Below are 215,511 nucleotides of genomic sequence, written 5' to 3' on the forward strand. Positions count from 1 at the left end.
CTGGGGGCTGGGAACAGTGCCCCCCTGGTCTCCTCAACAGCCTAGTATGACGGGGAGAGGAGAGGCCTTAATGACCTGCCTATATGGGGTACTGTAGGCATGAGATTTGTTCAATTGCCATGGCCAACCTGTGGCTGACACTTTTACTCCTCTCCTGTCAGGGGTACATGACTAAAATTGTTTCTCTGCAGCATACAGGACCTGTATCAGATCACACAGGTGGGTTGTTTTAAGCTAGCAACTTGCTTGTTCTGAAGGCAATGAGACCTATGTGGGTACTTTTACAAAGAACAAGTTCTCTTTGGCAGGAATAATTAGCAGATTATAAATGCAATCATACAAACAGCTCAAATTAAGGAACCGCACTTTTTTTTTTTTTTTTTTTACTTGGGCTTTCTAGAACCCATTAAAAATCCCTCTAGTGCAACCTCATGCCTCCTTCCAATCTTACTTTAGCAATCAAAAAAAAATGGGTAGACTTTTAGGAAGGCATAAATTCCTTCCCAGTTTTCACACCTACATTGCTCCCTGAAATTTAAAGTCTGAACACGCCCATCATATAACTGCAGGTTTCTATTTTTACTCTTCCTCTTCTTCCAAAGCACTTCTCAATCTCACTAACCTACTTGGCTTGATTACTTGTGGGAGAAAATCCATGCCCAAGATTCATTACAGGTTCTGTAAAGGAGCATCACAACTTGTTCGTGGCATATTTTTATTAGTCGAGGTCAGTAAGTATTTCCTAGCTAGAGGTACAGAGGTACAGGTTGGACTCTATATAGAAGATATACCAAAAATTAGCAATATAGTCACCAAGGGGTTTACAACTGTTACATCGAAAAATTAGTTTCTCTTCTTCTGAGGCTCCAGATGAGCAGAACAGGAATCAAACTCTGATTCCATCCAGTACAAGCCCAGGTCCATGCTTCTTGACAGACAAGCAAGCTCTACCAATCTTTTTGCTGTCACATACTTTCTTTTCTACACTTTTCTTGCTGTACTAACTATTGATTTTCCACAAGCAAATACCTTCTGCTGCTACCTACCAGTGCAGGCAGAAAAGCAGCAGAGTCATAGACTGGCTTTTCCTGTGTTTGTAGTGGAGGTAATGAAGGGGAACACTGACTTTCCTGCATAGACCATGCAACAAGTCTCCCTACAAGGCCAAAACCAGAGAAGCCATCAACTCAACACCATTCTAATTTTTTAATGGCTCCATTATCTGCCTTTAAACATATATTTTAAAAAAACCAAACCCTAAACTAGTTGGTTACAACAGACCTAGACTGCATGAGTATTCAGTAAAGCACACATATACTGGATTTTTTAACAAATAGCAAGCAAGGCCTGACCAAACTGACTGCTGTTCAATCTCCTTTCCCACATTCATTTTCTCAAATGTGGCAGCTAATATGTTTCGGCCAGCGTAGCACAGCCTCAGTGTCTGTGAGGAGTCCTTCCTGGCACAACAAATTCCAATCACAACTAGGCTGTCACTTCCAAGAAATCATACTTCCAAGATGACACCAAACACAGAAGTGATAGGGAATGGCCAAGGGAACAATGACAGGTAAATTACATCTTTCCCTACCAGCTGAGATGGACAGGGGTCTTCACAACTTACCTGCCCTATCTTAAGATGAACAAGGTGTGCAAGAATATAAACTAATCCCTATTAAACAATATTCCCACTATTAACTAGGTCAGTTTTGGTTTTATGCTAAGAATTTGCAACTGTAAAAGGTATCACATCTGAAAACACAAATCAAATTCAGGCTGGGAATTTGGGATCTCTTACGGAGGAGATTCATGGAGTTTGCTTCCTATGGCTTTGAGCCATACTTTCCAGTATTCATACTTTCCCAGTTTCTCAAAACTGAAAACTAATACAATATTAACCATAGTATACATTAAGATAGTCCACTATGTCCATTCCAGAAAAATAAAAATGAGGGTTTGAGTTAGTCATTCTTTTTTTTCTTTACTGCTCTGCTGAAGCAACAGTTATACTGCATTCATTCACTGATATAAGAAAATATACCTGTTCATTAGCACTCCCCCCTTTTCACAGATATACATTGTGCTATCAGACTACACAATTGGACAAACCGGTTATTTGGTACATTACATTTCTCAATGAAACCATTTTCTAGTATATTGATTTCATTTCTGACAAGGTGCCCACATCTCTATGTGTCAAAGCTGTTCCTTGGGTTTTTAAAAAGCTATGACAGACTAATGAGGTAGGAGAAAAGAACAGTTTTGTAAGGACAACAGCAACTTGTTGCATAAATGTATTACAGGAAGAAAGGAGCCAGGAATTTACAAGTGCATAGTAAGGCACATAAAATTGACTACTACTACGAGTCTTAGTCATGTTTTTAGCTATTCACCAGAACTGTCATGAAATACAGTCTCATATAAAGAAAATTCCTAACCCCAACCTTGAAGTTAACTGAAAGAAAAAAAATGATACAAACCAGGAGTAAACACAATATTTTCAGAAAAGCACATACCACTCATTTGTATAATGGCATCATAATATTTACTGTTATCCTTCCTTCCTTTTGTAATGCTGCACAAATACAACCATTTTTGTTAAATACTCCAGTTCTTTTCCCCAGTGCCACTGCAGATGAGGGTGGTGAGATGAGGTTTGTACTGAGCTCTTTATAGGTATTCCTAAGATGTCTCCATTGTACATTTGAACATGGCGCTAGTGGTTCAAAATCCATGTATTACTTTGCAACTAAATGTTAGTACCAAACAGCAGCTGCTATTATGCCCATTTTCATCAAATTTCATGCCCATTTTGATTTATTACAAAATGAAGTGCTATGTTTGCTGTTTGGAAAATCATAAGTAAGTCACACAGCTGTGAACTCATCTGTATCATAAAAGGGTAAAATAACAAATCAAACAGCGAGCAGTTCAGTCATCACAGACAACAGTTGTAAGCATAAGTGGGAGTCTTTCACAGATAAACTTAGGAGAGAAAGTTTGGCTGCACAGGAGCTCATTACAAACAAGAACTCTTCACTTTCTTTCATAGAGAGCTGAGCCTACACAACATCCATGTGATCCAGGAAGATTTAAATGCAGCAAAGACCAGCATGAGGAAAGAAGCAATACTGGTGATAGAGCTGATTGTCTAATGCTACCAAACAGCAGTGCTTAGCAGTCAACACAGTAGTCTTTTCACTTGTTCATATTTGATAGAAAAAACACACTGCAGCTAGGGCAAGGTACAGAAATCATGTTTTAGCTAACCTGCCACTTTTATAAACAAAACCTTAGTGCAGCTAACATTTGTGACATTTCCTGCAAATACATCAGAGATCTCAGGCACTTAGATTAAGGTGCTTGACTTTATGTTCTCATGCAACCATATTACACTGACATGATTTATTTACATGTGTTAAGACAAGTACCTACAGCATTGGAACCTGGAGCCCAGTCCACAACTGCTTTACTTTCACGGCAAGAGTGTAAAACGTGACTGACACAGTGTTGATTCATTTCCAACTTCCATCTCTGAACTTCCTCCAGAGACCACCAAACCCAATTCTGTAATATAGAAAAAAAATGAGCACATTACTATGGAAATTAACATATTACCAAAACCTCATGAGTATGACTCTCAGGTACCCTCAGATAATTGTTACCATATTAGATGAAAATAGCAATGATAGGGAAATGGAAGTAATGAAGTGAAGGAAAGAGAAATTTTAAAAAATTATCAATATTTTCTACCTCCTTCAACTCTTGTTGATTTTCCCCTTTTTTCTTACAATACTCTGTTCCTTTGGATTATAATTATCAGGTCTGTAGGAGATGGTTATTTACTTGTGTTTAGTAAGTGTTTCCATGTTCAGCCTTATAAAGTATGGGGCTGGTAACTGTTTCACTTATGGTTGTAAATTGATAAAATAGAAGCCAACAACCACACTGTTAACTGTAACTTTAATAGAGTTTTGCTTAATTCACTTCAGTATTCACTTCAAAGTAAATATTCATTTTCTGGTACCAGAAAACACTTGTAGTAAAGAGTGCCTACTTATTGCTACTCTATTTTGTACCAGTTGTATAGTGCTCTCAAGAGCTCTTGAATTTTTATACCTGGTTTGATTTACAACATTCTTTGACAGAGAAGAGAGCACTTGCTTGAGGTAACAGTTGAACCGTCATTCAAATCCATTCATAGAATTTACTCAGGAATGTGGTACAAAAATAAGCACGTCCCCTCTTATTCAGTAACAAATACCCAGCCTCCACTTGACAGCTTGGGCAAAGGATACCATTCTCTTGGATGTCATCTCTGCAGTGGTGTATCATCATGTTGAAATGTAGTGAGTGACTTGTGTAGATCATGCACTAAATCCATTGGCAGGTGGACAGATTGTTGCTAATAGCCAACGTGCTTTTTCTGGATGTGAGGAAAGTGGCATTTTGCTAATGTGGATAACAGCTCGCATGGCTTGTGATGCTGCTACACCTGAAGAATGTCCCTGAATTTTAAATAACGAAGCAGACTGCTCTGCATTACAGGAGCCTCATTAGCTACACACAATGACATTGTGAGGGGGATTGTTGAGGACTGTGTCAAGGACTGTCTAGAAATGAACTATAATTTCACTGTCTCAAGTACTCTTGTAATTCCCCTCACAGTAATACCTAAGCACCACAAAGCCTTTATTTTTTTTTTATTTAACTTCAGAACTTCCTTAGAATAAATGGTAAAGACAGGGAAGTGCAGTAAAACATGACTGCTCTTAATTTGCTCATGTGCTCAGAAGTACCTTTGGACATCTGAGATGTACTTCACTCAAGGTCGCATTGGAGACTTCTGGTAAAACGAGAAATTGAAGCTGGGTATCATGAATCCAGCTTTGCCTTCGAGCAGTCACTCATCTCTCTGAAAAGAAAAACTACCTTAACAAAGGATTCAAATAATAGTCCAGGTGCCAAAAGAAAAAAGAGAAAAGTGGCAACAATGGATTTATACAGAAACATTGGGATCACATAGGCTTTCTACCTCAAATTCTTCCACCAAATTGTGTTCATAAAGAATCTACATGGGACAGCTTACACAAACAGAATATACTATACAGCTGCTGAAATCTGTATTAGAAACTTCCTTTGTCATATCGGACTTTACCATGACAAGCAAAGTAAATATATTTAGCTCTAAACACAAAAAATATCAAAAAAACCTACCTTTAAACCCATCAAATAATTTAATGTCTCAGATATAAATATAGCCCACACAGCAGAAATGTGTGACAGGCTATTTGCAAAAGCACCATACCTTCAGACTTAGGCCATTAAGGATCTGGTCCAGGTGTCATGCAAGATGGCAAGAAATTCCTATTAACTTGAATGACACAGTAGGAATCCTTAAAATTGCAAAGGCTCAATCTTAGACTGCAGTCAAACATTTAAATGTATAATTCAGGGGTGAGGACAGAGGGTACAACTAAGCACAGGATCTAGACCTAAATACTGCTCATTGGAACTATCCTGCAACATACTTTAACCTTATTACTCACGTAACTACAAACTACTTAACTACAATGACTATTTTGCTCTGTGGTCAAATATGGGTCAGACAATGCAAAATAATCTAACATTCACATTTTAATATAGGTATCTAGGATATGTGAAAGAGGTCATCGTTTAGACTATCTTTCTTTTTCCATTGATTAAAGAGGAGTCTGGGGGACTCAAACTGAGTAGATGACTATATTTTGGAGAGCCAAAGTGAGGCTGTTGATAATTCTGGTGGGGATGTTCATATTTTCAGTTTTTCACAAATAGGCAGCACTCTCAAACTAACAAGGCAAAGAGCTTCAAGACATTTTCACAAAAAACCCCAGGGTTGGTTTGTGAAGGAATGGAACAACATCTAAATAGATGAATTATATTCATCTCCATTATACAGAGATATATATTCCACCTATGAAAGGTTAAGACAAAAATCTGCTATTTCATACTGCCACTGCTATTTCTCTCCTTGTATTTAATATTTATTCTATAGGCATGCTATGAACACCACAACTCATAAATTATTTGAATGTAAATAGATTTATAGTAAGACAAGAAGATTACTATATCTGCATCGAATTTTGTATATATTTATATTCTGGTTGGCACAGACATTAGCAAACACTAGTCTAAATTATTTCAGGCAATCTCTCTCTGAGTCACGAACATTTAAAACCAATTAGTATGTATTAGAACTTTAAACTAATGCAAAGCTTTCCTATCTGCATAGCCTTTAGAAAAATGTTTTGTTCTGTGCTCTTTTATATGAAATTCACTTCAATTTGCTTCTGAGTGCAGTGCTTCCAGCTCTCACTCATTTTAAATGCCAAAGATTTTATTTGAATGAACGATAAGTGAGGAATGGAAATTAACTTAAACCTGCCTATCAACTACATTATGTTAGAGTTCTTGGTCTCTTCTGGTCTTACTGTTATGGCTATAAAATGGTTTTTGAAAAGAACATGAATGTGCTTCAGTTGTTCATGAAACACCCCTTTCAGACACAGAGATCTGTGCCCTATGCAGCTAGCTATAAGTACAGCATGGAAACAGCTACCTATCAAGAGATTTTTATTCTTGTGTTGGCCCCGCTGCTGTGACCCTGGGGAAGCCGACTAGCCTCAGTATCCCCAAACCACATAATATAAATACAAATACCTTGAAAAGTACTTTAATTTCCAGAAACAAAAAATTACTACATCAGAATGAACGTTAGTATTTGTCACTCCTTCACATGAATCAACCTGGCAGAAAGATCCTTACTCTTTACTGGCGCCATTTTGATGGTGGGCTGCAGAGGATATAATAATGGGATAACACTACTCAAGATTCAGGCTACAAAGGGCTTGATGCTGTAAAGCAGAACATTGCTCTTCATAAAACATTGGAGTAAACGATCTAAAGAGAACAACAATTACAGTGGTTATAATTTGTTTTCATTGATTTAAACAACTTCCCATCGAAGGAAATTTCATGTAACAGCTCCCACAAAGCACTCTATCCCTCTTCCAGACATATAAGCCATAAGCACTGAGCACAACTTATAAGCAGCAGTAGCAGGGTTAAAGGATTCCTGCCTTGTTGCTTGCAGGCAAGTTTTAATTCATCCTAGTGAGCATCTGAGTAATAGCAGCAACACATTTTAATAATTTATGCATTTGCATGTGGCTCCATGCAACCCTGTTTTAGCTCAGTTCCTTACTCCTAAAAATATGCAGTTGTCTCTTGTTTAGTATTTGACTTATTCCCAAAATGATTATGTTTATTTTTGTCCTGAAAAATTAGAGTGGCTTTTTTTGATGAATTCTTTTAAACTTTGCTTTTCAGAAACATAATCTGACAAGAAAGTTTTGTACATCTGTATCATGCTCATCTTTTAGTTCTCCAGACTCAGTGTTTGACAGCTGGATCATTCTTATCCAGAGAAACACTCTGAAAATGCAGACACTGTCTGGCGCCAGGTGCACTATGGTTACTGAATCCCATAATCACTGGAGTGGCACGCAGGACGTTCAATTACTCTAATGTGATCTTTTGCTGTTCTTGGATTCCAGCTGGAAAAGTCTAGCAGGCTTGTTTGAGCAATGCTCACACACTGCTTTCTTACTTAAACATCTTTCTTTTTCCTTGTCCTTAAAATAAGCTGGAAAAATCTATCACATCCAATTATTAACAATTAAGAATATAGCCAGGAACTGTAGGGTTATGGACTGTATTAAAAAAAAAGTTTCTAGTTTGAATATCTTTAAAATTAATTACAGTACAGAATAATAGACTACGTCACTGGCAGGTGATCATGGTGTTTTGTTCTTTTTATCTCTCCAGCACCTTAGCTACTCATTTACAGCAAACACCAAAACGTGTTTGTCTAGCAAGAGCCAACCAGTTCTTAATTGGAGCCACTGTGCTTTTGGGTTCATCAGATACTTAGAATTCAGCTTTCTAAAGAGCTAGTGCGAGTAACATATGCCCCACTGAATGCTTGTTCATTCTGTTCATCACCAAACTGCTAACTCATATCTGTTGAAAATTCAGTGTACCTCAATAGATAGCCTTTATGAATATATTCCAAAAAGAATATGCTTCCATGAAATAAACATTGGAATTCATGTAGGTAGAAAGCTCAAATGTCAGAAAAGTTTGATGTGCCTCTGCCATCTCTACTTATGGATGCACCACACCCATCATCAGTTTTTCAGGCAAAAAAAAGCTGCTCATCTTTACTGATGTAAAATTCAGCAGAGTAGCTTGCCAAGTGGTGACCTCGTGTGCATCTTCAGAGATCAGCTATCTGCAAAAGTATAAATTGTTCCAAAGTTAACTTCAGTACAAGAGCACCCTGGGTTCTCAGCCTGATCTCATACTGCTTAGTTCTGGAGTCATTCCCACAAAATCAGTGGCACATGCAAGGCCAGAATTAAGAGCTCCATTCTTACAAGGAGAAAGTGTAATGAATTTTCCAGATTTTAAATAGAAACTGTAACTGATGTTAATACATAGGAAGAAATCACTGACTTGCTGCAAAAATGCTTTCACAGAGCAAAGGCTGCTGTTTCATTAGAGAGACCTTTCTTTACATGGCAGCTCTTGCCCCACAGACTGAAGCATTCCTATTGACTTATATTGATACAGCTACAGCTAAGGGAAGAGCTGACAGAAAACTCTCACCCTGGAGTGGGTGTGGTAAAGTCAGAGGGTAATTTGGACCATGGAATTTTTGCAAACATCTTATTTCCTTCTGTCATAAATAAACTATTTGCTTCCCTTTACTTAAAGAAAACAAAAACAGATGAAATAAAAATAAATTGCAACTTCTGTTATTTTTGGCATGTGTATGAACTTAGAAATACTCAATTGGTAATCCAGCAGACAGCAGACATCTGTTAAACTCATGCAGTTGACATAAGGTAAGTAGTGACAACGTATGCTTCTTACACAACCCCATGAAACTATGCTCCAGACCTCTTTGGGGACCCTTTCAGTCTTCACACTCTTCAGGCCTGGGGTTACCACCAAGCACGACACAAAGAACCAGTTGTGTAGGCTTGGAGATGCCAACTGCCATACAAAGACCTAATTTCACATGAAGACTGAACAGCCATCAGAAGGTGCAGTGATGAGGCTGGAATGTATTGTTGATTTGTTTGTTTCAGCTTTTTAATAGGAGCAGGCTTTTCATTTGAGAAAGAAAGACTGTGAAGTGTATGCAAAGGTCTGGAAAAATCAGCTTTTGCCCTGAGAATGATTAATCCTATGCAGCTGTTCTCCTGGACTATTTTCAAATGTGTTCAATAAACCTTAAAGATTTGTTACAGAGTGGTGACAGAATTATTTTGGTTGACTAACTTCACATTTTCATGAACTGTGAAAGCCTAAAATTTGAGAGAAGATAGCTTGTACTGATTTGGATGATTAATAGGCAAGAAAGTTTTAAATTGAGAGCACCACCAGCATTATAAGACACTAAACACCACCACTCTGTTACTCACTCATCTCTGTTAGTTATTCCTGCCTCAAGAAGCTTACGTTCCAAGGACTGCTGCATACTGCTCATTGTCCTCAGAACCTGTGCATTTCCCATCTCATAGGTGCAAAATTGGGCTTTTTTTACAGCTGTTCATGACACGAGAGAAGGTAAAGAAAAAAGGTTGAATTAACACATTTTCTTGATATCACAATCCTTTTCAGCCAAATTTAAACTCATCTTCCTGATTTTCAATCATGTTCCTCCCCAAACAATTTCTAGATGTTTTCAATTTATCATACTTGCTTCAGCTATTTCCTTCTGCTAAGCTAGGTCCTAATTCAAGAGACCATTTAATTGTCTTTGAATTCAAACACGTTCTTAAGCTTTGTGAAAATCAATTTGTCATGGAAGCAACATTAACAGTCCTAATTCAGAAATGGACATAAACCCTTGTTTAAACTCTTTCCTCACTAGTGATGTCTTCCTGAATCAGTACTTCCATGTTATGGTGTGACATTTTCAAGAGCACTCAAGTAATTTAGCAGACTAAGTATTGTTCACTTGCAGGTTGGCATTTTTGAAAAATTATGCTGTTGCTGAATAAGGCTGGATTTGGAGATGGTTTTGAAAAGCTTTTGCTGAATTGCAGCCTTATTCAGTTCATTTATTTCAGCAAAGAAATATGTAGTCCAAGGTTTTTATTTAATTCCAGCTCTCACATTTGTATTGGTAACCACCATAAGCCATCTGCTTCCACCTGCTTTGTCCCCTCCTTCCAAAACATAAACCTTCAGTTCATCCCTGAAGAATATTGTCTAGTGGGGGATAAAAAAAAAAGCATTTCTTTTAAACATTCTTTTAACTTGATGTCTTGGGACTGGGTTTCATCCTAACTGCTGAACATCACAGTCTCTCACTGATAATACCCTTCCTGTTGTGGAACAGCCAGCATTGCATGGCAGCAGCCCAAAGCAGTTCTAACTAGCGCACACCACTGCGAAGTGCTGCCTCCTCTGTTCTGTACTCTGCATCTCTGCCAGTATAATTCAATGTGCCATCCCTTCTTCTTCCTTTTATCCCCCTTTCTACTGATGACCCTGTAAATAAGGCTAATAACATCAAATTTTGCTATAAGAAACGGTATTCTCTTCCAGGTCAGAGTCAGTGGTCATTGTTGTTTTTCATGTCCACCACTTTTACTATGCTTTCCCAAACATTTCTCTCCCTCCTAAAAGGAGAAATTTACCTTAATTTTGTGCTGCTTTCCTTGCCACAGATGCTTCTAGCTGTCAGGACACAGGCAGAAAGCTACCTTCTGATTTCACCCCAAATATCTGTTGATTGAGCCTTTCACATCCCTACCCCACAAAATCCATCAGTGAAATGCAGCTGGTAAAGGACATGTAGTGAGAAGGAAGCATTCAAACTGCCTCTTTAGCTTTGACATTCCTGGACTTTTATCATAAAGAAATGAAACTTTCTCATTTCCAAGCATCTATAAACTTTCCTAATTGAAAAATACCAGCAAAATTTAGGGCCTGGCACAATTCACTGGTGACTATGCATGCTGTATGTCCTTACTCTTGTGCCTGTCTGATGAGTCTCCTGCACTTACAAGTGCTTATTTTCACAAGCATCATTAATTGCAGGAACATTTTATAACAACATATGTTTGATATCCAAGTTATCTGCCTAATAATTTATATGCTGGAAGATGCCACTATTATGCAATCAGAGACTAGAAAATGATTTCATGAGATCTTAGGTAACCAAAGAACAGGGATTCAAATGACAAAATGCAGCTGTCTCCATAAGCTTAGAGCTTGAAAAATAATCATAGAAAAGTACTAGAGAACACACAGGTATGTTCAGCTCAAAAACTGATCACAGATAGGTCCCACTAATCTCTTCACTCATTCCCAGAAAAGGACGAACAGTGCCTCCTTTATGATTTTTCCTTTAAAACTGAATTGCTACGTCTGTTTTGCAGCATCCTGTGAAGGAGTCCACTACATACCAAACGCACATGGAAGATGAAATGGTTCTGGGAAACAAAGAGGAGCAAAATTTTCCAGATGGTTACTTGATCAAAACCATTAACCATTTTGCAATGTGTTTAATTAAAAAATTAAAACGATTAAGAAAGCATTACAACTGAAATAATTAGATTATCTGTAAAACAATACTTTGCATTTAAATGTATTAAATTCTCCAAATGTAATTATACCACGATTCAAAATTACATGACTATATTTTTGGACATGAAAAATGTTTCATTTCCCCTCCCAAACACCTTTCTTTTTCATTTCACTGGAATTACTTCAGGCTAGGATGAGTTGCCCTCTGGATGTTCCCATTTCTTTACTGGGCTTTGGAGAGATGAATCACCTAAGTTAGACAAGATCTCAAGACGCATATATAACATCAATAGGAAAAGAATTTAAAAAACGAAGCAAAACTTTTTTCTCTTACATAATTGTCATTTCTCTAAATGGAACTGCAATCTTGTTTCTCTGTGGCAGAACAGCAAGTTCTTGGCACGGGATTCAATTGCATTGCTTGAAAACTTTGTGGTTAAACAAGATTTCATCAGGCAATGTAGCGAGGATTACTCTGAATGCTGAGACTTAGTTCTAGTGTGATCCTACTGTGAAATAAGAACTCCCAAAACAAAGAGCTGAACATTTGGGATGGCAATTTTTCAGCTATCAGAAGCTAGAATCTCCTCATGACACAACATTACTGACCGCTGAGTGGCAGTGTAAGGAAAACAAAGCCAAAAATAAACATAGTGAAAATCCACATGGTCTTTCACTGAATCCATATCACCACAGAAACTACCTGAACATTCAAACAAAATATCCCCATTAGGAGAGAGACATTTTATCAGAGAACACTCGCTGATGTACCATACTGCATCCTGGCCATGTTAGCTGTTTACAGTATTTCATAGATGAAGCATTTAGTAAGGATTCTGCATCTGTATCTCAAATATATACCGTGTTTAAGAAAGGATTAGAAAATCCTTAGGCTTCTTTAAGAAAATTCAGAGAAAGGTTGTGGTTTTCTGTTAGATTATATAAGACTTTGCCCTAAAAGCAGAAGGACTATAAATCAATTTGCAGTAAAACAGATATTGTTAAAAAAAAAAAAACTAAAAAAAAACCCAAACCACTGCATTTAATATGAAATGACTATTCAAGTGACTATTCAGAAAATAATGAAAATAAAACCTTCCTCAGGAAGGGTCTGGAATTGAGGAAAACCTACAAAATGTATTGTGACCTACACAGCTCTAATAGGAATAATTGCCTAAAACAGTAACCTTGAGTTGCTTTCCAATAACACTGTGAAAAAAACCTAAAAAACCAAACAAGCTTTCTGAAAGATAACTCTATAAATACCTGAAACACAGAGCAAACTTCAAGTTAAAAAAAAAAAAAGTCACAAGAAAATTTCAACCAAGCTAATAGTTAAGTACTTGCACTAAGATTGATTTATGAGAGCACAAAAAAGACATAATGGACTACCATTCATAATCCAGTAACAGCTGTCCACCTACCTTTTAAGATCAACACAAGTCAGAAAGAAAACAAAAACACGCTGGGATGAAATACTAGTGGATATCACATGGAATCTCCTGATTCCTCAGCTAGTGCACTTCCCTCTGCTCAGTAAATACTCCACTGTTTTGAGGAATATGGGATAAGCAGCACAAGAAGAAGCTTTAAAAATTGCACATGAAAACTGAGAAAATGTTTATTATTTGCAAACAGCTAATTTGGAAAAAAAAGTAAAATGGGAAAGTGAGGAAGAGATGTTGCATTTGCATTGCACTGCATGCAGAAAGGTGGTAATAGATGGCTGGGTGCAATAGTCCATAGGCTAGAAAGATGAAAGCAACACAGAAGTCTCTTTCAAGATACAGTATATCTGCACTAAAGATGAATGCTTCCCCCCTGTATGCTGCTTCTTAAGATGTGGTTTCATCTTCAACTTAAACCCATCTGAACCCACACTCAGTCTGTATGCTCCTGCCCTTTATTTATGTTACCACCAGCAATCATTGGCACGTGGCAAGTCAGACCAACTTGCTGATACAGCTGAAAATTAATTTGTTTTCTTCCTCTTCTGCTGCCTGCATGGCCAGACAACTGCTAGCACCAACACAAAGGAAGGCAGTGCACAATCATTTCTGTGCATGAGAGGAAAAGATTCGATTGCCCTTTTCAGCAGCAGCTACAGGCTCTTAGGGTGATTTATGACAGTAAACCTGGGAAAGTAAGATCATAGAATAACCACATTTCTCTAATCTTTCCTATTACTCCGAATTATGAGAAACCTGAAACACCCAGCTAGAATAGCTGCAATGAAGTACACCGCAAGCCACCTAGCATCAGGAGGCAGTCTTCCAAGACAGTCTTCCAAGACAGTGCATTCACAAACTTTCTGTGCAAAAAGTGCTGAATATATGCTGTATTTCACTCTTTGGAGTTACTTAAGCAACAGACATAACAGGACATGAATCATGATGTAATAATTTATGAACAGGGTGTTGTAAAACATGAAGCCAAATGCAGAATATTGATGCAATTAGGCAAAAGTTAATAACACACCATTATCATAGCATAGCCTCTTAAGTGAAATTGGAAAGGGACACCATAGAAAAAAAAGAAAAAGAAGAAAAACCCAAATATTTGTCAGTCTGCCTGAGTGGGCTGTGCTGGGTTATTAGAATTGCTGACAGCTGATGCTTTGCGCCAACACTGAGTATCTCCCCTCTGTAGTAACTGATGAGCTCGTGGCCTCTTGCCATATCATACGATCTCTTCAGGTCTTACACACTAAAATGGATCAATTTGAATAATGTTTCAATTATTTAACAGCAACTCATTATTTCACTCAGGAAAAAAAGTCTGAAGACGACACCACCGGCCACAATCCGATTCCTGACTTTATATATGTACCTACAGACATGCCAGAAAAATACAGCAATAACATGAAGTATACCAAAACAATTGTCCCATTTCCCACTCCCCTACAATGCAGTTAAGGCCAGAAGAAGCTGAGCAGAGAAGTTAAATACAGCTGTGGAAAAGGACAGATGAAAGCTGTGCCTGGCCCGAGCTGAGGGGTAGAGAATGACTTTTGAATTTCCCCTTCAATTTCGACTTACATCCAACAAGGGTGACCAGACTGAAGGGACGAATTACACCCAAAACTTAAAAGCGGTTTATGCTGCTTGAGCCATTGCTCAGCCAAATCCTTCCTGTGGTTCAGGATAGACCATCAAACTCACCATGCCATTACCAGGGAGGCCAAACATCACCAAGCACATTACAGGGGCATCTGCATCCCCTCAACTCAGCCTTTTGGGTTTGAGGGGTGGCCTCTCACCTCACTGGCACCACCACCATCACCCCTGAGGAGATGGCCAGCCTATTCCACCTCAGGAGTATCTGCTATGTTACTCTTCACTGGGAAAACATGTATTTCTTTTCTTCACCTTAAAAGATACTTTTCCCTTCCTGGCACGTGCACTACATTTGCACTGCCCCTCTGGTGCCATCTGGCACTTCAGGGGGGCTTCCCCCAAATGGGGGTTTGTGTTTTGCAAGATTCAGGCCCAACTTCTTTTCCACCACCATCTGGGCTGCCTCCCCCCCGTCCCCACACACAGACACAACTGCATCAAATCCTGCCCTTCCCTCCTCCCTGCCTTTCACCTCCACCAGCTTTCCCTCCTCTGGAGAAAAAAACACCACCTCTCAAGCAAGGACAAAACACATTTGAGCCCTGGCCTGGAGCCCTGTGGCCCATCGCTCCCTCAGGTTGGCGGCCCACAAACACGTTTACCTGTTTACCAGCAGGGCCGAGGGATGACGGTCCCCCGTCGTTACTGACCCAGCAGGCTGTGTGGGGAAGCACCGAGTGCCCCTGCCACAGCGGCCAGGCAGGCGCGGAGCCAGGCGGGCTGTGCCAGCAGGTGGGGAGCTGCTGAGGTGGAGGAGAATCCATTTAACTCCCTTTCCTAAATTTGAGTATCTACACACTGAATCTGTACGGCCTACTTTCCCCTTGCTGCAGCGTTAAAATTAATTGTGATTTGGTCATTACCGCAGAGCCTCCCTCTCACTAGTACCTCCGAAGATGAGGCGTTATTTGTTAGGAAGTTTCCAGCACAGCTTTCCTCAGGCAGGGCCCGGGCAGGGTTCAGGAGGCAGCCACGCCCAAGAGCTCCAGCAGGCAGGGGCCAACGCTGCTGCGGGTTTGGCTCCTCCAGGCCACATCGCCCCACACCGCTGCCCCGGCGGTTTGGTGCCTCTGGCACCTTCACAGGCCCCGATTTCAAGCTATGACTTCTCCTCCTTGTTTCAGACATTTTCAACTGAAAGACCCACAAAGACATGGCTGCTGTACTGTTTGACCTTGGCCAGTCTGTGTCGCTCCGCCTTAGGGCTAGGGAATAGTCCTTGACTCTGTATTTTGTAGTCTAGAAATATACACAAGGGGAAAAGGGGGTGAGGAACAGCTCACATTGGTGATCGTGAGTTGCCAGTGTCACAGACCTGTGAATAAGGCAAGTACAATCTAAAAACAGACCTAGAAAGGGGGTTGTATCGAGCCCTCATGGGACTTCACCCAGAGCCCTATCAACAGCTGTGGTTGTCCATGCCCAAGAAAGGGCCATGAGGGGAACAGACTCCCTTGCTCAAGGGAGGACGTCTGAACAACATGGCCTGTCAGCAAAACAGCGGACGGGTGAGGGGATGCTGTTGCTGTCTGTAACCACACCATGGGAAAATGACACAGAAGAACAGTCACTCTTTGGCCTAGAAACAATGGGAGCGTAGACTGAATATGAATGCATTTTGTAGACTTTAAAACAAGCACAGTTTTTAGGTTTTATGGAACAGCATTTTGCTATATGACATGGAGGCAGAAATAAAAAATTCACCAGAGATGGAGCTCTGTAAATTTATGGGGTGGTGCCAAGATAGCTGAAGGCTTTACCTAGTGACCTGCCACACTTCAATGATTTTTTGGTATCATCAAGTGAAAGAAACAAAATATAAAATGCAGAACTAAGCAGAAACTTTAAGACAGAAAAGACAGACATACTTTTTAAGCTTATCCCCAAAGAGTTGAAGAATGGTCTCTTTAAGCAGAAGTAAGGATAACGACAGCTTTTGTTTGGTTTTGCATTTCCTGATCTATTTTAGATAGTGGTTATATCTGACTGGAAATAAACTAAATCACAACATGAAAGTGCTAATACAGAAGGGCAGGGAGCAACCAGGATCTTTCAGAGGCAAGCTTTGCTTGTAGCTGCTGTGGAGAGGTGTATGATCAGAAGCCCACCTCAGTCTCCTCCTGCCTCCCACTGTGGCAGGCAGGAATGAGTCCTCACCAGCAAGCTTGCAGCCAGCTGGTATGCAGTGATTCACAGAGCATTGCTCCCGGAGCCCTCCCTCATCGCCTGTGCTGAGCCAAACCTCATCTGGCCAAGCATATTTTCAATTTGTGCTGCTAATAAAGCATCGGGTAACCCTGCCAAGGTGCTAAAACATATAACCTTCCTTCCTGAACAGATACGTGTGAGGCTGCCAAGTTGTAAGAACTAGGCATCTCCCAAGAACCTGTGTGCACAGAAGTCAATAATAGCATCCTAGCAGTAAACTCTTATAGTATCTTGATACAGTGTCATTACTATAAATCCATTAGCATGGTAGGATCAGCCTCTGTAGGAACAAGAAACTGATGCTTAATGGAAGCTCCCCCAGCAGTGCTTTGTAACCTCAAGTACCTCATTATCATGTTCACCAGCCATCCTTTTATCTTTCAAAGTACTTTTGGGGCACCAAAGGTTGGTACACCTTTAGAAAAACTATTTTCACCTATTAATTCCTTGGACATAGTGACTGCATATAAACACGTCTAAATGCAGGAGTGGCTAAGGTACAGGCTTGAGCTAGGTACAAAAAGTCTGTGGCAAAACTAGAAAGTGAACTTGCCTCACTTTATTTTTTAGCAAGCAATTATGTTTTCTATATGACATGCATTGCAGGAACTGCCTTTCAGTTCAGCACTCTGTCTTTTGAGGCAACCACTTGTAAAACATTAACTCTTTACAATCATGCTTCCAACGTGCAACACCCTCTACAGATTTGATAATATAAGACATAAGAAAGATGGGACAAAATGAGAGTACTAATATTAGCTTTCTGGTGTAGTGCTTGTAAATATATTCATGAAATATAGTCAAATGTTTTAGTCAGAAAACACGCTCATGAATAGAAAGAAATCAATGCCATTGACAATTGCAGAGTGCACAGTAACAGCAAGATCATGATTGAAATAAAAAGAAAATTTGTAAAAAACAAACTGCTAGGAAACTAAAATTTTAAATTTGCTATTTAGCCTTGAAGAACCTGCTCAATATTTTTCAGAGATTGTCATAATGACTGCATTAAATCATTGGGTCATCAGGAGACTTTATTATACTTCTATTTAGTAACAAAGCTCCTCTTCTCTTTTTTCCCCCATTACCTTCTCTCTTTTGGTTCCCTTCCTCAACTACGTACTTTTGTTTGCCAGTCTTCTCCACCTCTCCCTCACATACTTCTTTTGAACTTCATTTTAAGCTGCAAAAGAGAAAGTACTATTTCTACTTTGGTGAATATTTTGACCAAGTACCTGATGCATTATTTTAGAAAATAACAGCACCCTCAGCAAAGTGCACATTGAGTGGATAAGCACTGGCTGCTGACAATTCCCAAAGAGGTTATCCACAGGTGATCATTACTGAAAAGTATTTCCAGTTGAGTTCAGTGCTGTTTGAAGTTTCCTTGGTGATTTGGTTGCAACTATCAAATCATGGTTTATCAAATTTACAGACTACAAAAGGACTGATGGGATGATAGATGATGAGGGAGAACAGGGCAGTTGTGCAGAAAAATTTGGATCACTTGAAGAATTAGACCCATTCAAACACAATGCTGATGAGAAAGCCAAAGTTAGGTATCAAAGAACAAGACATCAGGTTTTAATTATGAGGGGAGAGACTATTTCAGGAAGTAGCAGCTAAAAAACGTGAGGGTCACAATAGACATGCAGCTAAAATAAGAGTTTTCAAAGCAATGCCATGGTGAATGAAACAAAGAAGGAAAGAAAGTGAAGGAAAGAAAGGATAATCTGTTCCTCACACCAATAATGAAGTGGGGGGCAAGGCCAGAGACAGTTTTTTTACCTGGCTGTAGACCATTGACTGATAAAACAAGTTTTAAGAGAAGGTAGAATCTGGCACATAGAAAGAGACATGTCCTTTATCAAAAGCTAGAGATATTTCCTTACAATTTAAGATTTAACTGTATGGTTAGATCATCAAAAGATGATCAAGTTGTGGCTCATTTATAATGCATATGTATCAGCCTGGTAAGACAACACTGAATGCTACATTGTTCTTTAATTTCATACAAGAACCACCACCAGTGACTAGCAGCTCAAGGTAGATAATTTGGGGGGGGAGGAACTTAATTCTCAGCATTAGTTGTTGTTGTTATGCACAACTGGAACAAGCTATAATAAGAAATGGTGAATGAGAAACACATTTATTGTCTTCTAGCTAAGCATCATAGTCCAATAGAAGGGTTTTGACTTCCTAAAGTGAGATGTTACAACCTTCTTTATAAAACTATTGATTAAATGAGCTAACAGGTTCCTCTAGACTTAAAATTATCTGTGAAAACATCTGATTTCTTTTCCTCTTCTATTCCCATGTGGGTTCTATGGAAAAAACCTGTTCTTGAGAAAATCTTCCTTCATCATTTTCCCTCCCTTCACCAGCAAGGGTAAGCAGCACAGCTTGCCAAAGAAACACAAATTTTCTTTGCATTGCTTAATGTGTATTGCAGATAACAATGTTCTGGGACCTCCTTGCTCTGCTTGTGCTGCAGAGACAGAGCAAACATCTGGCATAGGGACCTTGGGAGAGCTACAGGTGGCCAAGAGCAGCTTTGCTTGCCTAGAATTTCTTGAGTTAGGAACCACTGACAGCTGAAAATCTGCTTTGAGTTTGACAGAGGAACTCAGAGATGTGTGCTGGAGCTGTGTTTCCCTTGCATTGCTTAGCAATTCCTATTAAGAGTGAAATTGGACTTTTGATCCAACTTAGCCAGCCAAGACATGTAGGTTTTGTGATTTGAAGAACCCATCTCTGTAATTTATAAATTCTGGTTATTCCTTACCATTCCACACCTCTTGTGCTAATAGAGGGAGTAGCACTTCCAGATAAGCCTGGGGGCAACAGTTTTGTACTGCTTTCTTGCAGAAAAGGATTAGAGCAAAGGAGTTTCTCCAGAACAAAAGAAAACAAATCATTGTGAAATAACTTATAAATTCCAGGAACTGACAGCATAAGAGAGGAACACCGAGGGCATACTTCTGTGCCAGGAGACTGAAAAGTAGTCAGGAGACTGAAAAGGAGTCAGTTTCTGACTAAAAGCTAAGATATTGGATAAAGAAAAGTGAAAAAAAAATCTGCAATTTGAAATATGCAAATGTCAGGGCATCCTAAACACTCCAGCCTAAACTAGTTAAAAACCCGCCTATTCATAGTTGATGGAAAGTAAGGCCTGGAAATACACCTAAACTTTCATTTGTTTTGTCTGTCTCTGTACTACTTTTGTGCTACCCAAAGCGATGAGTAACTTTTTACAAACCCTTGCTAAACTCATGGAAAGGCTGCTTTCAGTATTGCATGTTCTAATGAACAACCATAAATCTAGGAGTACCTCCCAGATGAACTTCTGGAACAGGTTCTGGAGACTTCATGTAATTAGAAATTACCTCTAGTCACAAGGACCTGTAGGCAGAGGGCTCCCATTTCCATTACAGACCAACAGAGAGCTTTCAGCCAAGAAACATAGTCACAGGTTGATGGTGTGGGCCTACACAGGCCAAGGGAAGCCAAGACTTCAGACTGTGCTTTAGCAGGAACAAGACTGACTGCTGTGTAGAAAAGTGCCTTTAACTGGTGGTTTATAAATCTGTGGGCAAACCAGGGAGCTGTGTGACAAGCAAACTGGAAGTGTTTGGATAGTATGGCTGGCAGAATAGAAAATAAACTATTGCACTCAAATTGTAAGTTCACTATTAGCCTTCCGACTGGTAAAAACAGAAGAGGAGCAATTTCGCTTTGTCTGCTTTTTCCTCCTCTCTACTGTATTTAAGAGAGCGCTTTGGAATTTTTTTTTCTTCTTTTTACTCCATTATAGAAATTCATAGCAAGCTCCTAACACATTTTTCCATGACAGCAGAGCATGTGTAGGCCTAGGAAAACATTCAAAAGGGAGCTCTGTGCAAACAGCAGAGAATTTAAATTCTCAGAACTCATTTATCTTTGTTTTCTTTAAACAGGAAAATCATGAAAGGGAAAGTTCTTGATTAAATATATGACATCTGCTCTTTTTAGTTATCTTCTGTGTAGAAGTGATGATGTGAATGTAGGTATGATTACTGCAGGATATAAACAGGAGTGAATTTACAGACAAAGATAATATCTTTAATGAGACTAATGCTATACTCTAAAAACCAGACCAGCTTTCAGGATATGCAGGCTGAAGCTTTGATCCTCAAAGCAAAATGCAACTTGAAACTAGTGATACAAGTTTAACTTATGCAAGTTAATCAATTACATCATCAACGAAGTTTGTACCTGCAACTATGGAGGGGGAAGAATATTAAAAAGAAGCTCAGTACATCATTAGTTCCTCTTACAGAGGGGAAAGGCGGGTTCATCAGAAAACAGAGGAATTGCTGGTGGTTCAGGAATGTGAAAAATTATAATAGGGCACAAAACCAATATATTTATCGACTCTAAAATTTCTGCATAGCAGAATCAAGTTTAAACAGTTCTTAATCCGAATTTAACTTTGAAAACTGGCATTTGTATTTCAGTGGAGAAGAAGAATTTCTGTGCCTGAAAGTGTCTCTTATTTTGCATTTCAATCAATTGGTCTCATAAAAGATGTCATTTCTCCCTCTGGATTCCTTAATTATAGCAAGACCACAAAAACACATAGGTTCGGTAAGGAAACTCACAAAAAGAAAAAAGAGTATTTTTATATTTCTACAAGTAAATTCCAAAACCAGAAAGCAAACAAAACTTTAAAGCCTTAATTAAAAACCAAAGAAATAAAAAGAGGGCATGATCTGATGTGTCCTTCCTTTTTCCAAGTCAAAAAGTTCCCTGATCCAAAAGGCTCATATTTCAAAATGAGTAGGAGCATCTCTTCATGCTCAATGAGATGCACATGTTTAGAAGATAAATGTTTAGGAGATCTTTCTGGAGAGAGAAAGTTTTGGGAAAAAATAAAATCACTCCTTTCACCTTTCAGTGCAGAAGACACAACATCCTAGGAGAGCTTTCTATCACTGCTGTCCATTTATCACCTGTTATTTGACAACTAACAATGTTTGTTCCCACTTCTGTGGGGGATGGGAATACCAAGTAATGCAAGAAAACAGGCTCTCCAGATCTCTATTTTTCAGCTTAGATTCAGCAGGAAGCTGGAGGTCAAGGATATCAGAGAGAAGGAAGTTTCTGCATTACAAAAAAAATTTTTTTTTACAAAAATTTTTCAAAAATTTATTTCTTTTATGTCAGAGTGATCATTGATAGTAAGGTTCTGTATAACATTCCTTAGTGGGGGTGAGTTAAAGATGTGAGAGAAACTAAAGTGTGGAGTTTTAAACCTCCACAATAAGCAGCTCTATTACTGAAATTCATATTTATTCCAATCTTCTGAAATACTCTTGTGACAGCTCAAAGAACTTTGATCTAAAACAAATTCTTACTTGAAATACCACTGATCCTTCTGAGAAGACAAATTAAACTAAGCTCACTGAAAGTTAAAGCACCCACATTGGTTTTCCCAAAGCGAGGTAGCAGTAGAAGAGCCAAGAGAAGTTGCTTATAACAGGCAAACAAGATGCACAAGACAAAAGGCATGTTAGTTGCAAACTGTAAACTAGCAGTGGTCTCTTGTGTCTTTGTGTATATGTGCAGAATGAGGCCATTTGGGGGCACTGGACTTAATAACTGGACAGTTATTAAATTAAAAACAAACAAGGTCAGTTCAACAGAAAGCCACTTAACATGACATGTACCTCAACATGCTTTTGAGTAGGCTCTTGGGGTCATGAACAGTTAAATTCAACAGTAAAGATGCTCTCCCCAATGTGGATGGTGAGGAAAGGAATGAAATGACAAGGTAGAAAAATCAAAATAAAAAGAAACACTTTCCTTCAGAGATGGCATGGCATACACTGCCACTGGAAAATATTAAACATTTTACAAGAAATCGTATTTTCACGAAGCTTAGCTTGGGAAACACAGTCTGATTCCCACATACCAGTGAGGTAAAAAATGCAGTAAGATTAAAAACAATTAATAAATGAATTTGATGTTTTTATTTGTATCAGGAAAACAAAGAAAAATTGGAAAAATTACAAAGCCATATTTCACAGCTTACAGTAGTCTTCATTACAGACTAGGGGGCAGCTGGTGGATTAAATTGCATCTATCTACAGATGCAATTTAAAGAGATCCAACTCTTCTACCTAAAGGGTAGTGTACTGGCTGTTATCAGAGTTCCTGCATTAGACCCATAGAAACTAAACTGGGTTATGGGCAACATTTGTTTCTTGCAGACAAAGACACACTATGGTGCAAAGTTTCTGGAAGAGCCAAGTATGATGTTGTCCATAGTTCAGTACTGTTACTCATGAGTTAGCCAAGACTAGCAATGAGCCTGCTCCTGCTGTCATGGGAAGAGAAGTCCTTGTTCTGCTATGCCAGCCACAAATAAACCAATAAGTTCATAGCTATTTGGTACCAGTGACTATGCAACTGGAGATGTTGTCCACAATGGATATCTGCATTACAGCAGCACCGCAGAAGTTAATTAGAGCATTAGATATGAAACAACAGTCCTACAAAGGAATTGGAACCCACGCAGACACTAGCTATAAAAGATGGAAGAAAAATGACTGCTGTTTTGGATGTACACAAGGAAATGATGAAAAAAACCCCAAAACAAAATGGCAAATCATCAAGGTGATAGAGTTTCTGGCAGAACCTGGATTTCAACTTAGATCTTTTGGAGGCCAATTTAATACTCAAAATATCCTTTCCTTTTTTAGACAGCTTCTTCCAATGTGTCCTGGTTTCGGCTGGGATAGAGTTAATTTTCTTCCTAGTAGCTGGTATAGTGCTGTGCTTTGGATTTTAGTATGAGAATAATATTGATAACACGCTGATGTTTTGGCTGTTGCTAAGCGGTATTTACATTGGTCAAGGACTTTTTTTTTTCCCTCAGCTCCCCATGCTCTGCCAGGTGCCCAAGAAATGGGAGGGGGCACAGCCAGGATAGTTGATCCAAACTGACCAAAGGGCTATTCCATACCATATGATGTCAAGCCCAGTATATAAACTTGGGGAGTTGGCCAGGGGGTAGCAATCACTGCTCAGGGACTGGCTGGGCATCGGTCAGCGGGTGGTGAACAGTTGTAAATTTTTTTTTTTTTTTCCTTTTTTCCCTCCCTTGGGTTTTGTTCCTCTCTCTCTCTTGTTGTTTTCCTTCTCATTATAATTCATTATTATTATTATTTTGTTCCAATTATTAAACTCTTCTTATCTCAACCCATGAGTTTTCTTACTTTTGCTCTTCTGATTCTCTTCCCCATCCCACCGGGGGGGAAGTGAGCGAGCAGCTGCGTGGTGCTTAGCTGCCGTCTGGGGCTAAACCACGACACAATGGAGGTTTATTTATGCAATTAGATGATAGGACTTGGGAAACATTTTAATAGCAGCAGCACCTGATGCCAGGCTACGTTTACCTAGGTAGCTTAATTTGTGGGGGAGTTTGGTTTTGGTTTGTTCCATCTCTAGACAAGCCCTGATAGAATACTTAGCTCAGGAGAATCTATATCCTATTAATTCCCAAGAATGATATGCAGTTAAAATTTATCTATAAAAAGCTAAAACTCCAGTCTGCAAAATAATGCCACAGGCACCTTTACTGTGCTTGAGAAGTCACTTCCAAATGCATATATTGAAATTCTGGCCCCATGCCTTAGAGCTGTTCACATTTTGCTACAAGAGAAGCCATGCACTTGCCAAACTGATTTTCTTAGTGAAGACAAAAAAAAGACTGAAGCATTTTGCCATTAAAAACATGCATTAGTTTCCCAGGTATGTGTGCAGCAGTTACTTGTGTCTCTGTTAATAAAGTCTTAAGCGTAATATGAACATTTTATTCATTAAAAGACTGCATTTTCAAGTGGAGCTTGTCATTTGAATAACCTTATTTAATACCTTTTTCTTTTTAAAAAATAAATATGGAGGAAACTGATCCAGGCACCACCAAACAGATGCTGACTTCAACTAAATGCCTCTACAATGATGGCTTATGACTGGTATTTGAAAGTGTCAGTAGAATTCGTTGTACATGAGGACTGTCAGAAACATCAGCTCATTTTTGTGTTTTGTTTGCTTTTCCTTAGAAGTCTGAAGACACCTGCCTTTTGTGCTGAAAATAAGAAAGAAACAATATATTAAAATCCAAGAACATAACTGTCTCAACTGTAAGTACCCTCTAATATGTTAAAGTTATTAAAAACATGATCTCTACTTTTACATCTACTGTCACCTGGAGAGATTAGAGGCTATATAACTTGGGAATTTTCACAGCTACACAAATGAAACTAGAAGTATCTGATCCTGACACCTTTTTTAAACAGGAATTGCAAAGACACCTCCAAATTGAAATGTAGGCCCTTTTAAGCTCAGCCATTTATTAATCACTTCAGATATGCTGACACTGCTGTCTCACTGCTGCTTAGCACAGTGAACTACCCCATACTGAGCTCTGTTCTGCCAATTACTGGATTTCCATTTGGCTAGTATTTAAGCTAGTTTGGGTACCCCCATATGTTACTACAGTCATAGCAATAATGACAGAGCAGCTGTGCTCTTTGTCTAGAAGTTAATTCATGAAGTTCCAACGGGACAATATGTGGAATAGGGTGCTACTTCATACAACAGCAGAGCCCAGAGTCCTTCGGAGGCTTTTGAAGCACATGCAGTCAGTGGTAGAGCTTTGGGATGTTAAGGCTGGGCAACAAGAGTTTAGTGGGGAAGAAGATGCTATTGCTTAAACATCAACACTAAACACCTGGTGGCAGTGGAAGCACGAACAACTTTTCTTTTTTTCTTCTCCCTTGGATTTACCTGTATGCTATAGTGGGGCTAAAAAAAGAAAAGAAGGTAAACCCAAGAAAAGAAGGAATCACAGTATCACAGAATCGTATAGGTTGGAAAAGACCTTTAAGATCATCGAGTCCAACCATAAACCTAACACTGCCAAGACCATGACTATACCATGTCCATAAGCATCTCATCCAAACGTCTTTTAAATACTTCCAGGGATGGTGACTCAACCACTTTCCTGGGCAGCCTGTGCCAATGCTTGATAACCCTTTCAGTGAAGTAAAATTTCCTACTATCCAGTCTAAACCTCCCCTGGCGCAACTTGAGGCCATTTCCTCTCGTCCTATCACTTGTTACCTGGGAGAAGAGACCGACCCCCACCTCTCTACAACCTCCTTTCAGGGAGTTGTAGCAAGAAATAAGGTCTCCCCTCAGCCTCCGCTTCTCCAGGCTAAACAATCCCAGTTCCCTCAGCCACTCCTCATAAGAATTCTGCTCTAGACCCTTCACCACCTTCATTGCCCTTCTCTAGACATGCTCCAGCACCTCAATGCCTCTCTTGTAGTGAGGGGCCCAAAACTGAACACAGTATTCGAGGTGTGGCCTCACCAGGGCCGAGTACAGGGGCACGATCACTTCCCTAGTCCTGCTGGACACACTATTCCTGATACAAGCCAGGATGCTGTTGGCTTTCTTGGCCACCTGGGCACACTGCTGGCTCATATTCAGCTGGCTGTCAACCAACACTCCCAGGTCCTTCTCTGCTGGGCAGCTTTCCAGCCAGTCTTCCCCAAGCCTGTAGCATTGCATGGGGTTGTTGTGGCCCAAGTGCAGGACCTTGCACTTAGCCGTGTTGAACCTCATACAATTGACCTTGGCCCATCGATCCACCCTGTCCAGGTCTCTCTGCAGAGCCTTCCTACCCTCAAGCAGATCAACACTCCCGCACAACTTGGTGACGTCTGCAAACTTACTGAGGGTGCACTCAATCCCTTCGTCCAGATCACTGATAAAGATATTAAACAGGAGTGGCCCCAACACAGAGCCCTGGTGACCAGAGCACTTGTGACCGGCCACCAGCTGGAGTCAACTCCATTCACCACCACTCTTTGGGCCCGGCCATCCAGCCAGTTCTTTACCCAGCAAAGAGTACACCCGTCCAAGCCATGAGCAGCCAGTTTCTGCAGGAGAATGCTGTGGGAAACCGTGTTGAAGGCTTTACTGAAGTCTAGATAGATAGACAACATCCACAGCCTTTCCCTCATCCACTAGGCGGGTCACCTGGTCATAGAAGGAGATCAGGTTGGTCAAGCAGGACCTGCCTTTCCTGAACCTATGCTGGCTGGGCTTGATCCCTTGGTTATCCTCTACATGCTGTGTGATGGCACTCAGGATGATCTGCTCCATCAGCTTTCCTGGTACTGAGGCCAGGCTGACAGGCCTTTAGTTCCCTGGATCCTCCTTCTGGCCCTTCTTGAAGATGGGTGTCACATTCGCTAATCTCCAGTCAACAGGGACCTCTCCAGGACTGCTGGTAAATGATGGAAAGGGGCTTGGTGAGCACTTCTGCCAGTTCCTTCAGTACTCTCAGGTGGATCTCCTCAGGCCCCATAGACTTGTGAGTGTCTCAAGTGGCGTAGCAGGTCACTAACCATTTCCCCCTGGATTATGGGGGCTCCATGCTGGTCCCCGTCCCTATCTTCCAACTCGGGAGGCTGGGTACCCTGCTATTAATGGCCCTGCTATTAAAGACTGAGGCAAAGAAGGCATTAAGTACCTCAGCCTTTTCCTCATCCTTTGTCACTGTGTTCCCTCCCCCATCTAATAGAGGCTGGAGATTCCCCTTAGCTCTCCTTTTGCTGCTAATGTATTTGAAGAAGTCTTTTTTGTTGTCTTTTACAGCAGTAGCCAGATTGAGCTCTAGCTCAGCTTTGGCCCTTCTAATTTTCTCCGTGCACAACGTTGCTACACCTTAATGCTATTCTCTAGTGCTCTGGTCCTTTGTTCTCTGCCCCCACCATAGTACATTCAAATTTGATTCAATATACCTTTAGTAGGGTGTTCTGCTTTGTAGCAGATGCTTCAAAACATTTTTATTTTAGACACTGCCTGCAGAACACACTGCAGTTCTTCTCTGAAGGAACAGTTGCAATCTCAAGAAAAAAAAAAGGCGGGGCAGGTATTCAGGCTGATGTGTGTTGTATATTTCTCATGGCTCTATGTCTATAGAGAACATTTCCCAAGGAGGAAGGAGGTTTTTTGGTGTCTTTTTGAATCAAGCAAACAGAGGATTTCCACTTCATGATCACCAGACATTCTTTTGTGAGATAAACAGGAATGAATAAAGATCCTACATTCCTTTAAGTATACAGAATAAAAACCACTGTGAGATTTTAAAGGTTTATAAACTAAAAAGCTTTTGAAAATCATCATCAAGGAGCCAAAAAGTCTAGCTTCTCCTTTGAATATCGCTCTCAGCCTCAACTAGACGCATTTTTTCGTTCAACTTTCTCACATTTACCTAACTACACTTGCCAGCATGTTTTGCCAAATTAGAAAAACTGCTGCAGAAACCATCTGCTTGACTTTGCTTACATATAGTAAAGTATCGCTCAATACAGTGTATTGGAAATGTTTGGAGATCTTTACATGGGAACCAAAATCAGCAGTGCTGACTCAGGCAGATCTCCCGCTGATGTCAATGGGAATTGTACCTGAATGACTACTGCTGGATCTGATACAAAGCTTGCTGCATAGCGATTGCTGCTGACTGACGTGAGAACATATGGTTATAGTTTAACAATACCAACTGTAATGGAGATGAGAAGGAAATTATATAGCATTTCTGGCTTGCTGCTCTTTTATAACTATCAGAAACACTCGAATGATTTGTACATATCTGCTTCTGTAACAGTTTTTCCCAGCTTCAAGTGAACACTGAGAAACTTGCAAAGTTAGATCCTACCTCAACAGGAACAGTTTGAGTCAATCTGTTGAGATAAAAACTTGAACACCAGAAAGACTACATATAAAGTCTTATTATAAGACTTCACAGTTTCTCTACAGATTGTATTACATTACCTCTGGATGCGAATGCAGACATTTCAATATACTTCCTTTAGCCCAATCTGAAGCAGAAATAAAGCCTTCATAGCACTGACCTTGTCAGCCTAGTAGTAGGGACACGTATGCGATGGCTGCTATACCAAAGGACAAGGGCTTCTCAAATTTGACCCCAAATTTAGATGTTATAAAATTACAGCTTTAGTAAGTCTAAAAGTTAAGAGCGGTCCAAAACATCGCTGAAGTTATAGCACTTGTGAATCGTGATCACAAGAGCAGCCTCTAGGTGGATAAATCAAGCCCCCTCCCTCACAAGAGCTGCAGAAGGATGAATAACAGCAATACTGAAAAAATAATGAAGAGAAGCTATGATGCATGTATCCTCAAGTCTTAACCACAGTTTTAACAGAAGGGATTCTGTACCTTCAGTACTTCCTAGGAAGGGGCCATATTAGAGATCCAAATCCCAAAGAGTAGGTGAAATACTTCCTATTGCAACCCACTAATTAGCACACACCCATCACAAAGGTTGCAATTTGGTTGCAGCTTCCAGGCATGTGCCCTTTTCCTTTAAATGCTACAAGAAAAACTCGTGTTTTGCTCTAAAGAGCTTCTATTAGCCTTAGTTTACCAGCCATGGGAACACTTCCAGATCATGTCTAGCAAAGCTATACTCCTTTTCCTCAGACATAGGGACACAAAAGCTGAAAACCATCACATCTACTGTCTCTGTTTCTTCATGTGATGAGAGCCAAAAGTGGCTGGAAACTAAAAATACAGATGCAAGAGAGATCTCACTGCAAATCTCGAAGTAGTACAGCCTTATAGTAAGCAATCATCCTCTCTGTTAGATACACCTGAGAGTGGACTTCTGGGTAGGTCTCTTGCTGCATTTAGGCTTCCAGGATAGAGAGACTGAGAAGTTTCAACTGCATTGGTTGAAGAACGATCAGAACTTAGTGTTTGACCTCTGTTTTGGGCAAAAGCCAATGCATCACCACCTTACAAATTATTGCTCGATTCACTCCTGAAGCAGACAGTAAACAATGTTTGTGTTCTGGTAAAGTGAGCCTTGAGAATTGATGTGAGGAACATAGCACCCAGGCTGGAGTTCAGCAACAGAGAGGACGCTTTTTTTGGTACATTTTGTGGGGGGGTACTCTGACTACTTGCTTAGCCTCAGTGCTTGACTCATTCTCAGAAATGCAGATGGCATTCTGGTTTCCCTATAAGCCCTCTTGGAAGATAACCTATTTGCAAAGGAATGGTTAGCAGGAAAACTGAAGTATCATTAATATTTTCCATGGTATATCCTCCTTACAAGACTCCTGTGGACCAAGAAAACTATCTCAAAAGGACTTTTACCCCTGAAAATAGGGCCCTAATCCCACATGAAGGGGTCTATCTACCATTCACAGCATCACAGCATGAAATTAGGGAACAGTAAAAGAATAAAACTATAATTCCTTTAAAACTAGCACTCCTGGAAGACAGGTAAGTGTCAGAAAAAATGTCTGAAAGTCAAAATAAGGACGTTTGGCTTCGAGGAATCATCACAGAAGGGGCACCAACTGAAATTCCAATCCAACTGTAAAATAACTAGGTTAATTAACATACAGAGGCACCATTAATTTGTCTCATGATATCAGTTCCCACTTTACTGTCACATTAAAAAGCTGTCAGCCTGGGTCAAGTTAAAGAACAGAGAAGACAACACTTAACAATTGTGTTACTGCAGTTATTCAAAGGAACATGAAGTCTAGTTACACACAGTAAACCACTAATTTTAGGAAATGCTTACCTAAAATGGACTCCAGTGGTGGAAAAATAAGGTCTACCAGGATTACTACACCAATCCTGAACAGCTGCTTACCTTGCTTAGGAAAGATCACTTGACACAGCTGTATTTTTCCTTTTGGGCAAGTTGTTATACCTTTATATCTCCTCCTTCCTACGTATCTATTGAGACAAAAGGTTTAAATTAAACAAAGCAAGTGGGAAAAGAAAGAAATACAGATCACAGCTGTAATTTCTTCCCCTTTGCAAGACTAAGGTAAGGAATACAGTATGTATCTCTCGCCTTAAGTGAAAGCAAGTCCGAAAGTAAGTTGGTGCTGAAGCAAGCATCAACCTACACAGTTAAGCTAAGCCCAGAGAAGCAAACACTTGTTATTTAATTTTTGGCATCCCTGTGTTACCTTGCCCTTGTTGCTTCCACTCTTGCTCATGTTGTTGCATCTTATTTATCTCACGTTTCTCTTTTCCAACTGAAACTGTAATTCTGTTCCTTGGGGTGACTGACAGAAGGGCAACCATCTGCAGTTCAGTGTTTTTGCCTGTGTCTTCAGTGCACAGTGGTGAGATTTCAACCTACCTCAAAGGCATGGAGTGTCCAAGTGCAACTTAGCACAAAACTGAGATTTTGTGTAGAGGAATCTGGCCAGAATTGTGTTAAAAGCAAGAGTACAGCTACATTCAGAGTGAGTGGGATAAATCAGGAACAGGACATTACATTGCCTGCGATGTCACTTGCATGTGAACCCAAAGCAGCAATTCCAAAGGAATGCTGAACAGAAACATTTGCAAAGCTGCAGGAGGAACTGAACTTCAACTCTGTACGCAGTGGTATGTTATTTAACACTTCATCAAAGGAGACATGAGTTTTATTTTGGACAGTAGACTTTATTAGAAATTTTCTCCTCATTCATCAGTAAATTCACATTAAAATATGCTGAAGGCAGCTCAGTCTAAACATTTGACATCCTGCCATAACAACAACTTCCAGTTTAAAAACTAGATAACTGATCAGGCAGATAACTTGAAACATGTAAGAAATGCAAATAGAAAGCAGCATTTTAAAAAATGGGATGAGCCTGAAAAATTAATACATTTCAGGTGGAGTTGGGGAAAAACCAAAATCAGTCACCCCAAGATGGGAAACAGTTAAATGAGAACTCCACAGACTCTAAACAGATAAACATTATAACCACACATACATTAAAAAGAGAACGAAGTACTGAGAGTTCATACCACATAAAAATTATAAATTTGTTCAAATAAAAAAAGTGACAAGCTTTCTAAAATACGAATATCCTAAATTCTTGGGATAGTGAACACTTTGTTATAAACTGCAGAACTTTGGAGGGACTAGATTTGGTCTTGAAAACAATGGACTGCATCTTACTGTTACCACGTCCAAAACCTGATCTTTCTGACACATATACCAGTTTTTTTTTCTTCTAGTGTTTTTAAATCACATACTCTTCTTCTAGACAGTAATCTGCTTTATTTTAAACATTAGAACTTTTAGATATTATAGGCCTGATTATGTTGAGTGCTGAACACTCAAAGTTCTCAACAACTCTGGATAACAAAGGCAAGGTTTAAATATTTTTCAAAAGTTACTGTCAAGATTTTTCCTTTGCTAATTTATTTTTATCTACTAGGGTGAGGTGTAGGAGAGAGAAAGAAGAGAAAAAAAAAAATCACATTATTGAAGAATGTACTGTCCTGCATGACAGTGGATCTTGCAGGTCAGATTTTCTATTGGCATTTACCAGAGGCAACAACGATAAACCAATATATGACAGATGAGAATAATGGCCTTCAGGACTGTAAACACAACAGGCAACAGATAATACACAAATCTCAATCAAATCAATGTTTTCACATTCTTTAGTAGTCCCCCACAGTGATCTGCTTTCACTGGTTCAGAAAAAAAATATATATTAAAAATTAAATAACACTTAAGTGTCCATCACGAAAATTTATATTTTGCTGTAAACAATTTTCTGCCATTTGCATTGATGTAGTCCAATGTGAGGCCAGAGGGTTCTAGACATCTTATTGGTACTGTAAATAATTTTTCAGCGACAGAGGCAAAGGTAGAATTTCTATGTCATGCAGGCGGTCTCTGCCAAGAGCAAAACGAATTGATCTTCGACACAAGTCCATTAAAGGCAGGGGTTCCGCTGAAAAAATAGAAGAAAAATAGTAGAGAGTTAATTTTTCAGCATGTCCATTTACAGACAATGTTTTATTTATTAACATAGATTCTATACTGTATTAAACAGTCATAAAGATAGTAATGGTATTGTGAAAAACCTGACAACCATAAGGCAATTAAGATAATCAATAGAAGCAAAGACCAAATTCTATGCATATGCATTTTCACCCATAAGTGACTGCAAAGTTTCAGACTGAGCTTCCTTATCTGTAAGGCTTAAAATAATAATAATCCAAAACCACTCTTCAGGCTTACCAAGTTGCAGCGTAAGAAGTTACTACATTTCTAGATTTCTATCAAGACAAAGAGCTTCTACTCTGTTTATAATACAACATTCGTCATGTCGTGTTAACGTGAACTACACTGGTAGCTTCTGACCTTTACATATCAGTGCCTTCTGCGTCTTAGGAACTGGAAACAGTATTTAAGGGTAACCAAACTTCTCAGCGAACACCGCTTTTCCGGCAACACTCTCTTAGCCTTTCTTTCTAGGAAGTTCATTGGAAGCAAAAAAGTAAACAAAACACCCTCAAAAATCTAGAGGAAATTTAACCTTTTCCTCCATGAATAAATTAAGGGTGGAGGATTCAGCTGACTAGAAGGCACAGTGTGTGTTCTCATACGTATATACAAAAACACCCCCAAAATATACAAACACCTGTAGATACTCTTAGTTTAATTTAATAGAAGTGAATTAAGTATCTGTCAGAAATGCCTGGCTGATAGCACTTAAGATTGGGGACCCAAACACAGTGATCTGCAGCACCTCAAATCATCTCACCCCCATACCCCATCCTGGCCTGCAAGACTCGCACAGAATTGCAGGAACATCATAGCATTTCCATCCAACAGCAGCATGAACGACCTCTGTGATTGCGGGGTTTGCAAGGGAAATCTTTTTGCAGTAGGAACTGTAATAAAGCTGCAAAGTCTTTAACCAGTTACAGCTATCTTCAAGTACAACTTTAATCACATGGATTTGGTTGCACATGTTGGTTTAAGAGGCTAAGAGCTTAAAAGACTATAGGAAACTCTTCCTCTTTATGTGATAAAACACTAGTAGCCTTAAAAACCTTACTAGTACTTTCAAATGGAGGAAAAAAAAAAGGTCATGTGCCTATATTATAATGATAACCTTTTATAAACCTGACAGATTACTTACAAGTGCTCAACACTGTACAGCACTCAGTGGTTTTATCAGGAGTTCTTTTACGTGCCACATGTACATTTACACAAACTACATTAATCTACCAATCCTTTAACTGATACTATTTTAAAACCTACTTGAAAAAATTCATTACAAAGCACAAAATATCTGATGTAAGGATTGGTTTTATAGGCTATAATTGTCTGCTCTGGTGACACACCACTGACTTAATGGATTTTCCATCAGTTACCCCAGCATCACATTTGATTTGTATAGTCCACAGTTCACTATGGCGTTTCCTGAAAGTATCTAGGGAAAAAAGCTTAGAAAGCATTCTGTTGTATGCTGAAAGACTAAAAATCTTATTTAACTTTATAACCACTTCAGTGACTCGGATATGGAGTCTACTTCTCCTTAAAAATCCACTTCACCTTTAATTTTGGCTATTAAAAGACTAAAAAATAAGAGCCCTCACATTCCAGTAATAAAGTAACATTTTCTATACATCAGTGATCTTAGTTTTTATTTTTACATACCAGAATTATGAACTTTAGATCTTAAGGGATGAAGCTGTAAAAATGCATTAACCAGGATTAATAAGTAGGAGCAAAAATAGCTCATGAGTTCCAAGACACAGAATACAACACATCTTACAAGTATTACACCATAAACAACAATTTTCTAAGTATCTTCCCAGAATCTCTGCGGTCCCATTAAGATGTAAAATAAAGACTAAGAGTGTTTAAAGCCATTAACTGACCATGTGGTCTCTTTTTTTTCCTAGACAAAGGAATATGTAAAATGTAGCCATCTGTGCAGCCAGGCACAGAGTTAATCCTAAACTTCAAAGCACAATTTAAGGAAAGGTTAAAATATTTTTCAAGCTTGAAATGCTAAATGAATGTCTCCTGTCTCACTTCTACAGGGAATTTTCAAATGCTAAAGAAAATGTCCCCAAGTGTTTGCAACAGCTGCTAAAGTACACATACTGAATGTGTTTTTGCAACTTGAAAATTTAACTATACTCTTTTTATTCTCCTTTGTACCCAACCGCATTTCAAACCTACAACAAAATTAGAACATGTTTGTCCTACAATACTAAATAAAAGTTACATTTTCTGAGGTGCTGGCTGTAAGAACTTGATGAAAAATTGTAATAATAGCATTTTAAGTAAAGACTTTTGGCAGCTATGAATAGTCCTAAAAGATCAAAAATTAAATTCAGGAAAACAAATCACTTTAGGTTTCAAAATAGTTTATGGGATAAATGTAAAACTGTTTAAAATTAAAGACCAACAATTTTCAGACAGCATAACTCAACATAACTATTATTAAACATTTGGTATGCACCTTAATGCAAGCACTCTCCCATCCATCACACCTCACATTTTTACTACATATCTTACAAAGGAGGATTCATTTGGAAAAAAGTTTGGGTTTTAAGAAGCACAAGTTAGGTTCTGAAAACTGGGCGAGTTTCAGGGGGAGGTATTTGTATTAATATGGGGAAGAGGCAGAAGAAAGCTTGTATAAGGATTGGGCAGACCTTTGATCCTGTGCTGTACGGCAGCTGGGAGTGCTTCTCAACTCTGGCATCTGGGTGCATCCCTCAACAGGGTGCATCCCTGCCCTGAAGCTGAGAAGACAGACTCAGCCGTGCACCCTTCTCCAGCACACCTGGTCCTGGGCTAGACGGGTGCCACCATGTGCCCCAGCAGGTCCCCGCCTTGGGAACTGGCAGAGCAAAGGCGTGCCAGAGTGCCACTGCCCAAGCAGGCTAGACATCAGCGAGTGGTAATTTCAGAGATCCTTTAACGTTCATCAGGTGCCAATATCTAGCATACAGCTTGGCTGCCAATACCTGGCGTTCGCTGGGTGCCAAGCCCAGGCTCTGCCATGCCCCCATCACAACTCCGATGATTCAGCAGCTGCAAGGCATTTCCTACGCTGGAGCTCAGGGAGAGGGAACTGGGATGATGTTAGCACAGCATGCCGGCGAGGAAATGGACCACTGCAAAGAGGTTGCTCATCAGCTGCTGTAACAGCTGAACTGTCTCTTTCACACACATGCAAACACCAAAAGTGCTTCAGGTTTTCAGGGAAATTCAGTCAGAAATAAAAGTATCACAAGTAACTTGGTCCTTTCAGAAAGAAAAGCAAAAGAAAAGTTTGACCATCCTGAGTATATATTGTTATGCTCCCCACCTAAAACACACACACAGATTTGATGAATCCAAAACGCTCAACAGCACCTTCAAACATTCAAAACAGTACTTCCAAAATGCTATTTTCATTTGAGATCATACAAATAATGCTGAGAACAGAATATTCTAATAATGCAACAGATGGGAAGATGAATATTCTGAAACCACAAGGTTAGCTGTAAGTTTGTCTACTGAAAAAGTCTTTCTTTCACAACATTAAATATTTACCTTTGAAAAACTTTTAAATTCAGGGATAGTAACTGATTACCAGAACATCTTACTACTTAGTATACCTAATATGCATAGTAAGTGTTGTATTTTTAGAATAACCCACAATGGAATGGAACTGGAGCATTCAAGCCCCCCAGAAGAACATGAACGAGCCATTTTGCCAAAGTTATGTGAACTCCAGTAATGTTCTTGCCATTAGAAAAAGGAGGAATGAATTGCTGAGCTGGAATGCAAAATTGTAAAGAAAACATGATTCACAAGAATGGCTCTTTGTATTAAATTCCCAACCAGGCTAAGAAATTCAAAGCGAGACACACTCTAGGGCAAGGGAGCAAGCTTTGCACAGGAAACCCAGCGCTTCCTCTCAGGCTCCAGCAGAACTCGGAGAGAAAAGTGCAGCTACAGCTTGTTGGGTAAACACACGCACTGAGCCTCGGGCCAACCCCCGTCACCCTCCTGAATGTACTTTAAGGAATCGTCTTCTCATTTAAAGTTTACTATGAAACCTCTTCACCCAAAGGTAGCTCCTCATAACTGTCACATCACAGAAAACTATTTTTCAAGAGAAAAAACAACAGTGAAAAGATAATACTGCTTAACTTATGTCAGAGTTGAATTCCCATGTCTCCCAATTTTGTACCAGTAGTTTACAAGAGGGCCCATTAAAAAAAAAAAAAAAAAAAAACAGCTAAGAAACAGACCTTTGCTTCCACTCCTTCTCAGAAGTGTATCTGCAACAGGCCCACCATGGGTCGCGCTACAGGGTACTCTGTCGCAAACCTTCCTTTCCCTACACTACAGTTACATGCACACTGACACCTGAACACCTGGGAGCTGGAGGCAAGGCACAACAGCCGCTCTTCTCACACAGAGCTCCATTTCACCAAGTGGTGTACAAAATACCTTAAATAGCTCTTTAACATAATAGCTAATAGCTTAAAAATAGCTATTAAATTAATTAAATAAATAAAAATAGCTGTTTAGTAGCTATTTAGCTATTAATAACACAAAATAGCTGTATTTATACATCTAGATATATTTGTTCTAATGGTATCACTGACAGTTTAAGGACAAAGGCAAAGAAACATTTGTTAGCTAGAAACAACTATGTGCTTGTGAGCATTTCTCCAATAAATATGCATCTGCAATAGCAATTTGCACATCATTACCAGCTGAAAAGTTCATTTAGTTTTGGCAACCTGTAGTTATTTAACAATCTGGCAGTCCAACAAGACTGCCTCATCTTTGTAAACAGGCTTTTATAGTTGAGATACTAAAGTCATTTAGCATCCAGTAACACTAAATGTTATTAACTGCAATGTTACATAAGGCTCATACAAAAGAGCAGCTTTTAGCACACAACAGTTATTTGCCAAATGACAATATTCATTTTTTAAAAGAAATTTGTAAAGCTCTAACAGCACATAATGTTCATAGCTTTCATTAATCTACAAAGAACATATTTTTATCTCATTTTATAAAATCAGAGTTGTCTGGGGGGGAAAAAACCCCCACACAATCAAATCAAAATTAAAGCCGGTTGAAAAACAAAGGAGGTTTTTGTGAGAATCATTGTCACCAAAAATTAAGAAATTTTTTTTTTTAGTTATTTTATAGGTCTACCTGAGATACCAAATTATCTTTTATTTTGATATTTTTGGCATTAAAGTTATGAAAAAGCACTTATATTCAATGACTCATGTTACTGTCTCCAACTGCTGTAAAGCAGCTTTAAAGTCAGATTTTAAAAAAAGAAAAAATAAAAGAAAAAATACAGTGTTATGAGACAGATGCAATCGCATATCATTAAATAAGCAGATGCCATCTCCCCAGTCCTAACTGTGCTGTGCTAACACCAGTGCCACGAGGGAAGAGCCGGCTCATTAATGAGGCAACGGCGGCATAACCTTTCTTGTCCCAGGATGCCATCACCTGGCAGAGGAGCGAGGCGAAGCAGTGCCGCCTCAAGAACGGGAAAGAAAGTAACCTCTTGCAAAAGGAATACATGCCTGGTGCACAGAGAGGAGTCTTGGAAAGTAGAAAAATGCATGACGCTTCTGTTCGTATCCTAATTGGGCATAAGGTTTTCTACATGTTACGTACTTGGTGGCTATTGCCCAGTTCCCCTTTCTGCCCTCTCCTCTTTGCCACCGGTAAGTCAGCATCACTCAGGTTCCTACCCTGCACTTCTTTTCACCACTCAATTTTAATCTCATACTTTGCCAAGAACAACGATCATCATCATCTTTAGAGGGATGATGTCCCCAAAAGATTAAGCCTTTGTCATGGAAAGGGGATCTGATACGGACACGAGATGACATTCTTTGACTGTCCCTGTTGTGGTGGGCCTCCCATAAAACAGACGGGAAGGGAAAGCTCTCTCCACGCCTTGTCACCACTCTGCTACCTGACGCCTACCTGTTCTGATGGACAATCCTCTGTCCCCCATCAGGGCACCTCAGTGCCTCCCATACTCCAGACTGCAGCACTTTTTTTTTTTTTTTCCCCCATCCTTTTTCTTGAATTTTCCCCCTTCCTCCAGGTACTAAAACACCTGCTAAGGGGTAATGTGGCCTAAGTGTTTCCATTAGGGTGACTTAGGGTATACAGAAATTTGTAAGGACCATTTAATTATCACATACAATAAACATCCAAATATATGTAAGCCAGGACTTTTCCTTCCAACTTTTCTGCCAAAGCTTAATTATTGTTTTAATTTTAAGCAGTACAGGCCAAATTCTTTCCCCCACATAATATGGTACATAAATACACCCCCTGTGACATATTTATGGCTTCCCTGATGCAACTGATGGAAAATTCGAGTCATATTCCTTAAATGGCACAATCTAGAGAAAGGAAATTGCAAATAATATATTAAAGAACACAGGCTACGACCAGTCATAAAAAACGCTAATAAATCTCCTAACAGCAATGAAAATTCAGTCAAAGGATAACAGGATAAAAGAAATCACTTATCTATTTTTCCCACAGATGTCTTTAAGCTCTGCAGCCTAACCCAGCAAACCATTGAAACAAAGCACCTTAGAACATCACATTTTAATTACAGCACAGGTGATCCAGAGGAATCACCACTCTCAAGAATTCTGCAATTCAAAAGGGAACACCACGGGTTTTCAAAAGAGCATTGCCATTTTTCTCTAACTCCCACGTTTATCTATCTGAGAGCACCGGGCTCTGGCAGACTACTACCAAATTTATGCTGGCTTTGCAAAAGTCACATGCTACAAATCTCCAAGCTCCCCCGTAGCAGCTGATGCTGTTACGAGAGGCAGAGCGCACGCACACCCTCCTTCAGCCCCTCCGACACCGGCCTCCCACCCAATGCAGCTTGTTCATACGCAGCTGGAAGCTATCGCGCTCGCTTCTTCAAAAGCGTAACGGGTGGCAGATGGTGAGATTTTTTGTTAGCAGTCAAGGCTGATCAACAGCCGCTGTCTCCAGCAGTTGTCTACTAGGACAAACAAAGCTTTATGTAGTACCACATCAGCACCTTGCTTTTAGCAGACGGGGTAGGGAAGTAAAAACACAAAAATACCACAAACACCCCCCTGTATCTGAGCCAACCCACAGAATTTTGGTACTTGAAATTAAATATGTTAAAGGGACAAAGGAAGGCAAGAAAGCTTGAATAGAGGGAAGGACTCCCTCCCTCCTGCATGTGCTGGGGGGGGTGGGGTGGGGGGTGTCGTTATACCTTTGGCTTTTAAGTGTTAAATGCAGTTAAGTACAGTTTAAAACTTCCATCAGGCATCATTTAGCAGAATTAAGCTGAAAAAGCAGCAATGAACAAGCAGATATTCTGCAGCATCATTTGTTTTCAGTTAATGCTCTCCAGCTGTGCTTTCTTGAGAGGAAAAGAGTTGGAAAGCAGAACAGAATGAAAACAAACCAAAACCAACCCCAAAAGCCAGTGGCCTCCTGTTAGGGGTTCGATAAAGAATCTGTCATTTGAGCACAAGTACGTATCTCCTTGCAATTTCTTTTTTGCATTTCAGTGTTTGCAATCTCCTATGAAGACGACACAAGATTGAAACAACTGGTCCTGACTCATAAGCACCAGAGCACATGCCTAAATCCAATGAATTCAACGCAGGCTTAAAATTTATTCTTAAAGATTTCAATTTAGTAGACTTAAACATATGCCTAAACACTTTTTTTGACTCATACTGGTTATAGGAGTGTTTCTCCTAGAAAAGTAATTAGTCTGCATACATTTGTAGGAAGGCTGTATATATAGAGTCATATACATATATATCTGCAGAAACCCTCTTCTGATAGGCTCAATGTGCTCTACAGTTCTTACCCTCTAGGTGGGTTTATGATCCACCTAAGAAGGGCTCTAGATCAAGCACATGTAATATGTAGAACAGGAGCAATACAAAGTCTGTCCCAGGCCAAATCTACAAGCAAACTTCACTGTGGAACCTTCCTGAAAACCTTAATCTTCTGAATTAAAACAGTTAATTTAAATGGACATATGCTTTATAATAATTCAATTTCCAGTAACAAAAATAAAAATTAAATCACAGGTATTATTTATATTTGAAAACATTTTAACACACTATTTCTTCAATTTACAGATTACTAGATTGTACTACATTTACTAGATTACTACATTATTCAGAAGCTGCAAAACAAAGCCAGATAATAATAAATTTTACCAGCAAATGAGTGGCTTTTTTAAAAAGGAGCAAAGCCCTGTAATAAGCTGGTTTTGTTACAGCTTGATAGATTTGCATGCTGCCAGAGAGCGCGAGCGAGACCGGTGGCCACTTCCCTTCTGAAAGAGGAAGCGTACATATGATTTCATTCCCTGTGTGCATCGGAAAAATGCAAATAGGAAGGATGAGCTTGAAAGATATGCTTTCTGGTCTTGATTTGTTTGTTCTCCTCCTCCCCTCAAATACTTCCACAAAACAGCTCTTCTCTTTGTTCTTGAACACAATATGAAGGTGTTCAATTTAGACAGTTATTTCAATGATGATCTAAATGTTCTGTAGTAGAAAAGACACTTAACATAAATACACATTCTTTTAAAACAACAACAAAAATTGAAGTGCTTGATGTTAGAGATGAGCCTAAGCTACAAACCGTTGGCTCCTTAGCTCCTCCCAGCTCAAACTTCCCCAAATTTAACATGTTGGGAATAAGGATTTGGCTTAGATTAATCTCCAATGTGTGCTTTATAGCTTTTACTCTTAGAAACACATTTATCACCATTAAATTCAGCTTGTGTGCCAGGCCGTAAAGAGGGAAGTTAAAATATATCAAGGTGAGAGAAGATTAAAGCTTGGATGAGAATTTCACTGAGTAGATGCATTGGAGTTCAAAGACAATGTTGTTCAGGGGTTATGGACAGATTTACAGGCAAAGTAATAATGGAGAAAGTTGAAGGAAAGTTCAGGTTTCAAGGATGAACCACTGCAGACAACTGTTGCAACAGCAATTCCCACACTGCAAACAATACGCAATATGATGACTGAAATATGATGAAAGAATTTCTTGTGTTTTATCTCTTCATGAAACATGCTTCAGAAATGGGCAAATAAAACACCCATGCACAAGTACACACTTATAACAACCTTTATGGCTATGAACAATTCTTTATTGGGGGGGGGGGGGGAACAGAAAGAGATTTTAGGTGAATCTTTTCCTATCCCTCAATTCATTGGCACATTTCCGCCTTAATAGTATTACAGCAGATGATGAGATTTCTTGGTGGGAAACCTAATCGTACTGATTAAAATATTCTAAATTCAAAATTGTAAGTTTTCACAGCTGTTTTTAAGCACATTTTTTATTTTGGGTTAAGCTAATCAAATACACTTGGGCGGGGAGAGAGGGAGGGAGAGACTGTGAAAGAGATGCATGCAAAAAGACAAAATGTTGGAACTATGTGCTGAACCAGGTGGGCACCTGGTTGCCTGACTGCCCCATCTGTCCTTCTCCCACTAGCCTATTTGATCTACCTGTTGCATTCTGTATGACATATTCATTGTGTGGGACAATGAAGTGGTGTACTGTTATCTTTTCTTGTACTGTGCCCAGCACGCTGGAGCCTCACAAGAAATTCTGAATACTACCATTCTAAAATAACACATTCTCATTCAAGATTTCCATTGCTTTCAATTCATATATTCTCAGCTGGAACCTATCACAGTAGTTCTCTATATGGCTGTTTAGTATTATACTAAATAATAAAGTTACTTACTCTAGTTAGCAATTAAATTGATTCAAAGCATCTTCTGCATCACATTGCACCTTTCTTCGAAGTTTCACCACATTGACAGGGCAGCAGAACTGATGACTCCTCTTAAATTAATTAATTAATTAATTAAATTAATAAAAATTGTGCTGAGCTGTTTAAGACAATAAATATTTGACTACATTCCTCATATCATTGTTACACAACATTTCCTCAACTGCTTCAATTTAAATTACCGGGAGGCTCCAACATACGCAGATTTCCTCAAACCAAGTGAAAAAATGGCAGCAGCATGTCATTTAAATTTTAATGCAATTGTATACAAGCTAATGATCTCTAGGGGAGATCCGCAAACAACAGACCTGACTCATCCCTTTGTTACTCTAGTTTTGATATTAACAGAATTACATTGGAATCAATCTGGAGCAATGAAGTTGCAATTAGGCTCAATATAATGAATTTGATCCCGTTAGTTTAGTACCATTTAGGTTTTTGATTTCTTGAAAGTTGGTTTTTTTTCTTAAGCACCATAATCTTTATCAGCAGAAAATGGGTACTGGAGATGATCTGAATTCTTTTCATACTGAATTTAGGATTTGTCATCGTTCCTGGTATGCAAACACAGCTGATACTCTCTAAAGACATTTCTAAAGCATTCGTTTTGAACACAAATGCGCTCTCATATCACAGGTTGAACACACAGGGCTGCCTTTACTCACCACTGCTCAGCTCTTCTCATCACAAGCTCCTGTTAACCGTCTTTCAACCTTGACAAAGCTCTGTCTGAAATTTCACACTGCTGTGCCACCACCTACAACCAGCACTCCTGGCATGTTGTCTTCCAAATGGTCATTTTGTAAGAAAGAGAGTGTGGAAAGATGATTTCCATATTATGCATTCCTACAGCCACTGTATGTGATGTGTTATCACACCCCGAGCCTCTGACGCACCAGCATAAAACCAACTGATAGGAAGGGAGAGGTGAGGGGGTAGGTGAGGTAGGGAGAGTGGTTTGCCACTAACGTGATTTTTGTGTTCCTGGGTGCATGGCGGGGATCTAACATGACGACAAACATTAAAACTCACCAAAAAAATATCTGGAATTTCACATGAGATTACTAGAATCTGATAGCTAACTTAGTTTTGCTCACACTGAATTTCTTCACCTCCAGGGCAGTATCACTGGGCAAAACTTTCCAGTACTTGGTCCTACTGGATACATGGACAGCAAGAGCCCTCTCCAAGCTGTCTTCTCGGGCCTGAACGGCTGAAAGGGAAGGTGGCAGCTGTGGTGGAACCTGCTGCCATTCTCCATCCATCCATCCATCGTCCTAGTCCTCACAACACTGCTTGATATGTTTGGAGAACTAGGCCTGCAGCAGCACACCAGTTATGGCTTCTTCCCTGTCCTCCTCCAGCTCACCAGATCCAGCTAACCCATTTTCTTTGGACCTCTCAAACTACACACAACAACTCTTCCTTGATGGCACTCACTTGCTGTTCCAATGAATTCAGACACAAAGGGGAGGACAGCAAGAAGCGACCAGGGGGGCTTTTACTCCAGCCCGCTCCTCCTCACACACCTCCCAGCTTCAGGCTTGGCCCTTCTGTCCTCGTGCTTTGTGTTACCCACTCGTGGCTTTATGACCACCATCTGCACAGGACATCACTGATGTCAAACAAGATGAGGAGAAAACCAAGTGCAGCTGAACCACCAACCAGTGTGGCTGTGCTCTGGAAGTAACTATAAAACACCACGAAGGGTCTGGGTTTATTGCTTCTTACTGATTCATTATCAAATACACTTTGTCCATAAACAGCCTGTTCCAGCTCCCTCTACCCCCAGCTGCCAGCTGGCTAATACAGTTGCACAGGTGTAAATGAAAGCATCATTTGGCCTGCAAAAAGCTATTATGAACAAAGAGTTATCTAGATTTTCAGATCCCAAAGTCAATCTGTAAGGCTGGCAATTAAAAAATTGCATCTGGGAACAACAAAGCAAACCTGAGCAATTCGCTCACCTCTTTAATGTACCTGCATGCCTTATTTCTGTAGGAAAGGGAATCTCATCAACCCACTAATACAGCTGATTTCAAATAAAAAACTAGAATGAAAGAAACTGAATATGTACTAAAATCCTTATAACAATTTCTACGTTTGTGTTTCTAGATTCCTGAAGAGAGTCAGGTAGCAGCTTGAGGCACTCAGCTCACTACTCAATGTGTGTGTGTATATACACACATGTGTATATATATGTAACACACAAATACACATGCACAAGAACACAAATAGGTACGAATATGAGGGAAACATTTGAACCACCCTCTCCTCCTTCCTACACATATACTTTACTTATTTATATTAGCGGTAGTAATACACCATGGAGTTTAGTGACACAAAATAGTTATTATTATTTGATTTTAGATTTAAACAAAGGGAAAGAGACACAAGAGATGAAGCTATAAGCTGGAATTAATATTATCCTACTTATATTAAGAACAATGCTGTGATTAATAGCCCAGAAAAAAATTAATTCTAGAATTCTACAGTTTGCCCAGACGTACAATAATTTCTTAGTACAAAATATAAACTAATTTTAACATGGTTTAACTACAAGAGGATACATTTTCTTATCTGGGCACTGGTAAATATGCAGGTTAAGGTTTTCAAGAATAACTGAGTTTATGCAAGCCCATACTTAGATACCACAATAAATGACTTGATTCATTACAGTGTCAAGCAGGCAGCAGAGTTTAGTGATGACAATAAGGCCATTTCCAGCCCCAAAAAAGGGATGGCATTTTTTGTCAACTTTTTCTTTGATATGTTATTTACAGTGTGGGATATGGCAGTTTCAAAATTACATATTAAGTTCTTTAATGGGAAGAATTGTGGGGGTTTGTTGTTTGTGGGTTTGGGTTTTTTTTAATTAGTGGAATATCACTTTGACGTTAAATTCCCATTATGTTTTAATAGATTCTGAACAGAATCCTTTACTATCAGCCTCATATTTTGAACACTCATTTTTACCTTTTTCTTAATATGACTACAAAAAGAAAAAGAAAAAAGGTGAAAGACAAATGTCAATCCCTTTTTATGCTTGTGTGGCATGTATAAACATATATATTATTTATATATATATATAACTCCACTATGACTTTTCTTTTCAACCAAATCTTCTGACCTATTAAACCATTTAAGTCTGTCTTATTTTCTCCTCTTATCAGCTGCCTCCTTCCCTTTCTTTTGTGCTCCTATTCTCAAAGCAAAGTGTCACTCCGTGAACTGAGGTTTAAGAATGAAAAGCCCTTATACCTGTGGGTCTGTGAACATCAGGCACAGTATATTTTGCCTTTTTTAAATCTAAAATCTAGGTGACATTGGTGCAACAGATGAAATGCTAAATTATCAAAATAAATTCTTTAACTCAGTACTTAATCCAAAGTACAAACCCTCCAAATATTAAAAGCACATTCAGAATTACACACAGCACAAAAGAATGCTTCCCACCAAATTCCTTCTGCTCCCTGTCGACTCAGCCTTTTTTGCTCCACCAGCATTGTCAGCAAAGCCAAAGGGAATTTTGCCAGGGTAAATACTGCTAAATGGGGTCCCCCATCCATAGATATTTTGCTTTTCCCCTGTTGCCAAGTCACTTCTGATGTCAATCTGCCTGTAAGATGAAATGGATTTTTTTTTCCCCAAGTACTCACAGTTTTGAGATAAACACTGACCCCTCAGGCATAAGAATATGTCCATGCCATTTTAATGTCTTGGATATTTCTTAACTAATTAAGTTAATCACATAAACAATGACTGAGTAAAAAGGTACACCCAGCTTTCCAAAATCGTCCTTCGTAGGGGTGGGAACAGCCACCCAGACCAGACTTCCTAGGGAGCATTCAATTTAACCCAACCTCTGAACCCATCACATCAGTTAGTGGTTTACTTCAGTTATGCTTTTACTCCCCTGTCCAGGAGGAGAGATCAAGACCTTGTGCTTGTTTTAAATCTTATTCAGCCATACATAGAATCAAAACCACAACCCGAAAGAAGCCTGTAGTCAAGCACTAGGGGCAAGAAAACTTAAGAGTTTAGGGTAACCTGACCCACTCATGTATTCCATTTCCCAAAGTGCTGATACCTCCTTTGCATCTCCTTGTCCTTTCAGAAATCAGAACTTCTTCAAAAAGCAGGGTTAATAAATCAAGGAAGATGCTTTCCTTCAGAGCTGTCAGACAGAAGCAGTCAAACAATACCAAAACAGTCAAACAATACCAAAGCAGAGACATGAAGACCCGGGGTATCACAGCAATGAGAAACAGACTGACTTTATCCTTCCAAGCATCTCCCAGCTCAAGAGACACGAGGAGAGAGGGGCAGTGACCATCCAGAGTACTTCCCCAGGAACTCAGAAGTGCAGCTCTTGAGTGTGCTGCTCACTCAGTACACCCACGCTGCTAGTGATGGAGCGGAGACCTGGAGCCCTCCATCACCTGCACCTCCTGGTTTCCTTTGCAGACATTCCCAGGACTGCAGGCAGGCAGGGCATGCTCCCTCCTGCAGATCCCCCGCCTGGGAAGACTGGGAGACCAGGAGACTAAGGAAAACGTTACTAACTGCCAAAGACAAAAGCAACTCAGGAGTGGTAAGCACTACACCAACATCTGTGGAAAAATGTCAATGAACAAAGGAAAAAGAAAAATAAAGGCTTTTTTCCTTTCTCTGTGTTACGGTCTAGTGTATTGTTTTCAATACAAACCTTATCTTTACATCACCTCTGCTATTAATGACATATTTTTATGTTGATGTCATGCATTTAATATTCTGAATGAAATCTTTTTATAATATATACTTTAATTGTATTTACTGATGCAAAATCAGAATTCTGGGGTTTGTATATTCAGGTTCCTGGTACCGACTGAAACATGCATTTCACTGTCTCTAAGGTAACTCTCCAGCACGCTAAAGAGCAATGTTTTAATATAATTTGCTTTATTGATATACCTTCCAAAGACAAAAGCAGGACTATATATTATTCATCACTGCTTTTCCCTTGTTAGGTAACATCAATTAAAACTGACCTTCCAGGACATTCTTCCCTTTAAAACATAAAAGCCAGATGACAATTATTCAACACTTCTGGACCTCTCTCCCATACAGCTTTGAATAAGAACTTCTATGCTTGAGCAAAAGCAAACTTCATAGAGAGCAACTTGTATCATCGCTTGAAGATCTCACAGAAGAGCAGAAGTCACCCTGCGGCGAAAGCAGATCGCAGCTCTTGTGTGCGGATTTCCAGTATGAACTAGGACTCGGCACACTGCGTTTGTAACCTTTCGGCACAATGTGATGACATTCCTAATAAAAATGTTTCATCTACTTGTTTCTTAGATGCATCACATTTTTTAGAAGCCAGTTGTGTATAATACTTCTCACTTCATCAAATTCATGCTTGGGCTGATCAATATGGATTTAGCAATTACCATTGACAGAAAAGGTCACAATTTTGCCTGTTCCCAAACCGTCTGTTCCTATTCTGTGCTCAGTAGTCATAGCAGGGCTGAATCCCTGAAGGGCTGAATCCTTGCTTTCAAATATGTAAAGCTCAATTAATTTTATGCGCATTTTTCCTCAAGGGCTTTGGCCAATTTTGATGAAAAATTCAGCTTGGTGCATTCAAACATGGACGTCTCGCAAAAAAATACTTCCTTTGAGGCTATTTAGAATATCTGAATGAAAACTCTCTCACTTTCAGGAAGTACTTTACGGAGACATTCTGGTTACAGAATTTTGTTAATGGAAAACCATTTTCGAGAAGTCCTGAAATGAGAACATGTTCCCAAATAACAACCCATGGACTAAAACACCCCCACAATCTAGAAAGTTCAAAAGGTTGAGTTGCCTCTTAATCACAAAACGAGAACATAGAACAAAGTTGTCTTCACATACAACTGCCACCCTCTGGCGACTACCATACCTCTTTTAAAGGCCTGCTCTGAAATTCTGTCTCCGCAAATTCCATTTCTAAAAGCTATGCACCTAACTTTTAAAAATATTTTTTTGCTTCATAATAGCAAGGTATTTCCAACTGTTCACACTAAGACACTAATATGCATGGACTTTCTCCTCTTTCCAGGTTTTGCTGTGCTCTTGGCAGCAGTGACATAGTTCTTCCCCAAGCTACCAGAGTTAAATCACGCCACTTCGCACCACAGTTCTGACCCAACCTGGGGCTTGAGGTTCCTCTTAGGACAAATGCACCAGAGGGGGAAAAGAGGGACAGTAGGGGATTTATCAGTAGTAACAAAACATTTAGGAAAAGGGACTTAGAGCAAACATGCATTTCTATCTTCTGTAAGTTCCCAACGCCTAGTGACCCTTGAGTGCTGATGGCTCTCAACAGACTTCAGCATTTCAGTGCTGTTCTTTGAAATAGCTACTGCCTGTCTCACTCCTGAAAACCCATTTCAGAGTCAAAGTTCTGATTTTCTGCATTTGTTTTCCATTGCCTATCCTGGCCAAAGCTGAGCTTCAGAGAAAAGGAAGGCAAATATCACCACATAGAAAGTCCTTAGAGGAAAAATGCCAAATTTATTTTTTGTTGAAAGGTAGCCATACTGACACCTGCCATGTTTTTGGCTTTCCTATTTTTCCAAACACACCTCCTGAGCAACATGGTACATTAGACATACAATAATTACAACAAGGGCCACAAATACACTGCTACTATACAGCTAAACCCATTGCCATACAGATGGAACACATCCATAATAAATTTCCAATCCATTCCTAAAACTTTTGTATTTACTTCCAAACTAATTGTATTTGTATGCACAAAGTCATCTAGAGTCCACAAAGCAGGGAAGTTGAAGGAACGACACAGAATACAAAAAGTAAGCAAACCAGCAGCTCTCTGATGCCTCTGACTCTTTTCAGGATCCCTGAAAGCTGCCTCTCGCTCTGTGCAACTTGCACTCTGCAGGCATAATGCAGTGTATGATCTTAATCCTGCAGAGCCTCAGTAAAGCTCTACTTACCACAGAATTAAAACAGGTGTTTGGGAAGCTCTGCTCAAAACAAGGTAAAACTAAGAGCTGTTATCAGAAATTCAAATAATAATGATTCCCCTAAGTGCCATAAACACTTCATGAAGCTGGAAATTCAGTATTTTTTGAAAATGTAACAACTACGATACCCCCTCTGCATCTACTAGTTGCAAGAATTTAAAATATCACTTCAAAAACTTGAAGTTCATCTGATAAGAGCAAAATAGCACTGTTCATGCAATGTCAGAACACTAAATCTTACGCAAGTCTTTAACCTTGACTTTCAGAAACAAGCACATAACGTTCTAGTTGCACCTATGTGACTCCATTCTCTCCAGCAGAAAAAGGGTATTTATTACCACTCAACTATGAGCTTTCTGCAGCGCAGGGAGCCCCAGTCGGGCAGCGATGCCAGCTGCCTTTGTCAGACAGCTGTGGCTCCGTTCCCAAAAGCACCAGCCAACCTCAGCAGGTTAAGAGCGCATGCTACGTTTTTCACTGGGATGTGGTCTGTGATGTAAATGAGGTTGCTCTCTAAGCTTGCCTTCAGAAAGCACTCTCAGGAACCCTGATCAGCCATTTCCTCCTTGAAACCTCTCATTCCCAGAAGGAAAGAGAAAAAACTAAGCTTCCCTAGCAGTAAGCATCTGCCAAGAAATTTTAAGTGTTCCCATTCAAACCCTCCCCCCTTTTCTTAAGCTTTCCATTTCTTGCTGTATTATAAATCACTCTGGGGAAATACCATGGACTCTGAACGTTGAAGTTATGTTCCTAAGTGGTAAACCATCAAGTTTTACTAGCCTCTTTAAAATAAAATAGTGTGGTCTATCTGCAGAAGCAAATTATATATTGCTTTTTCTACATTAATTCTATGTTACATGGATTAAGAGCCATAGTAACAGGAAGTTAAACTAGCCCTTATTAGGGAAAACTGCTATATCTGAAACAGAACAAATATCACAAGGGTTGAACAAAGTGTCGGGGAATGCATCAAAATGCTATGCAAAGATTAGTTCACTTGGCTCCAAAATGGCTTGTCAAATAACAGCAAGATATTTTTTCAAATTTGAATATAAGAGCATCTGACCTGTGACAGGCAACAGGCAGTACCTTTCAAAATGCTGGAGCTCTGGTACAACACAGCAGGTACACTTTCTCCCCTGCAAGAGCTTCTCCTACACATGCATCCTCCAATTTTGGCCTGTGAGTATTCATTCCTTTATTAACAATCTCCTAATGAAAACTTTTGTTCCAGGAAGGTCACTGTAGGTTAAGAATAATGCATTAAAATGCTTTCCAAGTATTTATAGAAAGATGTTGTAGAAAGGAAGGAATAGCTTAAGTACAACTGAGACTGCATCATTAACAGGAGCTTCCGCAGAAGTGGAGCATTTTGACAGGACAAGGAGCAGAGTTCCCACACCAGCAAAGATGCAAACAGAAGTACCGGCCAGCAGTAAATGCTTTCACCTGGCATCAACTGATGGACTGGTTTTCTTTACCACTAAAGGATGATTTACACCTCCGAGGAGCATTTCAGTTTCCTGTTAAGTGGTGACAGAAATTAGGAAAATAACATGAAAGGCATGGGACAGAGTGCACTGTGTTCACTCAGGCCCAGTGATCATTTTATTTGCACTTCAGCAAATTTTCAGATATCTAACTTCGGATATTAAATGTATAATGAAATAGCACTGATTAGATATTGCTCACATATGCAGGGAGAACAAAATACAGTGTCATCAACTTAAAACTATATATCTAACTAATAAAAACCTACATCAGAGAAAGAAATTATCACCTTGCATCACTTTAAGATTGTGGGCATCTGGCGTAAATGCACGTCAAGGTTGGTTAGCCAGGGCCTACAAAACACTACAGAAATCATTATTTCAACACCGTAAAAAGAACCACAGTGTTTTTGGGGAATCTGGAGGCTTTGTGAATACCAAACCACTGCACACATGAAAACATGGCAGTTACAGAGGACTTATTCCTAGCTCTGACACATTTCCTATACAATGTTGGCCAAACCACTTAGGATAGTGTAACCAAGTTAGCTCTGCTGCACGTACGTACGGAGAGGAGCTGTGTTCATCACGCTGCACAGCGACATCGAGCCATTTCTGAACTGACATATTTGAGTTGCACTTAGACATGACATGTCCCTAGGGGGCCTTCTGCTTTGGAATTTAGAAGAGTGCTACATCGCTTTGCTGTGTCTTAAAAGCGTTTTGTAAGAGAACACTTAATTGTAGGCTTCCGTCTATGCCCTCTGTTTCAACTGCTGAAGCAGCAGCTCAAGAGATCCAGCTCAAGAGGCTGAGCTAGGTGCAATGTTTGTCTTGCCACGGCTCATGTTTGGAATGTGCTGGACATGAGATGTGGTAAAACTGGCAGACAATCCTGCCAAATATTGCATGTGTATAAGACAGGCCTGAATAGCTGAGAAATCCCCGTGTGAATGAAAGGCCACAAGTACACGTTACCACAATGAACTCAGACATGAAACAGGTCCAGAGTCTTGTCCAGAAGCAAACACCCTCACAGAACCACGCAAGGAGTTTGGTAGATCTTTCGCCCAACACACGCACCAGAGAAGCCTCTCCAGTCCAAAGGGAAATGGGTATTTGCCTTTAGCATTGGCAACCTGGTTGGTATAGGCAAGCCAACAGCCATGTGCGAGGACGTAAGCCTGCTCTGCCTCCCAGGGGCTCTGTGTGGCTCCTTTTGCTGATAAATTACAACAGTGAAGACATGGTCAGATAACAACATGAGAGGTGTACTAGTCTTTACACCCCTGATTTTGTTTTTAACACAATTTTTACTTCAAAAAGCCACATTTTAATGAATGAAATATTGTACTTTCAATTTTAGAGGGTTTTTTTTGCAGAAAATTCACACTGTGGTACAGCAACGTAGTATAACAGATTCTGGCAGGAGACAAGCACAGCTCAGAGTGGACCTCTGTCCTGTTAGCAACATTTGACAATGCAATGCCATTATCTGCCTTCTTCACTGGAAAAAAAAAATTTCCTTTCCAAAGCACATAGTTAAACACCAATATCCAAAGACTTTTAGGTTCTCCTATTGCTATTACTGAGAAAGGAAAGTAAAAAGCAAGTCATTAAAAGGAGGTGACCTTTCTGCCAGACTGGCTTCCATTACAGCAGTTTTCACACAGTGAGAAAAATCTCTAAAGATATTAACAGAATGAGCACTTGCAGTGCCTCCTACATGAAATGAAGTTTGCTCACTTAAAAACAATACCAACGACAGAAGTTCTGAAAAGAAACCAACTGTGCCACTCAGGAGGCACTTAATGCGTTAAGTCACATGTTTGTTTCTATATTTTTACAATAACAATGAGTGATTGCGACCCAAATACTTCCATATTTTTCAAGAATATAGGGGAGAGATGCTACAATATCTAAGCTGGATAGAGGAACTGTAATATCCGATTGCCACTTGAAGAGCTGCAGAGTTTACTATGTTTATCCTGTGGGGCCATTCACAGGGGTTACACACACACACATTACCGGCACAGAAGTGACATGCCCACGGTGACCACACTGTGGAACCACCTCGTTCTGCACAGAGGGAGGGAGCGAGGGCTTTGGGAGCACCCCAGAGTGTGAAACCCGGGAACACCCCGCTCCCCACCTCCTCCAGTGATGCACAATACCCTCCCTGCCCATCCTGCTGCAAAGCGGCAATGGAAAGCCAGGAACAGCAACTACAAACCACCACAGCTTGACTCACTGCAAGTTTCTCTAATCTAAACTAGAGCTTCACCTTCACCTACACTCAATCACTGCTCATGAATACTCTCTTCATATTTTACCTTTTAACAAGCCAGTGGCAGCCACAGTCTAAATTATTTACCAACAGCACTCCATTGCTCTGTTAGCATCCCTGCCTTTGATTTGACAATCATCATATTAAAAAAAAAAAAAAAAAAAAAAAAGAAGAAGGAGAGACGAGGTTACTCACTTGCCAGCACCAAGAGCTAGCCTGAGTACTGCTGGCGAAGTTTTTAGGGCTAACTTAGTAGCAAAAATGCCTGTCAAATTAATTATTCATATGATGAATACCCTTCTTCTTAGTTTGGTTTATCATGACAAGCTGGAAAGAATCACAGTGGCTCTTCATGCAAGCAGGAACAACATCGGAGCGCTCCAGTTCAGATGTGCTCAGCCTAATTCCATTATTAAACCATTCAGTCTTGAGAAGCAAAGCTAGACGTCACTCATTCCACTTAGTCAGACTTAAGTGCCTGAAAAAAATCTCTTTCTTCAGCAGCTTTCCAGCATATTTGAATAAAACTGACTGTGAAATATACTGAGAGCATAACAGATGGCTTGTTCGGAAAACAGGCAGCAAAACATGTCAAGAGGATGGACACAGAAAGTGTCTTTCAGTAGTGAATTACGGAGCATGAGTCAAAGGCAAAGCTCAGCCATACCCCTCGCTCCTTCCAGTTTGTAACAAGAAAAACAGCCTTCAATTTCTCAGATTTGCTATAACATGAAATCCCTAATCCAGTTTCCTAGTTGTCATGGTTTAGCCCCAGCCAGCAACGAAGCACCACACAGCCACTCGCTCACCCCCCCCGGTTGGGATGGGGGAGAGAATCAGAAGAGTAAAAGTGAGAAAACTCGTGGGTTGACATAAATGTAGTTTAATAAGTAAAGCAAAAGCCGCGCACGCAAGCAAAGCAAAACAAGGAATTCATTCACTCCTTCCCACCGGCAGGCAGGTGTTCAGCCATCTCCAGGAAAGCAGGGCTCCATCACGCGTAATGGTTACTTGGGAAGACAAACGCCATCACTCCGAACGTCCTCCCCTTCCTTCTTCTTCCCCAGCTTTATATGCTGAGCATGATGTCCTATGGTATGGAATAGCCCTTTGGCCAGTTTGGATCAACTATCCTGGCTGTGTCCCCTCCCAGCTTCTTGTGCACCTGGCAGAGCATGGGAAGCTGAAAAGCCCTTGACTAGTGCAGCAACAACTAAAACATCTCTGTATTATCAACACTGTTCTCAATACAAATCCAAAACATAGCCCCATACCAGCCACTATAAAGAAAATTAACTCTATCTCAGCTGAAACCAGGACACTAGTACAGAACCACTAAATTGTCGTATATGGCAAATGATGCATTACTTTAGTACACTTCTAATGTTTCTACCATTTGTATGCAATAATTCAACATTTAAGCCTGATTTAAGATTGACTTGAATCCATCTTGGAAGGAGAGATTAAAAGAACTTACACCACAGAACTTGTTAAAATGAAAGCAGTAATGGGGAGATGGTTGTAACTCTCAGCACAAAGAGCAACTGCTTAGGAAATCATACACCTCTGGAAATAAAAGTGGTCTAAGATGAATATTAGAAATGAGCTGTGGAATAACCTCCTGAGACAGAGTATGGAAGTTTCATCATTTGATTCTTGTATAGTAGGAAGGATTGGGGGAAAAGATGTTAAAACCATTCAGCCCAGAACAACTAAGTCTTCTGACAGATGAACAGAAGACATTTTAAAAAAAGAAAGAGAGAAAAAGAAAAAAAAGGACTGGGTCATTGAGTTTAATATCTTGCTACTGTAAATAATGTAATATAGACTATTTCATTAACTGATCGAGCCTTATCTTAGAGCAGCCCAAGAGTAGAAAAGGGTCAGACATAACATCTATAATGAGATTGGGTTAACTGGAAAATGCGTAAGCAAAAAATTTTGGTTTTCCATCCTCTTTCATCACTCAAACAGGCACTGGAAAATGAAACACCAAATATACAGCTATAATGTAAACAGAAATATCATCTGACCTACAGAAAAGTTACTCTGCATTTCTGCAGTGAACTTTTGGTTGGCTTTTGTTCAAAATCCATTTAAATTAAACTGTTTTTTAAAAGATCGCTGATGAACAGCAGAACCTAACAAAACACATCATCTTTTTATTTAATTAATTTATAAAAATTTTTTTTTCTTTACTCTTGCTGTAAAATGTACCTGCTATTACCATGGACCAATGCAAAACGTGCCTTTAAAGCAGGCTTCATGTTGCGTTTGTGTTGGTTCGCAAAACCTAAGCACACTGTGACCGGAGTACAGGTAAGAGCGCTGCGGCGAGGGCACAGCAGGGTGGGAGACGCAGGGCTGCCCAGAGAGGCAGCTCCTCTTCCCGGCCAGATCCAAATCCCGCTCCTGGAAGTCTGCTCCATGCCTCCCTTCCCCTGGCTCTTAAGCTTACAGATGAGTGACTACCTCCCAAATTAAAGCGTGCCACTACCCTGTTCCAGCGAGAAAGGTCATTCAAAGAAAGCAGGTCTTGAGGTATAAACTGTTTTTCTTGGGAACCTTGAAATTGCCTGGTCAGTTAAACAAAGCTATGGCCTTCAGTTTAAATTTTGTACATATTACCTGTCTTCAGATCAGCTCCCAAACTACCATTTCTGGTAGTTTGTGTGCGGCACTGGATGATGGCACGCCACGTAGCGCAGCCCCTCCGAGCGTGAGCCCGGCCGGCAGCCCCTGCCCGCTCTCAGGGGTACCGACCGATGCCCCAACCCCATCACGAGGCACCATCAGCGGTGCATGAGCGGCTGCAAAGTGCAGCCAGCACAGCGAGAAAATGGCACTGCACTGCCCAAGAGTAGGAAGGCCCTATTAGGAGACTTTGTGTTCTCCTGGAAGTCTTTTACGCAGCAAAAAAGAAAGAGGGGAAAAGCCCCTGTCCTCTACAAGTGCACAGCAGCACACGTGTGCATGGTCGGAGTCAACGGCAGTGGCTGAAGTAACTGGTAATTACAATGTTTCAGAAATGGCTGGTTTCAAGTTGATAATATGCTTATAACTATTAGCTTCTTCCATTACCAGATGGGCTGTATAATGTGAAAAATAAATTACAAAACACTTCCCAGGGTTGCTTAAATGACTGATTTGTAGCTGCAGGCATCTAGCAAATTGTGAATGATTATTGATGTAAAAGAGCAACTTTAGCGGGGACCACAGTAATTAGTCTTTACAAAATTCAGTGGAACATCGTCAGGGAAAAGAACAAGAAATGCAAGTAATTTATGCACCACAATTAAACAATCGTTAGAACTTGCAAAAATTTAAACCAGACAGACAAATACGGCATATAACATACAGCACCTGTGGATTTATAATCTTATCTAACAATACCACTTTTCTTCTGTAAGAAAATATCAATTAAGTATAGCAAATAACACACAATTTTGTCAGTCTAAATTACCGCTTCTACCACCACCAAATGTCTTTCTCCAATGTTCCTCCTGTGCTATAAAATAATGTAAGTGGCCTCCCTTTCTCTTTTTATCTATGGCAATGCTTAATAAAGTGAGCCAGATATCCAAGGAATAAACCAGCTATGAACTATTAAATTAGCTGGTGCCATAATTTCTTACCATTTACATGCTTTTAGCATGATAGTGATGGATATTACAAAGTGACTACATTATATACCACATTTAGAAATTTATTTTGATAACTATAATTGAAATATATATATGCATATATGTATAGGTATACATAGAAAAACATACAAATGCCAAGAGAGAAACAGACAATAAATATTTTTGAAGCCCAACATGAAATGAGTCTGGAAGAAGCATGACTGTTTCCAACCTGAAAAACAAAGAACTAAGGAATCCAACAGAGTAGTCCCATTTCAGCCGGTTATCGTATCTGCTTTCTGCAGGGCTTTCTGCCTGCACAGACCCCTGGCACCACACAGGGAAGGGCAGTTTAGGCAGCACAGCACCCCTCAATGCCAATTTATCCCACCCAGTGCTCTTAATAAAAACCTGTGTGCACTCCTGATGTTATACGGTCCTTCTGCATGGAACAATGTCTACAAATACTTCTCAACTTGAGAGCAAACAGTGGAAATGAGTGATTTGATCTTGGAGGTAATGGAAATGTGTCAGTGGAAGGGAAGGCAGCAGCAATGCAGGTAGAACAATTTCTTAGCAAGAAAACTGTTCAGACTGACTGGACGCAACAGAGAGGCTCTGACTACATGGCACAAACTCCTTAGTTTTACTGCCTAAGCATTTGTTGTAGCAAGGTGATCAAGCCAAAGCTGGGCTATTGCACACCACCAGAGAATCCAGCTCTCCACCTCCGGCCTGCCAGTAACAGTAATAATAATAAATTGATGCAATATAGAATCATAGAATCGTTTAGGATGGAAAAGACTTTCAACATCAACAACTCCAACCGTTAACCTAGCACTGCCAACTCCACCAGTACACCATGTCCCTAAGCACCACGTCTACATGTCTTTTGAATACCTCCAGGGATGGTGACTCAACCACTTCCCTGGGCAGCCTGTGCCAATGCTTGATAACCCTTTCAGTGAAGACATTTTTCCTAATATCCAATCTAAACCTCCCCTGGCACAACTTGAGGCCATTTCCTCTCGTCCTATCACTTGTTACCTGGGAGAAGAGACCGACCCCCACCTCTCTACAGCCTCCTTTCAGGGAGTTGTAGAGAGCAATAAGGTCTCCCCTCAGCCTCTGCTTCTCCAGGCCCAGTTCCCTCAGCCGCTCCTCATCAGACTTGTGCTCTAGACCCTTCACCAGCTTTGTTGCCCTTCTTTGGACACGCTCCAGCATCTCAATGTCTCTCTGGTAGTGGGGGGCCCAAAACTGAACACAGTATTCGAGATGCGGCCTCACCAGTGCCGAGTACAGGGGCACGATCACTTCCCTAGTCCTGCTGGCCACCCTATTCCTGATACAAGCCAGGATGCTGTTGGCCTTCTTGGCCACCTGAGCACACTGCTGGCTCATATTCAGGCAGCTGTCAACCAACACCCCCAGGTCCTTTTCCACCAGGTAGCTTTCCAGCCACTCTTCCCCAAGCCTGTATATAAGACAGTACATAATACAGTATATAATGAATAAAAACTAAGATCCAGCATCGAGCTGTTACCGTGTTACACCAATAAATCTCACCCATTCTCAACTATTTTAGGACTGTATATAAATGTCACTAGATACTACAAAAGAATTTTAATGTTCTGATTCTCCAGTCTAGCTACAGCTTTTCATGAATCAAAAATCATTTTGTTAGGGTTCAGTTATTCTTTACAGGGGTCAGCAAATCAAGTTAAACAGCTGAAAAATTGTTGAATATAGCGCCTTGAGAAAAAGCACAATGTGTCACGACCTGGTTCTACTTCCTGCTATCCACATAGGCTTACTCAGCTATCATCACACACTTCATAGCCTGCCAACCAAAGTATTTCCTTTTAAAATAAACATTTGAATTACAGATTATAAAAAGCAGTCTGTTTTAGCAGGTGCACTGTCAATCCCTTCCCTTCTCAAGTTTTGCCTTACCTACTCAACGTTGAGAGAATATGTTGCTAAAATTAACAGAGCACGCCAAAAATCTCTCCGCAGCTGTGCTAGGTAAAGCAGAGAAGAACAGATTTAAGCTTTAATTAAGACATTCAAAAGGATATTCCATCCGGATAAACAAAGACAGAAAGGCAAGTCTCTATTCCCTAGCTGTCCTAGGAAGGGTGCATCAGTGTTTCAGAGTCTTCTGACCTTCAGAAATGGTATCAAACATACACAATGCAAATACAAAAAGGACTGCAAATGGCAGCCCTGCCCGTACCTCTGCACCGTGCTAACTGGCAGGGTCAGGCCTGAGTGGGAACACACATAGAACCAGCTGCAGATCTTTCCTGATGTGTTGCCTGCCCCAAAGTGTGCAGCTTCCAGGCTCTGCCCAGCCTACTGTGGCGAGTGCTCCCCTCCCTCATACAGCAATGCCCAGAGGGTTTCACTGAGATCTAATAAAGCTCTACAGACAAAATTATCTGAATATTGGTATACGAACTATGGCCATGGCACAAGACAGACGTTTAGTAAGTCTAGAGAGACACATCTCTCCTTAAGAATTTGAGCACTGGAGCTGCTTTATCCATATAACATAACTGTCTCCTAAATTCACCAGCGTTTGCAGACTTGTGGTTAATTCGTTCCCTTCAAACAGTATGGCAGCTAAGTAACAATAGAGGGAGGAAAAAAACCCTAAAGGCCAAGAGAATTAACTGTATCTTACTAAAGCTAGCAAGGTCATGCATTATTCATGCATGGAGGACAGGAGTACACTCATCAGCTTAGAGGGCTACTGGGAACTCTGAATGTCAAGTTCTCATAATTTGTGGCCATTAAAAAGGCTAGCTGCATTATTTCATCTCAGAGCAAATGATAGTTAACTGCTGCATTTCTTACAGAGCCACACATAGGCAGAGGGATTGCTTCCATTTCTCGCAGACACTGCTGGAGCTCCTTTTGCAGAGCTAACACAAGAACTTGACTGCTCTCCCCCAGGCGCAGCAAGGGAACACGGAGGAATATTTAAGCCAACTGATATTCCTAAATGCCAGAAAGAATTCTTGGGTTACTGTAAGAGCATGTGGCTATTATACAGCGTGCTTTCATGGGCCCTAATGAGACCATCAGCATTTAATGCTGGCCAATAGACAATCTTTTAAATTAATAAAAAGACAGAAAATAGCTACTGTGTACTAAAAGTAGCCTTTTCACTTGAACTATTTACATTCACTATGAAGTGCCAGTCCAAACTAATATTGCATGTTTGCAACCTTCTTTCTAAAAATACACCTTTATAGTACAGTAGCTATTATTTCTCTACAGTATAATCATGGAAACTGCATGACTGCATTACTTCTAGCCCATATGTGTTAAATAAGTGAGCTCATTTTGTAGAAAATTTCACACCCATGTCTGAAATCTGTCTGTTATAATGCAGTGTTTACTTTTCACCTGGGCTGTAAACTTTTAAAACCACCACGCCAAATCTTTCAGACAAAACTCACATTCACTGAAATCCTAATTGAAGACTGCAGAATTTTGAGCAATGCTGTTCATGGCAAAGACAGTGTTGGTGAAGGAGGGCCAAAGAACTTCAAAGAATTATTTCGTATTTGTCAACAAGCTCTCCTTAAGGGAGTGCCTTCCCCTAAACTAGGCTTTGCAAGCTGACTACTCTTTAATTTCTACTTCTCCCTTATTCTTTTAGATATCCTGACATGAGCTGTTACATGATGTGCACTAGTTAAAACACAGAACATGAACGACTCCACTGTTAACCAACCACATCTCACAAGCCAAGTCTCCAGATCTGATGAACTATTGATCCTTTTTCTCCTCCTTCTACTCTACGAATCTAATGAACTATTGATTCTTTCCTCCTTCCCCCATTTTCTGCTTTGGCTATGCATGCCCCTCCTCCACTGTCTAAATCTCCTTTTCTGTACAGCCTTAGGCAGGGCACAAGCTCATCCTTCTCCATTTCAGCCATGCCTTTCTGTATCTGAATAGCTGCTGGTCTGTCCTGCGGTGGGTATCTGACAGCAAAACTCTCAAGTCAGAAATACAGGACTGGATGTTAAGCTGTGCTCAGCAATGGAAGAGCATTGCAAAGGAGCTGGTTCTCAGCCCTCACTGTCCGTTGTCCTACTGCACACCGGAGCTGCTGCAGTATGTACCTGTCACCTCCTGCCCTCCACGAGGCCTGCTCCTGCAGCCATGAAAACCACTGTATCACCCTGTGGGCAATGCTGCCAGCGAAGCGAGGTGGCAGAGCTACCTCTGCTCCCTCCATCCTCCTCACCCCTTCTGCACAGTTCAACGCAAGAGGATCCTCCCTGCTTTCTGAGGGGGTTGGCACAACCCAGGTGCCCCACAGAAAGCCCAGCTGCAGTGGAAAATTTCGTGCCAGTTCTTGCTTGTTTTGTAAGTCAATGGTAGTATTTACTGTGCTCTGCAAACAAACTCCAAATGATTTCTCTGATTCCCTAAAAAGCAAAAACTACCAGCCCAGTCCCTTCCCATGAGGAAAATATTTAATGCTCACTGAGACTGTCCAAACCTCTTTGCTTGTTCGTCTTCCTATCCACAACAGCTCCTTTCTCCTTCCACTACAAAGGCTGCCAAGGTGCTATGAGTTCCCCAGAGCTTAAAATACTAACTGGTTCCACACTAGAAGCTTTTCTCTCAAAAATAACTACTGTCATAAAAACAGAAGTATAAACACCAGTCATTCCTAAGTTTTGTTTCTTAGTTATTGTGAAATATTTTTAAAGCCTTTTTTCTTTTTTTTAAGCTCTGCTTTTATCACATGATAACTACTACATGCTAGCATGGTCCCACAAAAGTGGTAATGGAGCCAAATTGTAAAATGGAGTCAAATTAGCTATGGGTACATTGCTGTCATCTTCACCTCCAGATAAAACTTAGCAACCACATATTGTATAGCTTATCAGGCAGTACATCCTCATCATTTCTGTAAGAACTATAGAAATACAACCACCACCTCATATCTTCCTGCTTATATCTCAAGTTGTTCTCTTGGATGCCTGTTCTAGTCTCAACTGATACAATGTTTAAAGGAGAGGATATGCGGTATAGTATATTCTAAACTCAATGGTAATATCCACGATCAGCTTACTTGGAGAGTTTATCTTCCACTACTATTTAGAAAAAAAGAAGTTATAGGAAAAAAATTCTTCAATTTATCTCAGGAAAAGGCACTTGCACTACCAAAGTACTGGGTTGTGAGAGAAAGCAGTAAAATATGCAGCATGTGAAAGATTAAAAAGTCTTATAAAAAAAACAGAACAAGGGGACAAATTATAGTCCCAAGATAACTCGCACAGAGCTTAACAGTATGAGGACTTCATCCAGGCACTTTTCAGATAGAACCCAGAAGTTCCCTCCCCACTAGGAACATTAACTTCAAAACTAAATGGACAAATCCTTGGACAGGTACACTAGAATAGGTATGGTCACCCTCAGAAAAGGATGTGCAAGTCCATAAATATTTTGGGAAAAATCTTCCCAAACCTTTACCCTGAAGCAAGCACCCCAGAAACACCACAGAAAAACCTCATTCTCAAAGCCTTGTTTCGTCAGAACGAGCTAGAACAACATAATGTTAAATAAAGAAATTTGGCTCCCATATGTAAAACAATTCAACTGTGGTCTGGCAGTGGAGGTCCTTTCTTTCTGGCTTGCCTTTCCCCAATCAACTCGGCGGTTTTCTGGGTTGGAACAAATTCCCCCTAGCACGTCCACAGAGAAGCTATTCCTTGCATTACCTCTGAGACATAGACCTTGGCCATGCATCAGCTTCCTGCTCCTCCCAGCAGCTGCCCGAGTCCTGTGGAGCTCGAGCTCACCTCCGGGCTTGAGTCTCCCACCACCTTCCACCCCCTTGGCTGAGCAGACGGGGCTGCTTTCTAGGAAGGAACCGTCAGTCCTTTCCTCCCCACGGTCCCATGTGATGGCGGGGCACAACCCCAGGATCAAACAAAACAGTCCTCACGCTGGCTGCCCAGTCACTCCCTATTTTTAAAAAACCCACAACATCTGTTAACGCTCAGTAAATAGGGAATAAATGCATTAAGCAGTTTTATCATCCATTGTACCTTTTTAGCTTTTGGTAGAATTTGCTCAGCCTTCACCATAAAATCAGTATTAGTCTGTTCTGACTTTGTTAAAAACATTTAAATGTAGAAATCTTATTGCCTGCTTAAAAGCTGAATTCAAGTAGAATAAGTTTCGACATACATGAAAAGAGAAATCTGTAACTAAGCACTGGACTAGGAGGAGATCAGGTGGGCACAGACTGTGCCCACTCCCGTATCACGTAAGGGGACACTGAGGGAGGATGGGGGACAGCAGTGTGACCAGCAGAAAGGCCCTCCGGCAATCCAGCGACAGGAGTCCCCACTCTCAGTCATAAGACACTCCCACTATAAGATCTGGAAAAAAACAACAAACAAACCAACCACCCAATCCGCACCCCAAACAGGTACTATCACAGCTTTGGGCCATCTCTGTAATAAGGAACAGGCCGAGAGCAAACACAAACACAGACTTTTAATGGTTTGCTTTTGTGCCCTGCTTTTTGATACCTACAGATACTAAATCCTTTTGCTTAACTGGAAAAAAAGAACTTGGCTGCATAGCATAGTTATGGGATACATTACTATCAATAATATATAAATATTAACAACAACAAGCAATAAACTTGACATTTAGAGTTTGTGTTTCCAAACTACCTCTCCTCCCCCAATTCTGAGAAAGTTTTAAGAGCTCATATTATTATGAATCATCTACTCAACATATTATTTCCCACCTGGAATAGCATTTGACTTCTTTATTGTTCTTGTAAGTTTATATGTAAGTGCTTCAGACCTATTACTACTAAATAATTTAATCAGAATGTGTCTCCAAACCTGGCTGCAGTAGGAGACCAAATGAGATAACTGAATGCAAAAAACAATAGTTGAATCATAAGCTACCAGAGATGAGAGGCAGGAAGAGTTCCACTTCATCAGCCCTATTGCTATAGTTTGCCCAAATCCCAACTCCCACTCATTAAGGAGACCACAAACAGCTCCAGAGAGTTATTTCCTCTACACGGTTTTATTTCCATTGTGAAAAAGTTGCTCACGTTTTCCTTACCAGGCAACGTATCACTGCATCAGCAGCATCAACCAAAGGGTGACGGGAAACATGCTAACAGTGATGAGCTACTATCCAAAACCAACTTTCACACAGCCTCCTCCGCTCCCAAAATACTCGATGCAACAAAAGCCTCATTGTTGTGGCTCCAACCCAAAGCACGCAGATGCTCACCAGATGCTGCCAGACGGGGAAGTGAGGTAGAAAATGGAGCTTCAGCTGTTATGAACATGACAGGGCTTGATCTGCTGCTATTGAAGTCAGCGGAAGAACGCCACTGCATTTCATGACAGTAGATGCTTACTGACAAAGTATTATCCTCTACAGGCAAACATCCAGAATGCCCTAAAGAAAGCTCTCTGAAAAGCAGCCTCATCTTTCTATCACTTCTCAGGCTCAGGAGATGCATCCACCAGCTTACCTTGCTCTGTCCAACAAGAGATGCCCTCTCTGTCAAGGCCAGGTGTTCTTGTACTGGGCAGTATGAGACACACAGATCACTCCTGAAAGACTGTGTACTGGGTACTCCATTTTCTGAACTGTGAATCTTATTTTATTTTCTGCTGATATAATTTGAGCATTGCTTACAATTATCCACCTATGCACATTCCAAAGTGTATTGTTTCAATCACTGGGGCTAATGCTACTGTGATAAATGTTTTAGCTTGAAAAATTAACAAATAAGTTATATCCCAAGTTATAGAAACACTACGGTTCACCAGAACTTCTGAAAGGGGGAATAATGGAAAACCTCCACATGAGGATTTCCATCTAACTTAGACTGAAGAAACAGTGTATTTCTTTCTAACAGTACTTAAGATACCTTCTGCTTATGCTTTAGAGTAATAACTGGCCTTGGACGGAAGAAAAGCCCCACAGAAAACACTCTTCACCTCAAGACACATCAGTGGTAGAGACTATTCCAGAGTCTACAGCACTTAGCTCTGCTAGAACACAACCCATCCTTTGGGATAGACCTGTGCAGACAACAGCTTTCAGCTGACGTTTTACAAAAAGAGGAGCCTCCTGAGTCAACGTCACTGACATGTTCCAGCGTGGAAGGAAACACCGCCACGAACTCTGTAGAAAAGCTGCAAGTTGCTCTGGTTTTTTTGAATGCTGATCCCTGTTCTTGCAGTGGAACAGTCACAACTTGCATTAAATGCTGAGGATCAATAAACGATCCTCCTCTGAGCCATACAACATCTGCATGTCAGAAGCTCGTCATATGAAACATAACCAAAAGAAATCTGACATTTGAAAATACAAGTGAAATGTATTTAGTTACGGAGCTGCTATGTATTCCTTAGCTATCTAAATAGCGTTTACACAATTTTATTTATGGTGCCTGATGCTTGCTAACCAAATCAATGAACAGATTGTCGATCACCCCATTTTTAAAGCAGTATAGGGAATTTAGACACGCATCAATTTTAAACTGTGCCGTGAAAGCCCAATTTACAGTGCTGTGCAACCTAGCACAATTTCTTCTGACAGTTTGCAAATAAAACCCAAAAATGGTAAATGCGGCATAAGAAAATTAGTACAACTGGTAGCATGTATTGCATACCTAAAAATACTGTAATTACATTTCCTGCCATAAAAATATTTAATGCTTTGACAAATACAGAAAGTTGACCCACCGTCCATTGCATTGTCAAGATTTATCAACTTATCTGGGTTGGCCAAGCGCCTCGCCTGGGCCCGGGGCTAAGCGTGCTGCAGGCACTGCACAGCAGCCCAGTACAAGCCTCTGCCAATGGACTTACCACACTTGCCTGACCCTGACAAACGATACCTTAACAACAACAACAAAAGCCAGAACAAAAGGAATTTTTAAAATTACCTTTTGAATTTTAAACAGAAAGAAGTTGAAGTGTGAATAAATGTCTGGTCATTTCAAGAGCTAGTTGTGTGCTATAGGCTGTAACCATCTAACAGGCAACTCCTGTTCCTTGTCTTTTCCTCCTCCCAGCTTCCAAGAAACACTGCGATAAATGTAGATTTAAAAAGATGATTTCTAACACATTAAAGGAGTATCCTGACTGATCAAAAAAAACAAACTTCCCCACCCCTCAAAAAATTTTAATAGATCTTGGTTACACACACACCAAGACAGACAAAAAAAAAGAAGTAGAAATAGTGGGAAGAGAAGGAGGAGGGGAAAGGGATTTTAAATCTCTTCTTTCACATGACTATGACATGCTTTGGGATCTTCAGGTAACAGAGAAAGCCACAGCTCTCTTATTAGTAAGAACTGCTTCCTTGTGAGCCACACCAGGGCTGGGAAGACTTTTCTGAGAATAAAGTGTCTTGTCTGGGGGCACTGCAGGATCTCTCTGCTCATCCTGTGCCTCAACTAAAGTTTTATGATAGCGATATTGAGAGGGTGTACATATGCATACACACACATATATACTCTCTGTGTGTATTTGCATGTATACATATGTATATGCAATTTTCTTCAAAAGGCACGTAAAAAAAGGCAGTGGTCAATTATGAAGTGGTATCCTCTGATTTTCTGCTTCTAAGTACACATGTCTGTTTACATAAGCCACACATTTTTAGACCTCTGCATAGGGATAGGAACAGCTGAGTGTGAGTCTGCAGTGTGCTCAGGTGGCCAAGAAGGCCAATAGCATCCTGGCTTGTATCAGGAATAGTGTGGCCAGCAGGACTAGGGAAGTGATCGTGCCCCTGTACTTGGCACTGGTGAGGCCGCATCTTGAATACTGTGTTCAGTCTTGGGTCCCTCACTACAAGAGAGGGATTGAGGTGCTGGAGCGTGTCCAGAGAAGGGCAACGAAGCTGGTGAAGGGTCTAGAGCACAAGTCTTATGAGGAGCAGCTGAGGGAACTGGGATTGTTTAGCCTGGAGAAGCGGAGGCTGAGGGGAGACCTTATCGCTCTCTACAACTCCCTGAAAGGAGGTTGTAGAGAGGTGGTGGTCGGTCTCTTCTCCCAGGTAACAAGTGATAGGACGAGAGGAAATGGCCTCAAGTTGCGCCAGGGGAGGTTTAGATTGGATATTAGGAAAAATGTCTTCACTGAAAGGGTTATCAAGCATTGGAAGAGGCTGCCCAGGGAAATGGTTGGGTCACCATCCCTGGAGGTATCTAAAAGATGTGTAGACGTGGTGCTTAGGGACATGGTTTAGTGGTGGAGTTGGCAGTGCTAGGTTAACAGTTGGACTTGTTGATATTAAAGGTCTTTTCCAACCTAAACAATTCTATGATTCTGAGAGAGACAGACCATGTTGCTGTGGTTATAAAAACAGCATCCTGTAAGTACAGGTTCCCACAAGTGGCCAAGTATCATCTCCTGGGAAACCCAGGCAAACTGTGGCAGCAGAGACGTAATGACCTGCTGCCTCTTTCCCCCATTGCATTTTGCTCAGGAGCAGTGACCACAAGAAGCTGACCAGAGTTGATCCTGGCTGGTGGATTCCACCTAGGACTTATCAGTCCAATTATTTCAAATAGAATAAGTGAAAGATAGCAGCCACGTGAGTTTATACAAATTACATTAACAAGAAGTTGCATAACCCTTGTAAGGATAATTGCATCTTCAGAACATCATCCTCAGGCACTTTAAGGGGAGGAAAAAAAAGATACAGGAAAAAACATGACTTGTTTCAGAAGCATGCACCCCATGATTACACAGAAATAACTCTGTGCTTTTATTACATTTTATAAAAGCTTAAAATGTTGTGGATTTGTTTTTTTTCCCTCATTTTATGCAATTATTCTGCAAGCAAAACAGCCATTGGGCTGGCATAAAGAGAAAGATGGGAAAAGAATGACCCCAAAAGACTACAGTGTCAGTCTTTCCTCAGTATTTCTAGTCTAAAAATAGGTTTTAAAGGGCTTATCAGTGCCACCAGGCTTCCAAGCCCCTGTTAAATTGGGACCTCCTGATGTCCTGTCTTCCTGCCAGTGCCAGTTCAGCCCACAAGAGCAGCAGTACAACCTGCAACGTGAAGCCTGTCACAACTCTGCGATTTCCTATGCTGTGACATTTTAAAAATAAGATTCAATAAACTGATATATACACATTTATTCACTTTAAAACACTGTGGGGCTTTTTGTCCTCTAGAGAGGCTGGAAGGGAAAGACAGAAGGAGGCAGTGTCTAGGGCAGTGTGAGAGAGCTGCTGCACCCTGCAGCGTCAAAGAAAAGCAAGCATGGACCCATGGCATCTAACACTTGCAGATGACTAATGTTTCCTCTTGAAGTGGGCAAAGAAACTTATGCTGAGCTGCAACAAGGAGCCTTCTGTAACTTTCCATTTGTCAGTCCTCTCAGTCCAAGTACTGCCTGTGTTTATCATAAAGCAGATCAGTGAGTCCACACACAGGGTCTTAAACACGTTGTGCTAACAGCAGGGCCTGAGAGCTGACACTACTAGTCCTAACCAGCAGCTGCTCCAGGATTATCGCTTCCATGAAAAGCAACAGGTGCTCTTTCATAAAAAACAGATTTATTCTCTGAGACTGTCTTCCTGAGGACCATTATCCACAGAGACACATGTGGCCTGGATTGGATTCCTTCTCCTCATACTCTCATTCCCAGGATTTTAAGAAAAAAAGCTGATAGTCTGCAACCATATGCCAGTGGGCTTTCACCATCTTGGATCATGACTAGCCAAGGATGGACCCAGTCTCCAAGAACACCACTCTCCTTGGAAACCAGCACGTCTTCTCTGCACAGACTGCACCTGCTTCTTCATCTGCTGCATTTCACTTCCTTTCTTTCTTTCTTTCCTCAAGCTTGCTGCAAAAGTATCCTGAATCATTATCAGACTATGTGGATACAGTGTTAAGGGCTGCATTTTAATAGAAAAAAGCGGAACACAAATTTTGCAAAACCTCTATCACTCTATATGATGTATCTATACAAAAGCATTTTGTAGGGCATAGCTCTACTGTTGAAGCAAACGTTATTTTGCAATACTAAAAATCCAAATCCAATACTAAATATATACCACCTACATTACATGCACACAATTGCACACTGACATCAAATTAAACACTAGACATTTTAATGCAAGCTGTCTAATCATAAATTTCAAAACCTACAACAATTAAATGCAAAGTTATCAATAAAAATCTTATGGTGATAAATTAGTTTTTAATAAAGGAGAAATAAAGCGGAATGAAACATGTTTCAAAAAAAACATCCTGTAAATCCTAATCTGATAATTTCTCTTTTTTAAGTTGCAGGGTGATACAATTTCAAGTTTCGGAACTTGTTTCCTCTGTTATCAGAAGGATGAAAGTTACCCACAGTTATGGCAACACACCTGGAGAGCTAGAATATACCCACTACCCAAAAGACATGCAGCTACAATACATCAGCTGAAACTAAAAGGTTGAGGGGTTGGAAACATTAAGAAAAAGGGCATCGTGCCCTCAAGCAAGAGGAGATGCCAGGCCCAGAGCCGGTGAAATAACTAATGGAAGTAGCCTTCAAACAAGTCCACAGCACTTAGTGCAAATCCTGCTGATACCAACGAGAGCAGGATTACCTCCCACATTACACCACTAGGAATTAAAACCACACAAATTTTGCTGTGCTTTTGACTGCAACTCATACCCAGGTTTTTAAAACAATAAGTAGACCACAATACAGTAAAACAGTCATCTCAGCCCAGAAAAAGAACTAAGCATAAAAAAAAATTGAATGTTTCAAATTGCATACAATTGTTTACAATAACTTTTTGCATATTCTCCATTATCTTCAATAAACTTAACAGCATTCGGGTCAAAGCTTTTTCCAAAATAAAATGAGACACTGATACTAGAATACCAATTCTATCAACAGCCATAAGAAGCACATGCCACCACTTGTTATGCTGACAGCTCAAGCTGATGTATGCATTACTGGAAAACACACAGAAATACTAAACTCTTGATCTCCACCCAGTTATGACCTTTCTTAGCAGTAACACTCGCCACACACCCCACTGAAATTTCCTAATTACAAGTATATGAAATATACTTCTATTTTATTTGTTTGATTTTATATGAAAAGAGAGACCATTGCTCTCTAAAAATTATTCTGCACTGGCTTCACAGACTCTACCCCATAAACATTGCATTAATTCACTCAGGCCAGTCACCAAAGACACAGATATCTCTGCAGCAGAGAGTGAGAACACTATCAGCTTGTTCTGAATCAGCAGAGAAGCTGGCAGCCTTTCAAGTCATCTGAAAAAAATTAGGTAGCTGCACAAAGGATAAAACTTCAAAGTGCTCGTCCAGAATTCCCTCTGGAAAAGAGCATGCATTTTTCACATGCTAATTCCAACAATTAACCAGTAGGTGCTGCTTATTTATAAACTTCTAAATAAATTTTTAAAAGCAAATAACAAAATTCATGTTAAATACTAAGCCCTTAGAGAAAGATACCATGTTTATGCTATAGTGCACAGAAAAAGTTATGTTCACTTCTTTTCAGCTACATTAAAGTTCAAAGGATCCCCAAGAGGATGATTCAGCAGTTAATGCAGGTCTTTCAATATTAAACTGGTGAATCTCTTTCCTCAGACCACCCTCCTCTTATTTTTAAATTTTGAATGCATGAAAAATACTCAGTCACGAGTCAGAAGAGGAACCTTTTTAATTATTTGTACTTTTATGTATGAAAGAGGACTGATGCTCTGGCCAGTTCGAGTCCTGTTCTTTATTAACAGCATTGTGTTGGCTGCAGTCACCTGTACTTTGCCCCCAGCAACAGCATGTATGGCAGGGCCGCTTCAGACCTGCTCCTGCTTCAAGGAGGAATGCACACACTAAATTACCTAAAATTACATTTTATAATATTAGGTTCCAAAAACTTGGAGGAAAACAAGGAGAAAAAAAAAAAACATAGTAGCACTGATTAACTCATATATGCTCCCATAGAGACACTAATTATTTCCAGGACATTAAGCATCTTCAAACCGCAGTCTAGGACCTCAGTTTCCTGCTTGTCTGGAACCGCACACAGTACCTGGGGCCCAGGACTGTCCGTACTTGTACACTGAATTCAGGGGCTCATGAAGGCACGGCAGCCTTGGGAGCCACAAGCCAGGCAGGATTTTCAGGCTACCCATTTCCAGACCCGCATGTCTGGATCCTACTGCACGTACATTTGATGTGAACATTTTAAACATTTGTTTAGCAGAATTACAGACTTCATGTTAATTTGAGAAGTTTTTGACAGAAACAACAACTCTTTGAAGATGGACTACATATAGCTGGGTTGAAAGGAAAAAAGAGGATTTGGTGGTTTTGTTATTTTAATATCTTACACTTCATTCCTCCCTCCTGTAGCAGCACTAGGAAGACTATCAGAGACCCATATAAATGCAACATCTTTGTTTTTCAACCAATTTCCATTTCAAAGCAGCAAATCTAGACATCACTTTTTGAATGATTTCTTAAATCTCATTTCCATATGCCAAGCAGAGAAGTAACCTGCTTCTGTTCTGTACTGTGAAAGCTTCCAACCTACAGATCCATTTGATAAAGGCATGAAAACAAAGTATACATATGCTCCCTGGGGCTTTTTGCTAAAGAGTTGATTTGCATGAGGCATTGCGAATTAGCCTTTTTCAAATGAATGCAAAATCCCTAATTTACTCTGTGCACATATTTAACAGATTATGAAATTCATAATATTGGATAAAAGAAAATATATCCGTTGTAACTGCTGTTTTGGACAGCGTTATTATGGACTGATCCTAACCACACTAGTTGCTTCAGAAAGAAAAAGGGGCTTTAATAAACACTCATACTGCTAAAATACTATTCCTGACAGAAGGCTACAGCTGGCCATAGGTACATTGAGAGAGTGCAATCTCCTCCTCGCTCAGTCTACCCTGGATATTTGTTGTCTGTACGGCTGTTGTGCAGCCAGACAGAAAATAATGTCAAACCTTCATGCTATTCCTCGCTTTTGGCCATGTTTCTAATCTGCCTTTGGAAGCAGCTATATTGCTTTAACGCCTTGGTAGATTTAAGCACTCTAAATAAACAAATGCAAGGTATGCAGGGGAAACCGGTTCACTTCACACACTTCCACTTATTTCAAAGTTCAAATGGAGACATGTAATTCATAAGCCTTTAACCACAGAAATACAAAAGCCATGCTCATAAAATTAAATACACATCCTATTTCAGCCACATCCTTCTCAAATATTTCTGAAAGCCAAATTCAAGATTTCAACCCAAGTCGTCTACAATTAAGAAACGTACTATGAGAAACCCGTTCCCCACGCCACAAGTTTAGCCCCAGGCACAGAAACTTCCGTACCCTCATGTTTAGATTTTCATTATTATTAGAAGAAAGCCGTATTCAGATACTAGCCCAGAGCAACAGTCTACAAGTTAATTGTTTCCATGTAGTTTGTGAAGTCAACAAACACCATAGGAACACACACACACAGTCTACACAAGAAGGAATATTATCCTTTGCTATTTCGGCACCATTAATCCCCCCCCCCCCCAACTTTTTTCCAGCAAGACGGGCTCAGAGTTACCCTGTGTGACGTCAATGGTTATTTTGTGCTGATTACTGGAATCAAATCTCCAGACAGGATATATTTACAGCTGTCTACACTGTCTTACAATAAACTGACAGATGACTCATCCTTTTTCCCCCTTCAGCTGAAATCAGTAAAAGTAAGATGGAGGCAGAGTGACAGCCAGCAGGAAGCAAGGATCCCTTCCCGCCTGCCCCTGCTCCCCTCTCCTGCCACAGGAGACTCCTGCACAAGGAGAGGTGAGCTGCAAAGATGTTGCTCTGTGTTTAAAAATACATTAGAACGCAAGTCTTTACCTGTGTATGCAATGACAAAAAATAATCCTAGAAAATTTATCATTTTTAAGATTTCAGTATATGTAAACCCACCAATAAACAGGCATTTATTTCGAAGTTCCAGTACCTGTGTGCTTGCAAAGGCTAATATCCCAACACCATGGGTGCATGTCCCCTTGTCATGCACATTAAACAGAATACAAGAAATTATAAATCAATGATCATAAACATAAATATATCCCAGGAAGATGAAGTGTCAGTAGAAACAAAAACAGGACTTTTTCCATCAAGTACCTAGATGGTGCAGATTTGCTAGCAGAATGAAAATATGACCAGATGATGGGCTGATAGCACAGACTGAGTGACAGAGACTGTCAACTCAGCAAGTCTGCAGGCAAAAAGCATGTCTGCTCTTTGTGTCAATGGGGAAGGATGTGAGTTTTCATTATCACAGACAAATTTAAAAGAGGGTAAGTGTATTCATAGCATGCCTGCCTCTCATTTCTGTCAGCATCAGCAAAATAATATTCGATGAAAGACTGAAAAGAGTTTGTGGGTTTTGTTTTGTGGGGGTTTTTTGTTTGGGTTTTTGGTTTTTTTTTTTGAACTGGATAAGTCAGTTTATAATCACAGCTGATTATCTTAACGTATGGTGTACCAACAGAAGAGCGAGTCTTTCGTAAGCTCTGTCAGTACCAATGAATCAGCTGGCTCAGTAAGACGTGCATGTAACCCTACTTCTACCACTGGTAGGTTGGTCTCTTTCTACAGATTTGGGCCAGGCTCTAGGAAGTCTTCAAGTACAGTTAAGCGTGTGCCTACATGCCATTGACTTCAAATGAATTCAGGCACACATTTGAAGAATTTGCTAAGTAGGGATGATGCCCTGAACTGGAATTGGTGCTCAGTACACAGCCACAGCATTAGCACATTCAGCTTTTCTTGTTATCCAAACATGCCTTTGCTGAACTAAACACGAGGACACTGAAGTTTGACTTCTGTACTATACTGGTGCCCGTAAGCATTGGGTGAATAGTGTCTGAGTAAACATACAAATAGTTCCTGTATTAACTTCTTGAGCAATATGAGGAAGCCCTGGAGCGGTTTGTAGCATAACATGGAACTAGAATCTTTAATACTGAATAAAATACAATATTGTGTGCTATGTGAAAGGCATCCAACACATTCGTATTGATTGCGTGGTTCTTCAGTTATAAAGTTTGATTGCTTACGGTTTACGCCCTTGTCTGAAGTCAAGAGGGAGCTGCTAAGCTACTCCATCAAGACACAAGATTTAGCCTACTAAAAAAAACTTCTCTCAAAATGAAGGATATATGTGGGGGGATTTTCAGCACCAAAATGGCTTTCCTAATTTCTTAGTACCCCATTTGCCAGTTCAAGGAATTACTCAGAAACCACTAGAAAACAACATGGAAGAGAAATCTCACTTATCTTTATCACCTTGCCATATAAAACAAAGAAAGAAGCAAGAACCTAGAAATGCTACCTGAAGCGTACCTTCCATCAACAAAATGAGAGCTTAAACACATATTTAGCCATCTCACATTCTTTCATACACTCCGCAATGACCTGCTGGGTAGAATGACACACTCGAACTTTTCCCCAACTAATTATCCACTTGGCCCTGTGTTTTGCTGGAAAAATCTACACTCATATTTCATCAGTTGTAGGAATCCTAGTATGTGACGGGTGCAGATTTGATAAATGAACATTGCCTCAGTCAGCCTAGAAGCCCAAAATAAAAGATACCATAAATGCATTACTTTCCTTCATAGTGTAAGGAACCAAAGTGGCAAGGAAAAAAAGGGTTAATCTTGAGTCTAAGGAAAAAAAAAAAGAAAAATATTTTTATCAAAATTAATAAATTGAAGGGAACAAGTGTCCAAAGGGCTTCTCTTTAGCAGTTTTAGGTAAAGACCACATCTATAAGTCCTTATCCTTTATGTACAAATCACTATCCAATTTCTGTCAGGAATATCAACATCCAAATTAATCTGTATTAGAACTATGGATTAACAGTAATGGCAATAACACTTTTGAAGTACTTGCTACATAGGAATGCTGCATGTCGAACAGAAAGCTTCTAGTACCATAGGGATGAGCAAAAGCTTAATCTGAAATCTTTTTCTTTTTTTAAAAAAATGCAATTATATGTTAAAAACTCCAGTTCTTGCACATCATGTCCCCAAATGCATGTTTGCTACAAATGTTTGAATATATATTTACAGTGTGCAAAAGAAAAAAAAATCAAATTATAGAAATAAACACATCAATACTGTTTTTTCAATACTTAATACCCAGGGTAAACAAAACAAAGCAGGTGTACGTTAACTTATGCATACAAAACCCAGACTTCTGAAATTTTGAATACTGAATTAAATGCTTCCTGTCAGCCTTCAGGGGAAGTTTTGTCAACCAACATTGCAGCTTATGAAGTCCATTCCTTGCTTATCTACAAGTGGCAAACATTCCCAACACTTTCTACAGCACCATGGAATCACTATCTCCTTTTGAATATGCTCCTGACTTGGATCATTTCTGCTAAGTCACGGCATTTCCTTGCCATCTGTAAAGGTGCAGGCAAGCTAAAGTTAGTCCTCCTTTCTGAAGGCAGCTGATCCTCACTCCACTGATCCTCTCAAAGGACACTGCAAACTTGGCAGCAGCAACCAAAAGTGCTGATCTTCTCTGACTGAAGGAGAACAAGCATGGAAATAGCACACTGAAGAATTAATAATTCTTCTCACAGGCTACCCCATGGGGGGGAAAGGGGGGGGGGGGGGGGGGCAAAAAAAACAACCAACAACCTAGTTTCCAGACACAATAAAATACTGATATTACAACCTATTTAGCATAGCAATACAACCAGTATAGTCCTAAGCGCTAACCTGTCTTTGCAGTACAACTTGCTTTGCTCCAGGGGATATTGATTTTATTGCATGGCTATAATTTAGGGAGTCATCCAAAGTAATTATAAAATTTTAGTAATTAGCCTCCTTGCTTCTAGATCCTTGCTTCAAGGTCACAACTAGAATCTATATCAAACTGGAATTACTAAAAGAAATCTCTTACTGCCAAGAGTTAAATTATCTTTCTGCTTCCCTCCCCAAACAAACAAACAAGAAAAATCAATCCTTTATGTGGCCCACATTGCATTATTGATGTAGGGATGACATAAAATATCCGTAACTCCATTAGCTGCTGTCTAAAAGAAATTTTAGTAAGTACACGATATTTAATGACAAAAAGACAAGAATCCCGTGGTGCCACTCCCCGGGGCGAGCCCGCTCACAACAGCCAACCCCTATTCCTGACAAGGAGTCTATTAAAGCAGCTGTTGGTCAGCCAGCCATGCATTATTCAAGGGCCTCATAGGCTTTGCAGACCAAAAAACTGTCACATCTTTTGTGCCTTATCCAGCCAACCATGTAAATCACCCAGTATTAAAGGTTACTTTGCAACATATGTTCCCAAAAACCTTTAACTTCCAGATCTTATATGGAGGGAAACACTAGTGCCTGCCTTGCTGTGCCCAAGAGCCAAAGGAACACCAGCCTGCGCTGATTTTCCATTTCTAAAATGGAGAATTCAATGGCCACATATGTTACTTGTCACAGTTATAAACCTGCTCCGAGTAGCAACACGCGAGTAACCTTGGCTGCCACAGCTACAAACTACACATGTGACTACCAGTGGCATTTTCAGAGGTACTCAGTTTTACTCACACTGAAAAATCAGGAGTGGAGCTGCCCTGGCTGTGGCAGAACAAAACCAAATCAGCATTTGCTTTTGCTGAGACTGAATGAATCTCAGCAGCCCCTGTTCAGCCAGAAGAATCAAAATCACCCAACTTTAACCCTGCATAGCAACAGCCACAATCTCACCCTGCAACCCCCCCCATCAGATCTAATAAACGGAATACAGTTTTATCAAGGTAGCTGAACTTAAAAATAAAAAAAACCAACACGCAACTAGGGGAATTTACTGCATATCCCCTGATAAAGTGTTCCAAAAGATAATAAATTACCCTTTACTAATAAAACATGCAACTTACTTCCAGTTCATATTTTCCTTCTAACCAGCAGATCCTTCCGGGCCCTGCGTATGTTAACTGAAAGAGCTTTTTCTCATCATGTTTCTCCTTGAATACAAACTCCAGTTTGCAGTTTCTGGCTGAAGTGCATTCAGGGAGAAGTGAACCATGCAGGGAAGGGAGCAAGGCAGCTGGCAGCTGCAGTACAGGGGGCAACCTCGTCTCTGACGGACAAAGACAGAAGATGGTTCTTCCAAGCTTAAGAACATTGCTTTTTTATTTATTTATATCTATATAGATATGTAGATGTATGGAGAGAGAGAAAAATCTGAAATAGGAGTTGAAGTGGAGTTTTCTGAATAACAAAAGTTTCTGAACATTTCTAAACAAAAACAAACATGGCCCAAGCTGATTTTAAGAAAAATATGCATTTCAATAATTTCAGAAAGTTTTAATGAGGATTTATGGTTTGCCAGTCAGTTTACACAAACTTTTAAAATCTAACGTTGAAGGCACACATTTAAACTGTAATGGAAAAATGTGTGGATTCACCCACACATTTTTCAACATTTCCCCTCATGGAAAACGATAATCACTCACCTACAGGAACTGTTTGTCAAGGGAGGTGCAGTAAAATTTCTCTTAAAAAAGTCACAGAATAGAAATTTTATTTCTCCCCAGATGCACTCCATGTATTTGTTCTATACGATAATGGGATCCATAGTGCCTGCAGGCAGACCCTGAGCAACGATACGAATCCCAAGGAACCCCACTAGCTGAAGAGAGAGATGCAAATCATAAAGCCGGCAAGGTACTGGTGTTTAGTTTGGCCTCATCCCAACACAAGCTTTTTAGCTAAAGAAGTGCCAAGCTTTTTTCCTTGCCGTATGAACTTTCTAGGAGCACATGGCCACGTTAACGCTACAGTAATCGTAGCTACCTACAGCAACACAGGCAGAACCATTTTCTCCACAAAAAGTTTCTTTGTAATAAAGCAACGTCAAGCAGGAAGTTAAATAATAGAGTCTGTGTTTCTAATACAGTAATAGTCTAGTCAAAAGATTTTTGTAATAAAATTTAATAGCAAATAAAAATTTGCACTAAGAGCTTATGCAACAAACAAATACTTCAAAAATAAAAGTACATGAATGCACACCAACAAAAATAAGCATCCGATAAAACTGATTTTTATACAAAAGCCTCTTGTATCCATTTTCCGTGTTTCTTACAGGACTTATTTTTTAAATATGCTGATGTCCATCTGAATAGGAGTCGATCCCAATGTGAAGCTCAAATAATTTTCTTAATGAAATCACATTTAATAAGCCTATCCCCAAAATCATCCTATACCCAAAAGTGACCATACTATCAAGTTACCCTCCTCTCTTTTCAGTCCAGGATTCATTACAGTTTCAATAAAATATTATACATTACACTGCCCAGATACTTCAGAACAAGAGCTTTATACATAAGGCAAAGAACTATGCTGTGTGATTGTACATGCTCTTCTTCCCCCTTGAAGCTTAACTCAGTACGCTCAACACAGCACCAATAACTAAACTTAGCTCCTATGCCCCGTAAGCAATCTAGTCAAGTATTAAATGTCATTGGACAATACTGACCCACTAAGTCTCTTCTTATCTTGCAACTGCAGTCAAAGTTTGCTTACTTTCAGTATTTTCATTTTCCCAAAGGCAGGCAAATTCTACGTTGTGAAGGATAAAAAACACAAACTATGGCTAGAACACCAAAACTGACCCCAAAGTACCCAGAGCACAGATGGGGCGAGGGGGGGAAGAGGGAAAAAAGAGGAAGATCACCCTTTTCTTCAAATGCACCCCTCTTGGGTTTATCAGCCAAGACTACTAAAGATGATTACTAAGACAACTGACAACAAACCCAAAACATCAATATTAAAAGGAAAGCAACATTTTCCACAGCCAAGTCCTTTGTGTGATGTGCACAACATGTTATCAATTCCCTTCCTTGGTATTTTTGGCACTTTAATGGGACTTTAATACCAGGAAAGAACATGAAATGTTTCAGAGCCCTAACATCATCACAGCACTGTTAAGTTATACTTTCTGAAGAGGTCAATTTCTCTCAATAAAACAGCAGCAGGGAGCGTACAGGGAGGATTGCGCAGACCATACTGACAAGTTACGCTCCATGTTTAAAGTAACACTTAGAAGAAAATAGTGTTTAAGAGACACAAAAATAATAAAATGGAAAAGGTACGGAGTTCAGGTAACTCCTTTAACACACACTGAGCTCCAAAATAGATCTTAATGCTGAAATTATGAGTTTAACTGAAGAGTGGAAAAGCCAGAAGGGTGAACCAGATACCAAGTAGAATTTGTCTTGATATACTGGCCTGTATAACGCTCTGCAAACCTCAGCAAATAGAGAAACTAGTCAGAGAGAACAGACAGCTGCTCAAATTCTCACAGGCTGGCCCAGTGCACTGACACCACACTGATTTACAGCAACCGAGGGGGTGGCCCAGTGCATCTGTATCTCAGAAACAGAAAACCTCTGAAGTGAAAGTGAACAGAGCACTGAATTAAAAGAAAAAAAAAACAAACCACCAAGCTTCTGGTATGGTTTTAAACCATTATGCAGAAGCTACTACAAGTTTTCCTGCTCAATTAATTAAAAGCCACAGTTTGGGTTTTGGTTTTTGTTTAAGAACTTATCACTAGGTGCCAACAACAAAACGGCCCTGGTTCGTTCACTCTCTCACACAAAATTAAACATTAAAAATGCACACCACTTTCACATGTCACTTAAAGGCATTTAATTTTCCTCTGAAATAAATTTCTTTTTTTTAATAGGTCAACTGCAGACCTCCCCAACACTCTCCAGTGCCACTGTCCGACAATAAACAGGCCCAGGAGGTTTGCTGAAAACATAAGCTTCTTGGACATCTGGTGCTATTGAAGGATAAAACATGGAAGAAACAAGGCAGAGGGTGGTGGTGGGGTCATTCTGGGCTGGGAGAAGACTTGGTAACCTAATCTAAGACCCTGCCAAAGTTGGACAGTTTGGGATCTTAAGCTCCAATTCAGGGAATAATGAGAAAGTGACCTTCTTTAATGGACTGGATCAATGCATGTCAAATAGATTAAGCTTGCTGGCAGATAAGTCAATCTGCAAATGAACTACTCCAAGGTTGTTCAATGATTCAAGGTAACCGTACCTAATTTTTCTTACAACTCAGTATCTTTATTAATAAACTTCTCAGGGTTAAAAAAGAGATAAGTTAAAAACAAATGCTTTTTTTCTTCTTAAAAATCCATCCTTTTTAGATAGCAAAGCATTGCTAATAGACAGCTTGACTGGGACACTATTTCAGTGACGTATTTATTAGTGGTGTTTTGTAGGCAGGTGAAGATTTGCAACAGAGAGAGTGCCATACCAACTTTACCGACTACCAAAAAGGTATCCTGATGCTTTACTCCCTGCCTTCAGATTCAGTAGCAATTATTTTCCACAACCAGCCCACTGAGACCAAACTTGCACCAACACTTGTAGTAACAGCATGCAACAACAGGAGGCAAGAGGCAGCTTTTGTCACATGCTGCATAATGCTTTAAGGATCTATTATAAAGCATCAATCTCCAAATGTAAGCAGAAACAAGTCTGAGCAGGCTAGTGTCAGTTGCCAAACGTTTAGGATCCAAATACACGATCTTTAAAAGGAATCGATCTGCATATATATAGTGGAAGCAAACCAGAAAGGGCAAATTTGCCATGAACTCAGACAAAACTCAGTTAAAGTGAACCGTTTCAGGGTGCATATCAGCAATTTTAGCAATATCAGTTTTTACCCATTTTCTGAATACAGCTCCTATTTCAGATACTGTACCAGTTACTTGATCAGTGCTAACCTGCTAACGTAAGTCTCAAAGTTGTGTCTAATCAAGCAGATATAAGATTAGTCAGGAGGCAGCATTTGCTTCCCTTGCTATCCTGAAGAACAGTGATGGGTTTGAGTAACAGCTGGATTTTTAGATCACACCTAATAAGGTACTTCATTCTAAATAGAACATTTTCCTTCTTCACAGGTTGGGCTACATCTACTTTCTATAGAGAGAGAGAGGGCAAAATAATTGCTGCTTTTCCTCAGCAGGGAAGGTTTTACATTTACAATGTGTTTGTGATGACCAGTTCTGAATGAACAATCAGCGAGCGGCTATAAGGATACCTGCAAACATGTACAGCTTCCTTTTAGGTTTAAAGGTTACCTAAATATGAACAGATGCCCATATTCAGCTCAAAAAGGTGGAATTCGCTCCACCATCGAGCAACAGCAGGAATTCTGCCGTGGTCTAATCTTTATTGAGGGCAGTTTTTAGGCTTACCTATAATAATCTGTTTTAAGCTGTTTCCATTTTAAGTTGTTGAAACTATTTTATAAACTGTGTCTGACAAAAACTTGTTTTTAGTCTCCTGGAACTATTTTAAGCATTTAGTTGGTAATGGAAAACACATGTGAGAAACAGAATATCAAATAATTCTAACAGTAGTATTTCCATACTTTATTTTAATCTTATTTATAGAGGCGAAGTGGAAATGAAATTCACCTTATATGACCAGACAAACCAGTCCTGTAATCCCTGCTGTGTAAACCCCTGTGTATCCCAATTCATATAACAGCTTCAGTGCTCTTCAAAATTACTTTACATTTTACTAAAAATCAAGTTACACTCTCTCTCCTATCATAGATCATTATACGTAGAGCCACAAATTCACTTCTGTTACCTTTCGGCATTTTAGTTTTAATAAGCATAAATCTTGTATTTATTTTAATATACAAGGAAGCACCATATGAAATTTCCACTTTTTTTTTTTATGAACAGATAATTTTATTATAGTTTACCTAACGCTATTTTGGTTTCCATTTTCTAACATTTCCTGTGCTGAAGGATGTAACTGAACTGCCACGTTCAACCAATATCCGTAGATCCTTTGTAAATATATTTAATCCCTTTTCAAACCCATTTATACTTTTGATTTCCACATATTCACACTGCAATGATTCATAGGACTGATTTTTTCAATGTATGATAATTTTATTTTATTTTTTTTTTAAATAAGGCACCTGATATTTCACTGGAACACCTCAGTCATCACATTTTGACACAAGACCTTCCATAGTCACTTTTTCTGTGCCATTTATGGCACAGGCAAAATGCATAGGCATTTTTTTAATATTCTCTGCAGTTATTTCTTTTTCAGGCTGAAGAGTTAAGCCAAAACAAACCAAAGGAGGTGGTTTGTCACATAACACATATGTAAGCTGTCACAACATGCTCTGGAAGCGAAAAGTTTACACAGCTCCACAAAAGGAGACTAGACAGTTTAGGAAACTATTAAGAGTTACTAAACACATATCTGGCTAAGTCACTGAAATCCAGGTGATTAGAGGCTAAGGGATCACCCAGATGAAATAAGCTTCATCGGAATCAGGGAAAGAATAGGGATCACCCTATAAGCTTACCCAGTTCCCATGCTCTCCCTTAGCCAGCTATCAATTGTCATTATGGAATACTAGAACCTAGGTGGACCATCAGTCAGATCCAGGTTTGTTTATTCTTTCTTTGTGCAGAAGCCATACTTTCCTTCTTATCCAGCCTATTAAGTTTTAGTATTTATTTAGTTTAGTATTTATTTACTTATTTTTACAGCTGGGGAGAAGGGGTAGAGGAGGACAGGTATGGACAACAAGAGCACGCAATACCAAGATACAAGCTGGCCACAATAACATAACCAGGTTTCCTGTTCTGTTCCAATTCACATCATCATATTGACCCTTTGGATCACTCATCATACATATTTTTATAATATTATGCATAATGCCTCCAGGATCTCTTTCTAGGCAGCAACAGTTCATTGTGCACAGGAACTCTTCACACACTACGTACAGGCAGATTTGCTCCCCTCACCCCTGTCCTCCACTATGCATTACTGGGCACGTAACATCGCTGCGTTTCAGCTACCACTTTATTATCCAGTTGTTAAATACTGAGGGACTCTTCTACAACTCTTCTTGGAGTCCAATTTAGATTTATCCACCTTGAAAAACTTTGTGTAAATTTTTACTTCACCTTATTTTCCAGTTCATCATTTAACATAATGAGCAGAGTAGATCCCAGCAGAGATTATACTAATAATCTCCTTCCAACTTAAAATCTGACCATTTGCTTCTATCTTTTGTTGCCTGTCTTTTAAAAAAGTTCCCTAAAGAACTGTCCAACTTTAACAATGTACAAGTTTATCAGAAGGGATGCTTTTTTCAGGTTCTCTGAAGTATCTGGAATTTCAAAACCTAGTAGATTGCCCTTACTCCCACATGTGTTACCACCTTCAGAGAACTCTGAAAAGCATTACACTAACTCCCTTCCATGAAAAGATAACAATGATCATAATATATATTCACTTGCCTAATAATTCTACTCTTTATTACAGTTTCTAATAGCAGAAGCCCAAATTCTTCTTAAATTTTTAATTTCATCTTTATCTGAACACTAGCTCTCCAGTCTGGATCCATGAGAAGCAAAAATGATATGAGTTTCCCCTCTGTAATGGAATCTGTTGTACATAATGTTGGCTAGATAATTGAAAATATACTTGTTTTCTCAACTGGAACATCTAGATAAATTGAAAAGCACTGCAGAAGGTCTGAGGCCTCAACAGGAGCAACACAAAAATTTCTATAGTCTCAGCACAAAAATGCCAGTTGAAGTGCTGCAGAGTCACCACTCCAGTGGTAGAAGTTCTAGTTTCATACACTTATTATTAAAGGGGCTGAACTCAAATTGCAAATAGCTGAAAAGACACCTAAATCCCTCTATATGAAGAGTCTAAATAAGCATTCAAGACCACCACTGCTGCTGGTTATTTTGTTCAAAACTATCATCCGAGTACAAATCTTAGCAGCAAATAGGCAATAAGAGTGAATCCCTGGTCTCCCAATAGCCAAAAGGAGGTCAATTTAACACTGCTTTCAGGACCAACAGCACACTGCTGCTAATAAAGTCTCGCACGGCAGAGCCTGTTAGAGCCGTGTGTTACACACTCACTGCTTTTCTGTAGCTGTGCTAAATTCAGAGGTTCGGCTGGCTGCACCTGAACAGTAAGAAGGAGCAGAGGCCAAAAGCGACACAGCCGGTGGCATGCCGGGAGGTTCAGCAATCAGGGCGACAGCCAGCACCAGGCAATACAGACCACCAGAGACGGCGGTTTAGTGCAAGTTTGAGAAACAAGTCACAAGAGGTGCACGCGTACCCTCATAGCCTGCTGAACAGCAAATCCCTGGACACACACAACTGTAAGGGACATCCAGGAAATGCCTATAGGGACACTACACTTAATGACTACGCCTTCTAATGTACTTCAGGGCACACATCTTTGTCAGCCTAATTAAAACCAGAAATCATTTACTGTTCGCTGTTTTTCCGGTGAGGCAGGAAACAACTGGAGACTGATGGCAGGAGAAGTGCCCCAGAGGGCACTGAATTCCCTACTACAATTACCTAGCAAAAAGGGTAGTAACATCTTTGGAGACTGCTGTCTGCACCACACAATTATGTGTTTAATGAAACAGTTGGTTTCACTTTTTCAAAAATAGCTGAATGTGTTTTATGAGAATTTCAAGATAGGCCTAAAATGGATAAGAATGAAATATATGTATTAATTAATCTTGGATGGCCCATATGGGGCATGGATACTTTGGCTCTTGTCTGCAGAAGCTTATTTATAAAATTATAATGCTGCCAAATGTGGAAGTCATTACCTAAAAAACAGATAAAGATCCGGAAGAGTTACAGGTCTAATCCTGCTTAATCCAGAACATCTCATTCTTTGAAAGTGTCATGTAATACCGAACATCAGCCCTTATGTGAAAAAGGCTCCATTTGCTTACCAATTTATTGCACTCCAGGTAAAACAGAAAAGCAAGCTGCCCAACCAAGTCAAAGAGCCCTTAAGAAACCCTGTGACTGAGACCAACTTTGACATAGAAACAGAAGCAAAACAGGCCCTTCCCAGCATCGGCCGTAAGAAGGTCCAGAAGGGCCTTTAGTCAGTGCCTCCCCCACCTACCAGCTGAAAATCCATCTCTTTGGCAGCTTCTTATTCTGCAAGGTTAAGGTTAAAGGAGTGCTCTACAACTGGATCAGTTTTATTGTGATTTTTCAACATTAAACAAAACTAATGACTTGACAGTCAAAGAAAATTGTTCTTAAAAAAAATTAAAAATTTTAGAGTTTGTTCAGGGATGAATTCAAATTTAGAAGTGTTCAAGACACATCCAGACAGCTTTGCACAACTGCATTTTTGTGACTTACTCACTTGGCTTACCCCAATTTCTTCAAAGGTAATTTCTCACTTTTTACCTCAAAAGACTATTTTTAAATACTGTTTCTGCAAAACAACTGGCAGAACCAGCTGAACAGAGCCCATTTTTCAAATCTGTAGGAACAGAGACAGTATCATTTTCAGATTAAAGAAAGAAAAAAAGAATGAGGAAAAGATGGTTTACAGCTGTCCACTCAGAAAAGGACAACAGAGCACTCTTCCCTGCCTCCTGAAAAAACAGCATTTTATAACACTTGCTGCAGAGAAACTAGAGAAACAGCATTGCCCATGCCTGCTCACTAGCAGGAGGCGCTCCTCCATCACCAGCTAAATCAACAGAGAAGACTTTTTGCATTAGGAGATACCGTTTACTGTCAGCCTGTGGATTTCAGACAGCACACAGCATTACTGAGCTCCACAGAGGATCAGAACATCATTGTCAGATTAGCATCGGGAAACGGATTTACCATCTGCCTTTTTGGCTCAAAATTTTAATCCTAAAAGCTTGAAAAACAAGGGGTTTTTTACACTTAATGTGTGTTCTCATATTGGTTATATAAATGTGGTTTTCTTCTTTTCTTCATACTGAGCAACTTCCCAAGTAGAGAGAACATTTGATTACCACTTTTACCTGCTCTAAGAGCAGGTCAGTTCCCGTCAAACACCTACTTTCATGTATTGCCTCAAATACTAACCGTGTAGAGTTAGCCAAAAGCTCTAGTTTAAAAGTCTAACCTCTTTTTAAAAAATTAACACTGCAAAGGCAGTTGTGCACTGAGGAGAGAACGTACCTAGAAGTTGTTAAAATTAATGGGGTCTGGATCTACAGCTTATCCTGCTTATAAGGGTGACTAAACATACAACAGGGGAAAAATAGCAAATGACGACATTTGTTATTGCAAGTAATTGTCAATGATGGAAAAACAAATAATTGTACAAAATGTTGATTCAACTCTCTCCTGCCTAATGATTATTAGCACTCTGTTTCTATTTTCATATAGCAGTCTTCCTCCACCTGCAAAGGACTTCATCTTCATGATGCTACCAAAAATCCTTAAAATCGGAATGCTATCTGTGGGTCAGTGAATATAAAATGCACATATGTAAATACCACTTAATGGCAGAGCTCGTACTGAGTTCTTAATATTTACATTTGCAAGTAAGTTGTTCTCTTCGCAGTATATGAAGGAAAAATGACATCGTTACCAGATACAGTATTTTGTTATTTTCTACCTAGGAAAGCAAATCTTTTCCCTATTTAATGTAACATGCTTACTGTAACAGTTTATTAAGATGTCTTATAAATTAAACAGGTACACTTAAAGTGAATTTCTGTTAAACCAAAATGACAATAATTCAGAATAATGGGGAATAAGTGATTTAGTATACTATGGTAAAAGTGACGTTTAGATTTTATACTCAACTCATGTTTCATACACAAAGTGTTTCTTGATACTTGCATTTTACGGAAGTTTCTAGCAACACAGAAATCTAGGGAACAGAAAGCAGATGGTGGTTCCAGCCGACTAGTCTGATGAGAAGCTACTTGGAGCTCCGGGATCTGTTGACTGGCACGTTCAAGTGGGTTGCTGAGAAACCCATCCGCCACAACAGCGTAATGGTTTTTCTTACTCTGTAAGTAGGCCTATACACGAAATGATGGGCCACTTCTACAATACTGTATTCCCCAACAGAAAATCTCTAATGACAACAGCAAAACATTGCAGGGGAGGCCCCTCTAAACGGATAGACACGCCCCCAGCCCCAAAAGGCATGCTTTTTTAGACAGTTTTGGAAATAGTCAATCTCTAATCAGGCTAAAAGCCTGAGTACCATCACACAGCATGTAGAGGATAACCAAGGGATCAAGCCCAGCCAGCATGGGTTTAGGAAAGGCAGGTCCTGCTTGACCAACCTGATCTCCTCCTATAACAAGGTGACCCACCTAGTGGATGAGGGGAAGGCTGTGGATGTTGTCTATCTAGACTTCAGTAAGGCCTTTGACACGGTTTCCCACAGCATTCTCCTGGAGAAACTGGCTGCTCATGGCTTGGACGGGTGTACTTTTTGCTGGGTAAAGAACTGGCTGGATGGCCGGGCCCAAAGAGTGGTGGTGAATGGAGTTGACTCCAGTTGGCGGCCCGTCACAAGTGCTCTGGTCACCAGGGCTCTGTGTTGGGACCACTCCTGTTTAATATCTTTATCAATGATCTGGACAAAGGGATCGAGTGCACCCTCAGTAAGTTTGCAGACGTCACCAAGTTGTGCAGGAGTGTTGATCTGCTTGAGGGTAGGAAGGCTCTGCAGAGGGACCTGGACAGGCTGGATCAATGGGCCGAGGTCAATTGTATGAGGTTTAACAAGGCTAAGTGCAAGGTCCTGCACTTGGGCCACAACAACCCCATGCAATGCTACAGGCTTGGGGAAGAGTGGCTGGAAAGCTGCCTGGCAGAAAAGGACCTGGGGGTGCTGATTGACAGCCAGCTGAATATGAGCCAGCAGTGTTCCCAGGTGGCCAAGAAGGCCAATGGCATCCTGGCTTGTATCAGAAATAGTGTGGCCAGCAGGACTAGGGAAGTGATCATGCCCCTGTACTTGGCACTGGTGAGGCCACACCTCAAATACTGTGTTCAGTCTTGGGCCCTCCACTACAAGAGAGACATTGAGGTGCTGGAGCGTGTCCAGAGAAGGGCAATGAAGCTGGTGAAGGGTCTAGAGCACAAGTCTGATGAGGAGCGGCTGAGGAAACTGGGGTTGTTTAGCCTGGAGAAGTGGAGGCTGAGGGGAGACCTTATTGCTCTCTACAGCTCCCTGAAAGGAGGTTGTAGAGAGGTGGGGGTCAGTCTCTTCTCCCAGGTAACAAGTGATAGGACGAGAGAAAAGGGCCCCAAGTTGCGCCGCCAGGGGAGGTTTAGACTGGATATTAGGAAATTTTACTTCACTGAAAGGGTTATCAAGCATTGGCACAGGCTGTCTAGGGAAGTGGTTGAGTCGCCATCCCTGGAGGTATTTAAAAGACGTTTGGATGAGGTGCTTAGGGACAGGGTGTAGTGGTGGTCTTGGTAGTGTTAGGTTTATGGTTGGACTGGATGATCTTAAAGGTCTTTTCCAATCTATACGATTCTGTGATTCTAGCCAACTTCTACTGCAACTTCTTTCTCAGCCTCTCTCTCACACCCGCTAACTACTCATGTGCAGCAGCTCATATACACCACCAACCAGGTAGGTTCTCACATCTAGTATCTCCACACCACACTAGACCCTGGATGTCTAGAGAACCAGAGCAGCAGTATGTGGGTAACAAGCAGAAGTACAGAACTGCTGCTGCTCCACAGCCAGAGAAGCTGCTGAAGGCATAACCCTCATTGGTACAAAGTCCAAACCGTCGTTCTGTTTTGTTCCATCTCCATTCTGTTTTAAAGATAAACTTATTTTCATTAATATTTTAAGACCATAGCTTATATATGCATTATGTATTAAAGGTGTTTGAAAAAAATGGGCCAGAGGAAGCCTGGAAGTTCCTCTACATAAGTGATTTACGAAAAAAAATTGCATTCTCAGGAAGCTGCTGTTTGCATACAGATGCTAGCATTGTTCATGCTGCCAATCTATCAGAGTTTCATTTCAGAAATGTTGCCCAGGATGATGATAAAAGGCTATAAACGCCAGTATTTCAAGTACATCAAGTTACATGCTCGATCTTGAAAACATTTGCATCATAGACGATTTAGCTTCTGCTTTATTCTTGGTCAATGAAATTATAAAATGCCTTCAACTTCTTACTGGTGATCAGTTATACCTGGAAGTTAACAAAATAGTTTTAAAGGATACAAGATCTGTTATGTAGAAATAACAGATTTAAAATTTAAGTAAGTCTTCAGAAAATTCAGAAAAAAAGAATTTTAGAAACATAAAAGTCCATCAGAAATTAATAATATTCCAGTCAGAAAAACCAGCAGGGTTAATTTAGCCTCTCAGATCCAGAAATATTAACAGTTCTCTCATTTCTACTCAAATTGAAAAGTTCAGTTGTAAAGTCACAAATGACAAAGGACCCTGTGAGATACCAAGAGCATCACAGTGATTCCTGTAAAGTTCATACTGAAAACACAGCAAACATTTGTCAAGGTCTTTGACTTACACAGGCTTGTAGTTTGACTTACAAAAAAAAGCAGCTACCAGCGGTCAGGAACGCCCAGTATGGCTGTGCTTAACACCAGGAGGAGCCAGGTGAATTTTCACTCCCTACCATACAGCTGGGGATTGGAATCTGAGCCCCCCTGCTCCTGCCAGAAAAACTACTGATGAAAGTAAAGAAAGTAAAGTAGGGATGTTTGGTCATTCAGTAGCTTGGATAGTCCTGACCTTTCTTTTCCGTGTGCTACTTGGCTTACTGCATCAAGGCTTATTTCCTTCTGTCAAAATCTCAGCGTCTTGCCTTTTTTAACCCTCTTACCACACTTCTCTGCCTTCTCTCTTCCTTTTAAGCAGTAGTGCCTTCTTCACATTTGCTCTTCCTAGATCTTGCTGGCACTTCTCACTTTACCTCTTACTTTTCCTCCTCCCTTGACACACATTTCATGCTGTTGCCTGTGGGTCATTTCTCTCTCATTGTATTGTTCATTCTTTGTACACTATAGCCCTTTTTCCAATGGCCTGTCTCCACAACTTTAACGTTTACATCTCAATCTAAATGAAAAGTAAAGCATGTGTTAGCATTATTTCCCTTCCCAAGACAATAAAATAGGACTGAAGCTGGTTTCTTAACATAAAACCAATGCAATTATGTTCCCTGAAGTCTTCATGCACCAGGTGAAGCTATCCTCCTTTCCCAAATGTGTCATGAACAAATTAGTTAGAAGTACAAAAGGACTGGCTGTAACCAAATACTAACGTACACTTAATGGACTGCAGATTTTGCAGGATGTTTAAAGTTTCCCCTCTGATCTCTCTGAACTTTGGCCTTCATTTGTTTATACAGAGAGAGGCCAATAGGTCATACCACTAAAATCAGCAAATTGTTTACACATATGGCAAGCATGGAGCAGTAATGTAGTCATGGCTACAACCATACACAGCACATTAAAGCAATTGCTTTAGTTACAAAGATACAGTGAGATGCTGAGGAGACCTTCCCGTGCAGTGAAACTCAGTATGAACTAAGAAATTAATTGGCATTTCTTCAGAAGCCCATGCACACATTCTAGTCCAGTCTAAGCCAAGCCACTCACTGTAACAGTGCTTGTTTCATAAAAAGTGGCAGCCTTTGACATCAACAGCGTCAAATTTTACAAATTTTTAAGTGCAAGTGCTAATTCAGCACTGTGACAGTTAATACTGCAAAGAATATAAAAGTTTACAAAGCAAGGCTGGAAGAGAAGCTGCCACTGAAAGTACGCGACCTCCAAGCATGCTGCTGGGCAGCGTTTGTTTGAACACCTGATTCCGATATGGTGCCCGTGGCTGCATGATGCATTTCACCAGGGGCAACTTACTGGGGAGAAGTTCTTTGTTCAGTGAAAATACATTATTTTCATAATACTTATTCTAGCTTTAAAACTAAAATTTGCTATTTAAAAAAAAAAATCATTAAGTGCTTAAAAAACCTAATTCCTAAGCCTTTAAAAATTCTTTTAACCTTTATAGAGAAAGATCTTTTAAAAAGCCTCTCCAAACAGCGTATTTTACATAATACAAATTACTTGGAAACAAGGCATTTTCAGAAGCATAAATTGTTTCAATTTTGAAAGTGTGAACGGGGTACTAATACAACCCCACACTCTGTTTTGTTTTGATGGACAGAGGAATGTATTTTTCAGAGCAGTTACAGGCTCTCTGCTTAAGAAAATGCCAAAAAATAAAAGGTGAACACTACAAGAATTGAGGAAAAGCACCAGGATCTAAAAGAAACTAATCACTTTGTCTTAGTTAAATATACTGTAGCTGTCAAGCTTGCTGAAACCACAGAGAAGAGGAAGCAATATTATATTATAAATAATATTATTAATAAATATTATTGAACATTTATAGTTACTTTTTATTGAAAGCAGAAGCAAGTCTTCTTTAAATTTCATGTCCAAACAATACATGCAGACATGAATTCCCATTTGCAATGGAGATGCAGCATGCTGTAGAAATAAAAATGTCTGTTGTGAGAAAATGCAACTGTGAATGTCAAACAAAAATTATCTTTTTTTTATGTTACCTACTTCCTTGCTCAAAATACATTTTGATTTCATACAAATCACTTTTCTGGAATAAGATAATTTGCTTGGCCAGCCAGTGATAAGAAATTGGCAGAGACAGAGCTAATAAGTAATCTATTCTAAAAAACAAACAAACAAACAAACAAAAAAAACAAAAAAAACCCACCACAAAACCAAACCAACAACAACAAAAAAAAACCAAACCAAAAACAGCACACACAAAAAACCAGCACACACACAAAAAAAACCCCACACCACCAAAAAACAGCCCAAAGATATGCCAGGTCTGGAAGTTCATTACTTTCAGGAAGAAATGTTCATATAAGGCAGGGAGATACTCTTATATCGTTATTCATCATACGAGTTTGACACATCTATGAAATCTGTGTTTTGTTAGGCATGTCCACGGAAAATACAGGTATAGCTTCGATTTACTGATCTGAGGTAACACTGGACACCTGCCTCACTCAATTACTGCCTGCTAAGTCCACTCTGAACAAGCAGTACCAAAAATATTTTATCCAATGCTCCTAGTGCATAATCTTCCCATTGCTCTTAGGACCAACGCTGAAGATGTGCAACTTCAAACCAGTCATGCAGAATCCTGGCCAATGCGCATAAGGCTATACAAAATGCTCGGTTTGTTTCAAATTACGAACGAAATCCTCTTAGTATTGTCATCATTTTATCTTCTGTATTTCACCACCAACTAACATTTAAAAATAATGTTTAAACAACTGAAAGAATCCTCGTAGTTCTTGTACATGAAGTTCAGTTGTGTCAATAACTTCTAACATAACATCTCAGCTGCCTCAACCCTGAGTTTCAGCGCTGAAGACTGAAATGCCCCATCTCACACTGGTAGTGTTGGAGGTTTTTCCAGCAAAAATCAGGTTTGATAACAGGCCTGAAGACAGATCTGATCATCAGTCCCACCCCAAAAGTTTAAAGTGAAAGACTAAAGTTATTTAAATTCTCTGTATATGCACGAATCAAACAAGACGACGGGGAGCTTTGATCCAGTCCTGTCCTTGCTAGCAGGACTTTTCATTTATTATCTTCAAAGGGCAACACAAAACTGAACCTGAGAACACAGGGACTGTCATGCTCCATCAGGTTTCCCTGCCGGCTATCCCAGGGAAACTACAAAATACACCAGCTCACAGACACAGAGGACTGGGGAGAAGAGATTCAAGGAAAAAATGGTGGCAGAAAAGGAACACAAAAGGATGACTTGCAGCAGAACTTACCACCTTTTACCAGAGTGAAACACTATCTGGGAGAAAGTGGGACACAGCACAGTTGAAGGCTGCCGAACTCAGAATTACAGCCGCAAAAAGCAAATCCCATTCTACCACTTGCCAGCTTCTGAGTGTTTGACTTCACAGCCTCAGCATTATTTTAACAGTGTTACTGCTGGGGCAGCTTTCCTCTTGTTGACGCAGGGAGGTAGACAGCGCCGTCACTACTTTCAGTGGAACTATCTGCAGAACACAGCAACATTTCTGGATGTGCTTGTTTTCAGGCACATTGCCTGTAGATTTACCATGAAAACATGGGTTTTACTATAATCTGAAGACTGGTCGATACATATAAATTGCCACTCACCACAATATACTCCAGGAAGATCAGGGTCTTCTCATGTTTACCTTTTTAAAGTGGAATTTGCTCTGAGCCCAAATTAGAAATTAGGTTGCTATCTGCCTCTCCTAATATAGAAGCTACACTGTCTTTAAGGGAACAAAAAGAGGCCATCTGCAGAAAGAGCTTGTGATTAGAGAGGGAAGAAACTTCTATGGCTAGAGAGACAAATAAAGTAGTATCTTAAGGAGAAATATAACTTATGAGGAAACTTGTATGAAATCATAGTCAAAATGGACAAAGAACACGTTTTTGGCAATAAAGTAAATATATCACTGGATAATGTATTGCAGAAGCATCATTATTTGCACTGAAGCTTGGATTTACGCTGTACAATGCCCAACAGCAATACAGATAGAGCAAATCAAAAAATAAATACCCTTTACAAATTTCCACTTCTAATACAAACCTGTGAGAATTAGTTCACATTGCAGAGCAATTCCGGCATCGTAGCTCGAGCAAATTCATAAAAGGATTAAGCAAGGCTACCAAATTTCTTATCGCTATTTTAGAGTAATAAATACAATATTCAAAGCGTAACTTTAGATTACAACACTCACTTCAATTTTGAGAACGGAGGTGTAGTCAAGGTTCTTATTTCTTAAAAACAAGACACATGGGAAATCAGTGGAAACATGATCAGAGCACACTAACATGTTTTTTCCTTGAAACAGTCAGATTTGGTCCATGGCACCTTTATGAACCAGAGCAGGAAGAAAAAGCACAGGTATGTCAGGATGCAAATAGACCATAATACAGCTGTGGACTACTGACGCTCGTTCTTAGCCTTAGGAGCTACTGAACTTAAAATAAAGTATGCCAGCACCTTCTTATGTTTTAGGTCAATGATAACTGGATTCCCTGCTAAATAAACAAACTAGACTAGATTGTAAGGGAAAAAATCCTGTTATCTGTAAAGTTAATGAGTGCCTTACATTGCCTGAGGAGTCTCTATCACTGGAGGTCTTAATAGGTCAAAGTTGTATAAAACAAGACAAGGCTAATCTTACAAGCATACGAGCTTGAGAAGCTCTTTCTAGCTACATACTTTCATAAGCAACTATTTGCTACCAACCTGAGGTAATCAGATGATTCTCTGCATTATTACAATTAATTTATACAAACAAAAAATATAAATACTCAATATTCACCCAAAAAGACCATTACAAAGACCATTCACCATTACAGCTAAAGTCACACTCTTAAATCTGAAACTTCCTTCCTCTGGAAGAGAGACACTGCACCTGATGTCTACTGTTATCAGTTACAAAAACTGATTAATTTATTATTAAGAAGAGTGTGGTAACATAAAAGAAGGGAAACTCAGGAAAAGAAACTGGGGAAGAGAGGAAAGAAGAGGGAGGATTGAAAAAACCAAGAGTATCTTGGAGAGAGATGTAATGCAGAGACCACCAGGAAGGGGCAGGAGGTGGCTGGGGCAAAAAGCCAATAAACCGAGTGGCATATTCTAGTGACAATACAGTGGTTTCAATCTGCTGAAAAAAGGCTAAGAATTAATTAGAAAGTGTCAACAAATTAGGATTAAAGGACAAGAAATGCACTTAAAGCAGGCAAGGGGTACACGTGGAGGAAGACAAAAGAACCCTAGCAATGACCTGATTCCTGAAGTAGGAACTGAAAGTGCGGTTTCCTGTTAAATTATCTCAAAAGCTAAAGATTGCTTCTTCACAGCATTAGCTGCTTAATTACTACCGCTTCATCCTCTGATTGCATGTCTGTAGGGAAAATTCTTCCTAAGGTATAGCAATACTGGATTTTCAGACTACATTATTTCCATTGCAACCTCCAGAGTAATGTATAATATAAATATCATATAAAACAAACAGGTTTAGATAAACAAAAACAAAAATCCATTTAAAAATTTTAATTGAAAACCATTTTGGGGAAAACCCAGAGAGTCTGATGAGAGATCATATATTTCTCCTGGCAGTTAACAATTCTGCCATTTTGACTTAGATGTCTTTATGGTAAAAAGTCCTCCAAGGGGAAGAGTCTGTATTTATAATTTGCATTTGTGGTATGTTAGAGACAGACCAATGCGAATTAAAATAAACTGAGAACAGTAGGAAAGAAGCGCTTAGCTCCAAACTTGTTATTTTAGCTTAGAAACATCATCCTTATTTCACGATGTTAGATACATGCAACCTAAGGTCTGAAAGTGACTCAAGGGTTGTGGTCTTCTGCAAGGCTAAGAGCAAAAGTTTCACACAGACCCCACATCCCAAAACTTCTGTAGCTGTAACAGCAAACAGAGGGGGTGCGCCCTGAGCCCCCTCCTCCCTCCTTCCCTACACCTGCGATGCGGAACAACCCCACGGCTTCTTCCCAGTGGGCTGCAGGGGCACAGGCAGCCTCAGCACCAGCAGCCAAACCTCGGAGAGGCAGGAGCCAAAGGGATCACCCTTCTCCCAGGCAACGCAGGGGCAGAGAGGGAGCGCAGGATCCAGAAACACGAACTACTGTTTCTGGGCCCGTGCGCAGGAGCGGATACGGCTCCCTGAACTGAGCCAGTGTTCTCCAAACATCCTCAGTTTTGTTTGCACCAGCTCACTGCAGGCATAGCGAACAGGCTGCTGGCACGTAAAAACAGGACCCCACAATTTCTGTTTGGATGCTTTAATTTGGATTGCTTTAATCCACCTATTCATTCATTGTAGGTAAGCGCGAAGCACATACTTTGCATAATACTTCCGTTTCATTTGGGGATGTAAATAGTTACAGAGGGTAAAAATAGACTATATGCTGCAGGGCAGTGGTCAGTAACAGCTGACAGAGAGCCTAGGGACCCTTGTCGATAAGTACCAACTACTACAAGAAGGTTAAAATAGGAACTGGTATACGCAAATGTTTTCCATAAATTACATTTGTAAGTAAAGTCATCTTCTCTTGTGGGACAAATGCTTCCAGCTCCTTGAACTTGACGATTAGATTTATTCTCAAAATTGTGTAAGGGCTATGCAAGGTTTAGCACAAGAACTGCAATGGGCTATCAATATCAAGCTCAAGAATCATTCTTTCACACCTAAATGGCAAAAAGAACCATAAATACCATGCAAAAGGAAACAAACAGTCTGCTATAGAATATTTCAAAGTAGTTGCGCTATTATATAAGGGAAATTGAAAGTTACTATTTTGAAATCAACATTCCTAATTTTAGGAGGAGGAGATTCAGGCATAAAAAAAATCAGCCAACATCCCAAATGTCTCATAAATTTAATTCTTGGATCTAAGAAAACATCAGTTCAAGACAAGATGGCTAAATTCTGAATGAAAGAGAATAAGGAAGCTAATGGGATACTATTGTTTATCTTAAAAAGTCTTACAGTCTATTTTCAACCAAAACAGGAGTTACTCTTTTTGGAACTTAAAAAGGCAAAAGAAATTCTAAGAGTAAAACATGGCTGTGCTGGACATCAGACATTACCGAAAAGTTGGTTGGGCAGCATTACCCTAAAATCTTGCCAAACTTACTCACCTGTAAGAAACAGCTTCAGGAGTTATAACCAGAAACATACAAATTGGCAGTAATGGGGTATGATTTTTTAATCTTCAGTTATTGTAGTCTACTCAACATGTCATAATACAGAATTCAGAGTTCTTTCCTTTCACATGCAATTTCAAGACTCTTAGAGCTCATTTAAACACTGACTTGTCCTTCCTTCATGCAAATGCACAACAGTCAAGAGTTTAGGCAAGAGTTTTGCGAGTTGTAGCCTTCTTCAAAGTTGTCACGATCACATGGAGACAGTGTCTCTAATTAGGACGCATCCCACAACATATGCTTCACTCCAAGAGAGCAGCTGTAGCAGACAGCACTGCACTTTCAACAAGAGTGCATGTTACAGGATGAAGAAATTTGAAAGTGCTACCAGCAGGCATTTTTAGAAATGGCCAGAAGGCCAGTGCTGATGCACACCTGTGCAGATGTTTCTTCATGACACTAGCGAGAGCATGCTGTGCTGATGTACGCACGTGGGACAGCTCCCAAGACCAGCAGAGCCCCACAAACCCTCCTGTCAGCACTTAGCATTTCATTCCAGATATCACACATGGATGGCTGGAAAAATCTTTCTGCAGCCTCCTTCTGCCTTGTCCCCACCTAGGAAGATACTAAATTCTAAATTTTGTACCTATGAGTTGCATTATCAAATTCTATGTCTGTGGATCACCTATTATTATGTACAGAATACAGACCATCTGCTTGCTCTTCCACACCGATTCAGAACAGGGCAGAGCCGGACCTGTAATGCACGCTTATAAAAAGTGTTTTCACTTCTGGAAGTCAAAATACTGACTATTCTGTCAGGTATTTTTAAGGATCAAAATAAATCACTGTGTTAAACTCACCTACTCAATGACCAAGTTTTCCACCACAGCACTGTTATATTGTCCTCCCAACACTTTGTTTAAACACACAAGTACTAATGTATCAGTCATGATCCGCAATGTACATATATACAAAAGTGTTTCACTGTTTCTCTGTTCCCCTCTATAAATAGTCTTCAGGACTCCTCATCAGACAACAGATATAAATAGACTAGCTTTTTTTATAAACATGCACGTACCCTGATGAAAAAAGCATCTGAAAAATAACATACACTGCATTTATGTTATTTGGGTTAATTACTGCAATAGGCAATGAGTCAGAAGCCTGATGTAAAATTCTGTAAAACTCAGGCACTGGGCAAACATCAGTGTGGTAAATACTGATAGCATTTGATCAAGGAAGTTTGTCCTGGGAACTCAATGTGCTTATGATGAGCACTCTCCATCCTGTCCCCCTGCCTTCCCTCCCAAACCCTGACAAATATTTCCAACTCTGAGTCTCTCAAATATGAGTGAAAAACTGCCTTGTGAAAGTCACAGCACATCATCATGTGATGCTCAAAGTAGCTTCTGAAAGCAGAATACTCTGGGTATCAGATGCAGCTGGAAGAACTACGACTGATTTTAACTGCAGCATTATTCTAGGAGCAATATCCAGAGTCCAGAGGGCACACAGGTTCTTGATCTTTGACCTGCAGCCTTATCCTTCTATGATTCTGCCATCTATGCAGTAATTAACATACTTCAAAGTCTGCATCGTCTCTATACCACTACAACATGTGTTTAAGTTCATTGCAGCTGCACAAGCCTATCATTTGATCCTTTCACTCTTCCATTCCTGCAAGCCTTTCACTCTTTGCCAGGCAACTGAAATACATAGGCCTTTAAAGCATTCAGAGGTCTTCTATTTAAACAGCAAGTATTGAAAACACTAGAAATCCCTGCAGTCGAGGTCTCCATTTGCTCTGTAAGACACCACATAAACAACCATTGCAAGCTGTGGTATGCATTCTGAGCAGCAACAATCAATCACTCAATAGCAAGTTACAAGTCACTGTTTGACAGCACAGTTTCAAGAACACCTAAGTTACTATTGCCAGATCTACTAAAAGCTGCAATCAGCAGTATGAGCTACTTCCAGGGAAGGGGCAGGGGGGAAGAGAATTTGTAAGGTTAAAAAGCAAGCAAACAACAACAAAAAAACCCCCAACACACATATGTATGTTCAAACGTATTTAAATTTGTGAACACATGAGCATCTCACTGTTCTTCAAGATTTACTCCGATTTTCACAAGAACATACAATTATAAAAACCTGTAATATTAAAGTGCTGTGAGAGCGAACACAAAGAGTGCCACGACCAAACCTGCACTGCTACACAAGGGCTGGCTGGATAGAAACACTTTTAGCAAAGAAGAGAAGGTGTTTGCTTTAGAGCACCAGCTAAACAAGCTACTTTGGTTTCTTGAATGCTGTTTTTGTTGCAGGACAGTAATGGATCAGTGAACGTGATAACAAATTATGCGATTCCAGGATGTCAAACTGCTCCACAGCAAAGTGGCTTTACACTTCCTCTTCGTATGATCAGATCAACACTCAGGCCCACGTAAAAGTTTAGTTTACAAGTTTACTTTTAGCTATGGGTTCACGCTTAAAAAAAACCAATTACTACTTTGACTTTCTCAGGGATAGTTTAGGAAGCTATCCTGCCTCTTCCAGCAAAATTATCCCACGAGAAACCGGATGGGAATTTTTCTCTCTGCCATCTCACAGACCACAGCTATCTCTCTCTACTTAGCCCCTTTTATTTTATAATTTCTACCAAACTCATTCACATCCTCCTTCTGTGTTTTCATCTTTCTAGAGCTCCCTTGAGCAGCCCTGTGAAGGCTACAAAAGGAATGCAGAACAATTCCTTGTGTGGACATGGTGGACCAAGCCAAGCTGTACTTTGCTTAGTTTGGCAGATATTCCCTGTATTATAAAAACTGCTTTTGCACACAATTATTCAGTTTGCAAAAGTATCTCCCCCCACACACCCTCAAAAAAAAAAAAGAAAAAGAGGAAAAAAAAGCTGTTAGCACACCACTCTGCAATGTCTGAGTAATTGCAAAATACTTACGATCCTCCAATATTCCCCTGTATGAAAGCACTCAGGAAGCTGCCATTTAGCATCTGGCTGTAACAACCTGCAGGGCTTCTGTGGATAAAGATTCTTTTCCCCAGTGCTTATTACAGATGTTTATGAAAAGGTAATCTTAAACAGGGTCAAATTATTTAATTATGTTTCTACTTTGTATGTCAGATGTAAGGCTAATGAGCAGAGAATTAATTTTTGACAGAAAAAAATTAGACCACCCCATCCTAATTGAAAAGAATAGCAAACTCCTTCAGAAACTGCTAACTGAAAGGCAGGTGTTGTACACCTGCTATTATTCTCTTTTTACAAGACCAAGTTCCACTCATAAAGCCCCCAAACCATGAAAATTTTGTTCAGTCATCTACTTTTGTTAAATTTTGTTATTTATATTCATGGTTCCTCCTATGGCTCAGATAATAGTCTTAAACAAGAACAAAGTACCACTTACTACCTTATTCAGCCTTCCATTCCCCAATTCAGAGCAGCCGATAAGCTGACTGTGAATAAATGGGTGAGACCGAACATACGCTGTGCTGTGTATGGACCTGGCAGAGTACACGTCTTCCTGAGCAGTGAGAAGAACTGGACAAGACCCAGTTCCGCAACTCATCTTCTGGTGGGCTACTACTTCAAGGTCACAGCAGCAACATGCTGCTCCTTACTATGTAACCATTATAATTTGATACTACCCCTTTAGATCAAAAATAGCTAATGCTTATCCAAAAACCCATTTTTCTGGAGAACAACATACCCGGAGCGAGCACTTTCTGAAATGAACTAAGGAACAGAGGTCTCTTTCAGAAGAACTGCTGAAAGTAGTATTTGACCTGAGCTCCCAGATTCTTGGGGATCCACAGCTGCTTCTGAGGGTCCTGGAAAGGCAAACATGCAAAGAAAGCCTACTGGCCTGAATTCAAGTATGTTTATGCACATCATGTAAGAGTTCCCACTACTACAGGAAATTTTTACAGGATTCACAAATCCTATTTGAAAACCACAGATTTAAAACATAACCTCCAGTAAACAAGAGTTTTACTGTTAAATATACCCAGGAAGTTTCTCAAGATCTTTTTTCTCAGTCTGTTCACTTCCTTTGGACACAGATTTCTTGCCACTCTGCTTGCCAAAAGGGAAAATATTTTGATACAATCCATACAATCATTACAAGACACAACTGATAGATATTAGTTGTGGGCAGTAACTATGGGATGCCATCTGCTCACAGTGGACAGACCCCTAGCCCGCAGCACACACTGTTCACAACAAAAGGATAAAGAAAAAAAATGCTACATGAGAAAAGTTGAAATACAGTGTAATGAAGAAATATGGTAACACTTACGGTCAAGTCCATTGATGTATCTCATTGTAATTTCACAGTGCCCCCAAACTGCACTGACTATGGGGTAAAGTTTTTTCCCTTTTAGTCCCCTGAAGGCCACTCCAAGATACTGTCCATCTACCATGAAGCTAAGCGTCCCTTCATCCATGTCCAAAACCACCAGTAAGGAGTCTGGGAGTACAAAAGACTCATCCGGTTCCAAAAAGACAGGATACGTGACCCCAGGCTGGTTTTTACAATTGTGGTAGAGTTTGTTGCGTCCCAGATCCCAGCCCCACGATTCACTATTGCTACCAACCAATGACGTGTATCCCACCGAGTGCAGCGGGGCTTCGGCCGTGGAGACGCCCACCACAGCATGAGTTCCCCGTTGCCTCGTGGGCCAGTGGATTTGCCAGACATGCAGGCCTCTTGTGTAGCCGACTTTGCCCCGGATGCAATCTGTGCTTTGGGCAACTGGGTGTCTATGAAAAGTCAGTTTATCATCTTCCTTTACAAATATATTTAAGGAGCGATCTTCATTGTTCCAAGCATGTTTGTACTGGACCTCCAGCCTGGCAGGGGGCATATCCAACAGCATGTCCAGTCGCGCCGGCTTGCAAAAATCCGGGCCTCTCAGCTCTCGTTTAACAGGTCTATAAGGGGGCTCCCTCACATCCACAGACTTTATGCTCCCTGAGATTTTCTGGCCCATTGCTTGGCTGCAGATTTACAAAGGAGAAAGAAAAGTTGACTTTGGCCCAACGTTACCTCATGAAAGCACTTTTACACTGAGCCAGTGACCTGACAAGCTGACTGGATTTACTTCTCCTGTTTGGAGCTTTTTAGCAGCAATGTTTTCAGAGAAAAAATGCTCCTGAAAGAAAGCAGAAAGTTTCCAGTTAGTTTAAGAAAGCCAACAGAAAACCCACAGCATCTTTTTAAAGAACTTCTCATCCCTAGCACTTATTTTAAACAGCAAAGCTGACAATTCACTGCTTTTTCGTCAGTATCCTACAGCGCTGACCAGCCTGCCAGCAGGATACTCTGAGCCCACCAGCATACAGAGTGCAGACAGTCATTTCCTCCAATTCATAATAGGATGCAGACAATCCCCACCTTCTGCCCTTCCACCCATTTTGTCTGGCCAAGTTCACAGCAGTCCTGAAGAAGGCGTACGCTATTCCCCAGCAACAGCGATAAAGTTTATGTTCAGTGGTAGCTTCACTTTCACTTGGGCTTTTGTTTCAGAGTCTTAGAAATACGCACTATGTCAGAATCTCCTTTTATTTCTAGCTGTTCTCTTCCCTGGGCCCTGGTGACACAGGGCTTCGCCTTCTGTGTCGTTATTAAAACAAATGCAGCTAACAGCAAATGGCTGCAAATTTTAAATGTTTACTTTTAACATACCCTCTCCTTAAATAAAAGAAAAAACAAAAATTCATCAAGCTTTAGTTTTTTTATAAAGAAGCTAAAAAAAAACAAACCAAAAAACAAACAACCCAAAAAAAGAGACAGGTAACGAGGGAAGAGGAGGCATGGAAGCACAAATGAAGAATGGCAGTTTCAGTCCTTTGGCAGACTTTTCTATGTGGGCAGCTACTACAGCCAGGTGTTTCTTCATGCTACTGCACAGCAGGCTAATCTATGTTTTCTATATTGCAGTATTAGGCTGATGTGAAGGAGTGGAACACAGTAAAACACATTAAGGGGAATACATGATTTTGAAACGTATTCTTTCTGTGCTTCCATAGACAAACATGGTAACGTAGCTGGAAGTGGTCAAAAGCAGCCAGGAAAGATTCTTTGCAGCCTGGATAAGTTCGATTCATTCACCTTTTAGAGTTTAGGTAGAGTGCAAAGTGAAGCCAAGAACCTCTAAAAGTACTAAAGGAATAAAAAGGAAGACAAAGTCCTATAAACTCAAGCAGATGATTGACATGGAATCAAATAAAGTATCTGCACCAGCAGACATACTTCTGTCTTCCAGCAAAATAAGTGCCAAGTCCAGGAATGCTCAAATATAGCTGAGGAGACCCAGTCTGTTGATTTACTGACAGAGTAATGAAGTGTTTCAAGAAGAAGCAAAAATCACCAGACTCTCAAAAGGCTGTAGAGCCTAGGTGACAGCTCGTGTTCATAAAGCACCAGGGGCATAGATGTCTTGCAAAAAACGTCTTGCAAGACTTTACTTTCTAAGTCACAAGTCCATGCTCTTCTTTTTAAAGAACTTCTACCCCAGATATACTGTCCCATTGCAAAGATCATTTCTGGAAGAAGACATCCACTCATAATGAAAGGAAATAAAAAGAGAAGTCTAGGAAAACAACACCTGTAAAATTTACCACCCAACCATGTTTTAGAAGTGAATGAAGTCCTTATATTATTTACAATGGCCAATACCATGTAAAGTGTTTTCTGCATGTATTAAATCAGAAATGAAACAACACCTGTGTTATGTGAAAGCTTTCTTTCCAAAAAAAAAAGAAGTAAAAAGTTGATTTTCAAATCTATGTGGCAGTTAAGTTACTGTATAAAAATATTATTTTCTGGTGGCTGGTCCCACATGGGTATATGTGCACACCTGAGCATAAAACCACCACCTCTTTGCACCAAATTTTAATCTTTAAAATCAAAATTAAACATAAGCCCCCAAGCCCCTCATATCACACTTACAGGAGCATTCAGAATGATTCACAAGAGCTTCTTCTCACCGAAGCAGTACCACAACTTGAAAGTTACCCCACGTGAAATCAGCTTGAATGATCCCCCTTACTTCTTTTCAAACCACGTAAAAAGAATCTGAAAGTTTTAACAGTAATTACGTTTAACGTGATGCTTGCCATTTCCACTATTGCAGAAGTGCTCATAGGTTGTTTCAAAGGTACAATGGCAAATTTTGCCCACCAAAGCAAGTTCAATACTTGATTCCACGCTAATAATCCCGGGGGAAATGAAATACTGACACTACTGTACACACAGAGAAGCAACATGGAGTAAGTGTCATCAGGTAAGTAAGCTTTCCTAGGAAGACACATGCTCAGGGACTGGGTAATTCCTTTTTTAAAAGGTGCTTGAGTATTTGAGCTTGAAAGAAGGATATGAAAGGGAAAATGTCAGATGTTCAAAGGGAACCCCAGCGATTTCTGTATGAGATTTAGCTCTACATGCCTTTGAAAATTTCCTCTTTAAAGCACAAGACAATTGCCACGTTCTTGTGAGGGTGCTGAGGGGAGACAGACGGGGAAGTCCGTAGCGCATCCTCCTCTATCACTTCCCGATCACATGAGAAACTAAACTTGGCACAGGTTTACCTGGCAAATCACCAAGAGATTATAAACACCGAAGTGACTCACTTGGCAAGTCACAGACAAACATTCTTCCTAATGTGCCCCAAACTGTAACATGAATAGGCTGCTAATAGATAGATCGGTAATTCAGAGGAGTAAAATGCATCATTGCAAGTACCTTGATACACACACAACTGTGCCTTTACTCTGGGATGTGCTTAGTAAGTACTTCAGTTTGAAACTGCCTTACAATATTAGGCCTTTCTTCATATATGGACATTACCACATAATTTAATTATATAATGTAACGTTTTGCCACATAGCTTTGTATGGACACAGGACTGAACTGAATAATGTAAAAATCTTACAGTTACTAATGCATTCAAGATGCAGCAGTTCCTAAGCAGTGGTACAGCTCAAAAGCTACCTTTCATCAAATACTTCCTCCCACCCACTATAACATATTCCACTCTCTTGCATTCTAGTTCTGTGTAGCTGGTAGTTGTTCTCAGCTTCTGTTAGAAGGCCAACTATAGCCACACTAATCTCATTCAAGTATCAGTGGACTTAAACAAGTAAATGCCAAAAAAAAAAAAGTCAACATTTAATCATTTGTACCAGTACAGCAATAAAGGTGTAACCCCATGCTGGCTGCGATCTAACAGCTCTAATTGCTGGTGTTTAGTAGTAGCTGACATGAAAACTTCATATGAGGCAGCAGTGAGGGGTTGCAATTCATGCCTCCTGCTCACAACCCATGCAACATTAATGTGAGCTCTACAGGGAGCAACTCATGCAGAAAGTCCTCTTGGCAGCTCACAATGGTCCTGCTGGTTGCTTGCAGGAGCAACCTGTCTCAAAGCCAAGACCATCTATTCCCTTTTCTTGTCTGCATCCTGTCTATTTACACCAAGCAGATGGCAGAGACCCATACCGAGGCGAGGAACGGCAGCAGAGGTACCACCTTGTCCTTCACCCTGCCAGAAGGTGCTGTTGGAGGACCACAGCTTACCAGGACCCAGCCTGTCTCTACTGACAAACATCCCCTCCCTACTTCCACAGGTGATAGCATACTTCCAACTCAGAAGCCTCGGAAACGCCACACTCACACCATTACTGTTAGGATCTCCAGGCAGCTTCTCCCCATGGAGCAACTATCACACACCAGCAGTTGTTGGGAAAGCCGAGCACAATGCTCAACAAGGGGAAGTGGAGTGACTATCAATTCATCTGGCAAAGGTACTCCAAACTGGCTTCCTGTCTGTCAGACTGGATGGTTACACCACATAGGATTAGTAAAAGTTGTGGGTCGACCTGAAAGGACAGAAGAGTATTCCTTTCAGATTGTATACTATTCTATCAATTTACAGAAATATTTGGTTGTAAAACCTTCTCACCATCTCCTTAATTAATAAAAAACTGCCAAAGCACAGCACTGTCATTCAAGTCCTGTGACTTTTTATAATCTTACACTGCTTAGAGAAACTTAGATTTCCTTGCCTGCATCTTCTCACTAGACACATAAATATTCTGAAATGAAAAGAACATGCATTTTCACTGTATAGTTTTGCTTTGAATTTTTTCCCAAACTTTGCTCTTCCAGTAATTTCAAACTACTACAGAAGTTAGGAAATAAGAAAACATTTCCATCTGACTTATATGTATGACCTCTCCATTATACCGGTTTAGTGACTACAACTGAAACACTAAATTTCATCAGTTATCACTGTGATAAAAGCTATTTTGTGGAAAAGAAAGTAGGGTTTTCATGGGAAGAGAAGAACCCACGTTAGTATACTCCTGTGGCAACTTGAAATCTCTGGTTGAGAAGACTGTTAGTTTTTGTAACCTAAATTATTTCTGTGTCTCAGTTTCACATTCATGCCATGCTTTGTCAGGATACAATGATTAGATTAAACATACTGTACAAGAACAAGCCAACTCCAAACAGGAAAAGTGTCAACATTGCTTAGCAGTGTCCTCATGCAGACTGCCAAAATATTTAGGGAAAATATTCACAACAAAAACACAAGTTATACTTACCAGGGAAAGGGTTGCTGGGACATCACTTTGCTGTAATTAAATAGGGTGTATTTTTTAACAATTCAGTATGTTGGCATCAGTAGACCATAACTGCTGATAAAAGAAACATGCTTTCTGCAAAGTCAGCTTTCAGCATTCATAGTTATATTTCCCTCTGGATTATCATGAACTAGACGTGCAGAAAGCTTGAAAAACATGCATGAGAAATCACACCACAAACACAATTCAAAACTACAGTAAGAACATGCTAAGGCTTAGGTTAATTCTGCTAAACTGACACTTACCAAAAAAGTGAGAAGCTTCTTACCAAAAAAGTGAGTCCCAATTAACGATACTCACCGGGTGAAACTGTCTATCAGAAAAAGCAGGGAAGGTAATCCCTCTATCTACCAGTATTTCAAACTTCTACACAGCAGTTCCCACTCTTTTTGCTATTGACCCTCGTTGGGTTTTTTCTTTCCTGCAGCCAGACCGCACTGCCACCTCCTCTGCCGACCTGGGCTTTGTCACCAGCAAGCAAGGACTCCTGAACGCTAAGAGAGTTGCAACAGGACGCTCTGAACCAAGGCCTCTTCATCATGGGCACCAAAATTGTTCGTTCCCCAGATGCCTGAACAGAACCGATACCCTAAATGGTTTTGAGTACTCTGATTCTAACCCTGGTCCTAACATCTCTACAGGAGGAATAGGAAGAAAAAAAAACCACCAGCTCTGCTGTGCTGGGCAAGTTGATGAAGAAGAGTTTATAAGTTCAAGAACAAGGACTTTTATCTCCACCCAGACAATGTAAAGGCATGAGGCCCAGTGTCTATCAACTATGTTCCCTGTGTGCAAACAGCTACATAACCATGACAACACTGTTTTGAGGGTGACAATGAATTAAGCACATTTTTGGCACCCTAAAAAGATTGGTCAGCTTGGATTCAATGATAGATCCTGGTATCCAACATTGTTGATTTATTGCCCATTTTGAACAATGTTGGCTTTCTTTGTCAAACTGGGAATATACAGTAACAATGCAACCAGCCAAAAATGCTTGGATACTCTAAACTATCCTGTGCTACAGATAAAATTTTATGCTGCATACACACTTAGCAAATGACATTTAACACGTGGGATGAACAATGCAGCAGTAAGTCATGACTTCTTCAATTCCGGAAAGGAATGCAAATCCTGAAAATCCCAAGGACATTCCTCCATAAAGGGTAACTTCTTTTGCAATGTTACAAAAATGTAATTGTTTCAAAATTCAAGATAAGCTTGTTATTAAAATAGACTGTGCATTTAGCCGCTTGGAATTAGAATAATCTGAAATACCACACCATCTGTACCACCAGAGTTAGAAGCAGTTTAGTCATATGATGAAGAATTCAGAAAGAATCTTGAGTAGCTAAGAAGACAGCAGAATGTATATTTTTCAATACTTCCATCCACTGTACTTTGGAACTGAGCTGATTTGAGGTTTTGGGTTGGTTTTATGCCTTCCATCTCTCTGCATGTGTTTCTGGAATTTGCCCCTCTGGTACTGGAAGTTGGTTTTAAATGCAAACATTTATATTCTGAAGAAACCTGACAGATGACAAAACCCACTTCTATTCTGTAAACAGGTTTTTTGCATAATGACTTCTCGGAATACACCAATGTAATTTGAAAAACAAATATAGTAACATAATACCATAAAAATTACTTTTTTTACTGTGCAAGTACTTTTTAAAACAGCAACATTCCAGTTCTAAAGTTACTGAAAGGAAACATTTACTTTGTTTCAGAGTATTTAACAGGAATACCCATGTGATTCCACAATTACCATAAGCTTACAGATGTTCAAGCTGCTACATCCCTTCTAGCACCCCTTCCTATTCATTCTTCTCTTTTGTCTTGCAGCCACCTGCATTCAAATGGCCTTGAGATGGGTCTGCCTCAGAAAACTAGTGGGTAAAATCTAGTATTTTATTTTGCCAGGTTATTTTCAGGTGGATAAGCCCTCTGATCTGGCACATCCGACAGTCATGTAAACACTTGCTCTGGCATAAGGAAAGGAAGAGAAAAAAAATTAAAAAGCTGAAAGGCAGAACCATCTATTTAAGCAGTAGCCCAAATTGTGGAGTGAATTTCCAGTTACTTCAAGCTGTACTAAGGGGCACAGCTGAACTTCACGTCTAAATTCAGTACAGTCATGAGCTTCTGCTTACATCTTCCTCACCCTTCTGGCACGAAATGATGCATCTTTTATCCTTCAGCCACCCTTCTGTTACAGTAAATACCTTCCTGTCTTTCCTGAATGCCTGACGTAGCCATTTTGAATATTCAAGTGTCAGCGTTATATTAAAAGAGCAAATTAACACATGAAAAAGGCTTAACACTAAATTGAGAATTATGTTTTTAGCTCTACTTGGCATTTTCCAGGATCATTTACCATTTTACATTTCTACTCAGCCATGCTTCACCAAATAAGTAATACCAATAGGTGTCAAACCACGTGAGATTTAAAGCCCAAAGAATAATTAAGTTTTAATATTGCAATTTATCTCCAGCCATTACTACTTTTCACCAGCCTAACATTTTTTAGACAATTTATTTTACTCTTACCTCTACAGCTTTGTAGAGGATCAATACCCCTAAGCTTCAATTTCAAAAACAGAACATTCATTAAACAACCACAATGGCTAAATACCTTCCCATTACCTTTCTTTTGCTGTAATGTACAGTGGAGCCAGTTCGCCTTCAAAATGAAAGAAAAGTTAGAAAGTCATAGATGAGAAAGACTCCTGGAAAGCATCATTCCTTACTCTAGCAAGCAGCAAATCCCAGGGGACGTGCCAGAGATTATTCCTGAGAGAACTGAGGGGAGGTCCAAAGATGGTAGAAAGTGACAATCATACAGACAAGAGCTCCTCTAGCTTAACACAACTGTTCACCAGAACTTTATTGTAACTGCAGAAACTGTAGTAACATGCTCTGGTGAAAATTTGGCCCCTTAGCTCAAGGTTCAGTCATAGTATTATACGTATCAGTGTATTCCAAGCCTGGTGAGTCTTTGTAATTCATGATGCAGCCTAGCTCTACAACTGGTTTTCTAGGAGCAGTAGCATGATGAGGATGGGGGTAAGGAGGAACACCCGCTAATAGCAGCTCTTCTTTTTTAATCACAAGGCTGCTGTAAGACTTACCAGACTCTGCAAGAGATGGCTCCACTCTCACAGTGCCTGTCTATATGTTTTGCAGTCAGTGGATGAGTTGAGTGCTTAGCCTCTCCACCTTTTTGTCTACAAAAAGACATTCACTAACAGCTTAAAATTTGCAGTGCTCTTGGAATGGCTGAGATACTTTTGTCATCTTCTTTTGCTTTTAAGCCTTACTTTAATTCTCAGTTGAACTGAAGCACAGCATACAAACAATACCTGTCAGATGCTCTCACCATTGCTGGGCCAGAAGCAAACCCATGAGATGCTCCAGCTGAAGCAGCCCATTAGAGGCAGTTCCTGATCTGACCTGGATGGCTTTAATACTTCCAACAGTGCTGCCAAACTCCAGTGACAAAAACATGTTGTGCCTCTGGCCAGACACAACAGACAAGAGTTGAAGATATTCTACACCCCCTGCAGCAAGTTGAACACACTCAAAAGATTATGATACCCAAAAAGGCTGTCTCAGACAAACCACGGGTGATCTGTTATAGGGGAGCCACAAATGCACGCAGGGCTCAGGCCCGTTCCCTCGGCTCAGGATTGCGTTGGGAGAGGGGGAGGGCTGGGTTGGAGGGAACCCAGCCATTGTACTTGCACAAACACATAGAAGATGAATACACAAGAACAAGTTCGGTCCTGAACAAAAGCGTATTCTTTTGTTTAATAGGAAAATAGGCTTACACAATCACACCATCTGCATCCCTCCTCACCCTTCCCCCTTAACTATTTCAGTCAATAGCCACCACGAGCCAAATTTGACACTACAACAGCAGGCCCAAAGGTAACTATGTTCCTACAGGAGGGGCAGCTGGGGAGAGGACAGACATCTTGGAAGCGACCCCATGGAAGATCAGGCTGGGCTGCGAGTTCACATCTTGCCAAGGAACCCAGAAAAGAATGAGCTCGCTTCAAAGCTGTAACTGCAGGCAAAGCGTCCTAAAGATTTCAGGTTAAGTCAGCCACAAGACACAAATCCAGGAAGCAATGCTTCATTGGTCCTGCAGTTTCTAAACTGACTTCTTTTACCAAACAGAAATTAAGTAAACAGACTTGATATAATGAAGCATCATCACAAATTCAGATTATGTGGATGATTTTGTATTTCCCAGGTGAGGTGACAAATGAAGTTACATACAGCTTTTGAGCACTAACAAAAAGACAAACCAACTTCCTGTTAAATAAATGTTTTCTCAAAAAAAACCTCAACACATTTTTTTAAGCAACAGCAATGAATTTCATCTGTCTTAAACACACGCCTCTGCTAAAGCCCATCTGCCAGCAGAGAACAATTGCACAGACAAATGAGGATGGTAGAGAAAGTAATATCATACAAACAAACCGCCTGAGCTCCAAGCAACAAAATTGATTTTCCTTATGCACATAAAAGCTTTCCCATTTTACAGAGTAGCATTTTCGTTTGTGTTTGCTATTAATTTAGGAAATAGGGCACTGGGTAATGCAGGAGAGGCTGGGAAAGGCCACAGGGATTTAAGGAGTTAAAGATTTACAGCCAGTTATGGCCCCATGTCAAGAGTCTGTGACTCCTCCTGAAGACACACACCTTGGTGAGAACCCAGGATGGGTCTCGGAGCAGTGAAGGCTACGTGGAATGTTATTTTCTTTCCGGATCTGTCATTTTCCTAGAGCCAAATTAAGTGGAAAGGCTGCCTTTTCAAACAAATACTGTTCTACAGAGAAAAAGTATCCCAGACTGTTTCCAGTGTTAAAATCAGAGAGGGCCTCCAACTAGGAAAAGCCATGGTGAAAGAAGTCACTACTCTGAGTAGCATTTACATCTCTTTGTTACTGACCTAACAGTGTACATCCTAGAAGAATTTCATGTTACAAGTGCCAACAATTCCAGGTATTTTTGACCACAGGAAACTACTTTAAAAACCCACACTAGACTTCCTAATAGAGGCATGGATAAAAATAAATCAGCTTTGTGCCTACCTACAGGAGTCTCAACACAGACTATGATCTCTAAACTCAAACGCAAGGTCTGTATTTCTCAAAATAACTTCATACTGAAGTTCCCACTGCTAAGCAGTCTTCCACAGAGAATTTTCTTTCAAGTGTCATTTTATTTGTAACAATTAATTACTAATCATATCTCATTCTTGAATGCACTGGGGGAAGGCGGGGGGGAAGGGGGGGGGGAGAGATTGACAATTATTTGGAAGAAAATTGTACCAGGATGCAAGTTTTGATGGGAATAAAAAGATATTAGTACTCAATCTCTAGGTGTACTGTCACTGAAATAAAATAACTGCCATCACTTTCTGGAAGTCTTGGGAAAGCTATATAAAAATGAACATGCCCCAATTAATTTTTGCACAAACCCCCCGTATTTTGTATTATTGCAAAGCATCTTCAAGACACCCTCTGAATTTTCCAGACACCAATTCTCCAATAACTCAGGCAGGCCCCTGCTTTGCCCTGAAGAAAAATAGGCTCAGTCTAAATGTGGATCAGCAGCACTATACACAAAGAGAAGGCATATCAGTAAATACAAGCTGAGCTCCATCAACAGGTATAATGTAGAAAGAAGAAGAGAAAAAAAAAAAGAAATATTTGTTCAGAGTTTTTAATTCTGGAAAAACAAGTGAAACCCTAGATTGCATTGGGATATACAGACCACCTTGATTTCCAGCATAATAAAGAATAAAAGTAACATTTCAAAATGTCTTTAAAAGTAAGACATTACTTAAATGTCTTTAAAGTAAATTTTTTCTTCTAGGGGAAAAAAAAAAAAATCATTTTCCCATTGAGTTATAAAACCATAACACACTCAATATGGCCCGCATTGCCAAACAAATACTGGGAAAATGATTCTTTTTTCAACTTTATCAGAGCTAGACTTGTTTTTGTTCACCACATCCTTAAGAACAGCACAGGCAGGATAGAATTGAGTTGATTAATACAAACGTCCTTCCAGAATCATTTGATGTCTAACCAAGGTATTCACATCAGCATAAATGCAAATTTGCATTTATCAAGCAAACTGTGGTTTACTATTGCAAAAGACTTGGAAGAAACACACAAACCGCCCCACTCAGTTGAATGTAAAACCAGGTCGGATACTGCACAAACACTACAAATTGCTTCAGTAGAGAAAATCAAGCCCTTTGGCCAACAGGTTAAGAAAAAGTACCTAAAGGTACTAGAGGGGTTTTAAGTTTCAACCAGTCTTTCAAAAGACAAACTGACATATACTTTTCCCAGAAGTGTTGTGCAGACACAGAAATTGCTACTAGAATCATGGGATCAAGAGCAGTTGTGCATTTTTATATTTATCATTAACTCTGTTACAGTATACAGTAAAGACAGATGAAAAACAGAGCCAGGTTTGAAGAAAGTAATTTACACAGTACGGAAGCTAAATGGAGTGTTAAAATACATAAGTTTATGAATGCTTCTAACTACCTGAAGAATCTCTTGAACAGCGATCTTCCCCCACAGTGAGGGAAGGAATGAAAAACAGGTATTTTCAATTCCCCTGCATATCACCTTCATCACAGATTTATGGCAGAGGGCTTTCTGTTACAATCCTGGTCTTTTCTGTTACAATCCCGCTCTTTCCAGTCTCCCTCCCCTTTCCACCCCCTCCCCTCCTCCTTTCCCTGTGCATCCCATTGTCAGCTTCTTCGCTACTGGGGAGCCACATGTGGCTTGCTTAATCATGCAGCCTTCCTGATGGACTTACATCTGCTCTCATATTAGAACTCAGCTATTCACAAAAAGCTGAGACATCCCCCAAATAATTACAATTAGGCAAGACTAGTTTATAAAAAGCTACCTGGCTCTCATTAGTCATGGAGACAAAAGATTCTACACCAAACTCATCTCACTGCATAACAGAAGGAAAAACTTTATTTGTGTGTCCCTGTTGGGTTTTCTCTTCTTCTTAAGAATTAAGGCTTTGACTCTCCTCCACCTTCAGAGCTCTTTTCCATGTCAGTCTTCTTGACCTCACTCCAGAAGCTTCATCATCACAACTAATCACTATGCTCCTATTTTCATCACAACTATCACTATGCATCCAAGATGCTGCTCCTATTTTCTCCACAGGCACTGGCCCACTCCAGTTCCTGAAAGACCACTTGTTTCCAAATTATAAAAATCAGCTGCAAATATTAACCACAGGTGGGATTCACCTAACTAAATTTAGATTCTATGATGCAGATGAGCTCATAACTGCGATAAAATTAAGGCCTGTAAATGCCTATTTTGCAATGGACATAAAAGTAAATCTTCTCCAAAATTAGAGGAGAAAGAAGAAGAAAGAATTCATCTCATACGCCTCCAGAACCAACATAACTCATTTAATGTTCCCCTCATAATCAACATCGAGAAAGGGGGAGAAACCAATGCATATATAAGACTACCAAAAATACTCAGACATTCTTCTCATATTATAGTATCTTTTTAAGACTTCTACCTCCACCTCCATAGCAAAGATTCTTAAGGCTAGTACAGCCCACCTGGCACTGCTGGAGAGATCACACAAGCACACTCAACCACCACCTTCCATTAGGTAGCAGATACATAGTTCAATCCCAATCTACAGACCCACCAGTAATTATCAAAACATTTATGTCATGATTTTGATTAGTACAGTATAATCAAGAGGTGTAGAAAAGGTAGCAGTAGTGTCAGGGTCTTCTCTGAAATTCTTGCCAGAAAAAAACAGTTATAAACACAGATCCCCATTTCCAAAGCTATTGCAAGGATTTAGAGACAATCTATGTGAGACACCACTACTTCTAATACTGAAAAAATACTTGTATTTATTCAGAAAACTGTTCAAAATAATCTGAGGCCATGTACCAGTGGAACTGAGGGCATATTCCTGCTGTGAGGGCAAGCCAGAACCAGATGGAAAGACCCGTAACTTGGAAATCAACAATTTGTTGGGCCAGCAGCTGAAAACATGGAAGATGAGCCACACAGAGCTCCAGGTTACCACAGTACCCAAAAGTCAACCCTAGGTTTGCGCTGCAGTTACTAATGGGCAAGTTCTCTAGTACCGTCAGGTTTCATCTCAGGCCACTTTTCTGTGCTCTGAAAAATAGAGGACGCTATAGCATAACGACCATTCTTACTGGAAAGGGAGAAAAACATCCTCGAGGAAAGCAAACAGAGAGAGATGGACAGGAACCCTATGCTACCATCTAACTTCCCTATCTAACATCCCCATCCCTATTCCCTAACACTGTAAAGATAAAGCCTTTGGGTAGGAAAGAGGATGTACCAAGTTACCTGCTAAGGACACTGGTGGTACAACTAGGAAGCTTAGTTATATTCCAAAGTGGTCCCTGAGAGCAATTCCCTTGCTTGGGAACTACTGCCTTAAAATAGTGGTCAGAATACAAGGGCAGCCACTTGATCGGTGAGCATAGGAGGAAAAGTATTTGGTGAACTGTGCCACAGCTGCAGCCAACACAGACACACCCAAGCGCAATGAGAAAACGCACCTTCAAATGCTGTAACTGGAACATGGCACACAGCATTCTTGAACAAAGAATCCCATGTATAAAATCTTCTCAGTCACTGCTTTGGCCAGGCTCTACCATAGATATACCAGCTACCTAGCTCAGGTACCAGAGGATGGCATTCGGAGCTAACCTTGCACTACGAAACACAGCTCTGAAGTAGAGTAAAAGGCAAGGGGAGAAAAAGGGCATACTCTTCTCTGTTGAGGAAGGATTCATAGTGACCTAAGCAGGGGGGAACTTTCAATACTAATAAAAAAATAAGGTAGTCAGTCTCCATTCAATTGCACTGTGCAGAAATCACTATGATTTATGACTTCTGCCTAGATCCAATTGCAGAGAGGAAAAAAACCACCCGTGTGTGCCTCTCATACTAAGCATACACCATCTCATGTCTGTACAAGACACAGGAGCAATTGAGGCTGCCTGCTTTACACAGACAAAATATTAAAGGAATTAATTCCTAAGGCAATGGGAAAACACTACATGGGAGAACTTCTAAGTCACAAATTCTGCTTATTTAAGCTAAGCTGCTTAATCAAGTTAATTGAAGGAATTAAGAAAGCATCTGGATAAAAACACGTTCACCAACCAGTCTCTAGCTGTTCCTGATCTTGTGTTACTTTTTCCGAGCGCAAGCTCCCCTGCTCACACGGTACAATCTATCATCAGCCATTACACTGATTACCATCCATTAGTTTTGCAAAGTACAGGCATTAAATTTAAACCTACTTTTGTTATTTATTTACAAGCTATTCACATACTGGATATGAAGCAACTATATAATGCTTTGTGTTAATGAGAGAAGTGTAGTTGAATATTAGAGTTACATTAAAAATCACTAATAGAAGTAATAATTCTCTTCACAAAAAATTGTTTACTGAATTTTTGTTTGGTAAGATGAGCAGGACAGAAGCTTACACTCTTTAAAAATACAACTGATTAATATACAGTGGGGGAACAGGTAAGAACCCATGAGAATTACAAGTTTTAAGTATCAGTCCCATAAATACAAAAATTCAATTAAAGTGTCATTCTAGAAAACACTGAGAACAGAGTTGGGATTCTTACAAAACGATGATTTTTCTTCCCTGTTATTAAGGCAGAGTGATTAAAATGAAAGATAATCCCCTTTATTTCAAAAGCTAATTATTACATGTAATAAAAATTTCTTCTTGCACCATAAGAGACCTAAACGCAAGAACTGAATTCTACCAAGACCATCAACGCACACATCTTTGCTGTAATAAGGTAACTGCTTGAATTTTCCCTTACAATTATATTTATACAACAGACTATCAGGCTCGGCTTTGATTTCAGCATACCACGTTTCTTACCACTTAGGAAACCAAACACAGAACAGCTGTGGAAGCAGAAACCACTATATGCAAATATTCAGATCAAAAAAAGTACAAGCAGAAAATCCATTGTGAAGACCACTTCAGTGGGAACTCTGTGATGAAAGTTGTCTTAAAAAGCCAGTTATGCCTTGGTGGAAGGATATCCAGAGGAAGCATCCACACACATTTCTCACAAGGGGTGTAAAGAGATGCCTGCTCTGCACAGTTTAGATGTCTGAATGAGTTAAGTGCCCAAGTTGCCTATAGCGCCAGCATTGCTCTGGAGGAACCGAGCTGCTTGCTACACTCACTACTATGTTTCCTGCATTGCTAATTCAGACATCTACATTTAGATGCCAGATTTAGGCAGTGGTTTTCCCCACTCTTTCCAACACACAAAATGAAAAGAAAAATACTTCTGCATTAATTCACTATCTCCATCCATTTGCAGAAGCAAAAAGGATGTCAGGCCTCCACACACTGGAATTACATTACACCAACGATCAATCAATCTCAGTAACCTCTAGCTACAGGGAAAGAGAAATAGTCTTCCCCCTCATCTCCTGAATAATTGCACACCAGGCAGCGTTCACTACTAAGTCACATTTCTGCCCAAGCTCAGGCATAGCTCCTCCAAGTTCCAAACTATTTTACCACAGGGAAAACAAAGTCTAAAAATAAAGGGACTAAAGGGAGAGGGTTGGCTTCTGTATTCATTAAGACTTCCTGCTCCAACATCCTCTATTAGCAGGATGTGAATGGAGTACAGCAGTAAAAGCTAACTCATCAGTCAGCCTCATGTCCCTGGAGTGTTGATACACTTCAGCTTGATTTCCCTTTGGTGTCTTCTTCCAGCAGTCCAACTGAGATGGCCTGGCACATATGTATTTTTTCTTCTCTTGAATTATGATTCAACATTGCTAGAAAGAGGTACATATGAATAAAAATAAACTGTTGATTCTTGTTACAGGGTCTAAGAGTGGGAAATGCAAGCCAATTATCAATGCTGTAGGTGGCTCACTGAAAAAAAAATAAAATAAAAAACCAACTGAGGGACCACTGTATCCCTAGACATGAATTCAAGGCAGCAGCCTCATGCACTTTCTCCGATCCCACTGCAGCTTATTGAGGCGAGGGAAGGTACGTACCACATCAGTGCTGACTTCTCACCAGAGTTTGAGCATCACAGAAGTATCTTGCAGCAACTCTGACAGCTTCATTTGTGCACCCTGCCTATGAAGTCTATTTTCACTCTCCATTTCATTTTTAACTCCTGATGAATACTTAAGCTTAGTCCTTTTGAAAGATTAATCACCTTTTCTCCAGGTGCACCTCCAAGAACTTGTGCTGCTGAATGTTCCTCTCCCCCCTTCCTCCCACTAGGTCCATGCTTCAGTACACGGCTACCGGGAGATCTATTGTACAGGCGAGCCTCTCTTCCCTTCCTTCTCTCCACCCACACATTTTGCTTCACATACCATTAACACGAACGTCAAGAAACTTAAGAACAACCAGTACATATTCCAGGTCTCATGCTCATGCTTGTTTAATACATCTTGTTATATTTAAACCTCAAAGGTTAAGATACGATACATGTCGTAACAAATCCTTCCTGAGCACATTCTCACATCTTTGGTAGATGATCACTGCACTTACAACACTGCATCTTAGTCTAAACAAGCCATCAATGAACTACATGTAAGATTTTCTAGACTACTGGAAACAGTTACATCAGCACTGATCAAAGTACAAAGGAACTTCTTTATTTTATGTTTTAATCATTTTAAATAATCAGCGGCCTCAATGCATTATTTGCCTTTGAATACCAAAGATTATAGAAAACACACCCTTTTTATCTTGCAACATCAAAACCAAGGACTACATAAATAGTGAATGATCAGTATACTCTGAATTAGAAGTGAGAATATCACAGTAAGTATTACCCAGATGTTACCAGCATCAGAGACTGACAATACTGCATGTAGGGACACAGTCAGTAGCTGCCACAAACCAGGTGTAATACTAATATGCAGCAACACAGTCAAAATGAGGTTGGGATGGCAATGTTTGCTGCATTTTATACACTTAGATGTGTCATCATCTTTAGTTCAAACAACTTCTGTCATCTCTGACATGCTTGACAACAGTTTTCAACAACAAGGGGAAAGTAGTATTTTGGCTTCTTTATGCTGCATCATAATTTATGAAAGCAAGACGACATAATGTACCTACACCTCCTTGCGAGGTCACACCCCCAAAATAACCACCTAGCTGCTGTGCTCCACAGACAGGGACTTTGCTAAAGCATGGGATGAAACCATCCAAGCTCAGAATTTAATTTATCAACAGTCTCAGGTTTAACACATGCCCAAGGGCATGCTGCTGCTTCTTTCCTATGCAAAGAATAAAATAATGACCCTGCTCAAGTGAACTAGCTGGAGCCCCAAAATATTCCCAGGGCCTTGAAAAAGTCCAGCACGTGCTAGTATCACACACCGAGGTCCTCAATTTAAGTCCAAGTAGATCAGTGATAAACCATGGGGAACAGATACTCAATTCCCCATGCAAATATGTCACACAAAGCTGAAAAATTATCTACAAGTCAATCTTTTGACAGGTTAAATAAGGATAAACTTTGAAGATAACCAAACAAATGGAGTAGTTAAACTTTAATTTTAATGGGCTTTCTTTAACCTCAACTAAACGTCTCTCTCAGCCAGAAAAGCAAATAATACAACACAAACAATGCCATAAAGACCAGATTTCAATTTTAACTCTTAAATCCCCCAATTAGCTACACTGAATTTTGGGATCATTTTTAACTTAAGCCAATAATTCACATAAATGAAGTCAAATACAGGATATGCTACAAAATTATATGTAATGACATAACTGAGCAAGGAATAGTAGTATGAACAAATTAATATTTGAACTTTATTTTAAAGCAACTATTCACTTCAAAACACTACAATGGTTCTGCTGCCAAAAGCACATGACAGCCTTTGGTGAGGAACACAGCAAAGCTTATTCTGGAGACAGAGTCCAAAATATTTAACTTGGAAAACAGAGTTTCAAAAGTATCAGTACTGGCCCTCAGATTGCTCTGTATGTCCAAGCTACCCTTAAAGTAATTCTCAATACAAGAAACCTTTTATAATTTAGCTAGTAACTTACAAAATAGTTAAAGCTCTGAATGAAAAATTCACTTTACCCAACACCTAATCCAACTATTTCCTTGGCTACACATAGGTTTGACTGTCGCAGCATTTTCTCACCTGTGAAGTAATACAGTCATCATTGACAAAATTGTGCATTGTGTGGCTTCTATCAAAAATAATTTAATTATGAAATAAGCTCAAGATTTTAGGGAATAGGTCAGTGTTCAAAGATAACAACAGCCAACTTTCTTCCAAGCCATTTCTGGCCCTTGCTAGTAAAACTATTTTTCAGAATATTTTTAAAGAAAAACAAAAAACCAAACTCAGATTATGACCATGCCTATGATCACCACTTAGGGATTTCTGTGGACAGCACATTCTCAGTATGAAATGTACCACTGACATAAATACTTTGTGCAACAAGGCTTTCTTTTAAAATTATGACCTCCAATATCTAACAAAAAAATGTAGCACTCCACTGGAGGGAATTTATTTCTGCATTCCTTGAAGAGGAGATGGAGGAAAACCAGTAAAAATTAAACGACAATAGAGTGCCTAAACCTTGCAGAAGTTTTGAAAAACCCCACCTTTTTCCATGCCTAAAGCTATGCAAGTGCTCTCACATGATTAACGCCTCCTTGAAAGAGCAATTCTAAATAAGCTAATTTTTAAACATTCAAGAAACACCACTTTTAACAAAGGCTACTGAATTTAAAAAGAAATGGAAACAGCATTGCTCAGAGTACTGAATACTGCAGTCTAATCACGAGAAAACCTGAAAGTCACATGAGGTAGCTGCTGCTGCTAGGTGTAGAAGGAGCTTGAATGGTCTCTAGGAACCAGCCTCACTTTCCCCCCTCACACAGACCTTTGCCGCATCCAAGCACCAAGCAGAAAAACTGCTCAAGAAATACAATAGCAAAATGCAAGTCAGCAGTACTCACTGTAGCCCTTTATCGCAGCCTCAAGACAGAGTTGTTCCAGGCTGCCCAGCCCACCTGCAGGAAGCTCAGCAGCTAACCCACCAAGGGGAGCTTTCAGGAGACAGAGCTAGTGCAGTTCAGACTCTGGTTAGGTTCCAGGGCATGGACCTGTTTCTGCAGGAAGGAAATCCTCATTCTTCTGACAAGACAGCACAAACACAGGCAATCTTTCCTCTCTCTCAAAAGTCCTGTGCTAGATCTTCTTTGGGAATTGTTAACATAGGAAGGGACAACCCAGTCTAACAGAAGACAAGTGCACGCCAGACTTTGGCAACAAGGTAAAATGAGAAAGGCAGTATTAGAACGAGCTTTTGGAAATGCACATATTTAAAATCAAGAAAGCAAACTCAACTAAAGAGTCTGCTGTACAGCTCTGAAAGAATTATTTTGCAATCGACTCAAAGATGGATTTCATACATTGCCGCGCTTCATGCTGCACACCAAAGCGTACTTGTCACTTCAGCCTCTGACAAATCCTCACAGATAAAGTTGCTAAGTCACCCGCGCTCTGCAGTGCAACACAATAAAACCTGTCATCTGACACCAGTCATGAGCAGGATTAGTCAGTGATGTTCAACCCAAAGTTATACAGAATAAGCAGAGAGACGCAAAAAATTAAACAAAATACTGCTCAGCATTGGTCTAAGTTCAAGTGACTTCAGCATGAAGAGATTTAGGTCAAAGCTGAGCACCCATGTTTAGCCTAGGTACTTCACTTCTTCCTAAGGAATAAAACAGATATAAACTCCTTCATGTAGTTTTTTTTTGTTATGGACAAGACACAGCAAATTATGTTAAATTTCTGCATTTCAATCACTACACACATTAGGAGCTGCACTGCATTGGCCTCTGAGGCAAAGACAACATTCCTTTTAAAAAAAAAAGGACACACACACACCCCCTAAATATAAATATATATATATATACGCATATCTAAATAGGCTAGTACCTGTCACTACTCCGTTTTTGGTCCAAAAGGAACCAAAGGAAGAAGTGAGCTCCACCCAACGCTCCTGATGGACAGGCCCAGTCTTTAATAGAGCAGAGGTAGCCAAAATACAGCCATTCAGGTTTTAATCAAATATTGCCCATCAAATTGCAACTGCAGTTCTTAGCTCGAGGTCGTGGCACCCCACGAGCACTGCTCTCTGTTACGCAGCGTTGCTCCCAAAACGTAAGCCACTTTTTTCTTGCTCTCCTCTTAAATGCATTTTTCTATGCTGCCACCAAGGCTACTGGGGCACACTGTTTTCTTTAAGCTTTGCTTTAAAATTAAATCTCTTCAGGGCAAGGATTTTTCCTTGCTAGGTCATGGATGCTACCCATCATACTGTCAGCTTTCCACACACACACACAAAAAAACCCAAACCCCAATTTTATCACTATACAATCTAAAGGACTGTGGGCTGTAAAGCAGTGCAAGCAGCTGAGGCAAGGCAACGGCATTTCCTGACATCATACTGGACATCATCTTAAAGCAGGATTCAGATAGCACCCACCATTTCAAATACTTTTACCCTGGAGGGAGCACAGGTCAAGTACACAGGTGTCTTCAACCAACATTATCTCGAACAGCGTAACAAAATAACTTTCTCAAAGTAAAGGACAACAGTTGATTGTTCATTATTAGTAAACTCTGGATTCAGCCCTTTTGGAGCGGTGCACCCTAGTATATTGGTAGGATATGGTCTACCAACTGCATTAGCGATCCGCACACACCTTTTTGAAGCAAAAAAGAAAATAAGCAAGACACCCCAACCAACAAACCCCCACAAACAACCTGAGCATAAGCTAAGTAAAGTCAAAGAAGTCTGAAGACGTGACCTACTCTTCCAGGAAGCACGTGATGCATTAACATTTTATCCTACAGCACAACCATACATCAGCTAACAGAGTTCTTAATCCTCTAAATTACATGTTAAAAAGACAGCTTTAAGCCATCCCTGAAGGATGCGTGTGCTGCAGAGAGTGACACAGATTCACCAGCATGTACGCAATCCCACAAAAGATACATGTGGGCGAGGTAGGTATCTGGTCTGGCAAGTTTCAGTCCACAGCACATGTTTATTCTCAAACAGTTAAGTCCAACAACAGTAACTTCCAGAATTATTAGCAAGTATTTAGCTACAGATAGCAACCTTACATTGAGTTTTGACTTAAAAAATTGGTCAGCTGTTCAACAGGCAGCCTTAAGCATTGCCTTCATCACAGAAAATGGCTTAATAAATACTTTAAGACCCCAGGAGAACACGTGTGGCCTGCATCTCCATTAGCCTCAAGTTGTGTACTGTATTAACATAGCTCAGCAAGCCTACACTAAATTAGCTGTGTCCATCTGAACAGAGTTTTGCCAGCATGGAGCCCTTCACTGCTCAAGAAGTCACGAGCCCAGGTTTGTTTCCTGGATGCCGTCAGGAAGGCAGGCACACCACCACACCACCCCCACCCCACCCCCCTATACCAGCCTCCACTCTTCTCCACCATCATTCTTGCCTTGGCCTTAAGCCAGGATTTCTGAAGTCCAGCAACATTTACGTCAAACCTCTGTCCTGGGAAACCTGCTAAAATGAAAATACGTCTAGATTTCCTTTACGCAGATATTCTATTAAGAAGAGTGCATTTATACTTACTAACCGAGGGAGGAAATGGAAGTGAATTATCAAGGCCATTCTGCGTTACCATTATTCAAGCTGGGATTTACCATGCCTGGAAGCACTCTGAAAGCCTCAAATTTGCACTGAAGTGATGTTGCCCCAGCACAAAAAGAATCAAGTAAAGGATGTCAGTGCAGCAGTAGTGAACAGCGATGCAGGCTAAAGAGAGGAGACAGCTAAAACACAGCATGGCTTACAGAACTTGAATCTGGTAGAGGCATCCCTCTTTCTACCCTCCTCTCTTGACCAAGAAGAATTATGGGAATGGGACAGCTAGGTATCTGACGTGATGTTGCTGGTCACTTTAACCAAGTATTTTTAACAACTAACATCTCAGAAAACCATGCTCTGCTTTCTTTATCGATTGCTGTCACTATGCCTCCAATGTGTAGGCAAAACAGCTCCCCAAAGGGAAAGTCTCCAGCTGTCTGAATTAAGAAAAGCCAACTCAAAGTAACCATCACACAGGGTCCTGTGGCGTGGCATGGAGTTCCACTGTGAAAATTATTTTCCTTCCCCACAAAGAGAGGACAGTGACCTATACATAGAAGAGGAGCAAACAGTGATTGTGAAGGAAAACAAGACAAAAATAGCTTGCTCGATTTTTCTCAGTACATGGAAAATCCATTACAGAAGTTTACACAGCAACAATGAAGCCTGACAAGTTAATGAGCTGCTGCTTGTGGAGTCACAAGAGAGATGGCCCATCATTCAGAAATTCCTATGCTGCACAAACGCGCATCAAAGATGACTGCAATTTGGTCAAACCAAAAATCAGAAGTCTGGTTCTTTCAAGAAGCAAAATACTGGATTAGTACTTCAACAGGGGAGGGTTGTGCTTCTATGTGAAAAACCAAAAATCTCACAACTCTGAGAAGCTCCTCGCAAAAGGTGGCACTGCTTTATTACTCCCAAGCCCCAAAGCCTGTCGAACAGGAAGCCTGGTGTTTCAAAGCTGGCTGAAGTGACATTTGCAAAGACAAACAGAAGTCCAGTGAGCGCACTGGTAGGATGTAGGGGTGTGAGCACAGGGCTCTCCAAGCCTAACAGTGCCAGTATGTACTTCCAGGGCAACACCCACACGAGGGCCTCAGCAAGGCAGGGAGCTGTGAAGTTTTATCATCCTTGTGACGCAGGGAAGTACCGGGCCTCCCTTCAGCCCTGGCAGGGACGCTGAGGCACAGGATGGTCATCCAAGGACATCCAGAGTCAGCAGCAAGACACGGAGGCATATTAGCTACCAAGAAAACCAGACTTCCATTACCAAGGCCTGTCATAAAACTTCCGCTTGTTGTTAAGAGAACGTACGGTATCTGGCATTACTCTGTCAGCAGCACCAAATAACCTAACGGCAATTTGATATTCATGTCCCTGTGGGGCTGTTTTAGTTACAGAAACAACATTAAAAATGCAGCATCCTTTGAGATAGGCTGCACAAGCCAGGCCAGTTTCAGCCACACGCATCAAGAGTAACTCTTTGGGGCTGTTTTTTCCCCGGAGGATAAGCTCTTTCACAACGTGGAGATATCTTATCAGGGATTGCTTCTGTCACCGAAGGCAAACAGAGCGCTGCGAAAATATCAGTTACGACCTAAGTACCGAAGGGCTGTAGCCAACATCAAACCAGCGACTGTAGTAGTAGCTGGCCACCTCTCTATATAGGACGCTTTCCCCCCTGGAGCAGTCTGCGCTCCGGGACCTAAACACAGAAGAAATAAAAATGATTTGCTGCCAGCACGGACGCTGCCACATCAACTTCCGCGGCTGCCCTTACACCGAAGCCCTCTCTCCAGGAATGAATGGGACCGAGGGCAGCGTTCAGCTCCCCAGCCCTTGGTCCTTCTGCCGAACAGCTACCTACCAACGACAGCAAACCCAACTGCCTGGCTGGGAGTTTTCAGAAGTACCGTGAGGGCAAATTCAGTCAATACCTTCCTTTGTTGAAGCCCAAGGCTCGCATACAAATTCGGGCTTGACTTGACAAAGGCTCAGCTTGCCTCTTACTCTCGCTGAGAAGATAGTTTAGTATTTCAGATGTGCCTAAACAGTTGAACTGAGGTCTGGCTTTTACTGCCGGAAAAAGCACCAAGTAACCACTGTAAAATATTAGCTTGTGGCAATCGTTAGGCAAGGGGTTTTGCTTTCACCAGTGCAAAGTCAAAAAACTCAGTTTATAAGAAACGTAAATCTTTAGCTAACATCTAGAAATAATTCTCTTTTATATCTCAGGAAACTAATTTCTTTTATAAAACATTTCATTATAAACCAGAAAACGTTTCAGAAGTGTGTTTCTTTAAACACCAGCTTAAAAAACAGCACTGTTAAAAAAAAAAAAACGACCTCCTCCCTACATACTGTGCAACAAAACACAGAATTCCCACGAACAGCAGAACCCACCCATCGCAAACTTACCATAAAAAACCGCCGGAGCACCTCTATCGATCCGCTATGCGAGCAGAAAGAATCCGGAGGGAGAGACGCGAATCACAAGTAAACAAACTCAAAACCCCGGCCGCTGTGACTTGCAGGAGTATCCCCTTCTCACGGTGCTCTCCCCGGGAGGCAGACCGATCCCAGCCGCCCACTTCCAGCGACTGCCGCCGCGCCAGGGCCAGCCGCTGCCCCGGGGAGGCGGGGGGGAGCCGGGAGGCGCCGCGACCCGGCACCGAGGCGGGCGCCGCGCCCGAGGGGCTGCGGGCGGCTCCGGGGCTCGGGGCGGCGCAGCCCCGCTCTGCTCGGCTGCGCTCGGCTGGGCTGGGCCGGGCCGCCCGGGAGCCCCGCCCGGTGCCCGGGGGCGGCGGGGAGGCGGGAGGCGGCCTGCCGCGGCTACCGGGCTTTGTGCGCGCTGCCTCCCCCTGGGCCGCCCGCCGCCGCCTCATGCGAGAGCCGGCGCAGCTGGGGAGCGCGGCGAGCGCCGTGCCCCCTCGCGAAAGCCGATCCCGCTGATCTCATCACCGCGGGCTACTAATCCAATGACCGGGGAATTAACAACAGATGGCGACGCCCCTTCCCCCCGCCCCGGCCCCCGCGGGCGCAGAGCGGCGACCGAGCCGCCGCCCGCCGCCCCCCGGGCCAGGCAGCGCCCGCCCGCTCCCCGCAGCGCGGCCGGGCCGCCCCGCCAGACCCCGCCGCCCGCGCGTGAAACTCGCCCTCGGGCACCTGCAAACTTTCCCGAAGAGACAGCCCGCGCCGCCGCCCTCCTCCTCCCGCGCCGCCGCCGAAGCCCTCCGGGCGAGAGGGAGCGGGCGAGGCGCGCTGCGCGGCGCGGCACGGCCCGGGAGGCTGCTTGGCACCTCCGGGAAAAGCCAACGCCAGTGGCTGCCTTACAGCTTGTCTCTCTGAAGAGGAAGCAGAAGAAAATGCCAAAAATCCTGCTAGTGGGTTCCTGTCGGCACCTCACGGTCTGCAAGGGAGAGCCGGAACTGGGGACGGGGCAGAGATTGTGCATGGGCTTAGTATAAACAAAGCAGGGATATTCTTGGGGGGGTTTTGCATTATTTGATCTCTCTAGGCCATATACATGCGGGTGAAGCTCTGAGTACACTTTTGGATGCCAAACCCAAACACACACTTCTAGGTAAGCTTCAAGTCTTCTACACGGCTACAGGCGAGGCAAGTTCTGTCAAACCAGCGCACGTTATAAAACAGTCAAAAGGCAAGCGCTTTCTTTACTACTCATCAATACCGGTAAATACCAACCTGGAAATCAGTGGGGTTTGATCCTAATAATCTCTGGCTCCAAATCCCCCTCCCACCAGGAGCACCAGCATAGGTTTACACAGATGTTGTGTTTTCCCCCTCACACACGCAGCGCTTGGGTCAGAGCTCGAGATGAGGTGTCAGATGCTGCTTCTCCTCACGCTGTCTATGCACTTCTCACCCCAAAACTCGATTAACCTCTCTGAGAGACTTTAGAGCAGTCCCTAAAGGTGACGTAAAATAACTTCCTCGTGCAGGATGAGACAATAAAAACTTACAAAGGTAAAGAACTTACATTAGGAAATATTTTTCCTCAAATTCTGCCATTGTACCTGTGCTTTATACTTCTGGGGATGGACGTGGCAAGATTTGTCCCCCTGCTGTTTCATGGTGATATTTATTTCTACATTGTTTTTATTTCTTCTACTAAAATCTTCAGACAGGCTTTTAGCAAAGAACTGAGCCAGACAAGAGAAATACCCACGCTTAGACCATAAAAAAATGGAGAGGAAATTCTGCAAATTCTTTGAGAGTCTTCAGTCAAGAAATCCTCAGTACAAGCTGCAGTAAAACTGGCCATGTGGGCAGAAAAAGGGTCAGATAATGGCAGCACCCCTTCTGTGGGGACCTAGAGGTGCCTCCAGGGGTCAGACACTCCAGAAGCCTACCAAAATATTTTGGAAAAGAGCACTAAACTCAAGTTCCTCTCCAGGCCCTGCATAAGCACCTACGCCCCCAGCCTTTGGGATAACTGCTAGAAGTACAGTAAATAGAAAACAAAGGATGAGTGGGAGTTTTCTATATGCCCCACAGTTCTTTAAGCCTAGAAAAGGCTTTCTACTGCTTCGCATTCCCTCAGGCGGTCTTTGTCTGGTTTATATATACACATGTGGAAGTCTTGAAATGAGTAAGTCGTCTGTGCTCTGTACTAGCAGACAAGTTACTGAATTTAAATCCTCCTCGTGGATGTGAGCACCGGCTAATATCTGTTCCACAGCACTCATTTGGGAGAGAAGCCCTAGAACAGGCAATGTTTGAACAGAGTAAGGGGCAAGCCTGTGCCTTGAAGGATGTTTTGCTTTCTTTTCCTCAGTTTTTAACAGACTTATTTCTCTTACACACTTTCCCAAAGCAGCAGTGTCTCCTAACGCTTTTTTTGGCAGTAAGCAGTATGTTTTCCAGTGTAAGTTGGGATGTGGTCCTTCGTGCCTGTGCCAAGCTTGATGCAAAAAGTGAACTTGGAAAGACTTTCTAGATGGTTTGTAATACTAATTCTACAAAAGAAGATTAAAGAAATTACATTAGAAGTCAACTTTTGTATCTTTTCAGCAAGCTTTAGACATGTAGGTCTGAAAATTGAACAATGAAGAGATCAGTCAGGCAGCACAGAGTTTTGGGAACACACTTCATGTGCAAATGTGAAAACACTTGAGGGTGTAGAAAGTGTCATGTTGATTAATGATGGCTATAACATGCTATTTGTATATAGATGAGAATATATATACACGTCTCCACAGGGCTCATTAAAAGAATAGGAGACAATCACATTTTAAAATATTAACACGATTTTAAAACAGACTTTAAGCATGGTATAGATACAGCCGGTTCTTTTGAGCTGATCTCATACAATACCTGGGGAGGTAAGGGAGAGGCGCATGTTTGTATAACATTACAAACCTTTCAGGATAAACTCTGTGACACAAAATCAACAAAATGAACCATTTGGTACAGTTCCTGGAGCTGCATACCATGAAGGGCAGAACCCAGGCTGTATCATAAGCATTGCGCATTACTCAGATTCCCCAAGTCTTCCACTGGTTTGATTTACCTCACAAAATAAAAATCACTGTCAGAAAGGAAGTCTTAAGAATAATACACATTTCTCTATGTGACTGGGAAACACCACTGTTAGGTGGTGAGGGGCAGGTGAGAAATCTTATGCCTCTCCTATCTGCTTGGAATTGCTGGGCAGAGAGTTTGAGAGTAAAAACCGCCTGCTGCTGCCCATGAAAGAGCAAGTGCAGTTCAGAAAAGAAGATGAGGAAAAAGAAAGTTGATTTAGATCAAGAGAGAAGGCAATAATCTGCTTTCTACTTGTATTACACATGAGAATCGTAGTTTGAAGTTGTATCTTGGCATCTGAGCTTGGCAAACAGAACTAAAAGAATTAACTGCCCAAATTTGTTCTTCCCATACACACCTTCAAGGTAATTTCCATGCTTACCACATGGTGAACCTTCATCCACCCTCAACTCTGCTTAAAAGTAATTAGGGAACATTTCCTGCACACATGCAATAAGTACTGAGCCCTGACCCTACAATCCATCTAAATAACAAATCAATTATTTTATCCACTTGGTTTCTGGGCATTGCTATACTCGGGGTGTCAACATCTACTTGGGTTTTTAGTACCAGGCTGAGCTGCTCTGCTGACAGTCCAGGCTGCCTGCCCTGCAGCCACCCGGCTTGCCGGTCAGAGCTGCCTCACAGCACAGGCAGAAGGAGCTCGCAACAAAAGACCATTTAGGCACTGCTTCTATATCCCGTGTGTCTACGTCCCTGGAATTCTTCCTGTTTGGATGCAGGCCTGAATGCAGGTCCAAGTTTTGGGCGAGCTCCAGATAAGGGCAGAGAGGAAAGTTGAGCAAGGCCACAAACAAAAGGTTATCAGCTGAATGGCCAGTATGGACAAATCCCACCTTGAAGTCCGCAAGACAGCACAAATACACAACTGAGATTTATGGATTGTGAAGAACTACGTTTCATTGTGCCATATTTTCCATTTAAGGTGCTTAAGCAACCCATATTATTTCTAACAGCCCTCTTAGGTACAGCAATACTCAATCATCATTCTTATAGAGGAACCAAAGCTGAGAATTATGATGAAAATCTTTGTTTTCACACATTTTAGATAGCCACATGAAAAGACATGACCTTAGCTATAGTTGTCTAAAGTTCACAAAATTCCCACACAAGACGTTTAAATCTGAAGAGTAGTCCAGTCCCTAAGCTCAGCTTCCATGAATGCTGGACATCTGTGTCAAAGGATCCAGAGAAACACAGAAGCATACACCTTCCTCTAACCATTCACAGCACTATCTGGTGACAGAGCTTTTCTACATGGGTGTTTGCATTCTGACCCGGCCATGTACTTGTAACAGTGAATTCAGACTTTACCACTGCTACTTGGAGTCTGCCAAAACTATTAGCCAGGCAGCTAGGATACATGCACCTCTTAATGAATTGCAAAATTGCTACTGAGACTGAGATCTGCTCCCATAGGTCATTGGGCAGAAGTTAGAATTTACTGTCTTAGAGTACATCCCCCTACAACCACAACGAGGAAAACCCACAGAGATTAGGAAATCAGTATTTGCATAAATGTTTCATTGGTTCAAAGATTCTAAACAGAGGAGAACCGTTCTGCATGCCCCATTTGAGAAATAAGGATGGCATTCAGAAATACTTAACATTGCAGAAGTAGCTTATTTTAAAATGTCAAAAGTCCGCCTATCCCAAAGCACAGGTACCCAAGCTCTCAGATGTATTTCCAAAGCTTACTATATACTTCATATCCTATAACACAGTCAAGTCTCTTCCCCAAACACATCAGATAAGGGAAAAAAATATTCAGACTATACACACACAATACTCTCAGGTAAGAAGAAAGCTGCTCAAGTCCGCTTTTGTTTTGCTCATGTATTATCTTCATCAGAGCTCATGGTCTCAAGGACTGTCTGAAGTAACTGATTGCTCTGTGGAGTTGGTATTCAAGTCTTTCCTTCATGCAAAATTTAGTTGGACATAGACAGCCATAAGTTTCCACCAACACATCAAACAAGACAGTCCAAGGTTTTTAGGGAAATGTTTTTTCTTAAACACGGTAATGACTACTTGGCCTGTGCCAGCAGTAAACAAGGTAGGGACATCTCAGAGGATGCAACAGAATCAATTGATAAACAATGGCAATAGTTATTACAGTACTGAAAACAATCCAAAACTCGTTCTACTTACTTATTTTGGGTTCTGCACAACCTAAAGGGCAAATTCCAGTGGTTAAATTCCAACACAGAAACCTCTGTCTGAGAATGATCTCTGAGGAGGTAGTTCCTGTTTGGGAAGCCCAGAGAGCCCGTACCTCCACTGGCTGCTGCAGTCCAGTACAAAGAGGCATTTTCTTAAAACTTGCTTTGAAACTGCATCAGACCCTTTCAAGTCATTACAACGCCACAAACCCCATCAGAACCTGACTGGCAGCTAGTTCACATCACAAGACTCTGGCATTGTGGTCTCCGCTTTGAAATCCAATAATGCACGTAATCATATTTTGCACTAGCTTTAATTTTCAAGTGGTATTACTACATAGCACTTCCCGGAGTACATTATAGCAATCAAATACAACTATAGGAAGGCCCATTTCAGGAGAGAAATCAAACACAAAATTTTCAGTAGGAAGAGATGGATATAGATTCTGGGACCATGGCTGTCACAGGAACACTTCAAACCAAGCAAGTATACAAGACTGCTGACACTGCAGTACATAATGTACTTGTTTTGCAAAAGGACAGTGACACTTTTGAGTTTGGGGTGCAAGTGGATCCTCATTAGCTCACTTAAGTCTCCTCAATGCATCAATATCATCTTGGCTTGATTTAGACTGAATCATGACTGATCCAACCCCCTGGATCATTAGGTCACTGTGTATTCATTCTGTTACATCAGCTACTACACAAGTGAAGGAAACTCAGATTAGATATTATTGATGCTTCTGATAATATTGGTACATGTCCATTGAGCCAGTCAAGTGAGATAATAGGTCTTTAAGGCCTCCCATGGGAAAAGTTTTGACTTCATAGTTAGCAAGAAGTGACCGCAATGATCCTTCTCTCCTATCTTTTTCTTTTAATGTGAATACGACATCCCAAAATAATTAGTTATGGAAAGCCACAAGACACATACTTTGGATCACAGGCAACTTGAGTGTGCAACACCTTAGCACATTAGCTGTTCTTTCCAATCCTGTCATGAGGAGCTACTGTGGGTAGATGTCACCCAGATTTCCCCACGATGTACTTCTGGAAATAAGTAATAATGTATCTCTCATACACAGTGCCCAGAAATTTTTTAACTGAAACAGACTGGTTTTTGTTTCAAAACTGCTTTCCTAAACTACTTGGTGGACAATTTCCACAAGATTTCAGAATGTAACTATCAGGCAAATGAAGAGGTAGGTCCAAAAAAGATCCTTCTCTTTGAAAAGGCAGCATTTATCCCGCATTCTGCCTTGCTTCTGGAAGAAAAATCCTGCATTTTCCAAAACTTGTGGAAACTGTATCAAAGATGGATTTATTCACATCCTCCCTATAAAAATACACTACTGCTGTTACCCAGCATATTCCAGACATTCACCTTTGTTTTATAGGTTTTTATATATATATATAAATATAAATAAATATTCCAGGAATATTATATATATCTAAGAGTTTTACTGTTTCATAATCTTACCTTCTATGTTAAAAAAAGTCTGGTGCTAATTACTACTTCTAAAAAGATAAAAAACCTATTTAGTTGTTAGAAAAATATGTTTCAGCAACATGCCTCAGAGAGCTAAAAAACCAATTTACATTAATACATTTTTCATCATGTTAAACAAACACACAAACAAAAAACCCCCACAACTTTGTTTTCCTAGCCCTGAAATACTTACTGAAAGATACCACTTAAGCCTGATTAATATCCATGTGGACTCTTTTTTTGCTCAGACTGATTACCAACATCTGAAACTCCAGGAAACTCAATCTGATACTCTCAGGATGTGTCACAGTTTTCTGTTCCCTGATTTAAAGGGCAGAGGGGAGGGGAGAGCGCCTCAAAGGTTTTCAGTTATTGCCATTGCAAATTTCTGGGAATACTCTAGCAACTGTAAAGTCTTCTTCTTGAAAGCATTTTGTTTCAGTAAAATTAAACTGCTAAGTATTCCAGGTATCAAATATGGCCTGTGTGAATTCAGAACATACAAAAAAGTCTGTGTTAGTTGCTTAGCTGCAATAATCTAGACAACAGGATTTAAGAGATATTCCACTAATTCTACTGTATTTTCTGGGATTTAATCTTCAGCTTCTGCAGTGCTTGCTTCCTCAGCAAACCCAGTAAGTAGTTGTAATTTATTCAGCTTGTCCCCCCTCTTCAAGATTTACAGTGATACATATCTTCGGCAATTTTCCCCAGGAGATCTTTTGTTTCTTCAACTTGAAAACATCCATTCACATCAAAAGCAAAAGTCAGTACAGTTTATTATCCATTAGACAATTTGAATATGATTCTTCTACTAAAGGCTGTGACTGCAGGCAACCATCTGGGGTCTGGACGCACAAAAGGCTGTTCGTAAGGGTGTACGCACAAAAGCGCCATGGGGATATGGAAGTGTGTACCATACAAAGACACACGATTGTCGTTGGTTTTCTGGGGTTTTTTTGAGGGTGCCATAAGCATTTAATCAAAGAATTAAGCATCAGGGAGGCAGCCCTCAGATGGCAGACGTCAGCTCCAGCAAGGACAGATGGTGAACAAAGGTAAAAAGCACACAATACGCATGAGCCAGCTTATACAAGAAAGCAGTTCCACTCCTCAATAAAAGTGTGTTGCAACTCTTGTGACATCCCATGTTGTGAAGTGAAAATGTATCATTTTCTTTATGGGACTGTCACACCTACAGGGCCACTTTCCAGCAACTTACAGTATATGCAGACTCTCTGTTAATATTTTCTCTGAAGTATTACCTACCCTACCTAGGACGATGCACAGGGCTCACAAGAGACATACAATCTCTGTGAAGAAAAACAACGTTGACTGCAGTAGAGATACGGGTCTGGCATAATTGTTTGTCAAGGGGAATGCATCTCACTGTCTTTTAGAACAGAAACTCAAGGTCTGAGGAGACAAAGAAAACAATCTCATAATTTAACTCACCCAAAAAATATACCTGAAAACCACTACTCACTTACTTTTCAATCTGTTATGATTGATTTAAAAATAGGATTTATAAAGTAACAAGTTGCCCTCCAACAAAGCTTTTTCTTATGGTAATGTATATGCAGGTTATGTGATGTCAGATATAGTGGCATACATCCCACTGTTAACTAAATAAACTCTGACAGACTAAGTGTACTTCTAGCCCGTCTTGTACTTCTCCAAAATTTCCGAAAACAGAAGATATATAGTTTAACATCACATTTAAACAGCAAGGATATAGTGACTTCCCAGGCAACAAAGCTCAAATATTTAAATAAAGAGCAGGATGCCAGCAGGAAAACTGAAAAATCTAAGAGATCATAGGTCAATACAAATGAGCATTAGTCTTCCGATATGACACAATCCTTGCTGAATTTGTAAAATACTTAAACTATTGCAGTTGCTGTTGTCTAGGAGAGGAGAATAAGTCTTTCCTTTTTCCTTTTGTAGTATTTTCTCTCTTAAAAAATAGAATGAAATAAAAAAAAAAAATATGCAGAGGCACTTGCATAAGGGGGTGTGCAAAACAATCTCCTAATTTAAAAAAAATTACCATGCTCTGTCTTTCTTCCTATTCCTATATAGAGAGAGGAATATATAAAAGTCTTGAAAGACTTTTCTTGTTTTGTGGAACATTGCCCAGGCGTGGACATGTTCAGCATCTTTGGGAAGGTTGTCAGTTGTTCACTTTAGACTCTCTGAAAATTGACCCATGAACAAATAGTGGCTCTTTGTGGATTAGCCCATCTGCCTTCCAGATGGGGGAAAAGGTAGTATCATAGTAACAGCTGCTCCAACAAGTATATCAGGTCATAGAAGAATAAGGATGAGGGGTAAAGCGAGGAGAGCTAATATTCAGGAGGCGTGTGAATTTTGAATGAGATCAAGATGAACAAATACAGAAATGTGTCACTGCCATATCAGCACACAGAAGACACAATGCAAGTTTAAAGAGGTAAAAAAGAAATCAAACAAGATTATGTTAATTTATTTAGGGAAAGAAGGAAAAGCTATTCAGAACTAATATAGAGTCCCCTTTGTTATCTGCAGTTTTGGTGTAAAAGCCCCTAAATCTTGAGACCCAGGATTTCTTTTGCATCTCTATCACAGCAGAGCTTCAGACCTCAAAAATGAAAATGAAGTGTGTGTGCAGTTGGAGATGTGCTTTGTTTTTCCACCTTTGGAGTTATACATGAAGTCATAAATCAAATGGTCCTGTTCATATTGATGTAGCTAAGAGCTAGGCAGAATTTCCATTATATCAACGTATTTTTCTTAGGAGTTAACGCTACTGTATATTTCATCTCTAAGGTGAGTCTGCTTTCCAAATTTTAGCCTGCATTTAGCTTGAGACAGACTCCAACATACTACAAACACCATCCTACAAGCTAGTTAACAGCCTGAGTTTTCTTGAATTCACTGTGAGGAAAGGACATTTAATACAAAGTGTGGAGAGCGAGAGAGGAAAAATTAACATGTTTCTGGGCTGGAAGTTAAACAAGGACTTCATAAACTCTAATTTTCTTATTTTTTTTTCCCAGTTAATTGGATCAACACATTGTCTGCAACACAGCATTCCTATTTATAAGCTGTTCACCTCTAATTAATTTCTTCCTGGATGCCATGATCCAACATTTTAACAGGAGAACTTCTTGCTTGGAAGAAGTGCTGTCACACACCTCACTCGGTGACACCGGGAAGCGCAGCCAGGACGTGAAATTGGATATGCCAAGAACTCCTTTCCTTTGAAAGATTAACTGGTTTGTATCTAAAATAATAATTGCATAGTAGTATGCATTTCATAATGCTGAATTGCATGCATTTCAGCTGTTTTCACTTTTTTAGAGAAAGCTACTTTTTTTTTCTTTCTTTTTAATCAGAAACATATCAAAAGACATCTTGAATGGAAACATATTAGTCATTGTTTAGCTCTGTTAATAAACTATATCCTCAGGGTATACTCCAAAATATATTATAAAATATCTTATGCATTCTATATACATGTTATGAGATGGAACATTTAATACCTACACTTGCAGATTGTTCTGTCAAGAAAAATGGATATGTTTGAACAGTAACTTCTTCCCAATTCTGTCATATGACAGATGAACAATTTGGCCAAGAAAGAAAAAGAAAATGTAACAGCAATCTTATGTTGTTCACTGTCTGGTTCAGAAAGTTAACTGATAATAATAGCATAGTCAAGCAATCAGACATGCCGGTAGTTTGCCAGAACAATAAAACCTGTCTTGAAGACACGCAGAATACTAAAACTCATCAGAATCGCCTTCCAAAAAGCAAACTCACTCACTCTGCAACATATTTGGGGATAATTGATACTACTTACAGGCTCCCTTTCTGTTTTATTAGAAGGCTATGAAGTACCAGCTGGAAAAAAACTCAGCACCAAAAATGCTAATACACTCCCAAACATTCGTTTGCTGAGTTTTGCTCTAAACAGAGCAAGTAACAATTCAGTGCCACAGAGGGTGCTGACTTACCTGGCTCTGCCCTGTCCTGCCATTGTCCAACATACCCATCTCAGCCAGTGAGGCCACGTTCATCTCTTACATTAGCTAACCACCATATCATATACTTGAAAAACAAAAGAGCAGATCTTTCAAAGCACACATATACATCACTGATGATACCTAAATATATCTATACAGACATATAAAACTGCACTTCCCTGTTTTAAGCCCAATTTCTAGGACATTTTTGCCAGAAAGACATTTTCTTACCCTTTCTGTACAGTCGGTTGCATGCCTTACAAACAAAAGACGCAGTCTATTTCAGGTGTACAAAAAAAGCAGGACTGAATATTTGATGAGAAAAGGCATGGCACCCAAAACGTTTCGTATGAAACACATATGGAAAAACTATCCTCTTTGTTCAGAAAAAGGGAAGGAAAAGATTGTCATCTTGTCACCTCTCCTTGTTTTCACACAGCAGATAGAACACCATCAGCATGAGCCAAATCAAAATTATATATCCCGGATGTTACTGGAGATCATATACTTACCTACATTTGCCATAGATTTTTCACATGAAGAAAGAATTAAAAGACAACTATTTCAATCACGGGTTAGGAAACTAAACTTTAGCGTTAAACCCTCTGGGAGGCAGGTTCAAATGAATTTTGTTCCCTCTCATATCCTGCAGCAATCAGTCCAATCCCAAAACACTTGATTAGAGAATTTCTGAGACTTCTAAATTTCAGATGATGCTCAGAGGTCTACTACATGGGTACTTTATCACACAATCAGCTCGTGTTTCAATATGACTTGAAATAATCACGTTCAGCAGCATAACATTAGACATCAGAGACAGTTTGAGGGATTGTTCTAGCAGCACATCCTCAATATTTTTGGTACTGGCTGGGCATGAGCTCCCTGGACCATCCAGGTGCCTCCAGCAGGAGCAGGCACAAATGGACACTTGCTTCCAATGAGACGCTAACCTCCAGTAGGCTTTAGTAAGTCAGAGCAGCTCCTCTGTTCCACCGGCCCAGAGAAAGTGAAGCAGAAAGGAAAACCAACCCAGTCATCTTCACTACAAGTACCTTGTTGGGTGGCTGGTACTCGAGAGCACCCAGTGAGGCAGGTCAGAGGAGCATGAAACCGCATTTACCACCCACCTATTCCTAGACGGGGAATGATCTTACATGGATACCCTTTCCCTAAGCTATGCAGGAGGAAAGCAAAGCAAAGCTTGAGCACGCAGTCACGCAGGAGGCAATGGTGGAGGGTGTGGAGGTAGATTTCTCTGTGGTCTGTTACTTTCAGAACTTCAGTGTTCCCTGTTAAAACCTGATACAACAGAACAGGGGTGGGATACTCAATCCTTCCCTCCAGAAATAATTCAGGAACATGGGCCTCTCTCCCTCAAATATTTTGCAGTGGGATGCTGAAGTGAACCATGACCACAGAGTGTCAGCCATCTCTGGAGCAGTCATCCATGGAAGCAGAGCTGGGGATGAGAATAGGCTGCTCAAGAAGCTTTGTAATTGCATGCTAGTTAAATTGTAAGTCAGCAGCTGTATCATTAAACTGTAATAATATTACTACGATGCAGAAAGCTCAATTCAGAGATGGAGTTAAATAGTATGTTGCCAAACTGTGTTAATGTTGGCAAATAAATGAATTCTAGTTCAAATTAAACTTCCCTTAATCATACCACATATTACCACATGGTTAATTAGAGGCTTTTTTTAATTAAAAAAAAAGTTATTCAATGGACAAGATAGCAGGCTTTTAGAAGTTATATATATGCAGCTAGCTGTCTATTATACAGCTCTGATCTCCCATCCATATAAATTGCTGCTGCAGTTGCTACACACTTCAAAAAGCTTTTAACTCGCGTTCCTTAGATCAACACAAAGAAATCAACTTTGACAAGATCCTTCACATTTTTCTTAGGTTTAAAAAAGTCCCACATACAAGATGCATAAAGCTTTTCTTTCTTTTTTCCTTTTTTTTAAACAAACATAAATCACACTTTGTCAAAAATGGATTCAAAAATCTAGAAGGTGAAAGGAGGAGGATGCTACAGGAAAACTAAAACCAACAAAAAGCATATTCAGTAAAGGAAGCACTCACCAAAGAACATTTATTTAAAGCGCACACTATAGACATGACTATATTGGTCAACTGGTGAGCTTAGAATCATCTTTCACTTCAGCAAACTCCTAAGGCAGTAACTCATTTTCTTCCAAAGAGTATGCTTCTGGATTTGGGTTTTTGCAGGAGGGGGTTGGATTTTCTTTGCTTTTGGCTTTTAAGGAGCAGGTGTTTGTTTTATTATTTAAATAACTGCTTGCTTGCTTTTGAAACATTTGAAATCTTGCTATTGAGACACAGTTCCATGTGAATGCGTTTCTTTCTCTGGACTGCTAGGTAGTTACACTCGACTTTGAATAAGGAACTTTTGAGAAGGTTCTCAGTTTTTTTCCTGAAAGTGGATCCAGATAATCGAAAAAATTAAATACAGTGCAACCAACATTTTGAAATGTTAGTTCAACTATTTATATTTACAGATTTTCACTACAGCAAAAAAGTTTGTTCCATACACAAAAGAAGTGTTGCTATTTCTCCTCATTTAAAAAAAATATCCTAAGAACAAAAAATGACACCCTCAAAAAATTCCAGCTAAGAAAAAGTCCAATTCAAATCTACAGACTTTTACCAACAAGGTAAGTGAAACATTTTTGATTCCTTAGTAAAAGATAATCTCTTTATGAGATTACTAAAATGAAGATGCTAAACATATCTAGTAAAAATGGAATTAAATAATTTTAAGATCCCATTTATTGTTAAGATCTCATTTAATTATATAACATTGAGACCATAAGACACGTAGCTTAAAATGTTGATGGGAAATAATTAAAAAACATTGAGTGTAGGACCCATTATAACCAAACTGAGCCACAAGAAATAGAAAAACAGCCAAACTATATACATAACAAAATCTCAACCATCATTTAGGCAAATAAGGCATCAACTTTATTTTCATTACAACATAGCAAAATGCAGGCTCTAGAAAATTACTATCTGGAGGAAGGAAGATTGATTGATAACATTAATTCATGCTGCTGACAACTGAACTTGTAATCTGAAGTAGTGTTGCTTTGAGAATATGGAAATTTAAAAAAATAAAATAAAATTTTAAAAAAATCGAGATGTGGTACAGTTACCTCAAATATGTTATGAAACTGACTATAACTCGAATGTATTTTTAGGGCCCCTTAAGCCATTTCAAATTAAACCCAGTAGAACTGCAGATAGCTACATTTAGTACTATCTTGCCATAAAGGTATAGCTCAGGAAAGATGCTTGTGAAAAACAAGCTGATACGGAAATTCTATTATTGTTCATTTCTTAAAAAGCATAGGGATTAATACCTGTTAATTGTATTAGTAAGCAGCACTAAAACAATGACAGGATTAATATAATCTTCAAGACAATGTACCAAAGTCTTAATTAATGTAAAACTCCAGTGGAATTGGCAAATACTGAAGAGCAGCTTTAATAGTTGTGCAGTTCAGGCTCGGATCTCCCACTCTTCCATTCATGTATGTCAGCCAGCACCACTGCAGCTCTGGCTCCAGCCAAATACCTCTGCAAGGTCAGCAAGGGAGGGGATAGAGGAGGAAGAAATCTTCAGGGAGCATAAGTAACATACGCAGTCTCCCATCCTACAAACTATGAATCTAATGGAAAGTAATTTAGCTAAGGCTGAATGTTGCTCCTCCACACTTTTAAGGACAAAACCATTTTTAAGGACTAGTTCCAAGGGCAACAGACAACAAAGACATTTCCAGAAGTGTGTTCTCATTACTGCTGTGCTTCAAGCGAGCCAGGAAAGTCACTGCTGACCTTGAGCCAATAGAGAGGAGAAAGTCTTGTAAGGGAAAAACCATCTTAACAAAACAACCCAGAGGAAGCTCTCCCTGTTTCCTTTGCAGTGTGTCGCTCCAGGCTTCTTCTGCAAAAGTAAAGTTCTGCTCTAAATAAGGAAATTGTCCTGAAATTGGTTAAATGCACAATTAGGTTCTCTCTAGAAGAAAGTAATTCTCAATGTATGAATTAACTACAGTTCTTTAAGCAACGCACCACGTAGATTTTCTTATAGCAGAGCAAAAAGGATCAATGTACTAAAACTATTCAGTGTTCTAGTGAACCTACTCTGAAAGAGATTAATTTTACTAATATGCAGGAAAACCTCCTTCTTAGATTAGGATCTGTTATTTTAAGTTTTATTTCTTATTTTTAAAAAATTAGATTAACATGCATTTTCACACATCTATCACACAACCATACATCCAGATTAAATGCTCTACTGATGCCATACTCTAGTTTTCCCTGTAAAATTTTCAAGTTTTGGTGAAAGTTTACAAAACTATTACAAACTGTCAGGACAGGTATTTTAAAAACTATTTCCTTAATTACATCTAGACTTGTTTTATAAGTAGGCTCACTTTGAAATGAGTGGCAGATTTGCCATGAATATGAAGAACATTTGTTTGCACAAGTATTGTTCCTTAAACATTATGTAAGGAAAATTCTACTATACAGAAAACAAGTTATCATTAACTCACTACACATGGGGCAACTGACAGCCATTGAATAAACAAAATTGACATTAAAGCACGTCACTGAGATTAAACTCCTGTATGGAGCAACCTTTCCACATCAACAGGTTCTCAGATTGTTGTGATTGAGAGGCGTTAACAAGTATGTTTATAAAATGAGATCATCAAAAGTTCTGAAGGTCTGAAGAAGCCTAACTGCCGAGGTGTGGTTGAAAGTCCAGAGCCCATAATGATTGAGCGTGTTCAAAACCAGGACAGTCAGCACTCCCATCCTTTTACTGAGTGCTCGCCCATGGAAGACAGAGCCTAACAGGCAATGGTGTGAATTTACGGTGTGCGACTTAATTTGTGTGTCCCTGTATAGTCATACCCACTAGACACAAAGGGGGTAGTCACAGTGCTTACTTCAAATGTTTAACTTTATGTACCTAAGTTAGGAGTCTCCTCTCCTCACAACCCCATATCAAGACACGTGTAGGGTGTTTCCTATATGGATACGGGCATACTCCTCTAGAGAGCAATTAGAGTTATGTTATAATTATAGTTATGTTATAAATCACCTGCTGGGAGTACCTATGTCTTACTTTTAGCTATATAGGAATCCTCTGAGCCTCAATTAGGAGTCTAAAGATAGAAGCTCTGTACAACAGCATGAATACTCTGTAATTTCACCCTCAACCTATGGAACACTCATTTCCCCAAATAAATCAGAGAATGTCCCAAAATGCACCAGCGTTGCAGATACTAAGGAACAGAAATCCATAACCCAGAGAGCTTTTTGCTTTAGTAATCCTTAATGCTTTTCACAGACACCGATTAAACTCGAATACTCAAAAATAGAACTATTTCCTGAGAGGCTGAAATCACTACATGAAAGCTTTCAAGGTCTTACATAGTCTCCCAAAATATGGTAAAATCATTCAGCTACTGTATTACATGACATTGCACAACTGAGAAAAACATGCCAAATGGCTGTAATCCATGCTTAACAATTTGGGAAGTTCTTGTCCGAACTGCTGCCAGTTTTAGATTATTTACACATGATCAGGAATTTGGTTTGCTTTTTACTCCTTCCTGCTAAAATAAGTCTGCATTTCTTATTTTCAAACCATCACTACAGCAGCCACAAAGCTGTCACCTTATATTTTTTAATTAACCACTAATAAGAACAGAAACTTGTGAATCAAAAGGCCATTATGATAATGGTTCATGAAATACCTTGAAGTTTCAAAAAAGAAAGCAAAAAGAAAACAAGCTACATAAGTATAGTGCTCTTTAGCTAACAATTTTTTATTTTATTCTTGTAAAAATATCCAAATATAAAGATATAAACCAGCCAAGAAAGATATATTGGTCTCTAGCATAACTTGGTGATAAATGGACATATATGGTAAATACTCTCGTTTATAAACATGCTTTCCCAGATTTTCTGCGTTTTTTTCACCTCATTTGAACTACCAGAGCAATGACAAACAAATACCTTATTTGCATCAAAGTAAATGATACAACTCTGTCCTGGTCCTTGTTACTTCACAGAGATTATGATCTTTATCACCTCTTATCACTTCACCGTTAATTCTTAAAACTGCAAATTAGACTGCAACACTCATTGTGCTGTCAAGATAACAAATTACAATGTCTGCCCTTAGCTTCATGCACAGGATCAGTGGAAGGACTAGCCATCTGCACAGGTCTTTAAACAATAAAGTATATGGAGACATATTATTCTTTACTGCAACAAGTTCAACATTAAAAAATTTTCCATCTCATTTTTGAAAAGTTCAGAACTGCATCTCAAGGATTATTTCAATAGCAAAAAGTATTTCAATTATGCAGTAACATGTAACCTGCCAATTCAGTTTGAGGACTGATCTGAACATTTTACTGATAAAAACTGTTTTTACTCATCAAAGAAATGCTCTCTGACACTGTGGCGAAATCCTCAAGAGCCAACAGCCATGATTGTCTGCATACACCTCAGTCTACACCAATTATTTCACTGGTATGAGGCAGTAACAGAGTGAGAAGCAGCAGGCTCATCTCTTGGAGCATTTCACACATGTCCTACCATCCAACCCTGAGCATGAGTGTTCCGCAGACACCAGACTCTGCTTATCCATACTATCCACTCTACCATATGTTTTTCAAGAGCAAGACAACAAAACTCTTTCGTTATGCTGGCAGCACCCTGAATTCGAGCTGTGTATGATCAAAACATGAGTCTTACCTATACCTTCTTGTTAGACCAAATTCTTTGTGAAATCAAAACTCCCCCATCACAATGAAAAAAAACAACCAAAAGCTGCAAAGTCTACGCTCTGCCTACCACCAAATGCCTTCTTTCTCCACCATCACTGATGCCTTCTGTACCTGGAGAAAAGCCAAAACTTATAGAAAGTAGGTTTTAAAGGATCCCCCCCCCCCCCCGCTTTTTTAAGTTATGTTACTGCCAAAAATATGACAAAAGAGTTTTGCTTATGCACTACCTCTCATGGGGTGGAAGGCGAGGGGGAGAGGGGGAAGCCTGTCCTACAGTTTAACAGACTTTCCAAAAATTATTATGCCCTGGGAGTTTTCAAATTCCTCTAAGATCTTTCATAAAATCAGATTAATACAATCTTGGAACACATATTTGAATGCCTTACTCATAAGTGTGTAGTTATGGCATTTCACCTCTGCAGAAGAGCTGGAGATTTGTTGGGCATCTCATTCATGTGTTACCATACCATTTATGACAGTGGGACATCCTTTCAAATTCCTTTAACTCTACGCTCACTACAGTTAGAAAAGCAGATTGCCAATGTTAATTATAATACTCTACCACATAAGCTACCAAAACATATTTGCTGCTATGGTTTCATTTGGGAGACAAGGGGGGGTAAAAATTCTGAAACAAGCTTAGGAATTTGCATCCAAAATCTGCTTGATTTAACACAGCATCTCAAATCAGTGTTTCTTTTTTACTACAAAAATAGTTTTCATATTTATTTATTTTAGGAGGAGCACTCAACTTACTTAGAACAAAGACATCTGTGTTGCTGTGCTTCTAAAACAAAGGTTGACTTATAAAATGATTAAAATTTCTAAGTGCTAAGAACTACCCTTTGACTTTAAACTTTCTCATGTTTTTTTTTAAGATAGTCTGACACAAAGACTAGATTGTTATAATGTTTTCTTTTGAAACTCTCTTATGTGTAAAGCACCATGGAGATCTTTTTTCAGAGAGATGACAAGAAGCGAAATTGTAGAAGAAAGAGAAAGGACTTTAAGAAAAAAAGCAAAATATATCAAAATGATTGGATTTGGAAGTTCTGGGTTTTTTTGTGGTTTTTATTTTGTTTTGGTTTTGTATTGACTAAGTGAAAATGAAAGTCAGTCTCAGTACGTCTACAGTTTTATCTTGAATCCACTTCAACTGTACTAATCACACAGATCTCAACACCTAGACCGATTTAAGACCATGCACTGTTATTTGGGGGTAAACCATTATCAAGCTTCATACGCATGGTGAAGGCCAAATCTCAAACACTCTGAGCACCAGCATGTACTAACATGCACACAAACAGGATTATCATCTCAGAAAAAAGTAAAAAAAAAAACCACCACAATTCTGAAGTGGCCTCCGAATATTCCCAATTGTAATTGCCTGGAACTTTGCCCACAGTATTTGTAGTGCAACACCGAAGAAATTCAGAATTATCAGGTTTGGCTTTTTCCCCACCCCCCACTCTTCTCCTTTCTGTCTTTGCATGTGAAAGACTTCCTATGCTTGAGAAAGCTTCAATGCCTGAATGTAGATAGTTATGGTACAGGTCAAAATAAGACCATGTTCATAGCTATCCTTTTTGACTAACAAGATCACAGAAGCAATTATTAATTCTCACTTTTAGGCTTTCACTTTCACTGGAAGACAAGACTGAGGACAATCAATATAATTTTAAAATAGAAAATAAGTTTGCTATGTATCACTCAGGCTAGTCCTGCTCTACAGTGGTCATTTCTACTTTTATACTTTAGCATATTCCATTTATACAGATTTCCCACCTCATATCCACACAGTGCCAGGTAATGTTTCCTACCTTCTCCACTCATTGTTGGAAATCAGTTTTTGTATCAGTAAACTGCTGTAATCAAAGATCCCCTTATACATCCCAGGAATGCTATATAACTGGAAAAAAACAACCCCCCAGAAAACCACTAAGCTTTTAGCATGCTGTTGTCCCTTCTCCTGCATTCTTTCTCATTTACCCCAATCCTACTCTCTTGACGGCTTTGTAAATTGACCAGTTTCCAACACTGTTTTTGCAGAAAGCATCGCAGATATGTGAAGCTGCTAAGTTTTTGTCTGTCCCATATGGTGTGAAATACATCAGCGAAAAAATATAGTAGTGTATGTTTTAACTCCTATGCTCTAGATAGAATTGACCTTGCAAAAATATGCAGTCAGCTGTGCTCAACATTCTCTGTTCCCCCTCTTCCCATACTAAAACAAACATACTAACATATTCCTACCAAAACCATCTTGCATGTTAGCATAGCCCAATATTGAGTACCTTACTGCTGTTCATTTCAAGCCTGGATTTTCATCTGCAAAAATAACCTAAGAATGGGAAAATTCTCCCATTAACTTATCTCAGATCAGCAAGACCCATTTCTCTCCTTTCCTTCTTCTGAGCGAGGTGGTTCAATACAAGCCCCACCCTGGCAACCAGACAATAAAGCTGCAAATAACTTATTCTGATCAAAGCCCCATCTGCTTGGCAGCAGCAATTCAACTGCACTTGTGGTTTTTGTATGGCTGCAGCTTCTGAATTGAACGATCCTTTCATTTAGATGGAAGTTTAAACAAAATATGGTAATTAGCATCAACCACTGTGGCTTTCATGGCTACTGTCTACAAAGAAATCTCTAATAAAAGGACTTTCCTGCTTTCCCATCTAATTACACAACATTGTTGAACAATACTATTTAAATTTAAACCAGGCAGCTCTTTTTCTTTAAGTCAGTTAACAGACTTCCTGCCTCACGCTACCTATCGGATGGTAGGGACTATGATTAAAAAGAATTCCACCTCAAAACCATCTCACTGAGTTTTTTTCCATCTTCCCCTGAGGGATATTGCTGAGGTTGGTAACATTTAGCACTAATCTTGCTAGTATAAAATTACCTATTTACTTTTTGAAAGGAAAGCAGGATTTAGCTTTATACCACAGTAGGGTGAAAAATCAGACATTATGTAGCACTGCAGTTTTATGACATAATAAAAGATGCCAGCGTGCAATGATGAATGTTTTTTAATGAGCCATCCACAATGCTGTAGTCAATAAAAATCTTTATAGACACAATCCTCAGCGATATAAACAAGATTAAAATTAGTTTATTTTAACCACTACCAGTTTTTGTTTAGGTACTATAATACCTCATTACAATAAAAATCAATAGTGGAAAATTCAATCTTACAAAAAAAGAGTATTTTTTTGTAATATGATACAAAATGATATTTTACAGACACACAGTTGCATACTGGGCTGGACGTATCTGACCTTACAGAGAAGCCAACGTGGGCCTGAGTAGCACTTGGGTTGAAAGGGAAATCCCTGCGGTGTAACAGCAGGTGCTGTAGAAAAAAAAGCCAGTGTCTCAGTGTCAAACACTTAGCAAACATTAGCCCACAAAAACTGATTGAATGGAAAGACTTAATCTGGCCCCATCATTGCTGATGAGCTGATAGGCAGGAATAAAATACTGTTTTAAAGCCTCTGGCTGGGGCAGGGATTTGGACACCTGAATTCCCTTAGGCTGTTCTGACAACTCCAATCTAAAGATTTATCCTAAAGACTTTTCCTACCACCTTCTATCTGCCAAGTGAAACAAAAAGGGCAGGCAGGCGAAATATATCTGAGGGAGCCATGTAGTTTAGAAGGATGAGTTATAATTTGAGGCAACAGTTTTACTGTGTATATAATAAATCTGACATGTTTGTGAAACTCATTTTTAGAAATATAATTGGAAGAGAAAGCTCCAGACAGGTAAGCGGCATCCTCCATTAGTTCCAAAACAACAAGAGTAACACAAGGCACCAAAAGAGGAAAACTTTCTATTTAAATAACATCATCTACTGTACATTCCCCAAACAGCTAAATCCCGAACAGATTGGGAACTGGAATACAAACAGACAGCATTCCTCACTTACATCCTGTTATAGAGCTGAACAGTAAAACAGAGCAGGTTAAAATAGAAACTCTGTGTCAAATCCAACTCGACAGTCCCAGCTTTTAGTAACCATTCCAAGGAAGTGGTCTCCCACCCAAACACCTTGGGCAGACCAACTTGGAAGCCCCTCTTGTCCCACCCTGCAGTACAGCTATTCTCATCAAGCAATTATATCCTTCTCTTCTCGACCTGAGTTATTATTGCCCCTCATCCTGTCCCAAGAGTAGGAGGCTCCTTCTCCAGGTTTGTTGCCCAGGAAGATGGTGTGTGGACTTTTCTCACCTGACACACCTTATTATTAAGCAACTCCAATCCAATACCAATCCACCTAACCTAGCAATGAAACACAATGAAACACAAGCACTCTCCTGCTTTCCACTGGAGGAAAAAAAAAAAGAAAAAATATTGACAATTTTGGAGAGAAGTGGCAAAAAGAATGGAAACTGAAAATGCTACTCATCAGGAAACTGCTTGAGAGACGTTCAGCTGCCCCCTAAGCAAGGGGAGCTTACAGCAATCTTAAAACCTGCAGCAGACAAAAATAGGAATTCTTGCCATAAATTACTGCCTTCTTCAGAATTATTTTGCCTGTGTCTTCTTGGATATATATAACGGTACATTTAGAAATAGTCAATACAAGATTCATGAATTATTAATAAGCTTTCATATTATGTGATACTGACGGTTATCTCCATGTTAGGTGAAAACATTTTACACAGCATACAATACGACATCTGATACCCATAAGGCTCTGAAACAGCAGAGACTTTTCAATTCCCCTTTAAACATCTGTGAGAATTCTGTAATTACTTTGTATCTATTTCCCTCACATAACAACTTCTTGCATTGCACCTTTGTGTTTGACAGGGAGAAGCTAGAAGTTTGTGTCTGGGTATAGTTTCCAAAGGTATGTTATAAAGTTATAATTTTGTTTAACTTGTGATCCAAATACATCTTTGAATTTAAGAAAAAAAAATCATTAAAAAGCAATCTTCTAAGGTTGTAGTTCTTAGCAGGAATGCTGCCAAGTATTGTGCCTTTAATTGTTGCAAGTAGAAAACTGCATTAACTTCTAAGTTGTGCGTCATGTGCACGTTACCGAAAAATTACCTTCTGCACAGAGGAAAGTATTTGCAGTTGTGCAGCTACTGTTATGCCAGGATAAACCACAGGGGATGATACAGCAATTTTGTTTGGAATTTAACTTGAACCTTTCAGCAAAGAGTATTTGCTAAACTGAAAATATTACTTCTAAGCAAAACTGAAACATTCCGAAAAAAAGGAAAAACACCCACACTGCCATGGCTACAGCCACACAGGCTCAGAGCTCCAGCACAAGCAGAAACGCACGCACATGCTATGTAACAGCTTCCACATGCACAGGGAGACTGACGCATCCCGAGGGAGAGATTCCCAGGGTGAGACTGGTACCACTGGTCCTGCTTCAGCACGACCAACGCAAGCTCTGCCCGTGCAGCGGGCAGAGCCCGCACACTTCAGCTACTGCTTTAGGTCACAGGGGCTGTTGCGCTGACTGGACTGTGAAGTTTGGGAAATCAAGAACCACTTTTTCCTAGACAGCTCTAGCATTATCAGAGATGCATATTAAATCTAATCTGAATTTGCTAGTCATGTTGCTGTGTAACCTATGTTTTAGTTTTTCTTTCTATTCGAACAAAATATCAAGCAAGGAAAAATATTCAGCTTCTCAGAACTTAGTAGGCTTCTTCCACAGGCCCTGACAATAACTCCACAGATATCTTTGTAGAAAATGGCAGTGATGCAGCATGGAAGGGGGTAGCCAGTCTTCATCATACTAAAAGCACTACAATTAGACACCTTCAGTTCCAGCAATGACAACATTAATAAATGTTGTTTGATATTCCTATCATTATCAATGCAGATGAATGATCTGTTGCTCTAATGGTAAAATTTTAAACACTAAAAAGGCATCAAATGTGAATTGAATGGCATCATGTTAAAAAGAAATATTTTCCTTCCATAAAAAAAACCAAAATGCCTTTTTGTACTTTAAAAAGCATTTAAAAATTAAATAGGAAAATGAGGGTGTGGAAAGCAGGTTTTTTTAATGGAAAGTGACCCACAAAAAACCAAGATGCATATTGAGCTCACATTAGCCGACCTGGGACTAAACGAGTCCCGAAGACCTACAGGTAATCATTTTGTAGTATTCATCCTCTTGAAAAAGACTTCTGGAACCAAGTGAGCATGCCAGCTGCTTAGCAACATCTCAGTTATCAGGTCTTGGTCTTCACATCATCAGAAAAAAGGAGTTTTTGATCCTTAGGAGAGGAGATTCTCATGAAATCAAGTTTCTGCCGATAAGCAGCCAGAGCAGATTCGTACCTACCATAGGCATATGTATGTATTCAAGATTCTTTCAGACAGAGGAATCTTTACTTTACAATTACTATTTTTGCAATGTGTTCCCCCCACCTCAGATTAAGGTAACATCCTATCTAGTGCCAATCTCCTACTGACAGACCAACTACTACCAGCCATTATTACAGTCCCATCTATAACAGTCTGTGAGGTGACTCAATAGAAATTATAGGCAACAGCTCTCAAGGGAAAGGGTGAATACACATGCTGTAATAAGACTGCACAGAAGATACTTGTCTAGGGTACCATGTTTACCTGAAATGTAGTTGCAATTATGCAACACCATTATTGTGATTATTTTTTCCCAATAGACATCCTTACTTGACAGAACTGTATATCTCATTCCAGTACATACAGGTAGTATCTTACTTTTAAAACCTAGCACAGAAACCTTTCAATAGAATGTAAATCTAATTTTATAAAATGGTGAATAGTTTTTTTTACAGTGGAAAGCAGAAACAGGCCTACCTTTCCCTCCCCTTCTCCATCAGTGCACCTACCGATCAAGCTGTCCCTCAAAGGACTTGTGAAAACTCACCACTACTTGTTAACACATGGACAACTGCATCCACTGGCTCATAGGTAGTGACTGGACTTATTCCAACTTGGATGAGAATTGCACACTTTTTGTATTTATATTGATTATTCCATTCCTGCCTCCCGTTTGTGTCCCTTGTTATATTTCATCTTAGGAAGCTAGACCAGATGACCTGTAGAAGTTCCTTCCAACATAAATTATTCTATGATTCCATGAACTTTTGTACTGGAGGTTCTCTGGGGAAAAAGCACTTTGTACAGAGACCAAACCAAAAAACTATTTTTTATTTCATGCTATAAAAATAATAATTCTGGGTATGGCTATGAATATGTAGAATTATTAGTGGAAATGTTAACAGTTTTCTGAATATGTAGATACACACATGAAAAGCATGTCACTTTCTATGCAGAAAAGCACTCTCAGACTCAGTTTGCCTTCGTTTGCATTAACATATACATGGTTACAGTCCACCAGGTCTGTGCTTGTTCTAACAATTGTATTAAGATTGGCAGGCCAAAATGGATTAGCACAGCTAGCCGAAATAGGCAGCATTTCAATATGATCAAGGGATAATAAATTTGTTTCTTCCAAAATATCATTAAAACATCTTACAAGAAGATCTATTATCTATCCTAAAACGTAAACATCACATTCAAAACCATACCCAACTCTAGCCAATGACAGTGTCACATTATGATCTACAACACTCATCTGAAAGTGCATTACTGTGTGGTCTTCTCACCTTCGAAGTGTCTGCTTAACGTTGGCAGAACGATATTCCAGCAGTGAATTTAAAGGATTACTACAGTTTTTCCGCAGCTGAAGTCACTTGCCTTACAACACAGCATAGGGATACAATAATCCTGCAGAAAAGCACTGGCTGTCATGTCTTATAATTTAAATATTGAAAGGCAGATAAGTATCCCACTTAAGAGACAGGGCTTAATCTGTAAACACTTCAAAGGGATCTCTAACGACTTGGCTTTAACTCATCTTTCTTCATTTTAACTGCAGCTTTGATGTTCTCCCTAATCTTCATCTGACCCTCCACTCAAGAACACATAATCACACAAGAGTTTTTGAGAATATAACATGTACTACTGACATATCAAATAAAAGTCACAAGTAGGTTAGTCCTGGCAATCTAGTTTACTTGAGAAGTAAATGAGGCCTCTGTGTGCCACGCTTACTGCTGACAGATACTCCTCACACATGGGACCAATACCATATCAACACCAAAAGAGGAGAAAACAAAGAAGTTTCACTGTATTTGGCCACACCTGGTGATGGTAACATAACCTGCAGGCAAGGGAAGCATTTGCAGATACTATTGACAAATATTTCACCTTCACCATCATGACTTTGTGAACTTGTCACAGGCAAGCATTTGTGTTTCCTCAAGAATCTATCCATGTTATTCTGCTGAGAGATTTTAAATCGACAGTATATGCAAATAATGGGCATTTCTAGCAGACTAAAGGTTTTGGTTTTTTTAATGCAAAGCAAGCCCCGAGTAAGCTAATTTCCATAACATCAAGACAGACACAGAAAGAGGATTACTTTTACTCCAAAGGTATTTCTTATAACCTGATGCTACTGCAGTTCTACGTGGAATGGAAAATTAGTGACTGTTTGTTACTCTCCAGAGAAGCTACTCACCAGTGTAAATACATTTAATAAATGTTATTCTGGATCATGTATTAAATATTCACACTATAAGGAACAGCACACATACACTAAGACTGTAAGACTAAATACTAATAAATAGTAGTACTAACTGTTAGCTACTGACCAATAAGACTCTATATAACAAGATAACATTCTAAAACATTACCATGATGTTTCATCTTAAGGAAATAAATTTCATATTTGTAAGCAAGTGTGAGTATCAGAGATGAAGGATTCAGTGGCTGCTCCATCTGAGCAGATGAGTCTAAAGGGCAGAGCAAAAGACTACCTGAACAACTGAGTTTCTGCTTTGCCTCTGATAGTGATCTTCCAGTGAATCGTACATGTTATTTAACATCTGTGCGAGTGCTGACAATCCTGATTTCTCAAATGTTTAGAAAGCGTAGGAATCTTTGCAGAGGCATTAACCAGTTTCTTTTTCTGCTGCTTAGTCTTAAGCAGTTTTTTCAGTCCTCAGAAGTGTAAACATTTTCATAGTTTGCATGCAAACTCTGCTACCAGTTACACCCCAGATAAGAGTGTGAAAACTAGAGTAGCTACGCAAGAGAAGATACCAAGCAAAGGATATCTTACCGCGGGTTAGTTCAGAAAGGCAAACGTGGGATTTAGCTCTATGACAGCTCAGGCAGTAAAACAAATAGCATGCCAGCTCTGCAGAGCATAATCAGAGTACAATTAAAAGCAAGTTACACAACCGCCTACACACTGAAAACATGCTGTCAGTAAAATGCTCTATATCAGCCAATCTCTGAGTATAGGATGGAAAAGTCTAAAAATAGTTTCAAAGCAGTGAGACATCCAAGTCAGTGCAAGACTCGTGTAATCCTTTTTCTCATTTGATGTTTCACGTATAACCAATAAGCCCTATGTCAAGTCCCACTGCAGTGTAACACTGGTGTTTTCCTACCATCTCCAGTGGGTGGATTATAATGCCTCCACTAATTTAAGAGACTTCCTCTAAGCACTAAAGAGAGGTCACTTTTTTATTCCCCAGGAATTCAGATGGCTTTTGAAACTGGTGGCAATACGTTGGCAAAAACCTTAAACAAAAAAAAAAGCAAGCTACATCTTAATTGCACCTCCTGCAAAGAAGGAAAAAAACCCCACAGTATGTAAATCATATTTTTCTATCTAAAAAGTGAACAAAAGAAACTCCCCTGCTTCATGCAAGCAGAGTACAAATCACAAGGTAAAATACAAATTCCTGAAAGAGGTAAAGACCACTGATCATCTGCCCCATCTGCTATAGAAAAAAAAATAAATCTATTGATTATAAGTACAGTACAAAACATAGATTTTACAGCTGGATGGAGCCTTAATAAGTATTACAAACTCTTTCCTTCCCCCTCCAAATCCCCAAACATGCAGCAGTAACTATGAAATAAGGAGCATTATGTTACAACACCTGTAGTACCAACTGCCCCACTCTTCACTGACATGCTGGGTAAAATCTGTGCCACAGCAATGCAAAAGTTTCTCTTGCTACTTCTAAAAAGAAAATTATCAGAAAAAAGTTGTGTGACAAGATTTCTGCATTTTCACTTGTATAATTTATTTCTGCAGTTTAAAAATAGCCTATGATTCCAAAGTAGTTCAGACTATAAGTGAATTAAAATAATACATAGGAAAAATTATTGCATAATTTCCTTTGCTCTAACAACTTCTGTCTCTGATTTTGTACAGGCTACATGAACTACAGTTCTTTCAAGAACAATATACAGGTATATATGTATAGGTATATAAGGTCCCATAACATACATTAAAATATACCTTGATTCTGACAGTTTTGAGATGTTAACTTCTGTTTCTACTCTCACTTCACTATATGACTGTTCCTAAATTTTCACATAAGAGCATCAAACTAAAGAAGACACTATACGTACGAAACATATAGTGGAACAGAATCCCAAACCATCATAAAACGAACAGCAAATTTTCACAGCAAAGGACTCAAATGATTTGCCAACCAGCAATGATTTGCTGAAATAACCTGTGAATAACAAACAAAACAAAAAATAAACAAAAAGTTCTCCACAATCTGCTTAAGAACAATGGGTAAAGAGATAAAAAAGTCACAACTCATTCACTAATTCACAACTACTAATTTATTCACTGAGTTACAATGGCATTTTAGTCTGAAAAGCAAAGATTTCAAATATAGTATTCCAAGCAGATGGTTGTAGGAGTTTGGATTATTTTCTTGTTTACTTCTTCCACTTGCTTGTTGTTTTGGAATTTGGACCAATTCCTACCCAAGCACAAAAGTACAACTAGATAAGGGATTTTCAGTTGTGTATTTGGAGTCTGTGCTAATAACAGTGCATATATTTACGTCATGTAGTAATTGGTATAAGCCTCAAAATAAACATTAGAAGTTGGGGGTTTTTTAAGTTATGTATACTCTGTATTATGCCATACCTGGCACTTCTGTGAATTGCAAGTTCCTGTAAAAATCTAGGACAGATATGAAAACAGAAAAAAGAAATTTAAAAAACAAATCTTTAGAATGAGTTAGTGCCTTGAAAGGCAGTTAATAAGACGGTCTAAGCACACAGCTAAACTGGTGGCGTAACCTTCCTATATGAGACAAAGTTCTCAAATAGGGCAGCAGGGTTGGTTACCTACAGCAACAGTGACGGCAGCAGCTCCCATTTCCATGCTGGGCTGCAAGGATGCATCCGAGGAGCAGCATCTCCAGCCAGCGCACAAGGGCCAAGGTGAGCCTGGCCAGGTCCAGCTCTACACCACACTCCTCCAGGGCTGGAAGCGATATTCGGTGAGTCCAGGAGCATGTCCTGCTTCCCCATCTCTTTGGAGGGGCCACTCTAAGCTAGAGTCAGGAGATGCTGCTGACACTGTGTCGAAGGCCATTTCTGTGCCAGACAGACATAAGCCATTTTGATGGGGGAAACACCTGCTCAAACAGTATCTTTAACAGTGCAGGAATCATAGAAATAAAGAACATGCAGCTACATGGGAATGCTAAAAATAACTCTTCTCACTTTTGACCTATTAAGAAATCCAAATGAGGACTTTTCAGGGAACATATTCTAACTAATCCCAAGCTAAGAAAAAGTTTGAACATTTGCTTACTTCCTTGCTTATTCTTTAAACACAAGAAAATTCATGGGATTATTCAAATCAGGATGGTGGTGAGTAACATGAATCACAAGGTCCTGCTATAAAATTAGGAACCAGTTTAAGGTAGTTGTTTTGGACAAAAGAAGAAGAGGGAGCCAGGGGAAAATTGGGTTCAACTGAGACTAAGCAAAATGTGATTGGATTTTTTTAATATTCATTTTGTGTCTTAATAATAAAAGAAGAGATCCTACTTTGTGGACTCTGAACCTTTGGATTGCAAACCTCAAAGAACTTAATTTCTACATGTTTGACTACCTATGAGTATCTACAAACTTTGGGTGAAAAAACCATTTCTTTTTAATTATAAATTAAGGCTCTGCTTGGAGATTTTTAATTAATCCATTTTACATTTCACTGAATGTGGCTGTGGATATCAGAGTCACCCTGTGCAAGTTCTGAAGGTGAAAAAGCCACAAAGGGAAGAAAAACAGTTCTGTCAGCATCAGGGTACAATCAATAGCATCCCAGATTAGACAATCAGTGCCACAGTATATCATTCCCAATTTTTTAAAGAAACATTTTAAATTGAATTCTTAAATAATTTAAAGATATCTACTTCGTATAAAAAAAGAGGCCATTAAGGAAGTGCTTTACAAGAGACCCACAATTTTCATCACCTTCAGCTGAAACTGAGTTGAACTGAGCCTAAACTTTCAACATTTGTATAAACAAATTAAAAAGTCCATAGCATAAAAACAAAGATTTACAAGATTCCTTTAAAAATATATTTAAATAAATAAATGTTGTCATGTAACTATATACCCACAATTTTTAAGATCATCATGAGCTGTTGGGAAAAAAAAAAGCAGCACACACTGTTGGCACAATTGCTGACTGGAGTTAATTTGTTTTCCCCTTTCATTGAATTTTTCATACACTAACATTACCTGAGTAATTCTACACAAATGAATTTCCAGTGGGACTCAAGTGCATAGATGTTTACAGAATCATTCCTTTCTGTTAATATTAGTTAAAATTAAGGCTGAAGCAACATGCTCTTGTACTGCTACTTTCACTAAAAGGCAAGAAAGATATTAGATGCTAAATTGAATTCAAAAGACAAGCAGACCATCAATCACACACATAGTTAATTTTGAATTTTCTTAATTTTTCAGCAGAAAACCCCAGAGGGTTGTATGCTACCAAAATTAATAAAAAATAGTATAATAAAAATAGAGTCATTTTTATGCTTTACTTCAAAACTATCCTGTAGAATGTAATAGGGTTCTGTTGCATGAATGCATTTTCTTCAGAAAAGTTTAAAATTTCTAGGAGAGAACAACACTTATTCTAAATTCATAAGACATTCCTACTAAATGTCAACCCCATTACAATTATTTAATTCAAACCCCCAATTTCTGTAGGACTTCTCTGAAAGAAACCTGCGTAAGAATTAGTTTCCCATGTTATAACTCATAATCTGACACACATTCAATCAACCCATGAAGATAAAGGAACTAAGAAGGAAACTGAGAACATGCGTATCACCTAAGTACAAACACTAGCAGTATAAAAATTTGTACTGAAGGATGTACACAGTAGTTTTAATATTTCAAACATTATTTAATTTTGTGGTATTTCCTGTTAACAATTACTGGAAAAATTCATAGTAACATCATATGTTTACCATAAAATTTATTCTTGGGTCCTCTCAGAAAGCAAGAAACCCAGTGTTCACACTAACTGTTCATAATTATGCACCTCTTTTACATGCATAAAGATGTGCATGTGGCCATTACCGTTTTTAGAGTCCCTTTAAATGCACTGTCAATCAGTCACAGATTGCACAGACAACTGCAATTAAGCATTTACAACAACTATATTTCCGAAGTAATTTAACATGAAGATTTAAAACTCTTTCACGGAGAAATTGTATTTACTCTAGATGTCTGCAAAAGTATTATTGAAAACAACCTTAGATTTGTCCCTAGCATTTATTTCCAATTAATATGTGGTTCCTAGCACAAAAGGCTATTACGACAGGTGTTAAAAACAAGAAAAAAAAACATTGCTTCCTTTGAGTTCCTTCTGCATGGAAAATTCTGCAAGCAGCCCAAAGCTGAATAAACCAGGGAGTGCAGCTGGAACCAGTCCATGCTCTGCTCTAGTAACAGAAAAATTACTGAAGTGTTGGCCCTTTTTTCAGATAAACACCTGGACAGTGAGGTTAATTTGGAAGTAATTTTTCACCACTACAGACACTACTTTGTTTGATGGAGAAAAGCATTATAAACAAGCAATAAGCTATGTGGCATGTCCTATGTGATCGCTAGGCTGGTGTTAATAACCAACAAACCATCCACCTGGCCAGTCCAGGAAAAGTACCTGAACATACACAGCTACTTACAGCTCAGTTTTTTACCTAGTCAGTAAGATTTCAGCTGCAGGGCTGCACTGTGTTTCATTACTTACTAACATCTTGAGCATCTCAATTCCTGCAGCACAACATGTCACTGATGAGCTTCTTATAAAACTGCTTGTAACAAAAATAACGAGCAATAAAACAAAACAAAGAGTTTGTACACAAAAAAAGGACTTTTTTTCCCTTACTTTAAGAATTCCTACCTTCCCCTTACCTATTTCTTTATTTTCTTTCCTTGGTTTATATATGTCATGACTTGAACTGCAACTAAAACTTTCTGGCAAGTAATAGTTGCAAACCCTGCGAGGGATTTAAAATCTCCTTACCTACCATTAAGACAAAATTCTGTAAGTCTGAAAACTTTCCATTAAACATATATATTTTCCTATGACACATGAGCAGTCCATGGCAGCATTCCTTCAGTGACCAGCATGCAGCCAAACATAACTGCATATGGACAGTCAATTTGCTAATTAATCATAGTGCAGCCACCACTAGCAGCAATCTACAGGTGTATCATGCTGAAAAAGGGATGAGTAATTAAGATTATTTGCTTTAATGCAGATGGTTACATTTTTGCTACTTTACTGTATCACCTTGCAATGTTAGAATGACTGAAAGAACGTAATACAGAAATACCAACTAACAAGCTCTGACTCAGTACACCCAAACCACCCTATTCGGCTCCACAGGTCTTAAGCTAAATAAGCCTACCCTTAGCTTTTTCTTAAGCTTCCTCCAACTTGCCCAGTCTAGGTCTGTAGGTTGTCTCTCCTCTGTGTTTCCTTGTCTTGGGCGTCTCAGCCACCTCTGAAGCCTGTCAACAAGAGCGTGGGAGGATTTTGTGGTTTAACCCTGGCAGGAGGCTGACATCTCTCCCTGTCTCTCCACTATCTGGATCAGACTAACAGGGAGGTGTGAATGCCTACAGCTTGTGTGTGGCCTGGTTAAAGCTCCTTTCTTAACCCCTTCCTCCCCTGCTTCCTTTGCCATTTCAGAGAGCAGAACCTACACTCTGCTAAATATATATATAAAATATACATATAGATAAAATGAAGCCACAGGGGCCACTGCCGCAGCTGGTGAGGAGCATCACCATTGTTTCCAGCCACAGGACAAAATGACTTCTCACAGAAGGTGAAGATATACATGGACATAACCGTCTGTAGGATAAGACTGTAAATCCTTAGGGGCTCTCAAACTAGAGCAATCAATAAGAATTAATCTGTAGTTTACAGGAATTTAATTGTTCCTCCTGATTGTATCTGAGTCCAGTGAAAGTTCACACAAAGGGTAGCTAGTGTTGTTTAACCTATAGTAAACTGCACATCAAAACATTTAGGGTAGAAATTTTGGGGGGAAAAGGTCTCTATTTGCTCTCCTTTTAAAAAAAAGCTTTAAAAAAAGTGAAAGAATATCAGAAGTTGTACAGGACAAACTATACATGAAAAAGAACAGCACATGAAAAAACATTTAATAACATTTTTTTTTTACCTGCTCCATGTGTTTGCATGAATTTAAATTTTCAAAATATTTGCTCTCAGTAAAATTTCTACTGCTAACACATTGCCTCCTAGGAAGGAGAGCTCATCCTTTATTAAACCGTTTACTAATCTGAATACTTCTGGAGGATTTCCATGGAGTGGCAATACGCACTCTGATAATAAATGTTGTAAAGGGAGCAAGAACACTGCTCATAACCTAAAACTGCTTACATTGGTTTTAGCCTTTTTGGGGATCAATGTCTATTAGAAAGAGAGCGCAGTACGGTTTTCACCAAGACCCACTATGCTCTCAAAAGTTTCCTGACCGTTTTCTTTAGCACGACAAAGGTGAATTTTAAAATTTAAACACAGAGTGCAAATTAAATGAACAGTTTATGGGGTTTTCTTTGTTTGTTTGTCTTAACTGTCATCTTTTGATTCACTGACAAATTCTGGATGATGCAGTACTACCAAATTTAAGTGTTCAAAGATGATGAGTCAGGCCACAAATTCCATGAGATCTTATAGAGAAACAGCCAAGTTGGACTTTTTATTTTACTTTTATTTTCTATCATCTGTTTTTTAATTAATGTCAAGGTCCACAAACTCTTAGTAGCCTGAAGCTTTTTTTTGTTTTCCAGAAAAGTATGTAAATTCTTGAGGCTTGCAAGCAAACAAATGAGATATGAATTGCCAATACTGAGTTAAGGGGAAATAACTGAAGTGAAGAAACTGTCAAGATTGTGCCAATATAAGAAATAAAGATATTATGAGCATAGAAAAAGTAAACCTTCGTCTATTATAAACTAGTCTTGAAGTCTCACTCACCAATGAAAAAATAAATAAATAAATCAGGTTTAATATTTTACATCTCATTCAGACATACGGAGAGCTAGGATTTGCACAGTGCTCTCTATAGGTTTCCCTACCTTACTCTGGTTAGCTTAACTTCTAGAATGTAATGGCAACTAGCAAAATCAGTGGGAATTATGTCTTCGATTTCAAGTTTCAAGATTTGCTTTTGGTGTATAGTTACAAAATTAAAGTACTACTATCATACCAGTTTTTAGACAGATTTAAAAAAAAAAACCACAAACAAAAAACCAAAACCAAACAAAAAAACCCCACCACAATCCACCTTTCCCACCTTTTGCAGGCTTACAAAATATCTTGAAACTCTACATTAGTTTGTTTGTTGGTTTTGGTGGTGTTTTGTTGTTCTTGTGGGTTGGTTTTGGGTTTTGTTTTAGTGGTTTTTTTGGGGACTAAAGGCATATTAAATAATATATAAATGTGTTGCTCATAAGTAATGACTTCTGTAAAAAAATCAAAACAACAACAAAAAAACCCAATACCCATCATCCATGGATATTTTCTTAAAACCCAGAGGACCACGTTAATTACTGCTGCAACTCACATAATCCTTATCTGTCCACTGCAAAATCTGTTCTCTCACAGGGAGTTGTACATAGGATCAGAATCTAAGTTACTTCAAATGAACCTACTAATATTACTGCCAATACCAGTCTACACCAAGCTGAGAATATGTCTCTTGCATGAACCGCACTATGCTTACATGAATTTGTCAGAATGAGATGCCTCACTTAGCACAGTTACAAAATAGTCTCATTCGAAGCGGATTGAAATCAATTAATTCACCACTGAGCTTTTAGGGGACCCGCCCCGATCTGCCCTGTACTCATTAACAATGGAAGTGGTAAAGCGAGCCATTTACTAGTGTACCTTATGAAGCCTGTTTAAAAGTGAGAGAAGACACAAGAACCTAGCTAAATTCAGCTTGAGATAAGATTCAGCACCAGTGAGTAACAGGAGTTTCTGTAATGTATTGACTAGGCTGGCAAGCTCTGATATAATTAGAATGAGGAATAACTGCAGCAAACTGCTGGCATATGCTGAATTTACTGGTGTCCATATTGCCTAATGGGCCATCACCAACACTGGTGGGGTTTTTCTGTTTGTTTTTAAGACAGACAACAATGCTGGAAAATGAAAGACCTCTAAAGGTTGACCATTACATAAATATGAAATAGAAGAGGAGCTCTTCCATTAGGGTACCCTGATTTAGGAAGAGAGGATAAAGAACAACACAGGCAGATTTCTAGACGAATGATGACACTAAGCTGACCGTCTGGCAGAACCCGTAACAGCTGATTAAGAAGAAAAGGGAAAAATGCGATTAAGCCATACTATAGGTAAGTTTCATACTGTACTGTCATCTCTGAAACTCTCTAAAAGGAGCTTTTTATAGGGTCTGACATAGCACGTACATCAACACACTTTAACAGCAAGAAGATAGAACAAGTGAATACAGCAGAAATAAAATGTATGCATTAAAAGTAACTTGAATTAACGCAGAAGAGCCTCAGATTCAGGTCAAACTGGGCAGACTTCAATAAAAGGAGTCAAAGGTACTTAGTAGTTTAAGTACCCTGGTCGATAGTTCAATATTGTTTTAGTTTCTTTGCTGAAAAAGCAACATACAAAAGCTAAACCAGGCTAGTATGTACAGAGAATTCAAAGCAAACCACCCCAAACTCAACCACGGCTCTTCACATTTATCCTTAGAAATGCAAATGAGCATTGTCCTTGTTAATAGGTGCTAACTAGCAAGGCACCATGCTGCGCTCAGATGTGTTACGGATGAGCAGATGCCTTTATGTATTGCTGGTGATAGCCTTAGGAAAAGTGTCATACATTGGAAAAACAAAGATCAAACGCTCCTCAAAGCTGACTGGGAGATTTCAAACTGTAAAACCAGTGATGGGTTTGAGAAGTAACGCCACCACCAGTGAAAAAGGACACTGCCATTGTGCATAATTTGTATTACTATGCCTGTGGCTTATGTATTAACTGTGTGAGAGTTTGTGTACATACACAACTTTAATTTTCAAGACTCTCCTTTCAGCCATGCTAGATTCACCTGTTATTTTCAATCAAGACTTGATTATTCTATCATGTTGATATAAATTGGGAATAACTTCATAGAAGCAAAGGGACAAATGACCCAAGAGACTTCTTACACTGGTATAGATTTTCTGAACTTTTGTCTGCTATGGGTATTTTACACTCCCTGTCACCATGTACCTCACCATGTACCTCACCACAGTGAGACAGGAGAAAGCCATTTTTACTTCACAGATGGGACACCCATTAGGATAAAACACAAAAATGCAGCAGAACAGAGACGAATGCTCTAGTAAATGTATACATTCAGGTAGGCAGCGATATATATAACACATATAGATATCTGTGGGCTGTAAGTACCTACAAGATACAACAAGTAGTTGTGCATGTAGGTGCCTATATGTATGAGTTGACCTAAGATCCTTTATAAACCTTGTCCTACTGAGTTTCCCAATACTGCACAGAGCATACCTGCACCATGTAATAAAGAACAGTAAAAAGACACTTGAGCTACAAGTAGTAACATCTAAAACAAAGCAGCACAGTCACATCAGCAGAGCTTAGTACGTCACGTACATTGCCACTGAGGCTACGTTGTCTTTCAAAGAATGAGAACTAGTACCTTTCTTTGTATGGCTCCGTTGATCTCTGTGAACCTAAGAGGTGCCTGTGGCTACCTAGCTCAGTCCTTTTTATAATGCTGTGTGCAGTACAATAGAGAAAGAATGACCAAAAGTATTCGATGGATCACAGAATTAGGTTTGCAGGTATCAAATCCCAGACTAGTACTCTGAGGAGAGGTTCCTCCATTCCTTCAGGCTATATTCACCAGCTAGTTCAGTAATCTGGGCAAACTGAAATTCTGCTTGGCAGTGTAAGTGAACATTTTATATACCATTTTGTCTGAAACACCACAAGATTAAATTAATCCTGCCCTGGGGCAGGAAGTAGATTAGATGACCTCGCAAAATCCTGTACAGCCCTGTTTCCCATGATTCTACTATTGCTCGGGATTGCTGCCTACTCTGTTCCCAACCTGCCCCAGTGGCATTCAGATGACATCCTCATCTTTGTGTGTTAACCACCTTAAAATATTTTAAGCTGTTCAATTTTTTTTTTTTTTCCAGAAACAGTCAGTTACCAATATGGAGTACACCAGTCATCGACATGGTGACAGAATACCCATATTTATGTAAAATATGTTTTAAATTAATTTCATCCACACTGTCTCTTGCAGAAATCTTCCAGGAAGGAAACACACGTAAGTGGAACCCCTGTCCGAGTTTAGTCTGCAACCTTTCCCCATCTCGGTTTAGTTAAGAGGGCCCAGCTCACAAGACCTGCTTGCATTACCGTAAACAACCTCAACTGGATGATGCTCAGCAGAAGAACAGATGCTTTAAAAGGATACTGAAATAGAAGCGCAAGCCAGACATATCTGACTCAGATTTGAGAGACTGGGCCTTACAGCAGATCTTTCTCATTTGTTTTGCCCTTTCCTATATCAGCCATTGGAAAGCATTGAGTCATTCTCTGCTCTGGAAATTAATTATCCACAACTTGGTTCTAACAGGACTCAGAAATAATTCATCTCTTGACAGTGAAATAGACATTGCAAGGAAAGGAAAGATACCCCAAGGTCAAATATTGCTTGGTGTTCATGATTCACACAGCTCCATGGGATACTGTGCTTTCTGCTTTCCTTGGTTAGATTCAAGGGAGATGACTAAGTCAAGGGAAAAATTTTCAAATTTATGGGACAACAATATAGCTTCTAAATGATCTGAGAACAGTGCAGTTGGGGAATTGAAATTTTAAAAGGTTATTGATTGTATAATTAACATAGATAATAAATAAAATTTAGTTAACATTTACACAGACATTAAATCGAGTATGAAATCTGACTATGAACATCTGACAAAATATTTCCACTAGGAATCTAATGACACATTTGAAGAGAGATGCTTTCCTACAATCCTAAAACGTGTAATAAATTTGAAGAAACACCTCTGCTAGACCCATTTAGTAAACTGATCTTTCTGCGAACTGTTTTTACCCACTAATAAATTCCTTAGACACCACCCAAAGCAAGTACCAAGTCAGCATCACAGCATGGATTTGTCATTAATCATGATCATAAGTGACTGCCTTTTCTTTAGAAAGGCCAGTTCCCATATTGCTCAGAGCATGCTATTTCACTCCACAGCAGTGTAGCAAAACCAGCAAAAATAGTACTCAGCAGGTGCTAGTTATAGGTGTTAGGGACATTCCAAAAAATGTCTTTTAGTCAGAATATGCTTATTTGAGGGGTGAGGGGAAGAGAAAGAGGGAAAAGAACCTTTTTCTTGGAACATACCCATCTCAAAGAGGTTTTGTGGGAGATATCTGTCATGACTGGGCTCTATTTTCCCCATCAGAGTAGCCAACAGGCAAGTGGTTGGAGATCGCAGACATGAACTGAGCAGAAAATCTAACCAGTGGTTACTGGCTATTTTGGACTATGTCATTTCTTTGCTGGCAAGTTTGTTTTCAAGTGGTTGAAAGGTCTGTTTCACTTCTGTGGCAGAAAAAGGAAACTTCACATTTTGCAGAAGAGAATCTGGATTTCTAATTAGGCTGTAATTGCATTCTTTCCCTTCCTACCGCACCCAGGCGCTAGGTGGGCTGTTTCACAGACCACCCAACTATGGAACCTTGCAGACTCAGGGTCTTTCCAACACCTCTCCAGAGGTTCACATTTCTGTGAAATAGCTGAGTTAAGGCTCAAAGTATCAAAGTGCTCATATCCTCAGCTTCCTCTCCCTTTAAAGAAAGGTAAATGTGTTCAGCTCTTCCCTGTAATGAATGAGCTGAAGCACAAGCTGAAAGGTGGAAAATGAGTTTGGGTAAAACATCAACAGGCAACCCAAACATTCTGAGAGCACTAAGGCATCATGAGCTAATCAGAAAAAGATTCATTTTTGTATATGTTATCTGTAGATCTAATTAAACTAAGCAATAGTGGAAACTAAGTGCCACATGAATTGTAACAGGGAAGTTACTTTGTAACTTTTTCTTTCATTATAACCCAAAAATTTCCCCCAAACGAGTTAAACCCTGCGAACTTGTTCTGTGTTATTTATAAACCATTCATTCGAATAAGGCAATCTCAGCAGAACCGAAATAGCCACACTGAAAAGCAGGAACAGTTCTCAGTGAGAAGTAGATGGATAGAGAATATGCACTGCCAAGATATCAGAAGAAGGGAGCATATTTATATTTATTTCAGAGGGACACACTGTTTCTTTAATAAAACCAAAACTTCAAAGACACAAAACCTATTTCAGCCATAACAAGCACATAGGTAAATGTATACATACACAGAAGTAAAACACAAAGAAAGCACTAACTTTCAGGTAATACCTTTGCCACAACATGTCTAGACTGCCCAAAATTACTTCAAACAACTGTCATAAAACCTACGATTTTTTTTTTTTTTAAATACCGATTTTCTGTATGTATTCTCCATATAAATGTTATGTTTTTCCTTTGGACAAAGCAGTTTGTGAAGGGTTTACTGCCATCACAGTAATGAACTATCCAAGCACAATGATCCTGAAGAACCAAATTCAATCTCCTGTTTAAAAAGCTCTCACCCACACTGTAAAAAATGAAATATGACGCTGAGATAAATGAAGGCAGGAAGATGAAAAAGAGCTTGTCAGCAGTAAAGTGATTCTTCACAGTTACTAACACTCCTTCACTCTTCTAGCATTTCTACCATTGGCAGCTTATTGCTAAAGGGGCAAATAGACCCCCAAGACTACAAGGTGGCAGTTGCTTAAATCCTTACAACAGAGTTTGAAAAAAGTTTATCCAAAGCTACCAATACTAATAATGAATAAAATTTTGCTAACAGGTACTAATAACACAGATCATGCCCAAAGAGGTAAATGCCTTCTTATGCTAACACTCCAACTAAATCACTCTTAATCAATGATTTGCGTGCTTCCAATGTCTGCATCTGAGAGGAAAATGGTAATTTTATCACAGAAAGCAGAACATAGCATCAATGAACAACGAACGTTAAAGTAAAGACCTGCAACAGAGACATTAAGATTCGTCTGAATGAAGCGTGAATGGAAACATCTGCGTGTAAAAGCACCAGAAGAAACAACAGAAGAGGAGTTAGAACAATGACATATGCTGATGACCTGACTGACAGCAATCAAACTGGTAAGCACCAGAGCATGTTGTTTCCATCAAGATCAGGTGGACTATGTAATTTCTCTTCCTCTTACCCCAACAGAAGGTCATACTGCAGCCATAAAGTTACCACAAACCAGAGAAGCAAAGAAAGTGAGCAGAGTACGTTAAGATACACACAGGATAAAGTAAGCAGGATTGAGGCAAGTCTCATGCCGTAACTGCTGACACCTAAAGAACACAAAAGACCAGTCCAAAACTCAGCCTATCACCACAATCTAAGTGAAACCCAAAAGATATAGCCAGGATTCAATACCCAGCACCCTTGCCCTGTAGGCTGCACACAAGGATCCTGGACAGACCATTTGGGCACATGTGGTTTGGTGCTGGTGTTCTCTCAATACCCTAAGAGGCTAAAAACAGACCAGATTTCCCATGCATCATAAGAAATATTGCGTGGTTATTTCCAGAGCTCATGAACTAGCTTTTCTCTGGGTATATGTCATCACAGGAGTTGAACTTCCTTTGCCTCCACCCTCTTCAGAAAGTCCCTCTAAAAGTACCAGCAGTTCATCACAAAAAAGTACTTGGTTTCCTGAAGTGTGTTTACACCTTCTCCAGGTTCAAGCCCTCTGGTTGATTCCCAGCACAGAACAGTGAGTTATATGATGGAAGTGAATGCTGCTTACTTTTTCTGTAGCTATACTTCTGCATGCTTTCCAAGAGATAGGAACAAAGAGCTTTTTATCTCCTAGCAATTCAGATCACAAATACAAATTAATGTCAGTTATACATATCATTCTGATATTTCCTTGTCAGCAGCTAAAAAACAAATAAAACAAACCAAACCCCCCTTCCCTATACAGGAAGAAAATAAGGAAAATATGAGAATTAAGTCACACCATAAAATAAAAATGCACCTTAACACTCAGTTAATAGTTCTGTATTCTTCTGACTCATTTGGTCATAATTACTGGGTCACCATTCTCACTAAAGAGAACCAATAATATAAGCTACAATCCAATGCAAGTAAAAGATGACATATTGTTCACTTATCTGGAGCCAAAGCAAAAATATTTGTCTCATCTCTGTTAATACTGTTTTTTATGCTATACCAATTAAAGACAGTTTTGGGACATCTTCTCTAATTGTTCACCAAAAGTGGTCCTTTATATTTCATCCAGGATCCTTTATATTTCAGCTAGGATTATCCAGAGAATAATACACTTTTATCCCTTTCCTCAAAACAGACTTGTGTCCCAGGAAATTTAACTGCCTCTATCTAATCCCATGGAAGTCCTTTCTGAATCACTTGGGGATTGACCTCATGAATTTTTCATTGTTATTTCTTGGTGGGGCTGTCAATCAGAGATGAAAAAGAAGAAAACAAAACACAGAGTGAAGTGGTTTGCTAGAAACATCACCTCAGCCAGCGCCACAATTACATCAGATGGCATAAAGAAGAATCACTTTGGAGAACTGGCATGGAAAAAAGTGTATATTTTGTGTAGCTTTCTCTCTGTTTCCTAGCACTAATAGTTTATTTCCTTTTTGTGTTTTTTTTTTTTTTTTTGTCAGACACACTCAGCATTGCATTCTGTTTCCCAAATAATATTGTGGGCACTTAACAGAAGTTTACAACAAAGACCCAGCATCAGTTGTGTTTTAATCAGTTTTCATCAAGTCATCCTCAAATCAAACACCACAAGATTTTTTTTTCTTCACACTCCTGTGTAGTTACATTTGTAGTAGTGACAGAAATACGGAAGGTGCGGCTCAGATCCCACAAGATGTCTGTTCACTACTGACAAGTTAAACGTGAGCACAAAGAGTGTTCTCCCACAAGCAGTCAAAGCACAACCACCATACATCAATCCCTCCACTAGGCACAGAAGCTTGGTATAAGCAGCCTAGACCTAGTATTATTTAGGACTCCCAGCCACACATTAAGACCCCGCAGGTGCTTTGCAACTGCAATTAGAAGGGCTGATCTTTCCCTAAAGGCCAAATAGCAATCATGTATAAAGGCAGGCAGAGGTGATGTAGCAGTCATATGACTTTTGTAGACCTTTTCAGTTGGCCTTAAAATAACTTATTCTGTATGAAGTATGTTATTTTAAGTTAAAGGCTTTAAAAAAAATAAATCTTTTAGCATAAGAAAGGCAAAAAAATAGGGTCATGAAAGAAAAGAATCAAGAGAAGCACTCACAACTGAGAAACAGAAAGCACAGTGCGATTCTCACCCCTGAAAGCTACAACTAAGCACAAGGCACAGGATGTGACATGCTCAGGTAGACACAGGCAACAACATTAGTTTGAAGAACTGGATCACTTCCCAGACACAGGAAGACAGTTTAGATTCAGCTGCTTTCTGTATTTCTATTAATACAATTCTATACTTAGTGAGGCCTTCACATCTTCCCCATCCCCATCAATCCTCCATCCAAGCTCAAAGATGCAAAGATGTCAAATATGGCTATATATGAGTAATAACTTGTGTATTTTTAGAAATACAGGGATCTGAACTCTGTTTCATCCAATGTAGGCATTCCCTTTCCATACTTTTGATATTGCATTATTTTAAATTCATTTATGGTGTGTTATGGTTAATGTTTTCAAGAGAGCTCCAGGACCTTTGAATACGTGCTTTCTTCAAAGCTGGTTCCTTAAACTCACAGGTTAGAGGCTTTTTATGTACAGCATTAGTAATCCGCTGTAGCTGCACAGACTCGGGGACTGCTACAGAACCAGCATATAGGAAGGACCTATATATGCTGGAGATTGCCTATTCCAATACAGTTCAGCAATCAAGGGACAGCCTCCCTCCCCCAACCATTCATGTGAGCACTTTATTCTGGGAAAACAGAAGTAAATTTTCATTTGGGAATAAATTACTCGGCTGTGAGAGCAGATCAATTAGTGCAGAATAAAGGGTCAACATGGGAATGGGCCAAAACAATTTGTGTCACAACAATTGTGCCAGTCTGTCTCCCTGAGAAAAAAAAAAAAAAAGAGAGAAAAGAAAAAGAAAATCCAAAACACTGTTGTGCAACTGCATGTACAGGTTTCAGATTTCATTTTGCTGGCTAACAAGGTTTTTCTATACTGGACTTGAGTAACATGACTGACCCAGAGCCGTGTGGGTCTGAGTCTGCTCAGACATTACAGAGAATTCAGAATATCCTTACACATGCACATGAGAGGAGGGGCAGGATTTTCTTAAATCACGATAAATCAAAGGTTTCCTTCATATAAGAATAAATAAAAAGCATATATAGCTCACAAAAGGGGCTCTACCTGAGAATCCAACACTGTTTGGGGGTATTCAAGGACCAACATGAAACCAGATTTCTTTTTTTCGGATGAACTTTGAGTTTGAGATTAGATATATCTAAATAAGTAACTCTAGTGTAAAGTTAAACAAGAGATTTCAGAGATGGAAAGGAGGACAGGTTTCCTCCAATATTACTCCCTTGGGCAGCACGACATTCATGTAAGTCAAGGCCAAGCCTCCACAGAGCCTCCCCATTACCACTGCAGCTGCTTTGGGTCAAACAAGCACTAAGAAATGCAGTTTTGTTTTCAATTGGTAATTTTTTGTTTGGATACTTGGTTTTGTGTTGGCTGCTGGAAAATTCATTGTTTTCAGGCTTTTTTGTTTGTTTTTAGTGGACTAGTAAGTTGTCAAGCATGCACTGCAACCAGCCAAACTCAGGAGCTGTAAACACCACTCACTCTGTTTTGTGACACTCCCCCTGCCCGCCTTTTCTATGCATATTCCTTTCCCTACAGGAAAATTTAAAACAGGATTTCTCAAGTCTCCTTAGCTTAACTCTCCCAGTAGCAGCAGAATCAGGACAACTAAACAAAGGGTTAGTAGGAACTTGATGTTAAGTAATGATCAGAGACATATAATCCTTAGAATAATATCAGCCACCTGAAGCCCTTTAAACAAACCTTACTGATAAATAAACTGCAATTTATTTTAGTTCTTTCATTTTGGTAAATAAAAGAAATAACAATAAGCTAGGTAAAGAAAAATCTGTTCACAACATGAATTTCATTTTGATTATGTCCTTTCAGAAAAATACATTTAAAAAAAATCCTCTGTGTGTATATATATATATATATATATATATATAAAAGTATGTTTTCATTAACTAAAGACTCTGTATCCCTGTACCCAAGAGTGAGAGCTGAGAAAGCTGCAAATTAAGTTTAGTCTGTTTTAACATCATTATCGCACTTTTCAAAAGGTCCTAGAGCAAAATGGGGAATAGGTGGATTTGGGTTTCTTTTAAATGAAATTTTAAAAAGAGGTAAGAATCAATTTATTTAAAACTCCGTGCCACTTGATTACATTATAAGGGAAGAAATGGTATGTCTACACGTTTTTTCTCGCCAGTTGAAGTTTAAAGCTCAGTGAAATCTCTCTGAACTTTATTTGTGCAACTTAAACCACAAGCCAGACTTCAAAAAGAATACAGCAATTACATTAAAAAGCAAAATAATTTGGGGAAGAGAAAGTAATCAGACCAACAGACAAAGGACTGAACAGAGCTCTAGTTAAGAGGGGAAGAGAAAGTCTGTATGAATAGAGCAGGTTTCTTTTCCAAGCAAGCCAAGAAGTGCTAAGTTTTGAGAGTTAGAAGTAAACCTTTCTACACTATTAAGACCACATCCTTCCTAGTAAAAAGATGCTCTTTCTTCAGTTTCACTTTGCTTCCTTTCCTGTTCTGTAATCATCCTATCAGGCAATTATATCTTTCATCTTTCTCTTTGAGTTTGGTAATTCTTTCTTTACTGCTTGCACAGTTCACTAATGCAGGCAAACAGGATAGTGGTTTGTTATCAGCTGGCCTGTGTAGAAAGTAAAATGCGTCCAAGGTATAAAAACTTGAAATACTGTCTCTGTCTGCCTCTAGAATGCTAAGGGGTTACATGCAGCTATGAAAGTAATACGACATTTTACCAGGAACAGTTCCCCTTTCCTCCCCTTTTAACATTTTGGTGTCCGCTCAGAGCCCCAATTAATGTATGCTATTTGTTAGCTTTCACACATTGAGACTTACTTTTTTGGTCCCCATTTCACACTCCCACGTGTTGGTGTCCACACCATATGTATCTGCAGCATGACACTGCTGACTCTCTCTTGTTCTAAACCTCCTCGTGCCAAAAGCAGCAGGTTAGCAGATCTGCACCAGAGACCTGGTGAAGGACAGAAGAAATAAGAAAGCAAGGGGAGAATGTTGCTCAAAGACAGCAGCAGTTCTGCCCTGCAGGATATCACTCAACAATGGGATTATTCTTGGTTGTACTGTTGCTATTGCCTTATACCAATTCACACTAACAGAAGCCCCAAAGCGTTTAGTGGTTATACGTGTGATATAGCCATTGTGTGGCAGGATAAGTGGTCTGTACATCCTTAAATCCATCCTCATCCAGCATGTTTAACCCTAAATGAGACTAAAGGACATTCTTTAAGAGTGCATATAAATGCATACCTCAGTAGGTCCTATATTAATAAACATTGCAGTGCATTCTACAAACAACTCTCCCTTCTATTAAAATTTTGCATTCTTTTACCTTGAACAGGTCTTTACAGACATTAACAGAAAAAAACAGAAACAGCTTCAATGCATAAATGTAATTCTCAGGCACATCCCAGAATATATATTTTAAAATATTCACACAATGAAAAAGGAGCCTCAAGTTGTAATGTGCTGTCAAATAGCAACCAGTTCTGAGACAGGTGCTTCCACATCTGATTAAACAAGCAAGAAAGGATGAAGACAACTGGTCTTTAAGGCAGGAAAGAGCAGAAAAGCTCCCAAGAATGGACAGCAGTAGAGGGAAGAAAATGCCTGCTAGATGTATTTTTAAAATAGGTACTATTTTAACTGCTTATTCTATTGAAGTGTCTCAGGCACAGCTTTGTTTTCAGAGATTTTGATTTTCAGACCATTTCATACCTAACATATGTACATATTCCTTGCATATAAAAAAGACTGGGTTTGCCTGTTTGTCAGAGCAATTGGGTGACCTGTCACCATAACCACCCTTGAAGAGACCTGAGGGACCTGGGGAAGTCTCTAGTCCAAACACCTATTCAAAGCAGGGTCAGCTATGAGGTCAGATCAGGTTGCTCAAGGTTTATAGTTGAGTCTTGAAACCCTCAAAGAATGGAGGCTGCATAATCTCTCTAAGCAACCTCTTCCACTGCCTCACTGTCCTCATATCTTTAAAAAAAAAATAATCCAATCTGAACCTGTTTTGTTTCAATTTATGTCTGTTGTCTCTCATCCTTTCACAGTGAAAAGCCTGGCGCCTCATAAGGAATGGCATACTGTTTTTCCTAGAAGTCTGTGACTGCTTAGTAAAATACACGAGAGATCTCGATTGAAGAACTTTCCTGCAAAAGAGGAACCATGAATAAAACCTACAGCATTTGTAAAAATATCTCAAAGAGTTCACTGTAAACTAAGTTTGCTTTACAGAAGGGCCAATTCCTCATCACTTCATTGTAAGTATAAACATTTTGGAAGAGTGGAAAATACTAATTAGCTAAAAAACAGGCAGAGTAAAGAGCTTTCAATTTCAAGGACAAAAAGCAAAATACGTTGATCATGGAAACTTCAAGATCAAAACTAGGCAGCTTAGCTGGTTGGTTGTGACATAAACCACAATTTTCCAATCACTACCTAAGGCAAAAATGTCAGAGCTGAACTAAATTGCCTAGATTAGGATGTTTAACTTGACATGTTTATTCTAGCTGAAAGCCAAACAAATCTTTCCAACTTTCTAGAGTTTTCTTCATCCGTTTTCTTTTTTAAAAAAGCTAATCAACTATTTTTCTAGCAGTGCTACAATAAGAAGCAAAATTACAAATGTATACATGCAAATATATATACACACAAATGTCCATAAAATACAATGATTATATATTACTTTATATATATATAAAAGCTATCAGATTTCTCACTATTTGCAATGGTGGCCTGAGCTGGCAAAAGGTTTCATATTTATCTATAGGTAACTTATACTGGTCACCTTTAATAGTCATAGGTAAACGTACTTTGGATAATTAGAGATGATCCTGAATTCTTCATAGAGCTTAGCAGAAGTCAATCCACCGTGGTAAATATCAATGAACTTAGTTTCTGGGGATCAGCAGCCCTTTGTGCTGCTGTCACAACTAGAAAAGGATCAGACTAGAGGGGGAAGAGACCAGAGAGAAATGGGCTTTCAGAAAGCTGAAGCTGGCACGGTGAACAAATGCTGGGTAGGTCATCCTTTCAACACAAGGATACAGAGCCACAGTACAGTGGACAAACACCCCATTAGAGTAGGAAGAACAAATACCTGTGCAAATGCAATTAGGCTCATCCAGTACCTACGTAGCCAGTTTAGGGCTACTGTGATCATCCCTGATTTACACTGCAACACCAATACATCTTAAAAACAGTCAGTATCCCACTTCACACTCAGGGCAGAAGAAACTGCTTTTTGCCTTCAAAATTTGCCTAATTTCAGTATTAGAAAAGAGTCAGCAGGTACCTAGAAGGAAATTGAAAAAAAAGGAGCCATTATAAAATATCCTATGTGCATTACAAACTTACATAAGCACACGATACATTCTAATACATATACATCAGTGAAATGAAAGTGAGGTGACTTCTGAGAAAAAAGATATTAATGTCTTCTCAGGCATAGCAACTCGGGCACTACTGAAGACTCTTCTCTCCAATTCAGTCATGCAGGATGTGCAGCTCACAGGAGGCTCCATTACTGGGGCTCAAATGTGTCTCTGTCTAGCAGTGAAATGCCCCATCCAGGACACAAGAATGCACCTCTGTGAGGAAGACAGAAGAGGGATTGAATGAGAAGAGCTGTGCTCATGTGTGAATGAGCAAAACAACAAGTATTCTCCATCTCTTATGTTTGATTGATAAAGAGTAAATGGATCCAGGCACTATGTTATCTACTGTCTCCTCTACAAAGAGATCCCTGAAGTACAGGCGGGCAGCCACTGCTGAGAAAACAGCTAAGAAGAGAGCACAGCAGCCAGAATCTGATGAAGGCCTAGAAGAGTCACATGCAGATGCTTTGCTTTAGAAGAACATGTCCCACCATGCCACTAGGATTTACGATTTGGGGATTAGAAAGTGTTTTGGGGAAAACTGCAATCGAAAGTCAGGATTCTGCTTCCTTGATCTCATCCTAAAGACATTTTTACTGAAAGGGACAATCTATTCCCACCTATGTCTTTGGACCCAAATATATACAAATATATTCTTTTTTTTCTGTTTGGCAAGTAGAGCTTCACATTATTTAGCCTCTATATCAAATTGTATCCTTTACATGAAACAATGAATTCTGTTACTAAACTCCTCTTTCTAGTAATATTTAAAATACTAACCACTAAATGTCCATTGCTCAATGTCCTAGACCTGCTAGAGTAAGAAAGACTAAGTGCATCAAATTGGACTGTAAATTATGCAAGTCCTGTTTTAAGCTTGACATCATTCATCCTGTTGTTTCAATTTAATTATATTTAGCCTTCAATCCATCCCCAGCAGCCCTAATATTTCACATTTTGTTAGTTTGTCTGCTTTACTGTGATTAGTGACTTATAAAAATAACTACACTTCAAAACATCACTTCAGAAAATTAACCCTAAAGCGGTGTTCACAACCCTTCAACACTTCTGTGCAAAAGGAAAAATATAATGAGTGCCCAGTTGACAACAATAGTTGCTGAAAGCAATAACAGGAAAAAAAAAATGTGAACACTCAGAAAAACACACATACAGATTTCAGTTCTGAGCTGTTTAATAGCCTAGAATATGAATTTGACAGCAAATACTGTAGTTACTTTATTATAACCTAGACACCTAGATTCATGTGTAAAGCTTTTATAAAAAAAAAACCAAACACCAAAACAAAAACAAAACCCCCCACCTCTTTACAGATGGTATTTCCTCTGCCAGATCGTAGGTAAAAGATGATAGTTTTCCTTTAGTATTTTCAGCAAAATCAGTTGAAACTATTCTTTTAACTGTAAATGTATTTTACAGATATTTTTATTTTTAAGAAAATATTTTAAAGACATGTAAATTATCCTTACTGAACAATAACGTTTTTGCTACGTTAGACTTTTAGAGATAAAATTGTAAAAACTTCAAAAATTACTCTACAATTTGGAGGGAAAAACTTAAATTCTAAAATCTAAATTCTAAAATTGCATTAATTTTCCTTTGATCATGGAATAATGCATCAAGCTTATGTATTTTGTGCAGGTAGCTTACATATGATTGCATCTCTATCTCTTTCAATGGATAGACCCAGTTCTTCTAAACAGTATTGCCTAAAAAAAGTTTAATACTAATAATTTACATACAAGCAATTGTCCCTGGACTGGGCATCATATCATCAGAAGGCTCCAGCAAGTATAAAAATCTCCAAAATCCCATGTTGCACTGACCAGCCTTGGCAGTTGCTCTAACTTTATTTTGCAAGCCTCGGCAGGACTTTCCTTCCCTAAAGCAAGGCTTTAGCCTGAGTCCCAATTGCACTGCACCTCTTTGGACAGGAGTTGTAACACCTGTTGGGAACAAATGATGCTTCAACATTCCTTACCGGAATGCAGTATTTATCTAGCAAAAAGGGATCCTACAGCTTAGGAGAGAGTCTAAATATACATTCTTTCCTGAATTCAAATAATCAGCCCAAATGTAAAATACAAAGTTCAACACCCCAACTAGCAAAAACTATTGCTGCTTTTTTGTTGTTGATTTTAAACAAGCCAGAAGTTTCTTATTCTTTCCCAAACCTACCAACAAATACGAAAGGATGCCACTATAAATTGTAAAGGACTCAACATTACACTAGTGGAAGTGACATTTCTGTTTTGTTTGTCCAGTCTAACATGAAAATCCTTTTCATACACTCCTGCTAAGATGATGCTTAGCAGCATTAGGATCGTAGGACAGTAAGTCTCACTTCAAGTCCTACTTTCACATAAGACCTAATGTCTTATGGTACAAATTTTTCTGTTCTTCATTATTTCTTCAAAATATTTCTTTGAAAGTAACAAAGTTGTCTTTGATGTAGGGCTAGAAGATGACTCATCAGAATCATCTTTCACACAAAAGTTAGTCCAGCTCAAAGCACCAACAGAAATTACTGTGTGAATAAACATATTTTGAAGGTAATCAGTAGGAAACAGCATCTGATGATTATGTTTTGGATGTGTAAAAACTGGAACTTAACAAATTGAGAGCGCAGCTGATATCTAATCTGCTATATTTCCCTGAAATCCAGATTTATCATTGCCTCCTATTGCTAAGTTTGGCTCAGCATCTTGCCCCAGGGTGTTGAATGACACCCTCAGGGTCCTGCTGGAAAAGAATAAAAGCTTTTTCTCTCAGCTAACCAGTAAAGAGCAAGTCAACAGCACTCCAGGAACACCTATTAAAGCCTACTGGAGTCTAATAAAAACAGTTACTTAAATATTAAAGCCATTTCATTGCTAGTGGCTGGAACATGATAAAGCAAGCATTTCAACTGGTTCAAGCCTTTATCAAAGTTTAAAAAGAAAATTTGTGCTATTTATAGGCACAAGCATAGAAGTGCTGTGCTTGCCAGACCATTTTATTTCTAACTTCAGAGAAAATTAATCTTTAAAGCAATTATTTCTTAAATCCTGCAACTGAAACTGGTGTCTCAGCCCCCTACATCAAGGCAACTGTAACCAGCCACTCAAAGGAGACAGATAGCCCAAAACAAACCATGGTCAATCAGAACCATTAGTATCAACTATAGGGTCAGAGTTTACGAATTCTTTCAGGGTGTTAAAAACATGAGAAACACCATTTGTGTTTAGACAGATGTAAAGGCACAACAGATTATGAACTTACAAGGCTTAACAGAAACAAAGGGTGCAAAGGGAAATAAAAGGAAAAGGGTACAAATAAGAGACCTTAAACTTCTCACCACGGAATTCAAGATAAAAATAAAACCATTCCTAAAATAAACTTGTCCTAAGTCCATAATTACACCAAAACTTTAAGATGTTTACTTTCCTTTAAGTTGAATTCTAACATTCATCACTAAAGTCAAGGTTCATTTCATCCTTTCCTCCCCTCCTGTTGCACACCATTTCCATCCTGAAAACAAGCAGCATATATTGTTTCAGTTCAGAGACAGTTTTTATTGTGAAAGGCTCGGCTTCACTGTAACAGCTGTGGGTTGGAGAGGAAAAAAATGCTTATTGCGCTGGGAATTTTGGCAGCCCCCAGGTAGAAACCTGCCACATAGAACTTCATTTTGGACTGCCTGTGGATGTCCTCACTGCCTGCTCTCTTCCCTTTCTCTGCTCACCTGTCTTAAAAATATTCCACACTCAATCAAGGTTTGCAAGTTGATCTTCTTCACATTTTGATTATTTATATGAGTGTACAGTCAAAAGCATTCCAGTGTAGGTTCTACTTTATTTTATTCCAATCTGGGCAATTTTTGCTTTTTATTTCAAAGATGATTACATCTCTTATATTTACACTTGTTCATCTAGTTTTTTAAACCATTTATGGATGTGCTTAAGTATACTCTTGTTCAGCAAGTCACTTAAATGTGGTCTGTCTTTTGCTGACTGGGGAAACAGTGCTAATTAGCAGCCTTATATCTCCTTGGATGAAATCCTTTTCGTAACATCACATTAAGGAAATTATTTATACCCATGAAAATACACCTGGGTTATTTTTCATAAGTAACTTAACAGGTCTAAGACATGTGTATGTATCGTCTAAGTATCATAAACCAATTGTGCAGTAATCCCTGTCTTTCCTCAACTAACATTCTCCTACAGCCACATCAGCAATTTTTATCACATATAACATTTAGGTTCAACACACTTCCATGGCAGATTCATCCTTTTCTGTTCAATATACAGTGGACTTCTACAGTAACAGTGGCTGCAAACAGTAAGGTTTTTATGTAAAAAAAAAAAAAGGTTACAGACAGGGACATGAGTGCAAGTTTTGATAATGTGCAGGATAGCATTAAGCTGACATCAGAATTCCTCAGAGCAGCCCCAGAGAGCACATACCACTGACAGCATTAACACTGAGAGTCTGCAGGACAAGTGCATCAGTAGCACTGGAGTTACACACACTCTGAAGAGGTAGATGCTGGTCTTGACACTACTCAGAGAAATTTACGCCATCCAGCATGAGTATGCCCCAGGAATTTTTTCACACAGATGGGAATGCTCCATCCTCTTTCCAATAACCAGGTTAAGGCATACAGAACTGAGAAGCAAGGGTTACTGGAATGTAGTGCCTGTTAAAAGAGAGGGCCCAAGTACAATCCCAGTATGCACCGCAGTGGCTCACTTCATTTTTAAAAAAAAAGAGCTAAGTGTTGACCAAATGGTAAAAATCTTAAGTATATCTTTAAAATGGTTTGCTATGTAACAAATAATTGAAACTTTCATGTATTCTAAGAATCATCCTCTGCAAATACAGAGATGGAAGAAACATGCAAATGAAAGACCAAGAGTATGACAGCAATGCCCATCTGCCAAAGGCACAGCACTCATCATAGATCATCCAGTTCCCTTCTGCAGGCGAACCATAATTAGGTGGCCAAAGAAAGAGAACAGAACAAAACAAGCTATGACACAACACTGAGAAACAGCAGCTTTGCCCTTTCAGCATCCTGAGCAGCAACTTGCTGTAGCTCAACTAAGGAATCATAAAATAGAGCCATCCATCTCATTTACTCTCTTATACCAAACTAAGATCAACTACATCATGCAATTCTTCTTACATTTTCCTCTTAGTGATTTTTATAGACACTACTGAAGTACTACTGTAAGCTAATATACTATAGGGTTTTACTATTAAACAAAAGATGGTTGATTATTTTTTCTGAAAAGCCAAAAGGTCACCTTGGTAACACAACTGGATTCCAATGAGAGTTTAAGTTCTCATTATTAGTTTCTTTCTCGTTCAAGACTTCTCCCTGATAAATTTATTTTGAAGAGCTGATTTTAAAGTGTATGACAACCCAAAACTCTCAATAAATGTACTGCTACTTACAAACTGGTTTAGCCTCTCTGATTTCCTAATTGGTACCAGACAGAATTAATTATAACTAGAATAAACACTTTTGTTTGACTTTGCCATCCCTGCAGCAGTCCTTAACGCTTAAAGAACCCTGTAAGACAAAGCAGTATATTTCATTGCGGAATAAAAAGGAAAACAATCATTGAAATTTGGCCCATTGTTTCTTGATATTACACAAGTAGAGTGATTTGGGGAATAAAACCATGCTCATCATCTTGAGCTATTCCTTCTGCTGGAGGAAGAAGGAGGTGGCTTACATCCAGAGCAGTAGGAAATTTTTCTAAGACTGCTTCACATTGTGTCATTGTGGGTTTGCAGGACATCTCCTGTCACCACTATATGCTAACAGATACACAGCACAGTGCCTTGACCACACTACCGATCTGCCTGCTTACCATGCCTGGTTTTGGTTGTACAGAAGACACAGGTGCTTCTATCCCGACCATTAAAGAGTCAGATCCCAGCATTGTGCAGATAAGGAAATATTTCTTTAGCTTGTGGGGCACAGTCTTTAAAACTAGGAGTTCAAAGTAGCCATTAGTTTCTTCACCTGTTTCTAAGCAGGTACCAAAAAAGCGGGCACCAAACTCTGTTCACCCAGTCAGAAAGTTTAGCCCAGCATAAGTACTCTTTTCCTCCCCACCTGGTTAGAAACCGAAGTGTTGCCAGCTCCCAATAACTGCAGGGGTCTCACAAGATTAAGTGCCTTTCTTGAAGGGTGTGCTATAGAGCAAAGCATTTACATGACAATCCCAGCTGTTAATGTAGGGCCTCTAGCTCTCATGACTGCCAAGATATGCTTTAAAAGTCGTAATGGCTCACGAAATAGAGGGCAACTAAAAATAACAGTTCCTCATCTCATCATTTTTAAGTGAGCCTCATGTTCTTTGGGTACCTCGTGATTTCAGTAGTGATAGTGTCAAGTTTAACAGGTTTCAAGTGTGCAAACCTCCTTCCTCTGCATATCCTATCTATAAATGCTTTAAGATACTTCTAATTCTTTTAACAGTAGGATACACATAGCATGAAGAATTACTTCAGTACTACTTCAAAATCAGTACTTAAAACTTATTCTTCACTTTGCAGCAGAGCTGGAAGAAAAATAAATCCGAGCATGCTGTCTACTCAAAATATGCAATTCACAGCTCAACCTGCCAGCTTCTTTCTCATGAGTCAGCAGGGAACTGAAGGAGACAAGACAGCTTCCCCCTAATAGCTTCAAGAGGTTAACCTGCCTAATTTGATATCCTACCAGTTCACAAGAATTGAGCAGAGAAAGTAGAAGGCTGGCAGGAGATCAACACTTTCTAATTTAAATGCTAACATTTCCAGGCTTTTTAACCCTCATTTTAGCAAGCTGATGGATTTGTTTGTTCCTTTTCGCTCTGTCAGTGGATCTTTTTAGAACAATCCCATTTGACATTGGGATAAAGGTGAGTGTGTGCATCAGGCAGTTGGAACGTGTTGCCTAAGGAACAGAAGGACAAATGCAAAACAACTCAAGGAAGACCTAGAAAAGAAACTTTGACAAAAAGCATGGGGTATATATAAAGATCAGTGCTTTGCTGTAAAGGGGAATGCAACATTTGAACTGCAAAAAAAAGTGTCTGTTTTGTACAGTACTTATTTTTCTACAGAGAAAAAAATTAAGCTGCATAAAAATAAAAAACATTTTTATGAACTGTCATGCTGTTCTGATCATGCAAAAAGTTACATGTAAACAGGGCTACTCATTAGCATAATCCTAGAAGTGATCTAAATGTGATAAACCATTAGATTTGTTTACTAATTATAAGGGACATCACATAGTGATTGCACACAAGGTATTAATAGGACCATTTCATTCATTTCTTAAGATACCAGTGGCAAAGCCTTTAAAAATAAGCGTGTTTCATTTGCAATGGAAAAAGGACAATCCAAACCCAAAGCAAAGTAGCCTTACATTTTCAAAATGGAAAAAAAAAAAAAATTCTCTGTTGGAACAGTGTTGATGAACCAGAAACACAGAGCACCAGAGAGCAGTTAACTACCCAGTTTAGACTTCATTTCATATACTTTTCATTATATTAACCATTCTTTTGCCATTTATTTCCTAATAGCCTTTCCTTAAATCCACCCAAAGTGACTGGAAGTTTCAATGAGCAAAGAAACAGGAATGGAGACTCAAGCATTTGGATCACAGCCAGAAAAAACAAAGCTGCTGCCATATGTTAAAAGCATAGGTACATACCACTTCAGATCTGAATTCGAACTTCCCCAGTGTCTGCAATTTCACTTTAAAAAGTGTGAGATGATACAAGAAGACATTTTTATACCAATTTCAGTAATTTTATAATATTATCTGAACAATGATTTTACTCCAAACAAATGACTCCACTCATAAGTGATGTACATGAGTTTATTTATGCTTACATAAAAAAGCAAGATCAATAGAAGCTCATCAATATAAGCTCAAAAATAAAAACAACACTCTCTGCTATAGGATAAAAAAAAAACAAGAGGGCAGGAAAGTGAGGAGAACAAACAAGGGAAAAGAAAAACAGCAATTAAAAACCACTGCAGAAGTCAGCAAAATATACTAAGTCTCCAGAAGTGGGAAAAAAAAGCAGAAGTGCCAGAAGCTTCATATAATATTCTAAAAACCTTTCATACTAATTTACGTAAGGAACTTTGAAGGTAGTAACAAAATAGCAGGTTATCGATGGGAAAGAGAGGTGTGGGAGTGTGCTGCACTGAAAACTGATAAAAAAGATCTCTTGCTATTCCTGGGCTGTTTGGACAGCATATAATCAAGCAACTTTCCATCAACCTTGAAGGGGAAAAAAGCCATTTCAGGGAAAAGAGAAAAAAACAACCCCTAAACGTATACTTGGTAGCTACTATGCTAAACCCCAAATAATGCCACTGTGTAATCCTTTCACTAAAAGCAGATTAAGAAGTACAGTAGGCACTTGGTTACTTAAGAAGGACAATTCTGATTCCAGTAACTGTTGAATAAGGGCTTAGTTCTTTCCACTCAAAGAAAAGTCCAATGAAAAATAAATACTGAAGATTTAATGAGGACATACATTATTGTTCATCTCCTGTTCTGCTGCCATACAAATCCTCTATGAAATCTCAAACCATTAACAAATAGGAAAAGCAAATTACAAGAAGTTCACACAAAGGTCAGCTGTCTGCACCCAGCCAAAGATGCAGAGCCAGAAAGAAAGTCTTCAATGGAACCATATTCTGTGAAAGGATGCTGCCCTAGCACAGTCAGAGTGCTTTGGGAAAAACACACCAATTTTGCCAAAAAAAATGTCAGGTACAAAAACCAAAGGACAAAACTTTTGAGAACAGCAAAATAATTCAACATTCCATGAAGGAAGTGTGGCAATGTTTCATTTTAAGTAATGCAGTATTAATTTTGTACTACATTATGACAGCATGGTTATCAAAAGAAAAACATGTTGATCAAGAGCATTTTTGTCCTTTCATTCATGGAGAATTTGAAAATTCAGGGATCAACAGGGATCTTAACTGAAAAGGAGAGAAATATTGAAGGTTTAAACCCTTCACAAAGTACATCAGAACATGTAAACTGCAAATAATGTCTGATCTTCCCACAGAATTAAAACTGCTCTAGAAACACAGTATGTTTCTACTATTACCGTTTCTTTGTAGATTTTTTTGTTGTTGTTAAGGGGGAGTGAACTTCACAAATATTCTAAGTCAGCAGCATATTTTCAACTATTAGGATAAAATCAACCATGCTAACCCACATTACTTCTCTTGTTCCATGAAGACATGATATTCATCGGATAAGCCCTTGCTATGGCTATGTAGATTTCATTACAGTGTATCAAATATACTTTGAATTTTGCATGCTAAGTGATTCCTAATGACCTAACGCAATTAATTCAAAATAAAGATATCCAAAGTTTTCTATTCCAAAGCGATATTACCTGAAGCACATACACAATGAACAAAGAAACTGAGTTATTATTTTAGTATATCATCCACGTTCACTCAGCTGTAACAGCATGAGACTATGAAGTAGCAGGGAGAAATGTGAAAACTAGTTCACTTAAGATGCATATCTTCACCTAAGATTTGAAAATAATTACTGATAATTTTCAGTAAAATTGGTATCATTCATATTATGTAATATAGCTATCATATAATATAGAATTAATGTCTTATGCAGACATACCTGAATAACTTGATGGACGTAATTCATATTTTTAAGGACCAGAGGATGGAGTTGTGGTGGTTTCTCTGAGAAAAGATTAACTGTTGGAATTTGGTTGCAGTGAAAGGGTGAATACATCTTGGCTGGTTTTTAGGTTGTGACAGGCAGTTATCTAACCCTGACAGAAGAGAGTTCAGCATGGATTTAGTTTGTCAGGCTTACAAGGACTCACATGCCTTGTGGATGACCATATTTTGGAATGTGGATGTGCTTTATTGCGAAGTAACTCTTTTACAAGATCTCACTTCTCCCCAGCAAGCCACTCCGACCTGAATGTTTCTTACTTCAACCACATTTCTCCATCACCTCTTCTTCTCTATTCAACTTACTTGTCCTAGCAGCCTCTTCTAACCCTTGCTCATCTCCCCTTTCTCATGCTGTTTTTAAATACTCAACTTATTTCACACAGTCCCGCAGAGGAAAAAGTTCCGTATGAAGCAAGAGTAGACTTGCAGACAACTAATAGTGAATGCAGATGGGAAGAGACTTGAATGAATGTCATTTTCAGAGATCCTCAAGAGGAACAGTATTTCTAGGAAAAGCAGTGCACCCATGCTGTCTGAGTGATTTCCCAATACACCAAAATACCCTGTCCTAGAGGAAGGAAAAAATGATCTGAGGGCTGGAGCACCTCTTCTACAAGGACAGGCTGAGAGAGTTGGGGTTGTTCAGCCTGGAGAAGAGAAGGCTGCAGGCAGACCTTATAGCAGTCTTCCAGTACTTAAAGGGGGCCTATAGGAAAGACGAGGACAGACTTTTTAGCAAGGCCTGTTGTGACAGGATAAGGAGCAATGGTTTTAAACTAAGGGAGGGCAGATTTAGACTGAACTCTGCATTTTTACAACGAGGGTGGTGAAGCACTGGAACAGGTTGCCCAGAGAGGTAGTGGAGGCCCCACCCCGGAAACATTCAAGGACAGGTTGTATGGGGCTCTGAGCAACCAGATCTAGTTAAAGATGTCCCCTGCTCTTGCAGGGGGGTTGGACTAGATGACCTGTAAAGGTCTCTTCCAATCCAAAGCATTCTATGATTCTATGAGAAGGACCCCATCTGTGCTTGACATCATTTCCCATAACAGACCATCGCAGCTTTTCTCTTGATTAGTAAATACCATGTAGAGCTTTGCAACTATGTACATCAGCCCTTCCTGTGCAGAGACTTTCCACTGCAAAAGTAAAGCAGAAACCCCTACACAGAGACTTAGACACAGTAATGATGGTGTCAACCTGACTAGAAAGCAGTTTTCAAATTCTCTTTTCTTTGGCTATAGCCTCCTATCATATCTCTGCCCAATGACTAAACAAAAATCATATTTAGTCAGCAATGGTATAATCAGGTGTCTATATCACAGCATGAAGACATGAAAGAATCTGGAATGACATATTTTGTAATAACTATGGAATAAGATTTTACTTTATTTATTTACTTTTAAGACTACATTGTACTGACTGAGCCATTTTCTGCATTCTAACACTCCCAGAGTGGTACTTCACCATTAGTTATAATGAATTCAATAGCAAAGCTTACTAAGGGAGAAGTTGCATAACAGATAGTATGCTAGCCCTTGCAGCCATCACTTTAATTTTTCTTTTTGTTACTTAGCAGAACATAACTGGCTTGTATGAATAAGAGCAATGTATTGCCATTTCAAATATTTCTGTATCAGCTCCTACTAGTGACAAAACACTGTGGCTTTCTACGCAGTTTGCAAATGGAAAGAACACTCATGTTCTCCAGGATTTTCTGATAGCTGAAAGTATAATGATTCATCTGCAAGGAAAATAAGACCAAGTAAACTGTAAATGATGCTTCAAATACTCAACCACAAGTTCTATTACTGGTGACCAGCAGTTAGAATCACATAAAATAATTCCATGTTGCATTGGAGCACCTTACATGAAGAAAAACAATATGAAACTCAAGAAATTACAGAAACTCCATTGACTGGGAGATGGCTTTTTTGTTCCATATCAAATCCAGAAGGATGACAGGCCATTTCTATCAGTCTCTGTACCATCTTTTTTAGGCATGAAGACCAGAACTAAAAGTTATTTTCAGTTAATTTTGTACAGCTGTTTGTAGACAAGTGCAGGAATTCTGGAATTGCTGGGAAAAAACTTGACTGGCTGCTTTGTGCCTCTGGTGAGAGAGCTACAACGTGACCCAAGACTGAAAACAGGAGGAAATGGTGTTTTGTTTCCCTAAAATCAATCACACTGGATTGCCTGACAAAATTCTCTGGCACTGGAACAGAAGACTATAAAACAGATCTATTAACAAGCCTGGGAAGCACAGCTGGGGTATACCATTTTCCTCATGAAGGGAAAAGTTCTCCAAATTCTTTTCCTATAAGGTGTGAGAGTTTCACAGCACATCACAAAGCTAAAAAAAAAAAAAAAAAGAAAAAAGTAAGAAAGCAAGCAAAAATTGTTAACTGAATATGGAAAGAAAGAAGACTTTATATTAATTCCTGTCAACTGGTAGGAAGGGAGAAATAAAGACCTCACATACATGCTAAACTGCCACCAGAAATAGACAAAACCAATACATTTGAAATAGTGATATTGTAGCTTTTGTGGGAACTTATAAAGATTTATTTCATCTACGTAGCATGTCAGGAAAATAGGGAGTTGAAATTGTAATAGTAAAAACAGATGAAAAGATGCACCTGGACCTGCCAGGTGACAGAGGACAGAAGCACCTCCAGTTCTGCTGGTGTGGACTAGTGGAGTTTTCCCATTCTTCTTCATAATCAGCAACACGAGAGCACAGCAGGCATTCATAATGTTGTTCTCCCCTTCCCTCTGTTGCAGGCAATGTACACTCGGCTACGTGCTACAGAAATGCTGTTTGGCCTGCTATTCCCCACCTGCTGGGGATGAACATACTTTGCAAGGCCATCTAAATGACAGTAAGAGCTGGAAAATAAAGCTACCTTTCCCTGAGAAAACTTACATGGAAAGTAAAGTGTCATTTTCTGAGCCGAATATTCAGCAAGTAACAAAATTCAGCTATGTAAAGTTACGAAACAGTTGCCTCGTGGTTGTTTAACTGCAAGACAGAGTCTGGCACTGAAAAGAGAAAAAAGGTAAATTCTACTGTGCATAATTAAGGCCATCTTCTGAAAAGATGGGAGAGCGAAACACCTTCAAGGAACTGCCAAATCTGGGCATCAAATAAAGTTTGCTATTACTTCCATGCCAAGAGTACTGGAAAAAGTCTCAGAAAGTGATTTGCTAGGTCCACACCAGAGATAGATATAAGAAAACATACTAAAAAACAGCTGAAATGTTAAGCAGGTGACCCATTTACTATTCCTTAACAAGTTATCAAACACCGCCAGATCTGAGGAATTGACTGCACAAACATTCTTAGCTCATGGGAAACAATAAAAATACATTGGCTTCAATATCACGAGAAAAGTGTTGCCTCATACTTTCCCCTGTCAGCTCTGGTTCTTCCCAAATGACTATGTCCTTTCATCATCAAACTCTCAACCAAAAGGCCCTATGGACTGTTTGCCTTTGCAGACCATTCACCATGGCCTTTGCAGGTACTAGCAGACTGCAGACCAGAGTTTCATAACTCTGCATCTAGAAGCAGCATGGAATCGCTAATGAAATGAGCTAAAGTAATTTCAAAAAGCCACATGGTGAAAAAACAGCATCAAAACATTAAAGCCCTCCTAGCTAAAACCTAAGAGCAATATCTTAAAAAAGTGACAAATAGAAACACAGCATCATCTAGTAACATTTAATATCTCTTAGGATCTACTGCTTTGGAAAACTTCATTGAAAACCCCAAAACTAGACCAAGGCAAGAGATATAATGAAGAAAAAAAAGAAAAAGGAGTTACTGATAAAAGACTCTTTACTAACAGACCTTGACAACATCCAAAGACAGCAGCAGACCTGGGATGTTAAGCCAGTCTCTTTTCCTAGGGTGTTTTGAAGACTTATGAATTAGAGGCATGTACAATGGTATAGACATGTAAAGTACTACATAAAGGCATAAAATTATTATTAACCAGCTAAGAATGTCTGTATTACATTAAACTTTCATAATCCTGTATACATCCACTATGTTTCCATTATCCTGTATGCACTGAAATGTACAATTACATTAATCTTCGACAGTGTAATTACTCCTAGTTGTAATTAGTAACAGCTGTGACATTCAGACTGGAGTTCTATAAGCTATAAACTTCTCCCAGAGTTTAATAAGCAGAGTCTTTTTGTAGTTTTATGTTGTGTTTGTGAAACTCTTAAGGAAACTTCATGTGTTGGAATATGATCTCTCCTCCATCTTCTTTCTACAAAATTAAGGCTCCAGTACCTCTATTTACAGAATGTTTTACGATCGCTATTTTCTGTGCAGTCCCAGTTTTCTCCCACTGACTTCCATAAGTCTTGCTATAGGTGCAGTAAGCAGCCTACAAATTGTAAACTGCAGAATCCAAGCGTACTCTCACAGCCCTTTTGACTACAACGAACGGCTGAAAATGCAAGCCTCCCACTGAACGTGCAGACAACCTGAAACTAAAAATATTCATAAAGAAACCATTTATTTAAATTCAAGTGTTGATTTTGAAGGTCAGATGACAACTGTTTGAATGTAACATGGGTAATTTCATAATTATATAGTATAAGCAAAACCATTCAATTAACTAGACTATTCCAGAGTTCCAGCTATCTTCCATGTGACAATAGATCCACTAAACTCTATTCTACTGCCAAAACACCTTTTCTTTCCTCTGACAATTTCTGTAAGAAGCCTGTAAACTTTCAGTATACTTAAAAAAAAAAACAATTCATAGAGCACACACTTGTTCACTTTCCAATTCAAAATAAAAATTCTTTTGATTGTATTTATTTCATTTTCCATTTGAGAGAGAAAAATAGCAATTTTTTTTAATTAATTTCCCGAAGCTGCTGGGAAAAACTAAAATAAATTACAAAACCCATCAAAATGCTGCATTTGATTGTCAGAATCTATGTTTATAGCTACAGAAGGTAGTTGAACTTTATGGTAGAATATATAAGACAATATAAATATTATATTTAAAAAAGAGGTCAAAAAGTGTTTGTCAAGTATAGACTGACAATGGAACAATGTAAATTCATGTCAGCTGTAATAACTGCCACAAAAATACACTAAATACTGCTGAAGACTGTAAAATGCATAACATAATTCCATATCTTTCTTACCAGTTAACTAACTTAACTCGAAATATAATTCATATATTGGGGTGGGGGGAAGGCAGTGAAATTCAGACATATCAGTGCCTTTGCTGACTTTTTTTTTTTAACTAGGAAGTCTTGAGATTAAAAAAAAAAAAAAGTTTAAGTTTCCTTTGTTTAGAAAGCAGGAAGGCTTAATTCACTAAATCCCTAATCTGGAAAAAGGAAAATACTACTAAACTGTATACTAGTAAAATCAGAGATCACTAGGGAGCTCTCTTTCTTAAAGAATTCTTTTAAAAAGAAGATAAAACAGCAAACAATTAAAAACCTCAAAAATAAGTTATCAAACATCCCTCATCAAGAGCTGACACATAAGACCAGAAGTCTGAAGCTCACTCATTTCATCTCCTTAGGCATCCATACAATAAAAAGGCTAGTAGCACTGCATACATATTCATAACAATCTTCTTGCTCTGCATTAGGCAACTTCATTCAAATTCATTATACTGAAATCAAAGCCAAATTCCCAGATTTTATGCTCATTTAGAGAATTAAAAAAAAGTCTTTAGGAGTTCACAGATACTATGCTGATGAGGATTATGAAATAATTCAGATTCATCATCGTAGATTATATCACATACAAACATGGATGAAGATGTAAAAGGCCAAAACCTCTCCACTGATCTTGCTAGGATTTTCTCAGATCACCCTGCCTCCCTCCCACACCCCATCATATCCTGGGATTGTGCCTAAGCCCAGACACAAAAACTGAGGACATCACTATCCAGCTATCATCTTGAAAAAACTATTCATTCATTAAATCAATTGTCTGGTTAGTTTACTTCTATACCTGATATCCTAAATAACCAGTACCAAAATTTTGACAGTCGCACAGGAGCTGTATTTGAACATCATCTGAGCAACGTGGTGCTCACAGTCATGGTTAAGCCACTCCTTCAATGCTCCAGCTAAAAGAGACAAAACTCATGATGCAACACTGGATCTATTCAGCTACTTCTATTGCCAAACATCCCTTCAAACTGGAAGGGAAGGCAGCTGGAGAGCCAACAGCAAGCTCAACTCTGAAATCCAACAGAGTCAGGTTTCTGACAAGTCCTTGAAACTGTGCACAGCAGTGGAGCTGAAGGATGCTCTGTATCAGTTAACTACTGAGGGTGTGGAGGGGAGAGGAGGGGCAGGTACGTGGATAAACTGTCTAGGCACGACACTGTTGATGACAATACGCTGTTGGGATACCAGAGTTTACACTAACGCACTATAGGTCACTCCAGTGAAAGCATTTAGCTTTTCATTCCTTTTCAGCACCTAGATGCAGCCAATTTGTGAACTGAAGTGCCAGTAATAAGCAGATAACGCTACTTATGCTTCATGGTATGTTCACCTACCAATCAGTATGCCTTAATAAAAAAAAGATACATACTGAGCTCTCATGGTGGTTAAGGAAGGGAGGGGAAAGGAAAAAGAAAAGGAAAAAAGAAAAGGCATGAGCTTAGTGAATGTAAGTTTAAAAAAAAGTGAAAACTCATTATTTAAGATCTTGTGATTTTCAGGCTAATGTTGCAATGGTTAAAACACTTGGTTTTGAAGCTACTGATGCTGAAAAATCTTTGACTTTACATGCAATAAGTGTCAAAACAGAAATTATACAACATATTAGTGATGAGATAGCTTAACATCACATATCAGAACATTAGGTTCCCTGGGTTCAGAGTTTTCTTTATTTAATATTCTTTCCATGCTTGCACAGCCAAAGAGCTTGTTGAAAACTGCTTTAATGAAATTACCCAAATACAGACTCAGCCTGTATCACAAATCCCTGAAAACAGAAATTAACCATGGAAACACTGGCAGAAACCTAACTATCTATCATAAACAGTAGTGTAATTACTCTGTGTAGGTAGCAGAAATGCATTTACTGACTTGTATGCTGCATATCCACATAATAGCTATTAACACCTTAGGATACCCATTTCACATCCCAGTACCACTTCCTGAGCTGTTTCCCCTCCACTGCTTTTCCCATCTTTCCTCCTTACCCCTCCAAAAGACAAAACTCACAACAAAAACAACCAACACCACCAAGCAAACAAACTTGGCACAGGACTCAAGCCACAGATCTGTAGTCCATTTGCAAGGATGTATTTATCCATCAAAAAGCAGATCCAAACCAGAGACACGAATTTACATGACCAACTCAGAGCTCAGATAAACTAAATATCCAGATGTCAGACAAAGGAGCCATGTTCTTTGAAAAACAGCCCAAATTGGATTTAAAAGACTAAACAGAGAGATTTAATTATTGAAATGTGGACATGGATCTAATTGGCTGCAGACAGACAAGAGAGCCAATGTTACAAAAAAGTTGTTCACAAAAATTAAGCTCTCTGCACAAATTCTCATTTCTCCAGTGCTGAATCCTGCAGTCGTGAGACATCTTCACTTTTGTTCACCACATGCTAGTTGCTTCTCTCAAAGCAAACGTTAACTTCTCAGAGACAGAAACCATTAGAAACACATACCGTGGGCCTGAACTAAAACCTGAATACTATTTCAATTTGGCCACATGCTGAAGCTCAGCAAGAAAGAGGTTGGAGTCCAGAGCTTATTCTAATGAGGTAAACTAAGCACCTATGCTAAGCATCTGTTTTGATACTCCATGGAAACTCTTTTTTCACCATCCACTTTTTTTTTTTTTAAACGTTTCAGAGATGACACTGAGAATTGCTTTTATATTGTATCTTATTGAGGTAAATCAATTGTCAATGCATCAAGCTTAATTTAAAAAAAAAAAAAAAGAAGACTTTTAGGTTTCTAATTTCTCTTCCATATTAAACTGTCTCCTCTTCTCTAAAGAGGACTGACGAATAATCATTCTCAAATTCCAGATTCCATAAAATATGCAACAAAACTTCTAGAATTAATCCATCGACTACCTGAGGTTCATTTTAAACTTTGTTTTTATAAAATTCACCTTCCAGATTTACAGAAATAGAGCAGAGAAAAAAAATTGTATATCCTGTAAATTTACAGGAGAAACAAGAAAGCAGGATTATAATTTTATCCTGCATGACAACGTACAACTACAGGTCTGTAGTCACGGAACCCTGCAAATAGGTCCACCATTGCTGATCTCTGTGCAAGCCTCAGGTTTTCAATGAACTTCTCTCTTGACATTACCAGTACAAAGCTGTACTATATGATGTACATTTATGACTTGTTCTTGATTGAAAATGGAGAGATGCAGAGGCAAAAAAACCTACTGAACTGCCAGATGGCAGTATACCAGTGGTCTTTTTCCTGGTAATAAGCCAAACGAATAAGGTTTGCAAAAGTCTGCCCAGTTGAATCCATTCCACAGTAACTGTGCTGTCTGATCTTCCATCCATTTCTTGGAGGAAACATGCTTATTCAACTGGGAGTCTTTCAACTCTAATCCTCCTGAAGTCACAGGATCTACATCAACTCTAACAGGGCAAGGATTTTACCACTGATCCTCTGGAATACAGTATTTGACAGATTTTACTGCATAAAAACCTCTAAACTGGAGTATAACTACTAGACAGATAAAATACAGTAGCAGACATTTGTTTTCAGAAAAACTATAAACAATACAAGCTATGCTGGCTGCATATATTTTTTTAATACTACCCAGTTGAGTTAAAGCAGACCCTAGTGCTCTGATCACTCTTGGTTTTCCCCAAACCAGCTGATGCAGGCACAGAATTCAGAGTGGGGCCAGGGGTGCAGAAGGAATTAAAACATTATGTCAATCATATACACACAGAAAAGTAAAAATCAGCATCAATTTCCTAGAGCCAATAGTAAAATAGGGAAAGATGCTCCCCAAGAATTTATCTTTCCTTGCTTTAAAACTCTTCATCATTCCATGTTAGAATCTTGTTTGTTCATTTTTAAACTGATATTTTGCCTGAAAAAGTGCTAGAGAATTTGACATTGCACAATTAGTATAATATTTTTTCCTAAGACTAATACTAAAAACTAATACTAACAGGTTTTGGCTAACTTGGTGGTATTCCCAACAGGTGAAGCACACGGAAAAGAAAGGTTAATTACAAACAAGATTTTGAGAATTCATCAAAGTCCACACAGATCAAAAATCTAAATAAGACACTGGTTATAGTCAAGATTAAGATATTTATGACAGATTACAATAGGAAAAACCATCAGGCTAGTAGCTCCACTTTCAAACCAATTCTCTTTACCCTAAACCTAATTCTTCTTCTTCAATATCACTTATTTCTATTTTGTATTTTTGCTGTTTTCTCTAAAACTAGGCTATTACACTGCTAATTGGCCAACAGCTCATTCACAGACACTGATGTTGATAACTTTAAGCAGCTACCTTCTAAGAATGAAAATAATTGATTTTTTTTTCTTGTCTCTGACTTGGTAAAAAAGTTTACTTGATTAACTAAATAAAACTTTCAGTTGAGATACAAAGTACTTAGTAATGCAGCTGTAAAGGGTGAAGACAATGAAGAAAAAGCTTCAGCAACCAGAACCTTTTCTCCATCAAAGAACGGTATTAACTGTTCCCAGTCAGGTACTTGGGTTTTTTGGTCACTATATCAAAAAACTAAACAAAACAAAAGGAATAGGGGCAAAACAGGGCCCAAGCTTTATTCACTACCTTTGTTTTAATTTGCTCTCCCATCTGCTGGTGGCAATTAGCTCTCCATCACAGAAGAAAGTGGACTTGTCCCAGTCCTCAGGAGAATGCAAATTTCTTCCTCCTGGCAAAGGCCTGCCATATTCTATAGCAACATGCTGCAACACAAGTGAGGCATATAAATTACCATTTGTAAACACTAGTTGCTACATCTTTTAGTGTTTCTTCTACCAAAAAAATGCTTTGATACTTCTTTGGCTTTATACAACATCATTAAGCTGCTCACCTAACACAAAGGCTTCATCTAATAGCTTTTAACACACCCAGAGATACATGGGACAATATACTTGGAGAGTGAAAAATTAGATGTAGTTTACTCTAGGATTTCTAAGCCTCAGGGTTAGAGATCCCACCAGTATTAGCACCGAACAAGTCAGCTTTCAGTCCTGCTGTTACTACAATACATAACAAGAGTGCTTGGTACCTGCAGTATTGCCCTTTTTCCTGACAGTGGTATCCAGTTTGACACTGCCATCACACCTCTGCCAAGCAATACCAAGAGTCAGCTCTTGCCTGTTGGTTTTCTGGTTGAGATGCTGTCAGTGATGGAGTCTGGACATATTTTAAGTCTACCTTATGTATCTATCCCATAGCATGTTTACTAGACTCTGATAAGATGCAGGCAATCACTTGTGTTAGGAATTTCATCTCAAAACTAAAAGTTTTATGGAACTACTTCACCTCAGGAACTGAGTTTAATGAGAAACTGAGGCCATTTCCCAGCTCACACATTGCTCTTATACCTACCCTCTATAAACAAAAATCACCATAAACAGGTCTTCCTGAAATAGAAGTTAAAACTTAAAAGTTAAGCTTTGATCCAAAATAAAGAGGCATATGCCTCAATTTACTTACTGTAATTTGCTCCACTAACAGTGATTAATACAATTCATAGCAGAAAAAATAAGGACCCACATATATCTTTTGCAACATTGCAGCATGAATGTTTCAAAACTCTACAAAAATAAGTAAAAAGAGTATATAGCAGGTAGGCAAAAGCCAGCTGGTCACAGCAGACACTTTTTAGATCTAATGCCTAACAAAAGAGGACAAAAATTAAACAGAAAAGAAAAATGAACAAACAGAAAACATGAAAACATTGTTAACATGCTCATTGGAAGTACTGACTAAATGAGAAATTTTGAAGGTAAAATAGTCAAAATCATTAGCAACACTTAAAGTTATCCAATTATTTTAGAAAGATTTACTCTAATAACATTAACAACGAATAAGTGTGGTTACATAATTGAATTACTGTGAAATTAAGTTCCTTTGAAGAAAGGTGGATAAGTAAAACTATTGTTTTCTAAAATTGGTTTTCCTATTGGAAAATGAATTCATTATAAGAAACAACCATATCTAGGCATCAAAGCAATGTAGTTATTTATATAGTTGCAATGCTGTTATTCATGGAGGGAAAGCAGTTAAGGCGTTAGCCATTACCACTAATAAACTTAAAACCGATTGTTCTATTAGGAACAGCTGAATCAAAGCAGACAAAAAAAGCAAAACTATATATATGCACAATTTAAAATTGTCTTGCTATTAAAGCGCAGCTTTTAAATAAGCTACTACTACTCCAGAAAATGAGCAAGTTTGTCACTGAGAACCTTGTCCCGGTACATGATGACTGTGACACACTAGCAAGCAAGCTTCTTAATAGCCCAGTCTTTCAATACTGGCATGATCAAATCATTGAGTTTCGACATTAATGTGTCATGCCTTGAACTCTGCATTGGAGGCACCACAGGGGATAGCACCACCAATGTCTATCCCCTGTGTTTCCCAAGGCCATAGCTGCTGAAATTATACTGAAATTGGTATATATGGAAAAATTACACCAAGTTGTACACTATTTTATATACACCACTAAAAAGTTAAGATTCCCATCAGTCAGAGAGTTATGCTGTTTAATTTAGCACCTGACAGTTTACTAGTTTCGCACATTAAACTTATAATTGCCTTATTTTATAGGGCTGCCATTGAAACTGAACAGTTTAACTCCTTACCTAATTATTATTACCAAATTATACTCGGTATGGGGAGTCACACAGCACCATTAATTATCTGATAATGCAGAAAGTAAAGATTTTAATGGAAACCACTACATTTGAACTGCTTTAGCCTCCTCCTTTGTCTCTTGCCCAACAATAAATGCAGCATTTTTCTGGACTACGCACCCATATAATCTTCATTCTCTTTCAAACAAATGTCAACTTAAAGTTATTACTTTTCTGAAATGCTTTTTATATAACATTTCGCACCTATCAGTAAGACAAAACCTGCATTTGCATATTTACTTTTCATGAAAGCAGCAGCTGAGGTACAGCCCAGAATCTACTAACAAAGAGTGGCGAAAATTTACAGAGCACCAGGCTCCCTTGTGTGGCTGCTACTATAGGTTGAGTTGCTCAAAGGTGCTGCTAATGCTTACCATAGCTGGGATGCTTTCAGTTTTAAAAATAATGTGTCAGGCCTCATGAAAAGAGGGCCCTATGCATATTGTGAGCATGACAGACGAGGTACTGCCAAGAGATCAGACTCTTTATAGTTATATTTGTGCCTCAGAGAGGCAAGTAAAAAGATCTTGGACTCTCCACAACGTAACTGTGCCTCAAGATCCTCAGTATTTTTCATCTTTATATAAAATTTAAGTTTAAACAAATAAATGGTTAGGAAGAGTCATCATTTCCATCTTAAATACCTTAAAGGATTTTGCTTTTGAAGAAATTAAGGTACCAATTAAGCAGCGATTTATTCTATTTCCTTTTTTTGGAGTCAGCTATAGGGATCTTAAGTGTCCTTTAAAATGGATATATATGGCCATGAAAATAACCACTAAGGCATTTGTGGCTTTCAGAGAATTTTCTACAAGCATTATTTACAAATTGTTTTAATCAGCAGTGGCAGCATTAGCATCTGCACCATAGCAATCTTAATCAGAAAACACAACACGTAATTCTGCCAGTATTCAGAATTCTCTCTCCTAAAAGCTCTTCAGCGTTTAGGTACCTTGGTACTGTAATTTAGCATTCAACTGGCTGTAATTAATCAAGTAATGATGTAATAAAAACCCACGGATATTTCCATTCAAAATGTTCAAACAGTAAGTATATACTGAGACAAGGAATCAAAATCTGCCTAGAAATGTTTACAGACCCCACTTAACTTACTGACATTTTAAAATGCCACAGGTCCTGGAAATTTACATTGGTGCAGGCAATGAATTTTGTTGTGCATAAAAGACCATCAAGCCATGCTGCTCTGATAACTGAGTACCTGTAGTGACAACAGCAACCTCACAAAATTTTACTTTCTCATTTAGAAAACATATTTGCTAAGATTCCAGATAGTTAAAAGTGTTAGAAATATGGACACTAGGTTTGTCGATAAGAATAAACTCAACAGGGTGTTAGTTCATCATCCCACGTTTTTACAGTTTTGTCTAGTCCTCCTTTACTAGCCCAAGCAAGCAGCTGCCATCCTCCCTTAGCTGACAGGCACGCATGCTGACACTGCTGTAGCAGGTTAGCTACTAAGAGAGCACATCTGCTAACTAAAATGAACTTTATTCACATCTTTGGCTTAAAATACAGATATGTACTTTCACACTACCTAACTTTAAGCTCCTAACTATAGTGGCTGAACATTGATTAGAAACAGAGATGCCTACAGAGCAATCCAGAACCACCAAAATGCTAAGCAAGCTTCTGAAAGCATCTCTCTCTTCAGAGCCCAGCACAACTAAGATTTTAATTTAGGGACCATAGTTCATTATGCAAAATTAGTTACAAAGAGTAGTGATTCAAACGACCTAAAATTCATTTCCTAAACCAGCCAAGGCCACCTCTGCGCAGAAACATTTTGCCAGTGTCCTGGTTTTGGCCGGGATAGAGTTAATTTTCTTCCTAGTAGCTGGTATAGTGCTGTGTTTTGGATTTAGGATGAGGATGATGTTAACAACACACTGATGTTTTAGTTGTTGCTAAGCAGTGCCTACACTAGTCAGGGACTTTTCAGCTTCCGCTGCTCTGCCAGGTGCACAAGAAGCTGGGAAGGGACACAGCCAAGATAGTTGATCCAAACTGGCCAAAGGGCTATTCCATACCATACGTCATCATGCTCAGTATAGAAACTGGGGGGCGTTGGCCGGGGCACGGCAACCGCTGCTCAGGGACTGGGCATCGGTCAGCAGGTGGTGAGCAATCGCACTGTGCATCACTTGTTTTGTATATTCTTTTATCATTATTATTATTATTATTATTTTTCCTTCCTTTCTGTCCTATTAAACTGTCTTTGTCTCAACCCATGAATTTTACTTTTCTTTTTCCCGCAATTCCCTGCCCCATCCCACTGCAGGTGGGAGGGGAAGTGAGTGAACGGCTGTGTGGTGCTTAGCTGCCTGCTGGGTTAAACCACAACAGCCAGTATGACAATACTAGCTTTTTTGTTTGTTTTTTTCAATTTGACTATGTAATCACAGCCATATTTTTATCTGCAACACCATAGCCAGCAGAGTGCATATGCTTCCTCTCTCCAGCAAAATAAGTTGTATTGGCAAAAGGCAGAGTTTGGGTAATGTAATTACTGCTATGTCCAATGCTTCTGCATGCACAGACAAGATAGTCAGGGTTGAAAACTCTTCCTCCCTTGACCACCACAGCTCTGCAAGAAAAAGTCCTGTAGCAAAGAATTCACATTCTGTATCTAAAAAATTAAATCCTTCTTTCTGTTACTGGCAGTTTGTTTCTACCAGTAAAGTTGACAGATCTTGGTCTATTATGTTTAATTTTTACAATTACCTTAGGTATGGCTGGGAGGAAGAGACAAACAGAAGATTTCTAGCCCCCACAGGCAACATTTTCATGTTTTATGTGTTTTGTGAGCCTTTGTTATAATTTGTCTATATTGTAACCTCTGTATGGCTTTCCACTGGTGCATAGTTATTCCCAATTTAATGTCTTCTATAAGTTTTGCTAGCATGCCATTTTCTTCTTCCAGGTAAGTCACAAGCCAGTTTATCAGCCTGGACCTAACAGTGATCCCCAAGGTATCATTCCTGCCTCCCTACAGTTCAACTCCTTTTTTTCCCTGGTCAAACTACTGGTACAGTCAATTAACAGCAACACAGCCACATTACCCTGAAGGGTATGAGCGAATGGCTCTTAGAGGAACGCAGACCTCCAAAGAGAGTAATTGTGCACGTCTCAAAGAATTTCTTCAATGTCTGTAGCCCTGATGTCTCACTTTCCTAGCCCAGTTCTGGCCAGAGTTTTACACTGACTTCAGAGTAAAACCAGGGTAAACAAATGATGAATTAAGCCCTTGGTGGAGTAAGCAGAAAATAATATGAATACAACAAAAAAGCATTTTCATCAGGATATACAACACAAATCTTTCTCTATGACCAAAACCCACTAGACTAGTTCAGCTGTTCCACTCATGCCAAACACAGTCATACAACTCAGTAAATTCTATTGTAAAGGTAAAGCAACCAGTGATCATTTTCTGCTGGAAGTATGAGCATATGTATCATCATACTCTTCCTAAAAGAGGGGAAGTCTGATGTAAAGTGACACTATGCACACCTACAAGGAAAAAAGAAAAAAAAAAAGGTAACTAAATTGTCATCAGGCCAGTTAGCATTTACTCCAGGGAAGAAGAAAAAAAAAAAAAAAAAAAAGGTGCATGAGATTACACCTGGCCTGAAAAGCAGAAACATCTGCTGAGCTCATAAATTATTGGATTAGTTCTACCCCAGGAAGCCAGCCTGGTATACATACCCTCTACAGACCAGTTTAACTGCGCCCAGTAAGAAACAGAAAAAGTTGTGCTGAATTAATTTCCCATTAGAAACAAGGGGGGAAAAAAAAGAAGAAAAATATGCTTAAATGCTGAGTGCAGGTTCCTTCCACAAACTACAGCATAGCTTGCATTTGACACCACACTTCTCTGAAACAGTTAAAAGGACAACCTGTAAGGACAGCTTGCAGAGATAGTTCAATTTGACAGTTCAAATGGTTCATCCATTTTTTGTTTGTTTTAACCAAACTGGCTGATACACTAAAGAAATTTTGGAAAGATGATTAGTAAGTCAGTCTGTGGAAAAAAAACCCCAACCAACCAAAACCAAAAATACCCACCCCAAGTCACTGAATTCTTGCTCTGAACTGTACTGTAATTGGGACCACTTAGCCAGGCCTTTTACATTTTTGCAGCCAAATTTGAAAAAAATACTCTTGGGAACCAAAGAATCAAAAGGGTCTGGAGTAATCACCTGAACTTACATCTCTGGTCTCTTGTATCTGGAAAACCTTACACCAGAACTTGGTAATACAGCTCCTCACTGTGCCCTTTCCTTCCCTGCCCAGTCTGAACATATGCAAAGCTGTGAGGGGAAAAAAACAAAACAAAACAAAAAGGGGGCTATGCAGTCCCAGTGCCCCCAGACAAGAGGAGTCTAGACAGCACTGAGTTATGCGTTGTGATGAATCTTGCCTCTACGTTTGCACAACATTTCAGGTTCCCTTCACTTCCCTCCATCATACTCATGGGAACTGGAAGTCAGAACCTGTAACAGAGAATCTGGAAATTGCAAATGCCTGATGTCATGAAGAACATAAGAGCTAACAGATAATTTGCTACTGCAGTACTGTGCTGCCACTGTTCCTGGTCCTGTACTGAGGATGTGAATTTGGTCCTGTACTGAGGCACTGAGCACGCTGGGCCTTGTCCCTGAGTACCTCAGGATAAGCACAGAGCTGAAAGTGCACATCTATGTTGGCATGAAAAGCAAATACCTTTACTTGAACAGATTTTGATTCCTCCTTACCAAAGTGCAGTGCTCACCATTTACACATACCTTCAAGGATTTATTCTCCCTCATCACAGTGAGCTTCCCTACTCTGTCGCACTCTGTCTCTTCCCTAAACCCTTTTGCTCCACTCCAAAGATAGCCAAGGGTCATTACTGTAAAGTACTAATGTACTTTTAAAATTTTTCAGCAATCTGAATACACCCTGGTTTCATCCATGAATGGAACCCCAAAATTATTCCTAGCAGTGGCATGCAGAAGAGGAGACAGTCTAAAACTTCTCTGTTCAGTTTTCTTGAACTATTAAGTAGTTTCACAGGATTTTCCTCTCTCTCAGGTGACTGTATTTCTCCAAACGGGGTGGGAGATAACAGTAGTGAGTACACTAAAGGCATTTCAGACAGGCAAATATGGCAAGTCAGTATTTTGCCATGCTGTATTTGAAGATAAAAGTGGCACAGCAATTTTGCTTTGAAATGTTGCTGCTTAATCACATTTAACTCTAGAAAGTGCAAGATTTAAATAACTTTCTCTGGCAAACTCTGTTAAATTCTCTGACAGAGTTAGAGCTGGATGTCATGGGCCAGCCTTTTCAATCCAACAGGGCTGTCTTGGTTTCCTTTTTTTGCAGGTTAGTTAGGGAAGAAGCCATCTTTAACTGATGCCTCATCTATTAATAATGTTTAAATAGATTGGCATTGCTACCTAGCTTATTTTGAAGAGTGACATTTCCAGACAAATAGTAATAATTAAAAATTATACATTCATCATCCTAATTACCACAACTAAAGGTAGCTCAAATTTTAACTGATCCTTTGAAAAGTGAGACAGGCCAAGTCATAGACCAAATGTTCTATAGGTGTTAACTTCTTCACCTCCATGTTCTGGGTGAAAACCACATCATGTCATTATGTAAACAATCACTGGACTACTTCCAAGGTTATATCTTTCACAGCTGTGAACAGGCAAAGAGCAATAAAAAAAACCCACAAAAAACCCCCCACATGGCAAAGCAGAATTTGATTTGCATCAACCAAGGTACAGAAGGACCATATCTTGAGGCTTGCCAGTAATAATTACAAAACAGCTTATAGACACCGAGTATGATGAAAGTCATTCCAGTTAAATGCTCATGAACACTGAGCATTTGCAAAGAAAAGTAATCTTCAGAAAGTCATAACACTGACAGAGTTATTTATTCTCTGTATAGGAAGGCAGTGCTGCTTTTCTTATGTGGTTGGAATTAATGCAGGCAAACAACAGTACAAAGAAAACTTCAGATGTTTATGCTTTTTAGAACATTTTAAGTTCTTTCCCCTAACTTGCAATATGATTTTTTAATTTTTTTTTTTTTAAATAAGCCATTCATAGCCCATCCTAGAGGATAAACATTTCACTATGAATTCCTCCTGAACTATAAAGGTCATAAAGGAGGATTCAGTACACTGAAAAGCATCAGTCCTAATGCTACAGTCATAATGCTGCCTTCCAGCTTCAGGCCCAGTATTTGGTATTGTACAGAGAAGGTATATCCTGTCTAACTATAATTCTTTCTACACCAGCACGTAGGAGAAATCAAATCATTTGTCTTTTGCACTGATACTGTATTCTTTGTTTAAAGGTCATCTATAAATTTTGAAGTTTCAAAACCAGCAGGTGTTTCTAAATAAAGTATTTCTAAATAAAGTTCTACTTGAGAATAAATAAGTACTTCAAATACTTTCTAGAGTATGACTTCAAGCTGTCAGTCAGTTTCCAGTTCAGCTGAGGTGAACAATCTATTGGAAATATGCTGGATTTTTCTCTTGCAAACATTCAAATAAGCACATTGAGGCTTTGCTTTTGTTTTTGCAAATATTTGGTGTCTGCCAGCTAAACTTACCACCAACATTGTTACAGTTTCATGACTGAATTTGTGGGGAGAGGGTTGAAAGAACAAAACCTCGCTTGTTACAAGCAGGAGCCATTTTTGCCTTACACCTTTGATCACACCTGAGCTAATGATACTGCTATTTGCTACAGAGAATCAAATGCTTTGTGGACTAAGTGTGCAAACAGAAAACCCAAGCAAGCCCTGGACAACACTCGCATCTACCCTAAAACAGCAGTTTCTGGTGAAGGTCCTTGTGACTCATCACAGCAGGAACAATGGAGCAGAACTCCTCTTAAGTCTAGAGAAAGCTTTCCTTTCAAGGAGGCAACTACACATCATGTCATTGCAACCTGACAATGTCTAAAAATTACTGTGTTGCTGATAGCCCCAGAGGATAAGAGAAAAAACACAGCCAATTACAGAATTCCCTTCCAAAAAACCTCACAAGCAGAAGTTAGCCTAGTTTTGAGGAATTGCCTCCATTTTTGCAGATGTGATTTTTTGCCCACAATTATTTGCAAGTGTAAATTATGGGGCCAATCCAATACTTACTGAAGTCTACAGAAAAAGGTCCTATTGAGTTCAGCCGGGTTGAGATAAAGCTTACATATCAAAGTGCAGCTGCAAAAAAAAAAAAAAAAAAATTTCCCTGCATAAGTGCTGTTTGGACCTGCAAATAATTACAGATTCCAAAGTCCTCAAATTCGAAGTCCTCAAAATAAGAGGTAAAATTGAGTTACATTTAAAAGTCAGGATCAATAGTTGTCAGCCCAATGGGTTGACAACACTTTATTACAGTTGTGGAAGAAACTGATTTTGAATTACTTACTCACATAATTATTTATAATAATTTTGCAATCCACCCTGTGTCTTCATGACCACATGTAAGTAACTTCAACAAAAGGAGAAAAGGGAAGAGAAGATGGATATTTCATGCCTTAATGATGTGTGTAGTGGATGACTTGGTAAGTTTTCACAGGGCATAGAAAAAAAACCAGGAGACTTGATGGACAAGTCTACAAAACAAAATACTTACTTTTATAATGTTCGTTAACAAAGACTTAATTTTATAAAGCGTGTAATATTTGAGGCCAGATTGTCCCATTGGATAAGTAGTCCTTCCACACCCAACTTAGAATACACCTCCTCAAGTTCCCCCCCCAAGTACTTGGGATAACCTCGAACTCCCAATGAAGTTTTAAAAACTGACAAAAAGAGGCCCACAAGAAGGAAACAAGCCAGGCCTCACAGAAGGCATCACTTGTGCCCTAAAATAGGAAAGATCAAAATCAGCAGTTACTTTCTAAAACTCTGAGCAAGGTCCCTTCACCTCCTATTCTTCAAAGTCAATAGTCAACAGATTAACAGGAACGATACAACACAAAGAAGCAAGAGGCATACAGAATATAATTTTGGAAAAAAGTGGTTGAAGAAAGGATCATTTAAAAATGACAGTAATCTGAGGCAGGTAACCAAGGACAAGGAACTAATACAACATACTCTGAACATATTTTCTGCCCCAACACACACACATAACAACTCACCATGACTATTGCTGTCTTACTATCACCACATTCACAGCAAAGCATTAACAGCACATCTGTTTCATTAAAAATAAATGATCAAACATAGGGATTATAAAACTTTATACTTCCATGAAAATAACCGTTATTTTTAAGATCCATCTCAAGGTAACAGAAACTCACCATACGCACTGCTTTCCTTTCTACTGCAGGGAGTGTATGTGGTAACTAAAAATTTGCTAGATTAACAATCATAAACAGAGCTAGCTTTAGTTTCACATACATACTAATTTCCAATAAACACACACTCGTTTTGCTAAGGACGTTATTGTTTATCTGATAAAATAATACAAGTTTTATATTTATTTTAAAAATGTATAATGGAGTGTTTTTCCAGTGCTGGGCCACAGACAGCTCAGAATTATTACGTATTTAATGCCCTAACTTCTGTTGAATGAACTTAACTGAATGAACTTAGCATGAACTTACACAACAGTCTTACCAGAGTCAGCAGACTGGATTACTTATCTCTTTCAGACTACTTAAAGGAACCAGGCTCACCAGCAACCATAGGAACGTCTAGCACCTGAGGCTCAGTCAGTTCATTAGGAATGTTCAGTTTAAGATGCTTATCAGAAGACATGAAGAGAAGGAAGCTTAGTGAGGAACAAAAGAACATGACAAAAAATACAGACTCCCTTCTCTTTCCCTTCTGCTGCAAAAACCCCACAGTCCACTGAACTCTGGTAACTCTGAATGCATCCATGATCAGACCCTAAATAGCTCTGAAACAAAGAAAGGAATAAAGATGACAGAGTTTACATTTTATACATTTTTCTAGGTATGTACAATTGATTTTAGAGTCCACAGTTGAGGAAATTAATTCTGGTTTTACAACTCTGTGCCAAAACCTTTTTGAAGGTTATACAATCACATTTAGAAGTCTGCATTCCAGATGTTCCAGGTTCCTAAGTGCCATTTTCACAAGGAACTTTGGTACTTTATCCCCAAGCCCCCCTGATTTTCAGAAGCCTTTTAAGGTATTGTTGGAAGTGTTTCAAATTAACCATAGATAATCACTGTTGCAATTACTGCCTCTTCACTTTTCCTCCTTGTTCAAAAGAATACCTTGGACAAGGACTTGGCTTTTAGACTGGCTTGTGAGATCAATACTACAAGATTTGAACAGAATTTTTAAATATATTCATTTGCAAATTAGCTGTACTGCAATTTCCTTTGGAGTAGCAAAATAAATGTATTCTTAGAACATTTGTTTCAGTATAGTTTGTTGCCAATCTAGATTATATGAGAGGAAAAAAAATTACTTCAGTAAACAACCACGCAAGATACAAGAAAATGTGATTAAACATCTTATTTCCTCACCTGAAGTGACACAATATTCTATTCTAACATACAGTGAACACAATTTTAAAGAAGTGGGGACAAGACATCTTTGATACAGATCAACCTCTTCTCTAAAACCACGTGGGTTCGTAGAGCAGTAAGAAGAGGTCAGGAACTCTGTTGAGAGCAGGTGGTAACATGTCCCGCTATTCCACTCCACTGACAGGAGAATATTCTTTGGCACTGACAACCTGTAATTGAGCTGACAAGCAGAGAAAAGAAGTCAGGTAAGACTAATGGCTCTATTTAACAGCAGTCTAAAGCAGCAGTTGCATCTGAAGTTGGCACTCTTTCCTGAAAAAAATTAACAGCAATTACTTATTTTTTAAACGTGAGAAGTAATCTTACTAAAAATAATTTTAATGAGTGATAGTAAGAAACAGAGTCAAAACCAGGGCGGGATACTGAGTATATTCAGAGTATTTAAAGTAGCAAATGTTTCTCATGATGAAAAGATCTGTAAAAGACATGAAACAGTAATGTACTTTTCCAACTCTCATCCTAGGCCACCAGCAGAGACCCCACAGTATGCTGACAGGGCATCCTCATCTTTATGAAATAGCCTTTTCAGTCAAAACCATACATATCTGCTATCCCAAAGTATTATGCTATCTGATTATGTCAAATAATTACATTCCAATGTTAATCAGCAGACATCAAAGCTGCAAAGTCTGCAACAAAATGTTTTATTCCTCTCCACAAACTATATCCTATCTGTAGGAGAACTATGAATATTTCATGATGTACAGTTTTCAGAAGTGAATGTTTTATTTTCATTAATGTTTTCTATATTCTGGTTTCCAAAGGTCTTTTAAATCTGAACACTCAGATATTTCTGGAGTAAATAAATGCATTGTAATCATCTAAATGCACCAGGAGGTAACTTGTTTGAACTCCAAAACCTTCACATATTTTGATCTGTGAATATTAACTCATAATTCTTACATCTCTTGCACTTAACAGACAAGATTTTAGTAGCTGTACTCACATAGTCTAATAACATGGTGCACAAATAACTTATTGTGCAGGAAGTCCCCCTGACATAAATGGATACATGATATTACTACTGTCTTCATTACTACAAAATTTATATGTGCTTAACTCCACGCCCACATGCTCTGAGCAATCACTTGTGGATAAAGACACCAGAGCCAGTAAGGCCATCTCAGCAAGCACATACAGTTTTTGAAGAATCTAACTTTTAAGAGGAGTAAGGGTATTAGAATGGCTCAAGAAATGGCACTATTTCACAAAAGCATATGCTTTGCAGACATATCCTAGAAGGACAAAAGACACATTTTGGAAGCTTCTATAATAAACATGACATACATGCTCTGTGTGTGTACACACCAAACACATTTGTATCTAAATAAAGGATACATAGATGGGTATTTCGATGTCTAATTAAAATGTCCATTCAAAGAACACTTCAGTAACAAAGTACAGCATAAAAAAATTAGGAAATTACAGGTTGAAAGTTGCACATGTAGTCCACTGACAGCACAATTAGCTGTGGGGGGAAATTATACTTGCTCACATAGTCATAAATAGCCAGCACTGTGTTGAAGAAAAGCACCTGAAACTTGACAATTCACAGGCAGTTTGTTTTCTTCCAGTTGTTATCTAAACAGAGAAACTTGCACCAAGCGATTTCTTATTAAAAAAACCAAAACACCTACTTGCATAAAAAGTCAGAGGAAGGAAAAAAAGACTATGGTATTTCTCTGCGATGACAGTGCATACAGCTAATTTTCTTCTGCAAGTATCACCTCTGTTTTCAACGGAACAAATAACCAGATGAAGTGTCAAACCTGTTTCAGCTGTCCAGGTGAGATATAGGGAAGGAAGAAGAAAGCATGAAATTACCCAGGACGAATCAATAACATGTTATTTGACTTTACAGGCAGAAGTAAACATCATTCAAGCTGTAATTGAATTAATGCAGCATTTTGGATAAATCCAATTTGCATAGGATTTGCTGTTGCAGGAACCTCTACCCTGCAATGTTAAACCCAGTCTCCCCTGACAGTATTTTTGAACTGATGATCAGGCTTCCTGCATGAACAGGCAACAGTCTGATTCCTCATTCCATCAACTTTCACTCACATTCTCTGGGCACCAACTAAACATACAGGTATGCATATACCAAAAATGTTACAATAGTTCTTAAAGGAAGGACAAACTTATCTATGCTATTTATGCAAAAAGGAGAAGAAATAAGCACTGACTAACTAGGCTAGTTAAGTAGCAGAAAGACTTGTTAACAGGATTGACATAGGATTGTCTGACGTTAAAAAATTTAAAAAAAGGAACAGTAAGAAAAGTCTGAGGGACAAAGAACGCTAACACTCTCGAGCACATGTAACAAACTGGGAAATGAATGAGAAGTAGATGAAAATATATTAAAAATCATAGCTACTTCATAGCTGTAGCATCTGACTTCTGACACTAGTCATCACTTACATAAAAATGTGACTAGACAAAAAGGACAGCTTTTCACTTGAAATACATTTGTCCACTAAATGCCCTGTGACAGACCTGAAAGAGAGTCCTCATGAAGACATACCCATTGCTTCTTCCTGTCTGCTGCTCTACCATAGCCGGACATGGAAGATGCACCATAGCCGGACATGGAAGACGCGCTGACATCTCAAACTGCATTAATGGCCTCCTGCGAGTGGCCAGGGCACCCATTGGCTTACCCTTCTCAAGATTCCTCAAAAGTAGGCTCACTGCAAACTGGGGCTGTGTAAGAGGAGGCCAACTCCAGAACAAAGGATTTACACAGTAAAGAACAGACTGCCAGCATGCCATGCAGAATCCTACCTTGAAGGAGGATAATAGACAGCACTTCATTCCAACTTCATCCCACGCTAAGTTTTACTCTGCTCTCATATATATCCATTTTATGATAACAACTTCACAGAACTACTGTCAATTAGCCTTTTCCTGAATAATTGAATTCAGGTAGACTTAATATCACCTATCATGAAATTTGGTAATTGTTAGTGCAACAGAATTACTGATATAGTTTTCATTTAAAAAAAAAAAAAGTAACTTCTACTATGTTTGCAACTCAGAGTTGACAACAAAGGCTAGTAAAACAGTCATGGTAAATTGCAAATGCAAAAAATTCACACTAATTCAATCTGAGTACTGCTTTTTAATCAGCAGGGAGTTTGCTTTTTAAGAGCAATTTATACAGATTTTAGATAATCTTTGTTTTGGTCAGGATTTAAGAAGTCTCTGGAAATCTCCCATCTTTTCCCAGCCTTCATTCTTCTAGGAGAAGCAATTATATACAAAGAAACAACCTATGATTAATTAACCACCTTTTAAAAATGCACTCTCTAGTTAGAAATAGCTGAATGCTTCCTGATAAAGTGGATATTATTCTCAGCCAACAAAACAAAAATTAAGGGTATCGGTTAAGCACTGCTCTACCTCACCTTCAGATTGCAGGTTATCATCTTCCCTTCTGCAGGGTCTTGATCCCTTAAGAATGCTTTACAGCCTCTTGGCCATCCAAGGATCATCACTTTAACATCTAATTATCATTGTGAGCAGCCACTGCAAACATCAGCAAACTTCAACAGAGCTTCCAAAGGGCAATATGTAACACAGCACAGTCAGTTTATATTAAGGTTAATTGGTCTTTCAGGAACTCATAGTATTTGCTAAAATAAAATACAACTGCAGTCTAACAAAGTGATTTTGTTCCTTTGTCTCAAAGCTGAAAGACTAAAAAAGCTAGCTTCCTTGAAGGGCAAAAGGGAAGCATCTAGGGCATATTTGGCCATAACTGATAAGTTCCACGCTTACTTTGTTCAACAGATGTTTAAAATGCATTTGCAGACTATAAAGCTGATTATTCACTAGTACTCTGTGACCAGACTATTTCTCAGCAGAGTTTTAAAGGGCAGTTTTATAAATAGACAATAGAAGATTCTTACCAAGAAATTGGACTTCTGGGTTTAAGAAACATATAATAGAGCATGCCAAAAAAGTCAAACACCATTCAACTAACACTACAAGACCACTGGAAAGCACCAGAACAGGTGTCTAGAATAATTTAGGAAATGCCTGCTATAATCTTTGATTTGTGCTGTAGCTTAACACAATAGCTACACCAAAGCTTTGAAAGTGAAAGGTCAAAAAAATGAAATGAAGACTTACCAACTTACTGGTTTTAATGCTGTTTTGAGAAGAAGGAATGTTTAAATTAAGTTGGAACATGCCTAATTTTTTCTATAAGCCCATGTAACAAAAGCGTCCATTCACATACACTGATGGAGTGGCTCTGAAGTAATCTCTCCTTTACTGCAGTGATGAAAGTGGCAAGCCCATGGATGAACATGTTTGCTGTTCACACTGTTGGATATTAGTCCAGCTGTTGCTCTAGCTCACTATACCCACAGTATGCTTAGGAAAAGCAGAGTGAATATTTGTTATTACTGTATTGGTCAGATCACGTGTATAAGAAGCTGTGCCCAAAAAGAAAGTGAGACGGGACCAAGTTGCAGGTGTACACCATAGTTAACTGGTTATCGCAGACACAGATCTGTGTACATTTGATCAGAGCCTGCCTCACAGATAAGGGATCTGACACAGAAATTCTCTTAAGAATTTACTTAAGAGAAGATCAAGAGTAACTTCACTGAAAGCACATAATTCATATGACTATTACAAGACAAATATAAAAGAAATGAGAACCATGCCCAGTAAAAATATCCAAAATCAGGGCCTTGAACACAAGCAATATTTATGTCAGGAAGCAAAACCACTATATATAATTGGAATACTTGCACTGACAGCTGAGTTACACTGCCCCTGTTCCAAGTAAAATCAACTGTCCTTTACACTTACTATTGCCTATGTAATTCTGTCTTATGGCTGCTTAACACATGGTCAATGAACAGGCTTTAAGATGGAGACTTTGGGGAAGTTGCTGGAAGCTTTATCAGTGGTTTTAACAGGGGTCAGCCTTTTCACCATCAGAACCTGCAGATTTGTCTAGACTGACAAACTTACAACATTTTTGATTAGGCAAAAACACTTAATGGTGAGCTTGTTAAATCCCAATGTGGTTGCTCTCATTTAGAATTAAAGTAGCTTGCACTTTTAAAATTAATACAAACCAAAGGACAGAGCTCTAGTTTAGACTAATTAAGAGCAAATCTAAAGCAACTCAGTTAAATCATCTAAAACCCCTGGATGGATACATCCTGTTCAGAATTGACCTCCCAGAAGCAAGCTCTGAACTACTGTAGAGATCTCCCTCTCACCTACTTCAGCATCTGGAACTAGCATTCAGAACTGCGTGTAAAGTTTATCTGTGGAGATTCAGAAATTGTACTGGTCTAAAATCAGGGATTATGTATCTCTAATGCTGAAGAAGTCCCAAAGATAAATGGATGTAGCACTGGTATTTTAAAAGTTGATAACTCATGAATGTTCAAAGTCAGAATCAAATACTTTATTCCAATGGAAAGCTGAAATACTTTGCTTTACCCTGGTTTAATGTGTGAGTTTAATTTATTTTACCAGCAATTGGTGAACTCACTCATACAATAAACCAAGCCTACGTGATAAACCTAACCTTATAAACCAAAGGAAAGGACACAAGCACAAGGAAGAGCGAAATGGTAATTGAAATTAAGAGTGTTCTATGGCCCAGTGCCACCTAACCTGCCACTTTGAACAGTCAGTTCAAATTCTTCTAGGACTAGTTAACATTTAGAAAACATCGGTCCCAGGCTTGCATCTGGAAAATAAATTAGTCTTAGTTTAGGAAATTCACTACCTATCTTTATGAAATTATGCAGCAAGAAAGTAAAATTTGCAGCCTCATGTGCTAAAAAGAGCTAGAAACTAGCAGTGCAATACAGTATTGTTCAGGGGTTTTTTATATATTGCACAACTGCAAAATTGCTCACGTGGAAAAGCTGCAAAATAACAGAACAGCAACAGAATTCCTGCCTACTTCTCTACTGCTTTTTTTTCTTTTCAGTAAATAACCGTTGCGTCATAATGAATATGGGTTGTAAAACATCCTTGTTAAGCACACAGTAAGTCCAGCTCTCTCCTCTTCAGGTTTGATCCTGTTGCCACAATGAAGATAGATTTATAAAACTCACTTTTCATTTGACAAGCTCAGAACCAAAACACAAGCATGACCCAAACATTGAGCTTCTCTACAAATTCTTCTGTGACAGCATTTAACTTCTAAAGCCTTCCAGAATTAAATAAGGATTAAATGTCGCTAACGTCAAATGCGGATGGAAACATAAGTCTGAATAAATCTTCAGTGACACCAGCCTCTTTGTCCTAAGGGTCCAAAGGCATCTGAACTATTATAAGGCATCATTTAAGGAAGACTCCCTAATTTTGATTTATTAAAAGAGGTGCTTACTGAAATACATGATTTTCACATTTACTTCCACAGAATAGTAAGTCATATGTAGGTTTTAATACACTCATAGTAAAATAAACATTAGAATCCCTCTGCAAAGGAATCATATTTTGACACACTTAGTGTCACTGTTAACCATTCACTGCAATGGGCACGTGGACTCTTACCCATAAGGAAGCAGAAAGGCAAAAATCCAAAGGATTTATTTCTTTGCACCACAAACCCTTTCCAGAGAGGGGAGAGGGTTCAATGGTTCAAGAGTCTTCTGGGCTCTAAGGGCAGTTAATGCAAGATCAGGCAACTCCACGTGGAAGTCTCTGCTTCTTCCAGATTCTCCAAGATCTCATGGGTATCAGATTTGTGAGAAAAGGAAAGTGAAAACCAGCATTATTGATTAAGATGCATCTGCAACACACTGGAGACAAATGTTTGCTTTGATCATGTGTATTCTCTTTAAAGGCCTTTGTGTCCTGTGTCTTGAAAAACAACATAAAAGTACAAGTTTAAGATAGTTAACTTCCTTGTCCAGCACTCAAAAAAAGCTAAGGAGATGACAGATTTAAGAAAATTATGAATCAAATTGTACATCTTTTCAGTACACTAAAGGAAGCGCCGAGCTGCACTGTGTGACAATAGCAGTATGTATAACGCTATGTGAAAAATGGGGTGGCAAAAATACCATTTTGCCACAAGCATGAATGAACATTAAAACATCATCCCAGAGAGATACTATCGCTGATGGCCATTTGACAGGAGGTCACCCGTGATACTACGAGGCAATGCTATACAACCTCCTCATTAGTGTTATTTAAATAAATCACTTCAGCACTCATTACTTCCTCGGGCAATCCTGTGCTTATTGAAGGATGCTTCCACATTGCTCCCGCTGTGGCTTTACCATTTCCAGATTTGATTACCATCAGGACATAAAACTAGTCACCCTCCTCAGCCGCTTTGGATATCATAGACATTGTTATTTAATATGTGAAAGATAACAAATGTCAGCAATAAAAGCAAAACAGGAAGAAAATAAATCAGGTAATGTTGATAAAGTGCAGTTTAAAAAAAGGTCGTTAAATAGGCAACATCAAATGTCTTCGTCCCAGATTTTGAAGGCGCTTAGCGCACAGCTGTCAAAACTTTGGAATAGAAAAATTTCTATTTTTTTCCTCTAGTGACAGAAAGGAAAAAACCGCAATCCCAGCCTGAGGAACAAGTAACTCCGGGGCATTACCTCTGGCAGCCGGGCAACGGCTTTTGGCGCCGGCAGCAAAGCAGCCAGCGATACTCAGGGCATGACCTGACCCGACCAGCGATGTTACAGGAGCACGTTCTGCCATCGATCGCCCCGTTACCCCTTCGCATTCGAAGCCCACAGAGCAGCGCCCACCGCGGGGGCAGAGCTGAGGCGGACGGCTCTTTCCGGCCGCGCTTCCCTCCGGGGAAGCTCCGTGTGTGGGGAGCGCCGCCGCCCGCCGCCGCCGAGGGAAGCCCGCGCACCCCGGCCGCTGAGCCAGGCCGCAGGGCGGCTCCCGCCCCTTCCCTCGAGGCGCTGTGAGGGGACGCGACAGAGGAAGCGGCAAAGCGCCGGGGAAGTAAGAGCCGGCTGGGGCTCGCGAGGGGCGGCGTCGCCTGAGGGGGTCGGGGGCGGCGACAAACGCCCTGAGGGGCGGCAGGGGCCTCTTCCCCTTCAGCGAGGCACCGCCGGGCAGGTAGGACGGGCTGCCCCCTCCTCACCCCCGGGGCAGCGCTGGTCTGCCCCGGCGGCCGCCACGAAGCTGCCTCAAGCGAGGGAGACGCGGAGCTCCGGCAGCCCCCGCCGCGCCGCCGCCTCCCGGACCACGGGCGCCCGGGCAGGGAACGCCCCCAGGCCGCGGGAAGAGCCCCCCGACGGTCACCGCGCCTTCGTGCCGCTTCTAGTCAGGGAGGAGTTACTCACCCGCTACGGACAGCGCCGTCCGCGGCCGCCTGACACCGACGCCCGCCGGGCACAGCCGGGGCCCGCCGGGCCGGGCTCCCCTCACCTCGGCTGGCCCACGACCGCAGCGGAGCGCGCTCCCCCGGGTCCTAGCGCCTCCCGCGGGGCGAGGGAGTCCCGCACGGGCACAGCCCCGGCCCGGGCCGTGCCCGTGGGAAAAGAGGCGCCTTCTGGTGACGGCAGTTGCCGCCCGCCCGCCCGCAGGTGCTTTGCGTTACCCGGCGTGAGGGCCCTCCCCGGCGCGGGGCCGTTCAGCGCTCAGCGGAGCTGCCCCGGGCAGGCTGCGAGGGGATGCCGTCCTGCAGAAGCATGCGATACCGAATTCATTTAACTCCCCTCGGTGATCAGGATGGGAAGCGGAGGTTACAGCCCAAGGGTGAAGCAATGTTAATGCTACTGCTCACCATCTCTTCCTTTAGAGCTGTCACGGCTCAACACATCGAGACAGGCACCATTTAATCCCAAACAAGCATTTTGCTCTCAGATCATGCACAAATTTTTCAGCTTCTACTGAATTTGCCCTTCTTGCTAAAGTTTCCCTTCTTATGAAACAGGGAATAGTGTAAGGTGACAATCCAACTTTTACAAACATTTTTTTAAAGTTTGTAAAATTTTTAGTTATGGACCATAGAGAGTTTTACTGAGTAATTTGTTGTAGATCAACATGAAATTTGTTGTAGATCAACATTCCTCTCGTACACAGAAGCAGAAGGGGCACGGGTATTGGAATAGATATCTAGGAGTATGGTATGGCTTGGCATCTTGTAGGAAGTTTTTAAGCTTGTAAATCTGAGTTTTGACCATCTGTCCACCTCATAACTTGTCCTCTCAGGTGCAAGAAAAAATCAAGTAATATACAAATCAAAAAGTTACCCAAATATCACTAAGGAAATGCGATACACACTGAAGGGAAGTAGATGCCAGTTACGTACTTTTTATATACTCCTATTATGAACCTGCATAAGTTATTCCTGATTTTTGAATAAGCACTTGGAGCTTGCATTCTAAACTGTTACAAAAATGTTCTGTTTTCAAAAGTGCAAGGAGTCTGTGCATAGGTGTGTGCATCCATGCAAGCATGCCTACAGACATCTAGTGAGAGCTGTGTGCTATTTAGCAGCATAAATATGAGGTGTGGGGCTATGCCAGTCATCCAGCTTCCTGCTAAGGCAACAGAGGGGAATAAGGACCTTCAGGGGGTAGTTCATCCCACCTTGTGCAGACACTGTGGGTCTCCGCTTTACCTGCATGGGAAAGCTGGACAACTGTCCTACATTAGATAGGTATCTTTTCGATAGTTAATGCTTGGTGAAATTAATCCATTGTTTATATGCTGAAGCATGGAGATACACAGTTAAAATACCGAAACCACTTCGCCCCAGCTCTGTAGTGACATTTGATGCTTGAAGTTGGGTTTGATTTCAGTTCTCCTGGATAATGAATTGTGTAAGGATATAAGTGGGTTGTGTGCATTCCAAATTAGGCACAATAAAACTACTGCATATTACCATGGAAGTTCTATGTTTTACACATAAACTACTTTGTTGATTTACAATTTTTTAGATTTTTAGTGTTTGTGTATCCTACTGCAATAAATCCTGACCAATTTGGTATTATAAATCTAACAATACTGTCCTAGAAAGTAGGAATGAGTTACATCCAATCAGTTTTATTAGAACATTATAAAAATCACCCAAAATAGCTTTATACATACAAATAATGTTGTGCTTTAACTTTGAAAATACTGTGATGCTTTGTACCAGGACTACAGTGGGGGCAAGGGGGGATTTGATGTTTGGAAAGTATGAATATATCTGTTTTTTCAAATGGTACTAGGTTATTTTAATTCTGATGAATCATGACATACCAGAACCTAAGAATTTCACTGATCACAGGCTGAATATTCCTGTCCTGAATGTCACCCATCTGAAGGGGAAACTCCGTATTTGGAATAAAATTTTATTTTAATTTTTAATAAAAAATCTCATTTATTTTTTTTAACATGTAATGATGGCTTGAAACTTTCACTAGTTTGAAATGCTAATGATACTGTCCTAGAAGTGGCCCAGGGGGCTGCGAGTAGTGTAAGTGGCAAAGTATTCACAAAAAAGGCAAATAATATTGATCTTTTGCCTTTTTTTTTTTAACATCTTCTTAGCATTTAAAAGAATCAAATATTCTGATTCCTGATGAATTTTGCATAGTTCAAGTTAGGAAGCAGGATACATTTCTTAAGAA

General features: G+C 39.5%; 1 protein-coding gene across 5 annotated transcripts; it reads right to left on the reverse strand.

The window, feature by feature from the left end:
• Nucleotides 1–31,514: 31,514 nt before the first annotated feature.
• Nucleotides 31,515–213,287, reverse strand: SPSB4 (splA/ryanodine receptor domain and SOCS box containing 4). Of its 5 annotated transcripts, none has more exons than XM_072867944.1 (4): nucleotides 125,688–126,210; nucleotides 101,951–102,001; nucleotides 101,146–101,846; nucleotides 31,515–32,818 (listed from the first exon to the last, which is right to left on the reverse strand). In XM_072867944.1, exons 3-4 carry the CDS (start codon nucleotides 101,837–101,839, stop codon nucleotides 32,691–32,693), a joined length of 822 nt encoding a protein of 273 aa, XP_072724045.1. In that variant the 5' UTR covers nucleotides 101,840–101,846; nucleotides 101,951–102,001; nucleotides 125,688–126,210; the 3' UTR covers nucleotides 31,515–32,690. The 5 variants fall into 5 exon arrangements, with proteins under 5 accessions (XP_072724045.1, XP_072724044.1, XP_072724043.1 ...); XM_072867943.1 differs by having other exon boundaries at nucleotides 101,929–102,001; XM_072867940.1 differs by lacking the exons at nucleotides 101,951–102,001; nucleotides 125,688–126,210 and adding exons at nucleotides 100,558–100,678; nucleotides 117,796–117,813 and having other exon boundaries at nucleotides 32,679–32,818.
• Nucleotides 213,288–215,511: the final 2,224 nt, after the last annotated feature.

This window comes from Ciconia boyciana, chromosome 7 (genome assembly GCF_034638445.1).
Source record: "Ciconia boyciana chromosome 7, ASM3463844v1, whole genome shotgun sequence".
In the NCBI taxonomy this organism is placed as follows: domain Eukaryota; kingdom Metazoa; phylum Chordata; class Aves; order Ciconiiformes; family Ciconiidae; genus Ciconia; species Ciconia boyciana.

Bases quoted from the DNA above. Each gene is read 5' to 3' on its own strand.
- SPSB4 (XM_072867942.1), bottom strand. From the start codon at position 101,839: ATGGGCCAGAAAATCTCAGGGAGCATAAAGTCTGTGGATGTGAGGGAG. The intron at 32,819-101,145 runs GTAAGTGTTACC...CTATTTTTTCAG, and splicing joins ATACATCAATGGACTTGACC to CGGAACCCCTGCCTTTAATG.